The 288,358-nt window shown below is 34.3% G+C and overlaps 21 protein-coding genes, 1 long non-coding RNA gene, 1 other non-coding gene and 1 pseudogene across 38 annotated transcripts; 10 read left to right on the top strand and 14 right to left on the bottom strand.

Moving 5' to 3' along the window:
* Positions 1-606: 606 nt before the first annotated feature.
* Positions 607-5,760, top strand: LOC147386263 (3beta,22alpha-dihydroxysteroid 3-dehydrogenase-like). The gene is given in 9 exon segments (XM_086422090.1): positions 607-1,321; positions 1,820-1,969; positions 2,067-2,327; positions 4,372-4,399; positions 4,402-4,457; positions 4,568-4,646; positions 4,758-4,864; positions 4,947-5,092; positions 5,298-5,760. Coding segments are annotated over 9 exon segments (1,470 nt in total). The 5' UTR covers positions 607-790; the 3' UTR covers positions 5,410-5,760.
* Positions 5,761-24,146: 18,386 nt separating this feature from the next.
* Positions 24,147-29,146, bottom strand: LOC147386262 (high mobility group B protein 1-like). Of its 3 annotated transcripts, none has more exons than XM_086423389.1 (8): positions 28,991-29,146; positions 27,579-27,666; positions 26,584-26,709; positions 26,396-26,453; positions 26,250-26,294; positions 25,737-25,817; positions 25,557-25,643; positions 24,147-24,444 (listed from the first exon to the last, which is right to left on the bottom strand). In XM_086423389.1, the coding sequence occupies exons 2-8, from the start codon at positions 27,647-27,649 to the stop codon at positions 24,418-24,420; spliced, it is 495 nt and encodes a 164-aa protein (XP_086279515.1). In that variant the 5' UTR covers positions 27,650-27,666; positions 28,991-29,146; the 3' UTR covers positions 24,147-24,417. The 3 variants fall into 3 exon arrangements, with proteins under 3 accessions (XP_086279515.1, XP_086279513.1, XP_086279514.1); XM_086423387.1 differs by having other exon boundaries at positions 26,584-26,712; positions 28,991-29,143; XM_086423388.1 differs by lacking the exon at positions 28,991-29,146 and adding an exon at positions 27,768-27,789 and having other exon boundaries at positions 26,584-26,712.
* A 3,838-nt stretch (positions 29,147-32,984) lies between these two features.
* LOC147386261 (Peptidase S24/S26A/S26B/S26C family protein) lies at positions 32,985-36,834 on the top strand. Of its 2 annotated transcripts, none has more exons than XM_086424166.1 (5): positions 32,985-33,141; positions 34,202-34,410; positions 34,724-34,796; positions 35,349-35,514; positions 36,500-36,834. In XM_086424166.1, exons 2-5 carry the CDS (start codon positions 34,248-34,250, stop codon positions 36,605-36,607), a joined length of 510 nt encoding a protein of 169 aa, XP_086280292.1. In that variant the 5' UTR covers positions 32,985-33,141; positions 34,202-34,247; the 3' UTR covers positions 36,608-36,834. The 2 variants fall into 2 exon arrangements, with proteins under 2 accessions (XP_086280292.1, XP_086280291.1); XM_086424165.1 differs by having other exon boundaries at positions 34,694-34,796.
* Positions 36,835-42,792: 5,958 nt separating this feature from the next.
* Positions 42,793-42,897, bottom strand: LOC147386260 (U6 spliceosomal RNA). Its single transcript, XR_015172379.1, has one exon. It is a non-coding gene; the product is annotated as a U6 spliceosomal RNA (small nuclear RNA).
* A 10,748-nt stretch (positions 42,898-53,645) lies between these two features.
* LOC147386259 (protein yippee-like) lies at positions 53,646-57,611 on the top strand. The gene is made up of 5 exons (XM_086423083.1): positions 53,646-53,973; positions 56,329-56,372; positions 56,909-57,017; positions 57,114-57,169; positions 57,387-57,611. Exons 1-5 carry the CDS (start codon positions 53,878-53,880, stop codon positions 57,469-57,471), a joined length of 390 nt encoding a protein of 129 aa, XP_086279209.1. The 5' UTR covers positions 53,646-53,877; the 3' UTR covers positions 57,472-57,611.
* Positions 57,612-69,360: 11,749 nt separating this feature from the next.
* Positions 69,361-78,143, bottom strand: LOC147386258 (arginyl-tRNA--protein transferase 2-like). Of its 2 annotated transcripts, none has more exons than XM_086422144.1 (6): positions 77,785-78,143; positions 76,982-77,020; positions 73,335-73,509; positions 71,801-72,919; positions 71,308-71,635; positions 69,361-69,759 (listed from the first exon to the last, which is right to left on the bottom strand). In XM_086422144.1, the coding sequence occupies exons 1-6, from the start codon at positions 77,921-77,923 to the stop codon at positions 69,643-69,645; spliced, it is 1,917 nt and encodes a 638-aa protein (XP_086278270.1). In that variant the 5' UTR covers positions 77,924-78,143; the 3' UTR covers positions 69,361-69,642. The 2 variants fall into 2 exon arrangements, with proteins under 2 accessions (XP_086278270.1, XP_086278271.1); XM_086422145.1 differs by having other exon boundaries at positions 73,335-73,485; positions 77,785-78,142.
* A 10,102-nt stretch (positions 78,144-88,245) lies between these two features.
* LOC147386257 (uncharacterized) lies at positions 88,246-92,603 on the top strand. Of its 3 annotated transcripts, XM_086422491.1 has the most exons (6): positions 88,247-88,656; positions 88,796-88,980; positions 89,224-89,335; positions 90,245-90,359; positions 90,989-91,774; positions 92,046-92,603. In XM_086422491.1, the coding sequence occupies exons 2-6, from the start codon at positions 88,851-88,853 to the stop codon at positions 92,337-92,339; spliced, it is 1,437 nt and encodes a 478-aa protein (XP_086278617.1). In that variant the 5' UTR covers positions 88,247-88,656; positions 88,796-88,850; the 3' UTR covers positions 92,340-92,603. The 3 variants fall into 3 exon arrangements, with proteins under 3 accessions (XP_086278618.1, XP_086278617.1, XP_086278616.1); XM_086422492.1 differs by having other exon boundaries at positions 88,246-88,980; positions 90,995-91,774; XM_086422490.1 differs by having other exon boundaries at positions 88,247-88,980.
* Positions 92,604-93,721: 1,118 nt separating this feature from the next.
* Positions 93,722-128,871, bottom strand: VLN1 (villin-like 1). Of its 3 annotated transcripts, XM_086422486.1 has the most exons (23): positions 128,560-128,871; positions 127,396-127,499; positions 113,074-113,173; positions 112,824-112,892; positions 112,092-112,328; positions 111,561-111,738; positions 111,364-111,496; positions 110,761-110,926; positions 109,619-109,769; positions 109,443-109,528; positions 109,197-109,352; positions 108,511-108,579; positions 106,431-106,499; positions 106,004-106,141; positions 99,629-99,757; positions 98,230-98,377; positions 98,065-98,075; positions 97,337-97,477; positions 96,603-96,728; positions 96,350-96,412; positions 95,486-95,759; positions 94,573-94,742; positions 93,722-94,135 (listed from the first exon to the last, which is right to left on the bottom strand). In XM_086422486.1, exons 2-23 carry the CDS (start codon positions 127,449-127,451, stop codon positions 94,022-94,024), a joined length of 2,784 nt encoding a protein of 927 aa, XP_086278612.1. In that variant the 5' UTR covers positions 127,452-127,499; positions 128,560-128,871; the 3' UTR covers positions 93,722-94,021. The 3 variants fall into 3 exon arrangements, with proteins under 3 accessions (XP_086278612.1, XP_086278613.1, XP_086278615.1); XM_086422487.1 differs by lacking the exon at positions 128,560-128,871 and having other exon boundaries at positions 112,824-112,932; positions 127,396-127,429; XM_086422489.1 differs by lacking the exons at positions 127,396-127,499; positions 128,560-128,871 and adding an exon at positions 118,320-119,525 and having other exon boundaries at positions 112,824-112,932.
* A 4,087-nt stretch (positions 128,872-132,958) lies between these two features.
* Positions 132,959-137,526, bottom strand: LOC147386255 (clathrin light chain 2-like). The gene is made up of 3 exons (XM_086422912.1): positions 136,950-137,526; positions 135,984-136,137; positions 132,959-133,686 (listed from the first exon to the last, which is right to left on the bottom strand). Exons 1-3 carry the CDS (start codon positions 137,381-137,383, stop codon positions 133,279-133,281), a joined length of 996 nt encoding a protein of 331 aa, XP_086279038.1. The 5' UTR covers positions 137,384-137,526; the 3' UTR covers positions 132,959-133,278.
* An 8,173-nt stretch (positions 137,527-145,699) lies between these two features.
* Positions 145,700-158,297, top strand: CPL2 (carboxyl-terminal domain (ctd) phosphatase-like 2). 4 transcript variants are annotated; one of them, XR_015172293.1, is made up of 18 exons: positions 145,700-146,141; positions 146,229-146,699; positions 148,861-149,071; positions 149,679-149,836; positions 149,930-150,000; positions 150,147-150,252; positions 150,344-150,433; positions 150,654-150,795; positions 150,924-151,291; positions 151,420-151,483; positions 152,468-152,604; positions 152,684-152,737; positions 153,183-153,279; positions 154,958-155,106; positions 155,680-155,753; positions 156,928-157,178; positions 157,429-157,513; positions 158,023-158,297. XR_015172293.1 is itself a non-coding variant. In XM_086424443.1 (16 exons), the coding sequence occupies exons 1-16, from the start codon at positions 145,872-145,874 to the stop codon at positions 157,028-157,030; spliced, it is 2,565 nt and encodes an 854-aa protein (XP_086280569.1). In that variant the 5' UTR covers positions 145,700-145,871; the 3' UTR covers positions 157,031-157,370. The 4 variants fall into 4 exon arrangements, 2 of the variants coding, with proteins under 2 accessions (XP_086280569.1, XP_086280570.1); XR_015172292.1 differs by having other exon boundaries at positions 157,405-157,513; XM_086424443.1 differs by lacking the exons at positions 157,429-157,513; positions 158,023-158,297 and having other exon boundaries at positions 156,928-157,370.
* Positions 158,298-161,632: 3,335 nt separating this feature from the next.
* LOC147386253 (protein FAR1-RELATED SEQUENCE 5-like) lies at positions 161,633-168,098 on the top strand. 2 transcript variants are annotated; one of them, XR_015172294.1, is made up of 5 exons: positions 161,674-162,042; positions 162,317-162,391; positions 166,042-166,472; positions 166,694-166,917; positions 167,115-168,098. XR_015172294.1 is itself a non-coding variant. In XM_086424446.1 (4 exons), exons 1-3 carry the CDS (start codon positions 161,959-161,961, stop codon positions 163,591-163,593), a joined length of 1,290 nt encoding a protein of 429 aa, XP_086280572.1. In that variant the 5' UTR covers positions 161,633-161,958; the 3' UTR covers positions 163,594-165,940; positions 166,042-166,218. The 2 variants fall into 2 exon arrangements, 1 of the variants encoding a protein (XP_086280572.1); XM_086424446.1 differs by lacking the exons at positions 166,694-166,917; positions 167,115-168,098 and adding an exon at positions 162,463-165,940 and having other exon boundaries at positions 161,633-162,042; positions 166,042-166,218.
* A 1,713-nt stretch (positions 168,099-169,811) lies between these two features.
* On the bottom strand, positions 169,812-173,625 carry LOC147386252 (uncharacterized). Its single transcript, XM_086423591.1, has 5 exons — positions 173,361-173,625; positions 173,065-173,104; positions 172,825-172,985; positions 171,537-172,522; positions 169,812-170,458 (listed from the first exon to the last, which is right to left on the bottom strand). The coding sequence occupies exons 1-4, from the start codon at positions 173,550-173,552 to the stop codon at positions 171,542-171,544; spliced, it is 1,374 nt and encodes a 457-aa protein (XP_086279717.1). The 5' UTR covers positions 173,553-173,625; the 3' UTR covers positions 169,812-170,458; positions 171,537-171,541.
* A 7,857-nt stretch (positions 173,626-181,482) lies between these two features.
* Positions 181,483-184,064, top strand: LOC147386251 (putative LRR receptor-like serine/threonine-protein kinase At3g47570). The gene is made up of 2 exons (XM_086424528.1): positions 181,483-181,519; positions 183,742-184,064. Exons 1-2 carry the CDS (start codon positions 181,483-181,485, stop codon positions 184,062-184,064), a joined length of 360 nt encoding a protein of 119 aa, XP_086280654.1.
* A 1,560-nt stretch (positions 184,065-185,624) lies between these two features.
* On the bottom strand, positions 185,625-186,370 carry LOC147386250 (pleckstrin homology domain-containing protein 1-like). Its single transcript, XM_086424253.1, has one exon. The coding sequence runs from the start codon at positions 186,274-186,276 to the stop codon at positions 185,845-185,847; it is 432 nt and encodes a 143-aa protein (XP_086280379.1). The 5' UTR covers positions 186,277-186,370; the 3' UTR covers positions 185,625-185,844.
* Positions 186,371-191,019: 4,649 nt separating this feature from the next.
* LOC147386249 (Quinone reductase family protein) lies at positions 191,020-198,269 on the bottom strand. Its single transcript, XM_086423411.1, has 4 exons — positions 198,047-198,269; positions 193,256-193,377; positions 192,804-193,163; positions 191,020-191,438 (listed from the first exon to the last, which is right to left on the bottom strand). Exons 2-4 carry the CDS (start codon positions 193,279-193,281, stop codon positions 191,198-191,200), a joined length of 627 nt encoding a protein of 208 aa, XP_086279537.1. The 5' UTR covers positions 193,282-193,377; positions 198,047-198,269; the 3' UTR covers positions 191,020-191,197.
* A 13,274-nt stretch (positions 198,270-211,543) lies between these two features.
* On the top strand, positions 211,544-212,992 carry LOC147386248 (uncharacterized). Its single transcript, XM_086423759.1, has one exon. The coding sequence runs from the start codon at positions 211,733-211,735 to the stop codon at positions 212,990-212,992; it is 1,260 nt and encodes a 419-aa protein (XP_086279885.1). The 5' UTR covers positions 211,544-211,732.
* A 4,035-nt stretch (positions 212,993-217,027) lies between these two features.
* Positions 217,028-222,255, bottom strand: LOC147386247 (anthranilate synthase alpha subunit 1, chloroplastic-like; annotated as a pseudogene).
* A 307-nt stretch (positions 222,256-222,562) lies between these two features.
* On the bottom strand, positions 222,563-224,175 carry LOC147386246 (protein COFACTOR ASSEMBLY OF COMPLEX C SUBUNIT B CCB2, chloroplastic-like). 3 transcript variants are annotated; one of them, XM_086423632.1, is made up of 5 exons: positions 224,099-224,175; positions 223,442-223,568; positions 223,239-223,360; positions 223,069-223,126; positions 222,563-222,970 (listed from the first exon to the last, which is right to left on the bottom strand). In XM_086423632.1, exons 2-5 carry the CDS (start codon positions 223,521-223,523, stop codon positions 222,798-222,800), a joined length of 435 nt encoding a protein of 144 aa, XP_086279758.1. In that variant the 5' UTR covers positions 223,524-223,568; positions 224,099-224,175; the 3' UTR covers positions 222,563-222,797. The 3 variants fall into 3 exon arrangements, with proteins under 3 accessions (XP_086279758.1, XP_086279757.1, XP_086279759.1); XM_086423631.1 differs by lacking the exon at positions 224,099-224,175 and adding an exon at positions 223,897-224,049 and having other exon boundaries at positions 223,442-223,761; XM_086423633.1 differs by lacking the exon at positions 224,099-224,175 and adding an exon at positions 223,897-224,046 and having other exon boundaries at positions 223,052-223,126; positions 223,442-223,761.
* A 1,551-nt stretch (positions 224,176-225,726) lies between these two features.
* Positions 225,727-232,553, bottom strand: LOC147386245 (anthranilate synthase alpha subunit 1, chloroplastic-like). The gene is made up of 11 exons (XM_086422849.1): positions 232,096-232,553; positions 231,815-231,999; positions 231,492-231,681; positions 230,292-230,443; positions 229,563-229,678; positions 229,210-229,456; positions 229,073-229,129; positions 228,683-228,835; positions 227,251-227,331; positions 226,683-226,769; positions 225,727-226,193 (listed from the first exon to the last, which is right to left on the bottom strand). The coding sequence occupies exons 1-11, from the start codon at positions 232,262-232,264 to the stop codon at positions 225,867-225,869; spliced, it is 1,764 nt and encodes a 587-aa protein (XP_086278975.1). The 5' UTR covers positions 232,265-232,553; the 3' UTR covers positions 225,727-225,866.
* Positions 232,554-241,238: 8,685 nt separating this feature from the next.
* LOC147386244 (anthranilate synthase alpha subunit 2, chloroplastic-like) lies at positions 241,239-243,636 on the bottom strand. The gene is made up of 4 exons (XM_086423546.1): positions 243,274-243,636; positions 242,989-243,173; positions 242,697-242,886; positions 241,239-241,647 (listed from the first exon to the last, which is right to left on the bottom strand). Exons 1-4 carry the CDS (start codon positions 243,440-243,442, stop codon positions 241,415-241,417), a joined length of 777 nt encoding a protein of 258 aa, XP_086279672.1. The 5' UTR covers positions 243,443-243,636; the 3' UTR covers positions 241,239-241,414.
* A 10,036-nt stretch (positions 243,637-253,672) lies between these two features.
* LOC147386243 (uncharacterized) lies at positions 253,673-261,539 on the top strand. Its single transcript, XM_086424527.1, has 4 exons — positions 253,673-253,852; positions 259,061-259,497; positions 260,459-260,749; positions 260,825-261,539. The coding sequence occupies exons 1-4, from the start codon at positions 253,673-253,675 to the stop codon at positions 261,537-261,539; spliced, it is 1,623 nt and encodes a 540-aa protein (XP_086280653.1).
* Positions 261,540-262,562: 1,023 nt separating this feature from the next.
* On the top strand, positions 262,563-263,553 carry LOC147386242 (uncharacterized). The gene is made up of 3 exons (XR_015172232.1): positions 262,563-262,656; positions 262,744-262,818; positions 262,891-263,553. It is a non-coding gene; the product is annotated as an uncharacterized LOC147386242 (long non-coding RNA).
* Positions 263,554-269,554: 6,001 nt separating this feature from the next.
* On the bottom strand, positions 269,555-276,831 carry LOC147386241 (anthranilate synthase alpha subunit 1, chloroplastic-like). The gene is made up of 11 exons (XM_086422847.1): positions 276,604-276,831; positions 276,323-276,507; positions 276,038-276,227; positions 274,833-274,984; positions 274,092-274,207; positions 273,736-273,982; positions 273,599-273,655; positions 273,178-273,330; positions 271,381-271,461; positions 270,829-270,915; positions 269,555-270,225 (listed from the first exon to the last, which is right to left on the bottom strand). Exons 1-11 carry the CDS (start codon positions 276,770-276,772, stop codon positions 269,899-269,901), a joined length of 1,764 nt encoding a protein of 587 aa, XP_086278973.1. The 5' UTR covers positions 276,773-276,831; the 3' UTR covers positions 269,555-269,898.
* A 4,601-nt stretch (positions 276,832-281,432) lies between these two features.
* On the bottom strand, positions 281,433-288,034 carry LOC147386240 (uncharacterized). 2 transcript variants are annotated; one of them, XM_086423908.1, is made up of 5 exons: positions 287,871-288,034; positions 287,664-287,759; positions 287,459-287,557; positions 282,800-282,929; positions 281,433-281,955 (listed from the first exon to the last, which is right to left on the bottom strand). In XM_086423908.1, exons 1-5 carry the CDS (start codon positions 288,030-288,032, stop codon positions 281,603-281,605), a joined length of 840 nt encoding a protein of 279 aa, XP_086280034.1. In that variant the 5' UTR covers positions 288,033-288,034; the 3' UTR covers positions 281,433-281,602. The 2 variants fall into 2 exon arrangements, with proteins under 2 accessions (XP_086280034.1, XP_086280035.1); XM_086423909.1 differs by having other exon boundaries at positions 282,800-282,926; positions 287,871-288,031.
* Between the last annotated feature and the right edge of the window lie 324 nt (positions 288,035-288,358).

Raw genomic sequence — 288,358 nt, 5'->3', positions numbered from 1 at the left:
TTTATTGTTGAATTTAAGGCTAGTGAGTAACGGTGGTGTCTCTACCAAATGAAACTAGAAATTCAACTTAATCGAAAGATTTATATAGAAAATAAAGAAAATCCTAAGTGATGGAATAATTACAATTAAACCTAACCCAAATCTCTAAAGATTTTGTACAATCTTAAATAGATTTAACTTATCATAGTGCATCTTATTACATTACTTCCTACCTAATAATCTAACAAAGATTTTCTAATAACTTAACAAGTGAGTATGATAAAACCTGACAAAACCTAATTAATGAGATAATCACAATTAAATCTAATCTTAATTGATGAGGATTTGATCCAATCCGATATATGATTTGATGTATCACAATACACTTTATTATAGTACTTTACATCTAACACTTAGTTACTTCTATATCCTATCAAGATATTGTTTGATAAACATAATTTCAACTTAGAAAAATCTAATTTTTACCTTCTCTTATATGTCGGTAGAAGTAGAAAATATGTGCCCACACATCCTTCGAATATAATTATTGCTGTAAATGACACATAACTTAAAATTTCTTTTAAATCCCTTTTTTTTTTATTTATTCTCCTCTTATCCTCTGTTATAGACTAGGCATTTGTGGAGAGGGAGAAAGATAGAGTGACTGAAAATCTGAAACAGAGAGATATACGGAATATCTTTTTCTCTGACATTTATTCTCCCCACGCCTTCTCGTCTCTTTAACTCTCTCTCTCTCTCTCTCTCTCTCTCTCTCTCTCTAGACTTCTATGATTCTGAGTTTCTCTCTCACATGGCGTTTCTTCTTCTCCTCCTTCTCTTCTCTGTCCTCCTCTGTTCTTCTCTTTGTCTCATCTTTCTCCTTCGTTCCTCCCGATTCAGCCATCGAAGACTCGGTCTTCCACCTGGAACCTTCGGTCTTCCCTTCATTGGTGAGACTCTGCAACTCATCTCCGCCTACAAGACTGAAAATCCAGAACCCTTTATCGACGCAAGAGTGACTCGGTACGGTAAGTTGTTCACGACTCATGTGTTTGGTGAACCAACCGTGTTCTCAACCGATCCAGAAGCGAATCGGTTTATTCTCCAAAACGAAGGGAAGTTGTTCGAGTGTAGCTATCCTTCTTCGATCTCTAATCTTCTTGGGAGACATTCTTTGTTGTTGATGAAGGGAAATCTACATAAGAAGATGCATTCGCTCACAATGAACTTTTCAAATTCTTCTATTATTAGAGATAATCTCTTCGTTGACATCGATCGGCTCATCCGGCTCACCTTGGAGTCCTGGACAGACCGGGTTTTATTACAAGAAGAAGCGAAGAAGGTACGTGTTCTGATCTCCTCTCAAGTTAGCTGAACCGATAAAGATCTTGTCGTTTGGTTTCTTAGTTTCTTTCCCTTCCTTTGTTTGAGTTGAATCGACCGAGTTATCTCCAGATCGTCACAAACTCAGTGCGTTTTCGGCACATGTTAGAAAATCCTCTATATTTTTTTATAGATTCTTCTACTAAACGATACCAAATCCACAACGAGCTCTTCAATGTCCACTCTTTTTATAGCTAATTTCGGCGCAATTTAGTAGATCTACTAAGGCCAAAGTCCTCTCTTTTAGCTCAAAAAGGCGTACGTTAGATAAATCCTTACAGTTCTTCTTGACGACGAATGCAAACTTGTATTAATTTTCCTCTCTCAAGAATCGAGTGTTTGTTTCACTGAAATCAAATCTAGTTTCTCCAATTTGTTTAAAGTTTAAATTTTTTAGAAATTTAATTGATTTTGTGGTGTTTATTAATTTACTTTTAATTTGAGATTTTTTTTGCAGATAACGTTCGAATTAACAGTGAAGCAGTTGATGAGCTTCGATCCAGGCGAATGGACTGAGAATCTTAGGAAAGAATATCTTCTCCTCATCGATGGTTTCTTCGCAGTTCCCTTGCCCCTCTTCTTCACCACTTACGGCAGAGCCATCAAAGTAATTATTATTAGTTTTTGTAAATTAAAAAAAATTAAAAAGTTGTCGAAATCTTATATTTTTGTTTATTAAATTAATTAATTAATTAATTATGTAGGCTCGAACAAAGGTAGCAGAGGAGCTTCGATCGATGGTTAGAGAGAGAAGGAAGGAATGCGAAGGAGATGATGAGAACATGAAGAAGATGAAGAAAGACATGTTGGGAACTTTGCTTGAAGGAGATGGTGGGTTCTCAGATGAGGAGAGTGTAGACTTCTTGCTTGCGTTACTCGTCGCTGGATATGAAACTACGTCCACTATCATGACTCTTGCTGTCAAGTTCCTTACTGAGACTCCTCTTGCTTTGGCTCAGCTTAAGGTACCCGATCCAAAATCCTACTTTTTTTCTTCAACGTTGGATCCAATTCAGTTTTTCTAAGGAACGGCTGAGATTAAAAAAAAAAAAAAGGAAATATATGTATATTAGCCGTTTGTTGTTGGATGTTTAGTATCCAACCACGTTGGCACTGGAAATTTTTTTTTAATCTCAAACGGATAATCACTGTTACTTGATTTTACGAAATTGCCATTGTGTAAGAACCGACAGGTTAGCAATTTTGGACCTTCCCAAGAGATCGTACGGTTGTTGAGTTGTGATTTTCTTAAACAAATTTGGGATATTTTCGACGTGGTCCAAATTTTAAGGGTTTTGTTAATGTGTGACCTTGTTATAAATACACTTTGGAAATTGGAATTTAAGGGTATTTTGGGGATTTTTTTTAAAGTAAGGGCATTTTTGGTAAAAAAAACAATTTTCAAAGTGTATTTATTAGAGATGTTAACAGGACCCTATTTATAAGGAAAATTACAAAAAATTTAGATCTCTAACGACGTTGTTGGAGAGATTAGTTGGACAGTCGAGTGTCCGACGACGTTGGACTGTAGCGGTCTCTTGGACTACTCAACCGACCGCACGTGCAATGCCTTTCAGGAATCCTAGCACACCATGGACCATTTGCTAGTAGAGATTTGGACCACCGCGAGGATACAATGACCAAAATTGCCCTTGGGGAACTTTTATACGTCTTTCTATTGGGATTTAGGTTTAGAAGGGGGGGGGGGGGGTCTAAATCTAAAATGGTCTCGTCTTTATAAATAAGGGCATTAGAAAGTAGGTATAATCCCTCTTTGTCTCTTAAAAAGTTAATATCTTTTGCAGTCCTGAGTTTCTCATTTTACATTCATTAGTGTAGTGAGAGAGCATATATGCGGTTGGACTAAACAAGAAAAAAAAAAAAAATGGTATAAAAGTCAAAAGCTACCTTGGAGGGTTCTGTCTGGTCAAATATCCAGACCTAAACAAAATATCAGGTAAAAGTGCACTGCAGTCGACAGGTCTTTACTCTGCAGCGCCAGCGACATCCCTTACCCTCATTATGTTGAAAAAGATGCGTTTTTTTTTTTTTCTAAGATTTTTTTTTTTTTGAGTTAATAGGAACGGATTGGAGTTCAAGACTCTGTTCAAAAGAAGTAGTTCCCTTCAAATTTGATTGATTTGAACCATTATTTTGATCGATACTCTTATTTTATGAATTTGGATCCAAATCTCTGGACCATTTTTCTTCCACTATATTTGGATATGAATCCAACCCGATTGAATTACTTGATTCGGGTAGGAAAATTTTGGACCATTCTACATTTTATTCTATTTTACTATTATAACTCTTATTTTATTAGAATTCATGTTATATTAAAGTAGTTGAAAAAAGATTTTTTGAAAAATATTATATATATATAATTTTAAAAAAGTAATATATCATTTGGATCTATGGATGAATCCGGATCCGACTTGAATTAAGGGATATCAACCCATATTTAAACCATTTTCTTTTTATTCGGGTCTACTCCAAGGGTGTAAATCTGTTAAATTCGGATCTGAATCACTTGAATTTCAGATAAAATCCAACCTATTTTATGCTCTAATATTAAGGGATGGGGATGGGTTCTTACATGAGATACTGTTCATCTTCTGGCTCATGGTACCTAGCTCTTGCTCTCTTCTTATTCTTTGATTATATTCTTAATGAAAAATTTCTTTTTAAAAAGAGAGATTTTGAGTCGGGTTGGTGGTTACAATAATGATATTTAACAACATGTAAGAATTTTTCAAAACTTCACCAACCTTGAGATCTGTACCATGAGCCACTTGTCTGCCGACTTTCTAGTCCAATGTAAGAGCGATGGAGATAAGACCGACCATCAATCTTGAGATGATACATGTATGATTATAATGATGTGTCATATAGTTTTAATCTACAATTATAAATTTAGAGATTAACTATAAATCTACAATATGGGTTTTTGATAGAATGTATAATGTGAAGCTTAAATATTGGAGAAGTAATAATTTTTTTGATTTTCAGGAAGAACATGATGGAATCCGATCAAAGAAGCTGGAATCCGAGCCCTCCTTTGGAGCGATTACAAATCCATGCCATTCACACAATGTGTAAGCTTCCTTATTTTCACTCTCAAATTCAAACCTCCACTTCACTATCAAAATAAATTTATAAAAGGCATATAAATGTACCTAATAATAGTAAATAAATTTTAATTCAGGTAATTAACGAGACCTTGCGAGTCGCTAACATCATTAGTGGGGTGTTCAGGAGAGCTACTTCTGACGTCAATATCAAAGGTTCGTAATCTAATCAAACGGTGTGGAACTTACTTACCCATTTACCAATTTTAATTATTTGGTGTGTGTGTGTGTTTGGGGTGTAAAAATTAAAAAAAAAAAAAAAAACAGGGTTCACAATTCCCAAGGGTTGGAAAGTATTTGCTTCGTTTAGAGCAGTTCATCTTGACCAAGACCACTACAAAGAAGCTCGAACCTTTAATCCCTGGAGGTGGCAGGTCTCTTTCTCACTTTTGAATCTTGATAATGACGTCTTGTAGTGTATGGAGGTTGTTTACTATGATATGTGTTGGATCACAGAATAATACGACACCAACGTCAGCATCACAATCAAACCAAGGAAATCTCTTCACACCATTTGGAGGGGGCCCACGACTCTGCCCAGGATATGAGTTAGCCAGAGTCGAAATCTCGGTGTTCCTTCATCATCTTGTCACCCGTTTCAGGTATTATTATGAGTTTCTTTATATATATATATAAGAAAAGTTTTCAAAAATATCTTGTTACATGTGTTATATGGACACATCTGCCACGTAATGTTGACAAAATATTACGTGATAAATTAAAATTTAACATTTATAATCTCTCTTTTAATCGAGATCGATTTTACGAAAATTAAAAATTAATTGAGTATTTTTTATGTGTTGACAGTTGGAATATATCAGAGGAAGACAAACTGGTTTTCTTTCCTACAACGAGGACTCTCAAGCGATACCCAATCGATGTTCATCGCCGAAAAACCAACTTTAGCTTTGCAGTCTAAATAAAGGAAGAATAAGAGGGGCTGCAAATTTTCTGTAATTCTGAATAAATGAAATAAAATATAAATATAAAATTAAAAATGGATGAATCTAGTCTTTAGTCTCTCTCTTTCAGCTACTGGGAAAAGGTCTGTTCCCCTCGATCCCCACGATCCAACATATTTACCTTCATGAACCTATCTATTACAGTTTTATTACAAAAACTCCCTTATTTCCCTAAGTTTTTTTTTTTAATACACAAAGACTCCACAAGATTTTGAAAAATGATAGGCCTCCCTTTATCTTACCTGTTTTCACCATATTGTCATTTCTACTTAATTCCAAAATTAATTATAAATATCAATTTATTAGTCCATTCTCATCACTTGAATTAATTTTATCGAAAATTTCTTTTAGTCCTAACAAAATGTTAAATGTATTGAACTTGGGTCTATTAGCAATATTAACTAAAAAGAAAAGTGGACTACTCAATCAATGGTTCCAAATTTGTAAGAATTTTATTTTTCAACAAAATTTATCATATATTTTTAAGGACATTTACCATAAAAATTTCATAGGTTTATGATAATGATAAAAAAAAAGGGTAATTTTTTTTAATATTCAAAATATGGCTATTTACTATGGTAATTCATGTTTTGGGATAGAAATACCCTCACCTACAATTTCTTTAATAAATCCTTAAATTAATCTTCTAAATTGTAACTTCTTCTCTCTCAAAACCATCAAAATAGAGAGAGATTTGTTTTTTCTACCAAAATGCCATTGGAGTTCAACAAAGGTTTTAGATTTGAGGAACAATAGTGAAACTTGTATTTGTCCTATATTTCTTTCATTTTTTAAGTGATTTATATATTCTTATAATCTTGATATATTTCTTGTTCATAGTTATAAAAATGAAAATGTTAATAAAAAATAAATAAATTGATGTCACTCAATTTTTAAGATTTTATTCATAAAATTTACTCAGTGTCGAACCTTAACGTTGGAATGTATTATAATGTCGAGACTCAACTATACCTATTGTTGAATCTCAATGAAAGTGTCCAACAAAATTTAAAATTTTCTGCAAATGAAAAATGTCGACAATGTCAAACCTCAACAAGAGGTACTATTGAGACTCGACTTTATAATACATTCCACATCGAGGTTCTACGCAAAGTAAATTTTAAGATCAAAATCTTAAAAAAATTCGTAAAATAAAAAAAAATTGCTACTATATAACAAATTATGGACAAGAAATATATCAAGATTATAAGAATATCGTAGACATGAGATGTTCATTACGAATCTCAATAGTACATTATTTGGAGTCGCTACTATTATTTTTTAGAAATGGGTTTGAATGGATAACCGAATTAGTTTTTTATAAAAATCATTTCTACATGACATTATAGTGACTCTCATTCATGGAAAATTGTATAATTTACTTAAAATCTACGTAAAAGGATTCGGTTAAAGAATGAGGAAGGTGTTAGACAATCTATTCTCTTTGCTTTAGAGTGGTTATCTTTAGACTTAGTCATGTTTTAAAGATGATTAAGAAAGATGCATGAAAAGATAGGTGTGTGCAAATAATAAAAATTATACTTTTGGGGCTTTGATATCAATGTGAGACATTAGGGATACCCTTATCGTCTACATTATTTTCAGGAATAGGAATATTGGTTTATGATTTTTAAAGAGCTTCTATTGAGTTCCATTGGTGTTATAACTTTAATGCATGTATGTAAGGTTAAAAATTTAGTCTTTCAACCCCAGTAAAAGGGTGACACATTTCTTTATGATTATCAAGTATATGTAAGTGGTTGTATAGTTTACAATTTGATGTATGAGGGATAAATGGACTAAGAAGACTTCAACTCCCACCCTTTTTGTCAAACCGCTTCACGAATACATACCCATGGTTAAAGTCTAATTTATTAAGGATGAGAGAGGGTGATTCATAGCATCCTAAGGCTTTTTAAAATAAAAGTAAAGTAGAGATAATGCAAACATTTAAAAGTAAACTACATGCTAAACCTACCTTGTCCTTTGAAATGTTTTCTTGAGTGCTTGGTCAAGCTTGAGTCTTTACGTGGATTGAATTGTAAGTTGAAAGTATTTACATAGAGTTTAAGGTTAGAGAATAATTGTAGATTCTTTGTAGAAGGTTATGGATCAGAGGATGATTGATGGCTTTTGAGTTGAGAGAAAGTTGGAGGTATTAAGTATATAGATTTTGGTAGAGTTTGAGAGCATGAATAGCTCATGAGAAATGAGGTTATTTATAGAGTTTTTAAAGAACTTTTGGAGATAAAATAGTCCAACCCTAAAAACGAAGAGAAATGACATTAGGTTTAAGTTTCTTTTTAGATTTTTCACTAGGTTTGGAGAACTCTTGGAATCTGTATTTTATTTTTTTAATAAAGATGTTATTGCCATACCAACTTTTGCTAATGTTACTCAAGTTCTGTGCTAATCTTTGATGTTTTAAGTGGGGAATTTTTTTTTTCAAATTTTTTGCAACTTATGTTCAAATTTCAATTTTAGTACACTGTTAATTTTAATTCCCAAAACATGTATGTAGATACGCAGGTTTCGAAACCCTTAGAAAAATTTGAGCTCATCTACATGGGTTTAGAAGTCATCACCATTCAATTAAAGTGTGAATGGATACTATAAGAAAATATTAGTCGAAATCTAATTTTTGGCTTGTAGTGACTCACATATCCAAAAGATGAAGGGAATGGTCTACCTAGATTTTCTAAGGTAAGGAGGTTCGGTTGAAGGATAATGAAAGTGTTAGGCACCTTGTCCCATCTATCTTAAGATGGTTACCAATACATGATCATAGGTGTGATTTTGAAACATTAACTTGATTTTGAAAAACAAAGAAAATTATGAAGGAAATTAATAAATGGAAAATTGACTCGAATCAAATCCCTTCTCAGAAGGTCTTTGGTGCTCTCGAGCTCGGTTTAGACAAAAATGGGGTGTCTATAATGTATTTCAAGTGAATTTGCCCATTTTTATAATCAATGAATTCGTTGGTATATCTACGAATTCGTAGATGTTAAAAGTGACGAGCTCATGAGCTCGTAGGTTATAAAAATGATGAATGCATGTTTTGTGAATTAAGATGAATAGTGTACCAAAGTCGAAATTGTGTTGTGTAATCAGCTCACGAAATGGAGATTCACCCTTTTACATAAGGCTGGCAATGATCTGAAATATACTCGATGTTCGAATCAATCCGATCCGAAAACATAAAAAAATCGGATTTTCATATTAGAATCTTATTTTATTTATTTGAGTAAATATCACATCAGAACGACAATAATATGGTCATAGACACGATGAATGTTCCATACGTGTGCGCTTGTGGCTCAGAAAGTATACAGGACGTCCTAGACCCTTGTTAGCAATTTGGAATACGACAAAAAATTTATTCATGAAAATTTTAAGTTCTATTTGATTTTGGATTGTAAAAATCTGGTCTAAAATTCGAACAAAAATTCAATAAATAGAAAATATGTGGCATATGCTTCATATGTGTATTATCTGTTTTATTTAAAAATTTTGAAAACAAAAAATTTGGCCATATGATAGTGATGCTAATAGTGATAGTGATGATGAAATTGGTGCTGTTAATGGTGACGGTGGTGATAATGAAGACATTGAGGTTATCGTTCCATTGATTTTTTATAAAAAGACCAAAGTCAAGGAAAAATCATCAATTTGAAAAGTTAAGGTGTAATCAAATAAATGTAGAAGGCCATGTCATTATTTTTTTTAAAGATGAAAGTGACATTTTGTACTGAAAAAGATGGATTTCTCCCAAATTTTGAAGCATGACCGCTTCAAAGTTGACTTGTGTTACATGTCACAACTTACAAGTTTACACTTTGTAATATACAAGTTATAATAGCATTTTTTCCACTGAATTTTATAAAAATTCATAAAAATTGCATTTTATTTTTTTCAAACTTAAAATCCGTGAATTATTCATAATAGTTCAATAATCTGAAAAGTAGTACTTTCATTGAAAAAAAATGAAAAATTCGTGAATTTTTCAAGAATTAATTGAGAGATTGCTATCAAGGTCCTTGACTCCTTGTACACCACCATACCCACGCGTGTCCTACATTATTGTGAAATAAGAGTGATCAGATACGAACAAGAGACGGTCACATGTGTTGCTTTCAGTAATCTTTGGCCGTATTAGTTGTTCGGCTTTTCTTTACCACTCATTTTATTCCAAGTGGGACACTAAGTCAAGATTTTGAAGAAAGAAAAATTACTTAATAGTCCCTGGTGTTAACCTTTCTTTCAATTTAGTTCTTAACTTTTGCGAGTTATTAAAATAGTTCATCTAATAACTGTCTTTTTTTAAAATAGTCCATAATCCTCACTCTAGACATTTCTCACTATTAAAATATTGATATTGCACTAACCATTCAAACTCACCCTTTTTTATCCAAAAAAATTGGATTTCCGACATCCCAGTCAAGTTTTTGAGACTCCATTCTGATGAAAAAGATTTGAGAAGGAAGAAATCATTTTTAGGAGATTTTTTTCAAGCATTCTGAAAATATATGTAAAAAACTAGAGTTTTTCAATTGTTTTACTTTCTTTTTTGATGAATCGATCAAGGATGGTTCTTTTGATTTGAAATCATCTACACAAGTCGTTATATCAAATTTAAATCGATCTTTACATGTGTTTTAGTTAGAAACACTCGAAAAAACGAAATCGAGTGGGTTTTATAGTGTCGAGGTCAACAATTAAAAAAAAAAAATATTGTCGACCCCACGAAAAAACAAATCGACCTCGACAATAAAAAAAATTGATGAAGTCGACAATAATTTTTTTTTTTTAAATATTGAACTCAAAAAATAATAATAAAATTGTCGACCTCAATGTTGTAAAACTCTCCCATTTTTTTTTCAAGTTTTTCCAACTAAAATACATGGAAAGATCGATTTAAATCTTGATATAACAACTTGTGTAGATGATTTCAAACCAAAAGAGCTATCCTTAATCGATTTTCATCTAAAAAAGAAGTAAAACATTGAAAAATCCCTTGAAAATGATTTTTTCTTCTTTCTCAAATCCTTTTTCATCGGAATGGAATCTCTAAAACTTGATTGGGATATCGAAAATTTAAATTTTTTGGACAAAAATGGTAAGTTTGAATTGTTAGGATAATTTCGATATTTCAATCGTAAGAAATGCCTCGGGTTCAAGGACTATTTTGTAAATAGGGATTTACCAAATTAACTACTTTGATGACCCGCCAAAGTTAAGGACTAAATTGAAAGAAAAGTTAAAGTCATGGACTACTAAGTAATTTTCCGTTTGAAGAATCGTGTGAATAAGGTTTTGCTCAAAATCATTAAAAATTAAACTTATCTTTTACTAAAGTAAAATAAAATAAAATAAAAAAAGTGGACCTATTGCTCATGGGACATTATAAGGTAAAGTTGTGCCACGTGGCATTTTCTGATGATGGTGGATTAAAGTTTAGTTAACCACGGTTTCATCATTTCAATGATGAGTATCCAACACGTGCGCTCACATTTGGGCCCACTACTCCAAAACTTTGGCTCATAACTCTGCTCCAATAAAATATAAAAATCAAATTATGGAATCCACGTGCAAACCTAAGTAAAAATAAATAAAAATATGAATTATATATAACAAAGAGAGAATTACCAAAATGTGACCAACTTTTCAAGTAATTCCCATTCAGACTAACTGTTCATTTTAATTCAAAAAAAAAAAAAAAACCTAGCAAGATCGTAATTCTTTCCCCCGAAGAATAGTTAGATCATCAATTTCAAAAAAATAATATATATATATATATATATATATATATATATAATATATATATATATATATTATATATATATATAAAATCTTTGATCTTGCTAATTTTTATCGGCAAGATCTTCACTTTAAAAACCTACGATCTTGCTAGGCATGTTTTGGGAATTAAAATGAATAGAAAGTCCGGATGATATTTTGTCATATTCAACTCTTCAAATGGTAATTCATCCTATAATAAAAAGCTTTGGATAATATTTGGGATGATCCACAAAAATAAGTTTATTGGTTGATGCCTTAATAACAAATTTTCCTAAATATTAGAGTATTTTGATAAACATGTATTATATAATAAATAAAGTGTATTATGATACATTAAATCATCATTATATATTAGAATTAGTTTAATCACTATGCATGAATGTTGGTATTTTTTATTTAACGATTTCTTGGTAGGATTATAATTAGAGTCGTGCTGGAGTGACCTCAAGTGGGAACCTCATATCACACTTCTTGACGTGAATGTGGATAGGAACCATAGATGCTATCTCGCTCATATCTCGATGAAAAGCATTTATGGTTCCCATACATTTTAATGTCAAGAAGTGTGATATGAGATTCCAGCCTGAGGTTACTTCAACATAAAAGTCTTATACGAAAATTTGGTTGATAGAGTGTATCTCGTTTCTCTATTTAATCTTTTCAAAAGTTTGAAGAGGATCAAAGATTTATCGTAAGTGGTGATGAGATTTTTATAATCCATCATCCCAAGTTCCTAATGTGACCTACATCCTTTATCAAGCTTGGGATCACATTTTTTAAGCTCATCACGTCAAATTGGAACTTATTCGAGTCAACTCAACCTAATTGGATTCTGAGGTGTCTTGATCCCAAAACTCAATGGATGTAATTTTTTGAGTCAACTCATCAACTATATCTAGTGAGATCAAAAAATTATCAAGTCAAGTACAAAATTGACAATGTAATGCAACTATATTTAATACTGAAGTTAGCCAAGCCTACGACATGAACATCTTCTTTCAGGTTAAAAGGGTAAAAGAGAAAATATAGTAAAATTAGAAAGGTATTAATGAAAAAAATGGAGGAAATAAAAGATAATAAAATAGAGTTATGTGAATCTCACTCCATTGTCTCAATTTTTATACCCACAAAGCAATAGTTGAGTAGAGTCTACTGTTGTGTTTTATTATATACATTCTTTAAAATATTAAAAAAATATTTTTAAATATTATAAATTTAATATAATTTATTTGACTTGTCTGAATCAACTCTTGATTTGTCTAATTGACTCAGATTCATTAGACATTTTAATAAAGTAGAAGTTTTCGAGTTTTAAACTAATGCTTGGCACTGGCAACGGGGGCAGAGCTAGTAAAGAGCTGGTGGGGGCAATTGCCCCCACAAAACTTTGAGACACCCATGTATTTTCAACTAATTACATGCCCCATTTGTCCCCACTCCCTCACCTCTCTCCCCATTTGCCCCCACACCCTCACATCCCTCCAATTTTTGCCCTCATGGAACTTTGAGACACCCCTGTATTTTCAACTAATTACATGCCCCATTTGTCCCCATTCCCTCACCTCTCTCCCCATTTGCCCTTACACCCTCACCTCCCTCAAATTTTTGCTCCCACAGAATTTTGAGATACCCCTATATTTTCAACTAATTACATGCCCCACTTATCCCCACTCCCTTCACCTCTTCAATTTTTGTTGATGACATTGCCTCTTGACCAGGACTTCTCAAATATTAATTGGAAATGACCTAAATATCATTTTCTTCAACTTTTAACTAAAAATCTTAATTTCTCCCTAAAACCATTCTTCTTCACTAAAAAACTAACCATAGTTTGCCCCCACTACAGGAAAATCCTGGCTCCACCCCTATCTATATCTTATTAATATTTTATAAGCTTCACCAGAATACTTTGTTAATTAGTTGGATAATTCGAATCGAACCACATATCCAAAAATGCATTTAATGTCTTGAATTATAAGCCACAAATCCGCCTATGGACAATTACATCACTTTCATTTTTCATTTTATTATTTTTGAAAACGCTAGATTTCAACTCCTCCATCAAACAAATAATTGAGATAAGAGGAATAACGAATATTTCCTAAAAATCAATACTAATCGCCTAGGAACCAATACAAATTTTTTTTCTAAGGGTACATTTTTCTTGAAAACCTGTATCATCTCAACTGTCTGTTTGACGGAGAACTTCAACGTGAGGCTAAACTCTTATTTGAAAATATGAATAACATGCCCCATTTATCCCCACTCCCTCACTTCTTCAATTTTTTGTTGATGATATTGCCTCTTGACTTGAACTTCTCAAATATTAATTAGAAATGACTTAGATATCATTTTTTTCAATTTCTAACTAAAAATCTCTTAATTTCTCCCTAAAGTCATTCATCTTCACTATACAACTAACCATAGTTTGCCCCCACTACAGGAAAATCCTGGCTCCACCCCTAACTGGCAATATAATGTAAACTAACCATAATCAAAATTTAATAATAAAAAAAATTTAACTTAGATTGAGAGTCTAAAAGTGAGGTTGGTTCCTTGCTTTAATGAGACAGGGTTTGTTAAATTTCAACTCTCTTAAACAATCTTGAGAAGTTTGTAAAAGTAGGATACATTTTATTTTGTTCATTTGAGTTTGTTCTGTCGCAATCAACAATGGGTTTCTTTGTTTATTTAATTTTAATTGTAACTTTCGGTTAAACCATAGAATCTCCACAAATTCAATTATGTCATGAGGAAACAAACATAGATAAAGTAAATAAAGAATCCATCTGCTTTGATAATTATATTATTTGTTTCTAGGCCTTCTATGTTTTTTTCTCTTGGTTTCACACTTAACAGTTTGGTACATTTGGATTTCTAACTTTTATTTAAATCCAATACAGAAAGTTTCAAACAAGTCAATCTAATTGGACTTATTGTTATAATTGGAAAAATTTTGCAACCACAACACTTTAATTATAGTGTTTAGTAGAATGGATTACTGACTCAGTTTGTTGGAGCCAATTTTTTTTTAAATCAGTTGTCTACCGAATTTTGTAAATGTTATTTTACTGTGAAAATAAATAAAAGTAATTTAAGAAAAAAAAGTGTTATATTTATAACTTTTTGTTTATAAAATATACAAATGGATCCAACAAAATTGAACTTTTTGAATGTTATTTTTCTTTGAAAATAAATAAAAGTAATTTAAGAAAAAAGTGTTATGTTTCTAACTTTTTTAATAAAAAATATAAATTGATCCAACCAAATTGATTTAGGTCTAGCCAATTTGACAAAGAATAATGATTTTTTTGACAAAACACCCCCCCCCCTTGACGTGGTGTGTGCCAGAACCATAGTCTTTTCTTGGGATACACAATTGTACATGTTTATAGGGATATACTGTTATGTATCTCGAGGGTAAAAAATTTATGATTCTAGAACATGCTACATCAAGAAACATGTGGAGAAACATGAATCCAAAAGAATCTGATAAAAGAAAACCACTTCTGGACTATGAGTATCCCGAGTAATACATCATGGATGTGGAGAAAGTTGTTACAGATGAGAGAGGCCTCTAAAGACATGATCACTCATAGAATCGGCGATGGCAGCAACACCTTTATATGGCATGACCCTTGGACTACTGAGGGAGTAATACAACAAGGGAACTCCTATGACACCAGACTTCACAGTGAAGTCAGGGTCAGCATTTTGGTTAGAGGAGGCGAGTGGCACCTTCCAGCCCACCTAGTTACCTCGTTAGGAGGGATATGGGATCAGATCAAAGTTATGAATCTCGACTGCTCGGAGTCAGACAGAGTCATCTGGACAGTTGATCCTAAAGGTACTTATTCTATGAAATCTGCATACAAAGCTCTTAAAGAGACCATACCTCAAGTTAGATGGCACACCTTGGTATGGTTCCCTAACAACATCAAACGGCATAGCGCCACTGCATGGCTTTGCCTAAGCAAGGGTCTGAAAACTCAAGACATGCTCAAGGCTAGAGGAGTCATTCAGAACTCGTGTTGCTGCTTCTGTAGAAACCATCCTGAATCAGAGGATCACTTATTTTTGGGATGTAATTTCTCCCATGACTTGTGGCAAAGAATGCTAAGAAGATCTAACATACCCCAGTCAAATAGAAATTGGAGAGAAGAGGTCGAGTGGGCATGCAACAATTTCAAAGGTAAAACTTTTCATGCGGTCACTAAAAAATTGGCATTCAATGCCTTCATACACCATGTGTGGGCTGAGCGATGTAGGAGGATCTTCCAAAACAGCTACAACCCCTCTGAGCTTGTAGAGACTATGATACTCAAAGATGTTCAAATGAGACTTCAAAACATCGAAGCCTCTGTGGAAGACAACCCTGCTAATAGAGCATTCATGGACTCATGGAACCTAAGCCCTCAGTATATGGTTAGAGTGCCTCTGCAATGCATATGGACCAAGCCTCCGGAGCACTGGTTTGTACTTAACACCGATGGGTCTCTAAAAGGTGACAGGGGAGGAGAAGGGGTTATTATTAGAGACAGCGATGGCAAGATGGTGATAGCTTTAGCGGAGCAAAACCAAGGAGAGACAGTCTTACACCATGAGCTTCAAACAATCCTAAAGGGGATGACAATGGCGGAAAAGGAAAACATCAAAGTGCTAGAGATTAGAACCGACTCTAAAGAGGCTATCGAATGCATTAAGGGGGATAGAACAATCCCTTGGAGAGAAGAAAGGCTAGTTAAAGCAATTAAGACGAAAGGGAGCCACTTCCAAAAAATTGGATTCACCTTCTGCTACAGAGAATGCAACAAAGCTGCCGACTTTCTTGCTTCACTCCTTCATTCTTCAGGTAGCGTTATTCTTGAGCATAGGGACCTCCCTCAGAGGTTGGTAGACATTATATGTAAGGATGCTTCTGGGCATGCCTATGATAGGTTGTAATCTTGTTTTTTCTGGTTGGGGGTTTGCCTAACCCCCCATTAATCGACAAAAAAAAAAGAAACATGTGTTAGAGGGGGCGTTAAAAAATCACGACGCCTTAACAAATTATCAGTTCTTATTAAAATATTAATTGAAACTCAGTTGACTTGAATTAAAAAAAATGGTTAGATTTTTTGTTTTAGACATTCATTACTTTGGTTTTACTTCAAATGTATTTGAATTGTTTTAAATGAATGTGGATTGAAGTAGTGAGAGTGGAAAGTGTCAGGTAGGTAGTTGGTAAAGTTTATTGGTATTGATACCATAGAAGTTGATGTTGAGAAAATAGAGGCAATCAAACCAAGAAACAAATTGAAACAGAACATAAATCACACACAGAAACACATATTTGTTACATGGTTCTCATAAGATTGAGGTATGTTTACAGATCACGTTGATTCCACTATGAAGAGAAAACTCGCAATTATAAATTACACTCTTTTACCCAAAAATGAGAAATATATATATATATATACTCGCTAGGAAACCTAACTACAATTTACCTAATATAGTGAAATTACAAAAATACCCTTATATAAAATTTCTCAGGTGAAAAGGTGTAATATGTTTGTTGATCCAAAAAACAAAAGTAGCAAGTACTAAAATTATAATTCTAGATGGAATTAAATGTAAGAACAAGATTCATTCAACCAAAAATAATTTTTTGGGACAACTTTTGTAAAGGTGTAGAAATCATACGGCTTGCCCAAAAATGTATATTGCCTTTCTACGGATCTCAAAAATCGATAGTAAGGAAGCCCAAGGTAAGTGTGGAGATCTGTCATCTACTTTAAAGAAGTCATTGAATCCCACGGTATTACAATCAAAAACGAAAAAAATGACTAAAAGTCGCAGTCCCCGACGCATTGATCAATTATACCACGAACCAAAAAATGAATAAAAATTGCATAATCCCTTGACGCACAGATAAGTTATACCACGAACGTGACTAACGAATCATCGACAACTATTAGAGTTTATTTTTTTTATAGTGCCCAAAAAGGATAATAGTTGTCACCCTTGTTAGAAATTTGGAATACAGCAAAAATTTGAGTCATGTAAAATTCGAGTTTTATTCAATTTTGGATTGCAAAAATCCAATCTGACATTTGGCCAAAATTTTGATAAATGGAAAATGTGTCATATGCTTCATACGTGTATTATTCGTTTCATTTCAAAAAGTGGAAAACCAAAAATCCGACCATATGATAGTTATGTTTATAGTGACGGTGATGATGAAATTGGTGATGGTATAAATGATGGTCGTGATAATGAGGACATTGAGGTTATCGTTCCATTGATTTTTAAAAGACAGCCAAAGTCAATAGACAAATCATCAATTTGGAAAAGTAAGGTGTAATCTCAAATAAATATAAAGGCCATGTCATTAGTTTTTTAAAGATAAAAAAGGATAGTTGTCACGTAAAAATTTGGATTCCTCCAAAATTTTAAAGCATGACCGCTTCAAAGCCAACTTGTGTTACATTTCACAACTTACAAGTTTACACTTTGTAACGTACAAAAAGTTATAGTAGCATTTTTTTTTTTGACTAAGTTTTATAAAAATTAGTAAAATTCATAAAAAACACGTTTAATTCTTTTCAAAATTAAAATCCGTGATTTATTCAAAATAATTCAATAATCTGGAGAATAATAAAAAAAAATGAAAAATTCATGAATTTTTCAAGAATTAAATAGGAAATTGCTAATAATTGTCGTCACTACATAACTATAAGACAGGTCAAATCAACACAACAAGTGTCAGCCACACCATCAACAAGGAAAATGGTTGTAAAAAAGGATTTATGAAAAATGAGTTGTGCTGGAGTGACCGCTTGTACCTCATATCGCACATCTTGACATGACAGTGAAAATCAACCATAGATGCTTTTTCACTCGTATCTCGATGGAAAACATCTATGATTCCCATACACTTTCATAGGATGTGTGATGTGAGGTACATTCCTAAAGTCACTTTAGCATGATTCATGGAAAATTAAGGTACAAAAAATTTTCTAACCTTAGGATAATATTTTGAGTAACTGAAAACTAGCTTAAATGTTCAAGAATAATTTGGAGGAACCCCATCACGGAGAAGACAAATAAAGAGAAAATACTTGAAACACTAATATATATTGTACCATACTTTTCAAGGTGCTCGTGGATTTTTACCTTCACCTTTGTTGATGATGAACATGATTTATTCCATAGATTTTAATATTTTATTTTAAATAATACTCTTTTTACAATAATTATTTATTGGAGTTATGACTCGGCAAGTGTACTTATGAAACAACTCGATCTTGCAGAGTTTTGTTCTCATGTTTTAAACTGAGTCAACTCGACCTATAATACTTTCTGGAGTTTGAGTTGAAAATTGTCGGCCAAATTTCATTTGAAACTTGAGTATTTGTGTTTGGTTGTCTTGTCTTGTCCATCTAATCATGATTTTCTCGACAAACTCTACTGTTAATGTTTTTCTTGGTTTGCCTTCTAACTCTCTTTCTTCTCTTTTGCACAATTTCTAGCAGCATTTGAAGACTTTCACTAAACTTAGTTAATTATTCTATAATCGATTAAGTTATCTCTTAAGCAAAACCCCATTAAATAATCCAATTGATCATCTTTTTTCATTAAAGAGTGAAAAAAACCAAAACGTATAATCCCATGTCACTGTTCACCTTTTGATTTAGAGTTGATCCAATAAAGGAAGACAAACCTACTTAATTATATAAAAAAATATAAAGTAAGTTTGTTAGGAGCCATTATCTTAAAATAAATTATCTCATATTGTCTTCGAGTTGATTTGTCCAAATTATCTGGTCTCAAATCATTTAAAGAAGTTTAGAAGTATTAATGTATACAGTCAACATTAAGGAGTCAAATTTTGTCCTATATAGGTTAGAAATTTCAAAATTAGCTGATTTTTTATGAGAATGATCTCCTAGTCACAACGATCATCCTCACAAAAAATCAGCCCATTCCTAAATGTTTAATCAAATCAAAAGTGAATTACAAATTAAGAATAAAAATTGATGTTCTAAGATTCTTCAACTTGTAAATGGGATTAGGAATTTTGGAATGGTCTGAATTTTTATGAGACTATATATATATATATGGTCACGTTCAATGGCAAACTTTTTAGCAAACTTGTTGGCAAAACATTTTTCAAAACATGAGTTAGAAGTTTTGTAATGGGCTGATTTTTGGTGAGGATGATCTCTAGGGTGAGGAGATCATCATCACCAAAAATCAGCCTATTCCAAAACTTCTAACCCCATCAAAAACAGTTTACAAAAAATGAACGGTCCACGATTTTTCAACTTGTAAACGTGGGTTAGAAGTTTTGGAATGGGCTGATTTTTGGTGAGGATGATCTCCTCACCGTAGAGATCATCCTCACCAAAAATCAGCCCATTCAAAAACTTCTAACTCATGTTTTGAAAAATATTTTGCCAAAAAGTTGGCCATTGAATGCTACCCATATATATATATAATCTTTTTGTTTCTAAACCATATCGAAGGTCTATGCGGCTCTCTAAATAATATGCCCATTGTAGTCTATTTGAAGTGTTCTTGCCCTTTTATTGTCTTGAATCAATCAGAATTGAATAACCCTGTGTAGTGGGTAGAATATGCCTCTGTAGTGGATGGTATGGAGCAATCCTACTTGCAGAATACTCACCTAATCAATCGCTTTTTCTCACACGAGTGGAAATCGAGAAAGATAAGATTTCACGGCTCCCTTGCGGGATGGAAGTGGGCCTTTACGTAATGGCGAACGAATAAGGGTACCGTCAAGGGATGTCCTTCTTTTTCAGGGAAGACCTTTCTATATGCAATTTATTGCTTGCTCTCAGACTGATGGCTTTCTCGGGCTTGTGTCAATGATTGGTTGTAGTTGTATTAGATAAGATAAAGACGAAATAAGCGAACAAAAGATCATGATGTATAGTAGAAAATCCAATAAAAAAACCATGGATTCATCTCATTATATGATTAGAGAACCACATGACTCAATTAGAGATCCCAAAAGTTTATAAATAGGCCATTCATGCACCAAGGTAAGAAATACTAATATCTATATAAATAAACCTTAATTTGATTGTATTCATACTTAATTTGATTGTCAGAGTGTTTTCATGATAAATAAAAAAAACAATGTCGTGAAATCTCAAATTCTTACCTACAAAATTATTAAATACAAAATCTACAAGTGCCAGAAAAACACATCAATCTTTTTTTTTCTTTTCTTTTCCTTATCACTAAGCTGGGGTTAGAGGGAACCCTCTCTTTTATTAAAATTTATGTCTGCGCACATAGTTACAAGACACTTCATCAGGCCAAATTATAATATCTTCCTCCAAGCAATTAAAGCAAGCTGTAAACAAGAATCTTCCCACACAAAACCATAGCCCCCACCTCTTGAAGAGAGAGAACCATCAGAATTAATTTTAATACAAAAAAATGTATTTCTCCAAAGGGCATAAATGAGTACTATATATGTTGCATCATCTTCAAGAACCCTTCCATAAAAAATTAATTTCATTTCATTAGCCCAACAAAATCCAGAATAGAGTTTTGAGATCTCAAAAAAAATTTTAAAATCCTTTTGTTCCTCTCTTTTCCAAATATATTAATAATGCACAAAGGCAAAAGGCATAACATATCAAAAATAATTTTATGTGGAAATCGAACCCAACACCCACACTACTAATTGTAAGGCCTTGTGTGGATACACCTCTCCGCGCAAGAGCAAAAACTCAATCTCTCCCTGCAAGAGCAAAATCCTATCCAAATGTTTGCTAGTTTCCCACAAGAGCAGAAGTCATCAAGAAGTTCTATCCAAACGCATAGTAAATTTTTGCAGAAAAGATTGTTTATAAGCCTTTGAAACAAAAATTGCTAACTTCTTCCATACTGCTAGCCAAGCCATAAAAGAAAATCTAGAAACTCTCCTCGGACGCCAAACAACATTCTTCCAATCCACCTTCCGTCCCTCTCACCAATCAATGCTAAATAAGCACTATTATTTTGTTGAAATTAGTTTCCATATTTACTCTTTTATCTTCCAACAAATCCTTTAATATGGGTTAATTGATTTCTCATCAAACTTGGTGCTTCTTCCATTCTTTCATTATAAACATCCATAAGATAAAATTCATATTTATTCCGACCGACCACCTCCATAAGATAAAAATCTCGATTTTCAACCCCTTATAACTTTATATATGAATTTTGTTATTCAAAGATTGACACAAGGAGTGGGACAAACATGGTTTTAAACTTGATTTTGCGTCTCGTCTAAATCAGATACCAAGTCGTCTCAGACGAGTCTTTCAATATGTATGAGACGTCTCGTCTAAAAAATAAAAAAATTCAATGTGAGATTAAATCTCGATATAAAAAAAAATGACTTGTGAATTGGTCTCGTTCAACTCTGATACCGAGTTAACTTGGACAATACATCTTGATTTTGGACGAGTTTTAAAACCATGAAGACAAACCACAACAAAAAATAATAATAAAAATCCATCGGCCACACGTGCAAAACCCAACCCTTTGGAAGTGCAAAGCAACTCCACACACAACACTCAAAAATTCTTGCTTGAACTGACAGACATCAAGAACAATAATCCAACAAAAATAATAGAGTTTGATTTAGGTTAAATCATGATCACCCTTGAAAAAGAATTAAAAAAAAAAAAAAAAAAAGTTGATGTGGTGTGTGGATGGTGGGGATCACAGATGTTGAATTAGAAGGTATAGGGCCCCACATTACAAAGCTTTCCTCTTTTCTAGCTGGCTTTTAACCTCTTTCAACCCACTTGAACCTGTCCCTCCCTCACGACCATGTGAACACTTAAACCAGCTTTTTGGTTGACATTCATCCGACACTCACACGTGTGGCATGGGTGCCATGTTGGATTAAGAAACAACATATATTCATTTTTTTTCCTGTTTAACTTGGAACTTTAATAATATAATCTTACTTTGATTTGATGTCACATTGGTCTGTACTGTATCAAGGCATAATTATGTTTGCTTAGGAATGTTTGGATCCTTTTGTCTCAGCTTCGTCCTTGCTTTACTTGTGATCCCTGAAAAATATATTTTTATTTTTATTATTATTATTTTATTTTATTTTTAAAAAATCGTTTATTTAAGATAATAAGCATGATTAAGTACTTCATGAACTATCATGTTAAATAGTCTTCGAATGAGTATTTACCATGTAATTTTTTTTTTTTTTTTTTTTTTTAATGGGGTCTTGGTAACGTTAAAAGTGCAATAAATACACTTTGGAAATTGGAATCTAATGGTATTTTGGTAAAACAAAAATTATACAATGTATGCTTCCCATTGATCTCGCAACCTTAAGTTAGACATCACAAAATAATTATGGCTACTAATTTTGGTATCCCTAATTAGAGGTTTTGATTCCTAAGAAAATTGGTGATGGACAAGGAATTCCAAATTAGAGGTAAGAATGTTTCACATAACATCGAACCAATTTTAATTTGCAAAAATTTGTACCATATTTCACCAATTTTAGAATTTTAATTGCTGGGTTTAGCAGAGAAATTGAGTCTAACAAACAAAGATATGGATGATACCAAGGAACATAAAAGTGAATTCTTCATGAAAAACCTCTCTACTATGAAGAGAAGTAACTCCAAATTCTAATGACATTAGTTGTTGAAAATAAAATAAAGCCTTGAAATAGAACCTCACAACTATCAAAACTCTAAAATCTGGACAATTGGATAAAACTTCAATTTAAATAGAAACCACAAATGGATAAGTCTCTAAAATACTAAACTAGTTGTTGTTCTAGTATAGGATCCACATGTACATTGCCCTACTAACATTTAAAAAATCAACTTTTTAGAGCTGTAACTGGGGACCACGGATGCGGCCGTCCGTCCGTCGACCAACCCGAAACCCCTACTTTTCAGGACTATTAGATAATAGGGGGCCACCAGTGGACTCCATGTCTTTTGGGTGAGGTGAACAGCACATAAAATATCCCATTATGTATGAGCCAATTGAGTTAGGTTTTATTGAGAGCTGGAACATCAGCTAAAAAAGATAACTCAATTTTGCATGGTTGTGGCACCTGACTAGGACATCTGAAAGAGCCCATAAACATCTGAATTTTCATCCTTGGCGTTTTCCACATACTCTTGCACCACATCTCTACAGATCAGTTTTTTTACCAACTCAAATCAACTTCATTTTTCACCTTTAAAGCTCTCACCCTTTTAAAATGCTTATAAACCACTCATCATTGCTCGTCATTCTTCTATGCAAAAGCCTAAATAATCTTAATTTGAATTTTCTTTATTATATCTTCCACTAGGACTGTTCCTAGATCTTCCAAATGATCCCATTTTCTTATTTCATCTCTCCTAGTGTACCCAAATACATCAAGGATTCAAGGACATGCCTTGACAAAACAAGGATGCCGTTTACACTTCAAACTAATGTATCTAACAAGGATAGGATACATAATTTGAAACATCGATATAGCTTTCCAGTCAAATTTTAGAATTCCCATATCAGTTTCACTTATTCTATGCACATGTCTCCTAATTGCTCAACATTCAGCTCAATAAATCACAACTGGTTCGACCGTTTTTGGGAAAACATGCACCTTACTTTAAACTGACGTCCAACAACCTATGTTAGAAATTTTAGTTCTCATCAGCCAATACCGTTAGGTTCATCCGAAGCAAAAGAAATACAAGAAAACATGAAATTGACAACAAAAATTTGTATGATAGAAGTTTATGCATCTCCTTAAGAAAACATTGCATCTCATTTACAGGAATCTGCTCAAGTTCTCGTTAACAACACAAATCAGCCTACACATTTCTTAACCATAAAAGAGAGGAGAAGAACAATATCTGAAACTCTAATATATTTGTTGTGAGCATGCTGTATTCAAACATTATGGAGGTAAAATATGCTGAGTAAATACACTATAACCATATATGGAAATTGTAGAGCTAAGTAAATACACAATAACATTACATGGAAATATCGTAGAGGCTTAAGCAGCATTTCTTTTCCCATTTCAGAAGGCAAACATATATAACCTAAGGTATGACCATACAAAATCTAGAATTGATAGTCTGGATCAAACCATAAAGCCCAAGTCAAAGGGAAACCCAACTTCAATCATCATCTTCATCATCATCCTCCTAAAGATACCAAAACCATTTATAAATTAGTACTGATGGCATAAACATAAAAAGGGAAGGGAACAAATTGTTAAAAAAAACAAAAGATTGCACAGATAATGCAAATTGGATATCTTAAATAGTAAAAAGGAAATTTTGTGTTTTCTGTTAATATCCCTGGTACACATCTTTGAAATTATCATACCATTGACAGTCGAACCTATGTTGAAAAGATAATTTTTTTTAAGAATCTACAAACGACAACAATGGCTTTGGCAGTAATAAGAAACAAAAGCAATTTCTTCAAAATAATAACTATGCCGGGAATTTTCTCAAGTAAAAAACCCAAGGGAATTGTATGATGCTATGGGCACACACAGAGACGGAACCAACAGATTATTCCCAATGGAGTCGAATTTGCAAAGCAGGAATATGTTTAAGTTGACTTCACTAGGATCATATGAAAGGTGTATAGAATGCATCATCCATAAGTTATGTTAGATGAACCCATGCCTAATAATTAAAGGTGATTTAAGGAAAGTGAAAACTTATGCACCCATAATTTCACGACCCGAATCCCAACATGAATCCCCATGATTTTATGTTAGAAGTTCGGTGTCAATAGGAAAAAAAATGCATGCAAAGAAGACTGCATGCAAAAGTACAATCCGTTGCAACATATCAGGAACAAGTAGGTATTTATCTTTATCTCACACCTCGAGATTCTAACATAAAATAATGGGGACTTGTGTTGAGATTTTGGGTCACAACACATACAGGCCTGAGACTATGGCTGAGCAATCCCCTAATGCCATTTAAACCTAAACTAAAAAAAAAGGCAAACAAAGTCGATCTATTTATCGAAAATAAAGAGCATCTCATTCTAAATTGGTGGGAGCTAAGATAAGGCACTGGTAATAAAAATGAATGACGAAATGCAGCCCATCTTTCAAGGATTACATATCCTCTAGATGTTACTTTGATCCAAATTTTACTGACGGGTTTGTAATGTTTTTTTCGTTTTATAACAATGCTTAAATGTTCATGTACATACAGGAATGTGAATGTGAATGTCTCATGAAACATGTGAGAAAGCAATTCAAGAGAAACAAATGAGGGCAAACGAAGATTACCTCCCCACTTTCCTCGTCATCGTCATCATTAATCTCAGACTTTGACCTATCAGACTCTTCATCACCCTCATCATCATCCACGCTCTCCTGTGAGTGAAAAAGAGATTGGTAGAGATAGTAAGTAAAACCAACAAGATGCATAAGGTTGATATGGTATATAGTTAAGAGCTATGAATTCACCTGTTTCTTATTGTAGGCTGACATAAGTTTTCCATATTCAATCTTCCTTTTTGCAGCTTTGGCTTCAAATGGAGCTTTCTCCTGCCAATCCCAGCCAAGTAGAGGACTCATGTTATCAATGCAAAGCATGCGAGAATCTTAATAAATTTCTTTCTAAACGTTTTTTTTATAGATAAATTGCTCTCTTAACTTATTATCTTTGACTATAAAGCTTTCAATTGATCTATGTCTATCGCTAGTTCCACTCAGTTTTGACTTGGCCCACTAGCATTGGCTTGACCAAACCACTAAGAGAATCAGAATCACTGAACAATCAGTAGAACAGATTTTGATTGGTGCATAGGCCAAATCAAGTGGGAGTCCCAACAATAAGTTTTGCAACTTTACAAACAAAGAAGATCCATAGGTGTTTCCAATCAATTAATAAACATTTACAGGGCTTTCACCTTCCATCAAATTTAAAATATTCCAAGCAATTCTTATTTTATACAGAGCAATCATTTGAATACTTACAGCATTGGACATGGATTTCCACTTTTCTCCTCCAGCCTTTCCAACCTTCAGGTACAGCACCAAGTGACCAAATTAATTACTTCCACCAGAAAGATTGAATTATCAAACACACACAATTAAGCTTTAAAAATAAATTAATTGCTTACAGCTGATACGGCCTTCACATTAGGATGCTCTAGTTTGTAAGTCTTTCTGAACTCCTCTCTATAAGATTTACATGAAATGAATCAAGGCAAATCTTGAAATATGAATACAACATGGAACACGCAAACAAATGCCTCTCTTACACCATTAAAAGAGAGAGATACTTACAAAGAGATAGAGAGAGACTTACAGGAATACAAAGAAGGCACTAGGGGGCCTCTTTGGTTTGTTCGGGTCTTTCTTGGCTGATTTTTCCTTCTTTGTCTGTCTTTTGCTGCTTTTTTCTGGTTTACCAGCAGCCTTTCGCTTCCCAACCCTTCTGAAAAGTAGAAAGATACAGGATTAGTCATTAAAAGGTTCTTATAATATAAGTATCAAACAATATTTAACTATGAGATTAAAAGCAAATATCCCACAAATGGATAATCATAAAATAGACATCTGAAGCAATGTTTTCAGACATTGACGCATAGAAGTAAGCCTTGAGGCACAAGACGCGAGCCTCATTTGCATGGTATTCCAAGTTTTAATAAAAAGAAAAGTTTGGGTAGCCACCATAGATGTTCAAATTCAAGTTTCAATTCCACATAATTGAATTCTAATAATTAATAAACTACCTTTATAATTAAATAAAATATTACTATTTTATTTTTGAATAACAGAAAGTTTCTTCAGTAAATCACTATTTTATATTAATTGCAAAAACTAACTAATCTATTTTTTTTATTTTTTATTTTTGATAGGTAACTTATCTTGTTTTTCAATAACATTATTTGCAAAACCAAAGTAGAACAAACATTTATTTACGAATCAAATCAAGAACTTTATTTGAATAAATTACTATTTTATATTGAAATTCACTTCTAAATACTCTAAATTTGTAGCATGCCAGCAGCAACAAATAGATACATAACAAGAAGAGAAAGAAAACAAAAACATGATTAACAAAGTCTGAGGTGCACAACTTGACCAGAAGGCATACACCTCAATCACGCCCAACATCGAGAGTCTAAGATGTACACCGTTTGGACACCTCTTAGTCTTAGGTGCATGCCTCAGCTATTTTAATATTTCTTCCTTGCATTTTAGAGCATTTTCTAATGAGCCTCGACTTGAGGTGTGAGCCTCACACGCCTTTAAAAACACTAAGCTACAAGTAATAGTTGTAATGGAACATAAACAAACTTGTCCTCAACAGGCTTCAACGCTTCCTTTGTGTCCTTCCTTGCCGCCCCCTTACCCTTGGCAACCTTCATCGTTGGGAGAAAAGTCCCTGGAATGATAAATAATGCAATAATCAAGCATTCAGATGATTGTATTTGATTGAACTTACAATAACCATTGCAACAAAATGGAGAATTAACAAAGTTGTACCCACTAGAAATCTTGTAAAACCTTAGAAAAAAAGAAAAAACGGGTCAATAGAAAAAAAGAAGAAATCAAAAGGTCAAATTTCACAATGAAAAAGGAAGAAAAAAAACAAATTAGAGGATCCGCTAAATTAGACAATTTAAAGAGAAATTCAACAAATTACCAGAACAGAACCACTGTGTTTGTTAGATTGTTCTGTCTCTTCTCTTTAGATTTTCACCATTATGGCAGTATTCATCTCATGAAGAGCTACAAGTGCCACTATTTCTTCATTGTCATCAGACGAAGAAGAAGAAGAGTAAAAAATGAAAGAGAAGTGAGCAAAAATAACTTTAAAGGATCCATTTTATTGACAATGTTGGAGACTGGAGAGTGATGAATGATACATAGAAGGGCTTATTTATAGGAAAATAATAGCTGAAATTTAATTTGGGGAAAAAGTGGAATATGAGGGAAAGAAATTTGGGAAGATAAGTTTTGGAGGGAAAAATGAAAGAATGAGACATTTGGAAGAAGACGGGAATTTTCAGAAAAGATTTTGAGTAAAAATTTGGGTTTTTTCCACTGGGGTGCTCCATATCAAATGAAGCTTTTACTCAAATCTGAGTAAAAATTTGATTTTTCCACTGAAGTGCTCCATATCAAATGAAACTTTTACTCAAATCTGAGTAAAAATTTGAGTTTTCCACTAGAGTGCTCTATATCAAATGAAGCTTTTACACAAATCTGAGTAAAAAATTTAAATCATGGTTGAAAATTGCCTCATAATAAAATAGGAAATTTTACATCTTATGAAAATTCGAATGATTTTAGAAATTATCAGAAAAAATGAAATAAATTCAACAACAAAAAATCGAAGAAAATGAGGAAATTTTGGAAAATAATTTTTTTTAAAGAAAAAAAAACGCATCTGCAGCTTCATGATCAGAATTTCCTCTAAGAAATTGAAAAGGAGCTGTGTTTCCATCATCCAGAGGAAACCCAATAAATCTACAACGTCAGATGGTCCTCGAAATTCACAAAACACGAAATCTCGAGACCATCCATAGGTCTCTGAACCCTAGGTAAGCGAACTCCATCAAGATGGCAACATCAATTTTCCATTAAAATAAATCGATTTATATAAAATCAACAGAAGATGAGATCTGCAAAATAACTAAAATTACAAGAAAAAACATAGAAAATTAAATTAAAGAGAACCAAAAAATTAAAAATAAAATATATACCTTTGAAGCAGGAAGCGAACAGCAACACAGCCACTCACTGAAAGAAAGCAGAACGAAAGGGTGTGGTAAAGCAATCGGAAGAAACGAAACAAAGCAAGAGAGAGAAAGGAAGAGGTGACTGGATCAACCGGTAGACCTAATTTTACAAAATTTAGGCGGTGACTGGCACAGCCGGTTTTTTTTTTTTTTTTCTTTTGGTTCCACCTGTTTGAGCATTATCATCGAGAGCATTGATGTGAAGGAGAATGACAACTAGATATTTGTAAGAGAGTCTGATAGGTCGACACCTGGCCGTGTAGTGGACCATGAGATGTTGACTAGGTTGTTTGTTTGGCAGATTTTATTGGATCCAACAACGTTGGACACCGCTCAACTTCAAAGATTTGATGGAAACCATCTTCTTCTTTTTGCCCCTTGACCTCAGTTTTTTCTTATAAACCAATGAAATATGGCCTAAAACCTTTAATAATTGTTTCCAAATCTTTCTTCTTCTTTTTTCCCACAAAAATCCGTTTTCCTCAATCTTTTGTACAAGAATGACGAGGATTATGAGGGCATTGAAGTCATTTTTATTAATCTATAAAAGATGATCAAGGTCAAGAGAGACATGTCATCCTCTACATCTTATTACACGTGGCTCTTCCAAGGAGGTGTTTCAAATTTTGGTGGATAAAAATTTCTACGAGGAAAGTAGAGATTCCATGTTTGCATATTTTGTTTGTTTTCCTTATTTCCTTATGTAATATTTTTTGTCCCACATTGGATATGGAATGGAGTGTTAGAATTGTTAAAATAACTAGTTGAAGTTTCTCTGGACTCTTCGTAAAACCTTCATGAAAGTGGTTTTACATTGTATTATACACTTTAAGTGGTTCTTTCCATTTGAGGAATTAAAATTTAGAAAATTAGAAATATAAAATTGTGGACATGGTACAAGTACAATTTAGAAATATTTCACAAAGTTATAAATAGAACAATTGAGAATGATTACAAGATGTGTTGTGAGTTATTTTTGATGAACTTTGGAGTTGAATTCACCACACTTGAGAATTGTTGTAATGCTAATTGTTAGCTCATACTTTCATATTCATGTAGAAAATGTATTATATGGATTTTCAACATCTTTCTTATCCCATATACCAATAATGATTCTCTTTTCTGATTCAAATTAATATTCTTGTGATATGTTCTTTTGGGTATGTGACTGTGTTATTAGTTTAAAGGTGACACCGTCGTAAAGTGGACATGTCAATAGATAAAAATTGGATTCAATTGCCTAAAAATACCTTCAAGTACGATGAAGTTGTTAAGTTTTTAGATTTTGCATTTTCTAATGGATATTTTGAACCAAATATAAAAAATATGGCCGTTCACACAATTAAAGATTATATCCTATATTGAATCATTGATATTTGAGCTTCATACACACAACATAACTTTTGTTGTTCATAAACTGTGTTAAAAGTCGTTTAAACTTACGGATCTTCGTCATTCTTGTCGTTTGAAATGGATTTGATTCTTTGATTGAACATGGGCAGACTCAAGACCAAAAAGGTAGTTTGGTTGTTGTTTCTTTCCAATTTGTTCCCCCATGTGTGTGTATGGTAACTTTGTTAGATACATTTAGGGTTTGAGGTAAATTCAACTTTGAAAACAAGGCAGCTCCTCCTGGGGTAGACCGAGCCTATCAAAGTTGGGTTTGAGCTCTATGGCAGAGCTCTATCCTAAGAATATTACGTATGGTGACTCCAAGCCCACTTCAATGCCTCCAGCTAGTGTGATGACCAGACTCATTCTGATTATGATTTGGAGAAAGCTCATCAGGAATCCAAACACGTACTCGAGTCTCATTGGTCTCATCATTAAATAAAATATATTGATTTAATTATTAAATTAATATTAATTTTTTTTTAACAAAATAAGATATACTGATGGAATTAGTAGGTCTGTCGGTATTAGATATAATGACAACAAGTAAAATCTAGCGGTAAAAGTATGTAAATAATTGCCGCCAAAAATTTTCCCACCAAATGTTTTCCAGAAAATGGATATAATGATGGATGCCATGTTGTCATCGGTAAAAGGAATATAGCAATGGGTGCCACGTATCCGTCGGTAAAAGTATTACCGACGAAATACATAGTGACAGTTGTAGACGAAAACCTTGTTGTCAGTATAACTAATTTTCCTTGCAGTGTCTCAAACTAAAAAATGAAATACAACGGTGAAAAATAAATTTTTTTTTTTCAAAATCCGTAGAATTTCTTCATCTACAACCTTAAAGCAACAGATCATGTTTTCAAATGCCAAGAGGGGAGCCCAAAGATCGTCTAGGGGAACTCAAAAATTGTCTTTAAAAAAAAAAAATTAACATGTTATTTACAAAGTATCAACTTAATTATTATGTGTTCCATTAAAGATGTGAGCTAATATTTTTTTTTTTTAAATTTAAATTCATCTTCTTTATAAGTAATAAACTTCTAGAAGAGATGACATATTATAAACTCCACTGCATAATTTTATATGAAAATTTGAAGAACTTTATATGATATATATATTAATTTTAAACTATAGAAAAATCTTAAATTATGGTTAGTATACAAATAAATGATAAAATAAATCAGTTTGATTACTCGTATGTAGATAGAACCTAACGGTTATGGTATCTATCACTTTGGTTCCATATTAGACCCGACTCTAATCGTTCCAATAAAGAGGGATCCAAAATCGGGGTTTACAATTTGGTTAAATGGGTATTAATTGACACCCCTGACCCTTGGATGTAAAGGATAAGTGAGTCGGTCAGATAATTATAGGGGAGATAAGTGCAATTGTTAAAATGTTAGGAGTCAACATAGAATTATGCCAAACAATAAGGGGTTGAACTAAAATTTACCCATTTCTCAGAGCACTCATCTTACTCAAACACAATGTTGATCAGATTAGGGCTTGCAGGTTTAAAATTGGCGAGAACCCCTCCAAGTTCAATCATTTATCTTCTTCAATTTTGTGCAAGTTTTTGTATGAGTCAATGACTTGATACTAGTATAATTTAGGGTTTTATCGATTGAAAATATGGTTTATTGTATCCAATTGGGTTGATGTCTGATACTATGATTAGATCAAAATCCCAATGATTTTCTTCAACAAAATAACTCATTTTTTTTTATTATCAATATTAATGTTGATGATAAACAAAGGGAAAAACAATAATGACATAAATTTATAGACATTCTATTGGCACACCAACTTTTACTTACAGCACACCCATCATTTTTCAAAATTTAATAGCTTTGATGTGTTATAAGTAAAACAGAGAAATTGGTGTGTTAATAAAAACTCTATAAATTTATATTTGGCCTGAATGATAGAAAATCAAGAAATGATACTCTTGCATCCACAACAATCATATTTTTCTTTTTTGTTGGATAGAAATTGAGATTAGAAGTTAGAATAATTGATTAAAGTCTATTTGTTATTAGCTTTTTTCTGGGTTATTTGAGCTTTTTGAACTTTGAGCCACAAAAGCCTTATTCGTTAGAGACGCTTCTGCTTTTCCAACTTTTGTTTGGAAGCACAAAATCGCATTGTTTTGAAGCACATTTAGGATTGTTTTTGCGCGGGTGCTAATGTGAGAAGTCAAAGAACCAAAAAATAATTTTGGTGAATTTACATTTTTACCCCCTTATTAAAACAAATATAAGCACTAAATGGCATTGTTTTGAAGCCCATCAAGGGTTATAAAACTTGTTCAAGACTGAGATATATTATCCGAGTTAATTTGGTCTCGGAGTTAAACGAGATCAACTCACAAAGTCATTTTTTTTTTACCGAGATCTAGGAATCATGTTGAAATTTTTGATTTTTTTTTTATCAGAAAACTCGTCCGAGACGACTCGGTATCGTGTCTGACGAGACGAGACGCGAAATCGAGTTTTAAAGAGAAAAAACACGGCTTTGATGAATTTACGTTTTTACCCCTTTTATTAAAACAAATATTTCTCTACACAGGACGAAAGAGTTGCTCTCGATTTTTTTCCTGTTCTCACTCACAGTGACTGAAGGGGGTTTAGGGCACGACCTTCAAACAAGCCGAGATCTCCGTCGAATCGCCGATCAAACTCCGTTCGAACTCCATCGCACTTCGAAAGGTAAGAAATCTGGTTTTAGCCCTCGAGTTTGTGATGGATTCATCTCTCTTTGTTGTTTTTCTTTTTTGAAATCTTGTTTAAGTCTTTTATAATTGCATGTGTGATGTTCAACTGACGTCATTTTTGTGTTTTTTTTTCTTTGTTTTTGGTTTTGTAAATAATAAAGTTATAGAAAAAATAACAAAAATATATTAAACAGTTAAATTATCTAAAGTCATATCTATTAATTTAAGTGTGTTCATACCCACTTTCACAACTTCAAGTCCTCAATTCACAATGTTTTTTCAGTTTTTCTGTCTAATTAAAGAAAAGTGTACTTTGTAACAGATGCTACTACTGATCATCTTTGCCCTAAAAAATACAATGAATGCCATTGAAAAATGGGTTTAAAAGTGTTTCAAAAATCAAACAGAAAATTTATTAAATCGGTTTGGTTGAACTGTGGTTTTAATAATATTTTTATTTTGATTACTGTTTTATTTATAGTAGCATATTTACTTCATCTTTGATTGAAGGCATGTAATAGCCTAAAACATGTTGATGGCAAGTTTATGTTATATATCTTTTTATAATTGTATGAACAGTTATCAAGGTTTTTGTCAAAATACTGTATTTTACAATTTTTTACATGTAAGGGCATTATGGTCATTTTCCATAATCCAGCAAATAAAAGTTACGAAACAAACAAGCTTTTCGGACTTATGTGCGAAGCCCATTACTTATGCAGCTTCTATAACATACAAGATTCTCCTAGATGCAGCTTCCCAGGCTTTGGGCTTCTGTTTCTCCCAGACACAAAAGCCTGAAGTAGAAGCTGGAAGCTATAATAGATGGACTCTTACTAATCCACAATGGGACCTTCCACAAATGTAACCTAAATTCCCTTAACCCTTCGCCCAAAGCCTATTAAATCCCTTTTGTTGGAAGTTTGACTACTTGATTTGTTTGTTTGGAATGCTTATATTTTATCCCAATTACAAAACTTTGTTCCCAATTGGCAATGTTGAAGCCTTTCACAATTGGCAGTGCATACCAAACACTTTGATGATGCTTTTTGCAGATGGCTTATAATCTTCCATGACATTTGTTTGTGTGGAAATTTGGATATGGGAACTCCGAGATTTTTGTGGAACCTTACTAAGAAGTCTTTAACTGCGGGACTGATTGCCCTCACTGTTTCAGATCGATATGCTAGTATTGCTCCTGTGCGTGGTCACTCCATGCATCCGACTTTCAATCCTATCACCGATACTTTTTTGGGATCGATGGGTATGAATTTCTTATTCCTTTTGGGCCCTGCATGGAAGTTTACAAAATATTTTCCTAGGAAATCTTTACTAACCAATATTTCCTTGAAAATAAATTTCTACTGTTTTGAGGATTCTTTAAAAATTCTCAAAACAGGAGAAACTTCTTTTCGAGGAAAAATTTTCTAAGCTTACATACAAAATAGGTCCTTACTTGGTTAGCCAAATTTATGGTCAAGTAGGATTAAATGATGCTAAACTTTGGGAAGCTTTAACAAACTGTAGTCCCTTGGTGGTTTTATCAGCCGGTTCGCTGTTTACTGGTTTGGTTGCAGATGACCGTGTTCTAGTGGAGAAATTTTGCCTCGCCAAGTACAATTTTTCTCTTGGTGACGTGGTAGTCTTTAGGTATTTCTATTTCTGACTGGCACGAATAACTTTTTAGCTCTGTTAATAACCATCTTTGTAGTTTTTGTTTATGATGCTTTGTTAGCTTTGTTTGTCTCTTTTGTTTTGTTTATTATATTGTATTTGTCTAGCTTCCTTTCTCCTTATTCAATAAATTCTTTTACCTATAAAAAAAATTGTGAATCTAACTGCAGCCACATGCCCATCATGCAGAACCGACTAAATGTTAGTGAATCTTTAGTCGGTCATGTTTTGAGTTCACACTATTGGGATTATTTTAATTGTTTCAACAATGCACTTTTGCCCCCAGTTTGCTTTGGACCATAGCCCATATCATTTTGGCAGTTCAGGTGATACATCTGGTTAAACAGTTAGGACATTTTCAGATTGTTGACCATGTGTGATACTTACGCTACTTTGACATGTCTTGTGGAGAATACTTTACTTCCATTAAAGTTGAACTTCTAAGGATACAAAATTGAGATGACTAAGCTCATGCAAAAGTTTGAAATTATCCCATCTGATTTTGCAATACATTCCAATAATTTGCAGGTCTCCAAGTAACTACAAGGAGAAACAAATAAAGAGATTAATTGCCTTGCCAGGTGATTGGATCAAACTCCCCGATTCTTACAATGCGCTCAAGATTCCAGAAGGCCATTGCTGGGTCGAAGGGGACAACTCAGCTTCTAGCCTGGATTCAAGATCTTTTGGCCCAGTAAGTTAAATCTTTAACACAATATGCCCATGGTACTTGATGTACCACATTGGAAGTGGTGATCATTACAATCATCTTAAGTCACATAATTCTATTCTTAATAATTAACAGCTATGATAAATGTACTTTGCAATGTTTTTTAGATGTTAGGGTGTGAGGCAAAGTGCTTGGTTGGCTAGTGTCTTGAGGCTTACACCTCAAGGCGTAAGGCATAAGCCTCACTTGCATGGAATTTTTAAAATAAATGTGCAACGTATATAAATAGTTAGTATTTAAAAATAGAAAAAATAGGGTAATCACCAATTTCCAAATTTCAAGTTTTAATCTCCTACGTTAATAGCAACATAAAATTATTGTTTTATATTTGAGCAAGAAATATAGAAAAATAAAATAAAAAATGGTTGGGAAGACGTATGGAGTCATTCCCTTCTATATTTTTCTCTTCTACTATTTCGATCAAAAGAGAAAAAAATATATATAGATGATCGATAATTATTCAAAAAAAAAAAACAGAAAACATAGGAAGTTAACGTGAGAAGCACACACCCTCAGTCATGGGTCTGCCTCTTGGTCTAAGATCAGCTTTTTTTAATGTTTTACCATTGCACCTCAGGGTGGTGGTTTTAGGTCTTTAAAATAGTGGTGCCATACATAATAGCTTAAATAGAAGGAGGAGTCTTGCAGTATTCCGCAGATTTCAAGTGCTGGCACAGTCGTGTGGCAGAGTTTATTTGATCATTCAATGTGTCATTAGGAAATAATGTTAGTTCATTCAAGTAGACAATATAAAGATAATGTATTGGAAAAGTTGATACACATTAAAATTCTATAAATAGTATAACATGGGAACAAGAAATTTTGATTGGTCTTTCACCCCTTCAGTGTTCTAAGAAATGCCCAAAATGCGAAATTCTGAAATGGGGGCATCATTATTACATTGATTATATGAAATCAAGAGCTGACATTTATGCACCTTTGTTTGCAGATTCCATTGGGTTTACTTCAAGGGAGGGTGACACATATAGTCTGGCCTCCAGAGAGAGTGGGTGAAGTTGAGAGAAGAACGCCGCAAGGGAGACTTATAACATACTGATCGTTCAATTATTCTAGGGATGACAAAACAATCCCCCCCCCTTTGGATTCATTCATTGTGCTGTCTTCACCTATTCATCATTCTTCGTACCACCATGTGGTCCACAATGAAAATAAATTGCTTTCTTAAAATGCAATAGCTCTGCCTTTGACTGGTAACCATCTCAATCTTTCTTGTATTTTATTCTTGATTTGTTATCAATTTAATTTTTTTATATTTTTGCATCATTTTTATTTTTGGATTTGAATATGGGGTATTGGGTGTTGGTTCTTGACTTGGCTCATGTGTCAAGGAAAATATAATTGACAAATTGGGGAAATCCAATGTTCAAGAAACTTGGGTAGGTGTCTGTAGATGGCCCAAATGTACAGTAAGAATGATTTCTTGGGAAGTACTTAGGGTGGTATTAGTGGAAGATTCAACCCAACAGGAGGTTTTAATTATTTGACCCATTCACATTCTAGTGAGCATTAGGCTTGCATTACCAGTCTTCTACATGCTCCAATCCTCTAAGAGGAACACAACTTAGTATTCACTAAAATAGATGAGATTTTGTATGGAATCTGTTAATTGCCCGAGAGATTTTGACAGTTTTAAGTCGAAGAACATAGGAATGGTGCCAATTATTAGATTATTGGATAAATGTAGTGATTTTTAGGTCATCTCCATGAACAAGTCGGTTGTGGTGTCAAGGAGGGTTGGCCATGGCAGTTTCTGCATATGTCATATTCGAGAGAGCTTGTTTCATTGCGGAGCATTTAGCAATGCCAACCTGGTGAGGGCTGGCTGTCTGGGGGAAAGGGTAGATATTTAGATTGGTGAGGGAATTAGAAAGGGGCTCATAAATTGGGCAGGTCGTTTTGGGCACAGAAAAGAGAAATGGAGATCTCAAGTAAAACCTCTGGGATCTTGCTTAAGAATAAAATAGAGGAATCTCGTGTAAATACCTTGGAATAAAGTTTGATTCTATTCATGGGGGCTGTAAATATCCCATTTCAAAAATTGAAAAATCTTCAAACAATTGGGACATTTTTGGTTTCTTTCCTTTTTCAAATTTGGAGTATCACACTACTTCACAAACTATGTAAAAATGACTAAAATTCAAATGGTGGTAAGCATACTGGGCTCTAGGACTGTCAATTGATGGCAGGGGTGGAGCTAGGATTTTTAGTCAGTGGGGGGCTAAGTGCTAACGATGGTCAACCCATAATCTTGCTTTCTTCTATGCCAATGATGGTTTTGTCACTATAAACAATGATTAGTCAATAATCTTGATAATAAATTTGGTAACTTATAGAATAAACTGTGTTTAACCTATTCAATCCAACGTCTTCAATGGGTGGTAGAAAAAACCTTGATTTTTTACCCCAAAGCTGCTGCTCCTCCAAAAACCTTATCTTGCCCTTGATCTTCGGAGGTGGAAGGAAATAAAATCTTAAGGTTGAAGGTTTTACCCTAAAATTTTGTCATCTTCAAGTTATTAATCTCTAGGGTAAATAATTTTTTATCCAAATGATCTCATCTTAAATCTATTATCTTCAATGCCCTGTAAAAGTGTCCAATTTTCTGAAAGCTCTTTGTACTTATCTATAATTCATATGTTGTTCTTGATGTTGCTAGTTGAAGAGGAAAGACATTCATGAATTTTAAAATAAAAAATAAAAAAACATTACTTTAAAGTTAAAAATGTCTGGTTTCGGAGATATAATGAAATGCTTTTGAGTAAAGGTTGAAGATGAGGTTAGGTTAAGACATATTCAATATCATGTACTTCTCTAGAAATTCTATCTTTTTGTTTTTGATATTTGAATGTTGAACATGAAAAACATTCAAGGCTCAAAGTGAAGGTAAAAAATAAAAATAAAATCTTATCATAAAGTTAAAGATGATTAGTTTTGAGGATATAATGAAAGGTTGTTGAGTACAGATTGAACGTGAGGAGGTTAAGTTAAACCTATAGTTTTCAATGTCTGGTAGAAATTCTTTATTTTGCTACCAAAAAAAAAAATCCAATCTTTTTCTTAAGATTTGAATGTTGAAGAAGATAGAATCTCAAAATTGATCAATATGTGGAAAATACTTATCATGCCACCGGAGATAAACTAGTTTTAGGGTTAAAAACCATTAGTTCTTGAGACTGATTAGAAGTTGAAGTTGAGGTCTTTTATGACATTTTTCATTAACATGCATAATCAGTTTGAAAAACATAGGTATCTCTAATATCGATCAAAATGTGGGGGGGCAAATCATTTATTTATTTTTAATTTAACTGCCCTACATGGCTCAACCCCTTAATGCCCTATATTTTCACGGTGACATACCTTTACCTTTGACCTCAATCTTCACTAATCAACTAAGAAAAAAAACCCTTAAAACATTTGATTTTTCTTTCCTAAACCAATCATCTTAAACCCCTGGGATATGATGAAGAAGATGATGGTGATGATGATGAGGGCATTGAGGTCATTTTATTAGTTTATAGAAAAATACCAAAGTCAAGAGACATGTAATCAGTTAGAAGAAACTATGAAAATACACCAATGTCATGTGGAAAATAGGCTTTCTTTAAAAGGGGTGAGAAACTTTTTCCTTTGAACTTAATAAGATTTTAAGCCTTACTAAGAGTCGTTTTGCTCAAATGGATTACGCCATTAGCAATCAAATATCACAACCCTCTAAATCTCATCGAAAACTCATATTAAAAAACCAAAATATTTTGGATTTGATCAAAGATTTTGAAAATGAACTTCCACCTAACTCTAATGTTTTAAAATATAACGGTGAAATACAATTAATTTATTTTTATAATTTTTCTTTTCAAAGTTCATAGAATTTTGTCCTCTGCCCGGCTGAAGCATTGGATCATGTTTATGAATGTCATAAGGTGACCCTTACGAAGGATGAAATCTTTACTCCTAGGGGCTATCACTAATGGCCATCATAATATGGGGGCATAAATCGATTTTTTTTTTCGCCCCTATGTAGCTCCGCCCTCGATCTAGGTTTGGACAATATTGGATTTGATTTTTACGGGATGTCAATATTTAGATCAAACCCGATTTGATATATAAAATTTAAATAATTTTTACATTTAAGCAAGATATGTAATAAAATACTCATACTTTTTCACATTTTATAGGGATCCTTACATAATATATTTCCATCTGATTCTTATTGGAACTTAAATCCTTGATCCATATCTAAAGTTATCAAATTTCACGCATTCAATTCTTAGACAAGTCGTCTTGGTCTTGGACGAGATTTAAAACCATGTTCCATTGTAATGTTCAGGGCAATAAGGAGTATGGTTTTAAAACTCAATTTCGTGTCTCATCATGCTAGATACCTAATCGTCTAGGATGAGTTTTTTGATACGTTTGAGATGTCTTGTTCAAAATTTTGAAAAATAAATGTGGGGTTTTAAATCTCGTCCCAAAAATTGATTTGTTCGTCTATCTCATCCATGCTTGATATCGAGACGACTTGGACGATACGTCGTCGTCTCGGTCTCGAATGAGTTTTGAAACCATGATAAAGAGTACTGTTATCGGTATAAAATCCAAGTTACGTTTGTTGGGTCTATTATATATTTCTCTTTTTCTTATTTGGTGTAATGTTGTAATTTGTGGATCCATGATTAATCTTGAGCGAATTGAACCATGTGTAAATGTCTATGCATGTGCGTGCAGTTGCGTATCTTATGAGTTTCCTTACACCATGTATCAACAAGAATTTTCAAAGTCTATGGACTAGTGAGCTCGAAGAGTTGTCTTGGATGAATCAATTCATCTCGGATGAGATAATCCATTAAACTTGGTTTACATTGATTAATTTACATATATTTAAATTAAAATAATTATAATTTTATAATAAAATATCATAGATTATGAAATATTTAGTCATAAAATCATTGTTTATTTATATAATAAATATTTAAAATCTAAAAAATAATAATTATTTTAATCAAAATCTACAAAATCCCAGTTGACTCGATCAAGATTTTCAAAATATCGTCTGAGATATCTCATTTATCTCGTGAGATGATGTGAATGTTGAGACATTGTGAAAAATCATAATGAGACCTAGATGACTCGGATGAGATTTAAAACCATGATTGTGACATATTTTAGCGATGGATGACAAAATTTGCCACTATTGCCTCTTACAAGAAAATTTTCCACTCTTAATTGGGTCTACAAAAATTGTTTGTCACTCCTAGTTGCTCTCACAAATTTTTTTTCTACTCGTGGTTGCCCTCACATGGGCAAAATCCTAGCTCCGCCCCTGAAACCAAGTTTTTTGGTCAATGAGGGCTAAGTGCTAATGATGGTTGACTCATAATCTTGATTTCCTTTTGTATAAATATTTGACTTGTTAAAAAAAAAAAAAAATAGATATTGACTTTCCGTAAGGTAAATCTAATATCGTCAATTTTGCAAGGGGTTACTAAATTATCCTTTTTATTTTCTTGCGACTGATTTACATATCCCTATGTTTCAAACATACACCTTGATCTTGGCCTTCATTGAGAGATCCATTTTGAATGACCTCATACCCCCATTTTTTAGCAAAACATCGTAACTTTTTTCACAAGAAATTCATTATCTTCAGCCTCTAGGGTAAAATAATTTAACCTCTTCAACCTTCAAACTTAAGGATAAAATAGATTTTTTTGGGTGTCGAACACTTAACTTACTCTTTACTGAGGAGTTTATCAAGGCTCGGCTTGCCACTAGGCCAATTGGGTATTTTGTGAGTTTTATTTCTCGAGTCTAGGTCACATTTTTTGTCCCTCCCTCTCATATCAAATCCAAACTCACTAAGGTGTACTAAAATTACCAGGATTAGTAATTTTTTAAAGGGTAAAAACTTATTGGATGTCTATTTAAAATTTGAAACTTATTTCTAGTGCTTAAGATTAAAGTAGATATAGTTAACCTAAATTTATTCTGATAAAAAGCAATCATATTTAAAATAATTCCAATACCAATCAGATAAACAAATTGCTTTTGATAAAGCTCAAATTTGATGGACTTTGTAATCACCCTTTATCCTCAACTGCCACGTGGCGCACTTTTGAGCCCATTGTCTCTCTCTCAACTTTAAATACACCTGTTGGTGGGCCCATACATCTAAAGTAAACATGATTGGTGTATCATAAGTAGCCACTAACTTATAAGTGGTATTCTTGGAACGTATTCTAGTTATATTGAATTTTAGTATTTTTGGATACTTGGAGTTAATGTTCATTGATTATCAATCACATTAATTTTTAGGTCCTCCTTGAAGTGGACTTAAGGGTTCAAAAATATGTGCCATATGATCAATTAAAACTATTGTAGGTATCGAAATTTTAAACTGATCCCTACATCTTTTACAAATCATAAGAAAATCCCTAGAAGTTATAAATATACCACAAATCCAAATTAGGCCCATTAACTAAGAACATACCTCCTAAAACCTGGGTTTGAACTTTCGAAGATAAAGCCCATGGTCAAGAAAGTTCAAGTGGTCTACATTAAAAGACTCTACATCCAAACGGATTAGTGAAATCTAATAATTTTCATAGAGTTCTTAAAATTTGAATTTGATCAAATTAACATTTAAATTAACTAATCAAAACTCATTAAATCAAGGTATAGTTGGAAGAGTTAATTTAAGTCTATAAATACTAAAGTCTCCCTCATTTGGTGATGACCGAGATCTCCCTTTTAGAATACAGAAGTTTTCCCATTAAAGAAGAAGAAGCTCTCAAGTCATCCCTTAGAGACGAAATAAGGTTCTTCAAACTCCGATTAAAGAAAAGATCAAGCTTTTTTGGAAGCCAATAACTCTTTCTCAATCGATTAAGTATGAAGTCTAAAGAGAAGTAAATCTACAAAAATCTCTATAGAAGATCTACACATCAAAAGCAATTATCTACACATCAAAAATCACATTCACAGTCGATCAAATGTGAAACCTGGAGAGAAGAAATCTACACTGATATATTTTGTTTTTCATTGTTAATAAAAGGATTGTACTGAGATTTGTATATTCATTTTCATCAAATTAATAAAAATTATTTGCAATCTTATTTTACGAATCTTGAGATAGATTTGTGAATTTTTTTTGTCCACAACTATTTTCTTTTCTAGAAAGTCCCACCTTGTTAAGTTGGTTAAAGTCTATGAGTTTTTATTTTAATCAATTTAAATCATTTCTTGATTTGTGTGTGCCATCCTTGCGCTAGGGTCAAGCTGATCTTCTCTATATCATTCTACTATTTCATTGAATGTCTTCACAGAGACTAAAGTTTGTGAGTGATGATATTATACCAAGGGTTCAAAATCCATCTAACCTACTAATTACTAATCATCAATAATAAAAATAAAAATATTATTTCCTTCTCTGAATTTTGGTCGTCATCTGAACATTTTTTTTATTGATATGTGTTATTTGTTGGATTAATGTGGAATTTATCCTAATGTTTGAATGGAATTGGAAGTAAAAGTAAAAGTAAAAGCAAAAAATAAAAGTTATAGTAAAAAAGTAAAAGTAAGAGTTAAATGGTTTATTTGTAAGTTATGGTGTAAAATGTTAGTCCAACATCGAATAAAAACAATTAGAAAGTATAACTCTTATATAGAAATTCTCACATATTGTAGTAAGTGTGAGAAGAAATATGAATCTGAAAAATCTTAGTGCGTGTATACGCATACGATGCGCACCTAGAGATGGGTGCAAATCTTCGGATTTAAACCTTACATGGGTACACATGAAAAGTCCAATTTTGCTAAAACTTTGTTGTACAAGTATACTAGAAGTATTGCTTGTACATGTGTGGAGCATTGTATTAAGAGACAGTCCAAAGGCTGTTAGTACATCATAGGGGTAAAATCTGTCTTAAGGCTATTGTGTCTAATACAAGCTCTACTCATTTTAATATTTAGATAATATTTTTATGGTATTTATAATTTATTTTGTTACCTTATTTCACATTATCTTTCTGTATATTTTCTCTAATCTTATATCACAAAAATAACACTATTGTATTTGGATTTATTTTTATTTTTATCAGATAATATGATAATCTTAACCTAAAGATTTGGAATATGTTCCAAGTTTCTGGAAATGGATGAATTTTCAATAGCTTCTTGCTTGGGTGGACATTTGAGATACCCACTCTTTTTCCAATTTGATGCCATACGCTTTGACTTTAATTTTCATTGAGAGACACAAAATGAACTAATTGCGCCATCTTTCTCTTCTAATAATTAACCATGATTTTTCTCCTTGTAACCTATCATCTTGGATAAAATATTATACAAAAATCAAGAAATTTTTAGATAAGAGAGTGAAGACGATCTCAAATATATTAAAAAAAAAAAAAAAACCTAGAGATTGAAGAGTTTGAAAACCAAATATTTTTAGAAGAAAATACAAGATTTCGACTGTATGTTGAAGAAGAGGACAATAAAACCATTTTTTTTAATCTTGGAAGACTGAGGTCAAGGGGTATGTTATCTGTTTGAAAACATATAGGATATCTCAAATATTCACCAAAACCTGGAGGGGTAAGTTTCAATCACCCTTTTATTTATTTGTTTATTTTATTTTTACCAAACTTTTCAACTGATTTTTCATTGTAAACCTGAATTATACTCAAACTTTATCCAACTTTTGAAACAAATTTTTTAAATGGACCAACAGCTACAAAGGATGACAGGAGGAAAGAAGCTGTAATATAAATATAAAAAAAAAAGTGAGGTAAATTTGATATATTTAAAGGACTGAGTTGACTTGGGTGGGTCATCCTAATCAACTGGCTTTTACATTTTTATATAAAATTACCATTTTTAACTATTTTAAATGTTTTTATTTGACTGAAAATGAGATTTTGTGACTGAGCATTTACAAATCGACCTAGTGGTGATAAAAACTATAATTACTGAAATACAAATCACATATTACAAAATTATTTTAAGAGTCCGACAAGTCTTACTAAGTTAGTAAAGATTTCACCCCTACCTAAGGTCCTTGGGCTCAACTTGTGGCATCTAAAACCATGATATGATGCTTAGAGTTGTAGAAGACAAAATCCTATCAACTTTGAAAAAAAATTATTCTTCACCTTTGAATTTTACTTTTAATTTTGGGAGTTAGATGAAAATTTGATAGTCGTCATTTTCAAAACCTTGGTTCAAGTCCAAAAAAAATTTTGAAATTTTTTTATTTGAGTTTTTCCATGATATCTCGAGAGTTATGGTGTTGAATTGCAAATGTGGTAAAACATTTTAGTAAAACAACCTTTAGTAAAGTTTTATTTTTATTTTTATGGCTAAAGTGGACTTGAACCCATGACTTCAAAGTTGTTTTACAATGTGTCAAACCAACTAAGCTATGAGTCTAAGCCCACCTTTAATAAGGCTTAAAATCCTAGTAAGTTAGTAAAGGAAGTGTTGGTGTTATTTTAAACCAGTTTAAATAATTATAACTAAGTTAATAATTTTATAGATAATATGATAATTTTTCCAAGGACAAGAGTTTTATAATCATTTGAAATATATATATATATATATATATATATATATATATGGGAAATGTTCAGCACCCTAAGTTTTTACCACACACTTTAACAAACGTTTTTTGTCCTACATGGGTTAGAAGTTTTGGAATGGACCTGATTTTTGGTGAGGATGATCTCTATGATTAGAAGATCATCCTCCCCAAAAATCAGCCCATTCCGAAATGTTTAGCCCCATGTTTACACGTTGAAAAATTGTGAACCGTCCATTTTTTGTAAACCATTTTTGATGGGGTTAGAAGTTTTGGAATGAGCTGATTTTTGGTGAGGATGATCTCCTCACCATAGAGATTATCCTCACCAAAAATCAGCCCATTCCAAAACTTCTAGCCCATGTAAGACAAAACACGTTTGTTAAAGTGTGTGGTTAAAACTTAGGGTGCTGAACGGGACCCTATATATATATATATATATATATATGGGTAGCGTTCAAGGGCAAACTTTTTGGCAAAACATTTTTCAAAACATGGGTTAGAGGTTTTGGAATGGGCTGATTTTTGGTGAGGATGATCTCTACGGTGAGTAGATCATCCTCACCAAAAATCAGCCCATTCCAAAACTTCTAACCCATGTTTACCAGTTGAAAAATCATGGACCGTCCATTTTTTATAAACTGTTTTTGATGGGGTTAGAAGTTTTGGAATGGGCTGATTTTTGGTGATGATGATCTCCTCATCATAGAGATCATCCTCACCAAAAATCAGCCCATTCCAAAACTTCTAACTCATGTTTTGAAAAATGTTTTGCCAAAAAGTTGGCCATTAAACTGTTTTTGATGGGGTTAGAAGTTTTGGAATTGGCTGATTTTTGGTGAGGATGATCTCCTCACCGTAGAGATCATCCTCACCAAAAATCAGCCCATTCCAAAACCACTAACCTATGTTTTGAAAAATGTTTTGCCAAAAAGTTTGCTAAAAAGTTTGCCCTTGAACGCTACCCTATATATATATATATATATGGGTAGCGTTCAAGGGCAAACTTTTTAGCAAACTTTTTGGCAAAACATTTTTCAAAACATAGGTTAGTGGTTTTGGAATGGGCTGATTTTTGGTGAGGATGATCTCTACGGGAGGAGATCATCATCACCAAAAATCAGCCAATTCCAAAAAATGGACGGTCCACAATTTTTCAGCTTGTAAACATGGGTTAGAAGTTTTGGAATGGGCTGATTTTTGGTGAGGATGATCTCCTCACCGTAGAGATCATCCTCATCAAAAATCAGCCCATTCCAAAACCTCTAACTCATGTTTTGAAAAATGTTTTGCCAAAAAGTTTGCCAAAAAATTGGCCATTGAACGCCCCCCATATATATATATATATATGGGTGGCGTTCGCGGGCTAACGTTTTAGCAAACTTTTTTTAACCGCTGGATTTAACGTAATCGAACGGACGTTATTTAATTTCACGCGTTATAATAAGAAGTTACATATTTATAGCGCCATCCCTTAAAAATTGAGTATTTCATGCTTCCTCCCTCTCCTCTTTAAACCAGAGAGAACAGAACTCTCTATTCTCTCTCTCTCTCTCTTCGAACTCTCTCCTCTCTTCGCCCTCTCTCTCTCACTCTCGCCCTCTCTCTCACTCATCATTCTCTCTCTCACTCTCACTCACTCTCACTCACTCTCTCTCTCTCATCATTCCGAGGAGGTTTCATGACCAGCGAAAAGCAAGCTTAGTATCAAATCGAGAATTTGTTCCGTCGATAGATTTGAATTCTTCAATACCCATCCTAGAAGATCATCTTCGTCCATTTTCCCATTCTCATCGTTCGCCTTCCATATTCTCATTTTCATATTTCGCTCAATAACTTTAAGGATGCTCGACCGAGACTACCATATATTAATCATGATTAATAATTAGAGTGGTACACTAATTCTGGAAAAAAAAAAATAGAGAGTGGATTTATTCTTTAATAACTTGAAATTATGATTAAATTAATCACAAAACAAAAAATTTTAAACTAATGACAATTATTAAAACTGGGATTTCTTTAAAAAAAATTAAAATTTTTGTGTATGAAGAGAAGATTGAATTATACCTTTAAGGCCTTTCTATAAGCTGTTCCAGGAAAGTTCAAAGGCGCGCGGGTTACAACTCCTTTCATGAATGTAATGTACTCTCTTTTCAAAAGCTTGGTTTCGGGCTCTCCAGGTTCCATACTCATGATATGTTTCGCCATTAAATTGAAGGTAAACTACAAATATTTCTTGACAAATAAGCTATTTTTGAACTTTTAACATATGAAAATAATAAACAAAAAATATCTTGACAAGAAAAAAATAAAAAAAAAAAAGTTACCTTCTTTGCTTCATCTTGAGCTGAAAATGTAGTATTCTCCTTCCAAGGTCTTATAACCAACAAGGTATGACTCTCTACCTCTTGTAAAAGATGTGTTCGAAGCCTTGCATTGCTCATGAAATTGAGAGAGATCATCCTCATGTCTCTATGCATGTCTCCAACCAAAACAAGCATCGACCATTTACCTAGAATCCCACCTATACTTCTTGGATAACTGCATTCAAACAAGTGAGGAATAGGGCGAGCGAGAGAGAGAGAATGATGAGAGTGAGAGAGAGAGAGAGGGCGAGAGTGAGAGAGAGGGTGAGAGAGGGCGAAGAGAGGAGAGAGTTCGAAGAGAGAGAGAGAACAGAGAGTTTTGTTCTCTCTGGTTTAAAGAGGAGAGGGAGGAAGCATGAAATACTCAATTTTTAAGGGATGGCACTATAAATATGTAACTTCTTATTATAACGCGTGAAATTAAATAACGTCCGTTCGATTACGTTAAATCCAGCGGTTAAAAAAAGTTTGCCAAAAAGTTTGCTAAAATGTTAGCCCGCGAACGCCACCCTATATAATATATATATATATATATATATATTTTTTTTTTTTTTTCTCATTTGACTCTTGAGAATCCGAAGCAATGGGTATCTGTGTTTTTTGGCGGTTTTGATTTTAATTCCAATTTTTAATGTTATTTTTTTAAAATCAAAATTGTTCACAACACCTTAGAGGTCTGTGGTGTTGGATTGCTGAGGTGATAATTCATTTAAGCAAAACGATCCTTAATAAGACTTTTACTAAATTAGTTAGGAAAATATTTCTCTTTCTTATTCAACAAAAGCATTCGAGGGGTGTAATCTTTAATAAAAAGTTTTCTCTACACAGTGGAATCGATTTACTCGTACTTCAATCTTTAGGGAGTCAGGGTGATTACATCTTTTTTATTTCTTCAATTGTTCTTCGCTCGACTTCGTTACATATGTCTTGTCACCAAATATCAATAATATTGAAAGATCATGACCGTCCATAGCAATTGCATCATATCTTGAAATAGTATCAAATATGGGGTTGCTTAACCCTCTCTTAATCTTTAAAAAAAAAAAAAATTAAAAATTAAAAATTAAAAATTAAAAAAAAAAAAAATCGAAAAATAGACTCAATGGACCGACAGAGGAGTCACCTACACCTACTGCAACCTCTATGGTTTGTCCATTTCGTGCAAAACAAGAAAACTGAAGTTGGAGTGGGAAACGTGTGGGACAGATTTAAGAATCTACAGAAATTGTTATAGAAAGAAAACGCTTGCGGGATTAGTACGGATTCTACATTTTTTTCTTATAATAATTTTGTTTTTTTTTAAGAATATCCACGTGTTTCATATTGATGGCATGTATCTTGACCTTGATCTTCATTGAGAGACCAACTTCAAATGACTTAATGCCCCCATTTTCTTATTTTGGTCACCAGAAATTTGTTATCTTCAACTTGTTGGGTAAAAAAAATTTAACCTCAACAATAAAATAGATATCTTCAACTTGTTGGGTAAAAAAAATTTAACCTCAACAATAAAATAGATTTTTAGGTGAAAAAATGGAGGGTTTTCTGAAAAAAGATTGAGGACAGGTTTGAAGATGAGGACAAAAATACTCCCCCCCCAAAGGTTAGAGAGCAATTTCAATCGGACTTCAAATCTCTATATTTTGATAAGGAGCTCTCTGCTTACGTCTTTCAATATAGAGCCCATAGAGATTTTTTGGAGCCTCTATCTTTATTAGTATTCACCTTTTTTAAATATCTATTCTATCTTTTTTTTAATCCATAAGTGCTATTTTTAATTTTAATTTAAGAATATACTAATTTGAAGATAAAATTGAAACTTTAGGTTGGAGTTACAATGAAGAATTTTAAGATAACAAATTTTGAAGAGAAAATCAAAACTTTCAACTAAGAGGGCAACTAGATCATTTCCATTAGAGCCGTGCTATTAACACTCACTTAAGTGGATTTTAAAAAATAAGAGTCATGTTACTCACGCCCACCATATACACTCTCGATGCCAATGTACTTATTTCGCCCACCTAATTTTTCATAATACTCTTTATGCCTACTTACAAATATTCTTAAAAGTCACCAAACAAATTTTGGTATGTTCAAAATCAAATTTGTTTTAATTGATTCAATAGGTACCTATCGAACATTACAAAACTAATTCAATGTATACTGACATACCAAACACAAAAGATTTACACGAGATAGTTATGTCTAATAGGTACCAACTGAATGAATTCGATAAGTACCTACTGAACAAGACTTTCTCCTTAAATCCCTACTTTGATATATTAGTGCCGAATCTTTGTGTCTAGGATTGGTAGGTACCTACCGAACGTTACAATAATGATTCGGTACTAGCATATCGAACCAGACATTTCACATTCAAATTTTCTCATATGAATGACTTCGACTCAAGTGATTTTTAAGGTGTTAAGATCATTTAAAAAAAAGTAAGATTAAAGAATGAGAAGACCATCATTGAAACTTGAAACCCTCATTCAACTTTTCTAGATGTAAAGAAGAAGAAGAAGAAGAAAAGAGAGAGAGAGAGAGAGGTAGATGGTAGAGAAGAAAGAGAGAATGGATAGAGAAGATGCTGAAATGGTTAGAGTTTCATTCGGTAAAATAGATTAAGAAGATGGTGGGAGTATACAATAAGGGTATAAGTGTAATTTTTTAAGAGTCGTGCTATTGGTGCCCATAAAAAACGCTCTCGACACCCGTTTAAGTGGAATCTTTAAAAAAGAGGGAAATTACACTTATACCTTTATTGTATTACTCTATACACTCACCCTCTTCTCCATCTATTCTACCGAATGAAATCCTAACCATCTCACCGTCTTCTCTATCCATTATCTCCTTCTTCTCCACCATACCCCTCTCTCTCTCTCTCTCCCATTCTTCTTTTTCTTTGTATCTAGAAAAAAAAATGAGGCATTTTTCTCTTTATTTAATTGTATGTTTTTTTTTATCTTAATACTTCAAAAATCAATCAAGTTGAAGTCATTCATATTAGAAATTTTGTGTGTGAAATCTCCAGTTTGGTATGTCATGCATGTGAAATATCTAGTTCGGTATGCTAGTATTGAATCATTATTGTAAAGTTTGATAGGTACTTACCGATCATATACACAAAAATTCGGCATTAACATACTGAACTAGAGATTTACATGAGAAAGTTATATTCGATAGGTACTTATCAAATTCGTCTGGTAGATACCTACTTAATAGAACTTTCTCATGTAAATATTTGTGTTTGGTATGCCAATACATACCGAATTATTTTGTAATGTTCGGTAGGTTCCTACCAAAGTTCATTTGATGACTTTTAAGAATTTTAGTAAGTGGGTGCAAAGAGTATTATGAAAAATTAGGTCAGTGAAACAAGTAAATGGGCTCCAAGAGCATATGAGTCTCAAATATTTGAGAAAATGTGGAAGGTATGTATAAGGGTTGGGTTTGTTGACTCAAGAACTAACATACAATCATCACCAGATAAAGCACAATATCCAATAATTGAAACTTTTGTATATCTTGATAATACTTATCTCAAGAATAATTTTCAATCATTGAATTTTGTGTGATCGTGTAAATTTCTGAGTTAAATTTCAAGTCAATGGAAGCTGACCAATGTCTAAATCACCTTTTTTTTTTCTCCTTCTAATATCCAATCCAAACTCACTAAGGTGTACTAAAATTAGTAATATTGGTAATTTTAAAATTTGGAACTTATTTCTAGTTCTAAATATTATAGTAGATATAATTGTTAATTATTAATCTAAATTTATTCTAACAAAAAGTAAACACATTTAAAATAATTCCAATACCAGTCAAATGAACCATAGCAAATAAATAACTAAATACATTGCTTTTGATAAGCTCAAATTTGATGGACTCAGTAGTCAGTGGTCACCCTTTCCCTTCAACTGCCATCTGGCACTCTTTTGGGCACATTGTCTCTCTCAACTTTAAATAAACCAGTTGGTGGACCAATATTCAAAAGTAAACTTGATTGGTGAATCATAGATAGCCACTAACTTTTTAAGTATTGTTTTTTGAATGAAATCTAGTCATTGAATCTTGTTATTTTTGGATACTAAGAGTTATTAGTCATTAAATACCAATCAGATTAAATTTTGATTTGTTGGTCCACAAATATGTTCTATATCACCAATCAAAGTTATTTCTTTCTCTAGATTATCTCGGCTTGCTAAGTTAGTTAAAGTTAGTGAGACAAAATATTTTATATAAATTGAGGATATATATATATATATATATATGGAAATGTTCAACACCCTACACTTTACCCTACGCTTTACTAAACGTGTTTTGTCCTACATGACCAAATGTAAGATTATTCTCACCAAAAATCAGTCTATTCCAAAACTTCTAACCCATGTAGGACAAAACACATTTGATAAAGCATAGAGTAAAGCGTAGGGTGGTGAACGGGACCAAAAAAATATAAATATGGGTTCCTTTCAGCATCAAACATTTTGGCCAACCATTTTTCTCCTACATGGGTTAGACGTTTTGGAATGGACTGATTTTTGGTGAGGATGATCTCTACGGTGAGGAGATCATCCTCACCAAAAATCAACCCATTTCAAAATTTCTAGTCCCATGTTTACAAGTTGAAAAATTGTGGACCGTCCATTTTTTGTAAATCATTTTTGATGGGGTTAGAAGTTTTGGAATGAGCTGATTTTTGGTGATGATGATCTCCTCACTGTAGAGATCATCCTCATCAAAAATCAACCAATTCCAAAACTTCTAACCCATGTTTGGGCAAAATGTTTTCCAAAATGTTTGGTGCTGAACATTTCTCTCTCTCTCTCTCTCTCTAAATATATATATATATATATATATATATATATATATATATATATATATATATATATATATATATATATGTACACACACATATTTTTGGGATAAGGGAGCGTTAGATGATTTGAAAAAAAAAAAACCCTAAAGATTGAAGGGTTTGAAAATAATTACTTGTTCAGAGAAAACATAAGATTTTGACTATAGATTGAAGAAGTGGGGAATAACATCATTTTCTATTAATCCTTCTTAGAACACACAGAGGCATCTCAAATATTCACTAAAACTTGGAGGGTTAAGTCTCAATCACCTTTTTTATTTGGAGAGTTGTGATTTGTGGATTCCATTTGACAACCAAACTCATAAACTCACATATGTGGATGATACAGTATCAAAAGACAAGAGTATTGTGTGGCATACTAATCCATGTTAGACTAATCTTTAATAAAAAAAAATTAAGAGAAAAAAAAACATAAATGAATTCCATTTGTTTGTGGTTGTCGACAGAACTAGAGAAAAATGAAGAGCATCTTTGAATCCGAAAGAACCTTTGGTTTGTGAGGGTGCGAGGGTTCATAAATCTCGAAAAACCATCTTCTCCACTCCGAATCTTATTTTATGTATATATTTATGTATATGTGCAATTGTACATCTCGAGGAAATTCTATGATTCTTTCCACAACCACTTGAGGGGAGTTTGTTAGAGGGAGAGTTAGAAAATCAGAACTTTATCTTTTCAACCAAACTTTTCAACGGGTTTTTCATTGTAAACCTGAATTCTAGTCAAATTGTATCCAACTTTTGACAATTTTTTTAAAAACCGACATCTACAAAGGATGAGAGTAGGAAAGAAGCTGTAATTAAAAAGAAAGTGAGGTAAATTCAAAAAATTTATAGTACAGAGGTGAGTCATCCTAATCAGCTGAGTTTTATACTTTTTATATAATATATAATATAACTAATTTTAAATATTTTTATCTATCTGAAAATGAGATTTAGTGAGTTGTGACTGAGCATCTACTAATCGACCCATTGGTGAGAAAAACAATAATAATTATCTAAATACAAATTATATATTACTAAATTATTTTAAATCAGTTTAAATTTTTGAACTCATTCAATAAATGAGTCAACTCGGCACTTTTGGGTGGAGTCCAAGACAGAATACCGAGTTTTAAAATATTAATTAAATCGCCTGGCATTATAAAATTCGGACTGGCAATATTGTTTCATTTTATATAACAGTCTGGAAATTGTTGCCGTGTGTGTGTTTCTTGTTCGTGTGTAAGAATAATTGCAGGTGAGAGAGAGAGAGAGAGAGAGAGATCTCTTTTGATCTTTCAGTCTTTTTTTTCTTTCTTTCGTAACTGCTTTTGATTCTCTGGGTTTTGTTTTTCTTACTTTTACAGAGATTGGGTTTTTAATTCCGGAGTGAAAGAAGGAAGAGAAGTGCGGATTCTGTATTAAAAGATCGATTAGTAGATTGTTTCAGAGAGAAAGAAAGAGAGAAGTATTGGGTTGTGAGTTGAGAGAGAGAGAGGAGCAATGGGTAGGCTTTTTTTGATCAATCTGGAAGGCATGATCTACAGCTGCAAACACTGTCAAACCCATCTTGCTCTCTGCGAAGACATCGTTTCTAAGGTTTAATCTCCTCATCTGTACAACCCCGTTAATTTAATTCTCTATTTGGAGCTTTGATATGGTTTATTTAGTTTTATATTGGAATTATTTGATTTCTTGTAGAATGGATGTATCATCAGGTTCACCAAATTGATGACTTTTTTTGTTCTTTTGTATTTTTTTTTTTTGTTGTTGTTGTTGTTGTTGTCAAATATGAGGAATTAAAGAACCCCCATTTGGGTTTAAGCCAATTTATAGCCATTTTCTTGAATTTATACTTGATTTGGTTGACTTAGATTTTATGTAATCTTTAGTTCTTTGGTATTTATTTGTTAGTTTATTATCTTTTGACAAAGATAAGGAATTTTTAGAACCCCCATTTGGGTTTTATGTAATTTATAGCTATTTTCTTGAATTTATACTTGATTGTGTTGATTTGGTCTCTTCGGGTCATCAAATGATGTTTCTCTCATAGCAATGTTTTCATTTTTGGGTTTTTATATATATATACATATATATATATTTTTTTAATATGTTTCCCTAGTATATTTATTTATTTTAATTTTTTATTAGCTTCTTGATCAATGATTCGATTGTCCATGTTTTCTTTGGGAGTGATCATAGATTCTTGACTTACTAGTCATGAAAAGCTCGAATTCTATATTGCTAAGCACATTTATATGATAGTTATAGGAACTCCTTGTTAGAGAAGAGAAATTGGACATGGGTTCTATAATTTTATTATAAAGGTGTTTACAGATACTCAAATATTGTTCGCTTTCTTCCCCATTGACAGTTTGATGTTTTTTTGTTGATGCTTTGTGCAATGTATTTCAAAATTGAGAATCAAACACTGTTGATGACAATACGAAGGCCTAAAGAAAATGCAAGAAAGCAACCACTCACAAAGTAAAGGAAATTTTAGGTGGTGGGAATGGGCTACATTAATGGGCGACGATGATCAAGAGGTCCTGCAATGAGAGTCACATTGAGTATTGGAGTATCAGGCTTCCTTGTACCTTCATCACATATGACACACCTCTCTAAAACTCGCTATTCTTTATTCCTCATAAACCATTTTTCTACAACCTTGCAAACCCCCCCACCCCCCCCCCCCCCCCCCCCCCCCCCCCAAAAAAAAAAAAAACCCAAAGCAATACTTAAACAAGAATCCAAAAATCTATAATAGGTAATAAAAAGAGAATTTAGGACACATGCACAACAATATCTTAATCTGACTTTGTTGTTGAAACGATGGTTCCAACATTTTCTGTTCGTTTATTAGAAATCCATGTGTGTTATGCTGATCTCCACAACTGAATTTTTGCTGCAAACAGTTGAGGAATTCCTTTTAAGGGTAGAAGATTTAAAGGAAAGTGGAAAACACATTCATGCATCGGTCATTTATTGTAAACTTGTTTAGATTCCCATCGGTTAAGTGCTTTATATTCATGCCTCTCTGGAGAATGATCGCACCATTTTCTGCTAATTCTGATGGTCAGTTGAATATTGGGATTTTTGAGCTGTTTCTATTTGTGGATTTGCTCACTCTTTTTAGATTCTATGGTTATTATTAGAAATGAACCATCCTATATTTGGAAATTCTTTAGTTTGAAGTACAGCTCTAGTTCTTCACATTGATTCTATGAAACATCCTCACAGCATTTCACACCAGCACAAGTTTTCCTATTTCTAATTCACATTTTCACTACTAGATGTAAATTCTGTAGTTTCAAGTGTATAGAGGTGAATTGTTCCTAAAATTTATCCGGTATGGGGGAATAAAAGTGGAGAATGCTTGAAAGGGAAAGAGCTGCTTGGGCTCTTGTCTAAAATTGCTTCAGATAATGAGCAATCATGGTCTCATGAAGACATGCTTAGAGGGAAGCCTCAGGAAACATGTAAAGTTCTTGATTACTTGGCAAGTTACCTTGCATTGTACAACAAAGTGCTTGATCCAATTGGTCATGGTTTTGGTTGGTTTTAATGTTCACTGCTTGACCAAGGTAAAGCTTGCTTAGATGGACCATGTTTTGTTTTAGTTAATATTTCTTTACTTATTAGTGGACACTTCAACTGGTCATATTGTGCTCTGTGTAAGGTACCAAGCTTGAATAATTCTCTTACCTATGTGAGGTAAGTTGGTATTAAATTTGCTTATCAAAAAAAAAGTTGGTATTAAATTCAACGTTATGTATTTTTTTTGCTGGAACTATCCCACCATGGTCGTGGAGTCCAAGGCTTTTCTTTTATTTTGCATTCAAAGTCTAACCTTTGGTTTTATGTGTTTTTCAGTGTCTAAATTATACTAGTGTTAGGATGGTTTGATAGGCAAACTTTCTGACTCAATGGTTTGCCTATGTTCTTTTTATTCAGTCTTTCCATTGCAAGCATGGGAGGGCTTATCTATTCTCTAAGGTGTAAGTTTTCTTGATGTTCTTCTTTCTTATATATTTTAAATGCCATGTAAATTGATCGTTTTATGCATAATAGCCTCTTATCAAGGTGTCAGGATTGTAAGTTCTGCATATAAGACGTGGATTTTGGCTGTATCATTCTGTGAGCGAACCTTCAACTCCATATCAAAAATATTTTCATAGATAACTCTACAACTTAATTCTAGCGTTTTATACTTCAAAAACGAATTTTGTTTGAAAGACATGTTCAAGGTTTGGTGAGACACCACCAATGGATGGTCTAAGACTTTAGGATGCTAGTAATTCGTTTTGTTTTAGTGGAAACAATTTAGAGTTCATGTAAGAAGTTCGAATCTAAAAATATGGGAAGGAAATAAAAGTCGACAAATTTAAAGACTCACACATGCATCATATGAGCATAGTGACTCCCATGCACTCTTATTCAAACCTATACATAGTTTTTCGTCTTCGAAGCATAATCTGCTGTTTGCCCATTTGGAAGGACCAAATGATTTTTCTTCACTCCCAACGTTTGACAGTGTGAATGTCTCTCTCGGAGAGAAAGAAGACCGGAATATGATGACTGGAATGCATACTGTTGCCGACGTATTCTGCGTAGGGTGTGGGTCCATTGTGGGGTGGAAATATGTAAGATCGGGAGACAGAAGCTTTTCAAATTCTGATACGTAAATTATGATATTGTAGCAGCAGTTAGTTACTCGGATGGTTTTGGTTTTCTTTCAGGAAGCTGCCCATGAGAAGTTGCAGAAGTACAAAGAAGGGAAATTTGTCCTCGAGAGGTGGGTATGGGTTAGATAACAAGTTTTGAGATTCCTGTTGGTGGGTAAGATTGAGAACTTCTATTGGCACACCAACTTTTGTTTATGCCACACCAAGATGTGTACTGATTTACATATGAATTGGGGTGGCATTAATAAAAGTTGGGTGGCAATAGAATCTCTCGTAGGATTTTAGAAGTTGGGAAGTATTTGAGATTGACATTCTATCATTGAGCAGGTTTAAGGTGTTGGGTCCTGATGGGAGCAACTACTGGATCGGTCGTCATGCTCAGGTGGTTGGAAGTGATGCCGATGATGCTTGATATTAGCATCATCTGTTCTAAGTGTACATATTCTACCATCCAATGTGTTCTTATTTGACTCTTTCAGTTGCTACTCTACAACATAGACAACAACTTCATTCCTCATTTTCAATTCAGTTGATGTTCGAATTCTGTTTGAACCATTGTGTGTATGGTTTGTTAAGATGGCGACGACACTATAGACAGAGTAGATGTGTTGAGAGGTTATGGAGACTCTAAATCATAACCACTTGGGTCGTGCTCCAAATTCCTGAAGTTGGGTTTGGACTCAAAAAAGACGTCTTCAATTGGTCTTAGTCTTTAAGAAATGTTTGCTAATGCCACACCAATTCCTAGGTAAATCACCAAAGAATTGCACACATTCGGGGGGTGGCGTTGGCAAAAGTTGGTGTGTACGACAATATAAAATTATAAAATGTATATTTCTTATACAAAACACGATATTAAACAAAATTATCAAATTTCATATTGATGAATATATCATATAAAAATCAACTTTTCAATAAGCCAATTGGAGCTAATTCTATGTATTTATATCTGTTTTAAGTCTTTCCACTCATCTATCTCAATCTCTGTTATGCTCAAATTTCTTTATATGAAACTTTGACTATCCAACATTCAGTTTTATAAAATGTTCACATACAATAATTTTAGCTTTGAACCATAATGACAACATCTTTCTCAGTCTCTCCATCCTTACGTATAATAGGCGTGACGTAATGAAATTGATTACTTTGAAAGGCACTTCTATGGTGCAAATTATCAAATCATTTTACAAATGTTTTCTAACCCTATTTTACCCCACTCGCTCAGTTCAAAATTGAAGACTACATTTAGGTTTGTATGAGGGCATTTAGGTCATTTAACCTAGTATTAGAAAGGAAAATTTAAGTGAAAGGAGGCCTGTCATCAATTTGTTTTATTCTTTATTTTTATATAGCAAGATATTCCTACGCTTCTTTGGGATAGGATTAGTCTCTAGGATAGCACGTCTTGAACTTGCGTGAAGGTTAGGGAGCCCACAAAAATTTCCAATGTGCATCGGAGTAAGTTATCATTAGTATTTTTGTGGCCTTACTAGTTAATTGTATTTTGAGAATTTTTTTTTTTTAAAGAGAAAATTATTTAAAAAAAATAAAAAATAAAAAATAAAATTAATTCATAAAAAAAAATTAGATTTTAAAAAAATTATAAGTATGAACTTTTTTCGATCCTGTAAGGGCCGAAAATTTCTCTCCTATTTTTTCTCTCTTTCTTCATTTTCTCTCTCCTATTTCACATCTTTTCCCTCATTCGATTTCATCATTTTCTCTCTCTCTCTCTCTCTCTCTCTCTCTCTCTCTCTCTTCATTTTCTCTCTCCTATTTCACATCTTTTCCCTCATTCGATTTCATCATTTTCTCTCTCTCTCTCTCTCTCTCTCTCTTCATTTTCTCTCTTCTACTTTCATCTATTTTCTCATATATTGAGATTTTGATCTTGATCTTAATCAACGTGATCATGATCACGATCGTGATCTTAATCAACATGATCATGATTGTGATGAAGATCTGATCGTGATCTGTATCGTAGGCCAATCATGATTACAACCATGATCACAATCATGATCACAACCATGATCACAATCATGATCGTGTTGTTATAATCAATCAGCAAATAAATCAAAGAGAGAAATATGAGAGAGATTTTGATCTTAATTAACATGATCATGATTGTCCTACAATGCAAATCACGATCACGATTATGATTACGATCACAATCTAAATTATGATCATGATCACGTTGATTAAGATCAATATCTCACGATCACAATCTTGAACATGATCAATATCAAGATCTCACGATCATGACCTTGATCTTGATTATGATCAAGATCAATATATGAGAGAAAAAAAGGTAAAAGTAAGATAGAGAAAACGAAGAAAGAGAGAGAGAAGAATAAAACCGAGGGAGGGAAAAAAGGTGAGAGTAAGAGAGAGAAAATGAAGGAAGAGAAATTTTCGACCCCTTAAGGGTCGAAAATTTCTCTCTCCTCCTGTACATTTTCGGCCCTTAAAGGGCTGAAAAAGATTCTTACTTACAATTTTTTTAAATTTTTTTTTGTTTTTTTATAATAATTTTTCCTTTTTTCAATCCATGAACTAAGTAAGGCTTGGTCATATTTGGTATATAACCGAAATTTATAATAAAAATAACATGTCACGAGGCAACATTGTAGGTGATTTTAAACCATAGTAGATCTATATAGAAAATCCAAAAATACCAAATCCTTGTAAACCTCAAATTTTGACTAAGGTTAGGAAATGAATTTGGAAATAACTCATTTTTTATGGTTCTCACATGCACAATGATCCCTTCTAAGGATTCGAGTTTTTCCATCGAGGCTGAGTAGTATTATTGGCAAGTGAATATGTGTTGGCACATATTGGAGAATCGTGCAAAATACTATCTCATTTTTTTCCCACTAGATATGTGATTGGTTACATAATTTTGACCTCATTAAATGAAGTTATTGATATTTTAAAAAAAAAAAAAAATTGTGTATTCACATTGATCCTTTAACCTAAGAATTATGTGAAATTCTATAAGTTTTAACTACGATTCTTTGATTTGTCAAAACCTTGAGTCTCTATTGACCAATAAACTAGACATTTTTGGGATCTAGTTGATCTCATGATGATATCAATATGGGATTCCACAGGATGGCCATATCCATGACTTCCCACATCTTAAATCATTTTAATATTTAGATGAATAAATAAAGATGTTGGGTAGCGAGATTTTAATCAAATGATTTTTTGGATGACTTTTAAAATATTATATATGTTATATTATATTTTGAAAATAATTTTCAAATATTTTGGTGTTGTCGATTATATATTAAATGGTTATAAGATGGTGGGAAAACTCTTGATGATCTAGACGATCTGAATGATCTAATAAGATACTTGAGTGATGGGGAATGATCACAATGTGATTACATGTGGGTTGAATTAATTTTTTAGTACACTGTGTATCGGTTATAGAACATAGTACAAATAGCACGATGGTGTTTACGTGATAGCATTGGGTATAAGTACATACCCTTAACCCTTGGAGATTCCACCCCAGAGCCTATATTTATTAATGTATGTGGAAATTTTCTCATAAAGAAGAATAAGAGATGGAGTTATTTAATATAGTCTTGATAATTTGTTAAGGTTAAAAATTATGAAATAAATAAATCTATCTATATATATTATAATAATAGAATATATGAAAAGTCTCGTACATATCTCTCATTAAAAGTAACACTTGGGGTCTCTCGTAACAGTTCAGATTATTCCATAAAATAAAATAAAAATTAAAAGTCAAATGCATACATTTGTATGAGACAATTTTCTAAAATTAAATGCAAAATCCCATTGTTAATGGATAAAAATTTATAAGAGAAACTTATTCATTAAATAAAATAAATTTAAAATTATTCAAGTAACTTGTGCATGTATTCACACATGAAGTTTATTATTAAATATAATTGATTGTAATTTTTATTATAAATACAAAAACTTCATGCATGCATCTATAAAAATCCTTTATCAAATGAATTGGATTCGAATTATAGCACGTAAGCATAAAGTGGGCTCTCCCTTTAATGAAATCACATTTTTCATGTGCATGTATGTAAAAGGTTTTGTTTATTAAATAATATTAGCTTCTAAAGTATTTATGAAAAGAGAATTTAATTCTCAATTTCGAACTAGTATAAATAGGGGACTTATTTATTCAAAAAACAACAACTCAAGCAATTATAATTCATTCTCTATAATCTCTTAGTTTTCTTTAAATGTTTTAATTGTTGAGTACATTAATAAGTACTCGGTGCAATAAAATTTAGGATATTTGGGGTGAAGATCTAGGAGTTCGGAATTGCGAAAGCTATTGTGGTTTATGTACTTCTCTAATCTTGAAAGCGATTGGTTTTTGTACCTCTCTTTATCATATTCAAATTTGATTATCGACAAAGATAATCATAGGGTATGATTTATTAATTTATATTTTATACTAACCTATATTGTGTAGATTGAGAATCTTTGACTCGATCCACGATGCATGTAGTATCACCTACAAAAGTGGTATCAGAGCTATGTCGATGTAGTTCTCAATCTCATTAAACTAAAATAATATATATAAATAAATAAAAATCTAGAGCTTGTCAAGATCAAAGTAATATATATATATATGGATGGCGTTATTACGACCCCTATTACGACTCACATTGCGACACATCGTTTGTCTTATATGGGCAAAAATGTTAGGAATGGGATGATTTTTTGTGAGAATGATCTCTGTTATGAGGGGATCATCCTGACAAAAAATCAGCCCATTCCAAAACTTCTAACCGCATCAAAATTGATTTACAAAAATTGGACGGTCTAAAATTTTTCAACTTGTAAACATGGGGCTAGAAGTTTCATAATGAGCTGATTTTTGGCAAGGATGATCTCCTCACCATAGAGATCATCCTCACAAAAAATCAGCCCATTCCAAATAATTTTTGCCCATATAAGGCAAAACGGTGTGTCGCAATGTGAGTCGTAATAGGGGTATACGGAACCCGACCCTATATATATATATATATTTTTTTTTTTTTGCAGTTTCCTATTATTAATTATCATAAAACATACATGCAATAAATGGAGTAGGCAGTGAAAATCCTATTCGAAACCAACCCCATGCATGAATAATGATAGTTACATGATTGGACATGGTCATTTCAAAACATTGTTATAGGCAACACCTAAAGGAGATAATTCTAGTGATGTAATAAATTGAAATAATTGGTTGGCTCTTGTGATATTGTCATGGCAGCCCAAAAACACTAGGCATGATGGTATTATGGAATTGCAGAGATTAAACCACTTGAAAAAGTTGGGTATTGCCAATTACTTTCCACCTAAATTAGCATCTAGAAAATTGACTCAAAAGGGATTTTATTATTGATGACTAAAAAGGTTCTAATGCCTTACAGGATTTAAATTTAATATTTTATAAATTTAAATCCTGTAAGGTAGGCACATTATGCAATTTATAAAATCTCATGCTTAGTGAATAATCATATATTTAAATACAATCATGTTAATGGATGGATGTGGTCTCGTACGTAGTATTATCATGACATCTTTTAATCCCCTAGTAGAGATTCTTAGTGAAGACAAACTACATGGAATAAACTTAGAAAGTTGGAAAAGAAAATTGGGCATTGTTTTTGTTGTTGATAAGATCGATTATGTGCTTAATGATTGGAACATGGACGATACTCTCGTTAAAGCTTACATGTTAGGATCTATGAAAAATGATCTCCAAAGACATTACCTTCCTTTTAAGTATGCCAAAGAAATTATGCAAAACTTAGAAGGCATGTTTAAATATTCTTCTGCTACATCTAAACAACTTCTTCAGAGGGAGTTTTCAAATATGAAAATGGTAGAAGGTACGCAAGTTAAAGATCATATGATAAAGATGATGAGCATATCAACTGAACTAACTTGAGAGCAAATATTGATGAAAAGGAGAAATTGATACAGTTTTGACTTGTGTTCTAGAATCATTTTCTAGCTTTGTAATCACGTATAATCTAACAAAGACTAGATCCATATTGGTTGAATTTATTCACTCAGTTACAAGCTGTTGAGACCTCAATGAAAATGATGAAAACATCTCAAATCCATCTATCTGAAAAGTCCAAGTTTAAGTTCAATCCATAATAAAAGAAGAAGAAATATTTCAATAAGTCAAAATTTTCCAAAAAGGAAAATGTTCACTCCAAGTCTTATGGTGGGAGTAATCGTAAACCTGTCAAGGGCTTCTTTTGCAAGAAGCCATGACACATAAAGAAAAAATGTTTTAGCTATAAAAAATATTTGAAGCAGAATTCCTCAAGTATTTCCAAATCTTTTTTCATTGAGTCAAACCTTATTTCTAAAATTACTAACTCATGGTGTGTTGACACGGGTGTTTCTATTCACATGTCTAATTCCTTTCAGGTATTCCAGAAAATGCGTCATCTAAATGAAGGAGACATATTCCTTTGCATGGGTACGGAAGATAAGACTAGCATGATGGCGATAAGATCTTACTGTTTAGAGTTGGAGGGTGGGGCATCTATTCTTCTTAAAGAATGTCTTTATGTTCTTTCTATTAGGAAAAACTTAGTAGGCGTTTGGATAGGACTCATTGGCTACTTCTGACTCTTGCGGGGTGTTAAAAGTCGTTTGGATGTGTTTGGATGAACAACTCATTCGAAGAGTTACTCCGCGCAAGAGTAAGAAATTACTCTTTGTGAAGAAGTCGAGAAAACCTATTTCTCAAAACTTATCTTGCGGGGAGTCAAAATCTAACGGTTTATTTTACCAAAATACCCTTAACTTTATTAATTTTCTATGAAAATATTCCTAATTCATTTGCCCTTAAATCAAATGGAAGAAACCTTTATTAATATTTAATTTTTTTTTTTTTTAATTTTGAGTATAATGGATTTAAACACATTATATTAATATTTAATATTTAAAATATTATATTATATTATATTAATATTTATAGTTAAAATGTCAAAAACAGTATAATTTGAAGGCATATTATGACACTAAAAGACAGTCTGTCAATTTTTTTTTAATATTATGTCAAAAACAGTTTGTCAAATTTTTTTTTAAATTTTAAGTATAATGGATTTAAACATATTATATTAATATTTAATATTTAAAATATTATATTATATTATATTAATATTTATAGTTAAAATGTCAAAAACAGTATAGTTTGAAGGCATATTATGACACTAAAAGACAAAAAACAATAACTGGTATAATATAAGGGTATTCTGGTCTTTTTTCTAGAAGTCATGGGAAGTCAGTATGATTTCCAAACAGACTTCCAGCACAAAAGTATTTCTACCAGTACTTCACAGAGTTGATTGCCAAATGCCCTTTCTGCACAGAATTACTTTTCCAACTCCTCCACAGAGTACTTCAGCTCCTGTTCTTTGGAACAGTAGTTCTGCTCCTGGTATCCAAACATGCCCCCTTAATTTCCATTTCAAAACTTTCTAAATTAGGATATAGTTTTCTTTTCAACTCTAGATTGGTTATTAAACTTGGAAAATGTTTGATTACCTATGGTTCTATGATAATGCTTCAATGCTTCTAAATCTATCTTAAAATTTTCGAAAGTACTAGTAACAATGACATAATTACTATTATTAGTATCACTAATGTAAGGAAATACGATATCAAAGTAGATGTCTATTTGTCAAAGCATGAACTATTTCTATAAAAGCGTAATATTGAATGAAATAGTACCTTTTATGTTGTTCAAGAATTTCCCAGATGAACCTGCACATCTCCTTCACTTCCTCTGTGGTCAACATTGAACTTGGCTTTAAACTGTGGAGGAAATTCCTTATAAAATTTTCACATGTTACATGTTCCTTGTCAATCATTTTGAGAACCCCTTCTTTTTTTGCTCCTTTCTTATCTTTTTTCTTCTTTACTTTCTTCTCTTTTTTCTACTCTACTTTCTTCATCTCTTCCTTCTTATTTTCTTCTCTATTTATTTCTTTTTCTTTCTTTATCTCAATTTTTTTTTCTTTGCATCTTCAACATCCCCTCTTGTAAAATTTGATTTATTTCTCCCCTCATCCTCCCCCACCATTCTCTCTATTCCCTCCCATCACCCTCATCCTTTTCCATATGGTCTTCTTCTTCCTTTTTCTTCCTCTCCTCGTCTCCTTCATTTTTGTTCTTTTTTTCTCTTTCCTTTTCTTCTCGTTATCTAGACTTTCTTTTCTTTTTCTACTCAAGCTTTTTATTCTTCCTCTCCAGTTACAAATCACTAACCTTTTGATTTTTGGTCTCCACAACTACTAGCTCTTTCATTGTCCTCTTCTTACCAGCATATTCACTTTCATAGGAAGGCTTTTTCGATTCTTATCTAGCAGCATGTATCATAGACCTCCTCAGTTGCCCACGTTCTTCCTTTTCATTATTAATCCCAACAACATTTTCATCATGTTGTTGAGGCCCTTCTACAACCTAATCCTCATCCATATTCTCCCCTTCATCATAATTCCCTCCCTCATCCTCATCTTCATCTTCCTCATCCTAAGTGATAAGAATTATAAGATTCAGTAACAAAAATAAAGAAACATAATATAATATGATGTCAAAATATTCTATCGAAGGGCCAACACACAGTACCAAAGCTCCATACTATATTGACAAAAGTCAAAAGTTAGACAAAGTAACGCTTCGGTAATGCTATATTTGAGCGTAATATATCATATAACAGCACACTGTGAAGTAAAATATATTACCATGATAAAAATATACTAAAAAAAATGCAAATACATCATACAATAGTGCAATTATATAGTAAAGCAAAATATACTTGTTGAACCAATGATTGAGACCTAAAAGATTATGCTTGGCATTTTTTCATTTCAGATAATTCTCTTTTTAAATTTTTTATTTTCCTCTCTCAACAAATTTATTTCATTAAAGATTTTATTAATCTTCTTCTCATACTCATTTATTCTCTTAACCAAAATACTATAAGAATTCATCTTCTTTCTCGTACTGTCTTCACCCTTTTCCTTCTCCTCCTCCTCCTCCTCAACATCTTTCGAAACCTAATATCATATCACACAAGAACAAATCAGTACTATAATACAAACGATAAATAATTATTAAAAACGTTTAACGCTATTATAGGATATACATTTAGCAAACCTGTTATAACCCCTTTCCCACTTTTCATTTTTGAAATTTGAAGACTTACTACTGCTTGCAAGTATGAAATTTAAAAAATTAATCAATTTAATATAACTTAACTTAAAATCGATTTAATTTTTATTATAATTAATAAATCACATGCCTTAGCACTTTCGAAAATTTTCACATAATCTATAGAACCCCTCTGAAACTTATGTGGTTGTCATTTTAATGTACATGAGAAATTAATGTTTATAAGCTTCAGAGCTAACTCCGAAACACGCTCGAATGTCCAAATCTCCACAAAATATATAATAAAATAAAATAATAAAAATCACACAAAATGATGAGTATTTTGTTGTTGTACAAAATTAATAAAAATGAGTTAAAAAACTTATGATGTTATAAACATCTTTATTTATTTTCCTTCAATCGAAGCCAGCAAATAATAAAAAAACAATTATTTCCCATGGATAGTTGTTAAATTTAACCATGTCATCAACAAGGTGAACATACTCTCAACCAATCAAATTACTTGTATTTAATCACAAAAAGTCAGTCAAAACATACAACATAGACAACTTAACAAACACTTCATCGAAGATATGACCCTCAAAAACATCTTCAATTTTCATCCCCTCAGCCACTTCTTGTCCTGAGGAATGCATTTGAATATAGTACTTCGTAAAGAAGAAGACCTGGTATCAGGACTAAAAGAATTAGAAGAAAAGACTTCAGGGTCTCCAAACTTAAACCTTAATATCATGGCCATATCCATTTTAGTGATTGGAATCTCATGATTTCCAATCTTAAACTTGTCCAAAGCAACGTGAACTCTTAATAAACCCTCCACTACGTCTCCCTCAAAAATAAGATTTTCAGGCGTTCTAAAAAAATGAAAAAAAATGATTTCATCGAGCAAAGTCTTTTTTTTCTTCGCTCAAACAATGGTAAAATGTTACAATTTTCTTCCCTCCGCACTTGCTACATGCTTTTGGGTGTTTTCATTTCCCTGCAACAAGAAAAAATGAAACTCGATTATAACGAAGCGCAATATCATTTTACCAAAGCGCAAAACTATCTTACCAAAGTTCCAAAACATTATAAAACGTTTTACGAAATAATGTTAAAGAAACTATTTAAAAAATAAAAAGTGTAATAACTTTATATAAAAGCATTGTAACTTTACATTTTATGAAATAATGATAAAGAAACTACAGAAAAAATGCCAGGTGTAAAACACATTACAAAAGCATAATAACTTTATCTAAGAGCTCTCTAAGAACCCTAGTGAATTCTTAAAAACACTTTTCTAAGAACCCTAAGTAAACCTCAAGCAGCCATTTGTAAATGTTTTATGGAATGAAAATGTATTCATTAAACTCTTACGAATTGCTTTCATCTTTTTAGTTGGTTGCCCTTCTTCATCTTTCCTTTGTCCATTGATAGTCTTGTTAATTCAAACCTTCAAAAACTTGATTTGAATTCGATTCAAATCCTAAATGATTTCAGGCGAAAATGAAAAGACGAAAAAAATAGAGATTAATTCTAATTTTTAGAATTGACGTGATAGAGTAATGAGTAATACGCTTTAGTAGAACTAGGTAACTTCTATAACTCCCAAACGCGACGGCAAATATTAATTGCAATTTAATGAAAAATTCAAAAAGACATCAGTACTATTATGATACCCATATTAAACCCTTGACTATGGTCAATAACGATGATTATCATAAGTTGACGCAAATCTAAGGAAACTATTAAGAAAAATAATCAAATTTAATTCAAAAATGATTTGACGTGTTTGGAGATTTGAATACACGTGTCAATCATGATGTGATGTTTAGTGATTTAAAAACAGATAAATCCCCTCTGTACAAATGAATAACACGAGAAATGCAACTCTACGTCTCTTCACAAAATGTTTACACTACAGTATAAATGAAATAAATCTCTATAAAGAGGCATTTTTCTATTTTCAAAAAAATAATATTATATCTTCTTTTTTGTCTGAATTTCTTCTTCTTCTTTTTCATTTGAATTTACATATTCTCCGTTCTTGAATTTATGTCATCTTCTTCTTATGATCTCAGCTCAGAAATGTGTTCTTCATTTTTTTGGGTATGCAATCTACATAAAATGAGAAAAAAACAATGAGAATTTATTATTTATAATAATAATAATAATAGAAGTGCAGCAGATTTAGCATCAGAGTGGTTAAAGGGTAGTTTCAATATAGAATTTACTTTTTTGCTGATGTGACAATTTTGAAGGGTAAAACTGTCAATTCTAAAGAGATCGAGTTTGAACTCCCACAAGTTAAGTTAGGTGTCTGAATCACTAAAAACCCTGTAATCAGGCCGCATTCATGGGCCAACAATAATGGATAAGACCGTAGTAATAAGAGCATCAACAATTTCAAAGGGCTCTTGGAGCATTATATTATTAATTCAAAGTCGTCTAATTATTGTCAGTATTTCAATTACTTTCCTTTCTAAAGCTAAAATATTTTTTTTTAAACAAATTAATAATAACAGTTTTAAGAAATTAAATAATTTTTTTATTTAACTAAATCGTGCATTTGAAAAGAGAATGATATACTCATTGTTGTGAAGAATATCTCCAATGTTGCAAATTTATCAATCTCGCAATTCCCAACCAACTAGAGCCAAACATTTCTTGAACAATATCATTACTTGTTATAAATAAATATTTAATAACTAAAATTTTCTTCTACTTACAAAGAGTTTGGATGAAATTATATTTAGCCTTTTACAATCACAACATTTTCCCTCTAATTACAATGATCAATATTTTATTGCAATCACTATTTCTAAGCACATAAAATAAGAACACAAATTTTCTAACACTTGAGAGAGTTGTTTGGGGGAGGAATTTCTCCCAAGATATCAAAGCGAGAGATTATTGAGTAGGAATTTTCTCCCAAAAGTGATTATTTTTTATTTTATTTTTTTAATTAAGAAAATATTTTCCTTCTAATCAGGGCTCAAAGATAAATTTCAAAGGCTTTCAAAATTTCCAAAATGGTAGAAACAACTTTCTCTAAGGGCGACATTGTTTCTAAGGTTCCAAACATTCCCTTCCCCTCTCCAGTTGATTACATTATAAGCAAGTAGGAAAAGAAATTAAGAAACTGGATTTTCCAAATCAAAGACAGAAATACAGGAAACCAGAATGTGATTTCTGTACCTCATTTTTTGAATGTGCATCAAACAAACAGTCCCCAAGATAAGAAATAAATAACTTCTACAGCAGTTTCTCTTTTTCACCAATTTTCAAAAAAGAAGAAGAAAAGATGTGACAAGGGTTAGAGCTTTCGGCATTCGGTAACAAATCTTTGCTATGTGATGATGGCATGGGAAACCGAAGAATTCTATAATATAAAAAAATCAATGCCAAAAGCCTACCCAAGTGAATAAACCATCCTCTCGGAGAGTCCTGAGCCCACTGCCTTCATGTATCTATTCAATTGGGATTCCAAGTAATTATTTTCACTGGAACCAAATGCTTGTTGAAGGTCCTTCAAAATAAAAATAGAAATTAAATGTCAAATGGAGGCACAATGATACTGAGTTGAATCACCTGACTCATCTCATCTCTTCTTAGACGAGATGAATAGTTTAATTTGATCTAAAATTATTTATATCTATATGGGGGTGGTTCATGGGACACATGTCAAAACAATGGTTTTTCAAAATATGAGTTAGAAGTTTTGGATTGAGCTGATTTTTTGTGAGGCCGGATGGTCACCATGATGAGAAGATCATCCTCACAAAAAATCAGCTCAATCTGAAACTTCTAAATCCATCAAGAGTGATTTACAAATTATTGGCAAAAAATCGCGGTCCACATTCTAAATCACTTTTAATGGGGATAGAAGTTTCAGATTGGCCTGATTTTTTTTTTTTTCGGATGATCTTCCCATCATAGAGATCATCCTCACAAAAAATCAACTCAATCCGAAACTTCTAACCCTTATTTTGAAAATTTATTAATGTTACATTGTTTTTACATATGTCCCTTGATCCGTTCCCTATATATATATATATATATATATATATATATATATGGGTCGGGTTCCGTATACCCCTATTATGACTCACATTGCGACACACCGTTTTGTCTTATATGGGCAAAAATGTTTGGAATGGGCTGATTTTTTGTGAGGATGATCTCTATGGTGAGGAGATCATCCTTGCCAAAAATCAGCTCATTATGAAACTTCTAGCCCCATGTTTACAAGTTGAAAATTTTTAGACCGTCCAATTTTTGTAAATCAATTTTGATGGGGTTAGAAGTTTTGGAATGGGATGATTTTTTGTCAGGATGATCCCCTCATCACAGAGATCGTCCTCACAAAAAATCAGCCCATTCCAAACATTTTTGCCCATATAAGACAAACGGTGAGTCGCAATGTGAGTCGTAATAGGGGTCGTAATAACGCTATCATATATATATATATATAGGGTCAGGTTCAAACGACAACCATTTCAACACACATATAGACAACGTGTTTTGTCTTATATGGGCAAAAATGTTTGGAATGGGCTGATTTTTTGTGAGGATGATCTCTGTGGTGAGGAGATCATTCTTGCCAAAAATCAGCTCATTATGAAACTTCTAGACCGTCCAATTTTTGTTGAAAAATTATAGACCGTCCAATTTTTGTAAATCAATTTTGATGGGGTTACAAGTTTTGGAATGGGATGATTTTTTGCCAGGATGATCCCCTCATCACAGAGATCATCCTCACAAAAAATCAGCCCATTCCAAACATTTTTGCCCATATAAGACAAACACGTTGTCTATATGTGTGTCGCAATGTGTGTTGCAGGAACCCGACCCATATATATATATAAATTTCAAATCATTAAAAACTTATTACTTTTACAAATAAAAACCCAGTTGACTCGGCCGAGCTTTATTAACTCAGCAGATATTTTCAAAATATGGAACAAGTAATATCGGAAGAGGTCATTCACATTGAAAATCTCACTCGTATTGAGATGATATTTAAAATAATGCAAGGAAGAAAAGTTCAACAATGCAGTGTTAATGATACTCATACCTTGAATCTCATTCGATTGTTCTTCATCCCCATCAAGATATTACCAATATCGCCATCTTTTATTTCATCAACTGATGTCAAATCACTGGATTCTGGACCCGAGTCATCGTCAGAACCATCAAAATCAGGCTCCAACATTTCCTCATCTTCATCATTGAGATATTCAATCGAGTCATCTAGAAGACTAGGGTCATGATTTTGGGGTTCAAGGGGATTTTCCGGAACCTGGCATTGGGAGGACTCTCCATTTTGCAGGCCCACAAAATCTGATAAGACGACGTAAGGTTTTCTATCAAGTAGAGGCCTAGCAATATCAAATGAAACCCACCTGCAGAGAACATTTCACCATTTCTCAGGGAACGAACCACAAATGTAATGGAGTCCAAGACATGCTTCAATGAAGAAGAAAAACAAATAAAAAATTACTATGGTAATTAGAGGGCCATGAACACTGTCTCGGATAGTGTTCATTTGTGAAGAAATGAGAGCTTACTGGTACCGAAGAGGACAAAGAAGCTCAGATGGCCGGTAGGCTGCTTTGTATCTCATCTTGCTACAAGAGTGGATGTAATAACCAAGATAATAGTATTCAAGGCTAGGACAATGGACCTGATTCTCTTTCACCCAACCTATTTCTTGCAAGGCAGAGTACTTCCCCAGAGATAGAAAGGCAAGGTCCGGGTCCCAGAATAAATATTTGCTCGACAAACACCTTGGAAGGATATCCACCACACCAACCGCAACAAGTCGCCCATCAACCACATACTGCTGATGGAAAGAGCCAAACCCGCAAGGTGGGATCATACCATCACCAGATGGTGGAACAAACACGATGGGAGTGTCAACTAGAAATCTTCTGTATGAACTTTCCATGACTTGATCTGGTGTATCATTGTGCACTCTAATCTGGTACCTTCTATACAAAGCATATTCTTCCGGATCAAAACTTGACCTTTTCAAACGGATCTCAAGCTTACGTCTTTTTGGTTGAAGACATTCTTTGTTCTTTACCATGCAAGTGCGCTTACCTCCACCGCCTCTTGGAGTGCAACTAGAATCATTGATAACTCCAGTCCCTTCACTTGAAGAAACCGGCTTTGTAGCACAATAAAAATTCAGGTGCCCATTACAAGCTCTAATTAACAAACCAGAAAATTCTCCGAGCTGATTTAAAAGGCATGCAAGCTTTTCTGCAACAGCTTTTGGCAAAACCTGAGAAGATTGTTCATTTAGATCCGAACCATGTCCCGATACTCCTAATTCACTAATAACCTTCTCTGCTAATTTGGACCTCTTTAAGGCTGCTGATATCTGAAACGAAATGTTGCTGGAGTACAAGAGATCATCAGATCCTTCAATTAGCTTCTTTTTGACATGTGTGATCTTTTTGACAGAAGATTTTGGAAATTGAATATCGGAAGGAAATTCCCCACTTGCAGCCCATGAACAAACCGCATTGTCAATTTTGTGCGACAAAAATTGAAGATATTGTTCTTCCTTATTCTTCTGTTCGGAGAATCCAGTGAAGGATTCCTTTGCCGTTAAGTTAGAATGAGATCGCTCATCTGTCAACAGCTCTGACTTTTTCCCATCGAATGTGCCATCTAGAAACCTAGACATTAGTATAACACCAATATAAGTTTTTTTTTTAAATATAAATAATTGATGAAATGTATTCTACTGATAGACCTTGAGATAGATCTTCAAATGCCATGTTGGTCAATGTTGGATAAATGCAGGAGAGTGGAATCCATAATCCATGATTCCTAACCAAGAAATCTCTTTATGCACCCCAGCATATCTAGTCTATGCCCCAGATGGAAGGTTTAACCCTTGCATCATGGTAGACCATCCTTAGGGTCAGGTCAATCCAATAGGTAGCTCAGACTTCACAATTAAATGAACCTAAGATATAATTACAATACCTTAAATATAGACAGCTAGTATGAACATTCCTTTGATAATCAAAAACATACCGGTAATAAAAGAAACAAAGTTTATACACAAAGGAGACAAAATAAAGGTACCTTTGCATTCTTCTTGACACTCGAAGCTGCTCTTTGGAATACTTAAAGACACCTGCCTTTAGACGGATAGTATAGGAGGGGCAGCATGTCTTTTCCATCTCAGGTTTGTAAAGAAAAGAGCCAGATCTCCTCCAACCTCGGTCAAGAAGATCTGCCAAAAGGTGTACAAGCAGCACTAAAAAAATATGGGATATGGTTATGGAAGAAAATTACAGTCACAAAGACGATAAACAAATTACATAATAGTTGTCCTGTTATGATTAAACAGTTAAAGTTGGTCACACTCACACAAACTAATAGACCCACAAAGATAACATATAAGAACATCAGACTGCTTAGCAAACCTGATACCCGCGGTTGGTTTATTTTTTTTGAGTAAGCTGGACTTGAACAAACAACCTCAAAGTTGCATTGCAAAAGAATTGAGTTTTTTGTTGCTAACAAAGATCCCCATAACATTAAAATATATATATATATTAAAATTTTGAAGAGGAAGTCGATGTGACCAACCAATACAAACAGGTATCCAAAGGTTATATGGTCAATACAAATCCAAGAATGTATTACAAAACCCAATCCCATCTACCTATGAAATCTTTAAAGAAGGCCCCTAAAAAATTCCTCGACAATTTGACACCAATAGAACAAGAGACCCAAGATTAAGAAAATAACTTCCTGATAAGACTTTTCAATCCCATGGAAGACCCTCATAGTCCTCTTTTTCCATATTCCCCAAGAAATACTTGTTCACCTAGGTGAGAGATGCTACAATCCAGAAGAAAGAATAGTGATGCATGCCAACAGATGTTACAATGTCGTGCACTTCACAATAGACAATAGACAGGAAAGTCCTTGGTTAGTTCAATTTTTCCAGGTGGATCAGGTTTAAGCAAGTCTAAGAAGAGTAAAGGATGGAACTTTCCATCCTCAACCCATGAGTTTAAAATTACAAACCCCATAATACATAAATCATACATATTATTACACCAGAACATATTGCAATTTAACAAATAAGACAAAGCTATAATATATATATATATTATAGAGAAAGAGAGAGAGAGATCAGGTTATATGAACCGAAGGACCATCTGTCTCTATGGACCACATGTCAACATGACGCCCATATACACCATTAGGCGCCACATGTATGTAGAGCATAAAATTTTATGAACTCTCAAAAAACAGAATTGGAAAAAGAGATTTTTTCACAGTTGGATTTAAATTTTAAATTTAGGAGTTCAATGACTGTTCATTTTTAAACTCGGGATTTGACGCCAAAAAATGCATTTTTTAGGGGATTTTTTTTCAAGCCCAATCTAGACCACAAACAAGAGGCCAAGTTGTCATTTAGACCAACAGGGCAGTCCATGTGGCCCAAATGTGGATCTCAGTACATGCTCTACATGGTCCCTTGGTCCATGCAACATGTTCGCATATGTATAATGCAGCCAAATAAAGGCAGAAAGGAAATATTACATACCACAAATTGACAGTATTTGGTCTTCGACTCAATGTTTTTAGAGGTGTGTGAGGCTTATGCCTCGTGGCCCGTGTCAAGATGAGGCTCGTTAAAAATTCCCTAAGGCTTAAGGTTTAAAGATAAAAGCAGATAAGGCTTATGTTTCATACCAAGAAACCCGCAAAAGGCGTACGCACACGTTATTTGTTTTTATTTATAAATAAAAATAAAAATTCATCTCTTCTTCATTTTCTTTTCTTTCTTCTTCACTTCTTTGTTTTAATAACTAAGCATGATTTTATAAATTTCTTCTTTACTTCCAATTCGCAATATAATTGGAATATTTAGAATTAAATTCAAATACAAAATAGCTATAAATGCAAAGAAAATCACTAAGTTGATTTTACTTGTAAATATTTTTTGGTAGTATTTAGTATTATACAAAGGATGTTATTGAAAAAATAATATTTAATTATATTTTACAATCAACATGAAATAGTTATTTACTTCAGAAAATTTCAACTATTCAAATATGTAATCTTTTTTGTCAAATACAATTAATAATATTTTATATTATTATTATTTATTGCAATGGATTAGACCTTAGAATTCGATTATGTGGATTTGAAATGTTGGGAATCTGTGATGGCTATCCTAATTTTTCAATTGTTTAATATTTTTTGGAAGGTTAACTTTTCAATATTAGTTATTTTATATGTTATATTATTTTACTTAAAAATATCATGCATGTGAGGCTTACACTTTATTCCTCAAGGCGACCAACCAAGCACCTTGCCTCAACGTTTGAAAACATTACTTCGACTCGTTTGGTTACCTTACCCACATGTTTTAAATACTAAAATCCCATGAGTTTGTTTATACTGGATAATGGTTCCTAATAGGGAAATGGAAAACCATCCAACCAATAATAATCCAAGTACACAATTTTCCCTTTTTCAACAAGCTAAGAACTATGCCCATTGCCCAATGTAGAGGACTCGGGTGACTTTGTATAGTAGATCATTTACAATGTCTAAAAACAATTTAGGATTTCATGTTTTATATCTACAAAATTGTAGTTCCAACTTTTCTTTCTCTAAGAATGCCAGCTTTTGAAAGTTATAGATCCCATTACCAGTTTTTGCATTTGAAATAACCATAATACTAATGTTTTGGGAGGGGGACTTTGGAACACCTTGAATTAAGAAAAGATGTAAGCTACATTTAATGTTATCTGTCTAATAATAGCATATGCGGTTTCATATTAGAAAAGTCTTTAAAAAAAAATAGAAGAAAAAAATGAAGGAAAAAAACATATGTAATTGAATATGCCCACATGCAATCGCACAAAACTAGTATATGTGACCATATACTTTTATATACAATGACATAATGACCTAGCAGTCATAAGCCGCATACTTCATGATGGCATATACAATTTACTAACCAAAAATAACATATACAAACATAGTATATCCGATCACATATGAAAACTATGGTTATATGTCGGTGTGGCGGTTTCAGATGCATTGTAAATTTGTAATATTCTACATTGAATATCTATGATAATTGCTAATCCCTCCCCTCCCCTCCCACACAAACACGAACAACTATAAGCTAGAGAAAAAAAAAAAAAAAAACTTTAAGACTGGGATTGGATGTGTCTTGAGTCTGAGTATCCATACAGATGATGCCATCCCACAAGCACAATATCTAGATGTGTCTTCCATACAGAGAATGGACTCCATCCAGGAGAGATTCCCAAGAACAAAAATCAGTATAATCAGATCTTTTTTAACCATTTGAGAGTTCTCCTTTTCTAATTTTACCAGGTTTTCCACAATCTAAAGGAACATAGTGAAGATCATTCATACTGATTTTTTCAGCGTAAATCTCTTCGAAGGAGCTCATTAAATGATGGATCCTGATCCTCTTGAGTGCCAGCCACGTGTCCGTATATTGTGCTTAAGGACAATCATTGTACTCAGACTCTAGATTTCCCCTAGAATATATCCATTGTCAATTAAACTAACATAAAAAAAAGTAAGTACCATGAACCACTGGCATGAACTTGACAAAAAGGACATGTGATACTTTGCAATTAAATCCATACAATCGGTCATTTTATTGGTGTAAGATATGTTCATAAAAATTCTTCTCTATGGATTAAACAACCAAAATTACCGACCTTGGTAGTCATCAACTGTAACACTGCGTGCCCTTAAACCTACAAAAAAATCAGTGCAAAGAACTTCAGAAAAACCATTTGAAACCCGAAGGTGATAAAAGTGGATACTTAACTCCACATGACAGAATCAAGACATCCATAACTAGCTTAGATGCGAAACTTTCAACTTGATGTAGATTTAAATACTTTATTTACGTTCTTTTTGGCTAGGTTATGGTTTAACCATTACACATGCAATATGAAACTGTAATGAACCAGGAAAATTGGAAACATTTACACGTTAAAACCAGATGCTTGAATTATGATCAGAAATATTGTCTTGCGGTCACTGTACGTAGACCCAAATCAAACCAATTTCAGCCAAGTCAGAAATTGAAAAACCGACTTCCAAGTCAAACCCTAGCTCTTAAACATTAATTTAGTACAATTTAGCGTAATGTTAGGCTTCCTCCAAATCATAAAACCATAAGGAATTCACAAGAAGCTTATTCTACAAAATTAAATTAAATTTAAAAAAAAAATCTAGCAGAGATCAGGAAAAAAAATCTATGATTTCAAGTTTTCGACCTAATTATCTTTAAGAATCATTTATATTATAAATCAAACAATCAATCAAGCTCATACAAATCAAAATTATCAATCTACGTAAAAAAAAGACCCAAATTCACAACCGAAACGGCACCATTTCATCACAAAACATCAAAATTAAAGTCCAGTATATCCAGAACTAATTAAATTCCAACAAAAACAAAAACAAAATTATACAAAGGAAACAAAAATCAAATCGGATCAGAAACTCTAACCGTGAGCGACACTAGTACGTCCACCCGATCTGCAATAACCGCAAGTGCTTCGACACCTACCGACATCAACAACAACGCTTTCACCTATACTGTTGCTTCTTCTGCTACTGCTTGCCTCGTTTACCATCCTCCCCGACATTATCGATCGACCTTCATTCGAGTTCTCTTCAACCGCTCTTCAAATTTTTAGGGTTTTTGGAAAAGATACAACAAAGATCTGATCGATTTGAACTTCAATTAATCTAGAATTAGAAAGAAATCTCTCTCTCGCTTCGGGTTGTTTTGAAGATTTTAGAATAAAAGAGAAACAAGTAAACAAAAGTACCTGAAACTGAAATTGCAAGAAATTTTAATTGAGAAATGCACACCGAAGCAGATATACTTCGAATAATCCGAGTTTTTTTATTATTGAAAAGACGAATATGCCCTTTAGTTTGTGAGTACGACAAATATTGGGTTAGGGTGGTTTCGTCTTGAAAAGGATTACAGCTCATTTGGTGTGTTTACAGCCTAGGGGTGCAACTTGGTTCGGGTTGGTTTGGGTTAGAGCAAAATCAGAATCGAATGACTAAGGTCAGTTCTATTATATGGGAAGTAGAATTGAACCGAATTGATCTAGAACTGAACCAATCCAAATCGACCTTAATTCGGTTCAGTTCTGTGGGTTGTCAAAAAAACTCAAAATTTGACAATAGCAATTATCAAAAATTATACCAACATAATAATTAACTTTCTTTTAAAACCCTCAAAATGATTAAGAAAGAATTTCAAAATGCAAAATTATTCATAGAAATATATTAATCAAAATGCATTCTTCCCAACCCTAACCCATGTCGCATTAACATAAAAACCCATAATAAAAAATTATGACTCCCTAAATACATATCCTAGATTGCTAAAAAAATCAGTAAAAATTCCACAATTCTCCCAAATTCAAAATCCCATTTTCGCCAATCATCACTTTTTTCCACAAAAACCCACAAATAATCTTCAAAAATCTCTATAACTTGGATACCCATATCCTGGAAAACCATTCCAAAACTCAAAAGATTAGGAACCCAGTGCAGAAAACTAATAAAGTAAAATAAGTATTAAAATGAAAACTTGTTTATTCATCTCGGCCTTCCTTACCAACAAAACTGCAGAGAGAAGCCTTAGCAACCAATCGAATTTCGTTGCTTCGACATGTGGAGGCCAAACATGGGGGTTTTTGTAACAGAAGGAAGGAAAGATGACCTGGGCTACCAGAGTTGAGAGGCAAGTCGCAGCCCACAATCACACGCCTTGCAAATTGCAAGAGGAGTGAGAGAAAGAGAAATGAAACCCAGTCGCACTATCGCATACAATAGAGAGAGAGAGAGAGAGAGAGAGAGAGAGGATCGACGATCGTTGGAGTTGAGCTGGCAGCCGCACGTTCATTGCAAAAGACGAGACAAAGAAAATGGAGGGAAAGGAGCCAACATAACGAAAGTGGTTTAGGTTTAGTAAAAAGGAAAAAATCATATATAAAATTTAATAATTTATTTTAAATTTATATTGGTTCGATTTTTTATATTGCCTAAATCAAGAATCGAATCGAATTTATCGATTCTTCATTTTTTATACCCGAAACCGAACCATACTAATCTAAATCGAACCAAACCAATCCAAAATTCACGGTTTGGTTCGGTTCTCGATTTGAATCGAATTAAGTTGCACCCCTATTTAGAGGTTACTAATTATGCGATTTCTTTAAAAAATCGTGATTACTTCACTATTTGTGATTAAATCCTCATTTATTCACAGTGCCAATGCTAAACAAAAGGGTGGGGGTCTAAACACACCGAAATGGCTGATTGCATCTACTTAAGTGACTTTTGTATATAAAAAAATAAACATAATTATCATTTTACCATTGTATTTTTGCTAGTAATGTATACACCATCAACTTTCAAATAAAAAAATCAAAAACTTACTTTTTCTTCCTCCTTTTCTTCTTCTTATTCTTGACACGAAGAAAAGAAAATTACATCAAACATGAGTAGCAAACTGCATTCATTTTTTTGAGAAATTATTTTTTTGAATATTCATATTCCATTGAAAATGTTTTTTTTTTCCTTTTCTCCAATCAAACAACCTTTAAAATTTAATCGGACAAAAATTAATCAAATTTTGTAACATATTGGATCCTTAATTGGTTTAGGATATCCAAACCCTTCTTGGGATTGAGATAGGCATCCTATACTTACGTGAGAATCATGTTATGATGGGTCCCACACAAGTCAATAAACAAGAAAAAGAGTTAGGTTCGAAAGATAAGAGCATCTCCAATAGAGACATTAAAATTCACAAGTTAAAGTTGCCACGTAGGCACTTTTGTGAGATGTTAGCCCATTTTAAAAATGTGCATTTACTTCAAGACCTTCAACGTATGCACTAGTGCAAGCATGTTAAGCCTCCTTTGTTAAAACACCTTTTTGTACTTGTTGGATTTTTAAAAAAAATTTAAACTAATAAAATAGTCATTGTTGATTACTATTTTCAAAATCAATACATTAGCAAGTTGACATGCCTAGCCAAATCACTAGCCATAGTTAACAGACACATTAGCGTTTGACACCCTTAACAAGTCCACTAACTTGTCGTATGGAGCAATTTTGTTGGTTAAATTTTAGCTCCTGACGCTAACACGTCCACTAACTTGTCCATTACAAATGCTCTAAGACACTTTAACATTTATTGCACAAGTGTCCTTAGGGAGTTTATGCTAATTGGTTGTAGTGTTTTTTCTTGAATAATGATGAATGCACATGGTTTGGTAGGTGGTTAGGTATGTGGCCGATGTGGCACGGGCACAATAATGCACATCTTAGTCTTGTGTATCTGAATGAAAAGATCTATGACTTTGTACACTTTTGATGTCAGCCACGTGTCACAACCATGTGCATTCCTACTCCTACACGTACAACTCACATGTGTGTCTTCCATGGCTAAGAAGACATTTTTATTTTTTTTTGTCTTTCCCTACATTTCACCACAACCATCAGATGTGTAATCTGTAGTTTAGTTTGGTTCACAACTCTTGGATTTAATTTAATGGATAGATCTTTGCCTCTAAGACTTTCCTAAATCAATCTTTGCTTAGGGCTTTTATTGTTACACATTAATAGATCTATGTAGGATATTTTTTTAATTGAAAAATATATATTTTTAACATAAATTATGTTCAAGAGTACTTATCCTCTTCTCATTATGATATCAACTTGATTTTGGTCTATTCTATCAAGCTCAAATTTGATGACCTTTGAGATTACTTGAGGATCCAATATCTTTACTATTACAAAAAGAGAAGTGCAAGCAGGGGTGGATTTATAGCGGGGACACTTGCCCCCACAAGAATTTTCAATGTCTACGGATTAGAGCTATTGTGACAGATAAAAAAGTCTATCACTATTACCCCCCGCAAAAAAAATAAAAATCCACTCTTAGTTTCCCCCACGATTATATTTTTTTTCACTCTTAGTTGTCCCTACAAAAAAAATTCTACTCCTGATTGCCCCCACATGGGCAAAATCCTCTCTCCGCCCCTGAGTGCAGGTATTATTAATGCAAATTCACACTATTTAAAAAAAATTGATAAAACTATCTCCAAAATGTAAGTTAATGCATTCAAAACATAAAATATTCACAATAATATAAATGAAATAACGTTTTTATTTTTTAAAATACAATGTGTACCAGAAATAGGAGTATCAACGGGTTGATTCCTAAGTATTCAATTTTTTGGGTTGCCCTTATTAATATCAATTAACTTAAAAAAAAAAAAAAGGTAAGGAAAGTCTTATTAAAAAAATGATAAAATAAATGACTCTTGGCACCTGTCAAATAAAATGAGTTGGATTTTATTCTAGGGCTTAAAATGAGATGAATTTTATCCAAAATTTAAATGCACCGAATCCGAATTTAACGGGTTTAGTCCCGTCAAGTATATCCGAATTAAAAATATATTCGGATATGGGTTGATGTCCCTTGTACGAAATCCGATTTGGGTCGGATACGGTTTCATCCTTATATCTGTCATGATCCGAATAATATATTATTTTGCAAATTGTATTTTTATATTTTTCAAATTATCTTCCATCAAGTAACAATAGTTGGGTATAGTGGTCAAGACCTCTTTTTAAAATAACTTTGAATGGTTTAATATTATCTGACCCAACCCAAATCAATTAATTCGATCGGATCCGAATATGGATTTGATGAAAGTAAATGGTTTGAATATAATTTTAACTATTAGCATCTGAGTCGAATCTGGATCTGGATATGAATCCGAATAAAAAAATCGAATATGGATATAGAAATACTCATATCTAACCCGTTTATGTCCCATTTTACTCCTATTAGTTCAATTCCTTTTGAACCTAATTGGAATTGGGTATAGATAGATGGGATGTGGAGTTGGGATTTTTTATTTTGATACCCATTGACACCTGAAAGTTGAGTTTTAATGAATCTTTATCATATCATCACGCCCACAACACGTGCCATATCTCAAAAAAGGATTCTATTGCTATAAGTTAAAAATGAGGGCATTTCATCAATTTTTTGGAAGATCCTTAAAAAAATAAATATTATCTCAAATAAGGATTTTGTTAACGTGTGCTTTTAGGGCAGACATTAAAGTGCATTAAACTCATCTTGGGATCTGATTTTTGTACCCAAATTGCTCTCAAAATTTTGTTTTTACCAAAAATATCGACATGCGCTTGTTCCCAAGGTGTATTTAATGCATTTGACTGTACGCGTACGCACGCAAGAGGACCCCTCAAATAATCATGAAAATATGGTGAGGTATGTCCAAAGAGAGTTACTATTGCCACACAAACTTTTACTAACGCCAAACCAACTGTGTGCAATTCTTTGATGTCTAAATCATCAACTTTAATAAGATCTTGTTAATGTGTCCTAAGGGCACACATTAATATGCATTAAATACACCTTGAAAATAAGTATTTGAGAGATATTTTGAGCAGCAAAAAAATTTGAGGATAGGTAGGAAAATAAATTCTAAAGGTGCATTTAATGCATCAAACGTGTGGCCTTGATCCACATGTTAACAAAACTCATTTTAATAGGGACCAGATCCTCAATATCTTCCATTTACTCATCTTAAATGTTTGACCCATCATTTAATGGATCGGTGGCCAAAAAGCAAATTGATTGGTGATTTGTTTTGCCCGCTGCATTCAATATTCTTTTTAAGGCTTGTTTGGACTTTTATGGGGAAATAACTTTGAAGTGGGCACCATTGTATAAGGACAAGTGGAAGACAACATGTAATCCCAACTAGCCCAAACTGGCTATCACGACAACTTCGTTCATCTCTGTTTGATTTAATTAAATAAAACTGTTTTGCTAGGTTTCTTACTCAGCCCAGACTTGCTATTTTGGGTCCTACTTGGTTCACCAATTCACGAAAATTTGTAAAGTTGTACAATGAACTTTGTCTGGCAAAATTTGACAAATCATACGCGGTCTGCTCTGTACACAGCTGGCGTGGCAAGACACATAATCATACATCTTTTTCTTTGGGATACATAAGGAAAAAAGACATGTGGTTATGTGCCCTTGTCACATCTGCCTTGTATGATTTATTGTGTCATTACTCTTCTTAATTTTAAGTATCAAATATGAAAATGAAAAATTAAATTAAAAAAAAAAAAAAAAAGAATATGAGAGATTGATTTGATTTGAAAAATATCCATCCTTTTATGCTTCCCAATTGAAGTGGGAGCAAGCTTTTGTGTCGGTGGTTGATAGATTAACATTGTTCCATAAGAATGGTTTGCTAAGATAGTAAGCCATTGTGTACCAATATAATATCAGAATCAGAGTATATTTTGAATTTTTGTAATTTTAGCTCAAATCGAGTAAGAACATCTCCAACAGACTCTTTAAAGTTTGCTGGCTTTACTTTAAATAGTGAAATTTGAAAAATTCATCTCCAAACGACTCTTTAAAAGTAAATGTTAAGAGTGAAGAGGGGGCTTCCACTCTACGTGTAGATAGCCTCCAATATTAATTATTTTAATGTTAAAAAAAAAATTGAAAAACACTTTCCTTATTAAGGGTCATTGGGCCCACGTGAATTACCACATTTGCAATCCAACGCAACATCCTTTAAGATTTCATAAAAAAATTTATATAAAAAAATAAAACACAACACACACAAATACATACATACATACATATATATATATATACAAAGTTCAACCGCCAACGTTTGGGAGCCAATACATGTGTTTTTTTTTTTTTGATAACCGGGTATCCTTGTAGATAGCAGACCGAGTCCGTATATGGGCTTTGCCCAATTAATAGACCATGGTCTTGTCCAAGGACTATTTCCGGGGCACGTGAAATGCCGCACATCACACTCACCAAATAAGTGAGGGTGCGCCCTAGCGAATGGCCCCTGAAGGATTAATGCTCATATTAGGTATTAAACTCATGACCGACGAACATGTATGTCCTATGCGGCTAAAAAATTTTAGATTGGGCTGATTTTTGTGAGGATGATCTCTATGGTGAGAAGATAATCCTCACAAACAATCAGCTCAATCTGAAACTTGTTACCCCATCAAAAATGGTTGAGAATTTGTGGACCGTCATTATTATTATTTTTTGTTATCGAAAATCACTTTTGATAGACTTAGAAGTTTTAGATTTGGCTGAGTTTTTGTGAGGATGATATTGTCAGCATAGAGATCATCCTCGCAAAAAATCAGTTCAATCCAAAACTTTTAAGTTTTTTTCTCAAAATTCTTAGAAAATACTTATTTGTAAGGTAAAATAATATTAAATATTAAATATTAAAATAGAAAAATAATTGTTAAGTCTATTAGAGTTGAAATGAAAATTTACACTAGATACACAGTAACTTTTTGTTATTCTTTAGAGAAGATGAACCATACTTTTTTTTTCTTCTCTGTTGCAAAAGTTGACGGTACAAAACTCAGACTAAACTCAAGCTCACCATCTTCTTTAACAATAAAAAGAGATCAGCCGTATCTTTATTGATTATAAAAACAAGCTCTCTAGAGGTCATACTAAACTAGGGCTGCAACATGGGTTGCGTGAACTCAATCCGATAGATGAGTGGAATCTAGGTCTGAGTTATGTAGAACATGAGTTGAGTTTGAGTAGAATATCTCAACCCAATTTCAATTCGGGTTGAGGTATGAGCAGCCCAACTCAATCCAAACCCGATGCTATATATTATATATTAATATATAAATGTTTTTATATTAATTATAGATTTTTTATTCCATCTTATTATTATGATTTGTGTACAATTAGTTATTATTAATGTGAACTTTGGTTTAGTATGACTTATCTAAATATTCTCTCAATGATGGATTTGAAGGTAGTATGCAATTTTATTTACTAATAGTTTTATTTTTAATTTTGTATATCTTTTTTTTCTAAATATTAAATTTATTTGCTAATTAAAATGAAATTAGGCTTATTCAACGAGCCCAACCCGACCAAACCATCCAAAATTATCTAAACTTGGGATAATCTGAACTCAACCCGGTTTATAATATCAAACTCAAGTTGAGCTTGGGTTAGTTATCTTAGGCTCGATGGTTGGGTTGAGTTGAATTCGGGTTGAGGGTTCTACTATTAGAGTTAAGCTTGAGTTTAGCTTCCAACCCGCCCAACAGCCTTATACTGAACTCAACTTCACCCTTAAATGTCAAAAAGAAATAAGAAAATCATTTGTCCATTAGTCTCTCTAAACACGTAAGAAAATAAAATTACACCAAACATGAGTAGTAAATTACATTCATTTTTCCAAAAAATTATTTTTCGAATACTCATATTTCCTTGAAAAAGTTTTTTTTTTCTCTTACAAACCCTTAAAATTCAATTGGTCCAAAATTGTTATAATGTCTTAACATATTGGATCCTTAATTGGTTTGGGTCTTTATTGTATATCCAAACCCTAAATTATCATATTGGATTGAGGCTCAACCCAACCCATAAGCATCCTATACTCACGTGGGAATCATGTTATGATGGTCCACGCAAGCCAATAAACATGAAATTAGGTTAGATTTGAAAGGTGGACACTTTAACCTTTACTGCGCAAGTGTCCTTTGGGAATTTATGCTAATTGGCTGTACCTTTTTTTATTTATGCCAAATTTGACTGTTATTATCAGCATGACATGATGTCTGCACCTACAACTCATATTCCATGGCTAATAAGACATTTTTTTTATTAGGTCGAGCTGGAGTAAAATTAAAATTGACATCGATTCATACATCACTGACGAAATTCTCTTCACTCGCATATGGATGAAAAGCATCTACGCTTCCACATTAGCAATGTGTGAATCAATGTCACTTCAGTATTTTTCTCTTTTATTTGAATTTTCATTACACCACAAGTCCTACTGGGGTGACATTTAATTGACATCGGTTCATACTTCACTAACATGGAGGTATGCACAGAATCATAGATGTTTTTCACTCGTATTCCGACAAACAATGTGTGAAACAATGTCACTTAAACATTTTCCTTTCACCACAACCATTAGATGTGTAATTTGTAGCTTAGTTTGGTTCACTACTCTTGGATTTCATTTCATGGATAGATATGTTTTTTTAATAATAAAAAAAAATGAGAAGTATAAGAAAAATATCTATAATCATTGTAAAACTCTTTCTTTCAATAACACAACACATTATATTCAAAAGAATAAATACCATAAGTATAATTTATTTTTGTAGAAGTTATTTATTAACTTACCTCAAATATCTCAACAACAACTTTAATGGTGAGTCCTTCCTCCTCCGTCGAATTGAGGCATCAATATAGTACTTGTCAAACACCCTCCGACGTTCAATGTAGAATTTGCAAGGAATGATGACTGGCAAAATTAAATCACCTTTCAAAAACCATTTTCTTCATAACTCATCTCCTATTTAAAAGTTAATATCTTTCCTTAATCATCCCTTTGGACACGTCACCACTTTCCTTATTGAGGAGGATTTAAATTGATCATCTTCTAGATCTTAAGACTAATTAGTGGAAAGGTCTCACAAGATAGGAAGTTATCTATTTAAGAAAGAATGTGATTGGCACATACAACCACTCCTAAATTCTTGAGATACTTTCTCAGTCTAACTTGAGAAATAACCAAACTCATCCTAAGTACCTACTCTGTTTTATCATTCCAACAATTGAGATCTTTTATTTGGAAAAATTACTTAAAGGACCATAGCAAAAGGGCATCTTTCTAAATAGTCCTCAAGTTTTCAGCATTTGCTTAACATCACATTTAGCAAACTTTTTTTTCTAAATGGTCCTTGGATCTCATTTCTCACGATTGAATGTCCTAACCGTTCAAACTTATCGTTTTCATCTAAAAATTAAATTTTTGACATCTCAATCATTTTTGATAAAGGAGTTAAGAAAGAAGAAAAAGAAGAAGTCATTTTCAAGAATTTTTTCAAACATTTTGAAGATCTATGTAAAAAAATTAGGTTTTTTTTTTTTTTTTTCTTAATTTTTTGATGAAAATCGATCAAGAATAGTTCTTTTGGGTTGAAATCATCTAAACAAATCATTATCTCAAGTTTTTAGTTGATATTTCCAAGCAGTTTAGTCGAAAAAACTCGAAAATTGAAAATGGGTGGGTTTTACCAGTATCGAGTTCACCACTTTTTTATTTTATAAGAGGTGAACTCAACAGTAATTAAAAAGCGTCGAGTTCGACATTAAATAAAAAATGATGAACTTGATAGTAAATAATGGTCAATTCGACAATAAAATTTTTGAACTCGACACTAAATAAAGAAGCATAGAGTTCGATAGTACAAATTTTGAACTCAACAGTATGAGGGACCATTTAAAAAGAAAAAGTTTATTAAATATCTTATTAAGCAATTGCAAAAAAATTAGGGACTATTTAGAAAGAAATCCTTTCGCAAAGGTCCTTTTAAGTCATTTCCCCTTTTTAATTTGATACCCAATGACACCTGAAAGTAGAGTTGTAACGAATTTTTATCATATCATCACGTCCATAGCACGTGCCTTATCTTAGTTACAAATAATCCGATTCACAAGTTTTAACTCGGCGAGTTGATTCGATTCGCATTTCGCACGACGAAATAATGTACACGTGTCCCTTCCTTAGTCACATATACTCCGAATCAAGATTTTGAAGTAGGCGAATTGATGCGACGTACAACGAATTTGTTTTCGAAGTCGAAAGTTCTTAAATGGAGGGCATTCTCGTAATTACAATCAAGTAATTTTCGAATGGTTTTGAATCTTAATAACAGCTCGTCAAAACCAATAACATGTAACCACGTGGAGACGCATGAGTTAGGGCTTATGCTTCTGTTTGTTTTTTTTTCCTTTTTATATTTAAAATTTAAAATTAATAATATTAAAAGCGTACCTTTAATTGAGGGAAGTACGGCTACAGGAGAATTTTGAATTAAACGGCACCTGATCGTCCCCATTCTCGTCTTCTCAAATCTCAGCCTCTCTAACTTCAGACGAAACTGTAGCAAAAATTACATAAAATACCACTAATAAGCTCTTCTGCAACTTCTGTGCTTTTGATTTTCAAAGCTCTTAGACTCTTAAGCTCCAATAAGATCCATCTCTCTCTCTCTCTCTCTGCTTTTTTTAATTCTGCAACAATGGCGCAGGGGAAGATCATTAAGTTCTTCGTTTACAGATCTCGCTTCGATTCGTGAAACTTAATGAGAAATGTGGCTACTTTTACTGCTGATTCGTCTCTCGATTTTCAAGTTTTGACAGCTATTAAGCTCGATTTCAGATCCATCTCTGTTGTTGTTGGTTTCAGAGAAATCTGTAAGATTTTGTTAGTGTAGAAAAACAGTTCTTTAGAGAAATGTATGATTAGTTAGGTTTTAGGTTGGAGATCTCTCTGTCCGTCTGTTTTTTTCCTTGATTTTTGTTCGTAGAACTTAGATTTGGTGATCAATTGCAGTTTTAGGGCTTAGGAATCGATTTTTCAGGCTTTCTTTTAGCGTAGATAACAAGAGATGACTCTCGGGACGGTAATGAAGGAGAAAGATGAGGAGATCGCTTTGTTCTTCGAGATGCGGAGACTTGAGAACGAGCGGAGTAACCATTCCCTTCTTCATAACTCAGACGAGTTTGATGCTCCACTTGGTAAGATTTCGGAGGTTTTGATTACTTTTGGTGGTTTTGCATTTAAAATTGATCTATGATAAAAAAATTATCAAATTCTTTAAGTGAATCAGAACGAATTACATAAAATTAACTGGAGTTCTTGATTTCTATGTTGGCCTTGCTTTCTTCATTGATCAAATTCTTCAAGTCTGAAGCAAAATTATTTCTTTTTTATTTTTTGGTCCTTTTCAGTTCTAACTTAATGATATTTCATGGCTGCAGGATCTAAACGTGAAAGTTCTCCCACATTTAAGATCCTGTCATCTCCGCATGCACACAGGACTGGTGCTGAAGATTTTCTAAACTCTGACGATTATAAGAATGATTATGACTGGTGAAGTGGAAACTTTTCTTTCATTTGCGGTGAAATTGATTTGTTTAATGGTTTTTGTTAGTCTTAGAATTATAGTACAGTGATTGTCATTATTACCTTTGGAAATAATTTTATGTAGTTAGGTACTTAGGCCTCTGGGTTCTTCTTCTTGTAAATTGTAAATCAAATTATTACTTCCAAGAGTATAGAAAATGATCCCCATGTGTTTTTGTGCTAGTTTGTTTTGTTGATAGTTCATGTTATTGTTGAGAAAATCATTTTTTTTTTCTTCTCTTGTGTATGTGTGTTACAAGTCTTTGGTGTTTTTTTATCAATCAAAGGGGCATAAAGCATCATTTAGAAAGAAGAGCGGAAAACATTAATCTTTTTTTTTTTTTAAGTTTGTCATTTTGGATATTTGAGAACTTGTGCCTTCACCAATTCCTTTGAAATAATCAAATTGGGGATGGCATCTACCTGAAAATCCATTGTTATTTTCTTGCTTAACTCCTCATAAGGGATAAAAATTACTCTCCAAAATGAGTAGTTCCTAGTGCCAAGTAGACCCAAAGACATTAAATGATTTAAATCTTCCATTCTCCAAAATAACACCATTCTAGTGCAAAGAGCTGTAGAAATAGACACTCTACTTCTAAAACAATGCTTACATTGAGAAATATTGAATCCATGTATAGGAGATGATTCACCACATGGCTCTGTCATAATATATATTTTTTGTTTATTTGATATTACTGGTTAAAAAGAGATTTCTCAATTCCTGTTATTGTAATTGCAGTTCATATAGGTTTCTATGATTGTTTGGAACATTTGAATTTGAATTGATTTGTTTTGTTTATCATGCTTGATGGTGAATCCTGTGGAAATAACCTGATTTTCTTGTTATTTATTGAAGTTCTCTTTCTTTTGAAGGCTATTGACACCACCTGGTACTCCTCTTTTTCTTTCTTTGGAGATGGAATCACAGAAAACTGCTATTAGTCAAAACGGAACTCCCAAAGCTCTTCCCACTGCACAGAAGTCTAGGGTAACAACTCACTTAACTTTTGGATGATTGATAGCAGATCCTACAATTCATTTATTGTGTGCTATTTGGTTATTGGAGGGAATGTAAGCTTTTATACAAACCACAACACCCATCCATGAAGGTGCACATTCGGGATTGAATCGACCATTCTGTGGTTACCATATACTCCTCCCAAATCAGAAATATGATAGAGGCTGTTAGCCATGTGAACTATCATTTTTTTTCCCAAACCCATTGATTGGTAGATTCATATCCTAGCATATGCATCACAATCACAGTTACTTAGTTCGCTTGTAATAATTATCTAACAGGACCAGGAACAGTAGATCCCTTGGGTTTTAGTTCATCATTTTATTTTCTTTTATATATAAATGTTGTGTGTGGTAATTTTGTGATTGTGAACTTATAGTTTCTGTATGGGTATTTTGTTTTTGAAGGATAAATTATTCTTAAAACCTAGAGTAAAGTAGATTACAACAGAGGAGAATACTTTGTAGTGTTTCAAAAATTCGTATATTTCTTTAAATGTTGAAGGAGCCATTTTCTTAATATAATTTATTTCTTGCAATTTCTCAAGTTCTTCTTCCTAGGTTATGAATTCATGTTGCCAAGTTATTAATTTATTGTAGCTGCAGTTAGCAAATCCAACTGCATCTAAATCTGCAACTCCGACTGTTCGCCCAACATTACAAACCACTGCTAAACCTTCGAGAGCTTCTACACCTACTTCAAGGGTCACCTTACCTTCCTCTAAGCCCATGGCTCCTCCAGCAAAATCATCAACCCCTTCTGGGAGATCTAGTACGCCGACCGCCAGGCCCAAAGTACTAGCATCTAAGACTACATCAAGGTCAGCTACACCAACTGGGCGACCATCAATCGCATTGAGTCTATCTAGTGTGTCTGCTCCTCATAGTAGGTCTTCTTCAGTGACTAAGTTATGCCCCACAACAAAAAGAAATCCGGTGGCATCACGCTGCAATTCTACAGAGAAATCCAGACCAAATTTAAAGATATCAATGCCTGAAAGGCCACTTTCTGCCTCTAGGAGTAGACCTGGAGCACCTAATGCTGCTCGATCCTCTTCTGTTGAAGCTTGTCTTAATAGAAAACCAAACCAACAATCTTGCTTTCCATCAAGTGGACGGACTCCAAATGGCAGTATCCATAGCAACGGGAGCTTTGTTTCTGCAATGAACCGAACACATTCAAATGGTAGTGATGATGTGAACCCTGTTCTAATGGGAACCCAGATGGTCGAAAGGATAATAAACATGAGAAAACTGGCACCCCCGAAGCAAGATGACCAATGCACCCTTAATAACGCGACAGGGAAATCATCTTCATCTCAAAATAGCTCAGGCTTTGGGAGAACATTGTCAAAGAAATCCTTAGATATGGCGCTGAGGCATATGGTATGCATCCCTTAACATTTTAGTTGGTATCATATGTGAGTTGCGGCTTAGATGAATAAAACATATCTAATACTCATAAAAGAACAAATTAAATGGTGTAAAAACGTATTTTGAAGCTAAAAAACAATGGAACGGGAAAATAAAATTTGTTTCTCCGATTTCTAGATCTCGTTGTAGCTTCTTTAATAAGTTGTAAAGAGAGTAAGGTGTGTTCAGTCTGGGAGTTCTGCAGTCATATTTTGATTAAGAAATTTAAATTCTCACTGAGCAGGATATAAGTCGAAGCATGCCAGGTGGTAACCCACGCCCATTGATGACAAACATACCAGCTTCATCTATGTACAGTGTTAGATCAGGAAAAAGCAGGACTAGTAGTGTTTCAGATTCCCCTCATGCCTCCAGCAGTAATGCTAGTTCTGAGCTGAGCATCAATAGCAATAATATTTGTTCGAATTGTAGCGAAGTTGAAGATGATGATCTTGGCAGTGAGAGAGGAGTGCAATCCACCTCCCCTTCCAGCCAGCATGATCAGGTGATCCATGGGATCACTGATGTTAAGATCTAAGTTATTCCTCTAAGTGTGACAGAAGACATGCTTCCACACTTTCTTTAAAGTTCATTTCAGAGAGGTTTGCTGCTAAATTATCCTCTTCATGTCTTTTTATTTCTACTATTAGTGAAACTGGTTGGGTAAATCTCGGACTTTCCCTTCTGGTTCAGCATCTATAATAGGAGGTATTATGAACTCGTGTACACGGAAACTTTACATTGATGTATCTGGGACTAGAAAGTTGGTTTGCTTAAAACCCAAAGAGAAAATTCATTAGTCTCTGCATCTGCATTTTGGTTTCTTGCATTTCTAGATTATTATATTTGCAGCTAAGTTAAAGCAGAATCATGGTTTTCACACTTGGTGGACTGAGTTGACTGGTCCAAGTCATCTCCTCAAGGTCAAGTCACACTATTAGAAGTAGTTTAATTTTTTTGTAAATTTATATTTAAATAAGATAATTATTCTCAATTTTCTCTTATAGGTGGGTAATCAGTTACTAAATCTTATTTTTAAGAATATACCACATTGAAAAATTGATTGTTTTATATAAAAAAAACACCAAACCAAGTTGATAGGGCCGAGTTTTTGTGAACCTGTCAGAAAATTTTAAAATATCAAACGAAACATCCTGGACCTTGGATGGGCTAATGTGATAGACGATTCTCTCAGGATGACTTGCAGAGTCTTCGAATGAGTTTAAAACCATGTATTGGATGGCTGAATCAAATAATTGGAATGGACCCAATTAGATCCCTTCCATGTAGAAGCACCGGGGATCATATGGTGTAGGCATATAATATGGACAAGGGTGCCAACATATGGGCGGGCTAGCCTACGAGATAAAAGGTATTAAATGGCTGCACCCACTCTGCAAGGGTGTGAAGCGGTCCTGGAACTACAGCGAAGATTTCTTGGCATGATTCCTCTCAGAATTGGTCCCTAAGCCCTGTTGTAAGTTTAGGAAACAATTTTTAAAACAGTACAAATTTCTTTGTGAGAAAATATTTTCCATGGAGAAAAATTACATGTTATAAAGAACAATGTTATTCCCAAATAAGAAAATAAAGCAAAGATATGTCTACTTTCATCAGGAATGCAGTGTATGTCTGAAAATTTCAGGAAAATTTCCAAATGCATTAAAAAAAGACTGCAGTGTATATGGGAAAAGAAAATCATACCGATCAAGTGATGAAAATGAAAGAAAATTACTGACGATAAACTTCACCAAGGGCGTCTGGTGTCGGTCTTACAATGTTATATTTTAACCCACACAAAGAGAAACCAACCTTTTCTTAAATACAAAGGTGAGGCTGTGACAGGCATTCACTAAAATCAATCGAGATCAATCCAAAGAAAATATTTGGAAATTACAGTGACGATAAAGCAAACATAGATTAAAGTTGCAAGCACCATTCCTTAAATAATGCCTACTTTGATCTTCTTGAATTCTTTACTTTGGTACAAGTGATGACAGATAAAATCCATTAGAAACCAAAACGTAGAACTCCCTCCACAAGAGTTTAAAAATAGATTTCTAGGCTAAAATGTATTCAAATTTAGACGGAACATTCTCCGAGTACAGTCAAGTTTTGAGTTTACTACCTAAGGAAAAGAAAGCAATGTTATCCTTCGATAAAACATGGTACTGTCAATCAATAATGTGAGCATCAGAATTTAAGCTCAAGGTCGTATCCCTAGAAAAGATGAAGAGATGTCTTATGCTTGTTCTGCCTCCATTTTGGCATCCGGTAGAACGCTTCTTTAGTCATGCCAAACTTTTCCTGAAATTCTTCATGGGAGAGATATGCCTACATATCACCATTAATGCAGTTATCTCCTGTTAGTAACTAAGTAATAGTGATACTAACATACAGTCAGAAACAATTATTGAACAAGTAGGATCTCAACCAATTCATGTTCATGTCCAAATCGCCCTAGCAAGGCAATCATTTCCTTTGTAAGTAAATGCTAGCAGTATCCACAGGTATTCGTAGAGGCACTGCACTTGCTCTTTATGGACAAATGTCCCGGGAAGGGTTTTCTGGTAAGTTACACAACCTGTAACAGACCTTACAATGGAGAGCTGTCCAACATGGGGTGGCAAGTAGCAACTTCGGGGTTACTGTGGTTGTACTGCTAGCAGTTCTCTTGTAACGGTTTTGGTTTTCATAGAAATAACTTCTTTGTGATTTTTGTCTGGATCTATCGAATATAGGAGGTTTTACACAAATGCAAAAGGAGGTACCTCTCTTTTGGTCGCGTCTATGCCTGTTACAGGGTCATTGGATGTCACTTTTAAGCGTTCGTAGGGGAACGTTTCCAATACATTGTCAGATTCAGTTCCGTCAACCTGGACGGGTCCCGTTTTCCCCAAATTGGAGCTTGACTCCAGTGGTAGATTTACTAATGATCCATCTGCAAAGGATAATTTTCAGTGTCAACAAATCTTCTATCAAGAGTCAGTCACAAATAAACTGGTCATAAATGTTAAGTGAGCATGATACGATACATAGGAGATAAATAAACCAAAAAAGCAAAAACATTGGTTTTAATAGAGGAATGATCGAGTTTCGGATAGCAAGCCTGGATAAGATGGTGCGCATGGCAAGCATGAAACATGTTTGGCATGGACAGGGAGAACATGACTTTGAGACTTAAACCAACCATAGACAGTGAAAAGGGGGCTTTTCGAGAAATGCAAAAACCCGTGCTTTTTTTTTCCATACTGTTTGTAGTGCCAATGCTTCTTTTAACTTCTTGGGAAGAGTGTTTCAGGGACAACACCTATACATAGGACACAAGCTGACTAGACTCCACATCATAACTCAAAAGTGGATTACACGAAAGGGGACGTCTGGAAAGCCCTACATAGAACCCCCCCCCCCCCCCACCCCGGTATCATAGAAAACCATTAAAAAGCTAACTAGATCGTGTTTCACGTCTGGTGGGGCAAAGTTGATGAAAGACCCCGGCTCCTTTATATATAAATAGAAACAGGTGAGGAGTACAGCAGATTCGGTACTAATCCCACTTAAGTTTTAGACCTTAACACAAAGACCAACCCAAAATTAACCCCATCATTGAATAACCATACATAATAAAGAGCAGACAGCCAGAAAGGTGTAATTGAACTTACAATGTGCCAAACATAAAGTCACCTTTTATTTCCATTGTGCGCAAATCTAGGGAAGATTCATTACTAGTACTACTACCAGCATCCGGAGAAGATCTTGGAAAGAGCTCCCTGACAATCGGAGTTGGGCTAGAAAATCGCCGGTTGTTTGAATCCTCAAAATGTGAATTTAAAGCGTGGGATGCAGGAGATACACTTTTTCTGAGCCCATTAGAACCAATGGATTTGCTTCTCAAACGATCAGGAGTAGCTTCTGTGGAGTGTAAATCAAATGCTTTCCAGGAGCCCCTTTTTGGTGTCTGTATAGAATATTGATTCAGCTAAGCATTTTGGAAAACTATGCACCTTTGCCGTAAAGAAAAAATAAATAAAATAAGAGCTTTCATCTAATATTACCAAATATCCAAAGATAACTGAAACTTTCTAAATCTTTCTTAAAATGTCAGAAAATAAAAGGCTCATTCGCACTTGAAATAGGCTCATCTAACAAGAAATTGTTTCCTACTCAATTTCCACAGAAATACATTGGATAATATCATGGGGCTATCATATAATTTCCTAGTTGACTTTTACCATGTTTTTTTTGTTTTCATTTTTTTATTCTTATCATAAAACCCAAGAAAAACAAGTTTAAAATCTAAATTCTCTTGCACAATCATGATTTTGTATAAGCTACATGAGTGATGTTAACCTATGAGGCATATAAAACAATTTAAAGTTTTAATTTGATCATATTATGATTAAGGTTCACATTGGCAAGGCAAGATGATCAAGGTATGCAAAAACCAGATGACAATATTCATGGCTTATTCAAAGGGGAAAGTAGAAAAAAAATATGATGATGAAAAGTTCAACAAAATTAGACAAAGCCAGTGAACCAGTAACTCACTTCCATCTTTTGTGACTGTCCTTTCAAAATAGCAAGCTTCCTCTCAAATGAGTTACCGTGCATCTGCAAAGACAAACCAAGTTGAACTTCTTAACTCTATGAAACCAAACTTAATAAAAGTATCAGAGAGGATGGCATTGCTGTCTCGTTACAAATAATTAAAAAAAAAAAAAAAAATATTGCCGAAGATAACCAAAATTTATGGAACAGAGCTCCTACAGTACCATTAGAGGATAGGAGACGGTACACTTACACGGGCCTTTGAGGTATCCCATTCAAAGAAACGGGTGAAGAAAGATGGCTCATGCCCTTCTGTAACAATGTATATAGCAGTCTCCAAAGATAGTCCTTCAACCAGAATGTCAGTCTCAAGGAATTTCTGCCAATTCCAATAAAAATGTAAGAAAAGGAAGTTTATCAGTTTATCTTGATCTCAAGATATTGTGTCTTTAATGGTCAATCTGTTCTACACATGATAATGTGCATGTGGCCCCAGCAAACAATCAAGAATATGTGTGGTCCAGAAAAGTTCGATAGGACTACCCTAACCGTAAGATCAATAGATTAAGAGCTTCACTAGGCAAGGGACGAGGAGAGAGATCTGTGCGCTTAGGTTCGGACCACAAATCCCCTTTGTATGCTCGTGGATCAACCCTGAGGAAGAGCTACGAAGACCATGTACCACTAATAGGAGTGACTTATGGGAATGGCCAGAGAGCGCTCTTGCAGGCTAAAGAGATACGTGGTTAATGTCATCAAAAAGTCACTATATTGGATCTTTCAGATCATTTGGTTGGTATCTTTTGGGGTACCCATGAATGGTCCCACAGTTAGGACTTCAGACAATCTGGAACAATGAAAATGTCGTGCTCAAGTAATTTAAAGAGCATCTAGGATGAAAAGTGGTGGAAATCAGACTGTTTCCCATGTGGATAGGAATTTACTATTAATGAAAGCAACGTGTTCAAGATCAGTTTGATGTATTACCGTGCCCAGAGCGAGGGCCTGCTGTTTTAATTTAACATTTGCATGATTCCCCAGCCAGACATAGATTTCAGTTTGGCAGTCTAGTATTAAAACATCTTCCGTAGTTAAATCATCCTGAGTAAAGTTGAAGATCTCTTTCACCTGAGAAATTGTCACAGTAAAAAATGAAAAGAAACAGAGAAAGATCTGATATCGCAAGACCTTAACTATAATATAGTGATGGTTCATAGCCTACATTCTTCTTTTCCCCTAAATAACAATAATAGAAACTTGGACTTGAATTTTGGTCTTTCAATTTCTAGTTGCACTAGGTAAGTAGGTAGAGTCAATGTAAAACTTGAAATTTAATTACAAAAAAAGAATAGAGTCTACTCAGAGCCAGGTCCAAACAATGTTTAGGGTACCGATTTCCAAGTCAACCGGTGAGTGTAAGAACACCAATCATCAAAAACCAACGGTGTCAATGGCATTCTCTCTTTTGATTGATAGAAACACAACACAATTCCAAAAACGAAAAAGAAAGAAAGCATAAGAGAAATATATAATAGTTCTTTTAAGATGACATTCACAAAGTCAATAATTATTTCAACAAAAGTTTATTCCTGGTAAATTGCCCAGAAACTGAGATCGATTTACTGATCTCTACATGCAACCAGAGATAGATTGCGATTAAAGTGCTATAATTATAGAAATACATGGATGCCAGTAAAAGTGTAGATGTGTTGTACCTTGATATTGCCTGAGAATGCAAAAAGTCCAGACATGTAGCAAAAGAACCACAACCGCCATTAGATGTGTTTGCTAGAGCCATTTACATATGAAATAATTCTGAACCAAGACGGTAAACATTATCTTTTGAGGGGAAAAATACAACAAAAGGGTATTTCACTCACCTTCTTCAGAGGTACAAGTAAATAAATGTGGATCTTCCACGTAGCCTTTGATCAGTTTTTCCTTGGGATACTCTGCTCTTCCACCGAGTGCATTCCAGAAAGAATCAGGTTCACTACCTTCTCTCACTGATAGAGGTTGACGAGTGGGCTGTTAATGCCATCAGAGCAAACCAAGTTGGATAGTGACGCAGAGGACAATTAGAATTCTCCATTACTAGTAAGAAAGACTCATAACAGCTCAATATAACAATATAAGTACCAGTTTTCTCTGGCAGACATATCTGGGTTATATGATAAGGATACTTATATTTTAAATAACTACCAGCAGACACCTAACTTTTAACGTAGATATCTTGACATGCATCCATGAAGTTGTAAAGCGTACCTTTATAAAAGGAATATTATGACATGAGGTTTATATACAGGCAGGTGGTAAGGATCCATCACCCTGGGGATCCCACCCAAGGAAATGAAGTTCAGATGTCAACATAAATCATTCTTAATTATCAATTTACTGATCCATTTGGATGGTGATGAGGACATCAAAGTTTGAAGAGTAAAGGTTTTTTCTTTTAAGTTTCTAGTTCTTGATTTTCTTGAATTCTTGATTCTTGAATCTTGACTTCTAGAAATCCTTTCCCCACAACCCTTAATCCTTACCATACAAACCTAAATTCTTAATCATAATTGCAAAATGCCACAATTAAACCCCACAACCAAACCCTTGGGTTTACCCTAAACGTTTGAGGTAACCCTATTGTAGCCCAAATCCCAAATGAGATTCCCCAAACCCCTCTTCTTTCATCTTCTTCCCTCATCATCCTGCATCAGATGGATAATAAATATTTCAAGTAGCAATAAAGTTCTACATCAGGTGGTTGTGGTCACCTGGTAGGGTCGCTTTTGACCAAGGAGATCTTCGGGTGGGGTGCACTGAATGGTGTTCCCAACACCTCTGATGTTGTGTTTTCAGACAGTGCGCATTGTCTATAACACTCAAGACTTCAGCTTCATCCTTTATAACCATACAATAAAATTGTCAACAAAGACATAACCCTATCGAAGGTTTTGGGTAATAGAACAAAGTCCGAGAGAAGTGTAGTATTGTCCAATTGCAGATTTCAGGTAATAGAACAAACAACGGCATCAAAAAAACCTCAATATGCTTATCCCACCATTTATGCCTTTTAGTGCTATTATTGTCACTCAATGATATGGTGATGTTTCATTGAAATAACTAATAAAAGATATTCAACAATGGTATGTAAAAATTTGTGGATAACCTTGAAAATCAACGCTTAGTTTTCCTTCTGCTTAGCAAAAGGGTAGAAAGAACAAAGAACAAATAACAAGGCTGAAACATGCTTAGCTTCAAAGTGCAAAGGGGATGACTGCTTACATTTATCAGATCTAGCATCCTGTCGAGAAGATCATGGTCTCTAGGTGAGGAGAGATTCCCTGCCCAGGTGAACATGGATGCTCCAGTTTGTAATATGTAACAATAGGATGAGTTGAGTGAACATGAGACCTGCAATTGTAATGAACTTTGATATCAACTTAAACAAATATCAAACCCATCACAAAAAAATCTGTACTCATTAATTTAGGAGTCTTGTATCACCCTTTCTCCCTTACTGAAAATATATATTCATTAAAAAAAATTGAAATACAAAAACATACCAAATACTGAGAATCTCCTTTAATGACACAATAAAACAAATGTGCATTAATGGTTTCAGGGTTTTTTTTAGGGACATTTCATGAAAGATAAGAGATTATTTTGTGTTCACAATAAGAGATGTATGTCAGTCCATTGGAAGTTCGAACTTTTTCTTTTTTCTACTGAATAAATGTGAAAAAAAAAAAAAGAGTAAAGCTAGGAAAATAAGGATTTTCTATGTGTTTTCTCCCATGGCGATAAATTGACTTGATCATTGATATAATAAAGTATATGCCTACCAAAATTTAACCCACCAATAAATTCTATAATATGATCCATCCAAATGATTGGCTCCAAGGATTGTCTTATAGCTTAGTGGGTCAAGAAGTAATGCAAGAGGACTTGACTTTGACCTCAAACTAAACCCCACAAAATGAAGACAATATCTCACCAATCTCTCCAATACTAACGTAGCAGAAGCGTGTGAATCAATAGATCCGAAAGGAATTGAGAGATTGTGTTCAATGGAACATACAAAACCAGATTGAAAAAATAGATTCAAACTTGGAAAAGAAAAGAAAACCAGAAAAATAAATTGAAACAAGATAAATAACTATATTTGAAATTTATTGAATGAATTGTTATCTCAAAATTCATATTTGAAACTCCTTATGTGGACAACTTCATCATAACAACTTAGAAACCTTCTAATATACAAAAAAGTAACTTTCTAATTTATCTATACCATAATTACAACTTTCTAAACCTATTATAACTCAATTTGGACACTTCTAAGAATAGCCTGAAATATAAAAACGAATTTAGAAGAAAAAAAAATAGAAACTTAAAAACAAATTAGAGACTAAACATAATTACAACTTTCTAAACCTATTATAACTCAATTTGGACACTTCTAACAATAGCCTGGAAAAAAAAACGAATTTAAAAAATAAAAAAATAAAAAAACCTTAAAAACAAATTAGAGACTAAACAAATAGAAACTAGACAAAATAGAAACTTCCTAAAGTTGAAACAAAAACTAATCAAACAACTTCTAAATAACTAAAAACTAAACTAAACTAAAGACATAAGACTAAAATCAAAATTAGGTTAAGTATGGACCCAATCGGGTCAATCTGAACCAGGCTGGTCAAATTGAGATGACTCAACCAAACTGAGTCAACTCGACCAGATCTGGGTGGGTTGATTTGGCCATGAAAAGTCTATTCTCAAGAGCAATATGTTCTACATCATGTAAATGTCCTACATCAAATACAGACCAAAGGCATCACCTTTTTGGAATCTTTTTCTCCCTAATAAACCTCCAAAATTGCCCCCCACCACCGTGCCCTCAATTGATTCCTTTAACCTTTTGGCCAAAGTTACTAATGAGTAACCACCAAAGTTGCTTTGATATGCTTCTTATACAATGGATGACCTTCCAATTGAAGTTTGAATTTCAACAATTAGTGATTCAAACCTTGGGAGTTAAGCATCTTAGTACAATAGAGAAGACGATATGTTGAAGTTGAAAAAAATTGAATCTTGATTTAAGTAAGTAGCTACACATCCTTATATGTTCCCCTGCATGCATTATCGACATTTATTAATTATTATTCAGGTTAAAAATAATAGAAATGCTTAATCAGAGCAACCCCATTTTCAGAGGATTTAAGTTCTGCCCTAAAGTAGTTAAACATTGTTGACATGGATCAATTTGGCTTATCTCAATCTTCTTGGCTATAACTCAGCAGCATTCTTGGCTTTTGACAAGTATTATATAATCAGTTTTGTACTTGTTTGAATAAGATGCAAGGTTAACACAGAAATTCATCCAAAAATAGTGAACCAAATATATTGATGGCATAGTGACAAAGTTGGGGTTAGCGAACAAAATGGGAAAAAATCAGCAAAAGTGGCGAAGTCAGGAAAAATTGGAAAGATTAAAAAACTATATATATATAGGGCGGCAGCCAACATTGTCCTATATGACAGTGATCTCTATGTGAGGAGATCATCCTCCCAAAAAATCAGCCCAATCTGAAACGCCTGAGTCCATCAAAAGTGGTTTACCAATTTTCGGTAAAAATCAACGGTCCACAATTTCTAAACCATTTTTTATGGGATTAGAAGTTTTAGATTTGGCTGATTATTTTTTTAGGATGATCTTCTCACCATACAATCATCCTCACAAAAAATCAGCTCAATCCAAAACTTTTAAGCCATATAGGACAAACGTGTTGGCTACCTAACGTTGGTTGCCGAACCTAACCCATATATATATTATTAACTATGGAAAATCTAAAAATGTACAGGCTTATGATCATGTTAGTTGGGATTTTGTAGAGTATATGCTTGGGAGGATGGGTTTTGGTGGGAGATGGATCTCGTGGATCATGTCTTGTGTTTCGTCCCCTTCCTTCTCAGTTCTAGTTAATGAATCGCCGCATGATTTCTTCAGGAGCTCGAGGGGTCTTAGACAGAGGGATCCCTTGTCTCCCTTCTTGTTCATCATTGTAGTGGAAGCTTTGGGGAGGATGTTGGATAAGGGAGCGGCGAGTGGCGCCTTTTCAAGCTTTTCGGTGGGTGTTGAGGGCCCAATGGTGTTACACTTACAATTCGCAAATGATACATTAGTATTTCTGGAGATTACACTCGGTCAGACGAGGAATTTAGGTGGCCTTCTGTGTTGTTTTGAAGTGGTCTCGAGATTTCAATGAACATGAGGAAGAGTAAGGTGTTGCCAGTTGAGAGGGTTCCAATTGTTTCTCTACTTGTAGCTTCTTTGGGTTGGCAAGTGGGTAATCTCCCTACTTCCTATTTGGGTCTCCCCTTGGGAATCATGGTTTTTACTCGTCCGAGACCGAGACGTATCGCCCGAGTTAACTCGGTATCGGAACCTAACGAGACCAACTCACAATGTGTCATGAGACGACCGCGTATCGTGAGATAAGCGAGTCGTCTCGGACGATATTTTCGCAAAACTGGGGCGATACGAACGAGATATACGAGATAGCGCAGATATTATGTTAACTTGAGAGATAAACGAGTTGTATAGGACGAGATTTTCAAAATCTCGTCCGAGTTAACCGAGACAACCGAGTTTTACCTCAATCCTCAATTATTTACCCCCAAATCGATTTTCCTCCATTATTTCTTCATCTTCTCCACCAAGTGAACAAAAAAATGTAAGATTTTGGGAGAAAATTTCATTTTCTCCACCAAGTTAAGCCTCAATCCTCTATTATTTCACGCCCCAAATCAATTTTCCTTTATTATTTCTTCATCTTCTCCACCAAGTGAACAAAAAAAAGTCAAGGTTTTGAAGAAAACTTCATCTTCTTCATCTTTTATGGTTAAGTTGATGATTTTTAGTGATTAATTGGAAGATTTGTGTTTCTTAATTTACTCTCAATATTGACATACTGAATTGGAGTATTTTATTTATTGTTCCTTTATAGATTAGATTCAATTGCAGAACGGTACCCATTATCTGACTTAATTATGAAGACATAAAGTCAAGGTTATTGTGTTCGATTGTACTTCACAATCAACCATCAAGTCTTTAGATTTCTTATTAAATTTACGATCCCAAGTGATTTTTTTGGTTTTTATCTATCTTGGATTTGAGCTTGTTTGGTAGGTGCATCAGTGCAAGTGGTTTTGGTTATTTCATTTTCATGTTTCAATAAATTTTGTGTTAGTTTCTCTTAATTTAGATATTGAATTTATAGAGAGAAACTAGAGGACAATTCATGGAGGTCCCCATTTGCCAAAAAACATTAAATACAAGAAAAAAAATACTTGCTAAAATCATTAATTTTGGATTGATCTATATGAATTTGTTTTACTCATTTGTTTGATTATTATAAATATCATCACAGATGAAGAATATATTTCTTCTAGATTTTAATGGTGGTGATTTAATCTCTGTGGTTCAGGTTCAAGATCCATGGTTAATTTCCAAGATGTTCATGGAAGAAAGACTTGTAAATATTTACTTTATTTATTTTGATAGGTATATTATGAAAAAAAATTTAATTTAATTTTTTTTTTTGGGGTACATTTTTTAATAGGAATCATTTATGAATTTTTCAGATTTTTTCAGATTTTTTAAATGGTTAAAAACCATTGTCTCAATGTCGAACGAGACGAGACGTATCGTCCGAGTCAACTCGGTATCAGAGCTGAACGAGACAAGACCAAATACCGAGTTTAAAAACCATGTTGGGGATTCCATTTAGGAGATTGGCAATGTGGGACCCTGTTATTGAAAGTGTAGAAAGGAAATTAGCCGCATGGCAAGCGAATTATCTTTACAAAGGTGGTAAATTGACTTTGATTAAGAGTGTATTGTCTATTATTTCTTATCTCTATTAAAGATGCCTCGTAGTATGGAATTGAAACTCAATAAACTGTTTCATAATTTCTTGTAGCATGACAAAGTAGGGAATTGGAAGCATGTGTGCTCGGATAAGGAGTGTGGAGGCTTGGGTTAGGAGGTTAGTAGTGGCAAACTTGGCTCTTCTGGGCAGTGGCTTTGGAGATTTGGATTGGAGTGTGATAGCCTTTGGAGATAGGTTATAGCGGCGAAGTTTGGGACCAATGCCTTTGGGTGGAGAGTGGCGCAGTGAGGACCACACACGGTTGCAGTTTGTGGGAAAATATCATTAAGACACTACCTTTTTTTTTTAAGGTGAGAAAGCACTTTAAGGTGGTAAAAGGCAATAGGGTGAGGTTTTGGGAAGACGGTGTGGAAGCGGACCTTTTATGGAGGAGTTCCCATCCTTGTATTCATCTCTTCAAAGAAAGGGTCACCAGTCTCTAGCTTCGGAAAGGTTGAAGGTGGTGAGTGGGCTTGGGATTTTGGGTTCCGTAAAGCTTTCAATGATTGAGAAGTTGGGGAAGTTGGGAGGTTAATTGTTAACACTTCTTCTCTTGCTCCTGACCTGGGGATTAAGGATGAGAGAGTTTGGAGAGAGGGCAAAGACGGGAGGTTTTCAATAAAGTCTTTTTATCATTCTCATGCTTGGTTGGGGAGTCATTTTTTCCTCATCTAGCCATTTGGGGCCCAAAGTCCCAACAAAGATCGCTTTCTTCACGTGGGCCGCAGCATTAGGGAGGATTCAGACTTTAGACCTCTTGATGAGGAGAGGCATGTGTGGGGTTAATGGTTGCTTGCTATTTTTGAGTGATGGAGAATCTTTAGACCATTTCCTTCTTCTTTGTAAGTTCACTTTTGAAATTTGAGCTCACTTCTTTAGCTTGTTCGGCATGTTGACTTGTATGCCTCAAACAGTTAGAGATCATCTTTTTGTCGCGGTCTACCATTGGTTACTACTTCTCAGGGACGAAGAGGTTGTTGTGGAGCATCACGCCGTTTGCTGTTTGTTGGGGAATATGGAAAGAGCATAATAGCCGCACCTCCATTGGAAAAGGAAAGGATTGAAAGGAAACGACTATGGATATTTTGAGTCATGTATTTTCTTGGTCCAAGGTGCTCAGAGAGTTTAGAGGGATTTTCTTTCAAGGCTTTGTTGGCAATTGGGATAGGGTTTGTAGTATTGCTATCGAGTAGGCTCTTTTGCATTGGTTTTCGCTTGGTTAGTCAACTTGACTGTCCTCGCTTGATTTAATGAATCTTTGCTTATCAAAAAAATTAAACAAAATTACAAATTTCATAATATAAGTATGTACTTTTTTCCATGCAACAAAATATACTTTGTTCAAAACTTAATGAATAAATCACGATTGAAAGTCGCAAATTAATTGCAACTTTTCAAAAAGTGTGGTTTTTTTTGCACCATGGTTGTCAGTTTGTATGAAATTATGTCTTCCTCCAAGAGATAGTTCACTTATGAATTGTCTGGATCATTTGAAAAATGGGCCGTATGTACACTATAATTCAGATGGCACAACTTTGTGTCTTTGCAGAAGATATCAATATACAACACATTCACTTAAACAGCTAATGGATTGGGCCATTATTCATCATCATTGTAAACGCCATCTTCATTGTCAATGCCTTATCCCAACTATTTGGTATCAGGAACATGAGTCATATTATTATTTTATTTGTATTTTTGGATGTAAAATCTCAATATCAAGACTTACTAGATCAAGTTGGATGGCTTGCACATTGTTGGGACTGGGTCCTTGAATTCGAAATAGAGCGGTCCTCTCTTCATTGTAAGTTTCATCAACACTTCCTTTCTCTAAGATAAACCTCTTATACCTTGAACTCATACCACCCTACATGAAATGGAAAAACAACATAAACATAAGCATACCTGGCATGTTTTTATAAGCAGCCTGATGCTTAATGGTAAAGTATCTTCTTTTTTTTAAGGTAAAAGGTTAGTGGTTAGTTAGCAAATGAAGTTAGGTTCAGGGGGTTTGAACCTAGGACATGGGAACAAGACTCCACACGTCTTACCACTTAGCTACGTTGGCACTTCAATGGTAAAGTATCTTAAACACAAATATACTCTACTTGATTACAGGAAAGAAAGAAGCTCATAAGATATAGTATGATACGCACCTTGAAAACAATGAACTTCTGGAAAATTGAATAAAATTGAATAGGCTCCTTATCTTCATTAATTTGAGCCTAAAATTGGACAACAAGAGTTACAACTGTGAAAGATCCTCTTTTGTGTCATTCAGGAAAATGCAGGTCAACAGTCTATGAAGGATTATAAACTATAAAGTGATAAAGCATTAGATGTTTCTGGGTGGTCTATAGAAGGAAAAGATCTGTTTCTTGTTAATGTGAAAATTACAATATACTCTATTTCATCATATATAAGTTTTAATTAGGAAAGGTAAAATTTAAGAACCTTTTTACAGGCAACAGCTAACATTCATGGACATTTGATTCACTTCAAGGTTTGCAACTGTTTTCTAAGATTAGGCATCTTATTTAATACTCTTATTCCAAGTTGCATAGGCATACTTTGAAGTGAGAATTTGATGTTAGTTTGGAACTATGGATGTAGAAATAATTCCCCATGTTCAATCAACTTATAGTATTATTAGAAAATCAAAATCGATATTTAAGTAATGATGAGGTACTGTTCACCTGTGGGGAATGTATGACCCTCTACCAGCAAAATTTTCTATTGTTGACTCTTGACAGGTGATCTTATGCTAGAGGCCCTTCTATTTTAATACACTGAGAATTATTGATTGAATAGGTCTAAAAGTAACACAAAGACATTAAAAAAACATTTCATCTAACAACATCAACCACACATTGCAGTCATGCTTCAAACTAGGTCAATTCTTTAATGAGTTCTTCATTAAACATCAACAGTATCCATATGGAATAAAACATAAAAAAGGCATAACATGCATGGCTACGATGTATATGTACATATAAATTTATTGAAGAAAAAGGAAGTCGGGAAGACATGCCTAAACACAAAGCTAAAAGATAAATCTAACCTGGGTCTGAATACATAAGGTGGACTCATTTGAATGGAAAATCCTCAAAAAATACCCCTTTGAACTCGTCAAAATTAATCTAACCTATCTGCAATATTTCAGGTATTGGAGAAAATCCTCAAAATATTTTTGTCCAAAATAGAAGTGGTTATTGGAACTGTGGAAGTAAGAAGATTGAGCTACAGAGAGAAACTGGGATCTACCTAAAGGGGAAAGGAATAGCTATCTATCCATGGGCAAATATAGGATATTCATAAGAGCATATTTTGCACAAGTGGTTGGGATCAGTGTATGGGGTTCAAGTAGTAGACACTCGGCATTTTAGGATCAAAATAAGAAGTAAAAATATAAGTTACTCTAGTTCTAAACGAAACCTCTTTAAGAATGTCCCTACTTCCCTTTCTGATACCATGTGGAAACCAACAGTGTGGCTAGGTTAACGAGACTGTTGGTTGTTCCCATGTCACCTGGATTTCACCTTCTGTAGGTGGCTCAACTAACCTTGGAAGTTGCAATAAAGAGGGTATCGGTGACCATATTATGAGTCAATGTTATGTTATGTGCCTACAGGACCTACAGTATCTTTTATTCCGAAATCCAAATGGTCAAAGCTCAGGGACTTCCGTCTGTCCCTTCAGCTTTCTTCTTACTCAAAAAGCAAGACTTATTTGATGAACCAGTTGCTTGATTTCAACCCCTTCAGTTCTGTTGTTTTCCAAGCAAGATCTGTTGCTGATTAGCTGTATAATCTTCAGGACAAGCTGGTTGGTTTTTTATTTTTGTCCCCCCTTTCCTCATCTTGGCTATTAACTTGTTTGAATATACTTCCCTTTTCAGTGGAGTTTTTGTTCCATATTCCTTGTCTCCTATATGTTATTTTAAAGCAAAATTCTTGCACAAACCTCAGTTTTGGTGAGAATAAATTGCTTTCCTCTCGAAAAAGGATAAAAAGCTAACTCTTCACATGCTTGCCTATACGAAGAAGGGTATGTGAACCTTTGCTGTGAAGTGTCAACACTTATCACTAGATAATACAACTGAGTAATTAATTTCTTAAGTAGCACAAAAGTTACAAAGAATGTACCAAGTAAAATACAAAGGAGAGGACTAAATAAGAATGGATTGCCCTTGAGACTAAAGATTGTAATAAGTAGAAAGCAAAGGTGAGGACGAACCAAAACTGGATGGACCTTGGTTGAATCAACCATAGCAGTCATATGGGAGATAGCGTCAACTCTGTCTTCCTGCAACATGATAACTAAATTTGAGAGAGAGATTTAGGAATACTCTAAATTTCAATACTAATTCAGGCAAATAAGAGGGTGAGTAAATAAAAATCTCAAAAACATCAATAAAAATAATGAGATCACAGAGCTAGATCACTGTCGATCCAAATAGAAAGTAGCAACAAACCTCCTCACATCCTAGGTAAAAAACTGCGGGTATTTCAAACTTAAAAGAAAAGTGATGAACAAAAAAATGGGAATTGAACACAAAAAGTTGTTTGGTTATCCTCTTAAGTAACAATAATTGATATCATATTTAAAACGCATCAGCAGTTCTGCTAAAAGGATTTGTTGGTCAAAAAATATAATACTTGCGCATTACAAGCATTTGGGCCTCACTTTTTTTCTTCTTTCGAAGAGTAAACAATCTGGTTCTTCTAACTCAATGTAGGCATGTTAAAATATACTAGATCAAAATTTCAACTAGAACCTATTCTTTGGTATCAGAAAACTCGGGAAAGAGGCAAGCAAATTTCTACAAAGAAACAAGTTCAGAAATTTCCATTGATTACGGATCAAAAAAGAGAAAAAATTCATCGATTCATCAGATATTTCTCAGAAAGCTGAAAGCTTACCATCATACTGTTACGTCCCAGCCACGCATAAAATAGATATTCATCTTTTTCATCACCAGGATATGTATACTGCACAATATAGCAGTCCCCACTGTAAAATTTGATCTGTTCCGCAACCGGAAGGAGGGAAAGTTCATTATCATTTACCCGCCAAACCTAGAACAGTTATTAAAGAAAATAAACACAAGGTTGGATTATCTAATACAGCTTACACTCATGATTTAAGTTTTTGAGAAAAAAAGTTACTTTTAGAGTCCCACTACAATCTATAAATGGTTCGCAGTCTTCTTCAGGAAGCTCCTTCACATCATAACCATGCTGCTTAAATATTGCTGTAAATAAAATAAAACATGAAATCAACATGTAATCTAACCGATTCGTCATTTCAATTTTTATTTATTTTATGGCTTAGGTATACAAACCTGCTACTTTCCCTCGGCCCTCTTCATACAAATTTGGTTCCACAATTTGAGGCCAGCCATCAAAATATGACCTAAATGTGGCAGATTCAGATCCTTCGGACAATAAAGTTATACGGGTGCCTGTAGACCCACCCAGTGAACTCAGCATGCCCTGTAAAATGAATAACCAGTAAATAGATTAGATGACCAGTGCCTAGGATATACTTACAGATCCTTTATGAACACATGCATTAAGGAACAAGGCCTAGCATTTATGCGTCAAGCATCTCGTTATATACTCAACGGACATAATTTTTCAATTATAATTATAAACTTAATTATTTGCTGTTCTTGTACTCAATTAGATTAATTTGTTATTTATAAGAGTAAATTTGTTATTCATTAAAAAAAAGTAAGTTTGTTGATAGCAATTTTAGTTACAGGGTCATGCTAGACCTAATTTTGCATAAACACATAGTACCCCATGAAAATAAACCTCTTGTACTAATGTTTATTGTCAAACTATTTTTTTATGAATAAAAAATGTCATAATTCCTTATATACCAAAAACACGCCCACGGAGTTGAATGTTTGCAAACAAGAAGCAACATGTTGATAGATTGAGCACAACAAACATGAGGATGCTGTACTGGATTAGTAGAAAGACCAAGGAATATAAAACTAGACATGAACTCATTCGTGAAGATCTAGTAGTAGTCCCAACTGACAAAAAAACAAGAAGTTTGATAGAGATGGTTTGGTTGGACATGTGTAGCAAAGGCAGATTACAGCCCAAATTAGGAGAGATTTGCAAGTTGAAGGTCCTAAAAGAGTGAAAGGAAGACCCATAAGAACGTGTCGTGAGGTAGTTAGAGCAGATATGAACACACTTTCAATAACAAAACATATGGCACTAGACAAAATTGAATGCAAGAACATGTAAGTAACCCATGAATACATTGAGTGTAGATCACGTCATTATTGGCATCAACTTAACAAAGATGTCTAGCGAAGAACTACCACATTCAACAATAGGATGGGTGTTTTCGTATCCATGTGTGTATGGGATTGAAGTAGTGAGAGTGTATATACCACAAGATTCATTCAGTCTACCCCAAATTTTGGGAACACACACACACAGATGCATAGAGTAAGTTTCTTACTTCTATAGAAGATATGGACGTCTTTCGTTCCGTGATCGAGGTATTTCTCCCCATCCAAACAAAAATCTCTGAATTACAATCCAACATATAGCACTTGTCGGAACTGAGCATTTCTTTCTTTAATAAATCAATCCCAATTTGAGATATTTTCCCTTGAGTGGTTATCCTGTGGGATAAAAACAAAAAAGTCAGAACACATACCTTGTGGGAAAGTGTAAAAATATCAGACTTCCCTACGGCCAAGCCTAGAAATCTGAACAGGGAAACTTGGCCAAGTCAGTGGTCTTAAATAAGTTAAGGGAGTCTGAAAAGCTAAGCCAATTTTGATATTTATGGATAAGCTAAAGTAAACTAGTTCTCTCCGGTTAACAAATATGGAAGTACCCAATAAATAATTAAGTGATTGTACCCAGGTAGTCAGGTTAGGTTGATTCAGTTTTAGTGGTGGACATCCCATTTCCAAGTTGATTTGTCAAGTTTATGAATGTTGCATAGGTTCATAAGTTTTGAATTCTAGCAAACAAAAAAAGCATATAACAAGAAAAGTACCAAACGAACAAAAGTAGCAACAATGACATTGCTGAAACTAGAAGGGGAGCTCACCAGAATAACTTCACAGATGGAATTTCATGTTGTTCTTGAATTGCACAAGGCAGATCTTTGGTAATGGGAGCATAACCACCAAATAAGCTCCAAAACTCCCCAACATCAGAGTCACCAACAAATTTCCCGTCCTCTAAATTAATGGAACAGTTAGCACTTGCAACTTCTGCCTTTCAAAAACCATAAAATGATCCTACCTATAGTTGCCACTTCACACCTCCCACTGTGCTTATTCTCTTTGATATACTCAACCACCTCCAAAGCTTTAGCTCTTTCTTGTATGCTGGAGTTGCAACCACTAAAGAGGAAAATTTTTGATGCTGTGTCAAGTATAAATACATCACTGTGGTTCAAGGAGGACCGAGAAAAAGGCACCTGGTTATAGTGCAGACCATAGTTTTAGTCAACAAATAATCCAGACACACATAGAAACAATGGTATCTCTGATAAAGAACGGAAACATGAAAAGTAAATGAGTATAAGGTGTTTAGGTATAAAGGTTAGAGCACTAATGAAGAGGCACTCACTTGAGCCAACAAGATGACTCAGATGAATCGTCAATTATATTGGTCACTTTTTACGTTTCAACAAAGTACCTGTGACTTTCACCAGTCATGATGTCTTTTATGCCAGTGACTAAATTTTTAACGCACTGGGGATTACAAAAGAGTTTGATTTAAGCCAATTTGACGAACTAAACTTGGTGTCTTTATTCAAAAAACTCTTACTTCTTTAACATAAACAACATGATCTCCCTTGCATGTTAACAAGCTGACTCGGTATGCTTCACCGTTGACATCTCCCAATCCCAAAGAAAACACTCCTGCAATGGGTATGATGCATGGTTTAAAATAGGACAAGAACTTCTCTGTTTCATGCCCCTGAACTTCCCTATATTGCACAGCATAGGACCCCAGTGCTGCATCCAATTCAAGTGCTTTATCTGATGCCATGGCCGAATCAACCTGTCAATTAGAGAAGCAATCTTAAGAACACCTTTCAGTAAAATGCTTCCTGGAATACAAATCAATAGTCTGAGTGACATAAAAGTAACTTCCATCTTCAACAGAATACCAGGACGGACATGCACACAGATAGCCAATTTGATAGTTCCCACCTAGATCCAGGTCTTTTTTTCTTTTTTATTTCTCTCTTTTCGAAGGGAAAGATCCAGCACAAATTCAATCTCATTGAAAACTGATGCTCTTTCCTGTGTTTGTTTCCCAAAAGAATTTTGATAGATTGGGGTTGGTGCAAAATTCAACAGCATTGATTGTTCCCCAAAGAGATCTCCCAAACGGAACACATTGAATGGGGATAACATACATTGTATGTTTAGCATATGTCCTGACCCCTGATATTCTGATTACTGATGGTAATTACTGCCAACGAGGCTGAGATTATAGATTAACCTACCATATAAATAGTGAAGAACATAATAAAAATGGTTAGAGGAAAACCTCTTTTGCATCCTTTCCCAACCAATAATGTATATCATGTTGAGGAACACCACTTTTAATTAAAACTGTCTGCCTCAGATTAGATACAGGGAAGAGTCAAGTCCAGTGCCTATCGAAAGAAAAAATAAAAGATCATAGAATATAACAACCCACCACTTGCTAAGAAGTTGTAGGCAGATTTATTGGAAAAATATTAATTCATCAATATTACTTAAGAAATTTTGAAGTTTTGAACATACTAATGACTTACATTTAGAATTAGATATGCACTTCCAGAAAAGAATTTTCCGTGTGAAGACTTCGGAACTGGAACCAACCGAAGGTTGTCTATGCACCAGATCTCCAATCCACTAGAACCAGATATGATTTAAGGATAGATTGACAAACTTAAACATATAAAATGAACTATCCCTCACTTTGAATGTAAACATGCAGAAACCAGCAAAGAACTACGTGCATAAACAACATATAGAATGCGTACATGTATGTATATGGGCAAAGTATTAAATTTCAACATATTTCCACAACATATACAGAAATATTTCTATTTCCACAAGTTCCAACACAAAATTCAACCAACAATTTCTTTTGTGTATATTTCAGTGGAAATTGTAAAGATCTTATTTGATTTAGAATTCTTAGATGGTTGTTACAAATGCCCAAATAGGGTATTTATAGGCATTACAAGAATAATCTAGAAAGTCTTAGTTATCATATTCTAGAAGATTGTAAGAATAATCTAGAAAGTCCCAACTATCATAATCTAGAATATTACAAGAATAATAAAGAATAATCAAGAATAATCCGGAGATATCCTATTAGGCCCCCTCAAGATGGTGATCCAGAGGAGACACCAATCTTGAAAACTAAGTCACGCAGTCGAGTCCGAGAAAGAGGCTTTGTAAGAACGTCGGCAAGCTGATCAGTGGAAGAAACGTGGGACACGCGAAGCATAGAGCGTTGAACAAGATCCCGGACAAAATGATAATCAATGGAGATGTGCTTCATGCGAGAGTGAAAAACGGGATTAGCACAAAGATACGTTGCGCCAATGTTATCACTGTAAATAACTGGTGGTGAGGGGAGTGAGACCCCAAGTTCAGTAAGTAGAGACCTAACCCACTGAACTTCTGATGCAGCAGAGGCAATCGCTCTGTACTCAGCTTCAGTAGAGGAACGGGCCACAGAGCGTTGTTTCTTCGAGCTCCAAGAGATGGGATTATGACCAAGAAAAAGAACATAGGCCCCTGTAGAGGTGCGATCATCAGAGTTTCCGGCCCAGTCAGCATCGGTGAAGCAGTGAAGAGACAGAGAAGAGCTTGCACGAAGTCGAAGTCCAAGATCACGAGTACCATTTAAATAGCGGAGCAGACGCTTGGCAGCACCCCAATGACGTTCAGACGGTGCATGCATAAATTGTGAGAGTTTGTTAACTGCGAAGGCAATGTCTGGGCGCGTGACAAGGAGGTACTGAAGACTTCCAATAACCTGTCGATACAAAGTGGCATCCGTGGGGGGAGAGCCATCATAAAGTGAAAGTATAGTACCAACTGCAAGAGGTGTCTGAACCGGTTTAGAAAAGAGCATGTTGTGTCGAGCAAGTAAGTCCACAATGTACTTCCGTTGAGAGAGGAAACATGAGTTTTGGTGCAAGAGAACTTCGATACCGAGAAAGTAGGATAACGATCCCAAGTCTTTGATAGAGAACCTGGCAGCCAGCTGATCAATGATGCGAGAAACAAAAACAGTATCGCTACCTGTGATGATTAAGTCATCAACATATACCAGGAAGTAAGCAATGAGACCATCACGGTTAAACACAAAGAGAGACGTGTCCGACTGTGCATGAACAAAGCCCAGCTGAAGCAAAAAGCTACGAAGTTCTTGATACCACGCCCGAGGTGCTTGCTTAAGACCGTAGATGGCTTTCTTAAGTTTACAAACATAAGAGGGAAAATTGGCATCAATAAAGCCAGGTGGTTGTGCCATATAGACCTCTTCATCAAGATGGCCATGGAGAAAAGCATTATTGACGTCAAGTTGCCGAAGAGCCCAACCTCGTGACAGTGCTAGACTCAGAACAAGACGAACAGTAGTGGGCTTAACAACTGGGCTAAAAGTGTCATAGTAATCAATGCCGGGTCGTTGGTGAAAACCTTTGGCAACAAGACGAGCTTTGTATTTGTCAATAGATCCATCAGGATTGCGTTTGATTCGAAACACCCATTTACAACCAACTATATTCTGTGAGCCAGTAGTAGGAACAAGATCCCACGTACCATTCCGAAGGAGAGCATCAAACTCAGTGGACATCGCAGAACGCCATCGTGGATTAGTAAGGGCTTGAGTTACACTTGTGGGCTCAAAGTCAGTAGATGGATGGGAAGAGATAAGGCAATACTTGGGGTTCGGCTTGTGAATGTTATTTTTGGAGCGGGTGAGCATAGGGTGGCTATTGGAAATGGGTCTGGGCAAGGTGGAAGTAATCGGAGAAATGGGAGGGACAGAGGAAGAGCTCGGTGGTGATGAATCATCGTTGGAGGCCGTGAGCGAGACCGAGGATGAGGGTTTATCATTGAGCAAAAGAGGCGAACCGGCAGCACCACCACGTGAGGTAGACGGGACTTTAAAGAAAAGAGGGGAAGATGACGAAGGACTCGAGGGTGGGACAGATGAGACGGGCATGGAAAATGGAAAAACGTCTTCGACAACTCAACATGACGAGAAGTAAATATTTTGGAAGAAGATTGATCATAGCAGATATATGCACTTTGTGTTAAGGAGTAGCCGAGAAAGACACAAGCACGAGATCGAGGTTCCAATTTATGAACGGTATATGGACGCAACCATGGGTAACATTGACAACCAAAGACACGAAGCTTTTGAAAGTTAGGGGGATGACCAAACAATTTTTCAAATGAAGACATCATGGAGAGATTGGATTTGGGTAGGCGGTTGATGAGGTAGGTAGCTGTGGCAAAAGCAAAGGGCCAAAAAGTAAGAGGGATGGACGCATGATGGAGGAGGGTGAGACCGGTATCGACAATATGACGGTGTCGACGTTCTGAAAAGCCATTGTGTTCGGGAGTATGTGGAGGTGTTGTGAGATGGGTAATCCCACTGGATGCAAGAAATGAACGAAGTGCAATATATTCCCCCCCGTTGTCTGTGTATAAGGTAATTATTTTAGTTTTGAAGTAGTTTTCTACAAGAGACTTAAATTTGACAAAGGTTTCAAGAACATCTGCTTTTCGCCGTAGAGGATATAACCAAATGTACTTAGTAAAGTGGTCAACAAAAACAACATAGTACTTGAATCCATCAACCGAGAGAACAGGAGAAGACCACACATCAGAAAAAATTAATTCAAGGGGTGTTGAAGATGAAAGGGTAGATTCATAAAACGGAAGCTTGTGACTTTTATTAATTTTACAAGAATTACAAGAAAAGTTTGATAGAAGACGGGAAGATAAAGAAAAAACATTAGATGAGGCTAAATGACGAATAATTTTGTGGGATGGGTGACCAAGACGGGAATGCCACAAAGACAAGGAGTGAGTGACAGACAAGAGAGCACGTGGTGGAGCTGACGAGCCCGTCGTGACCGGCCAATAATAAACTCCGTCCTTATGTGGTCCTTGGAGAAGAAGGGCCCCCGTTTGACGATCCTTCACCTGAAAGCCAGACATGGAAAATATAACAACAACATTGTTAGTGTTACATAATTGGGAGACAGAAATAAGATTTTTTGTCATAGTTGGAACACAAAGAGTATTTGGGAAGGATAATGAGGATGAAGTGGGTAGGTTTAGAGAGCCAGTGTGAGTGATGACCAGGCCTTTACCATTACCGATGACAATGTCATCAAAACCATCATAAGGAGAATGAAGCGAAAGGTTCGCAAGATCAGTAGTGACGTGATGAGAAGCACCAGAGTCTAGGATCCATTCAGATGGTGTTGAAGAAGCTGATGGATGAGTGGCCGTGTGAGCACTTGGCACCGTATAGGCTGGACGAGGCCGGGGACGTGACTGTTGGACAGTAGGAGTCCATGGAATATGCTTGAAAACGGAACAACGTTTTGCGGAATGGCCTTGTTGTTCACACAATTGGCAGCGACCGAGATACGGGCGTTGTCCTTGATTGTCGATGGAAAATGGAGGTCGAGATGTCAAGGAGGCGTGTGGCGATCGGACTGACTGACCGCGAGTTTGGTTAAAGGGGCGGGGAAAACCACGCGATGGTTGGGGTGATGAAGCATAACTATGTGGGGAAGACCGAGTAGTAGGGAAAGCTGTGGCAGGGATAGGAGAAGATGAATCTGTTTTGGCCGCCAGTTGTGCTTCATGGTTGAGCAGTTTCTCATGTAGCTCATCGAAAGAGATGGATGTTTCTCGTGCTTGAATAGCATTAGAGAGTTCTTTATAATTCTCGTCAAGGCCATTAAGAATTTTCATGACGAGATCTTCAGAATCAATCGAGACGTTCATAAGGGCTAGTGCATCAACAGTGGTTTTGATGCCTTGCATATACTCAGTGATAGACTGAGTACCTTTGACGGGGTTGGTGAGGCGGCCCTTGAGACCGAGAATGCGACCACGAGTCGGCTTAGCATAGGTGTTGGAAAGAGTAGTCCAAGCATCATAGGATGTTTTTGCAGTAGCAATGAATGGGATTAGTGACGGTGTGAGAGAACCGATGATGGCGTTGAGCAAGAGTTGGTCTTGACGGATCCATATGAGATAATCGGGATTGGGTGATGAGACACCGTTTTGCATGATGGTGGAAGGTGGACATGGCTTTGTTCCATCAATAAATCCGAGTAAGTCGTAGCCGATGAGAAGCGTTTGAAATTGGAGCCTCCATGCGGTGTAATTTGTGGATGTGAGTTTTAGAGGTGCTTGTGCTGAAACGTTAATAGCAATGAGGTGTGTGGTGTTGTCTAGAGGATTAATGACGGTGGGGTGGGGGGTGGTTGATGACGGTGTGGTGGGAGTGGAGGCCATGACTTAGAAAGAAAATTTTTGTGGTGGAGGTGTGATCGGCTAGCGTTAAGAAATGGGTGGCGTTAGCCTTGAGGCTCTGATACCATGTAAAGATCTTATTTGATTTAGAATTCTTAGATGGTTGTTACAAATGCCCAAATAGGGTATTTATAGGCATTACAAGAATAATCTAGAAAGTCTTAGTTATCATATTCTAGAAGATTGTAAGAATAATCTAGAAAGTCCCAACTATCATAATCTAGAATATTACAAGAATAATAAAGAATAATCAAGAATAATCCGGAGATATCCTATTAGAAATCACTATTCATTTCATGAAGTGAATGGTGACTTTCGACCGAAATTATCAAATTTTATCATTTCCTACAGGATAAATGAAAATTTATTCAATATTCCTGTCATTTCAAAAAATTGTTTTTTATGTCCACATTGATCAAAATATTTCCATTTCCAGACTAACCATAATACACACCCAATTGAAATTTAATACCTTGTATATGGGAAATTACAGAATGAGTTGCCGGACTATAAGGGTACAGCCTACAGGCACTGGTTAAAATCTACGTCAAGAAAAACGATAGTATTTTTGGCTTGATCATCTCAGCAACACTCTTGTTTGTACTCAATCCGATAACAATAGACATTATTTCCAGGTCTATAAACTTAAATTTGCTATAATAGAACTTTATTCAAAGATATCCATCTTTTGCAAGGTTTGAAATCCTAGTAGAGATGACATGACTCCCCAGAGTCGTACTGATTTCAGAAAAAAATTATGACATCAAGACACCACCATATATGGTATATCAGAGGAGGAGAACCCCATTACGATCATTGTGGATGCATGGTTTCTATTTGGGCTTAGATCAAGATTCTGCGATGCATTAGAGGTAGAAGACCCCATTTGCATAATTCTAGGAAGACCCCACATTGGGAAGATGCAATGAACTGCTTTTATAGAGAATGGAAGGCCCATTGAACCGCATTTTTAGGATTTCTTTCATTATTTTTAGCCAGAGACCTTGCTGTGATTTATGTTCCAGCCGCATATTTATTTAGTATTGCAGGATATTTAAAGAGTTTTTGTAAATCAGAACTTAATCTGAAAATCGATTCTCTAAATAAATGCGGAAATAATCTGAGAATCGGAATCTGAAAAATGGCCAAAAATCTATATGAAATACATACCTCCAGCCATTGATTTTTTACTCTTACGCTGTGGATCTTTTGGTCTCGATTTGGTACTTCCAAAACTCTGATTCACTCCTTAGATGGTGAAAAAATTAAGGAGATTGAGAGAGTGAGCAGTTTTGGGGACCAAACGGTTCTTTTTATAACCAAACTTAATCGAGGCTTCCATCAAGCACTCGACCACGTTTTGGTTCGTTGCCACAACTCAGATCTCTAGTGGGTCACATTTCCTAACTACAAGAAACGTGATAGAGGCATCGTGGACCACCTCAAGGGCTCCGAAATAGAAGGGTTACAGATCTATTTTAGATCTGTCTGCAAGAATCGGAGCTAACATTCTCCCACTTGGTCCACAATACAAATGTCTTATCTTAAACCCATCAATAATCTGTATTAAGTAATAAATACATGAATCATGGCGATAAGTCCTCTAATGACGAGTATTACCTTCCATGTATTACAATGTATTTATTTCTTAATATTATACTTTATGTGGTAACATTTCTTAATGAATAAACCCTATGTTTATTCTGGTCTTACACAAAATAAGTTTCTCAAAATAAATTAAGGTGCACATAAATATGAGAAAACATCACAATCATAAGAGTTTCATTAAATAACATTGTACATACAATGAAAAACTACATAATAGAACCAAGTCCCATATTCACTACATGATCCTTGAATTTCAATGGTGGCATGTCTTTAGTCAAAGGATCAGCGATCATCAATTCAGTGTTAACGTGCTCAATGACCACTTTCTTTTCTTTGACACGTTCCCTTATAGCTAAATACTTAATGTCGATATGTTAACTTCGACTTCCACTTTTGTTGTTTTTAGCCATGAAAACAGCAGCTGAATTGTCGCAATACATTCTCAATGGCCTAGAGATAGAATCCATAATTCTAAGGCCAGATATAAAACTCTTAAGCCATACACCATGCGAAGTAGCCTCAAAACAAGAAACGAACTCGGCTTCCATTGTGGAAGTGGCAGTCAAGGTCTGCTTGGCACTTCTCCATGATACAGCTCCATCGGCCATCATAAAAATGTAACCTGATGTTGATTTGCGTGAATCAACACAGCCAGCAAAGTCCGAATCTGAGTAGCCAATTACTTCCAGATTGTCAGTCCGTCTATACATAAGCATGTAGTCTTTAGTTCCTTGAAGGTATCTCATCACTTTCTTTGCAGCTCTCCAGTGGTCTAAACCTGGATTACTCTGATATCGTCCCAACATTCCCACAACAAATGCAATGTCAGGTCTTGTGCAGACCTGAGCATACATTAGGCTTCCGACAGCAGAAGCATGTGGAATGTTTTTCATTTGTTCCCTTTCAAGGTCGTTCTTCGGGTATTTGTTCAAATTGAACCTATCACCCTTCACAATGGGCGCAACACTTGGTGAACAATCCTTCATCCGAAATCTCTCTAAAACCTTATTGATATAGGTTTCCTGCGACAGACCCAAGATACCTCGAAATCTGTCTCTATGGATCTTAATGTCAATGACATAAGACGCCTCACCCATATCCTTCATATCAAAGTTTTTAGAGAGGAATTGTTTCACCTCATGCAGCAAACCCTTATCATTGGTTGCTAATAAAATATCATCCACATATAAAACAAGAAAACAAATTTTACTCCCACTGACCTTCTGGTATATACATTGATCCATAATATTTTCTACAAAACCAAATGAAGAAATTACATTATGGAATTTTAAATATCATTGGCAGGATGCTTGTTTTAAACCGTATATGGATTTCTTAAGCTTGCAAACCAATTGCTCACCATCACTAGAGGGGAATCCTTCAGGTTGTTTCATGTAAACCTCCTTCTCTAGATTTCCATTAAGAAATGCCGTTTTCACATCCATTTGTTGCAACTCCAAGTCAAAATGGGCTACTAATGCCAAAATAGCATGCAAGAAATCTTTCTTAGATACAGGAGAAAAAGTCTCCGTGTAATCGATTCCTTCCTTCTGAGAGAATCCCTTAGCAACGAGTCTTGCCTTGTATCTCTCAATGTTGCCTAATGAGTCTTTCTTTGTCTTAAAGACCCATTTACAACCAATGGCTTTTGCACTATTAGGCAACTCAACAAGGTTCCAGACTCCATTACTCTTCATAGAATTCATCTCTTCCTCTATGGCATTGTACCATAATTTTGATTCTTTACAACTTATGGCTTGTGAAAAAGATTCAGGATCATTTTCGGCTCCAATGTTGTAGTCAGATTCTTGCAGATACACAACATAATCACCAGAAATTGCTGACTTCTTAGTTCTAGCAGATCTTCTTAATGTCGCACCATCATCTTCCTCGGAAGTATGAGGTTCAACTCGTTGTTCAGAAGTCTCGGGCAACTCTTGAACAACCTGATCTACCGGAATGTTGTCAACAGCTTGTGGAACTTCAATGATTGGTTGTTTAACACCAGTTTGTACTTGAGGGGTGCTGTGAACAATAACCAATCTATTACCTGAAGTGGAAGGTTGAGACTCTGAATGATCATTCTCAGAACCTATAGTCCTGATTTGATCGCTCCCACTGATCAAGTCATTTTCAAGAAACTTTGCATTTCTCGATTCCACAATCCCAGTATTGTAAGATGGACAAAAAAATATGTAACCTTTAGACCTTTCGGCATATCCAATGAAGTATCCGCTAATGGTCCTTGGGTCCAGCTTCTTTTCTTGTGGATTATAAATTCTTACTTCAGACGGACATCCCCAAACGCACATATGTCGCAAACTCGGTTTCCAACCTTTCCATAATTCAAATGGCGTTTTAAGAACAGCCTTGGTTGGAACTCGGTTTAATATATACACTGCCATCTTAAGTGCTTCAGCCCACAAAGAATTAGAAATATTGGAGTTGCTCAGCATACTCCGCACCATGTCCAAAAATGTTCGATTTCTTCTTTCTGCTACACCATTCTAATCCGGTGAACCAGGCATGGCGTATTGGCCAACAATCCCATACTCTTGAAGAAACTTTGCAAATGACCCAGGTGCTTGTCCATTATCTGTGTATCTGCCATAATATTCTCCACCTCTATCTGATCTCACGATCTTAATTTGTTTGCCGCATTGTTTCTCTACTTCAGCCTTAAAGATTTTAAAGACATCTAATGCTTCGTTCTTATTATAAGCATGTAGAAATACATATATCGTGAATAATCATCTATAAAGGAAATGAAGTATTTCTGACCATGTGAGCCATGTCTAGACTACATATATCAGTGTGTATGATTTCTAATATAGCCGAACTCCTATTAGCACCTTTCTTTGACTTGTTGGTCTGCTTTCCCTTTATGCAGTTTACACAAGTCTCAAAATCAGTAAAGTCCAGAGTACTAAGTATCCCGTCATTTACTAATCTTTTAATTCTTTCTATGGAGATATCACCTAATCTCCAGTGCCATAATGTAGAGGAATCCTCATTAATAACACATCTTTTAGTGCCAATTTGAACATGCATAGCATTATAAATGGCATTGTTTTGTAAATTAATGCAGTAGAAACTATCAGACAAAATACCATTCCCAACACAATCAGATTTATAAAATAAACTAAAAGATGTTTCTGAAAAGTGAAAGGAATATCCAAAAGGTACAAGTCTTGAAACTGAAATCAAGTTTCTAGAAAAACTTGGAACATAAAAAGTCTTTTCTAACTCTAAAACATAACCACTACTTAAAGTTAAACAACATGTCCCTACAGCTTCCACATGTGAGCCCATCTTGTTTCCGGATAAGATGCTTTGCTCACTTCCCACTGGCTTCCTTAGGTTTTGCAAACCCTGCAAGGAATTCGAAATGTGGATTGTTGAACCAGAATCAATCCACCATGTGTTAATATTTACATTAACCATATTAGATTCATAACAAACAAATGAGATTGAATTACCTTTGTCCTCAAGTCATTTATTAAATTTGGCGCATTCCTTATTCACGTGTCCCGTCTTTTTACAGAAGAAACACTTGGAATTTTTCTTGATATCAGCTTGGGGAGGTATTTTACCTTTCCCTTTCTGATTAGCCTGAAATTTGCCCTTTCCTCGCTTAGCCAGCATTGCACTCTCACCCAGTTTCATCATTAGCCTTCCTTCCTCTTGAACACACATGGTCATGAGTTCATTAATTGACCATTTGTCTTTATGTGTGTTGTAAGAGATTTTGAAGGGTCCATATTGATGCGGAAGGGTATTCAAAATGTAGTGCACTAGAAAAGACTCCGACATTTCAACCTCGAAATTCTTTAATTGAGCTGCAATATCCCTCATATGCATGATGTGCTCGCGCACACCTTTGACATTGGTAAGCCTTAGGGATGAGAACTTCATGATTAGGGTACTTGCGAGTGTCTTCTCTGAAGTGACGAATTAATCATCAATGGCCTTCAGCAAGTCCCGGACATTATCATGCTGATCTACGGAATCACGAATACCAGCAGAAATTTTTGTCTTAATGAACATTACGCTGAGGCGATTAGATCGCTCCCATTTTTCATAAAGCGTAATGTCTACTGTAGAACTGGTATCGGAAATCGCAGGTGATTCGTCTTTCCTAATAGCATAGTCAATGTCCATCCATCCTAAATGAAGGAGAATTCTCTCTTTCCATACTTTATAGTTATCACCTTTTTATTCGGGAATATCACATCGGATATCAGAAAAATTCACAATTTGTGAAGCTGCATAAATTAAAAAATTACATGTTTATGTTAAAATTGAAACCTAAATAATTTCATGCTTTACCAATGTAAATCATGTTAAAAAATTGAGTCTAATGATTAAAAATTACCTATGGGCTAAATTTTTAATTCAAAAGATTCAATCATTCTTTATGATAGAATATATCAAATTATTCACTTAATTCGTAATTATGCAAGGTATATAATTTGATATATATCCTATCTTATATTAAACTTTATGATAAAACTACCAAATTATTAATTCATAATTCCTGTGGGTAAGTTATGAATAATTTGATATTTTATCCTAATTAATTATATAAATATAATAAAATTTCCTGTGGGATAAAATTTATTATATTAAGTATAATTAATTACAATTGATGTCTAAATAAATTTTATATGATCCTAATTAATTATAGTTTTATTTAATTAAAGATGTTGTGGCTATTCTCTAATTAACTAAAATTATATGGATCACTTAGACATTATTCATTTATGCTTAAAAAATCATTTTGCATAAAAAATTAACTGAACCTAACATGTCATTATTATGCATAATCAATCCTATAATTTCAAGCATAAATATTCATCTAAAAAATTTGCATAATTAATTTAAGCAGAATAATTAATACATGCAAATATATATAAATATGAATAAATTGCATACAATTAAACAAACTGAACATATGCAAAATAAATAAATAAAAGGTAGGCATGATGCTAAATAAATGCCTAAACAATTTTAGAATTTATTTTATTTATTTGTTTTATTTATAGAAATTGGTCTTCTTCAACTTTTAGTCTATCCGATTTCTATCCGATTTCGATCTGATACAACTCATCAGATAAAACTCCAAAAAAATATATAAATATAGTTTAAAAATTACATAAAAATTATAAATCTAATTTCTCAATGATTTTTCGACCTTCCAATTTCTATCCGATTTCGATCTGATGCAACCCAGCAGTCAAAATCGGTCTCCAAATCAACATTTTAACATTAAAAAATTGTTTACAAAATACATAAAATTAGAAATCTAATTTCTCAATGATTTCTAGCTCTAGTATGTATCAAAATCAAATTTTAAAATAAAATTTCAACCAAAAACAGAAAAATATATATATTTTTGGATACATAAAAATTAAATTAAATTATCAAGGCAGAGATTTTGAGGCTCTGATACCAAATGGAAATCAGAACTTAATATGAAAATCGATTCTCTAAATAAATGCGGAAATAATCTGAGAATCGAAATCTGAAAAATGCCCAAAAATCTGTATGAAATACATACCTCCAGCCATTGATTTTTTACTCTTACGCTGCGGATCTTTTGGTCTCAATTTGGTACTTCCAAAACTCAGATTCACTCATTAGATGGTGAAAAAATGAAGGAGATTGAAAGAGTGAGCAGTTTTGGGGACCAAACGGTTCTTTTTATAACCAAACTTGATCGAAGCTTCCATCAAGCATTCGACCACGTTTTGGTTAGTTGCCACAACTCAGATCTCTAGTGGGTCACGTTTCCTAACTACAAGAAACGTGATAGAGGCATCGTGGACCACCTCAAGGGCTCCGAAATAGAAGGGTTACAGATCTATTTTAGATCTGTCCGCAAGAATCGGAGCTAACAGTCTTATCAAATACTTGTTAGTTGTTCAAATTATGTTGTAATATCGACCACGGATTAGTTTTAATGGCTGAGATTAGTTTCTAGGATTTAGAAAATTTGTAGAAATTTTATTATTCAATTAATGAATGAAATTCAGAAATTTTGAGTTCTCCGGATAATGGATGGTGTGAAACTCTAACTTGATCAGATCCAAGGTAAATACTTCTCCATGGTCTTCATCATCTTCTCCACCCCCATCTTTATTTTTTATTTTTTTATTTTTTATATCCTTATTGCTACCCCAACACCAGCTGAACCTTGATGCCTTACAATACCCTAGCCACAACTCTCCAACACCCCCCTAAAATATCCTAAACCTTGGCCGAACTACCCCAGCTGATCCCTCTTTAGATTAGCTTTAAACAGTCAAACCTTGTGGAACCCACTCTATACCTCAACCTAGGGTTCATTCCAGCCAACCGAAACCCCTTTTCTACCTCCTAACCCCACCAAAACCTAAACCTACCTAACCATCCTACCTAAAACCCTAGTTTTGCCCCCAACCTCTTACCCAAAACTAATTTATAGCTTTACTCTAGCTTGATTGAGATCATTGTTGATATATTTTGAATTTTGACCTAATTTATGATAACTATCAAGTCCTTTCATTGAACACACTTGAACCTAAGTTAATACTCAAAATCCTTGAAAGGATCAGAAGAATCCTAACTGTGTGTTGGCCAAACTCAAGGTCAGTGGAAATCTTAACTTCCATAGGACCCTCATTCACTATTTAAATAGTTTATTATTGTAAGATTGTGATGAAACCCTGGATTAATTTTTAGTTGCCTATTAGACACTTATAATTACTTTGTGGTTGACTATGCTTTATTTTATACTTTGAATTGTTAATGTTAATTTGTTCTAGAAAACCACCGAACCTTTATGCTCCAAATACTTTCTAGAGAGAGACCAAACCAATTTCTTCTCTTCCAAATGTTATATTCAAAGAGAGAAAAATAGATGAGTTTTTTGGACAGTTTTTGAAATCTTAAGGGGAGAGAAAGAGAGAGATGGATGAGTTTTTCGGCAAGTTTAATTAATGGAGGGTTTTAGAAATTTAGGGTTTCTTGTAGGACCTTTGTTAGCTAAAAAAAATAGATTTTTTGAAATGTAGGATCTCCAATTCGGTTTTTGAAATCAAATTCATTCTCCCTTTCTCTACCTCTCTCCCTTTCTCACGTTCCCTCACTTTCCTCTTTTTAAGGCTTCTTCTCTTGGGTTTTTCTAAGAAATCTTAATGAAAAGACAAGGATATGTTAGTCTTTTACATAATAAATGCTTGTTTACATAATAAATGCTTGTCTTTTATATAATAAATGCTAAGGGTATTTTAGTTTTTGGATTTAAATGCCTTATTTGCAGTAAATGCTTTGGAAATCAATGTCAACATCATAAATGCATTTATTATGTAAAAGACCAACATACCTTGTCCTTTTCACTAAAAAACAAAATAGACAGGGGTATTATTGAAAAATGAATGTGGTGGAGAATGCTAACGTCCCCATGAGGTCTTGGACGTTAGCATTCCCATATATACATATAGGTACGGATCATGGGACATATGTAAAAACAATAATTTTTCAAAATATGGGTTAGAAGTTTCAGATTGGCTTGATTGGCTCATGTAGAAGTTGGACCGAGGACCTCGTGTGGGCCACATTGGCCCAAATGACACCTCAGCCCTCAAGGATTCATGGCTTATATTAGGTTTAAGAAAAAAAATCTGCTTGATCAAAGGCTTCAAAAATGGACAACCACTGAACTTCCAAATTTAGATTGCATTAATCAATGGTGAAAAATGTCTTTTGTTTTTATTTTTATTGTTATTTAGTTTTGTGTTCTACATCCAAGTGGTACCCAATCATGTTTTTGGGTGCCACATGAATGTGCAGTCCATATAAATAGGTGGTCCTTCAGTCCATGCAAACTAATCTCATCTATATAAGCAAAAGAAGGGCCACATGACTCTATAATGAATGAAACAGTTATAAAAGATTACGCTTTTATTCCTGCGCCTTCGAGAGCAGCATCGACAACTTTATTGAACAGCGACATTGTTTCCAAAGGAACTGATCCTCCACAATACGTCCCAGATTATATTTTCTACAGTTCAAGATTTCACATTCATCACTTGCACATAAAAAGGAGGCCCATATAACATACTGATGAAAAGTAAGATAGAAATTCAAGCTTAGTACATTTATTTTATATAGAAAGATATGACCGTGAAAAATAGCTTTACATCTTCATCGAATGCATTTCCCTTATTTGCAAGCAGCCATATCATATTTTATCTCCATATTTGAACTCCAAAGAAAAAGACAAAATCATATACAAAAATTTCCTTAACAAATAAAAGCATCATGAACTAAAGAAACATCGAGGATTATGTGGACAAAAGTGGCCTTTATTGAAACCATTCATGTAAACTATACTTGAAACTTTAAATGTTCAAATATAAAAAAGGGCACCAAAGTTGACTCTAGCAAATTGAGGCTGTTAAACTTCTCCTATGATTCTTTAGTAATTTAAAATGGATGCTTATGCATAAGTGGATATAGTTTTGTTAATTTGTACTTATTTATGATGATTCCAGGTTATACTACAGAAAACTGAAATCTATTTCTCAAAAGTATCAGCTTGAGAGAATTTTTTTTTTTTTTGATAAGTGTAAAGTTTTGATTAAAAAGAAGAAATAAACTACAAGAGGCCAAGATAGTCCCCCAAACAAAGAGGAAAAGCAAAAACAAATGGTGAACGTTGATCCTTCAACATAATTGTGTGTCTGAGTATATATTTCTTAAGTTGATCCTTCAGCATTCATTAATTATCTCAAATAGTGAGCGTTCTCAACCATATTATTCATATTGGTTAGCATTCCACCATGGGCATATAATTTGATAAAATAAATTTGTGAACTTGCTCTGCTCTTTATTATAATTCTAACAAATCCCATAACTTATACCATAAATCCACAATACAAGCAAATATTTAAATTGGAAAACCAGAAATTGAGAAGCAATTCAATTTCAAGCTTGACATCTCAAATGTAAGATTCAATCCTACAAATTTACAATCCTAAGCAAATTCAATATGAAAATTGAAACCGAGTGCAAATATAGAAAAGGATTTTAAAAAAATCAATAAATCCAAATCTATTTACCTTTCTCTGCAATAATTCGGGAATCCAATAGATAGAAACAGAATTCAAGCTCTCAAACCATAATCGAACATAAATGAAAACGATGAGTCGATCGAGAAAAACAAAAAATAGAAACCCTAGTGAGACAGATAGAGAGAAGTAAGTAGGTCTGAGTCTGAACTTTAGGGCTTTTAAAAAAAGGAGATTGAAAAAAGGGAGAGAGAGAGAGAGAGAGAAATGGAGATAAAGAAGAAAAGCAAGTGGTAGGGACGAACGTGGAGCCATGATAGCTTTTTGATCTTAATGTCGGGCCCACCAAGAGGAAGTTGAGAAGCATTTCTTCCATTAAAAAAGGGCTCGACCACTGCTGCCTCTCTGCACGTCTTTCCCGCCAATCGCCATGTCAGCTGTTTCGAGCTTATTAGTTGCTTTCAATGTTTTCAACGACTAGTTTTTGATGGACCGGTAATCAGGTGAGTCCACTCGGTTTTCGCTCGTCCGGTTTCTTTTGTCTGAGTTTTTTATACTCAGGATCTAATCATGGTTTTAAAACTCAGTTTCGCGTCTCGGACAAGTTTTCTGATACGTTTGACACGTCTCATTCAAAATTTTCAAAAAATGAACGTGAGATATTAAATCTCGTTCTAAAAATTGACTTGTGCGTCCATCTCATTCATGCATGATACTGAGACGACTCAATTGATATGTCTCGATCTCAAACAAGTTTTGAAACCATGGATCCAATACGGTGTCCCATTAAAGGTGTCCATGTGGCACACTTTAGTTGGAGTTTAAATCATGTTGCACTCCTAACCAAGCCATACACCTAGTCCAATGTGTATGTTCTCCCAATCAAACGTGTCATGTGGACACCTTTCCTATTTATAGGAAAGGTACATATGTCTTCTATAAGTAACTTATAGAAAATGAATTAAAAGCCAAAAGCACTTCATTTTTGTTTAAGGTAAGAAAAAAAAATCATCTTCAACCTTCAAACTTCAAGAACAAGAGAGAAGAAAAATCAATAATTTTTTTTTTTTTTAAGTCAAGACCTTGGCTTGAAGACTAATTAAAGGAGGTTTTTGAAAAAAAAAAAAAAAAAAAACCTTAGAATTTAAAGAGTTTGTCGATGATGGGTATATTTTTTGGTGTGTGGGTGGGTGTCAAGGATTTTCAAGGTTGAAGATGAGGGTAATTATATCATTTTATGTTAATCTTCAAAGAAGACTACAGTCAAAGGGTTCGTCAAGATATGATTAATATTTAGAGGTATGTCGTAAGGGACCGAGTGGTTACAAACCACCTTTTACCAATTGCACCCCCGGATTAAAAATCCTCCCTTGCACTTTTTCACCCCCTCCTTTCTCAAAATGTTTACAAAAATTTCAAAATATCTGTGCATGCATGCTCAAATGTTATAATCCGAGCATCTTTGTATGTCACAAAAAAAGAAGAGAAGTTGAAAATCAAGGATTGAGAAGGTTGAAGTAGATAAAAACTTCGAAGATGGGAGTCAAAAATTTAACCCAAGAGGTTGTAGACGACACATGCAGATTAAGCTAAAGTTTAAGATGAAGGTAGTTAGGTCATTTCAATTAATCAAACTAAGGGGGTGTTTGTTTAACGCTAATTTCAGCACTTAATGCTAAATGCAATTCAGCTTCAGCAATCAATACGTTTGTTTACTCCACATTTTTAGCACTTATTGTTGAAAATACGTGAAAAACATTAAGTGAAGTTGGATCACTTAATTTTTTTGCTGAAGCGGTAAACACCGGTCTTTTTCAACACGAACAAATATGCCCTTATACTTGAAATGATATTACCTCTTATGTCCTATGGATAATGATATAAGCACCCCACAAATTAATAAGGCAACCCACACCAATATTATCTCTTTCCTATTTTCTTTCTCATCTACGTATTTAAATAATATTAATTTAAATTTTAAAAAAATATTAATTCAAATTAAAGAGAAAGAAAATTTCAACCCTTAAAGGGTTGAAATTTTCTCTCTCCTCCACGCATTTAAATAATATTAAATATTTCAAAAAAATAAAAGAGGAGATAGAAATTCCATTTTTCCATTTTTTATTTTTTAGAATATTTAATATTTAACAAAATATTTATATTTAATATTCTCTCTCTTTAATTTGAATTAATATTATTTTTTAATTTGAATTAAAAAACTTTAAAATTTACTTTTTAAATGATGTGGAGGAGAGAGAATTTGTTCGGCTAGGTTTCCAAAACGAATTTCATTAAATATAGTATTTTTTTAATAAATAATTTTTATTTTTGGATTTTATTAATAATTTCCCCTTAAACATACAACTGTTGAAAATGGTAATATAGTCAATTTACCAATTTTCAACATTAAGTAACAAATAGATTTATGTGATTACAGCGCTTAATTTGAATCAGTTCAACACAATTCAAATCGATAAACATACAACAATTTCAGCACTAAAATTCAGCGCTTATACAGTTTCAGCAATTATAATCATTCAGCACTTATTTGTTCAGTTTAACAAACAACACCTAAGAGGCATGCCATCAGTTTGAAAACATATAAGGGATATGTTCAAATCAATTCAAAATTTTGGTGGAACCTTTGCTTTGGATTACACTTAGTGTCTTCAAAGATGTATCCCAAATATTAATTAAAATGTAGAGGCGCCAAATAAAACTAAACAGCCACGTGTCATATTACGAGGAGGGTACCTCCAATATTTGAAGCGACTTGGCCGTTTCAAAGTCGGACTCTAAACTAATACCACAAAACTGCAGATTGTCTTATAGATATCGGAATGATATTGAATTTTACACTTAAATAACCACAATAATATAGGCATAAGTCGAAACATAAAAAATAAAGATATAAGTATTTAATCTTAGGTGTTGTTTGGGGACAGTGTTTGGGTTGTGCGACTCTGTATAAACAAGACTTGACATTGTAGAGATTTTGGTACCTGGTTGATTTAGAGCAATGCTGGTGGTGTTGTGTATGTTGAAATGATCTTTTCCTCCAACAAACCACAGAGTCGGATGGATTTGTTGCAAAATTGATTTCGACATGAGGTTGAGCTTAGGCCAATCCGCCCAAGTTGCAGTCTTAACACACCCACACACACCAAATATTTTCTTCTCAAATCGCTCTCCATTTAATTTCTGCCATTTTCTCAAATCAACCTCCCACCCCCATCTCTACCAGTTGTTCTTTTATTTTTAATTTTAATTTCAATACTTCTTTCAATTGAGAGATAATCAGTCATTGTTGGATGTTTTAGTGCATGATAATAGTGAAATTTCAACTAAGCTCATTATTAAAAAAAAAAAAATGAAATATAAATATATATGTATAGCATAGTGAAACTATAATAATTCTTTTCCAAAACATACTTTAATTAATTAAAATAATTTTACTTTCTTAATTATTATCAATTTTAAATGTTAAAGAAATGTTTTTTCCCTCAGTAACGGGAGATGACAACATTGACTTCAAAAGAAAGCGCATTTTCACAGCTCCTGTTTTTAGTGGTAAACAAAAATTTTAATATTTTATTCATTTATAATACTAAAGCTTATTTTTCAAATATTTATAAATTAGATTTATTTATTATTAACTTATTCAAGTCAACTCACAAGTTGCAAACTTAAAACTATGATTTTTAATATTAGGAGTGGAGGTAATCCTGAGAGAATACCATTGGGAGATGGGAAAAATCATTTTCCCTTGGTGTGGGGGAGTGTGTGGTGCTTAAAATGAGACAGGTTTTTTCTGAAATTCAAGGAATTTGAATTCAGATTAAAAAAATGGGTCGGATAAGTGTTGATATCCCTTTACCCGAGTCAGATCTAAGTTGGATATAAATCCAACCCTATATCCAAATGATGTTTAACTTCGTAAGTTATATTTTTATATTTTTTGAAGTAATTTTCTTCACTCAACAAAAGACAATGACAAAAACCTCCCTCTAAAAAGGAAGAGATTTGAATTCAAGTCACTTTTAACCACACCTTGAACAATACTCCTTCAAATAACCTTGAACGATATGAAATTATTTAATGTGAAACAATTAATTCGATTGGGTCAGATCCGGGTATGGATTTTGTGAAAGCAAAATGATTCAAATAGGATTTTAACTTAATAGGATCCAAGTTGAATCTAAATCTAGACCCAAATAAAAAAAATGGATATGAATATGGATGTACTCACATCCGGCTTCAACCCAACCGGTTCTAAGCCCTAGGTGTGGGTATACATTTTCCCACTCAGGCTAGAAAATCACTGTGGGACAGAATCTGATTTTCATGATAAATACCTAATCTCGCGCCTAAGAGATATCATTCAATAAGAGGAATCAGTTTCTCATCCATTTTCCATGTAAAATTTAAATAATAAAAAAAAACCCTAATATGAAATATAATGGAAACAGCAACATTAACATAAACTCCAGTACCAGGGAACAAACATCTTTCTCTTTTCTACAACCAGAAAACCAATAGACATCCAAACAAGCATGATCCAGATAAAAAGGACACAAGAAGCTTTCCACCTGGACGGGAACGCAATCTCAAAAGTATACTATACTACATGAAAGCAAGACATGAAACGCTTTCAAGCCTATATATATATGAGAAGATAACCAAATTCAAAAATATAATACTACACAATCTAATACTATTTTTTTAAGTCTTGACATACAAAAGCAGATGCAAAGGCCACATAGAATGCTCTCAATTGGCAGCTACAGTCTCAGGGGCCGTGGTCACGGCCACTGCCTTAGCAGGAGGAGAAGCAGGACCCTTAGAGGTAGTAGCAACAGCAGTGGTGGGAGCGGTTTTACCATCTTTGGCAGGTGCTGCAGGTGCAGGTGCTGGTGCTGGTGGAGGAGGTGGAGCAGTCTTCATGTGTGGAGGTGGATTGTGCTTGAGCTTCACGAGAATCTGGCGCATTCTTGAGAGATCAGTTGGCTTTCCAGGTTTTGGCCCTTGGATCACAACAATTGAAGGCTTCTTGTCCTGGTCCTTCTTGCCTCGCTTCTTCTCTATAGCTGCCACTTCATACGGGACAAGTTCTGCAATTGCCTTCCAGTAATTCTTGTCGGCCTCCGCATGAAACTTCTCTTGATTGGCCACAAAGAGCTGACATACAACGACATATTAAGTCACTAAAGTTACCCCACCATGGCCTAGGAGTAGCAAAAAAAATTGGGTTTTATGGGAGTAAAGAGGAGGCCCATCTTATTATAATGAATCCGCCAAAAAATTACAACAATTTAATTCAAAAGCAAGAGCATTTAGTGAAGTTAATTTTACAAAATCCATACTCTTAAGTTCAACACATTAAGTACTTAATTATGTGCAAGAAACAATGCAAAGACAGACACTTCACGACGTAAGGCAGTTTGAAAGCTTATTCTCAAAACTGAACAGACCAGATTTGATATATAAGGTTCCAACTCAAAGACCAAAACCTGCTTAAATTGAATCAGTCCGGATTAATTATGAGCTCAAGCAAACTACGGGTCTATCTTAAGAACAATCCCAATCAAAATTAAAAAGGCAAACCACCCTGAACGGTACCATACTATGTTTACTTGCACCAATTCATTATTTGTAACAGGTCCCTCTTGAGACTTATTGTTGTGTAATTCCATTCCCTTATTGAAGCACTAAACTTGCAGGCCATGTCAGGTCCACCGTCACTGCTCCTACCAGTGTTAGATGTTTCATAGACTTCCACAAAGAAATATTTCATGACAACCCTGCACAGTACAGATAGTTTATTAAAATTACTCAAATTCATCATTCACCCTCTTGAAACCCATCATAATATTGCCATTTCCATTCCTGTATCAACGGTATTACATCTGTGGGTCATATTAGGCTGACCAACAGTGCTCACACAAACGTCAACAGTAACTTCAAGGACTTCCCAAAAGAATATTTGCATGCAATGACAACAGAAATGTGGAGGATAAGGTATTTGATGACCCAAACCAGCCTGAACTAGTGAGATATGAACATAGGCAACGCACCACAAGCTGATGCAAAAGACACCTTACTAATTCATATCAGAATTCCATTGTGCTCCATAGCACTAACCCAATTCTAGCTGCCCCAAACTGATCTGTGATACCAATACTGAGGAAACCAATGGTAGCCCATAGCCATCATTATAGTTTTAGTGCAATAGGGGAGTAAGACAAAGTGAAAAACTGTCGAAGTGATAAACTTAAGGTTGGCTGTGCTTCGTAAACCTACCCCTCGGAATGCATTGCATGGCCGACGGACATAATCTAGGAATCAGATTATCAGACCATCTGGTGGATCTTCAAATTCATATCTAAAACCAAAAATTGGACACTAAAAACATAAGGCTTTTATTTTTATTTTTATTTTTGACAAGAAAGTGGATTAGTGGTTAGCAATTAGTAGGTGAAGGCGTGTCATGGTATCAACACTCAAGAGAAAAAAATGAAGATATTCCAGCTCATTCTGATTCTTGGATCTATGCCAGTCCAAACAGTGTCACTTCAGAATGGTAGTTCTGTTTCCCTGTAGTGCACCTAAGCGGTTGAGAGAGTACCACATGGCAGCGACTTTGAAATCCATCTGTTAGAATATTTGGAGTTCCATGACCGTTCATTTTCAAAGTCCCTGATCAGGCTAAAGAACTTTTATTTAAAAAATCAAATCTGATCTAAGACATGATCCTTACATGCCTGATGTCTTAGTTTTTTTATTTCAATATGGCCTCTCCACCGTGGAAAGAGTACTACAGAGAACTTCGGGAAAGAGGAACTACAGAGGATCCATTCCCCTCCAGAATAATGAGCATACATCTCTTCACAAATAAAATACCACAAGCTACTTCAAGCTCGTCCACTCATGCTATTCTCCTCACCAAGTGAAAAATCTAACTAGCCTAAAAGCAGCTCCCTGGCCTACATCTTTCTTCATTATTGTACTGATAGAGAGAACTTATGTTAATTATAAATAAAATAAAAAGACATTAGCTATTGACGTTCCAAAAGTTGACAATTTCATAAATACAACCATAAAGCTTAGTCACAAAGGTCCATTTTTTTAATACAATAAAGGCAATACTTAGAGAACACCAAACACTATGTACAACATTGTACCGATGCCTGACTTGAGAAATAGCCTTTCCAAAATGATCCAAAGATTCCAAGATTGATAATTAAGAAAATAAGACGAACACCAACCAAAAACTACCGGGGAAAATAAAAAATGCGAGCTCAAGTACACAAAACTAAAAATTCAGAAACAACCATAGAAAAATACACATGGGCTTCGTGCACACTAACCTAAAGATCCAGTTTATGTTACTATTTGACTAGGATAACAGTTCATATTGAGAATTACTCCCTAACAAAAATGATAACCATGCAACTAAAGAAACATAACCCACTCACCTTCTCCTTTTCCCTGTTAGTGGATTTGTTCGTCTCAATGTTGAGCTTCCTCCTCTGATAGAACTCGATTTTGTATTCATCTGCTTCATCAATTATTTCATTTAGCAATTCTTTCTCCCTCTTCTCCTTCTCCTCTAAACGAATTGCATTCTGCCTGTGAATTTGGAACTTAATGAGATCTATAGAGTTAACAAAGTAAATTCATGTGAGGTAGCAAAAGAAATTAATGAAAGATAGACCAAGGAATAAAAATTAGGAGTTCTTCAAATTGGTTCCTGATTTTATGACAATAAAAATGATATAACATCAAAGGCACTGTCTATACCCATCAGCTTGCATCAATCAAATTATGGAACAAAGTTCGTACCAAATTAAAGTTAACCATGAACTTCAAACCCTATATACAACCAAAAAGACGATAGAAATAAAAGAACGAACACAGATAGCAAGATTTTTATGTGGTTACATCCCCAGATTTCTCCCTACACCTCTCAGATCTCTCGAACCCTGAAAACCTAGTTTCCCTATCAAATTTCACTTTCTTGATGATCAGTCACCAATTACATCCAAGGCATCTATCACAAAATTAACCATTACAATAAGATCCGAAACCAATCAAAATCACACGACGTGACACACGCATCTAGTGAAAAAAATACAATTATAGACATTCAATCAGATTTTTAACAAACTAATAAACGATTGAACACAGAAACAAATCAGACACCATCAAAAGATAGATGTTTCAGATCATTTCCATATATGATTGGCAGTCAACACTTCAATCTAATTAAACAGTTGAGCTAAGAAAGATTCCAATCGAGAACAACTAAAACCCTAAATCTACAAGATCAAATAAGAAATTCATCTTTAAGTGGGGAAATCAAACTAAATATCAAATAGATCTACTAAAAAATAACAGAAAGAAAAAAAAATCAACAAAGACGAATCAAACCACGAGCTCACCGTCTCCACTCTCTGAGTTCGAAACCTTCCTCTTGCATCTCCGATGGAGGCGGCAAAATCGGACCATCCGATTGAACAAATCCCTCGTCGAAACCTTTTCCGTTCAATTCCGGCGAAAACGACGATGATCCCTGATGATCCGACGAGAAATCACCACCTGTACCATATTTCGACTGTGGAGATGGGGTTTCAGGGATCGCCTGTGATGGAAACCCTTCTTCTCCAGCGTATGAATGATTGTTGAACATCGGATCATCAACCGAGTCTTTGACTGATTCATTGTCTGCGAAATTGGTGAACGAGTCGAATCGTTGAGAAGGGAGACGAGGGTCGTAACCTAAGTAACCATCGTCATCGAAGGGACGAGTCGACGCGGTGGATCGAGGGTCTTCGCTTTCATGTCCGAACGAGCCAGTTAATGAAGAAGAAGACATGTTGATTCGATTTCTAAACTGAATTGATCTCTCTCTCTCTCTCTGCGCGGAAATCTCGTTCGCGAGTCCTGCTCGTGCTAATGGACGCCTGTTGGTTCGATTTCTTATCGTTCGCTCCTAAGGTGGGACTGTGGAACTTGTGGAAATGCTTCGAGGGCTATTAAATATGGGTCTTGTTAACGTGTGCCCTAAGGGCACACATTAAAGTGAAATAAATACACTTTGAAAATTGATTTTGTACCGAAAATGCCCTTAATTTTTGTTTTACTAAAATACCCTCAGATTCTGACTTTCAAATGTATTTATTGCTCTTTAACATGTGCGGCACACGTTAACAAAACCCCTAGCGAAGTTTCTCGCTTCCTCGACATTTGTTTGGTTCTAGGATGCACGTTGGTGCGCAATAAGCATATACCATCCTAACATCCTAAGAAAAATGATAGTATGCATTGAAGTCGGACCTATATAGACATCATACCAAGGTCCACTCTACAAGAGATTCTTTAAATAGCCTTTTTTTTAATAAAATAAAAAAAAAATCTTTAAAATTGACTTGCTAATCTAAATCATCTTCTACCCACCATTTATTTTTTTTATTTTTTTGTTTTTTTTTTTTCCAATTGGAGGAATTTGACTTATTAGAGCACTCGACTAACCCTCAGGCACTTGCAATACATTCCCCCTACACTCATATGGTAATTCCTATGATAAATCATTGAGGGCCTGTTTGGTAGTAACAAAAATTGTTTTACATATCCTGAATAGGATTTTTTTTTATACTGTAGTGGAAATCTTTACCCAGATTACCTTCCATGCTATTTATCTGACATTGATCCTAATATGGGTTTAGTCTACATATTGTTTGTCTAACAATGATGGATCTCATTGAATTACAATTAAGTTCCATTCTAAAATCAATATATGGGGCATGTTCGGCACCTTACTATTTACCCTACATGTTTTGTCCTACATGGGTTAGAAATCATCCTCACTAAAAATCAGTTCATTCTAAAACTTCTAACCCATGTTAGGACAGAACACGTAGGGCAAATAGTAGGGTGCCGAACATTTTCCTCGTTATATATATTTATGAAATTACAATTGAAACAAATACATAAATGAAAATGGCAAGGAAACTCAAGTTAGCATGTTCGAGACACTTAAAGAAATCTTAATGTTAAAAATAATAATTTGGATGGATTGGTGTAAGAAAATTGAAAGTTAGGCTACCCTTACAAACTTAATAAGATTTCAAATCTTATTAAGGGTCGTGGGAGCATATTATGTCATCAAAAAACATGGTTCATTTCCACATGGATAAAAAACACAAAATTTTAAGAATTTTGAATATAAAAAATTTATTTTTCATCGTTGAATTTTAATCTTAAATTTGGGTTTTTACATGAAATCTAGAAGGTTGTGGTGTTATATTGTCAATTAGGTAATCCATGTGGGCCCAACAACCATTAGTAAAATTTGAAATCTTACTACATTAATAAGCAAAATATTTTTCAAAGATAATGGTATGGTAGAGATAGGAGGTTATAATGGGAAAGTGGAATCCCATGTCTTTGGTGGGATTCCAATTTCCCCCTTTTTAGTGTTACACTAATCCTTTGTGGGTCTATAATTTTAGTTAATGCTTAAAAAACTGTGAAACAAACAATAAAAAGTGTGAGTTACTAAATCCAACCCTAGGGTTAGATAGCTTATACTATATATCAAACATAGCTTGAGGGTTTCCCCCAAGTGATAATTTGAATTCAAGAGGCAAGATCTTTGCTCACGAGGGTTAGCCTTGGTTATCTCACCAATCCTTTGGGGTTATCACTCAAATGTTTGGTATTGGGTTAATGCTTCACTTATTTACCCAATCACGAAACCCTAGGTCCAACAAAAATCATGGTTTTTAAAGATTTGGTATCTCGTCTCGTATTAACCCTTGGATATCGAGTGGACTCAGTCGAGTCATCTCATCTTATACGAGTCAAATCGTTTAAACTAATAAAATAATTTAATCATAATTTTTTCTTACCATAAATGGTATCGTGGAAAAATCCCACCTCCACTTCAAGATTCACAACATTGCCTACTTAGCCACAAAAAAGCACTTGTTTACGCATCGGTATGTTACTTACCAAAGAAACTCCAATGTCAAAGATGGATTCATAACAATTAATTATACCATATCAAATTATCTTCAAATGAATAAGATTTTCCAATGGTCTTCTCCTTTTTAGACATCTTTAATTCATACTTCTTTTTTCATCCTCCATTGGGATTCCATTGTGATATTTCTTTCTTATTTGGAGATGAGATATCAATCTTTTGTCTCGATTTCCTCCTCAATTCTATGATTTGGGTTCATATGTTCTTCACATGCGAATCCTAATTGCTATTCTCAAGGGAGAAAATATTTTAACACTTTCATTAGTACCTCTGAAGTTCCTAACCTTCATCAAAAAGTTAGACTTTGTACTTCTTTTATTGATCTTACTTTGACAGTCAACCTGGGGATATCCCGAGAGCACCTTTTATAACCACTTCAATTGAATTCCCTTTGGAAGGTATGAATATCCTTGGGATGACGGATGATTATTCTTGGGTACAAAATTATGTTTACACAAGGTGGATGAGCATACACTCAATCAGAAAATCTTTTCTTTTATATAGGTAAAATATCTATATCACCTCTACCTTCTTTCAAAATGACTAACTACCCCTTCTAAAAAAAACGGCAAACCCTTATTTTCCAAACTGTCTTTGAATTCAACCCATTGGTTTTAATCTTGTTTTAACCAAATAAGAATTTGTTGATAAGAAATCTTTGTGCTAAGTTAATGTACCACAATGGGATATTGCCACATGTATGAAAAAAACCAAGCGTGATTGGTTGGTGGAGATAAAATTTAAGTAGAAAATTCTTGAATAGTTAGTGTGAAGGGTATTTTAGGCCTTCCACTCTTATACCTTTGTTGTTAATGATGGTCATCTAGACCAAAACATTTTTCTTTGAATCCTCTCTGACTTTGGGTGATTGAAAGTAGTTAAAAAAGGGATTAAGACTTCAATGTGGTGTCTGCCAACGTTCCTCTAATGATTTTGTTGGTAACGAAGTATTCAAAAGAAAAAAAGAAAGTTTGCAGAATGGGGAGAAGAAGATTAATAAAACTATAAAGAGTTTAATTTCTCTTTTGTTTTTCTTTGGGTCAATTTTTTTTTAATATCTCTTTTGATCTTCGTTTCGACATTTTATGGCAAAAATACCCAAGACAAGTGTCACCACATGACTGGCTTGAGTTGGATGGAAATTGACTCACTTTCATTGGGGAATCGTGTCAATATCTTCATTAATGTTACTATCAAGTTTTATTAGCAGTGTCTCGGCCTAATCAATGCTGAGTTAGTGTTAATCCACTGTTTTGAGGTGGGGGAGACAAAGGATCTTTGATAAGTGATTTGAGATCTTACATTAAATGGGAGGATTTCTATGCAGAGGAACTTAGACTGCATTTAATTTTTCGTCTTATTAGAAAACGGATTTGAATTCGAATTTGCGATCTCACCCACTAGATAGACTTTTAAACTGAGGAAAAAAAATATTCACTGAGCTTGCGCATGTTTCAGTGGGTTGATTTTAGACCCCGCTTGCTTATTTTCTTTCTCTGTGGTGCTATGTTATGCCTTTATAATTCCCAACTTTCACCTCAATCTGTATCAACCTAGGTGGTGTCATTACCTTTCCTCAGTATACTAGTACAAATCCATTACTCTTTTATAATTCTGATGATTGCAGTGACTGTGCTTTTGGAGCTCGGTTAATATTGTGCTTCGTGCCCTTATTATCAGAAATATATATTTTACCCTCTTCTTGTTATGTTCTATTTGAGTTCAAGGTACAAAGCTTGGTTGTTCTTTGTTATTGATTTTGACTTAGGACTTGTTCTCCCATGACATGTGTCCCCATTGGGTGACATTACTAAAATGGTTCCCATAATTAGGAGTTCGGATTTTAAGTGATTTTTCAATATACTTGCCAACATCCTAACGATTTATCAACTTAACGTAATAATTCTTAACAACAAATTCGTACTCGCTTTGACGTCTCATCTCGTTCATGGATGAAATTAAATTGACTTGGACAAGATAAATTATTAAACTCGATTTCAAATTATTTATTCATATATATAAGGTTGATAAAAAGATGTTTAATCATGAAATCATATTTTATTAAAAAATAAATTATTTTAATAAAAATATACAAAATTTGGTTGACTCAGTTGGCTCTTACCGATTCAGATGAGATTTTCAAAATCTCAACCAAGTTAACTTGTTTATCTTGCGAGATTCCGTAGGCTTGAGTCGCCTTGTCTATCTGTCCCATTGATGGACAATTTCGACATGACTCGATCTCAATCTCAGTCGAAATTTGAAACCATGATTCTACCCCCATATGCATCGACTGTGAATAGGTTCAAAGTTTTATAAAATTGATGAATGGACCCCACCTAGATTCGCCATTTAATTTAGGGTTAATTGAGTATACTTTTTCTTAAGTAATTTGATTTGCTTATACTTATTATTTTACCATTATTTCATATAAATACTAAATTAGAGGGTTTTGTCGCATTTATTTTTAGAGAAAATTATTTAAAAAGAGTTAAATATTTATAAAAAGTAATCTATTTTCTCAAAAATTACCAAAAACAAATTAAGTCGTTGGACAATCTAGCGTTTTAGTAACTCACTGGACTATGTAGCATTTTTTATTATTATTATTATATATATATATATATATATATATATATATATATATATATATATATATATATATATATATATATATATATATATATATGGTCCCGTTTGGCACCCAACCATTTACCCAACAATTTGCCGAACATGTTTTGTCCTACATGAGTTAGAAGTTTTGGAATAGGCTGATTTTTGGTGAGGATGATCTCTATGGCGAGGAGATCATCTTCACCAAAAATCAGCCCATTCTAAAACTTCTAACCCCATCACAAATGGTTTACAAAAAATGGACGGTCCACGTTTTTTCAACTTGTAAACATGTGGTTAGAAGTTTTGAAATGGATTATAACCGTAGAGATCATCCTCACAAAAAATTAGCCCATTCCAAAACTTCTAACCCATGTAGGACGAAACATGTCGGGCAAATTGTTGGGTGCCGAACATTTTCCTATATATATGATTAGGATCCGTATACACATAAAGCTACTTATAAAGCTACAACATGTTTTGTCTTATATGGACAAAAATGTTTGGAATAGGCTGATTTTTTGTGAGGATGATCTCTATGGTGAGGAGATCATCCTTGCCAAAAATCAGCCTATTATGAAACTTCTAGCCCATGTTTAAAAGTTGAAAAATTTTAGACTGCCAATTTTTGTAAATCAGTTTTGATGGGGTTAAAAGTTTTGGAATTGGATGATTTTTTGCAATGATGATCTCCTCACCATAGAGATTATCCTCAAAAAAATCAGCCTATTCCGAATCTTTTTAACCATATAAGACAAAAACGTTGTAGTTTTACATGTTTACGGAACCCCACCCATATATATATATGTATATATAGGGTCCGTTCCCCTCCTTAAGCTTTACCCTACACTTTAACAAACCTGTTTTGTCCTACATGGGTTAGAAGTTTTGGAATGGGTTGATTTTTTGTGAGGATGATCTCTATGGTGAAGAGATCATCCTCACCAAAAATCAGCTCATTCCAAAACTTCTAACCCCATAAAAATGGTTTAAAAAAAATGGACGGTCCATGATTTTTCAACTTGTAAAATCAGCCCTCATCACAGAGATCATCCTCACAAAAAATCAGCCCATTCTAAAACTTCTAACCCATGTAGGACAAAACACGTTTGTTAAAGTGTAGGATAAAGCTTAGGGTGTTGAACATTTCCCATATATATATATATATATATATATAGGATGGCGTTATTACGACCCCTATGCGACACACCATTTTGTCTTATATGGGCAAAAATGTTTGGAATGGGCTGATTTTTTGTGAGGATGATCTCTGTGATGAGGGGATCATCCGGCAAAAAATCATCCCATTCCAAAACTTCTAACCCCATCAAAATTGATTTACAAAAATTGGACGGTCTAAAATTTTTTAACCTGTAAACATGGGGTTAGAAGTTTCATAATGAGCTGATTTTTGGCAAGGATGATCTCCTCACCATAGAGATCATCCTCACAAAAAATCAGCCAATTCCAAACATTTTTGCCCATATAAGACAAAATGGTGTGTCGCAAAGGGGGTCGTAATAACCCGACCCATATATATATATATATATACACACATAAAGCTACTCATAAAGCTACAACGTGTTTTGTCTTATATGGGCAAAAATGTTTGGAATGGGCTGATTTTTTGTGAGGATGATCTCTATGGTGAGGAGATCATCCTTGCCAAAAATCAGCCAATTATGAAACTTCTAGCCCCATGTTTACAAGTTGAAAAATTTTAGACCGTCCAATTTTTGTAAATCAGTTTTGATGGGGTTAGAAGTTTTGGAATGGGATGATTTTTTGCAAGGATGATCCCCTCACCATAGAGATTATCCTCACAAAAAATCAGCTTATTCCGAATCTTTTTAACCATATAAGACAAAAACGTTGTAGCTTTATGAGTAGTTTTATGTGTCTACGGAATCCTACCCATATATATATATATGGTCCCGTTCAGCACCCTAAGCTTTACCACACACTTTAACAAACGTGTTTTGTCTTACATGGGTTAGAAGTTTTGAAATGGGCTGATTTTTGGTGAGGATGATCTCTATGGTGAGGAGATCATCCTCACCAAAAATCAGCTCATTCCAAAACTTCTAACCCCATCAAAATAGTTTACAAAAAATGGACGGTTCACGATTTTTCAACGTGTAAACATGGGGCTAAACATTTTGGAATGGGCTGATTTTTGGGGAGGATGATCTTCTAATCATAGAGATCATCCTCACCAAAAATCAGCCCATTCCAAAACTTCTAACCTATGTAGGACAAAAAACGTTTGTTAAAGTGTGTGGTAAAACTTAGGGTGCTGAACATTTCCCATATATATATATATATATATATATATATAGGATCCCATTTAGCAACAAACATTTTGGCAAAACATTTTTCAAACACATGGGTTAGAAGTTTTGGAATGAGCTGATTTTTGGTGAGGACGATCTCTACGGTGAGGAGATCATTATCATCAAAAATCTAGTTCCATGTTTATAAGTTGAAAAATCGTGGACCGTCCATTTTTTGTAAACCATTTTTAATGGGGTTAGAAGTTTTGGAATGGGCTGATTTTTGGTGATGATGATCTCCTCACCCTAGAGATCATCCTCACCAAAAATCAGCCCATTCCAAACTTCTAACCCATGTTTTGCCAAAATGTTTGGTGCTGAACATTTCTCGTATATATATATTTATTAGAAGGGTATCTGGGCTAGCTTGCGCGCACCAACTATTCCCTCTTCCCCGAACAAGACTTTCGAAACATGATTTTAATCCTACGGCCCGTGACCACTGATATTAGTAGCCTGTTGGAATCGAACTTGAGACCACAGGGGGAGCACACCCCTTGATCTCGAAGTGCTACCACTCGGCCACCCATCTGGTGGTTCTATGTAGCATTTTAAATGGAGGCTAAATTGTTCGGGTGTTAAAGCAAACAATTAAAACACTGGACAATCCAACGTTTTAATCAATCAGATGGCATTTTTGATTAAGCAATGCATTTTAACTCATTAAAATGCTGGAGTTTTGACAATACACCAGATTGTCCAGCGACTTAATTTGTTCATGATAATTTTTCAAAAAATAGATTATTTTTTTGTAAATATTAAAATATTTAACCCACTTTTATTAATTTCCCCCTTTTTTTATTGTCCAAAATGTAAGGTTGAACATATATAAATATATCCATCTTTTATTATCGTTTGTAAATCTATAAATATATGTATTATATACATCTATTACACAATTATTATAATGTATGTAATATATACATTATCCTTTTAAGATCAAGTCCTAGTCCGGATTTTTCTGTGCGGGCCGGATAGGTTTAGGGGTCCAATGGGCCCATGATGTCTGCGAAACCGGCCGCTGAGATGAAAGATTAGACTTTCAACCTGAGCAAACCTTCCTCCCTAGATATAAACCATTGGATGGGATTAATGATTCAACACCCAACTGTGTAGATCTAGGGAGTAAAGTACACTCGGTCTGACAGCAACCCCACCCTCTTATATATAGACCTATTGTCTCATTTGAAACCGCAACTGAGAGGGAGAGAGAGGAGTCTGAAGGAAAGGCGCGAGGGTTTGTGGCAAAAGAAGAAGAAATATCGTCTCAGAGAAACCTAATTTTCGTGTAATTTTAATCTCGATCGCAAATTAGTTTCGATTGCAGAGATTTCATTGTCTCCTATGTACGATCAGATCATCAACCATCTATAATGAGTCGTTTAGGGTTCAAATCTGTGGTTTATCATGGTGATTCTAGTTTAGGAGAAGTAGAGGTTTTTCCCACCACGAACCAGATTTTCCAATTCCCAAACAACGAAATACGAATTAATTACATTTCTGATCCTAGCGAACGATGTCATCCGCTCTCAATCCTTCAAACAATTGCTCCTTTTGCAGTTCGATGCAAGCTTGAATCGAAATCCTTCACCGAACAGTCCCCACTGAGTCGTCTGCACATCTCCTGCTTTCGGGAACTTAAGGTTTTCTTTCTGGTTTTGTTTTAGTTTTGATCGAATGCCAAAATACCCTGATTTTGATCTAATTTTTGTTAGTTTGTGATTTCCTAGACGGCTGTTGTTTTGCTTGGAGATGAAGAGATTCATTTGGTGGCAATGCCAAGTAAGCAGGATAAGTTTCTATGCTTCTGGTGTTGTTCGGTTCCTTTGGGTCTTTATGGATCCTGTTTAGGGATGTTGAATCTCAGATGCCTTGCAATTGTTTTTGATCTTGATGAGACACTCATTGTTGCAAACACGATGAAGTCGTTTGAGGACAGAATTGACGCTCTCCAACGTAGGATCACTTGTGAAGTTGATCCTATTCGAGTTTCAGGAATGACGGCTGAACTGAAACGGTATATAGAAGATAAGTCATTATTGAAGCAGTACACCGAGAACAATTATGTCGTGGATAATGGGAAATTGTTGAAGGTTCAACCCGAGGAGGTACCACAACCAATTGATAGCCATGAACGAGTCATTCGACCAGTTATAAGATTGCAAGAAAGGAATATTGTCCTTACTCGGATTAATCCAGAGGTTAAAGAATTTCCTTGCTTAATATGTTTACTAAATTTGTGTTTGCTTTATTACCTTCAATCTGTCATATTGATTTTTTATATTCACTGCACTTGAGTGTTGATTAATATCACATTTGGAAAGCTGGATAATTCTAAAACTTGATTCGAAGTTATAAATAGAATATATTTTTTAGTAATGGTTTTTAAATATCATGTACGTAGAGAAACATAGATGCAGAAGAAATTATGCCAGGAGACCATCTAGGTTGTTCTTATGACACTCCACTTTTTTTTTTTCTTCTTCTTTGGAGTTCCGTTCTAGACTAAGATTGTGAAAATTCAACAAGTATAGAAACTTTCTTCCTTTTTGCCCAAGACAACACTTCACTTAATTTTTAAACCATGAACAATGGGAACAATTTTTTTTTTTTTTCCTACTAGCATGGGAAGTAAAGAAGGCTATATCATCACTAGGATAAACATGACATAATTACAGTTGGAATCTTATCTAACAAAGTAACAAATTAAAACTTAGAAGCTGACAATGGGTGCATGTTTTCATGGTAATTTTTGGTGATGGCATCTTTTAAAATTATCATCAAAATCATCATAATCTATGATTTAACCCAAATACTGGGATCACCAACATGAATCTTTATTTTTTTTTTACTTTTTTATTATTATTATAAAGATTTAGCTTTGCAAAGCTAAATCTTTATCAAGGCACATATCTTCAGGTAATTTTGTACTACCTCAAACCATGCCATTTTCAGTCTTCCTTTAACCTTTTTGGAGCTGTTAACTTCACCAAAATGCTCCTCATTTGTGGCCAAACCGTCTCATTTGTCCTCTCTTATATTTAATCTCATATTGATGCTATCTCTTAAAACATCATGTTCATAGATTGAGCATAGCAGAGATGAGGATGTTGAGATGGATGAATGGAAAGACTAAGGAATATAAAACTAGAAATAATCACATCTGTGAAAATGTAGGAGTAGCTCCAATAGGTGATAAACTTAAAGCAAGTCGATTGAGATGGTTTGGGAACAATCAACAAAGGCCAATAACAGCCCCAGTTAGCAGGAATATGCAATTTGAATGTGTTAATAGGGTTGAGGAAGAACCAAAAGAACATGGATTGAGTTGGTGAAAGCAGATATGGGCACACTTTTTTAGCAGACTTTCAATGACAGAAGATATAGCTTTTGACAAAATTGAATGGAGGAGGAAGCTAAACCTCTAATGTTTGAGATAAGGCTTCGTTGATGAAACATAATTGAAATGGGAAAGATTAGCATGATATAATTTGAAAGGAAATCTTATTTATCTACAAATTCAGCAAAAAATGACATGCTAATGGTTATTGCATCCATGCACCTGCGCAAAATGCCCATGTTACACACATTTTTTTTATGTGTAAGCTGGACTTGAACCCACATCCTGAAATTTGCTTTGGAATGTGTCAAACCAACCGAGTTACGCACATATGGCAGGGACACATTGTTTGATTTTTTGGACCTAACAATAAGTATTAAATATGGATATGGTGTCCGTTTTTAACTATGGCTAACATAGATGCATACATATACCCTCGTGTACTAACCAAATTCTGATACATATCTATGTAACAACAAAAAAAACAATCAAATCTACTTCATAGAACATTAAGGATGTGAGCTGCATTCTGTTGGTTGCTGGCAATCAAGCCTCAAGTTCAACTTCTGCAAGCAAAAAGGAAAGAAAACTTTTTGTTGTCTTATAAATGTGGGAGCAAAAGTACAGAGAAATAATTTCTAATTGTATTGTTGGATTGTAGCCTGTAGCCATGGAAAATCTTTTATGAGTTTGGACAAATAATTTCTAATTGTATTGTTGGATTATAGACCGTGGCCATGGAAATTCTTTTACGAGTTTAATGGATTTCAGACTCCTTTTTCCCCTTTTCCTTTATTCCAATTAAGTATGGGATTAATATGTCTCATCCTGTCATATATTCAAGTTCTTTTTTCTACCCTGTTATATAGAATGGTTTCAACTTTATGCACATCTCAGGGATTGTATACATACTGTTTTGTTCTTATTTCTCATGCACTATGATTTTGATTTGTAACTAACCTGCTGAAATGTAGAATCTTGTGGATTTTCTTCTAACGGTTAAATCCTTTGTTTTCCTTTAGAATCATGATACCAGTGTGCTTGTGAGGTTAAGACCTGCTTGGGAGGATTTGAGAAGTTATTTAATTGCAAAAGGACGCAAGCGCTTTGAAGTTTATGTTTGTACAATGGCTGAAAGAGATTATGCTTTAGAGATATGGAGGCTTCTTGACCCAGAGTCACACCTGATTAACTCGAAGCAACTTTTGGAGCGCGTTATATGTGTGAAATCAGGTAAGCATCTTACTTTTTTTGAGAATATGTTGACTCATATAAAAAATGTCCATTCAAAATGCCGGAAGCCTTGTCTTACTAGTGCTTATAATTTAATACCTTATCTACTCCGAATGATTGCTGTAAGGCTCTGAATGATGGAGTTCAATACCTGATAGGAGGTCAAAACTAGTGGCACAATTTTATTTATTTTGGGAGCATGTGAAATTTTCTTGTCACAAATGTTGCTTTCTTACACTTGTTTCTCTGTATGGGGGACTTTTAATATGCTTTCCTCCTTATCTTCATTTTCTATCCAAAAATAAGAATGGAAATTATAAAAAACAAATGCCATATCTGATACAAGAAATGAAATCATCCTTTCATTTTGTTGTTTATATTGTATTTGAGGTAATATTTATGTCGTTATTTATATTGTCACTGCTAGCGGTAAGCAGTTATTGGGATGGTGTAATGAATTATGGTTTTATGATGACTTTGGTTATTTAATTCTCTATGAATTCTCTCCATCTTCCATTGTTCCGAACGTTGGTGCTTTACTCCTAAACCATTATCATTACTTTTTATCCATTACTAACTTCGTTTTGGTCTTATTTGAATTTGATAGGGGCTAGGAAATCTTTGCTAAATGTCTTCCAAGATAGCAATTGCCATCCGAAGATGGCAATGGTGATCGATGATCGTCTGAAGGTTTGGGAAGATAAGGACCAACCTCGAGTTCATGTTGTACCTGCTTTTACTCCTTATTATGCTCCTCAGGCCGAGGTACTAAGTTAAGCTTTTATGTAAGTTTGTTCTCCAAGGAAAATATATCAATTTTAGCTTGAAGCTGATGTTTATCTCATTTGTTTTTAATAGACAGCAAATGCTGTGCCAGTCTTATGTGTAGCCAGAAATGTTGCATGCAATGTCAGAGCAGGCTTCTTCAAGTAAGTGAGTCAATGTAGTATGGTTGTGTTTTTTTTTTTAATGATCTATTTAGACATATTGTATTGTCATTGCTTTCCCTTGTCCATGGTTACTACTATATGGTTTGTTCAGTCAGTGTGCACATCTACCATGTCATGTTTGGCAGAGAATTTGATGAGAACCTATTACGAAGAATTTCTCAACTCTGTTATGAAGATGAGGTTGCAAATCTACCTGATGCACCTGATGTGAGCGACTACTTGATGCCAGAGGTAATCAAGTTGGATATGTTTTAGTTTCTAGCTTAGAGTACAGTTGACTTTCTGGTGTCAAAGTTTTTATTTGTTGTCACCGAATTGTCAGGATGCTAGTTTTGTACCAAATGGAAATAGAGATGCTCCCATTGCTGAGGGCATGACTGGTGTTGAAGTTGAACGAAGATTGAACCAATTGGTAATTTATACGTACACCATATTCTTTGTTAATTTAATGTTATATTCTATTCTTTACTGCTAAAAAAGAACAGATAACGTAATATCTGATTAGTACACTAGCAACACTATTTTACCCGATTAATAGTATAATGGATTAGGTATTAACTTGCCTTACTAATATTTCTATTTCCATATAATTGGGTAATTGGTGAAAATTTCATGCTACTTTTCTTTTTTAGGATGAGAAGCAAACCGTGGATTCTGCAACTCCTTTTATCACAAATAGTCCTGATTTAAGGCCTGAAACTTCTCAACCACCCGTTTCCATCCCACCAAGTATTATTGGCCCTGTAACTTCTAGAACAAATTTTCCTTTACAGAGTATGGGTCTCTCTCTCTCTCTCTTTCTGTTTTTACTATTCAGATGCAGAATCAAGATCTAGAGTTCTTTCCCTGATATAGGTAAAATAGCAGTGTTATATTCTCATGTCATGTTCTTCTTCATTTAGAACCTGGTATTCTTGGAGCTCCTACTAGACGGGAAGTGAACCCCTCTGAATTAGATCCTGACACAAGGAGAAGACTCCTTATCTTGCAGCACGGTCAGGATGTGCGGGATCCAACCTCAGTTGATCCTCCACTTTTACCAAGACCGCCTGCGCTCGTATTACAACCATTGGTACAGCCTCACGGAGGCTGGTTGGTAGAAAAGGACTCCAACGTGGAACTGCTTAATAATCGAGCTGCAGGGCCAACTCAAGAATCTGATGCATCACAAGATAAGCAGCGAACTTATCAGAGTCAGCTTTATACGAGTGCAGAGGGTTCAATGCCCTCTACCATGCCTTCACTTCTATCTCAAGGGATACGTGAAGAGGTTCGTTTGACATTGATTTTTTTGAAATGGCCATTGGGATTCATTTGCTAGTTTTGACCTTTTATGTACAGGTACTCATATGAGCCTTACGAAAAAAGTGCAGCCAGTTAAATCTTGCTTGTATGCAGGCACACCATGGACATGAACGGCAGATGAAAAATCATTCCCAGTCAAATCAGTCTTTGTTCTCAGGTACCTAAACAAGGCTGGTATTGCAAAGATGAGTGTATTTAATTCTGCTATTATCATTGCATCTATTTTTCTGTTAAAATAACGATTTTGTGAAGTTCAGAAACCAGATTTCTGTAAGAGTTTGTTCCCTTTAATTCTGCCGCTAGACAACTAAACAATTATGTGGATTAAATTGCTTTACAGAGTAATTACTTTTCTTACATATCAAAAAATTTATATTAGTTTTATATGCACTTATTGTTACGGTGGACAATGCAAATCTAACATTCTCAACCATAGACGAGATGAGTATTTTTTTCCTGATTAATTGGTTAGGATGTCATGGTTTTAAATATCAGTCTTGTTTAGTGATTCACCAAGCCCAAAAAAACAATATGGAACGATCATTGGAAAAAAATGATATATTGAAATACAAAATTGTATGAAATACATCATAATGCTTAATTAAGCTAAATATGATGTTTGATGAAAAAAACACTACTTCCAACCATGTGATAAGACTTCTGTTATTGTCAAATGTTTAATTAACCAACACATTCTTAGTACAGGACAATGCGTTATGCCGTTACACTTTTGTTAATACTGTTGCTTTACCATAATGAGACAGATCATGCTTGTAATAAAATGAGTCTTGGTCATCTTTCATTCGCTTCCTTTGGTAGGATTCAGTCGATTTGACATGTTCGATTCATTTGCGAACCAGTGAGTTTTGCCGATGTATGAATAAAATCACCGAGTCACATGAATCCTGGATCCGGGTTGTCTCGGGCAATCCAACGTCTGGGCTTACTCATTTTGATGCAGATTGGCCTTTGCAAGCTTCAGTCTCTTTACTTTATACTTATTTTTTTAAGTATTTATGGGAAATCCTTAAAACAATTTATTACTGCTCCAATTGGGTTCTCTGAGTGATCAGTTCCATCTCTTATGACCCACACTTGTCTATATATATTTATCTACTGAATGGTGTTGTTTTGTTCGCAGAAGGCAATGGGGTAGCTCTTAATCAAGCATCTACCAGTAACAAAGACCTTCAAGCTGAAGCTGGAAAAGTAGCTTTGCTGCCTCCCTCTATATCTATAGGAGTGCTGCAAGAAATTGGACGGAGGTGTGGTTCAAAGGTAAATTGGTTTGGTGCTTTGGCAGTACTTGTACTGTCTTTAATATTTTTGGTTTATGGTGCCATTGTCTGTTGTGTAGGTGGAGTTCAAGCCTGTTGTAAGCACCAGTAAGGATCTGCAATTTTCTGTTGAGGTTTGTAAGGACTTTCTGTTGTCTATTTTTGGTAAACATATTTATCGAAATTGTTATTTATTTTGTAAAAGTTGTAACGTGGTTCCATTTATGTCCCTTTGATTCCATTTACATTGTAAGGACATTTTTCTTATTTGGTGGTGTTAACAACGATTGATCTCATTGGTGCAGGTGTTTGCTTTGGCCTTGCCTTTTAGTAGTAGTATTCACTTTTTAAGAACTGAATTTAGGCAACTTTTTCTAACTTTTGTTGCACTTGAGTGAAATCATATTAATTGAAGACAATGAAAAGTTCACTTCTTTGCTTCAAGTCAGCTTTATATATTTTTGATCTTTTACTCTGGAGTATACTAGTAATCCTAGTAACTTTGTGTATTATTGTTAATACGTACTCAAAATAAAAACAATAACCTTATGTTATGTTTGATGGACTCCACTGGTTCAGGTCTTGTTCACTGGTGAGAAGATAGGTGTTGGCATGGGTAAAACAAAGAAGGATGCTCAGCAACAAGCAGCTGAGAATGCTCTTCACAGTTTGGCTGGTATGATTCCAATCATTTGCTTCAAGATTTATTCATGCCCTCCTTTGCTATGCCATTTTTATTAGGCTTTTGATTATGCCAGCTGTGTAGATCAGACACAAACCTGCATGGGGTAGTGAGTTGAGCAGGCTGAACCCATTGAACTTGAAATGCGTAAATGCCCGTACAATTTACTTTATATAGAAGAACCAGATAATTATAAACGAATTAGTTAAGTAAGTTTAGAGTACAAAAAGTATGTCTGGATAAGTAGATGTACCATTTAATGATATAAATAATGTATCAACGGTGAATAGAATCTGTTAGAATGTCACTGTAGAAATTTTCTTTTAAAGGGCACATGGACATGATGAATGTATGGTAATAATACAGAAGCTATAGTTGAAAACAAGAAAATTAAATTTTCCACTCTAAGCTTGTAAGGTGTGTATGTATGATGGAGGTGTATACTTGTTACTAGTCACAGGCTTTTATATTTAATCATGTCATAATTAGCAGGATGCGTTTAGTCTCTAGGTCTTAGACTTGTAGGTATAAGTATCCTACTTTACCTATTTGTACCCTTTTACTGATCGGTGAAAGTGATCAGTAAATTTTGGTGTTTTCTTATTTCTCTTGTTCGAATGGTCATGCATATTACTACAGATTTTAGGCAGTGTTTGGCATACTCTTTTTGAACTTGTTCACTTAATCAGTGATACTCTGATCATGGATTACATGAGATACAAGCAATAGATCAATGATAACTTATTTATTTCGGTTAAAATAATGAGTGAACAGCCTACCTAAACCCTAGATTTTCCACTATGCTTTGCTACTAAACTACATACATATACAACATACCAACTCACAACATTTATGTTGGCTACATACATATTGTTACTATTCAGGTTCCCCTGATTTGTCACTACATACATAATATCAGTTGCTCTACATGCATGCTGATGTCATTCTTGACAAACATCTTTGATGTTAATTTGATAAAATACAATTCTGTATGGAAGTTGTATGAATTGTCGTCATCTATGCCTTGTGTACTAAGAGGATCAAATCTTAAGAGATTTTTTTTTCCTTTTTACATTTTACTTGGGCTGCATCTGTTAAATAGGATTATCCATGATGCTAAGAATGAGAAAAGAAGCCGCGACGTTGGTACTGCTCGTGGCCATTTAATATTCATGTGGCAACTCATGGAACAGTCCAAATTTGTTCCTTCATATTCACGTCGGTGGATATATTGCAGGTTTATTATAGTATACGATGACATCAGAAAGCGTTATTGTCAGTGTGGAATCCCTTGAGTGAAAAGATGAACTATGAATTTCAAAGAACTGGTGACTTTTTTTGGTAAAAAATGCAACACTGATAACATGTAAAATTTATGGAAGGGAGTGTTGGTGCAGGGTAGCTCTTTAAATTTTGATTATTATGGGACATGGTTTACCTCTGAACAATGAACACTTACTGTAAATATACAGTTAAAGATGGTTGACTGGATGACAAAGATTTATTGTTTACATAAATGTGATATTTGGTGTATGTCCTGCCATCCCTATAATAGCAAGTACAGATTGGAAATGTGCATTCATTTTATATTCGTCAATAAAATTTGTCCTGGTTAAATGTATGCTTTGCCTTAATTAAGGTTTGTAATGAGATGCTGTTGTTTAAATTGCAGATAAATATGTAGCATATGTCCAAACTGATTCTAAAGCTGTGGATAGGGATTTGGACAAGCTTTCTCTTAGAAATGAAAATGGATTTTTATGGGATACTGTCAGTCCTGGATTGGATGAGCTGCCAGGGAAAGATGCTACTATGTCTGAGGTGGGGGTTATTTACGATATAATATATTCTATATGTTCTTTTACCTACATTGTAAGGTAAATTTAAATTGATGATTTACAGACATCTAGCAAGTTTTTTTTTGATAACGATCTTGGAAGTTTTTAAAAGGATTCATCATGGACTTGTTTCTATCAATAGAAATATGCTATAATATGCATTGATTGCGGTTTAAAATTAGGTGGACTATGTTTCAGTAAGCTTTTGTGTTGATAGTCATCTGTAAGATCTGAAATAGATTATCGTGCAATGTGGTACTCAATAACTTATCTCTGTGGCATCTGTTGCTCAACTTTGTGCAATGGACCTAAAATCATTTTCTCTATTTGTGGGTTGTGGCATTTTGAACTTAGGTGGATTATTTCCTTTGAGTTTGAGACAGATGGAATAGAGGAACAGGATTGGTTTAGCCAAACGCCAAATATTTGGGATAAGGCTGTTGTATGTAACTGGAGTTTTGAAGTGAACTTCTTATGATAGCTTTGTGTAGTCTTAAAATATTTTTTCCTCAAAGGGCTCAATTTTTGCCTCTTGATTTGTGTAAACACTTTGCAGGCTGGTGGGGAGGCTCCTGGGGATTTGAAATCCATGGCAAGTCAGCAAGCACAAAAGCGTGCAAATTCGCCAAGGTGAGATAGGATTGATAATTTTTTTTTCTTGACCATAGTCTTCACAGAAACTATGTTCCTTTCTTGATAGTTAATTGACCACTAGCGGCCGTGGGAGGTAAGGAATTCCTTGGAAAAAAACCGAAACATCTTATATAAGAAGGATTTTTTTTTTTTTTTTTCCTACGAAGCCTTGATTGCCCGCCCCACTATTGGTGGGAAACTGCTGGGAATTATTTCTTCTGAAAAAGCTCTTCCAAGTCTTTAGATGACCTTAGAAGCACGATGAGAACTGGGAAAATATGCAAGGAACTTTGACGCACATAAGCCTATCTGACACTTCACTACTTGGGACCAAAAGCTTCCATCTGACACCTTATCTACTAATACTTCTGGCTTTCGGGAGTCTCTTTGCAGGATACTTGGCCAAAGTGTTACCCGTTAGCCCATAAGTCAGTGCTGTGACGAAGCGGCCTGTTGTTCACCCGACACGATTGTACGATATCACAATTCACCCAACACAATAATCTGGGGTGAACAAGAATTGGGGATTGGATGCGGGCGTAATTCCCACCAATGTCTGAGATTTCAGTCGACTCCCTCCCCCTTTCAACTGCTTGGCCTAAAAAAAGTAATCTTTCTCGATAAAGTCGGTTGATTAGGACAAAATTGTATCCCTTAGGAACCGTACACGCACCTTTGGATGCATACGGTTCAAAAAAAAATTGCGAAAAAAAAAGAATCAATGTGTTGAGTCCAGCCCTCTTTCTTTTTTCATAGCATTTCATAGCAGGACTTTTCGAATTCCTAACGAAGGGACTTTTTCTTCCATTTTTAAAGAAGGATGAGTTTTCGCTTCTCCCTCCCTAACGCCAATGCCATTATGCACGACTGGATAAAAGAGCCCATTCTCATATAATATTGGACTAGGGTTTAATATTTCTGAAGTGATCTTGAAAATCTAGATTGTAAAAACAAATCTAATGTAGGTATGTGTATGTCGGTATTCAACATGTGCAAAATTCTGGGACTTCTGAACAGTTGCATCATGACATTGGAAGATTTTTTGTGCGTATAATTGTTGGATGCATATCAACATCAGTTCATAAAATCACGATGCACAGAAATATTTAAAGGTTCTCTCTCTTTGCTAAGTGTAGGATTTTTTAGTTTGTCATTTTTTTGCTTGTTTCAGGTCTCCACAAACCATTCCGACTAAACGATCAAAGGAAGAACTTCTGCGTGGGTTACAAGTATCACCCTCACAATTCCAAAAGAATGGGAATCCAGTTATCTGATGAGTTATAGAATAGGAATGGATAAAAAATCCTCGGTTGTGGAGGTATACATGATTGAGAAGGCTCCAACAAATCAACCATCTCATTAATGCATTTTGGGGCTTTTGCTCTTCTTCCACCACTGAAACTGAATTAAGCTTCTATTAAGGTAGATAACTCATCTGCAGATCTTCTGATATCTTTTGGGAAGATGGTCTTCTTGATTTTTGTACAGTAATTGTATCTTCAGTTCCTCATTATGTTTTCACTATTTCAATTATATTTTCAAGATTCTTTACCTGGAACCAGAAAGTATCGGTGAAATTGTTCATTTTAATAGATATATTTCCATTCTTCAAAATATTAGATATATTGTATTTGATTACTTGATCCAGGTGATAAGTTTCTGGCGGTTCCAGGTGATGCTATCCATTGTTAACTTGTAAACAATTTTGGGACCTAGTCATGGTGTCAACTCCCACTGCTTACCATCTTTGCGAGCTGGTAAATTCAAAATTTCCTTCGCTTATATTTATAGCCCAACTAAGCATTAAACACAATTTAGTAATTTAATGTGCCCTAATAAATTTTAATCTAATTAAAAATAAAAATATTTATCTTAATTAAACATTATAAGTATATGTAATATGGTTGCATTAACCTCTTTTAGCTCATCATTATCAAGGGTTTTAGCTTCTGTATGGTAAAGTACTGAGTGATTATAGGTTATTTAGGCATTAAATATACTTTTAGACTTATTATGCATTGTTGTGTGTTGAGAGTGTACAATCATACTATATGTGCATATAACAACACCTAGAATGCACAGGAGGTTTTTCTGTTTTTTGTGGTTCAGATAAGTTGATTTGAAATGAAACTCAGATTCATTAGAAGCTTGTGCAATGTTTTACTATCTATGGACAAACTGTTCTTCCATGTGCCCACCACTGAACATCATCACAGTTTGTTTCCCCCGTGAGTTTGTTCTTATCGTGTTTCTGGTTTTTTGGTAGGATTATGGAATTCATGAAAAATAAAACCAAAGAAAACAAATGTCAGGGATTGTATGCTCATGCGCGGGCAGTGGATCACAAGTGCAGTAATTATTGAAACATAAACACAAGACTTAGAGAGAGCTCTAAACTGATAAAGCTTACTCATATTTATTTGTTGATGATAAATTGCAGCTTGTACCACATGTTTTTACTTTAGAGTTGACTTGTAAGAGTATTGCCACAAAAATCTATTTCATTTACTCCACTATAGAAGGGAGAAGGCAATTTCATCATTCATGAACGTGTAGATGCTCCAGTCTATGTGATTACCTGGATTTAATACCTCAAAATATTAACTGGGGCCTAGGGGCCTAGGGGGCCACTCCTCTCTTCTCAAGTATTCATGCACCCATTATAGCAATCTTTGAAGATAATTAAGAAAATAAAATGGAGCTCCTAACAATCTATTTTCACACCCCATGAACTTAAGTGCCGGAGGGAGGGAGTGATTGTACCATATTATTATTTTTTCATGCTTTTCCTAAAGATAATAGTAATTAGTAGGATTTTCTTAGAAATCAGATTTTAGAAGTTTCATTTAATGTCCTATTATCACTTGTTCAAAATTTTTGAATTTTGATTCTGAAATCTGAAATGAAACAAATTGAAATAAAATTTCTGAAACTTGAATTTTAAAAGTGGATCATCTCTTCAGACTTCAGAAGTGTTATCAAACACATTAAATGTGTGAAAAAAATAAAAACAAAAAAATAAAAAAACGTCTTATCAAATAGTTGCCTTTGATAATCACATTCTTAGTTTCCCAAGTTTGCCAAACTGGGTTTGAACCTGGTTGCCACACAACTTCTCTCATAACTCCTTTTTGTATGAACTTGAATTGGTGGATTGATTTTCCAGTAGGTAAATCCTATTCTCAGTGATTGAAAATATGGGAAGGCCAAATTACATAATCAGATACAACCTTTAGTAAATTTGTGTTCTCCATGAATTCTTCCTTCTCACCAGCTCAACTGTCCAAATGTGTTCATCTGGATCAATCCAATGGTGCCGCATTTACAGGTTTCCATAGGCCACAGATGGGATCATCCCCAACAAATAGAAATTGCTCACCAAACCAAATCAAACACTCCTTTTGAAATTGAAATTTCACATTTACATTCTTTGATGTGAAAATTACTTTTAAGGGCCTTGGTGAAGGGGTTTCTTTCTAAATAGTCCATAAATAATATTACCAATAACATTGTGTTCGATGGTAATTATTGATGAACTAGGCACTTTTAAAGTTATGTTTAATTATTGTCAAGTTCGACAATATTTTCATAACAAAACCGTCAAACTTGACACTAAAATATTCAACTATACAATAAAAAGTAGTGAACTTGACAGTAATTAGTGAGCTAGCTAGACTAAAAAATATTCAACTATACAATAAAAGAGGTGAATTCAACATTGCAAATGTGTTGAGAGGATTTTTTTATTTTTTCTAACTTCAATATTGGGTAAATTTCCTCAAAATACCCAAAATGCATATATCTTAGTTGCGAATAAAAAATTATAATATAAATATTCAAAATTAAGAGTATAACATTCTCTGTTCGTTATTAATGATAAAAAATATTGAAAATGATTGCAATTGCAGTTGGAAAAACTATGTGAAGAGATGAGAAAAAAAAGGTATTTTGGATATTTCAAAATCAAATGATTGCAATTGCAGTTGGAAAAACTATGTGAAGAGATGAGAAAAAAAAGGTATTTTGGATATTTCAAAATCTTTATAACGGGAGATGAGCTTGAGGGGACTATTAAGAAATATTTTTTTTTACTAAATTCCCTATTAAGATACCATCCAAAAGTTGGAGACTATTTAGAAAGAAACCAGTCCATCAGGGTTAATTTTTTCCTTTTTTTAAAAAAAAAAAAAAAATTTTAAATCAACAACATTTTCCTTACTAAGTAAGATTTTAAGTCTTATTAGGGTCTTATTGCTCAAATGGATTACCTCATTGCCAATGCAACAATACAGCCCTCTCAATTTCATGGAAAAACTCATTTAAATAAAAGATCAACCGAACTTCCACCTAACTCTCAAATTTAAAATTAAATTTTTTCTTGTTTTAGAATTATTTTTTTTCAAAATTCATAGAATTTTGTCCTCTACAACCTTGAAGCTTGGAATCTCAATTTTGAATGTCATAAGTTGAGCCCAAAGACCCTAGTAAGGGTGAAATCTTTACCAAATTAGTAAGGCTAGTCAGACTCTCTTTTTATTGATCTAAATAGTAAATAAAGAACTGCACACATTAAAATTGAGTCAATCGAAGTAACAATCACTTTATTAGGAGACCACAATAAGAAGTTACCATGTTGCTGGATTGAAAGCTTTTTGAAAAGTCGTCACATTTTCCTGAACCACCACGGTACGGTCGGTGTTAAAGGCACCCTAGTTCTTACTGAGGACACTCACGGATTTATAACTTATTTCTATGATTTGAGCACCCCATTTTTTTTTCCAACACCAACATGTCACCGTAGGCCAAAAATCTTTTGAAGCCATGTCAGCATTCCTCCCTTTCACTCTGTTTGGGTTGAGAGAAGGGGGAGGAGAGAAACCCATAAAGAGAAGAGAAGAAAAATTCAATTTCTCTCCATCATGTTTGAATTGATAGAAGAGAAATCGTGATAACTTTATAATTTTAAAATATCTTATAAGAGATTTAGGAGTAAGTTGAAATTATAAAATATTTTAAAAGGTTTTTCTCTTCTTCTCTCTATTTTTGGAAAGAAAGAGAACTCACAATTTTCTATTCTCTTCTCTAATGCTTTTCTCTCTCCACTTAACAACTCAAATAAGAGAAATGGAGAGAAATTCATTTATTTTCTCTTCTCTTCTCTCCATTTCTCTTAATCCAAATATAGTGTTAGCGTGTTAGAGTAGACATGAACATGTCAACATAGGTGTGGTGCTCTAACGCGTTGGTAAAACTTAAAATGTTTTTAATAGTTTGTGGGTGCCCTGATTAATAAAGTGGTGATCTTAAAAGAAGTTTAATTTGCTTAAATAAACGTGCAAATAATAGAACAAAAATAGATGGATCGATTGATGAAATAAAATCAAGATAAAATAATAAACACAAATAAGAAAAGATTTCGATACAGCGAGAGATTAGAAAAGTAAGAAAATTACAGAATACAAAATCAAAAAAAGGAAGAAATGAATGAAATTAGAGAGATGTCTGTGTTTTCGTGTTACATACTTACTTAGATTGGATCATAAAAAAAAAAAAAAAAAAAGAAAAGATTAAGATTAATCTCGCTCGAGAGAGATTGGACCTCTTAAACCACTAATTCGAGGTGAATCTCTAAATCTCAAAAGACTTTTAATAATAATAATTCTCTGTTTATTTTCATTAATCTCACAATAAATTTAAATACAAGAGAAACACTACATTATCCTAACTACCCACTATCCCATAACTCACAGTTCAACTTCTCCCACAATACAAATTATGATGTCATGCACCCCACCTATTTTACCACTTAGTAAGAATATATTCTATATATCATATGTACTCTAAACTACTCTACTCCCATTCCTACAATTAGACATAGAACATTTTGGAGATGATAAGAAACGAATCTTTGGACGAAGAAAAAATTCTGTTTAGAATTAGGGTTTCATCTCCAAAATTTAATTAGGGTCCAACTCAAAATCAATTAGCAGTTAGTGCATAAGCCCAGGATTTTATAATGAGGGAGACAAGACAATTTGTGTCCGATGTGGGACTAATCTCAACAGGTCAAAGAAGAGAATTACGAAATGGCTGCCACGAACTATTGAAACTTTAATTTTTCACTCCCACTTCTTCCTCTCTTCTCCCCATCACTCCCTATTTCATTTTCTCGATCATTTGTTTCTCGAAAACCCTTAAAAAAATGGAGGAAAGTGTAGATCAAGTGGGAAGTTTATACCCTTACTCCCAAACAAATGAAAACCTCATACAACCACTCTCTTCTATGGTAACATTTCATTCCCTTATCATTTTATTTAGTTACCCAAATCAATTTTAGGTTAAATGTATTCATTGATGCAATGTTTCAATCTTTTGTTTTAATTTTTTGTTTCGATTTCAACCGTGATAATAGATTCTAGGTTGTAATTCTTTGTTTTAAATGTAATGTTGTAATCCTCTCAATATTTTTTTGTTTGTTTCAATCATAATTGGTATAATTTTTGTAATGATGCAATCATTCAATTTCATTCTAATTGATTCTTTGATTCCTTTTATTGTAGAGTTCTAAATGTCAATCCTCATCACACGAAGACCCTGTCAACTTCGACATCAGTGGTCCATTTACAATCGACAAGGTATTAGTATTAATTTTTTGTTTTCATTTATATAATTTGTGTCCATTTCTAATAACAGAATTTGAATGTAGGTTTTTGACTCCTGTAATGAACTCATTGGTTGGTGTCGTGATACTGGGAGAGCTGTAGGGACAGTCGTGGTTATAAAAAAATCCGACAATTTGGGTAGGACTCCTAGGATCAGTTTTTGTTGTGAGAGAAGTGGAAAGTTTAGGGAACACAAGAAGAAGTCTGGTGTGAAGAAGCCCAGTGTTAGACATTCTGGAATCAAACAATGTGAGTGCCCATTTGAATTAAAGGGGATAAAGCTTCTAGAAGATGACAAGTGGAAGGTTATGGTTGTGAGTGGAATCCACAGCCACCCATTGATAAGGAATTTTGAAGGTCATTCCTTCGTTGGGAGACTCAATACTGAAGGAGAAACAGTTTTGAAAGAGACAATGCATTGCGGTGTTAAGCCGAGGGAAGTGCTCAACATAATCAAGCAGAAGGACAATAGAAATGCATCTACTATAAGGACAATCTACAATGCATGTAAAAAAATTCGAGTACGTGAGATGGATGGACGTACTCAACTGCAACAATTGATGAAAAATTTACATGAGTATGGGTGCGTAGAATTTAGTAGAAGGGATGAGGCTACAAATGTGTTGAGGGAATTGTATTGGGTCCATCCAGATTCAATCCAACTTGCACGTTGTTTTCCATTGGTTCTTCTAATGGATTGCACATATAAGATCAACAAATTCAGAATGCCGTTGTTGCACATTTTAGGAGTAACGTGCACCGGATTGACATTTTCAGTCGCTTTCGTGTTCATGGAAGCAGAGAAAGAGGATAATTATCGATGGGCTTTAGAATGTTTGAAAGGCACATTAGATCAAAATGCACTTCCATTGGTTATTGTAACAGACATGGAGTTGGCTTTGATGAATGCAATTGAAAAAGTATTTCCATCTTCAATTCACTTCTTGTGTCGTTTTCACATTTCAAGAAATGTAATGACCAACTGTAAATGCTACTTCAAGACAAATGCCGAGTGGGAAATGTTTTTGTCTGGTTGGCATGAGTTGGTAAATTCTAACAGTGAAATAGAGTATTTTGATCGTCTTTCAAGTTTTGAAATACAATTTAGCCAATATTCCAAGGCACTCGCATATGTGAAAGATAATTGGTTGTCGAAGTATACGTCTGAAAGATAATTGGGTGTAGCCTATGGAAAGGAATTTTGAAAGTTAGCAAGGATTTTGAGCAAGGGATTAGATTCAAAGCAGGTGTGGGGGACAGAATTAGATTTTGGGAAGATTGTTGGTGCGGACTTTCGTCGCTAGCGTCTCAATTTCCATCATTATACGTCTGTTCTGTTAAGAAGAATCATTCAATCCAGCAATGTTTGATTCACAACGAGTCCGATCCTACTTGGGATTTGGGGTTCAGGAGAAATTTTAATGATTGGGAGCTAACCGAGGTTACATCTTTCCTCGATCTCTTGCATACGCTTCATCGCAACGTAAGTGAACAGGATAGGTGGGAATGGATTAGAGCGAAGGATTCGAGATTCTCTGTTACCTTCCATAAATGGCTCACTCCTAGTGCTGAGCGTACCATCTCGGCTTCCATCATTTGGTTTAGGTCAGTGCCTTCTAAAATCTCTTTCTTTGTCTGGTTGGCTTCCCTTGGTAGGATTCTTACGATGGATAACTTGATTGCTCGGGGTTGGATCACTTCTAATTGTTGTCCCCTTTGCTTGATGGAAGGGGAATCTGTTGATCACATTTTAATTCATTGCCCTTTTTCCTATAATTTATGGTCAAGTTTCCTTGGTTTATTCCGTATGACTTGGGTTTTCCCTCATAAGTTTTCATCGTTGTTGAAAGAGTGGACCAGTAATGTCTTTCACACCAGAAAACGTTACCTGTGGGCTATGCTACCTTCGGCTATTGCTTGGGGGATTTGGAATGAAAGGAATAACAGGGTGTTTAATGGCAAGATTAGAAGCTCTCATACAAGTTCTTTAGAGATTTTGGGCTTCTTATACCTTTGGTCCAAACAAAATATAGAGTTCGTGGGAACTTCGTTTGATGATTTTGTTTTTAGATGGAACTCTTTATGTAATCATTGATGTTGTTTGCTCTTCTTCTTTGTTGCTTTCTATGAGGCTTTCTCGGCCTCCTTGTATGCTGTTTTTTCTTTCTCCTTGAATTATATTATACTTTTCAAAAAAAAATTGGTTGTCGAAGTATAAGGATCGTTTCATAGCTGCGTGGACTGACAAAACGATCCACTTCGGGAATACCACGACCAACAGAGTAGAATCTTCTCATGCAAAGTTGAAGTGGCACCTTTGGTCTTCCCAATGTAATTTCACGACCAACTGGGGTGTAATTCACAACTTGATATTAGGCCAGATTACTGAGGTGAGGGCTTCATTTGAGAAGAGTTTGACCCATGTTAAGCACGAGCGTAGACGAATGTCACTTTTGAAGGATTTATTTGGGTCGATTTCTAGAACTGCATTGGACCTAATCAATACAGAGATGGATCGTCGTGATGATGTTGGAGTAGATATATATTCGTGTGGGTGTGGTATTCGACGTACTCATGGGTTACCTTGTGCCCATGAGATAGTTCAATTTCAGCATGACGGCCTTGCTATTCCTTTGAGTGCAATACATCCTTTCTGGAGACATTTGTCAGATGTACCCATTTGTACTCCAAGTAGTGATTTGACTAGTAGTATTGAGTTTCAAATGTTGTGCAAACGTTTTGAAGAATCAAATGAAGACGAGCAAGCTTCCCTACTGAAGAAGATCAATGAAATTGCCAATCCATCTACTAGTTTGTTAGTTGAGCCAGTTCTAAAGACAGATACAAAGAGTGGGCAAAAATAAATATTTTTATACATTTGACTATAGATATATACTTGTCCCAAGACATACATGCACACATAAACAAGGTTGGGCATCTCTTCGTAACTCACACCTGCTCAAGAAGAGTACCAGAGAATCGAATCGTAAGAGATTTATTTATTTATTTTTACATTTTACGTAGCTGCATTAGTTACATAGATTATCCGTGATGCTAAGAATGAGAAAGGAAGTCGTAAAGTCGGTACTGCTCGTGGCCCATTTAATATTCAGAAGGCAAGTCATGGAACAGTCCAATTTTTGTTCCTTCATATTCAACTCAGTGGATATATTGCAAATTTATTGTATATGATGACATTAGGAAGTGTTCCTTGTCGACGTGGGATCTCTTGAGTGAATAAATGAACTCTGAAGATCAAAGAACTGGTTACTTTTTTGGTAAAACATATAATAGATACCATGTAAATTTTATGGAAGGGGTGTTGGTACAGAGTAACTCCTTAAGTTTTGATTATTGTAGGACATAGTTACCTCTGAATGATGACCACTTACTGTAAATATACAGTTAGAGAGGGTTAACTAGATGATAAAGACGTATTGTATTTGTTACTTCACATGAATGTGATATTGGTGTATGAGCTGCCATCTTTTTCTACCATATAATAGCAAGTATAGATTGTAGGTGTGCATTCATTTTATAATCATGAATAAAATTTGTCCTAGTTAGATGTATGTTTTACCTTGATTAAAGTTTGTAATCAGATGCTGTTGTTTAAATTGCAGATATATATGTAGCTGTGGATTGGGATTTGGTTCAGTGAGATTTGGTGTTGACAGTCTTCTGTATGATCTGAAATAGCTTATCATGTGTGTGGTACTCAAATAAGTTATTTCTATGGTATCTGTTGCCCAACTTTGTGCAAGGGGCCTAAAATCATTTTCTCCACTTATGGGTTGTGGCATTTTGAACTTGGGTGGATTATTTTCTTTAAGTTTGGGAAACAAGATTCATTAAACCGAACACTAAATCTTTGGGGTAAGGTGGTTGTTGTTGTATAGCTATGTGCCGTATATGGCTTTTGTTATTTTTTCCTCAAAGGGCTCAATTTTCTCCTCTTGATTTGCATAAACACTTTGCACGCTGGTGGGGAGGTGTCTGGGTATTTGAAATCCATGGCAAATCAACAAGCACAAAAGTGTGCAAAATCACCAAGGTGAGAGATAAGATTGATAAAAAGTTTTTTTCTTGACCATAGTCTTCGCAGAAAATAGTTAATTTGACCGTTAGCTACCATGAAGGGGAAGGGATTCCTTGGAGATGGCTTGACGGGACAACTCTTGGTTATATAAAATCAAAACACCTTGTATAAGAATTTTTTTTATATACGTGCATGGAAATCTAATGGTAGGACCTTAAAATTTTTTTCCTATGAAGCCTTGATTGCCTCACAGTTGGTGGGAAACTGCTGGGAATTACATCTCTGAAAAAGCTCCTCCAAGTCTTTAGACGACACAACTTAGAAGCATGATGTGAAGTGGGAAAATTATGCAAGAAACTTTGACACACATAATCCCATCTGACACCTCGTCACTACTTGGGGACCAAAAGCTTCCATCTGAACCATGTCTACCCAACGCCATTCCATTATGCATGACTGGGTAAAATTTCAAATTTTTGTGTGCTTTGGTATTCAGCATGACCAATGCTGAAACTTCTGAACAGTGGCATCATGACATGGGAAGATTTTTTCTGCATATAAATGTCAGTTAATAAAATCATGATGTGCAGAAATATTTGAAGGTTTTCTTTCTTTTCCAAGTGTAGAAATTTTTAGTTTCTCATTTTTTTTTTTCAGGTCATCGCAAACCATTCCAACCAAACAATCGAAGGTAGAACTTATGCGTGGGTTACAAGTATCATCCTCGCAATTCCAAAAGAATGGGAATCCAGTTATCTGATGAGTTATAGAATAGGAACGGATAGAAAATCCTCGGCTATAGAGAGGTATACGATTGAGAGGGGTCCAACAAATCGGCCATCTCATTAATGCATTTTGGGGCTTTTGCTCATCTCTTCTTCCACCACTGAATCTGAATTAAGCTACTATTGAGGTAGATAACTCATCTGCAGTTCTTCTAATATCTTTTGGGTAGAGGGCCTTCTTGTTTTTTGTACAGTAATTGTATGTTCGGTTCCTCATTATATTTTCACAATGGCAATTATAATCTCAATATCCTTCACCTGGAATCAGAAAACATTTGTGAAATTGTTCAATTTTTTTTTGTGGGCTTGCATTGTTGGGCAAACATGAGATCAAATGATTAGACATTGTATTTGATTACTAGATCCAGGTGAAGAGTATGGTAAATTTCTGATGCAAGGTTGCATAGGGAGATCAAGAGTCGACTTGGTTCCTCCCTCGTTTCCAATGAGTTACAGTTTCCCTTTCCTTTGCGCACACATGGGATAGGGACGAGGTGCCAAATTGACTCCCTATCAGACTTCGCCCTCTAGACTTTGTCAGACTCGATAGGATAATGGGTCTGGTAGTGGTTAGTGGCTCTTCTCTTTCTTTATTTTGCATTCTTGGTGATGTTATCCATTGGTGACTAGTAAACAATTCTGACATATTTTATTGATAGGCAAGCGAGACATAGTCATGGTATCAACACTCCCCCCACCTTACCATCTTTTTTTTTTTTGGGTATCCCCATCCTTCAGTTGAGACTAATCCCACGGTCATACGCACCGCCCCCTTGGAAAGTCCTACGTGGCCTAATAAATTTGTGACCCCGGACCTTGGGGAGGGTGGCCACAAGGAATTCATTGCTTCGTGGGGTTTCAAACACTTGACCTATCCTTCATGAGGAGCTTATCAAGGCTCAGCTTGCCACTAGGCCAACCCCTTGGGGTTACAAACGTTACCATCTTAGCGAGCGGGTAACGTCAAAATTTCCTTTGCTTATATTTATAGCTCAACTAAGCATAAAACACAATTAAGTAATTTAATGTGCCCTAATAAATTTTAATCTAATTAAAAAGAAAAATATTTATCTTAATTAAACATTAAAAGTATATGTAATATTGTTGCATTAACCTCTTTTAGCTTATCATCATCATCAAGGATTTTAGCTTATCTGTATGTTTAAGTAGAGTGATTATAGCTTATTTGGGCATTAAATATACTCTTAGACTTGTGCATCAATGTGTGTTGAAGTGTACGATCAATATTTCTCTCATGTGGCTCTCATCATTATCATCAAAACCTTATCCCAACATTTTGGAATCAGCATTGATTCTCTCTGAAGATCATGTTATTTATTTATTTTTCCTGGGCGATGTGGTTAACGTGTGCGAATAATCCCCCACACCTTTCATAAAGCTTAAAAAAGAAAAAAAAAAAAAAAAAAGGGAAAAAAAAGAAAAAGAAAGAAAAAAGGGATTCTAAAAACGAATGATAATACTGTTGGGAAAGTGTGCTTTTACTAAGACGAAGATTAGTGTTGGATCATTGTACATATTTCCTTTTCACTTCGACTAACGTATGAAATGACTTTCTATCCTGTAAAGGACATGCAGATGTCCTGAGCATTAGCACTGGGGAATATCTACCCCGAGTTCGACTAGTCTTACTAAATTAGTAAGGATTTCACCCTTACTGAGGGTTCTTGGGCTCAACATGTGGCGTCCAAGATCCCATGCTTTAGAGTTGTGGGAGGACAAAATTCTATGAACTTTAGAAAAAAAAAAGTTAATTTTCACCATTTAATTTTAAATTTGTGAGCTAGGCGGAAGTTAAAAACCATGGATCAAGTCCAAAAGATTTTTTCTTTTTTTCTTTATTTTTTATCTGAGTTTTTCCATGACATTTAAAGGGCTGTGGTGTTAACTTGCCCATGTGGTAATCCATTTGAGCAAAAAAATTCCTTTAGTAAGGCTTAAAATCCTAGTAAGGAAAATGTTATGTATCTACCCATCTAGGTGTTTGAGTCCATCATTTCCTGTAAGAAACTCTCCTCTCTTAGACAACGGGAAATATATTAAGAGTCCTGATTTTCTAACGCCTCCTTTTACACTTGCCCCCTGATGTGGGTTAGAACCATATCTATGGTTCTAGTACATGCCACATCAAGGGACGTGTGTCATAGAGGGTACATGAGAAAATCATTATTCATATATCAAATTGATTTGAAAGTCTTGGATGATACTTTCTAAGATATTTATAGAGATTACATCAAGCAAGATGTAGAAACTAGAAAGAAAGTAATCCTAATATAATTTATCCAAGTTTTTTTCTTATTATTTAAAGTTAAATATTCTAATCACCAATACTTTAGTAACAATGTGTAGTTGTCTATTATAACCTACATGATTATGATACAGTGTATCCCATGCATCCTTATATGATTCATATTATTCTCTTTCAGATAAAAATCATTAAATGCTAAATTACTGCAGAATTAACTCTTAGTTCCCCCTATTCTCCAAATAAACTGAGCCTCATCATTATAGAGATGCTGATGCACTATTGTATTTGGAAAATATGAATATGTACAACCAGCATCAATAAGCACTCAATTTCCAAAATATCTCACATTACATTTTACAAGAAAAGCTACCAGATCAGGTGCCTCAAAGAATATTATACAAGATCAGGCAGAAGGGACATACATACTTTTTTTTGAATAACAGGGGTGTCAGGATGTATGTCCGACTAGGGGGACTGGATGAGCCAGGGCTGGAACCAAGGCATATGGTACCCTCCCCCGGGCAAGTGCAATGCCCACACATCAAACACACCAGGTAAGTGAGGGAATGCTCTCGCGGGTGGCCCCGAGGAAATATTGCTCATATTGGTTATTGAACACACAACCTACATACTCTCACAGCTGATTGGATAAGGGACATACATACTTATATGCACATATAACAACATCGAGAATGCAGGTCTTTCCGTGTTATGGTTCAGATAAGTTGATTCGAAATGAAACCCAGATTCCTTAGAAGCTTGTGCAGTGTTTTACCACCCCATTGGATGTCCTTTTGCAAGACATCTTCACCATCTGTTTCACAATCAGTCTGTTCTTGTTCTTTGGTTAAATGAGGTTTTTCTCCAAGCCCATCGCCAGCCTGTTCTTCCATGGGCCCATCACTGAACATTACAGTTGTTGCCACCTTGTGTTCTTTCTTATCGTGCTTCTGGAATTCATGAAAAATAAAACCAAAGAAAAAAAAATGTCAGGGATTGTTTGCTGCTCAGAATTCGTGCTGTCATACACGCAGTAGCTATTGGAATATCAACACGAATGGAGAGCTTTAAACTGATTGAGAGCAGAGAGCTTTAAACTAATAAGCTTACTCATATTTATTTGGTGATGAACTGCAGCTTATACCACATGTTTGACATGTAAGTCGATTGCCACAAAAAGCTATGGTGCCCCGATCTTCAACTTCTATTTCATTTACTCCAATATAGATAGAAGAGAGAAGACAATTTAACTGATCATCATCCATGAACATGTAGATGCTCCAATCTATGATAACCTCTCACTATTAACTAGGTGGGGGGGAATCAACATGGCTCCTCTCTTCTTGAGAATCCGTACACCCCTTATCAATCTATGCATGGCTATCTTTCAAGCACAGATTCTAAGTTCAATCTCTATAAGAAAATAAAATGGAGCACCTAACAATTACATTTTCACAATCACAACAGACCAAGAGCTATGAGATCACCCCAAAATGAAAGAAGTGACGAGGGATCATACTGTTTGAGCTTTATTTATTTATTATTCCTTTTCATGCTTTTCCTTGAGGTCTGAAAAAAGCTACAATTAATAGGATTATTTCCCTAATCCTTCTTTCTCAAGACAAAGGATGTGAAATTCTTTTTTTTCCCTTTCCACAGGGATCAAGAGATTGGATCTAGACATAAGAAGAATGCTTGGGATAAATAATTCGCTTCTTGAATCCCCTAAATTACTATGATCAATGTAGTGAGATGTGTCTATTATTCTCTCTCTTGAATGGAAATGGGAGCAGGTTTGAGAGAGTTGTAATGTTTCCAATTTTTCTCTCACTTCTCCCATAACTGTGCAGATTAATTTCAGGATGATATTATATAAACCAGAAACAATTCATTTTTATTAACCGCGAAAAGGGAAATGGTATAAGTTCCGTAAATTTTGAACCAGTCACTAACAGGAACAAAATGCAAGTGTGCCTACATAAATGAAAAAAATAAATAAAATAAAGAGAAAAAACAAAACAATGTTACCTTGGTCAAGTTTTCGCCTTCAGGTTCATCAGCTCCTGCAGAGCGTCCACAACAGTTCCATTGTCAACTTCTTTAGGGAGAGTTTCTCTAGTAGCTATAGTTGGTAATGGAGTCAATCCAGGTACTAGAACCGGCTCTCCTTCATAATTAACCAAACAATCCTCATCTTTCATGGACATCGGCCTTTTGATGGGTATAGCTTTTCCATTACTCTCAACTATATTCTCTGCAACAATCATTTCCTCTTTTGGATTGGCCCTGGGTTCCTCTATCAGACAAATTTTTTTCTCCACAACCATCGATTCCTCGTTCACATTGGCCTTGGGTTCCTCTTTCGAGCAACTAATATTCTCCATGAATGGTTCCGTTTTTGGACAAGTAATGTTTTCTGCAACAAGTGGTTTCTTGTTCATATAACCAATGACTTCCTCTTTTGGATTACTAATGTTCTCTGAAACAATCAACTCTGTGCTTGGATTAACCATCGGTTCCTCCTCTGTTATCTTTTGAACATTGGCATCTTCCCAATCTTTTGGACAAGAAATGTTTTCTGCAACAAGTGGTTTCTTGTCCATATAACCCATGACTTCCTCTTTTGGATTACTAATGTTCTCTGAAACAATCAACTCTGTGTTTGGATTAACCATCGGCTCCTCCTCTGTTATCTTTTGAACATTGGCATCTTCCAAATCTTTTGGACAAGAAATGTTTTCTGCAACAAGTGGTTTCTTGTTCATATAACCCATGACTTCCTCTTTTGGATTACTAATGTTCTCTGAAACAATCAACTCTGTGTTTGGATTAACCATTGGTTCCTCCTCTGTTATCTTTTGAACATTGGCATCTGCCCAATCTTCTAAAACGATAATCGTGTTCTTAGTCTCCCAAGTCTTCAAAATTCGATCTGAGCCTGGTTGCCACACAACTTCTCCCATAATTCCTTTTAGTATGAACTTGAATTTGATTGATTTTCCCATAGGCAAATCCTATTCAAAACACACAACCACACAACAAAACTTGCAGTCCCTCAATTAGTGAAGAAAATACGGAAACAGATAAAACTATTGCTCAAATTACATAATCAGATACGATTTTAAACTATTTGTGTAACAAAATAAATTTATCCATCTGTGTAAATACTTTCATAATGAATTTACATTTATATCTTATAAAAGTTTTTACAACGGAATATCATATCCGCTTACGTAGTTTTTGAAAAACTTTTATCCGACTGTGTAAAATATCCATTATGTAAATCTAATGTTCTTCATGAATTCATCATTCTCACCAGCTCAACTGTCCAAGTGTGTCCATCTGACCAATCCGACGGTATCGCATTTTCGGGGTCCCATAAGCCAAAGATGGGATCATCCCCAACAAGTAGAAATTGCTCACCAAACAAACATTCCTTTTGTAATTGAAATTTCACATGTACATTCTTTGATTGATCTGAGTAGTAAAAAAAGGACAAAAATTAAAATTTAATATATCAATTTATTGGGAAACCACAAGAAGAATTAGAAGTTACTTGTTGCTGGATTCAGAGCTTCTGCCGTCCCCACATTTGCCTGAACCATTATTAAACATATTTATATAAAATTAAACACTTAAAAGAAACTTAATTTTGTTTAAATGTGTAAATTACAGAGCAGAAATAGATGGATGGATCAATGAAACAAACCCTACGACACAAAATAAATAGCAAACAAGAAGAGATTTTGATAAACCGGGAAATAAAAAAAAAGCAAGAAAATTACATAATCAGAAACAAAAAGAAGAAGAAGAAACGAATAAAATTCTAGAGAGAGAGAGAGAGATAGATGCCTGTGTTTGAGAGGACTGAATCGCCTTGAATTTGAAAGAAATCGAATGATGATTGAGTTTCTTGTGAGATGGGAAGAAACGAATCTGATGTGGAGTAAAAAGAAGAGCTCTGCAAGTGCAAGAAAAAGCTCTGTTTAGAATTAGGGTTTTATCTGCCAATAGCTTCGGCGAAGAACTCATTACGCCTTCCATCGACAAACGAACCAATTTCCTAAGCTCAGCTTCACTTCTGCCTTTTCAGAGGTAATAATAGAAGAGAATCACGAAATTATTACTTCATTTGTTTGTTTTCATAACTTCAAAAGCAGGAATCGATTACAAAAAGTCAAATCTTTATCCACTACCACATATAGAAAGAGTCGGTCTATTTGCAGCACATGCCAAAATAGTTCATTGCACCCACTTAAGTATTTTTGTTCAAATTATCATTTTACACTTTTGTTTTGGCTTATTGTCGCAAGTAAGTGGGTGAAATGAGCTATTTTAATGTGTGCAAATAGACCCACCCTAATAGAAATGGATTCGAACTAATATTATATATATATGGATTCGCATATAAACCCTCTCACTCGTATCTCGAGAAAAATATCTATGGTTCCATGGACACCTCCACATCAACGCATTGTGAAATGCATTCACTTTAGGATTTTCCTTTATAAAATGGAGGTGACATCATGGCTATTTCACAATAGCCACGATTTAGATAATTTGAATGGCTTGGATAGCCATCTAAGGGTTAGTGTTAGAGGGCTATGCTCAAGGTTATCTAATTCGCTAAAAAGTGTCAAACCGAATCAATTTGCGATACGATTCGCTCATGGTTCGTGATATACAACGAACCAAACGAATGGCTTATTTAAGTTGTGTTAAGACTGTGTTAACTGACTAGGGTCTATAGAAAGTGATTTTTAGAGCCTAATTACGTAGACTTTACGAGTAAACTATACACTTAACCCCCTAATTAGATATAATTTATTGTTAGTCCATAATTATTGTTAATTTCAAATAAATGGTGTATTTTAGACCTAATTACAGTTATTTTCGTATAATAGGAAAAAGTTACAAATTTTCAAAAACATATCAGAAAATTTGAAGCATTCATTGCGATCCAAGATCCAAACAAAGTCAATTGATTAAGACCAAGACCAATTGGGTCCACATGGACTACAATGCCCAGGTTGGGTAGGGCAGTGCGGTGAACAAAGAATGGATTGCTTGGAGATTTGTCTAGTGTGATGGCGACTAAAAAAAATTCTGATTGAAGTCAACTTTTAGAATCGTGTGAATTCAAAATGTTATCTGAAACCTTAGAAACCCTATAAATAGGAGATTAGACCAAAGCTTAAAAAGGGATAGTAGATATATATCTAGATCATCAGAATTAAGTTTAGAAAATTAGGATTTTTTCATATTTTTGTTATTTCTTTCTTAGTTTCGCTTTTTGTAAGGAGACTCTGTCAAATTCAATTCTAAGATTAATAAAAGCTAAGTTTTTCTTCTTTCATCTATCTCTATCTTTTTTATTTTATTTTGTTATTATTAGTCTTTCAATGTTTCTTGACTAACCTCTGTTTGGATTTACTTTTTGTTTATAAATGTGTTAAAAATCTATTTTAAATTATTGAGAGTTTTGATGGTTTAATTTTTAGATAAAGTCAAGTGAAATCATGCTTAGTTTCAATAGTTTGATTTTGATTTTGATATTTATTTATTTAAAGAGGGAATCATACTTTTTAATTATTATATGTGTTAAATCATATTTACTTTCCGATCTACGGGCATTAGCTTTATCTGAGTAGATTGAGATAAAAAAGATTCGAACTTGTTTATTTACTATATTTGCTGGGTAGATTTGACTGAGTTAAACTTTTCTCTTATTTCTAATAGATTTACAATATTTTTATTAAATTAATTGATAGATACTTCTAAATTAATTTTTAATTGGTCACCCAAAATCCTTAATTGGTTTGAGTTAGAAAGATAATTGGATAACGTTGTCTCTGTGGATCAACCTTTGCTTGCCAAGGTTATTTAATTTTTGTTCTATGAAAGTGGATCCTCTGTAGCACAAGGTTCCTGTAACACCTTGTAGTACACTTTCAATGATTGGAAGAACGCCACATCAACGATGCAATTAAATCCCAAACTTAAAATATTGGGAGCTTAGTAGCCATTCATTTGTAAAAATGTGGATCTGGAGTAAAATAGTATGTTTAAAAAAAAAAAAAAAATCAGATCTAAGTCATGATCACAAGAAGGCTGAGGTGTTAATTTTTTTTTTCCTAATCTGATTCTCTCTTATCAATTGAAAGTGTGTCATAGGAACTTGTGCTATAGAGGATCAACTTCCTCCCCCCATACTTAAATGCATGTCACGTAAGCCACAATCCAAGGAATTAATGCCTAAAATTTCTTCTTTTCAAAATTTTCCTGAAAGGTGACATGTATTGAGGCGTGAGAGGAGGTTTTCAATCCTTCACCTTAGGTGCAAATGATCTGAACTCTTTTATTAAATAACAAATAATAATGACAACTAATAATTTATTAGGCAAAATGTTAAATCTCCACATATGCTAAAAAGTTTAAAAGAAATTTTATTTGAGTCCTGGTAAACTGACTCGAAATTCACTCGCTTGACGTGTAATGTGCTTAAAACAATTTTGAGTCAGTTTACCAATAATCATGTTATTTTACTCCAAAACTTTGATTCTTTTGCAACTCCAGAACTTTGATTCTTTTGCAACTCAAAATAATTGAGTTTTGAAAAGTGCAAAACCACTTTAAATCATGCTTTTTGAGCATTTCAAAATTATCCTAGTAAACATTAAAATTATTTTCTTTGAAACATTCTAGGTTTTCTGTAATACATTTCAAAAATCATACTCTTGGGAATTTGAACAAATTTTTTTTTCCAAAAGGTTGGAGCAGATGGATTGAAGATGAAGATAAACTTGATGTTGATGTATTGAGGACAAAGTTGAATAAGTTTGAGAGCTTGAAGATGAAAGATTTTTCAATTGAATAACTAAAGATTGGTGGTAAAAATAAATCTATTTTATATTTATTTATTGTTGATTCAAATAAAATTAATTTCATTTATTTTAAACGCCAATTTTGAAAATTTCTTTAAGTTTACTGTGTTTTTTTGTTAAAGTGAAAAAGTAAGTGATGTGGATTGGATAAATCCTACTAGTTGTTGTCTTTTCAATTGGATTGAAGTTCGCTTTGTGAGAAAATTGGTTTTGGATCTCTTTTTCAAATATTTTGTAAAATCTCACATTGCTTTCTAAATCTTTTTGAAAGGAATTTGAAACTTATAAATAAGATCCTCTTCTCTCCTCGTTCTTCATTCCAAGACTCTCTTCTTGAGAGCCCTTAATGTCTATTTAGAATATGAGAAAAAAAATATTTTTTTGGTATTATATAATAATAATAATATAATATAAAAGAAAGAAAGAGAGAAAAAAAAAAGAAGAAGGAAGGGTCCCACCAAATTTGGATAGACTCCAAATTAGTCTAAAGGGTGTCAGATAGGCCCATGGGATGCCTAACAAGTTACTCGAACGGGTGCTTAGAAGTTCTAGAAGGTGTAAAGGGTGCCTTCTTATAATATATATATACACGACAGAGACATTTGTGTGTATCTATCTATATCTCTATATAATAATTATAATAATAATAATAAATTTTGTGTAAAAGATTCTTTCAAAGAAAGTGCAAACTTTTGAGAAAACATACAGATTTGGCTAAATTGAATTCCATTGTATTTTGAAGACAAATTTGCTAGTAATCCCAATTGCATATTCTATTTCGGGGGGGGGGGGGGGTCAACGTAGATTACTACATGCCTGAGAGTAATTTCTCATTATTTTGTTTTTTAACTTTTTCCTCCGCCTAATTTCAATAATTGGTGTTTCGATGAATTGAAGATTGAATGAAATTGATGGATTGAAGACAAAGTTGAATAAATTTAAGAAGTTGAAGATGATGGGTTTTTTAGTAAAATAATCGAGAGAATTCTTCAAGAGGTTGGAGCTGACAAATTAAAGATGAAATTGAATAGATTTATAAACTTGAAGATGATGGGGTTTTCAGAAGAAGAATCAAGATTTTTTACAAGAGGTTGGAGCCGTTGGATCGAGGATGAGGTTTTAGATTAAAGAGCTTGAAGATGATTTTTAGGAGAAAAATCAAGGGTTTTGGAAATGGGATTTTTGACTTGACTAGTTGCATTTTTCTGAGTTTAATTTGTTCGAGTTTGTGAGTTAGCATGACGAGTTGGTTCTAGTGAGTTTTGTAGCCAACTCATCCTTAAATTCAATTGAGTCAATTTGACTCTGTCTAATTTTGAGTCGATTTGATTTTTAGAATAGGTATTTTCCAGCTCATGGGTAAGAGATCTCAAAATTACCATGAAAGTACACTTTCCAAATATTTACCAAATTATGTTTCACATTGTTGTGCCAAATATTTAATTTTTAAAATGAAATGTTTTTACACTAGAATACTCTTTAAGTACAACTTATGGTGCATTGTGTTGGAACTTTATTAATACATTTGAATGTTTGAATTCGATAAATACATTAACTGACACGACACATGTTAGCATTCATAGCATAATGAATTCTTATTCAATGAATATTGAAGTTAAATGAATATACTCAATGCGCCAAGGTTTGCATTCATCAAACGTTTTTTGCATTAGAAGAAAGACTGGTAAAAACTATCGAAGACAAGAGTGATTGATTTTCAAAGGATCGATCGATTTCAAGTTTTGCTATAGGTAAACCAACAAAGCTGCAGACTTTTTAGCTTCTCATAGGACTTCTCTAGGTAGTTTGATCTTATGGAACTCCCTAATGAGCTAAGGAATATTATTTGTAAGGATGCCATTGGAGGTCCGCCTAATCCCTACTTTAATCTTAAAAGTTAAAAAAAGAATAAAAGAAAAGTTTTTGCATTTATTGAATATATATGTTCCATGAATCCATTAATTGTATATTGTCAGTTTATGCACCTAACGCTGTGTTTGGATTTAAAAAAATGGAGAAAAGAGAAGAGAAGAGAATATAAGTGAGTTTTACCTCAATTTCTCTTGTTTGGATTGTTAAGTGGGAAGAGAAGAGGAGAGTAAAAAATGTGAATTTTCTTTCTCTCTAAAAGTGAAGAAAATGAGAGAAGACCTTTTAAAATATTTTATAATTCCAACTTTGCTCCTAAATATCGTTTTAAGATATTTTAAAATTTTAAAGTTCTCCTAAGTTCTCTCATGTCAATCTAAACATGGTGAAGAAAAATTGAATTTATCTTCTCTTCACTTAATGAGTTTCTCTTTCCACTTCTCTCAATCCAAAAATAACCAAAGAGTTCCTACCAATAAAGACGGTCTATCTTCACATGCATTTAAGTAATTTATTTATCCATATTTATAAAGTATGTTTAATGAAACTTATGCATTAATAAAGGAGATCATCTCTATTAAATAGGTTCGTGTAAATGTTACCAATAAATAAGAATAAACTTCGTATCATCCAAATTTGTTATGTACCATTCCAATCTGGTTCACGCATAAAAAGGCAGAGTAGAAAAGAGATCAGATTCTTGATCTCAAACATTGTAACTTGAATTGAACTGATTAAAAGATGATTAACGAAAGCTACGATCATCAAGCCTCAAGTTCCAATCCAATGATCTAAGGTATGCTTTAATATTTTAATGTTTGAAGATTATGTTGATGATGATTATTTCTCAGGTTACTTTTAATTATTAGAGATCATAATATTCTAACAATTATCGAAGCAAAATTAGTTTTTCATACAAAAATCTTTTTTTTTTACCGAATTTGTAAATAGTTTGGAATGTATCTGTCCCCTAAATAACAAGATTTCATCCCAAGTTTTTTAACTGGCCATTTTAAAACTAGAGAGATTTACCAACATAACTCATTGTTGCATTTTTATTACAAAAACTCCGTAGGTTTTTTTTTGTTTTTGATAAATATAATATATTGCAAAGAGGAAAACAGAATACAAAGAGGCCGAGAAGGCCTCAAAACTCCGTAGTGGGACCCACATAACTTTACTAGATCCAAGATGATAAAAGTGATTTTTTTGGGGTATTTTTAGATCATCAATATTAATTAGACAATTTTTTTAATATCACCGACTAATACTACATCATCTTGAAACAACGTCCAATATATATTATTTTGCACATGAACAATTACTTCATTAATAGAAGAAACAAATATTGATTCAAAGCCAATCTTTGTTGTAAACCAATTGTAAGTGGCAAATCACCTTCTCATGCATATCCTTTAATACTATTTATTTATTATGTATTTTTTCTAAATCTATAAAAATCATATGGTGATTCTTCCTCTTTTCTCTATATTTGTTTACCAACCCTTACAAGATGGTTAGCGAGAGTTAATAAGAATTGAAATTCCGATAAAGAAAATAAAAAGCAGAAGTATCCAAACCTCTAACATCACCGTTGCCATTGAATGATGATAACCAATCCATCTTCACTATTTGGTAGCTCACCTCATAATGCACAAGAGTTTGAGCAGAAGCAATACTATTTTCGTCGCTTACACATTGAAACCTAATAACATACCATTGAATATATGGTTCTATTTTGCTCAAAAGTTGAAACAGATACCATTTCAATTATAATAATCATCAAGTTGCTAATCTCCTCCTCTTCGACTATTTCCTGCTTGAAGTCAACTATGGTGTTAAAAAGTATTTAAGTTCTTATATGCAAAGAATATTTTATGTTTCTCCAAGTTTTTTCATCTTTAAATATTAATTATTAGTTTATTAAGATGTTTAGGGTAGGTCATTTCTTATTTGCCACATCTCCTTTCCTTGGAGAAGAAGGATTAGATGTTTAGCATGAAGTCAACATCAGTTTCAACAATTTTAAATTGTACAGGGGTTTCAGTTCTAGGCTACCAATTCAACAAAATGTATTAATAAACTATAACAACTTCGGCCTGATTGAATTTAAATTATAATTCCTCGGTTTCTATCACCTTCACTTCCTTATGGGGCAAATCCTTGCCCGTACAACAACTTATGAAGCTTTCAGATATGGGCACGGCAGTTCACCCTCCTTGCCTACGTCCTTGCTGCACGTACTTAATACTGTCAGCATCATCCACCACTTCAGGAAACGAGATGGATAGGATGGCTTTGCTTACCTTCAAGGTTCAGATAACCCTTGATCTTCTTGGAGAACTGACTTCATGGAATGATTCGATCCATTTCTGAGAGTGGCAAGGAATCACATGTAGTCGCAGACATCAAAGGGTCACAGTCTTGAACCTAGATGGGCAGAGACAAGTGGGATCCTTATCTTCCTCCATAGGAAACCTAACCTTCCTAAGGATGATCAACTTTGCAACCAACAACTTCCATGGAGAAATTCCTGAAGAATTTGGTTGTTTGTTTCATCTACATCTCAATGTCAAATTCGCTAAATGGGGAAATTCCAGCTTATCTATCCCATTCTCTGAATCTCAAACTCCTGAATTTCATCTTGAACAACCTCGTGGGGAGAATACCTCTTGATCTTACCTCTCTACCCAAGCTTGAAGTCTTGGGGCATTACAGCCAACAATCTCACAGGAAACAACCCTCCTTCACTCACAAACATTTCCTCGCTTAATCGTCTCTCTCTAGGATGAAATAATTTGGAGGGAAGTAGTCCAGCCGATCTTGGCAAACTTACAAATTTGAAATTCCTTCAAATCTCTCAAAACAAACTTCCAGGTACGATCCTCCCTTCTCTTTACTATCTATCATTAATTTAATTTTTCTATAGCGGACAACCAGCTACATGGAAACCTTCCACCTGACATAGGCATATCCTTTCCTAACCTAGAAATGCTTTATATAAGGGAACAAACCAATTTACGGGGTCCATCCCAGCTTCAATATCAAATGCTTCAGGACTTGTAGAACTTTATTTTACTAATAATGAATTTAGTGGATTGGTGCCTGAAAATTTCGGGAGTCTATCAGGTCTAGATAAACTAAATCTAGGTCTTAATCGTCTTAAAAGAGCCAAAGTCAATGACTTAAGCTTTCTCACTTCTATGACTAATTGCACCAGAATGGAGATATTGGGTATCCATGACAATAATCTCAAAGGTGAGTTGCTCCATAGTATAGCCTCCCTCTCAACCCATCTCCAGATACTAACAATGGGAGGAAACAACATATATGGGACCATCCCTCAAGGGATTGAGAACCTTGTCAACTTAACTGTATTGGGTTTATAAATCAACTTTTTCAGTGGTACCATTCCAGTTAACATAGGGAAGCTTCGAAAGCTGCAATTATTAGCCCTGTTGGACCACGAACTTTCAGGCCAAATTCCAACCTCCTTAGGGAACCTCAGTTTGTTAAACCGACTATATCTAGGAGAAAATTAAATTTTCCGGCATCATACCCTCAAACCTAGGAAACTACCGTAATCCAGCAAATATTGCAACTTTCAAGAAACAAGCTTAATGGTCGCATACCCCGAGAAATAATGAACCTTTCGTCCCTATCAATTTCTCTCAACTTCGAACATAATTCTTTGGAAGGATCCCTACCATTGGAAGTAGATCATTTGATAAATCTTGGGAGATTGGATGTATCGGAGAACGAATTATCAGGTGAAATTCCTCAACAATTGGGTAGCTGCCCAAGCTTGGTACACCTTCATCTGGAAGGAAACTTCTTTTGTGGAACCATTCCTCAGTCTTTGAAATAATTTGTCGGGACAAATACCAAGATATCTAGAGACATTTCCTTTTCTAGAAACACAATCTGTCTTTCAACAATCTTGAGGGCGAAATACCAAAAGAAGGGATATTTAGAAATATGAATGCAATTTCAGTATTTGGTAATAGTAAAGTTCTGTGGGGGTTCTTGTTTTTTTTCTCTCTTGTTGTTAGGGGGCTATCTCAGCCTCCCCTTCTTCTCCTTTTTCATTAATATAATTTATATTTATCAAAAAAAAAGTTCTGTGGGGGCATCTCACAACCGAAGTTGCACATGTGCCAGATTAAAGCCTCCAAGAAGGAAAGATCTGACGCTCTCAAAATAATAATCCCAACAAGTGTAGCTCTATTTCTAATTTAATTGGTGTCTATCTTTGCTCCTTTGTATGGGGAAAGGAAGCCTAGACAACAATATTCTTCAATGTCTTTCTCAAATGATAGACATTTAAAGCTTTCTTATCAAGATCTCCTTAAATCAACTAATGGGTTACCTCCAGATAAATTTGATGGGTAAAGGAAGTTATGATTCAGTATATAAGAGAATATTGGACCATGATAAAACGGTTGTTGCAGTAAAAGTATTCAAAATTCATCAAAGCATTGAGAAGCATCTGGCATTGAAATCCCATCAAGATCATAGCTTCCTGCTCAAGCTCGGATTACAAAGGCAATGATTTTAAAGCCTTTGTTCTTTAGTTCATGCCTAATGGGAATCGTGACGAATAGTTGCATCCAAAAACAGGCGACCAACATAAGTCAAGGCGTTTAAACCTTATCCAGAGACTGATCATAGCACATGATGTTGCTTCTACATTGGACTATCTTCATTATGACTGCCAAACACCAATCATGCATTGTGATCTAAAGCCAAGTAATGCTCTTCTTGATGATGAAATGAGTGCTCACGTGGATGATTTCAGGTTAGTAAGAATCCTTTCTGGAACTACCAGTAATTCCTCTCAAAGTCTAACCAGCTTGGTTTGATTAAAGGGAACTGTTGGATATGTTGCTTCAGTTGGGTATTTTTCCCTTTTCATTATGTTATTTTTTATTTTCTTTTTGACTAATTGTTGAAAAATATTACATAGCTTGGATAACAACATGAAGATTGAATGGAGACAACAACAAAATGTACATAATTTTGATCTAGGAAACCATAATTTGAATATATTCTAAGCGCACCAGTACCAATGATGTTTTTCCTAAAATTGGGATTTTTGAAGATGTTTAGTTTAGATGGGATATTGTAAGCAGGGAGAGACTTGAAGCTGTATCTTCTCTGTCGAGGACTCCTTGTCCTCTTATCAATAAATTATTTGCTTATAAAAAAAAAAAAGTCATGAAACCTTGGCTGGCTGTATATATCAGTCATTAGAAAGTTTTTCCAGAAACCATATAAACCTTTTTCTCTATGTTTTGAGAACTGCATATATCAGGTGCCTAAAAATGTTAATGGACATTCTCCTCTCTTCCGAATGCTTCTAAACTTCATGCACTCACATTACCTTTTATTTCAAACGAACTATTTAAGTCAACCGCCGGTAAAATCTAATCCTCTCCTTTCTTGATTTATCTAAATAGTTAGTTGGTTCTTTGCCATAGCAATCACGATCGGAAATGTATCACTTGTAGAGTATGGTATCAGCGGCAAAGTGTCTGCACATGGAGATGTATACAGCTATGGAATCGTTTTATTGAAAATGTTTATAGGAAGGAAACCCCTGGATGATTTGGTCAAGGATGGCTTAAGCCTTAATGAATTTGCTAAGATGGCTATGCCCAATAAAGTGATGGAGATTGTTGATCCACTATTGCTAGAGGAAGAAGAGGTAAAGTATGCGGTTAAGCTAGAGGAGTGTTTGGTTTCTCTCATTGGAGTCAGGATCTCATGTCATGCAATCAAGGACTTGTTACTTGATTGCTAACCTATACTGTACACATAGGTTTTGTTGGTATCAGAGTTAAAGATAGGGATTTGGCATATTGTGTAGGCAGAGAAACTGAAAGGCATCAAAGTATTCAGGTATTGTCCCACAATTTGTTTAATATTTTCATGTAAAAACTCAAACAAACCATAGACAACAAAATTCTCCAAAATTTTCAAAATTCATAAAATTCTATGAATAAAGGATCAACCAATTAATCAGCGAATCGATCAATTAGTCCAAATTCATAGACTAATTGCTGAATATGATAAAAAAATTATCCTTTATCATCAAATTTACTTCCTTGAAGATTTAAACATGCAAATTCCCAATATTTCCATGAAACTCTGATGAAATTATCCAAATTAACTGAACTGAATCCTTGCTGAATAATTGACGAATCCGAACTTGGTTACTTTGACACGAAACTGTACATCATGGCATAGCCAAATTTCAGCAAATTTAAATTCACAAAATCCCCGAAATGCTAATGTACAAAGTATTTCATGCTTTTCTCCAATATAAGGAGAGAGAAAGACAACAGGAACATAAATCGACGGATCTCAAGAAGGATCAATGTCTAATTTTGATCACATCAGGTAACCTCTCAAAATCCGAACTCATCCGTGTGAGCCATAGAGAGCTAAGAATGGTTTCTCTCATTGGAGTCAGGATCTCATGTCATGCAATCAAGGACTTGTTACTTGATTGCTAACCTATACTGTACACATAGGTTTTGTTGGTATCAGAGTTAAAGATAGGGATTTGGCATATTGTGTAGGCAGAGAAACTGAAAGGCATCAAAGTATTCAGGTATTGTCCCACAATTTGTTTAATATTTTCATGTAAAAACTCAAACAAACCATAGACAACAAAATTCTCCAAAATTTTCAAAATTCATAAAATTCTATGAATAAAGGATCAACCAATTAAATCAGCGAATCGATCAATTAGTCCAAAATTCATAGACTAATTGCTGAATATGATAAAAAAATTATCCTTTATCTTCAAAATTTACTTTCCTTGAAGATTTAAACATGCAAATTCCCAATATTTCCAATGAAACTCTGATGAAATTATCCAAATTAACTGAACTGAATCCTTGCTGAATAATTGACGAATCCGAACTTGGTTACTTTGACACGAAACTGTACATCATGGCATAGCCAAATTTCAGCAAATTTAAATTCACAAAATCCCCAAATGCTAATGTACAAAGTATTTCATGCTTTTCTCCAATATAAGGAGAGAGAAAGACAACAGGGAACATAAATTGACGGATCTACAAGAAGGATCTAATGTCTAATTTTGATCACAAAATCAGGTAACCTCTCAAAATCCGAACTCATCCGTGTGAGCCATAGAGAGCTAAGAACAATTGGAATCCCCAAAAGATGACCTAGGTAAACTATACCACCACAACTGAGATCGCAGAATTATGCCATAAACCCTAAATCAGCCGAAATTGATTAATATTCAAAACCTCATTAATAGATCCATCTAGACATAGAAAACCACAATTGAACCAAAACTTCTCGAAGATCCAAACACAACAAGAGATTAATATCGTAAAAAGTGCAAATTCGAATACGAATCCATCAATAACAGAGTTCTATATAAGATCGCTTGAAATTCTGAGTCCCCTCACAAAGATCAAACACCAAGCGATATAAACAAATATCTACAAATAAGATTCAAATAAAAAGATCGAAAATCCAAAACGAGATCGAGAAGATGAAAAGCACACCTAGTTTACATACATCCGATCAGATACGATTCTTCATCGCTTGCTATCGTAATCGACGACTTCCGAATCGGTTACAGATCTGGAGTGCTGAACTATGGACCGTCCGATCGAATTGATCCATTCTTCCTTCTCTTTGTCGTTATCAGCGATGAAGTACATGGTTTCTTTGCTGGTTGAGAGTTCGAAAGCGAATTGTTTGTTGATGACATCTTCAGCGCCCTTGACAGTGAGGCACGTGCCAACGGGGATGACACCACGGGTCTTGGAGGCACGTGTGACGTAGGAGTCTTTAAACCAGAAGAGCTTGCCTTGCTTGAGGACGAACCAGCGACGACGCCATGTCTTGATGTATTCGCCTTGTTTGGTAAGCCAACCGGTTCTCTCTGGGTTCGTCCAGAACTCCACACCATCGTAGTCTTCGGTCTTCTGTGCCGCACCTGTTGCGGCTCTCCATAGGCTCGCCATGGTTCGCTCACTCTGTCGAGATGAAGTCTCGAACCTCAAAGCTGGAAAAAAAGTCGCGAAAGATGGATGAGCAACAAACGAAGGAAAGTTCTAGTGCCCATCAACGGTTGAGATGGGAATCTGTTACCTTTAGATTGGAATCTAGTATCGATGCTGATCCCTAGAAAATATAATGTGAGTCCTTTTATTTTATTGAAAAAGTCGTGCTCGTTGTAAGCAATTCGGAATATGGCAAAATTCGATTTGTGAAAAATTCGAGTTCTATTCTATTTTAGATTGCAAAAATCCGATCTTAAATTCGGCCAAAATTTTGATAAATGAAAAATATGCATCATATGATTCATACGATACGTGTATTATTTGTTCCATTTCAAAAGTTGAAAATAAAAAATTCCGCCCTATGATTGTGATGTTAATAGCGATGGTGATGATAATGAAATTGGTGATATTAATGGTGATGGTAATAATGATGATGGCGATAATTAATGAAGAAATTGAGGTTATTGTTCCATTGATTTTTAAAAGAAGATCAAAGTCAAGGGACAAATAATTAATTTGAAAAATTAAGGTGTAATTTCAAATAAATGTAGAGGGTTATGTATTTTTTTTTTTTTTGAAGATAAAAGGGACATTTGTTAAGTAAATATGTGGATTTCTCTAAAAATTTGAAGCATGGTGGTTTTAAAATCGACTTTTATTATACGTCACAACTTACAAGTTTACACTTTACAACATACAACTAGTTATAGTAGCATTTTTTTTTTCACATTCTTTTATGAAAATTAGTAAAAATTGTGTTTTATTCTTTTCAAACTTAAAATCTGTGAACTATTTAAAATATCTCAATCATTTGAAGCATAATACTTTCATTGAAAAAACGAAAATTCGTAAAATTTTCAAAAATTAAACGGGAGATTGCTAATAAGGGTTGTGCTACACTGGTATTCTACAACAGTTTCTATGGCAAATTATTCCTCAAGTATGCAACAATTGTATCTCGAGAAAAAATATCTATGGTTCTGTCCACACTACCACATCGGCACAACGCTTGAGTGCAATGTTGTACAGAAGTGAGTCCAGCATTTTATTTTAAAAATGGTAGTTCCTCTTGATTGTGTGGTAATAGTAGTTACTCAATTGATTTCCACTATGTTTGAATTGACATAAGAGAAATTGGGATAGTTTTGAAAATTTAAAATGTCTTAAAAGAGATTTAGGGGCAGACTTGAAATTATAAAATATTTTAAAAAGATTTCTTTTTCATTTCTCTCCAAATCTCTTCACTTTTGGAGAGAAAGAAAACTTCCATTTTTTCTTTTCCTTTCTCTCCATTTATTTTTCTTCTCTACCCCACTCAACAATCCAAACAAGAGAAATGGAGATAACTCATTTATTTTCCCGTCTCTTCTATGCATTTCTCTCAATCCAAACAAAACGTTTTGAAAGTTAACTATTTATGATATTGGGGTTCCTAATTGTCAATGTATTAGGTTGCATAAGCTTAGTTAATTAATCATGACGTACCCGAGGGGGTTTGTTTTTTGGAATATATGTTTGTCAACTTTACACCCAAAACTTTATATTCTATTCCCTTCCCCATAACATGATCAGAATTTGTATCCATTTGCTTGAGTTTCGGATGCATCTTCTTGTAGCTTACGATAGTGTATTTCTCTCTCAAGACAATACCATCCAACATTGACTTGGATTCAGAGTGATTTTCTATTCTTCAAACATGCATTTCTCTTCTCATCTCATATATTGATTGTCCATGCAATCAATCAGGATCAAGTTCATGACAAGAAAGACATTTGCCCTTGACGGTGACAATCAGTGGATGAGCCAAATAGATCTTTTGAACCCACGGACCCCATAAGCTTACCCACTCTTTTGTTCACACAAAAACTTGTTTTGCTTGATAATTGATCTCATTGGTGATTTTAAATCTTTTGATTCAATTAATTATGATTCTAGGCATAAATTGATCAAAATTCGAACACTCATCGTCAAATAGAACTTGGTGGTGGTAGACGAAGAATTTAATAAGTCAATGAATCAGAAGAGCATGCCATGTGGCACATTTTTGGTGATGTAGTCCGTATAGCTGTCTTACAAATTTAAGTTATATGGTAGCGATCGATCAAAATAGTGTATACTATGAGTACTGAGTAGCCCAAAATGGCTTAAGGCCGCCGTCCAATGGTCCACAAGTTAGTTAAAAAACATTGTCCGACTTGAGTTAGATACAAAGATATGGATATACATATAGATGATATGAAAGTATAAACGTGGAATGTTAGCAATGAAAGGACTAGGACTGACAATGGGTTGGGTGTGAGTTGGTGAATGAATTTATGGTAAATTCAAGTCCAAAATATTTTAGGTACAATATTCATGGGTAAATTTATCAGAATTTTTCATTGAGTACATAAGTAGTCCCCAAACCTAAATAATTCGGGTCGGATGAACTGATAATGTGGCACAAGTCCATGAACGAAATCCTTACTTCGATCCAATCGATCCGTTCAACTTAAAATGTAGGGGAAATTACTTAATGATCCTTGACGAAAGGTTTTCTTTCTAATTAGTCCTTGCCTTTTAGGAGTTAGCTAAATAGTTCATTTAGTAAGACTTTCTTTTCTTAATGGTCCATCAACCTCATCTTAGGGTATAATATTTTTGAAATACCAAAACTACCCATTTTTCATCTTCTTCATATACTTAGATTTTTCAATGGTGATTCCAATCATTTCCGACGATTTTTCATAGTGAATGATGAATGAAAATGATATACTGATCATTTTGAACTTTTAGATATATTTTTTTTATTTTAACGATAACAAAAAATGAAGCTAGGGTTTTTCAATTGGTATGCTTCGCTTTTGGATGAAAATTGATTAATGATGGTTCTTTTGGTTTGAAATCATCTACATAACTCGTTATGTCAAGTTTTAAGTCGATCTTTCCATGTATTTAGTTGGAAAAACTTTAAAACACAAAAATGGTTAGGTGTTACAGTGTCGAGTTCGACAATTTTTATTTTTGAGTTCAATATTTTTATTGTCGAGTTCGACATTTTTTTTTTAAATTGTCTAGCTCACCACTTTTTATTGTTGAGTTCGATAATTTTTAAAAAAATGTCGAACAAGACAATAAAAATATTGAATTCAAAAATAAAAATTGTCAAACTCGACATTGTAACACCCAACCATTTTTGTTTTTTTAGAGTTTTTTCCAACTAAAATACATGGAAAGATCGACTTAAAACCTGACATAACGACTTGTGTAGATGATTTCAAATCAAAAGAAATATCGTTGATCCATTTTCATCCAAAAAGAGAGGTAAAACAATTGAAAAATCCTAGTTTTTTATATACATCTTCAAAATGCTTGTAAAGGAGTTATTCTTCATTCTCAAATCCTTTTCATCAAAATAGAACTTCCAAAACTTGACCGAGATGCTAAAAATCCAATTTTTTGGACAAAAATGGTGAGTTTGAATGATTAGGGCAGTTTCGACATTTTAATCGTGAAAAATGTCTAGAATGGAGTTCGGGGACTCATTAGAAAAGAGAGATTTACTAAATGGAATATTTAGTAGTTAACCTCTAGAAGCCAAGAACTAATTAGAAAGAAAACCTTCCATAAAGATCATTTAGGAATTTTCCCTAAAATGTATTAGGGGGTACAACTTGACATCTGGCCGGATATGGACTGGCGTATGGGGGCATAGGTTGAGATTTTTATGCTTGAGAAATTCATTTTGTGTTTGGTCTAGGATATTAGTTAACCTGCCCCACCAAGTCAATTACAATTGAACTTTTCTTCTCTTATAGTTTTTCGAGAAACCCAGTTGAAGGTCCTAAGAGATGAGAAAATGTAGTGAATAGATCACTTTGATAATCCACCCAGAAAATTATTCGCAAGCTACTTTCAAAGCATGCATAATAATAGTCAAACGTATATTTGATATTGTCCCAATTGCTATGATCATGTAATGATGTCTATGATATCTTAGTAATTGCTAATTGCTATGATAGATTGTTAGTACAACGAGACATACAAATCTTCATAAGATATCCTAAAAATATAAAAATAATCAATCGAGCGCTCAAATCAAAAGTTGCACATTATTTAAGTTCAAGTTTGGCACAACATCAATAATGTAGAGAGATTCACTATGATGGTGTCGTAGATATTCGTGAGATATCCCAAAATTGCATATAATAATAACCAAATAGAAACTTGAATAAAAAGTTATGCCCTATTTAAGTTAAGGTTTGGCATGACATCATCATTCGGGAAGAAACATAACTTATAATTGGAGAAGGTGAAAAGTTAGAGGAGAAAATGGTGCCAAATTTTTTTGATTTTTTGATGAAGAGCTGAAATGCTCATTTATGCTTTTGAAGGGGGGAAAAATACTAAAAAGCCATCAATTTTGAGTAAGTACCCTTGACTGTTGGACCCATGACCTCAAAGTTGCTTCAATATAAATTCAAGACTTCCCCAAAAAAAATAATTCAAGACTACATGTTTGAAAATTTTGAAGTACTCTTTTAAACTAAGAGAGATTTACCTGGCAGACCTGTCTGATACAATTTTATTACAAAAACTCCCTAACTTTATAAGGGTTACTTTGCTTCAGCCCATTTATAAAGACAAATCTCAACTCATCAAAGGACTATGATCCGTTTTTGGGCAGAGAAAATACCATTTTTTAGATTTATGGATGCTATCTAGTAAGAAATTTCAAAAAAGAGCTATATATATGCATCCAATCATTGCAATATTCATCTTGACGTGAAAGTATCCACTTGTCAAAATATTTACATATCGCGATAGAACAAACATCTATTTTTTTAGGAACTAATATTTACGTTGCAGTCACATTATATATATTCATGGTGAATAGATAATGTTATGTTAGAGGAGGCTGAACTTTGAGTTTCTTAGCTATTTCAGCTACGTACTTGCCCTGATAGAATGCTTGTTGAAGCTCTAATTCCGAGGGAAGACGGGATCCATCTCCTGCATAAGTTCCAGCACCATATGAAGAGCCACCCTTCACCTCATTCATCTCAAACATTCCACTCCCAAAGGTGTAACCAAGGGGGACAAACATCATTCCATGATGTGCTAACTGCGTTATCGCGGTTAGTCTGCAACAACAAGAGATGATGAGAGATCAAGACAAGGACCAAAGAAATAAAGGTCTCATATGAGCAGCAGTCCTAAAACATAATTAAATAAGAGAACTGCTATTGGCACCCAAACTTTTACCTTTTACATCCCAAATGAAAATAAAGAAAATAAGTAAATGATTAAGAATAAGTAAAAGTTGGGGTGCCAATAGAAACTCTCTCAATTTTTGCTATATTTTTGGATTTAAGATTTTACATGAGTCCAATCATAATTATAAATAACTACTGAAATTGTTTGAATGAGAGTTATAACGTTGAAATAATAATTTGACCCAAACTTTTGTAAAGTTTGAATGGTGTGTTTTAATCTTTAATTGGGGTGTGATAACTAATTTAAAAAGTTAGAGTGTAATGAGTAAAATTTGAGGTGCCAAATAGTAACTCTCTTAAATAATCTTATATCCAAACTAAAGAATGTTGCCTAATTCAAGCCTCTAGCAACACATCCTCAAAGAATGAAAGGAAAGTAAAACCACGGATTATACAAATGTAGACACACGCTCACATGCGTGCGCGCACACACACACATGCGTGCGCACACACACACACACATATGTTGTGACTTGTAGAGCTTGATGGTATTGGTCAATAAGGAGGTATTGTAAATCAAGTCACACGTCTCGCCAGTCAAGTTCGACACTGAGCTCGTACGGGGACTAGTGGCTCCCTTACTCAGAAGGTGAAGGTCCAGCCGAGTCCCAAAATAAAATTTTCTAATATATTTTTATAATTTCACTAATATTACGTAATCTCTATGATGAGAAGATCATCTCTTCACAAAGAATCAGCCCAATATAAACCTTCTAACCCCATCAAAAGTGATTTAGAATGTGAATCACCAATTTTTTATTAAAAATTTATAAACCACTTTTGATGGACTTAGAAGTTTTAGATTGCGCTGATTTTTTGTGAGGACGATCTTCTCATCAAAGAGACCATCCTCTCAAAACATGAGCTCAATCAAAAAATTTCTAAACCATATTTTGAAAAATGATCGTTTAATTTCACTCCAACTTGATATATCATTTGGAGCTATTCACGAGAGAATGATACAGGTTGGAGTGAAATATCATTTGCCAAATGGGTTCAAGGGGAAGGAATATTCCATCCCTGATTTCAAAAATATGTAATCATACAACTTAAAAAATGCATTAAAAAAAAAAAATCATTTTTCATGCGTAATCATACAACCCTTGAAATTCATTTCACCTTCACCTATATATTTATTGAAACATATAATGAATAAACCACACGATTTTTGAGGTTGGATCGGGATCGGGATGAACGATCAATCAAAGAAGAAGAAGAGAAAAGAGGACTCACGCGGTGTTCTCTTGGCCGCCTCCATGGAAACCGGTGCTCCAAAATATGCCAGCGGGCTTTCCCGCAAGAGCCTGAGATGCCCAAAGCTCAGTGGTGGCGTTGAAGAAAGCCAAAAATTGGGATGCCATCATCCCAAATCGAGAAGGAAATCCAAACAAAAAACCATCAGCCTCCACCAATTGTTCCGGCTTTATCACCGCTACATCCTCTTCTTTAGAAGGCGCTTTCATCTTTTCCAATACCTTATCATTGAGGGTCTCAGGTACCTGCCAAAGGGTTGCTTCCACTCCTTCAACAGTATTGGCTCCTCGCTCCTCTTCTCGTGCCATTATCCCAACATGTCCATGCAACGAATAATAGCTGCAATGCAACCAACGATATTGAAATGCCCATAAAAGAGTAAATCAAATAAGATCTTATGCTGGATGTACAAGTTATTATTAGTTGCTTACATTATGTAGAGCTTGGTTGTGGCCATTCCTTAACTTCAGTTGAAAAGAGGCACCAAAACTTTGTGTTGATTGCTGATGCGTGAATCCAAGTTCATACCAATCTATTTGATTTCATTTTCTTTCTGTAGGAAATATGAAGAAACAATTAAAGATTCCCTCAAAACAAAAAAAAAATAATTTATTTTTTATTTTTTAAGTATTAAAGACTTTTTGTGGCCCTACGTTTAGATATTTTAGATAAGGCTAAATAATAACCAATACGTGTTGCACTTGCACAACAAATAGTTTAGACATTTTAGATAACTTTGAGATGACTTGGTCCTACAACTCAATGGAGCTAACTTGCTGAGTGAACTCAACAATTCATCGAGCAAATTGTGAACTCAATCTCGCCGGCTTGCAAATGTATTGAATCAGGTTAGAAACTGGATCGAGTTTTCAATGTGCCGGGTTTTGGCCTGGCTTAGCCTTGACCTTTGTTAGCAATCTCCTGTTTAATTCTTGAAAAATTCACGAATTTTTCATTTTTTTTTAATGAAAGTATTATTCTCCAGATTATTGAACTATTCTGGATAATCCATGGATTTTAAGTTTGAAAAGAATAAAACACGTTTTTTACGAATCTGTATAAAACTCAGTGGAAAAAAATACTACTATAACTTGTTGTATGTTGCAAAGTGTAAACTTGTAAGTTGTGATGTGTAACACAAGTCGACTTTGAAACGGCTATGTTTCAAAATTTTGGAGGAAACCATTTTTTTACGTGATAAATGTACCTTTTATCTTTAAAAAAATAATGACACAGCCCTCCACATTTATTTGAGATTACACCTTAATTTTTCAAATTGATGATTTGTCCCGTGACTTTGGTCTTTTTTTAAAAATCAATGGAATAATAACCTCAATGCCCTCATTATCACCAAAATCATTATCACCATCACCTTCACCGTTAACATCACCATCACTATCATATAGCCGAATTTTTGAAATGAAACGTATAATACATGTATGAAGCACATGCCGCCTATTTTCCATTTATTGAATTTTTGGCCAAATCTTAGACTAGATTTTTGCAATCCAAAATTGAATAGAACTTGAATTTTCATAAATCGAATTTAATTTTGCCGTATTCCGAATTGCTAACAAGGGCCTTGACTGGGATTTTGGGCCAGCATGATAATTTATAAATTAATAGGCGCTTTATAATATAAATGTATTTATATATAAATTTTTTGGGCCAGCTTGTAAATAAGACCAAGAAGGTGCAGGCCAGAACAAGCTTGAACCAAGACATTTGTTGTTTGGCCCAACCATTAGACGTGCATGTTTACTGGATTAGGATCAGCACATAGTAAAGATCCAACCCAAACCAGTGACAACCTTAATTTTAAAGTTCAAGAAATGACACATACATAGTTCAAATTAAATTGTTGAAAGCAGATGAGTAATTAACTCTTTCAATGACACAGCACTTACACTTTGGAAAGAGTGGAATGGTGGAATAAAATTAGTTTAGACAAACACATATCTTTGGGATAAAGCAATAAGGATAATGGATGATTTGAATGTTTATTAGTAATTAATAGAATTTAAATTAATTTTTTTGCCTCTTTAACATTTTTCCTCCCAAGATCATGATGAATGAAAAATTGAACTCTAAATATCTTGTGAGGTTGGTCTTTTATGGTTTTATTCTTTCATCGGAAGGACATTTTTTATGGTGAAGAGAACATCCTACAAATAAAATTAGTCATTAATTCATCTCCATGTTGGTGTAGGCCCATACCAATCAACATACATACGAGGACATGCACTAATTCAATGCGTGCAATTAGGGCTGGCACTGGGTCGGATAATATCCTCTTACCCAACTCATCCTACCTGAGTTATATGGGTATGGGTACAAATTTTTTATCTAATTAAGAATTCGGATAAACTTATCCGTAGTTATTTTATTTGAATATGTTTAGGGCCGGATATGGATTTGCGTCCTATCAAACCTAAATATCCGTTTATCGAAGTTTAATAAGATAAATTCACAATAAAATATATGTATAATTCAAAATTAAGGTTTTTTCCATCATCTTCACAATGAGGTATATATGCCCAACTTAAATTTCCGCTTGAAATTTGGGTACAAGTTGGATACAGATATCCTTTTTAAAAAAATGGATAAATAATTGGATATGGATATACCTAGTATAAGTGGGTAAAAAATCGGATATGGATAGTTAGATATAGAGTTGGACAAGGATATGGAAATAACTTCATCAGATCCACAGTTGACCCATTTCCAGCCCTATGTGCAATGTATGCATACTAAGCCGTATGCTATGCTTAAATTTGAGACCAAATATTGTCAATCTCGGAAGGTAACAGGTGCGATGGTTTAAAGTAATGACCAGTTTATAAATGTTAAGCTTAGTCTATTGGGATTTGAAAAATTTTAATGTAAAAAAATTTAATTTTTCATTGATTTAAATATTTGTAATCTATATAAAATAGAGTTAGTCTAGCCTCAATAATTTAGTAAGATTTCAAATCTCACTAAAGGTGTGAGCTCACATATTGGCATCCAAAAACAGGATCTGCCGCCACGGTCTTGTAAAGAAAGAAATTCTAAGAACTTAGAAAAAAGAATTTCTAAAAACCATTATTTTTCACTGTTGAATTTTAATTTTAAGTTTTGGGAGTATGGAAGCTATTCATATTCAACACCTTGAATCAAGCTTAAAAACTTTTTTTTTTTTTGAATATGAGTTTTTTCATGAAATGTGGAAGACTGTTTTGTTTGATTGCCAATGTGGTAATCCATGTGGACCCAACGACCCTAAGTAAGATTTCAAATCTTACTAAGTTAGAAAGGAAAGTATTTTTCTACAAAAATATAAAATTTATGACAGAGTTTGTATTAATCACCTTGTAATAAAAACAAAAACACTTTCCTTAATTACTAACCTAGAACTTTCCTTACTAACCTAGTGAGATTTTAACTCTTTCGAAGGGTCCTTGAGCTCAAATGAATTACAACATGGGCAATTCAACACCACGGGCCTTTGGATTTCATGGAAAAACTGAAATATTTTTTATTTTTTGGGTTTCATTTAAGGTTTTAAAAATGGACGGCTACCAAACTTCCTCGGAACTTCAAAATTTAAAATTAAAATTCAACTGTGAAAATAACATCTTTTAGAATTATCTTTTCAAAGCAAATATAATTTTGTCCTCTACAATCCTATGGCATCGAATCATGTTTTTGAATACCATAAGATCAGTTCAACCAACCTTAGTAAGATTTGAAATCTTACTTAGTTAGTTACTAAGACTAGTCAGACTCCAATAAAAAGAAAAAAATTGTAACTATTTATATATTAATTAAGAGTCATGATATTACCAATATTTACCATATGATTATAATATGAAGGGTAAATTACACTTTGACCCACTTTCGTTTGGCATAATTCCATATGACCCCCTAACATTTTGAAAATTACATTTACCTACCCTCTTATAGTCGGTGTTAAAGCTAGGATATTATTTTTCTATTTTCTCACTCATTTTATCTTGTTTTATAAAGAAAAAAAACTTTAATTTAAAAATTATATAAAAAAAATTCCTTTCTAAGAGTTCATGCTCTTATGTTGAGCCCATTTTTCTCTCTAGCATATTTTTGTTTATAAAAAGGGTACTATAGTATTTTTATAATTGTTAGGTGGATGACAAATAGACGGAAAGGGTAAGTGAGCCTTGGGCGGGCTAACCTAAACAAAACCCGATTGATAGGTGAGCTTGGGCCAATTATATGGAAAATGAGTTGAACCTGGGTTAGAAAATCTTAACCCGATGCTATATATTTACATATAAATATTTTTATTTATTTAAAAAATAATAATTTTCCCTTCCTAAATATGTAAAATTGAGGAAAAAACAAATTTTTTATCGATTTTTCTTTCTATATTTTAATTTATTGCTATATATGTTTAATTATAATATTTTTCATATTTTTGAAGATGTCATTTTTACATAAATTTTGAAGAGAGAAAAGTGAGTTCAACCTGCCCAAAATTGCCTAACTTGAAAATGAAATTAGGTTTGCTTAATGAGCTCAACTCGCCCAACTTGCCCATAATTGTCAAACTTGAACTAACTCGAGCTCAACCTAATTTTAGAAGTTCAATCTCGAATTGAACTAGGGTTAATGAACTCTAATCCGATGATCGGATTGAGGGTTCTACAACTTGGATTGAACCTCTAACCCGCCCATGTTGCAGCCCTAAGTGAGCCTATTAGATAATTAGATGGGAGGTAATTAAATTCACACCATATAAAATGAGATTTTGTGACTTAAAGTATGGAGTGATTTAAAATTTTTAATTTATAACAAAATCAGATTATGAAGGTGTGATATTATCATTCACAGCCCTTACTTAGATTTAATATATTATATAAAATAAATTTAAGTGACCGGACTCAAGATTAATTGGACGAGTCAACTTGATATCCAATGAGGGAGATGGAAGACGAGATCCTTGATTTTAAAACCATGTTATGTGATCAACATGAAGAAACAAATATTTCCTTAACACAAGACAACAAGAATAAATGAAAAAGAAGAAAATTCAAAGAAATATATATATACATATATATATTTTTTTAAGGTGAGAAATATATAATTAATACCACATTTACAGGAATCATCATAAGAACTTTTGAATCACCAAAGAAATTATATAAAATTCATATTTATAATTTTCTATTTTAATATAAACTTATGATTAGAAACTGACTAACCTCTTTGCACGCAGCTGCTTGTGTCCTCCTCAATCAAACAGTGCGGAGAAGAACAGAGTCGTTTAGATCCACGTAGAAGTTATTCGTACTACATCTCTGTCTCTGTGATCTCATCCAGTTGTGACACGTGTCTAAACAATTAAGACCGTTGGATTTCGTCTTGCCTATTCCAATTTCCGCTAAGATTATCCTTAAAAATGGACGCCCTAATTGTTTATCATTAGTCTTTCTGAATTCTGGCGTAAATAACAATACTAACGTTAATGGTGAGAGTGGCGTTGACGGTAGGATAACGGCAGAGTAGTGGGTTTCCGTTATGATCTAGGGGCTTAGAACTCTAATAACGAAAGACGACAAAATTCGTACCTACCCTCCTTTCCTTTGAAAGCGACGATCTAACTTTTATTATTGATGATGATGTCGATGGTTTACCGTCTAACATCCTTAGCCACACCTATCCAAGGCGTTTGGAAATGAGATTAACCTTGACCAGTACAACTATAACCCTACTGTAGATTTTAACATCAGCACCAAAAATATGAGGACTCATTTTAGCTTCGAACAGCCAAAAACAGTTTTTCAAGTCTAAAACATATTTGGTGGGTTAGTGGGTAGTATACTTCCAAATTCTTTAAAAAAGATTGGTGACTCAATCTTATTTTATTGGACATGAGAACTATTCCCAGATATCTTATCAAATGGTCCCCTTATCAAATTCGGAAAAAACTTTGAAGTCCTCATCCCGCTTCAAAATTTCGGTAGAACCTTTTCCTTGGGATTACACATATAAAATAAATATAAGAAGCCAGTGTTGTGTTAAGCAGCGTGATGGCTTCAAAGTTGGACTCTATCAAATCCCAACTCCTACTTAATTATAACTTGATTAGTTACACACAAAGGTAGAGCCATGATTTTTGGTTAATGTCGTCGTTATAAACGATGGTTGACCAATAATCTTCATAAGAGTGACAAAAACTTCCCACTAAATCATAGATGTTAAGATTTGTAAAAAAAAATTGGCTTAGGCTTAATATTTAAAATTTTTATTTTCCTTAACATTAGAACCTCAAAAGTAAGAAAAGGTTTTTAGGGAGTTGAAGATGATGAATTTTGGCAAGAAATTCAAAAACATTATTTTTTATATTTCTCAAAATTTTCCTGACTTTTTTTACGAAACTTTTTTGAATTTATCTAAATTAACTGAATTGAATTTCCTTTGAATGATTATCAAATTTGAACTTTGTTACTTTGTTTCTTAATACTGAATAGCGATTGAAGTTGAGGACCTTGAGTCATTTTTCATTAGTATGGGAAGATGAGGCCAATGGATGCGTGTTGTCAGATTGAAAAATACATGGGGCATCTCTAATATCGATCAAAACTAATAGAGGAATTTGATAATTGATCTCCTTAGTTTGATCTATTTGTTTGTATTATTCAAATGTTTATTAGCTGTAATTATCAAGCTTAGGAATTAGTCTTTAATGACTCTAATTTATAGGATTTTATGGTACTCTACTACTGTATTTATATGCCAATTTTGATCAATAAAAGCAAGTCGAACAAATTTTATTCCTACCTCTGTTAGGTAGCTTCGGAAATAGATTCAAATACAAGGACTAATAAGAAGAAAATATGAATCATCCTATCAGTAGTATTGGTGTTACTCCTCTTATGTTTGATTATTTGCTGTATTATTTTGAAAAAGAAGCATAATAGAACAGCTGATAACATAATACACAACCAAGAAAGAGATCGTAGAGATGTAAGTTGTGAGGAAGATCTAGAGCTACCATTATTTGATTGGGTGACCATTGCAAGTGCTACTAACAATTTTTCGTTCTCAAATAAAATTGGAGAGGATGGTTTCGGTCATGTTTACAAGGGTGTGCTAGCAACAGGACAGGAAATTGCCATTAAGAGGCTCTCGAAGAATTCTAGCCAAGGTGTCGAATAGTTCAAGAGCAAGGTTATTTTGATTGCCAAAATTCAGCATTGCAATCTTGTTAGGCTTTTGGGTTGTTGCATTCAAGGAGAAGAATGACTGTTAATCTAGGAATACTTGCCCAACAAATAGCTAAAACTAAGGAGATCAATTATCAAATTCCTCTATTATCACTACTCAATTCACCATTTGCAGTGAACGCACATCAACAGTTGCCCAGGGAAATTCCATTAGCATTACCCTTGGTTGACACCCAACCGGTACCAACTTCACCTAAACCTATCATTCACATCACCTCCTAGTAACCAACACCAAGAAATAATCTACCTGAAACACATCCACAAACCACTCACTAAATGGCCACTAGAGCCAAGAACAACATTCACAAAGCCCTCAAGAAGATGAACTTTCACATTCAACTATCCAAGTCCAATGACCTTGAACCAACCATAGTGATTCAAGCTCTCAAAGATCATAAATGGCGTCGGGCTATGTTTGAAGAGTACGATGCTTTGTTTAAGAATGGAACAAGGGGGTTAGTTCCACCTGATACAAGTCACAATCTCGTTGGATGTAAGTGAATGTTTAGAACTAAATGCAAATCTGATGGTTCTGTTGACAGGTTCAAGGTTTGTATGGTTGCAAAGGGCTTTCACCAACGTCCTGAAATAGATTATCATGACACATTTAGTCATGTCATTAAACCAACCACAATTCATGTTGTGCTCGGTATAGCTATGAGTCGAGGTTGGTCATTAAGGCAACTTGACGTAAACAATGCTTTCCTTCAAGGTAGCCTTTCAAAGAATGTCTATATGTCCAGCCACAAGGATTTATTGATAAAGACAATCCTTCACATGTATGCATACTCAGAAAAGTAATCTATGACTTGAAATAAACTCCTCAGGCTTGGTATCAGGAACTTCGTACTTTTCTTCTTTCTTTTAGCTTTAAGAATTCACATGCTGATACTTCTTTATTTGTCTTTAATGCTGATTGTCATACTCTATATCTCATTGTATATGTTGATGATATTATTCTCGCGGGAAACAATACTACCATAGTGAATCAATTTGTGTATGTTCTTGATCAACGATTTTCAGTCAAAGATCTTGGGATGTTAACTTATTTTTTGGGTATAGAAATTGTTTCAAACAAAAACGGTGTCTTACTCTCTCAACAACGTTATATTATGGATCTTTTAACAGAAACAAAGATGCACAAAGCCAAATCTGTTCTCACACCAATGCCAACCAGTCCTTCTCTCATGTTAAACTCAAATTCCTCTCTATCTGATCCATTTGGCAGCCTTCAATATTTGCTAATTATAAGGCCAGACATTGCCTTTGTTGTTAATAAGCTGTCACAATATATGCATTGTCCCACAACTGAGCATTGGTCCTTTGTCAAAAGACTATTACGTTATCTAGTTGGTACCATTGATGATGGTTTACAAATTTATCATGACTCATTTATCAATTTGCATGCTTTTTCTAATGCTGATTGGGCAGGGGACAAAGACACATTTACATCCATAAGTGCTTATGTTGTGTACCTCAATAGAAATCCTATGTCTTGGAGTTCTAAAAAGCAAGGGACTATTGCTAGATCCTCCACTGAGGCAGAGTATCACTCTGTTGCTAATACTGTAGTTGAGCTAAATTGAATCTGTTATCTTTAATCTGATATTGGTTTTAAGCTTCCCTACTGTCCCGTAATTTACTGTGATAACATTAGAGCCAACTAACTATGCTCTAATCTAGTTTTCCATTTAAGAATGAAGCATGTTGCAATTGATTTTCATTTCATTCGGGATCAAGTTCACAATGGTGTTTTCGTGTTGCTCATGTGTCATCTGAAGGTCAAATTGTTGATGTCCTCACAAAACTTCTTCCTCGACAACATTTTCTTCAACTCAAGTTCAAGATTGGACTTCTTTCCCGAGCTCCATCTTAAGGGGGCATAATAGAGGAATTTAATAATTGATCTCCTTAGTTTTAACTATTTGCTTATATTATTCAAATGTTTATTAGGTGCAAATATCAAGTTTAGGAATTAGTCTTTAATAAACTCTGACTTATAGGATCTGTAACAAACTTTCTATTGCTCTACTATTGTATTTATATGCCAATTCTGATCAATAAAAGCAAGTTGAACAAAGTTCATTCCAACCTCTGTTAAAAACATGGGGGGCTAAGTCACCAACCTTTTTATTTATTTTTTATTTTTTTAAAGTTATTTGGGATCCCTATGAGAGATGAAAATGTAGGGCTATCACTAATATTGACCTAAACGTGTGGGCTAAATTACATGTTTTAGGTAATTTACCAAAACGTACACCGAAAATTGAAAAATTATAAAAATAGTGCACTATGCATCTTAATTTCGAAAATGATAATTTATCATTTTGAAAATAAGTTATTTTACCAAAAGGCCCTTTAAGCAATTCGAGTAGTTGACTTTCATCTAGTCGATCACTCATCAACTTGATAGTTCGAATGATTTGATAAAAGTTAAGGACTTCTCAAGTTAAGTGACTTAACGGTACTTAGAGTCCAACCTTAAATTTCCTCTATTACATGTGGTTGCTAATGGGAGATCCTTGGAGAATGGGGGCTCCTTGAAAGAAGTGCCAGCGTCTTCAAGGATGTTATAGGCACCGTTGATCTCTTGCATAGAAGGGCAATTGGGGACGTGAGATTTTCTCTTTGCAATGAAATCCCAAGACTCTCAAAAGCCCTGAAATAAAAAAGGGAGGAACAAAACAAAAGGCTTCAAGACAAGAGGAAAAAACCTCCTAAACCTATGGAATGGAAAGGAAAAGGGAAGACAACAGTGGAGATGGAAAGGAGGAAGAAAAAAATGGAAGGAATAAGGGTACTCCCCGTAAGAAAATGGCAATAGGGATGCGGGGAACTTGTGTGAAAAGGCACAGAGAGAATGAGATATTGAAAAAGGAAATCGAAAAGGTAAAATAGAAATGAGGAAGAAATGGGATACTTATGGACAAACAATGTCTCAAGATCCATATTAAAATCAATGACCCAAAAGGCCTGAAAAATTTAGATAATAATAGGTTGTCATTGCCCTATTGTGACACGAGGCGACAAACAATAGACGTACAAAATTGACCTATAGAAAGTAGACACATGGTGAATAAAAAAGTAAATGTGCCATCACTAGGAATGATTAAAAATAGGCTTTGAGTCGGCCATTAAAAAATCGAGACAATCATAATTGACACACTGTTGAAGTTGCAATGGTCCAATGACGTGTGACAAGAAGCATTAACTATATAAAAGCCTAGACCTTGGATAAACATCTATGAGGCAAGTAGTCCAATAGTGGAAAGACATATATGTGCCATCTTTTGGGTCTTAGGGGATCGACAAAAGTCCAAACCTCTTAGAGGGGTATTGTAGAGGATATTTTTAGTAAGACACCTGAGAATGATATGTGGCATATAGGGATCGGAGTGTGTAGACATGTGATTTCGTCATTACGACGGTCACATCTACTATGATTTGGAGTCGCCACCATTCATATTGTAAGTGGGTGTGAATGGTCACCCAATGTGCATTTTTGAAAAAGTGACATTTTGGCATTTTAGTGACTCACGTGGATAAGGTACGGATCAAACCTTAAGATCCGGGGTAAGCGGCTCGGTTGGAGAAAAGGGAAGGTGTTAGGCACCCTTTTCTCCCCACTAAATAGCGGTAACCTCAACTCAACTCGGTCATTTGATTAAAAAAAATACGAAAAATGATGTGCCACGTGTTGTGCATTTGTACCCTAGATAGGGGTTCATTTTCGGCTTGATCATAGGGTCATTCCATTGATGGAAATGACCCTTATAGACCTTTAGCCTTGGGGTCCATTCATCCTAAAAAATAAAATGAAGGGGAGAGGGAGGAGGAGAGGATGTAGAAGAGAGAGGGGGGGGGGGTTGCCTTGAACCCACCTTGTATTTTCTTTCTTCTTTTCTTCTTCTTCTTTGAGTCTTCTTGAGTCCTTAGTATTTTAAGCAAATACAACTCTTTTTTTTTTGGTTGAAGGAGTAAAGAAGAGATGATGAGTATGTGATTTTTTTTATGAGACTTGGGGAGGGTTAGTATGAGGGAATTGATGAGATTTTTCTTAGTGAGAGGGGTGATAGTTGTTAGTAGAGAGAGTTGGAGAGAATTTTGTAGTGAAGGTTGGTGGCCATTTTTGGGAAGAAGAGGAGGGTATTTATAGATGTTGAGGAGTTATTTTTAGGGATATAATGGGGTGAAGTGAAGAAAAAGGGTAGAATGGTTATGAGTTTGAGAGAGAAGTGGGTGTAATTTAGAGGAGATTGGAGGGTATTTAGGTAAGGAGGGTTAAATGGGTGAGTTTTGACCCAAATGGTTTGGATCCTACCCAACCTATTTGGGTGGAGTGTTTGGTGAGGTAAGTTTAAGATGGTGGTTGAGATTAAATGGTATTTGGTTTAAGAGAATGAAGGATTTAAAGAGGTGGTTGATGATATTTTGGGAGGGTGAAGGAGATGATGCCATGTGTTAAAGTGGGTGGAAATGAAGGGTTGGGATAGGTTGATGGGAGAGGTTGAGTGTTTGACTTGAGAGGATGGTGTAGGTTTAGGTTGTAGATGTAGGTTTTGTAGGAAATGATGAGGGTAGATTAGGGGAGGTATAGGTTAGGGGTGTGGGTAGATGTGTTTGATTTGAGAGAAAAGGTGATGGGTTGATGTGTGGGTAGATGGGATTTAAAGCAAATTAATGGGGTAGGTAGTTGGGTGAGGGAGGTGAGATGGGGTGATGACATGTGTCATCTTTGATTATCAAGATGGTGATTGGTTGATGTGGGTAGTGGTTGATGGGTTAGGGTTGTGGGTTGGATATGAATTGGATATGGATTTGGGCTTAGAGGCTTTGGAGTGTTTTGGGCTTGGGTTATGAAATGGTTTTGGATTTTAGGAATTGGTTGAGGGTTGTTTTGAAATGGATTTTGAGGGTATAGGTTGGTTTTAGATTTTAGGTGATGTGGGATTAATTTTAGGCTAGGGGTAAGATGAGAAATCGATTTAGGAAAGTGTTGAGGGCTTGTGGGCCTTAGGTGGGCCTATGGTTTTTACGGATACGGAGGCGGAGCGGTGGTAGTAGAGGAGGGGTAGGTATCCCAAGTCTCGCATTTTTAATTTTTTAATTTTTTTAGATTTTTGCAATCATTAGTTTGATCAAAAACGCCACGTGTTGACGAATCGGGCTTTTTAGGCCCGTTGGTGAAATTTATCAAAAATTTGGTGTTTTTAATTTTTTTGGAAGCGGAGCGGTGAATAATGGGAAAGCGTAAGGTTGGCCGAGTCCTTTTGGTGGCCTCCTAAACCATTGAGAGGTCTTAGGGGTCTTAGGGGCCTCAGGTTGGTAAAAATATCACTTTTCAATGACTTGGGCCTTTAAGGCCCATTGGCCCATTTATTTAGAAAATCGATATTTTTGGGCCCTTTCGAGAAATGGCCCGTTCAAATTGAGGTGTCTACAGAGTGGATCTTGGAAATCCGAATAAACTTGTTTGAGTTCAAGTGATTAAACAATCTCAATTGACTTAGTTCAACCCTAATCAAGGATTGATGGTTTGGCGGTTGGCAGAAGACAATGAATCAAGACTTTGTGGTAAAATGACTTAATTAGCCCCAATTCTTAAAATTTAGGAATTGGGTATGGTCAAAAGTAGTTGTAATCTTTAATAGGGAAAGATTATAAAAAATTGGGAAAGTGATCTTGATTTGATACATTCTTAATCAAGATGCATTTATTAAAATGGATAGAGATCAGGTTGGGACTCAAATCAAGAAAAATCCTAGGATTTTCATCTATAAATACATAGATATAGACACCTAAAGGTATGCTTTTCCACTCTTACACTAGTACTCTATCCTTTTGATTGGTTATTTGAATTGAGTGTCAGAGAGGTTGTATTACAGACAACAAAAAACACAGAAGTTGAAGATCCCAAACCATCAAAATAGATCTTAAGGCAGTGCAAGTTTTTTACATCTATAGTGTCTCTAATTCATTATTGATTTGCCCTACAATTTCAAAATTGAGAGCCAGAACTCTAACGTTAAAATAATATTTAAATAAAAAACTCAAGGAAATTAGATCATTTTAGAAGGAATAAGAGTTATCAACCCAATTGACACTCTTGTCATAAATATTTTTTCACAATGTCAGAAGATGCAAGAGAAGTACTCATATAGATTTTCATTTTTCATGTTGTGGAAACTTCTAATATTATAAAAGTCACTCATACTCCATCATAAGTGAAAAAAAAAGTTGTGCTTTTTTTATGCCCCCTCTGACACACATTCCCTGGCATGGCATGGACTAGAACTATAATTTTTTACCTCGGGATGCACAACTGTACATTCCCATAAATATGTGCAGTTATGTATCTCAACGAAAAATATCTATGATTCTAGTACATTTCATGTCAGGAGCATGCGCCAGAATATGTGTCAAAAATCATTATTGAAAAAAAAAAACAACCGATACTCACTATCATCTCTTTTTCATTATACTCATATCTTTTCTCGATGCTACTCACTGTAGTTTAGAGACTTAAAATTCTCTCTCCTAAATCCAACTTTGCAAATCTGTTTTAAAATTTGAGAAAATTAAATGTTATCATTTATAAAAACTTGCACTTATTTCGTCAAATTCTTTTGACACTTTTTTGGTCCACTAACTCACGAATACTAAATATATCTCTTCGTGAATATATGCAAATAAAAAGAAATCATGATTATAAACTTTGGCTTTGAGCCTTTGACTGCTAAAAATAATTTGAGAATCAACATTATCAAATGTTCAAATTATTTATTAGAAATAGCCATAAAACTCGTTGTTTGTATATAACACTTATAAGTACATCAAGAGATGGTTATATTAGGTTAGGGTCGGGTACCAATGACTCACCAAGACTGACTCATGAGAAAACACAGAATCTTGATTGTGCAAATATGAAATACAACAATCACGATTTATACGATCCTCATAATACACATCTTGAAAATACTTATCCCAGTTGTAAATATCAAGCATTGGATATTATGTCCAAACGATTGAGATCATGTGATTATACCCTGTGTTTATAGGACTGCAACTCAGGCGGATTGGCTAGGTTGGAGGTTAAACCCACACGCAACCCAAGTGGTAGAACCCTCAACCTGAGTTCAACTCAACTCAACCATCAGGCTTGAGCTTACTAATCCAAACTCAACCCAAGTTTAATCTTCTAAAATCGGGTTGAGTTTGGGATAGCCCAAGTTACATAGTTTGAGCGGGTTGGACGGGTCGGCTAGTTGAATATCCCTAATTTTGTTTTAATCAATATATAAATTTTATATCTTAAAAAAAATACAACATCCAAAAAAAAAAAAAAAAAAAAAAATCACATACAACCTCCAAATCCATCATTGAGAGAATATTTAGACAAACCATATTTAATCAAAACCCACATTAACAATATCAATTGTCTACAAACCATAATATATATATATATATAGGGTCGGGTTCCTGCAACACACATTGCGACACACATATAGACAACGTGTTTGTCTTATATGGGCAAAAATGTTTGGAATGAGCTGATTTTTTGTGAGGATGATCTCTATGATGAGGGAATCATCCTGGTAAAAAAATCATCACATTCCAAAACTTGTAACCCCATCAAAATTGATTTACAAAAATTGGACGGTCTATAATTTTTCAACAAAAATTGGACGGTCTAGAAGTTTCATAATGAGCTGATTTTTGGCAAGGATGATCTCCTCACCACAGAGATCATCCTCACAAAAAATCAGCCCATTCCAAACATTTTTATCCATATAAGACAAAACACGTTGTCTATATGTGTGTTGAAATGGTTGTCGTTTGAACCTGACCCATATATATAAAATTGTAGATTAGTATATAGGCATTGAGTTCGGGTTGAGTTGAGTTGCCCGATTTCTCAACCCGAATTGAGGTCGGGTTGAGATATTCTAACCCAAGCTCAACTCATTTTTCACATAACTCAGCTCAAGCCAGTCCATCAATCGGGTTGAGTTCGGGCCAGCCCACCCCAAGTTGCAGTCCTACCTGTGTTATTTTTCATGAGTCGCTATATCCTGACCCATTAGGTTAATGGGCCCAAAGATGTTATGAGAAAATATATTTAAAAATATGCTAATTTTTGCAAGCTTTACATAAAATGTTACACTTTACGTGTGCCCTTAAGGCACACTTTAATAAAATCCATAATTTTATTTGGTGTTTTGTTAACGTGTGCCCTTTAGGGGTGCAAGTTAATTCGGTTCAAACCGAGAACTGAATCAAACCGTGCGTTTTGGATTGGTTTGGTTCGGTTTAGATTAATAACGATTTTGTTTCGGATTTTAAAAATGAAGAACCGATGAATTCGGTTCGGTTCTTGGTTTAGACTTAATAAAAAATCGAACCAAACCGAAAATCGAACCAACAATTATTTTTAAATAAAAAAAATATATTTTTTTCTTTTTTAAAAACCCTAAACTAATTTTCATTCTTTCATTTTTTCCTTCTACTCTCTTTCTCTCTCTACCGTCGGAGGAGCTGCTGCGGGCTACTCTCCCTCTCTCTCTCGTCGAAGGAGGAGTTGTTGATGCTCTCTTTCTCGTTGTTAGAGGAGTTATTGCGAGCGGCGGTGGCGGCTGCTGCTGCTGATGCTGCTCTCTCTCTCTCTCGTCGGAGGAGGAGCTACTGTGGGCTGTTGATGCTGCTTTCTCTCTCTCTCGTCGGAGGAGGAGCTACTGTGGGCTGCGGCTGCTACTGCTGCTACTCTCTCTCTCTCTCTCGTCGGAGAAGGAGCTGCTGCGGGCTGCGCTCTCTCTCTCTCTCTGGGCGTGGGACTCCAGGCGTGCGAACTCCGGTGGTCAGCAGATCTTCTCTTTCTCTCGGCATGCGGCTGTGGGAGTGCGGCTGCAGGTTAACTAAACCCATTTTGTTTTGGGATGGATTTTGGAGAAAAATTAATTTTTCCCATAATTTTTAGAAATCCAATTTTTTTTTATGAAATTAATCTAATTTTTATGTGATCTCATATATATATATATATATATATATATATATATATATATATATATATATATATATATATATATATATATATTGTTTTTAATTTTTTATAATTCATGTGTTTACTTAATTTTATTGATAAATTTGTGGGAGAAATTTTTTTTTTTTTTGCAACCTATAGAACCGAACCAAAGCAAACCAAATTAAGATTGGTTTGGGTTGGGTCGGTTCTAGATCAAATCGGTTCGTTCTGGTTCTCATATAATGGAACCGATCTTAGCCGGTTCGGTTTTGGTTCTCATATAATGAAACCGACCTTAGTCGGTTCGATTCTAATTTTACTCTAAACCGAACCAACCCGAACCAAGTTGCACCCCTAGTGCCCTTAGGTATGCGTTAAAGTGCAATAAATACACTTTGAGAATATGCATCTGAGGGCATTTTGGTAAAAAAGATTTTTAGTGGCATTTTTGATACAAAACACAATTTCCCAAGTGTATTTATTGCACTTTAACATGTGCACTTAGGGCAGACGTTAACAAGACCCTTTTATTTGAAAATTTTGCATTAAAGAACTAATAAATCACCTCCAATTAAATTCCGAGATATGGATGGAAATCGGCCCATGAACATTATAAGAGCTTTGGGGGATACATTAGCAAACACTTAAATTTAATGGTGGTATAAATTTATTAGATTTGATAATTTTTCATAATTAACTCATATTCATTGACTTTCGTCATATTTTTATTACAATTATATAAGTAATAAAAACTAATTTTTCTTTTGTATACAGCTTTAAGATAGTATAATTGTATAACTGAATAACTGAATATTATAGGATTAATGGGCCCACCTGATTGTGCCATTTTTAGAAGAATTGCATCAAACATTCTATGCGCTTGAGAATAGCAAATTTTCGTCCATACCATTGAATTTTCTTTAGGATTATATCAAATTTTTTTGCATCGTGCTGGGGTGACGTTGGATTTACTGCCGTTTTTACATTTCTGCCATCCACGCAATACGGTGTTCCGTTCCAATAAAACAAGTTGGATGTCTACGTGGCATATTCTAGTTGGTCTTTAAAACAACTTGGCTCTTAACCAAGCCGTTCACGCAGCCTAATGTATTTGTTTTTAATCAAATTGTGCCACGTATACACCTAACGTATATCAAAAGGGAACACCGTATGAGATCTCGACTTTTGTTTTTTTGTTTTTGTTTTTGGTGATTCATGCCTTCACGTTTTAGTCGATATTAAAGGGATGACAAGCCCTTTGACCTAAGTCTTCTAAATGAGACTAACTTAGATGATTGATGACGTAGCATCCTAGATATTCTCATCTTCATTCCCAGTAAAAATTTGTTTTGTTATTTGTTTTTCGTTTTTTTTTTTTAAATGTAGCATCTTCAACTCCTAGTAAAATCCCTTTGTTTTGTTTTTTGTTTTTCTATTTTTAAATGTAGCATCTTCAACCGCTTATTTTCTTGGGTAAATTACTTTTAATTAATTTTTTTATATTTTATTTTAAATGTCAATAGGGTTAAGATAGACCCAAATCAATTACCATTGAAGAAATCATTGAAGAAACGGAAATAAAATTGAGACAAGACATACTGGAGTAAATTATTTTAAATTAAACCTTGTTTAGAAAATCTTCGATATTTTAATAATTTATTTATCCAAAGTAATTTTTCTCCTCCCAAAATTGTATCACCCTAAAATATCTTAAAATGAGGGTATTTAGGTTATTTATCTTATTCTCTCCAAGAATACCTAAGTCAAAGAGGATGTTTTGAATTTTGATGAATATAAGACGAGAAATTCTATTAACACACCATTTTACATATAAATGGCCTGTTATAAGTAAAAGTTGTTGTACCAGTAGATTCTCTATATTAGAAAATAGAAATTGGTTTTGGTGTGAAACTGATGACATGAATCTTGACCTAGGTCTCTTCTGGAATACTTTTATACAATTACTTTTTAGCCTCCACCAAAATAATCTATCTTCTTTTCATTCTCAAAAATCCAATCTTGCTCATATATAATTTTATCGGAAAATGCTGAAGTAACATTAAGATGTTTCGTTTCACACATTGCTGACATGGTATGTACAGAAGCATAGATGATTTTCATCGAGATACGAGTGAGAAACAAGTATGGTTCTATACACACTAACGTGTGAAACGATGTCAATTTCAATGTTACTCTAACACGATTCTATAGATGTTTGTAGGAGAAAATCAAGTTATAATCTATTTTATTTCCAAAAAATCCCATTTTATTCTCAAGATTTGAGTTTTAAACGGGACTGAGTCAAAATTTTGAAGATTTGGATTAAAAAAAAAATGTACTCAAACCAAGTTTTCGGAGAAAATCCAGGATTGAATATATAGCCCGAGGTCAAGGGGCTTGCATCAGTTTGATAACAAGGGGCTATCTATAATATCTTCAAAAAATGGGGTGGTTATATTTAAATTACATTTTTTTCCATCCAGTTCTAGTATCCTATCGTGATTCTTCTACTTATAAAAATAAAAAAAATAATTCCAAAATCTTTCTGTTTTTTTTTTTTTTTGGTTCACCGCCATTAAAACTCCTTTCAAGCTCAATTTCTTTTCTATAATCTCTCATAACTTTCATGTTTCTTGATCACCATGGAAAAGATTTCAATAAAAATGTTTAATTTTCGTGGATTCGATGACACCAAACACTCCTCACGATTCTCCATCGCAGCTCTCCTACTAATCATCCTCTTCGTTTGTAGCATCTTCTGCAATCTCACTTTTCTCACCTACAAAACCGAAATCTTGATCCACATTTTCCCATCCAATCAAGTTCATCACCTATTTACCCAAAATTTAATCTTTCCAATGCAACAAGAGATTATCAAAGAAGAAACTGTTTTAGATTCTCTTCTCCCTCCAAGGAACGTAACAGTGGAAGAAAGAATCGCATGGTTCAGAAAAAAACTACCTGAATTCGAGATCTTCAAGTCGACTCCATTAACTCTGCAATTTTCAACAAAAGCTCAAGAATTCTTCAACAATGGATGCAAAGTTCGGTTCTTTATGACTTGGATTTCTCCTGCACTATCCTTTGGTCAAAGAGAGATCTTCGTATTGGAAAGCCTTTTCAAATTACATCCGAACGATTGCTTGATGATTCTCTCAAGAACTATGGATTCCAGAATCGGAAACAAAATCTTAAAACCTTTAATCGATCATGGATTCAAAATTCTCGCAGTCGCACCAGATTTACCATTTTTGGTTAAAAACACACCAGCCGAAGCTTGGTTTGATGAGATGAAGAAGGGGAACAAAGATCCTGGTGAAATTCCATTAGCACAGAATCTTTCAAATCTTCTTAGACTCACAGTTCTCTACAAATACGGAGGAATCTATTTAGATACAGATTTCATAGTTCTTAACAAGCTTTCAGATCTGAAGAACACCATTGGAGCACAAAGCATGGATATTGGAACGAAGAAATGGACGAGATTGAATAACGCCGTTATGATTTTTGATGAGAAACATCCACTTTTGTTTAAGTTTATTGAGGAATTCTCCGTTACTTTTGACGGAAATAAATGGGGACATAATGGTCCTTATATGGTTTCAAGGGTAATTGAGAGGGTAAGAAAAACGGAAGATTATAATTATAATTTTACAGTATTGCCACCAATGGCTTTTTATCCAGTTGATTGGAACAAAATTGTTGGGTTTTTCAAAGAACCAAAGAATATGGAAGTTTCAAAATGGGCAGAAGCGAAGTTGGTTCAATTAAAGGAAGAGAGCTATGGGGTTCATCTGTGGAATAAGCAAAGTAGGAGATTGAGAATTGAAGAAGGAAGTATTATACGGAGATTGATATCTGATCATTGTCTTATTTGTAAAGAGATTGAAGAAGCTCCTTGATTTGATGGTATGTGTAGATTCTTTTCCCATTTTTTTTTTAAAAATATATTTAAAGTTAAAGATTATAAATATGTAAATTGGGAATTTATTTATTTTAACAGGTGAGACCCCTTTGAAGGGAAAGAAATTCTTTTAAATGTGTGGTATATGTGTGTCTTGTATTATATTGGTGTTGGTATATGGCTAGAATAGATGAGAAAATTTTTGTGGTGATTTTATTCACAATTTTGTTATTTTTGTCCTTGGAGGTAGTGGGGGCAATTGCCCCACAGAACTTTGAGACACCCCAATATTTTCAACTAATTTCATGCCCCATTTGTCTCCACTCCCTCACCTCTCTCCTCATTTGCCTCCACACCCTCATCTCCCTCCAAATTTTGCCCCCACATCCTCACCTTCCTCCAATCATATTTTTCAGCACAAATAATTGTCTCACCATTTAAGTTCTTCAACTATACAACTAATCATAATTTGCCCTCACTACAAGAAAATCTTGACTTTGCCCTTGGTTGTATCCGAATTTTTAGGGGGTATTGTCAATTTTCAGTTTTACGGAGAGGAAATGAGATTAAGACATTGTAACCTTATTTTTCATAGAAATAGTGGAGGGATCACATCATCGCACAAGGTCGAAAGCATATGTAAATTTTGTGTTATATTCTTTTTAATTGATTTACCTATTTCTTTTTTAAAGATTCTAAAAGTAAGAAGGGAATTTATTTATTTTTAAATGCAAATATCAGATCAAGTAGGGAAAGAGAAACATATAGGTTTGAGAGTGGACCCCTTTGAAGGGGAAGGAATTGTTTAATAGGTATGCTATGTCTGTGCCTTGTATCATAATAGGGGTAGTATTATGGGTATATAGAATTTTCGGGAAAAAAAGGGGTGATCTTATTCAAAATTTGGTAGTTTTTTTGCTTTAAGGGCTATTTAGTCATTGTATGAATTATAAATTCATAGAACAGTCAAAGATTGTTGGTAATGTTTATTGCACTAATAATTAAATTTCCTTTTAACTCATTGAACTCTCCTTTTTAGCTGCTTAAGGCAGGTTAATACAATTAACTAGAAAATTTTCAGATTAAGTGAAAACTCACATAAATTGATTCTAGTGTGAATTTCCTATTAAATAGAGAAGGAGGATACATGTGGTTACGTAACTACCCTAATTATAAACATGATTTAGTACAACTCTATACACTTTAATAAAATACAACCTAACTATCTTAATTATTTGATTTTATGCACCTCGATGCATCTTAATAAATTATAACATAACTAATACTCTAATATCCCCCGCAATCACATGTTCCTTTGAACAAAAAACGTGTGATTGCTTACACTCAATATGAAAATCCCTTGACGTAGTGATTAATTTGTTGATTGTCGGTGGAAATGTTTTATCGTCCTTGCTGAAGATCCTTACTTGCATGTTGACCAATCTGGTTGCCAATTGCATTCTTTTGCTAATATGAGAATATTGAAAGAGAATAGAGATGAGGAGAATATGAACAAGATCATAAAGGAGAAGAAACCAATAAGAGAAAGAATGTGTATCACATTGATAAGAAAGAGGAAGGGGGTGATAGACCAAATAGAGATGAGGAGAATGTGAACAATCATAGAACAACAAGAAACCGATAAGAGAGAATGTACATCACCTTGATAAAAGATGGGAAGGGAGTGATGAACAACAAGAACCGATAAGAGAGAATGTGCCTCACCTTGATAAAATAGAGGAAGGGAGTAATAGAACAACAAGAAACCGATATGAGAGATTGTGCATCACCTTGATAAAAGAGAGGTAGGTAGTGATAGGACAAGATCATATGTATTCCAAGAAATTTCACACTTGGACTAGTAAGGATCCAAAACATTTTAGATTGAGATAACTAAAGGAAGAGATTTGTAACCGTTTCTTGGACTACAATGAATGAGAGAGAGAGAGAGAGAGAGAGAGAGAGAGAGAGAGAGAGAGAGAGAGAGAGAGAGAGAGAGAGAGAGAGAGAGAGAGAGAGAGATTTTCAAGACTCCACAATGGGAACATCGATATAGGAGACGTGATGTTTAGGAGAAATTCAGTTGGTGGGGAGGATTTCAAAGGAAAGAAAACTAGAAGAGTTTGAACTTGCGCTGGTGGGTTAGATGTGTGCATTTTTTTAACATGTTGGTAGTAGAGAGTATGATACACCGAAATCTGATGTACGGCATATGTTGCAAATTTAAACCCAAAAGAAAGTGTATGACCCAACCAAGTTTGTCTTCAATAAACATAGAGTATTCTGGAAGATGCAGAATGCAGTAATAGCTAGATATAGATGTGGTTTACTATGATTAAAGCCACGATGGAGATGCTTATGCGATGGTTAAGTATTTTTTATTTTATTTTTTGGTTTGTGATGCTCAACAGTGTCGATTCTTGCAACGATTTCATATCTAACTGTACAATTGTGGATGTCTCATCAATCAGGATACTGTGCTAGCAAGGTGCAACAGGTTTTGCTACAGATGAAATGTTAGAACTATTAAACTGAGCAATAAAGAAAAGAAGAATATAGTTAATTCAAAATGATGACTTTGAGGCGTGCACAAAACACTAATATGATAATGTGTTCAGAATATGTCATCTTCACACCAACTCGTCTTCTCCCTATTTTTTTTTTTTTATCTGATATTATTTTTTATGTGTCTTGTGGATTCGATACTGTAAATTAGGATCCAAAAGATAAGAGATATTCAATATAATAAATAGAAACATGATTTATTTTGCCAACGAGTGAAGTTTATTCCATTAAATCTGTCAAACTTCACAAAATCTTGATTCATCATTTTGATTGTTACTATTTTTTTATTCTTTTTTTCCATTTCGATAATACCTTAAAATTGTTAGAACAATTAAACCGAACAATGAAGAAAAGAAGAATATAGTTAATCCAAAATGACGATTTTGAGACGCGCACGAAACACTATCTTTAAGGTGTTATTTGTCTCCACTCCAAATAAAGTTTGCTATCAAATTCTTGACAAAACATCTATTGGTGTATGATTATTATAGTGAAAGAGAGAAGAAAAAAACATTGTAATTTTCATCTTTGGTGGACGACATACATATAAATGTTAATGTGCCTTTATGTTGGATTGCTTCTCTTTAATGGTGAGGTTTTACCTCTTTAAAAATAGTACATCTTCAAAGCACATCCATTAAAATAATCATTGTACTTATTCAAAACTTACCGATTAAAGTGACCATTGTACCTATTCCAAGAATATCTAATTGAAGTAACCATATGCAACTTCTCAAAACTTTTGGGTCACAACTTTTCAAAAGGTAATTATTACAAATAAAAATTGTCACTTTCAAATATTATAATGCATCTTACATGAAACTTTAAAATGAGGGTTATGATGAAGATGTGAACATTGGCGAAAAATCTCTTGAGATTCATAGTCACTAGATTTGTGGCATTGATGGTAGATTTGGGAGCACAAAAATTACTCCACCATGACTAAGATGATCTGTTTGTGACTTATTTGAAAAAATGCCTACTAAAGATGGAGAAGATCAGGGTTCATGGAAATTGTGTCAAGATCCACGGGTATAATGGCTGATTTGACTGCAAGGTTACAGCCAACCCTGTAAAAGACTTAAAAAAAAAAAAAAATGAGCGAGAGCTTGGAATGAATTAACCGGATTTAGAAGCTAAGGGCATGACCGGCCTGATCATGGCCATGATACCATGAAAGATTTCAGATTAAGTGTAAACCCTAATAAATTGATTCTGGTGTGAATTTCCTATTAAATGGGGGCGGATACGTGTGGTTATGTAACTACCCTAACTATAAACATAATCCAGTACAACTCAATACATTTTAATAAAATACAACCTAACTACATTAACTATTTGATTCTATGCATCGGATACATCTTAATAAATTAGAACAGAATTAATACTCTAGTATAACTATAAGTCTCAAACGCTAATATTGATTTCATATCATAGAAAATAAATAACAATAATTTTTCATTTTTCATCAATCTTTCTCCACAAATGTTGATTCAGCAAGATTAATGGCTATTGCAAGACCAGCAGCTTTATTCTCGCACTCTATCTACTCATCGTTGGGAACACTATCAGCCACAATGCCAGCCCCAGACTGAAGATGGGCGACCCATTCCTTACGTTTGTTCACGTTCTTGTGCGAGTACATTGTGTTGTAACGGATCCCAGTTGGGAAAACAATGGTCCCCAAAGCAATTGCTATGTCCATATTGCCGGTAAAGGACACACGCCCGAATCCACCACTATATGGTCCTCACTTGTGACTTCTAACTGAGCTATCAACTCCATAACTCACCTGCTTTGCATTGGAGGTAATAACAATAGAAACAAAAATAAAATAAAATAAAATAAAATTGAGAGAGAATATTGGGAGTAGAAACAAATAAAATTTCAAAGATGAGAAAAATGGTGTGAAACATTGAGGAAAAACTGAATAGGGTCAGTTAACCTTTGTTGCCCCACTAACAGTTCCGACGGGCAATGCAGCATGAAAAGCATTCCAGCACGTTAGATGATCGAGTAACTCCTCTTACTTATGAAAGACAATAGGGTATATGCTTAGGGTCTTTGTGCTTGTATATATGGCAAAAAAAAAGAAAAAGATATGAAATGAATCCTTTCAATGGGCTCAGACACTATTATACTTAGAGATGCAACTTGGTCTGGTTCAAACCGAGAATCAAACCAAACCAATAGCTTTGGGCTGCTTTTGTTAGGAACAAATTGCGATTGGGAGAAGGGTTAAGAAAATGGAGAACAAATCAATTTGGTGCGGTTCTTGGTTCATGGCTTGTATAGTTCTAAACCAAGACGAGGACAAAACCCTTATGTAATACAAAAATATATGTATAATTTATTATGCATTATTTTAGGAATTAGGACATAGATTAGTGACTTTTTTTTATGGATAATTAATGAATTTTTTCATGAATAATTAATGATTATTATAAGAAATTTGATGTTTATTATATATTTATTGTTTTCAATTAAAAATATATTACTTCCGAGAAAGTTTATAGAATATTGGCAACCCATAGAGCCGAACCAAGCCAAACCGACCTTAGTTTGGTTCTATTGGCCTTTTTGTTAAGTTCTAATTCTTATATAGTGGAACAGACTCATGTTGGTTCGATTCCAATTTGGACCCAAACCGAATTATACTAATGTGAAACTAAAAACATATAAGAACAATAAACAAGGCTAAAGCTTCAAAAAAAATATATACAGGTAGAGCAAATCATGTAATTGTCATAATTCAACCCATCATCATCGTTGTATATCGAGATCAAACATTATAGGCAGAGTTGAATTGAGTCCACATACAGAACTCGAAATAGACATTCTTACCGTGGAGCCGATGTGCATGACATGGGAGTATTGTTGTTCTACGTTCATAAGCTTCTCCACCTTCATAGAACTAGATTTTGAGACCTATAGCAATATCTCGTTTAGATATGAGTAGAAAAGTGAACTACAGAAAAATTTGTTAAGCTAATAAATCTCTCTGATTTCTTGAAATGTGAGAATTAAGCCAATCAGACCCCATGTTTGCACCTTATCACAACAACAACATCAATGTAAAAACGAAAAAAATGGAGAAGAAAATTTTATTTCATCCAAAACCCAACTTCTAAAGGTTCCTTACAATTGCATCTCTAGAGAGATGAAAACAAAGAGAATTAATTTTCTTTGGCATGATAGAGATGGGAGTAGAAAACATCATCTAGTGAATTAGAAACATATATGCTTAGACAAAAAATATGGTGGCCTCGGAATTAGGAGACTCGGGGCAATGAACTTGACATTGAGGGGAAAATGGCTTTGGAAGTTTGTGACTGATGGAAATAACTTGTGGAGACAAGTTATATAAGGAAAGTACGACTCTAGATGGACGAGGTGGGAAAGCAGGTTAGCTAGACATCCCCATGGATGTGAGATGTGGACAGGCATCATGAAGATCATTCCGCTATTCGAACTGAGAATCAAGTTCAAAATAGGTCAAGGCAACTGGGTAAGATTTTGAGAAGATATTTGGTGTGGAAACTGACCACTTATGGAGGTATTTCCCAATTTGTATTCCATATCCTCAAAAAAAGGAAGTCCAATAGCATTATTCCAACGACCCATAGGTGGAGAATGAACATGAGACTTTCGATTTCGGAGAGGTCTCGACAATTTGAAATTTGAAGAAGTTGGTAGATTAGTTGATGGAGCTTCGTGTATCGAATTACTTATGGGAAGGGAAGATGAGAGAGAGTGTGGATGGCAAGTAAGGATGGAAGGTTTTCGGTGCGTTCCTTTTAACATTCCTTGTGCAATAATGGTGACTTCTTTTCCTTATATTTCAATTTGGGGTCTAAGAGTACTAAGTAAAGTTGTTTTCTTCACATGGACGACGTCTTTAGGAAGGATTCAAACGGTGAATTTTTTTATGCAACGTGGTTTGTGAGGGACGAGTTGTTGTGTGCTATGTATGGATAATGGAAAATCATTGGATCATCTTCTTCTTCATTGTAAGTTTGTATATGGTATATGTGTTCATTTTTTGGAAATTGTATAGAGTTATAACCTGTCTACCACAAAAAATAAATGAACTCTTTACCTGTTGGTCATCAATTGGTCACTCTTTTGGTGGCACGAAGAGACTGCTGTGGAGTATTACACCATTCGCAACCTGTTGGAGGGTGTGGCTTGAGAAGAATATGTGTATCTTTGAGGGGAAACAAAAAGATTGTATAGATACAATTATATCCATTTTAAGTCTTTTTTTTTTAGTCCAAAGTCTTTAAGAAGTTTACGGGATTTTTCTTTGAAGATTTTATTTTTAATTAGGATGGGATTTGTTGTATTCCTCGTGAGTAGCATCTTGCTACAAGGTCTTGCTAGGTTGGCCATCTTGACTGGTTTGGTTCTGTTTTATGAATGAAATGCTATTTATAAAAAGAAAAAAAAGGAAAATCATTTCTTAAAGAAACTTAGCAAGTCTGGAGCACACTTTAGCCATGGATGAAAACACTTGTTAACAAGTCTATTAGGGAAAAGAAAACTTAAGTGATATTTAATTAGGATTTGGTGTAATTAATGTTGAATTGCATAGTTGTCATCTACTTTCTAATTATGTAATAATATTTTGAAAAAAAATATAAACTAATATGCATCTCTCAAGATTATTAGATTGATAGAGGGGCAAGTTGGATGAAACAAACGAGAATCAAGATTGTCTCTCCCAAGTCCCAAGTCCCAACCCATAAAAAGGGGATAACGAGAATCACACCTTGTATTTTGTTTTGACCAAACACATGTAAATGCTATTTTTTTTTTCCACACAAATGAACTATAAACTCCATAGAAACAAATATTCAATCTAATATTCATACCTATGCACATGCCAATAAAACCCACGATAACACATCAAACTTAGCATTACTGTAGAGGATCAAATTAATAAGATAGCCAAGGATTACCAATGATGCAACACAGACAAGAACGATTTGGAGATTCCATCTAAGAAAAATTATTCATGTAAATTAAAGGAAGGGAGTGATAAATTTGGGGTCCAACTCAAAACCAATTGGCAATGAGTGAAGATGTTGAGGAGCTTATAAGGAGAGAGACAAGGCAATTTGTGTTTGATGTGGCACTAAACTCAACACAGCCCCCGCACATGTGGACCAGACTTGGCCAAAGCATGTGGAGATATGAATTGTGTGACGTGGAGGAGAGAAAGGCCCGCTCTGATACCATGATACATTTGAGGACCCAACTCAAAATCAATTGGCAATGAGTCACAATGTGAAAAAGCCTAAATTTGATGGTTCGGACTCGTCAAATTTCATAAAATTCAACAGATAAAAAGGTCAAATTGGCATCGAATTTTTCATTGCCAAAATTTTATTTTTGACGGGTCAAAACTGTCAAATTAATGAATGATGAGAGAAATTCGACAACTCTAAGCCTAATTTGGGAACATCAAGAATTTCGACGGTCCTAGATCGTCAAAATTCAATGTATAAAATCCGTTGGCCTTGGCCCATCGATTTTTTCTGTCTAATTTTTCAGTTTTCACGTAGTGAGTGGAGAGGCCCGGGAGCTTATAAAGAGAGAGACAAGGCAATGTGTGTCCGATGTGAGACTAAACTCAACATATAGGACCTTTCCAACATCATTTTGTCCTTAATCAACCAGCATTATGTGCTCAACCCATTGTTTTTCATCGTGCAACAACTGCTTTTTCAGCATCTCATCCTCTTCATCTGTCCTCCCTCGCCTAATAGTCCCAGTGAGCGGTAGGTTAACAATCTTCTTCTGTCAAAAGAAACAAGGCAGCACATGTCATTATTATTGAATGTCAAGGAAGAGATCAACATGATAAAAATAGGAAGCCTCTCCAATTATAATGATAACTAGAGTTTGCTTGTGCCTATGGCTCAGTCATTCTCTTTGGAGTTAAGGGAGTAAAAGGAAAGAAAATAAAGTGGTAGGGTATTATTGAAAAGGGTTACATAATAGGGCAAAGAAAATAAAGTTGAAGGGATATTCTTGGAAAGGAAGGAGAGAAAAAGGGGAATAAAGAGAATTTTTCCATGAAGTTTGTGGCGGGATTAAATCCCTACCCCTACTGAGGGATAAGAAATTGATAAATTGACAAACTTGGACATCTACAGTGTAAGGATGGAAGTCCATTTCCTAGCTCAATGAGAAATACAGTGTAAGGATGGAAGTCCATTTCTTAGCTCAATAAGAAATTCAAATAGTATCTTGAAACACTTTAGTCACCATAAGAGTATATAAATTCACCTTCTCCACACGGGTGAGAATTCAGGGCTTGAACCAACCAAAATGCATCCTCTAGCCTGATTAAGAATGAAATATATAAACAAAGTCAGAAAATACTGTACACTATAAAGTAAACTATTCAAGAAAGAGGCTTATAGGTTTAGTTAAATTATTGACAGCTTTGCAGAAGAGAAGACACACTTGTAAGTAAGTCATAAATGGACTTGGCTTCACAACTTTTAAAGCTCTGTAAACTTCAAACGGGTCTGTAAATGTTCGACGCTCAAAACGTTGACTTAAAACGATCTGGAATTTGTCTACTGCCGTGATATGTTCTTTCGCTTGTAGTACAGCCTTCTTATATGTGTCACCGGTCATTGTTGACTTCTTCAATGAAGAACCAAACTGGGAAGTATGTTGCATCACTTGTAGGAAAAATGTAAAGAATAAATAATTAAAGAACATTATCATAATGATCTACTCACAGCGCTATAGGGTTTTTAAAATTTATTTTTTTTGATCTGTAGCTACGGTTTTGGTCGTCGCTGTAAAAGCTTTTGAAAAAAAAAAATTTCAATTTTACACCAGCCCCCTCTTGTATTGCTGAATATTAGAGATACCCCTATTGTTTTGAAATTGATGACTTTGACCCCAGACATCAGCATTGCTGAATATGTTTTGAAATTGTTACCTATTACCGGACTGTGATACAAATTCTCACCAGACATCCTTGACGAGTTACTGATTTTACTTTTATGTTACAAAAATTAATGGACATTGAGTAATTAAAACAAAATATCTTACAAATACTGAAGTGCGATGTAATGTAAATATGTAAGGAACAAACCCAACTCTCCATCGCCATTATTTTCTAGTAGACTTTGCATTGAACTGTGCTAGATCACCATATCTTCATCTAACGTCCGCCTCCTACATAATGGACACGTGGCACAATCATACTGTTGCTACCTGTCAATGCAATCTTTGTGAAACAAGTGACTGCATTTCAACTCCTTGATCTCTTCTCCTTCCTCAATTTTTGATAAACATATGGCGCATTTCTCTCCAAAACTATTCATCTTCAAGCATACACCATTAACTAGTTTGCCCCTTCTACAAAAAAATTCTAGCTCCGCTCCTGTTCAAAGTAAACATCCTATAATGTCAGCTACATGGCTGGCTGGGTAACTGCTCATATAATTTTTCTGTCTTATCATACCCCCTTCAGAAATTTACCCATATATGGGAGAGCAATCGAAAATGCCGCCAAAGAAAGACCCAAAACCTCTGATATCTGAATGACAAAAGCAAAACAAACCAAAATTAAGGCGATTTGACAGAAACCCAAACATAATATCGATAATTATTATACAAAGATAGTACCAATGAAGGTAGAATTCACTTACGAGCTGCGCAGGAGTGGTGGGTGAAGGTGAAGTGGAACCGATGAAGTGGTTCAAGAGAAGTAGTGAACCAAAAGTGTATCCTATCCATCTGGGTAAGTATGATTCGTCCAACCCACGAATCCCTGAACCCCAAAAATAAAAAACCCTCAACAGTTAAATCAAAGAAATAAAAGAGAGACAACAATTGAGGGAAATTCATTGACCAAGTGTGAAACGAAGAACAGAGAGGTTGAGCTGTTGTTGTTTTGTTTCTGTGGAATCGTCGAGACGAGATGAAGAGAGCATCCTGCACCTTCTTCTTTTTTGAGCCACGTGGTATTTATTTTTGATCTTTGATGATGAATCAGATTAAGATGATTGTGTCAACAAGTAATAGAAAGAAACGTATAAAGAAAAGAAGAAGTAATAGAGAGAAAAAGATAATGGTGAATGTGTGGAGATTTGAGAAGAAATCCAACAGAGGACATGCCATATATGCTTCTCGCAAAGAAGCACATAGGGGTTGAACACACATGCTTAACACCTGCACACGCACACACAAAAATGCCTATTTACCAGTTTTCTTTCTTCTTGGAATAATAGAAATGAGCTTTATGCCTATTTACCAGTTTTCTTTCTTTTTGGAATAATAGAAATGAGCTTAAGTATACTTATTTACCAGTTTTCTTTCTTCCATTTTTGGTTCTGCTGCCCATGACAAAAATGTCACAACATCTTTCCCCATATGCACCAAAATTACAAAAGCTCAAGTCGATAATAAACTACGGTACACTTGGTGTCACTCAATTTCTTGTGTTTCGAATTAAAACTAGAAAAATCTAGGGCATTATATAAAATTTCAATTCAGAAAGGAAATTGACCTTGAATTGAATGAAACCCAGATGAATCTATGATGAAGAGGAGCTCCACCGGATCTTCAGCTAAAAAAAACTTACAATATTAATTCAAAATATTAGCATCTAATCTGCGAAAGCAATGCATAGGGCAGTTCACTATCATTTTAGTCGTAAGAATATTCCAAGAGAGTTACTATCAACACAATAATTTTTACTAATAAGGCACCAATCCATATATAAACAACTTAATTTCAAAAGGATTGGTGCGTTGTAAGTAAAAGTCGGTGTGACAATAGAATTTCTCATATTCTAAACAGCAAAGTGAATTTATTTTACGTTTTGACAAATGATGAAGTTGTCGATGGATGCTTCACCAAAACCCTACGGGGCAGACTATTAGCACCCAGTTTTTTGTTTGTCTCATCCACTTAAATGTTATTTTCTAATAAATAGTAAAATTACTTGCTACCCACTTAAAAAAAGACTGATTTTTAATTTGGTAAGAAGATATCGAAAATATTTATTGAGACTCGGTAGGAGCCTACTGAATCTATTTGAAAAGACTCGGTAAGAACCAACTGATTGCGATACTATAGGAATCTATTGAATCCTTTTAAGTAGATTCAATAGAATCTTGCAAAATTTATGCAAGAGAATTCAGTACTGACCTACCAAATGAAATTTTAATTGTTTTTTTCTTTTTTCTTTCACTACTGAGATTGTCTAACAACTACTAAATTAGGAGTTGGGATTTCCCTGATCATTACTAATTTATTTTACAACTTTTAAGGGTATTGCTTCTTATACCACAAGATCCTTGTAGAAACCCTAGTTAAAACTTACGTAAATGCAAAGAAGAATAATGAGAAAGAGGGAGAGATCAATGAATAATGAGATAGAGAGAGAAGAAAAAGAAGTGGGATGAAGAGGAGACGGAATGAGATTTGATTGGGATGATAAGTGTGCGAGAAGAACTCATAAAGTTAAAATAGGTTGGTGCAAATAACAAACCCCCCCCCCCCCCCCCCAAGACACTTGGGGTAATGATTGCATGGAAAGTCAATTTCCATGAAATTTGAAATCCACAAACAAGTAATGGTGGAAAAAATGGTACTTGGAAAATAAATTTTATTGTTTGATTGCATCTAAAAAAAATTTAGGGAAAAAAATCTGAGAGAGAGATGGCCGGCGACGATGGCAAAGAGGGTGGGGGTTGAATGTGGTGGTGGTGGAGGAGGAGAAGAAGAAGAATAGAGTAGATTAGGATTTTCATTTGAGGCAAGGGTGAATTGCATTTTCTCATGACTAGTAGAAAAGTGAAATTCAACATTTATTATTTTTGGATGAAAGTGAAAATTCATTTTCAATGAAAGGATGCAATCAAACACATGAAAAATCACGTTAGCTTTCTAACTCATTTTAATTTCATGCCAAATCAAACAAACCCTAAATTTCAAAGAGTTCAAAGCTAGCATTTTTTCTCGAAGCTAAAGGACAACCTAAAGTGAGTTTTGTATGGACGCATTGGCACGACCAATAAATAAGTGGGAGTCAAGAGCCAGCGATCGAGAGTGTTGTCCCATTCATCTATAACAGTATCTTTGTGGCACGTTTTGCTTGGAGATTAAATACACCGGGCTGTGTATCATATAGAAAACAACTAGACACCATTCCCATTCAACTATCAAATTAGTCATTTCTTAACATACTACCTTTAGATTATATAATTTAGAAAGTTGAAGTTTTATTAAATTTGGACTTGTCCCTCTCCTCTTTTCTTCAAATACATGCATCAATCCTTCTCCAAAAATGTAGATTCCGCAAGATCAATGGCTCTCGCAAGTCCCGCGGCTTTGTTCTCGCACTCTCTGTGCTCATCATGGGGATTGCTATCAGCCACAATGCCAGCTCCAGACTGAAGATGGGCAACCCATTCCCGGCGTTTGTTCACGTTCTTGTAGGAGTACATTGTGTCATAACGGGTTCCGGTTGGGAAAACAATGGTCCGCAAAGTGAGTGCCACGTCCATATCCCCAAAATATGAAATCCACCCGAATCCTCCACTATAGGGTCCTCGCCTTGTCACTTCCAGCTCATCTATCAACTCCATGGCTCGCACCTGCTTTGTGACACTACCGTCATAAATTCATGTAATAGATACTAGACCAAGTTGCAGATTTATGAAGATTTTTATCAGCAAATATTAAAGGATAAGGTAATTATTGGTAAAAAAATTTAATCTGAAACTCAGACTAAACTTCGAAGGAGCATACTCCCATAGCAGTGCCATTTCCGGACTCACTATGCAATGATCCTCACATTGGTCTGATTGGGATCCTAACCATCCAATTTGTTAGGACCAACTTGGTTATCTCCTCAACGGGCCCTTTCAATCACAATCAGGGGAGGATAGTTTCTTCTAAGCCCCCATCCTTGCTCGAGTATTCCAGCATTCGTATAACAGGAGTTCAGATTTAGTAACATCATGAAACTCAGTCAACTAAGTCAGATGGCTTATAACCACAGCTGACCACATAAGCACCAAAGACAAGAAAAACTAATAGTGAAGCATTAAGGATGAGAAATTAAATAGGGCCAGTTACCGAACCTTAGGTGCCCCACTAACTGTTCCAACAGGAAGTGTCGCACGTAAGGCATCCCAGCATGTGAGATCCTCAAGTAATTCTCCTGTAACCTACAAAAGACATAGAATTTTTCCTTAGGGGCTTTGAGCCTATATACATGGAAACACCTTTTTCATACCATAAACACCTTTGAAGATTGAGAAATGCAGAATAAATATGGTAATGCGAAAGAGAAAGCAATGTCAATGGGTGGAAACCACTGTTATACTACTACAATTTGAAATAAACAAAGAAAGAATAGAAAGAGTAGAATTATGTGCTAGTGAAATTCTAAAATATTGCCTCATGGGCAATGATTTTCATGGGTACAAAAACGGTACGAGTGCATCCAATTGAAACTATTATTCAAACTTCTCTCCTCCTTATCATCACTATTTATGTAAATGAATGGTTAGAGAGTCGATTCACGTTCACATTTGTACGGAATTTTATAATCTCTCTTGTTAATTAGCTAAGATTCACAGAGTTCAAATCAGTTAATAGTTACAAATTGAGCCCACAATAAAAATTGGAAGCAGACATTATTCTCACCGTAGAGCTGATGTGCATAACATGGGAGTATCGTTCTATTGCCATCAGTTTCTCCACCTTCACAGAGCCAAATTTCGCGACCTGCAGCACTAGTCAAGTTAGATCCTAACTGATATATTCAAGGCACAAGAAAACAATATGAACAGAAGAATTGAGTTTGTAATTGATAACTATGTAGCATTAGTTTGTTAGTGTTAAATTGAGGACTTGAGATCATCACTGGTGGTGCCACATCAAAGTCCAAACTATATACGATCAGTATCCTTTCACATGTAAACCATTGTCCTTTTGGAAATTACATTGCATCCCAAACCCGAGTTCCAAAGTTGCTTACAACGGGAACCTTTCCTTAAAGAAAAAGTACCAATTCACGTGCGCACAAGTTGGCCATGTATGAAAAGCTCTTGTTAACAACTCTATTAGGAAGGACAAACTTAATAGATTTTTATTTATTTATTTTTTTGGGCATAATTAATTCCCAAGTATATAATTTTCATTTACTTTGTATTTGCATAATGATATTGTAAAAATTATGAATTGATATGCATATATTAGACAAAGCAAGCAACAAGTCAGATGTAAAAAGGGAGAATGTGGCCATGTTTGACACGATTACAGAAGAATGCAACAATAAGTAATGTACAGAGAACATTCAAGATTCTTACCATGCAGACCTCACTTTCGTTTTCAGTAGTATCAACATAGAAATTGTATGATGCTTCCCTAATCATCTGATTTATAGATGTTAAATATAGTAAATTATATGGTCATTATATGCTTGATATTCTTTGACTTTCAAACCGATGCAAGGTTTATGGTTTAGTGTGGTATTGTAATTTTATTCAATTGATAGAGGGTATTATTTACGATATGATAATATACCTTTTGATATTAATCAGTAAAGTTATTTCAGTTCGGCATGTGGATTTTTCAGGTATGTTTACAAATGATAACTACAGCTGTCCTCATTTAATAACTAACCGAACACATGTGCATTTTTTGGTTTTGTTTTATGTTTTTACACAATGACTTGTACACTCCATAGAAACAAGTGTTCAATCAAATATACCTACCCATACACATTCCAATACCCGAGAGGTTGGAGATGAAGTAGAAGGCTTCATACAAATACTAGTCTAGATAACAAATAATTTAGCCACATCTTTGTAAACGATAAAGACAAATGATATAGACAATGATTAAGCAAATCTAGGCAATGAAACAATTTTTTAGCCCTTAGACATTGATCTTGGAATCTTAACAAAAAGAATGAAGTTGAAGAAATAATACGAAAAATTAGCCTTACTTTGGAGGTTTGAGTGCATAAGATAGCCAAAGAAAATAAATGATGCAAAAGAGACAAGATGGGTAAAATATGATTTTGGAAATCCCGTCCAATAAGACTTTTCATGTTAATTAAAAAATGGATTACCTGTCCAACATCATTACGACCCAAATCAACTAGCATAATGTGCTCGGCACATTGCTTTTCATCGTTCAACAGCTGCTTCTCTAATATCTCATCTTCTTTGGTTTTCTTACCTCTTCTAACAGTCCCAGCAAGCGGTCGGCTAACAATCTTATTCTGGAAACATAAACAGGGTTGCACAACTCTAAACCCAACTGTTTTATACGAAAAAGAACTTAAAAGAACATTATTTTGTGCAAGATTTAATGTAAATTATGATGAATAAATTCCTTTATATAGTATTATAATGCATATAATAAATAGTAAATCCATGAACAACTTGGTTAGCTCGGTGAGAAAGTTAATTCGAAACTCAAATTATCTTAGCCACCATAAGTAGTTGTATCAGTTCACCTTGCTGACACGGGTTAGAATTTCGGGGCTTGAAGCCACTAAGATGCATCCCCGGGCCTGATTAAGAAAGAAAATATAATTAAAATCAATATTAACATGCTGAAATTATTAAAAGCTGTAGAGAAGAGTAGACATACCTGCAAATACCCCATATACGGACTTGGATTAACGACTCTTAATGCTCTATAAACCTCAAACGGGTCTGCAAATGTTCGGCGCTCAAAACGTTGGCTTAACACAACCTGGAATATATCTCCAGCTAAGATATGTTCTTTAGCCTGCAGTACAGCTTTCTTGTATTCCTCACTTGTCATTGATGAACTCTTTAATGAAGAACCAAAATGGCGAGTATATAAATTCACAAAACCAGAAGTTATCTTCGGGCTAACAATAGACAATCAATTCAAATATACTGTCAGTGAGTGGTCGTAGGAAACTAATGTAAAGAAGGGTATATATACATTATTACGGATGTAAATGATCTACTCACATGGCTATATTTTGTACTTTGGACACTAAAAGTTCTAATCGGTTCATTCCATCATCAAAGGCCTCCTTAACTGAAGAGTATCGATCTAGTTGCACCCAATGAATCAAAAATGCTTTCTGGGGAAAAAAAGAGAATACCCAACGATCAAAGCTACAACTATTAAATTCCATTAAATTTAGTCATGGGAATTTTCCAGCAATAGGAATCTCGACATAAAATTTTTGGTTTCACGTAAGTGAAAAATTCAGGAAAACTATAAAATGAAGCCATTATTGGTGTACAAATTTGACTGATAACATAGAAATATTGCCAGGAATTTCGGGTTTAATATTTATATTTTAGCAAAAAATCAAAATGTAGTACTTGGTGTACTGATCTTTACTGGAAAGAGAGTATGCGAGTTTAAGTTAAGAAAACATCAATTAATGCATGAATGTGCATCAGATAAAGTTGTCTGACATAGCATTTTTTTGACCAAATGGTACGCTCTGATATTATAGTGGCAAGAAATGCCAAAAAAAAGGATACATTATTCGAATCAAATATACATTTGAGATACTAGAATGTATGTCCAATGCAGGAAAAAGGATAAATTCAACGACGAATTTGGCTAATTCGGCGGACCTTGGCGTTGAATTCACCAGTTTTTCACATAGTGGTTAAACTTGAATTTAGTGTATTCGGTAAGAAACCAATAATGTTAAAGGTTAATGGTAAAAGTTTGACTACCTTCTCTACAAGATCAAATACGATCACATCATCATAGAGGCCTAGATGAACGTCCGGAATGTTTCGATCATCAGCAGGTGCACTTGAGAATGGGAGCTTTTTCTTCTCCACATAACGCACAGTATCATATGAAAAATATCCCACCCATCCACCTGTTCATAATAGCAGTGAATCATTATGGATGGCTTTCAATATTATTCCGACATTCGTCACAGATTTGGAATGTCAGTGAGAAAAGAAATAGGGTAAATTACCATTTCATGCGCTGAAGCCATCACTTTAAATTTAGAATAAATGCCCGGATCTCGCTACCTCATGTTCATGCATGTTTTAGGAATTAAAATGAACAATGTACTGAAATGGGCAATTTAACAAAAGTTGTGCATATTTTGGGAATTTTCTCAAAGAAATAAAAGTAGCAATTTTCCACGGCTAAACGACGACATGGCATCTTTGTCGTGAATTTATAACATCGAACGTGTAACTTAAACACCGAGAGATAACTACAATTTTCTCCAAAGCTAAATGACATTGGAAATCTTTGTCGTGAATTTATAACATCAAACGTGTAGCGTAGATACAGAGAGATAACTATAATATTCTCCGAAGCTAAACGACATAGGAAATCTCGGTCGTGAGTTTATAACGTCAAACATGTAATGTAAATACCGGAAGATAACAATAACTATAACTGTAATATAATTAATCAAATAGAGATGCGGAATGGCTTTGACTAAAGACATACATTAGGCCAAATGAACCCATATGACTCCACAATCTATCTCCTTGAGAACCAAGAAGCTGAGTGTTCTATTTATAACAACCCAATAAGTTACCAAATCTTATAACAACCCAATAACAAGCTATCTCCAAAATCAACAATAATTCTCAGAAAAACTTAATTTCTTATATCCAAGCTTTATCTATAGAAATTAGAGAAGCCAATTTACAGAGAAATCAGATATCAACAATATCATCAAGGTTTAAAATTGAAATTGAGTCACAAATTCATGATCAATGGATCCGCCTTAACTCTCAACTATGTGCATGCATGCACTTTAGCATATCAAATTCAGACTAAAATTAACAAGTATTCAAATACTGATTAAACTACAATGTCGAAATTGGATCACAAATTCATGTTCGATTTTGCCAAAACGAAATCAAAATTAAATCTTACTAACATTCCAATTTTCTTACCACAAAATGCATCTGGAAGCTCATCAATAACTTGGGGATTCCATCCCTCCATTAGTCTCCGTGGAATAACCATTGGATCCTCAACAAATTCCTCTGTTCTAAGCCCCTCTTCATGATCCATAATTGTAACAAAATTCCCTTTTGCCACAATTTCCATAGTCGGATGAGCTCCAATCACACTATATCGTCCCTAATTAATAAAATTAAAATTAAAAAATAAAATAAAAAATAAAAAAAAAAATAAAAAAAACAAACGAAATAAACCTAAAATTTTCTTGTTAGAGAAAATCTACTCTAACAAAAGTAAAAGAAGCAGAGCTTACAACATTGGTTCCACGAACACCCTGTTCTACCGATTCAAACAGAAAGCTTGGTGCCTCACGATCATCTTCTTTAACCAGACATCGATACGCAAGAATCGGAGTCAAATGATCCGAAAAGATACATCTTTGTAGCGGAATTAAATTTCCATTCTTTGAAGCTTCTGCGAACTTCACCGAATCGTTAACTAGAGAAAAAAAAAAACAGAAAAATCATCAAAAAAATTTAAAATGTCGAACTTTTCTCTGTTATATATAACTACAAGGAAGATATAGAGAGATACCTAACGATGCAGAAGAGAGAGAGGAGCGAATCAAAGTAGTAATGCATGCGCGGGATCGTGAGATGCGGAGAGAGCTTGAGCTTCTACTGTTAATGGAGCTAACGGAAAATGGTCCAGATGGACGGAAAGATGACGGAGAAAACACGGATGAAACAGCTAGGGATTGCATGGTTTCAGAGCTCGAAATTTCTTTCTGTTGGATTCAAATGGTTTTCTACGAGTTGGGCTGTACTATTGAAGGTGGTGAAGGCAAGCTTATTTATAGATGAAAATGTAACTAGGGACTTTTCCGTTGGACACTTTCCATCAAACAGACGGTTTTGATTAGAAGAAAAACCCAGATTTCCTAGAGATCAGCTCGGTTTATGGCGATACTTCTAACCACTATCTCAACAGTCAGTTTAAGGGTGAGTGTCAAACGGTTGTGAGACTAATTTTTTTCATGAGATAGAAAGAGCATCACACGTAGAAATGGAAATCAATTTTCAAAATTTTTTTTTTTAAATTTTTCTAGAAAATAATACGGATAGCTTCAAATTTAAAAGATGAACGGTGAGATGAAAGAGTTGTTTTAAAAATATTCTCAAAACTTAATTTCCTATCTTTTTATTTTCTAGAAAATTAGGAGCCGCTTTCCTTATTTGAAAGAGTAAATTAATTTAGAAAGATATGGAAATATCCTTTCATGTCAGTTGCTGGTTTAGATAATGGGAAACTTACCTAATCTGCCTGCTTTGGTTCCTTTGTAACTTTCCACTTATGGAAAGTTTATAATCTAGAAAATAAAAAGGGATGATAGGTTCAACGAATTTTGTTTCTCTATTAAATAATTGGATGATGGATTCAACGAATTTTGGTTCCCTATTAAATGTGATAAGGATGTGAGTAACCAACCAAATAAAAATTTGTGATTATTTAAAGTGAATCTCGAGGCATTCAGATCGATTCGATCGATTTTCTTCCATAACATGAATGTATTGCTATCCAATGAACCCAAGCTCAGGATAACATCATTACCACTCATGGTAAATTTTTAAGACTAATTACCAATATCATCTAGAAAGTTCCTTACCTATCTTGGGCCCACAGCCCACTACTGGTAGTTTCATCATCTTTGTCGTCGTCATCATCATTTTTGTAAAATTTGGGATTGATTTAATGAGGTCTGATTTTCCATAACTAGGAGTGGCTCCAACTTTGAAGTGGCAAATTTGCGTCAAATTTCTAAGGAATCCTCTTCATTATAAGACATGTGGCATTTTCTATTTATTTCACGTCTTTACGTCACAACGTGAAAAAAGTCTATATTTGACTGCCCAAGACTGTCGAATTTCATAAAATTTGATGGACCAAGACACTAAATTTTACATTGTCAATTTTTTTTTTTTTTTTTTTTTTCGATAGATTGAAATCATTAAATTAATGGAGGATGGGAGAAATTTGATGATTCTAAGCCGTCGAACTGCGGATCATCAAAATTTTCAACGGTCATAAGCTGTCAAATTTTGTATTCTAAAATTTGTTGGCTCTGGTCTGTCGAATTTTTTTGTCAAAATTTTCAGTTTTCACATAGTACGTTTCCACCAACATTTAAATATCTCTTTTGAAATGTCACGTGGAATCCAATGTCGAGGGTTCCTTCAAAATTTTGAAACGGGCTGCCCTCTGCAAAGCTTTTTTTCATGTGCAAAGGCACATGTATCAAAGGGGCTTATCTATAACTGAAAAGATTTATAAAATATTTTTTTTTAATATTACAGAGTAAAAAGGATATTTTTATAATTTTAAAAATTAATCGTACGTCATTTTAGGGTTGGGCTGCAAATTTTTTGTATACCAAAATGGCCGTATTTATATTTCGTTGAATGCAAAGGTCAGTGCATTCACATGATCCAAAATTTGATTTTGAAGTACTTCCGCCTTCTCTCGTTACAATTGTAAAGATATATGCTGAAAATTATGAAAATCCTGTTTTACAGCTCTATTCATTTTAATTTCGAAAATGATAAATTATCATTTTAAAAATTAATTTTTTTTTACTTTGTTTAGTAAATATTTTAATTAAAATAGAGAAAAAAATTATTGTTCATGAAGTAGAAATTTATTTAATTTACTGAAATTAAATAGGGAAAATATCTCCAGCCAATAAAACATGAAGATTTTAAATATTTTACTTATAAAAATGATAATTTATCATTTTTGAAATTAAAATGAATTGTGTTGATAAGGAAATTTTACAAAAAAAAAAAAAAAAAAAATCAACCTTTTTGAGATCCTTTTAATGAATCTTCCTTCATTCAATTATGGGGAGTGCTTCGACTGACAATCTTAGGATGACAAAATACTTACAAAATTTTTTACTAGAGAATTTTTTATTTTTGTCTTAGAAAAAAGATTGATATTAAGGACTAGACCAATATGGATATCAGAGACAATATCAATAAATAAATTAAGATTGAGACTAATTATTCTCAAATAATTGATAAAATTGATAAGAAATATCTTTTTTATCTCACGATTTATACTCTCCAGTAATTTCAATTGCGCTTATATTCACCACTGTAGGAATTGGGTTTAAGCTTTCCCCATCCCATTCTCATCAATGGACTCCTGAGGTATATGAAGGAGTGCGGTTTGTTCAATAAATTCTTACCTCTATATCTATCTCTAAGATGTTTGGTGTTTTTCAAAATTTTGTGGACATGTATAAGAGAAAATGCTATCCCCACTCAGACCAAGACACAACTTCTACCAATTTTTGTCTTATGTGACTTAAAATTTTATTAAATGACTAGGATTTCCATGGTCCAGAATATTAGAGAATCAAAAATTTTGATTTTTTGATTCAGAGTTGTTTTCGAAAGTGATGATAATGAAATCAAATTTATAAACATGAAACAATCTCCTGAGTAGTTGATCATCATGTAATAAAGGCTATAATTTCGAAAGTATTTCTAAAATTTAATTTTCTATCTTTTTTTTTTCAAGAAAATCAGGAGTGGCTTTCCTCATTTGAAAGAAAGAGTACATTTAGAAAGATATGGAAAGAGAACGCTTACTTGGTAACTAAATAATATCTATAGGATAGGAAATATCCTTTCATCTCAGTTGTTGGTTTAGATAATGGGAAAGTTACCTAATTTGCCTGCTTTGATTCCTTTGTAACTTTACACTTATAGAAAGTTTATAATCTAGAAAATTAAAAGGAGATGATGGATTCAACGAATTTTGTTTCTCTATTAATTCAACGTATTTTGTTTCTCTATTAAATGTGATAAGGATGTGATTAACCAACCAAATAAAAATTTGTGATTATTTAAAGCAAATCTCAAGGCATTCAAATGGATTCGATCGATTTTTTCCATGACATGAATGTATTGCTATTTGGTCATACGTCGTTGAATGAATACTCTGTTTCGGTCCTAACTTGTCATGTTCTCATTGGACGAAATACCTTTGAATGCTAAGATGAAATTTTGTCCAATAAAAATAGGATACAATACTACGTGAAAATTGGAAAATTCGACAGAAAAAATTGACAGGCCAAAGCCCACGAATTTCAGAAATTGAATTTTGACGGTCTAGGACAGTCAAAATTCTTGATGTTCCCAAATTTGACGACTTAGAGTTATTGAATTTCTCACATCCTTCATTAATTTGATAATTTTGACCCGTTAAAAATAAAATTTTGACAATGAAAAATTTGACGCCAATTCAACTCTTTTATCCGTTGAATTTTATGAAATTTGACGACACTGGACCATCAAATTTGGGCTTTTTTCACATTGTGCAAAGGCATCTGATGAGCCCAAACTCGGGAGGACATCATTACCACTCATGGTAAATTTTGAAGATTAATTACTAATATCATCTAGAAAGTTCCTTGCCTATCTTGGACCCACAGCCCACTGGTAGTTTCATCATCTTTGTCATCATAATCAAAGTCATTTCTGTAAAATTTGGGGTTGATTTAATAAGGTTTGATTTTCCATAACTAAGAGGGGTCCGGCTTTGAAGTGGCCAACTTGCTTCAAATTTCTAAGGAATCCTCTTCATTATAAGACACGTGGTATTTTCTATTTATTTCACATCTTTATGTCACAATGTGAAAAAGTCTATATTTGCAGCCCAAGACTGTCAAATTTCATAAAATTTGACAAATCAAGGCACCAAATTTTACTTTGTCAAATTTTTTTTTCCATGGACCGAAATCGTTAAATTAATGGAGGATGGGAGAAATTTGATGGGTCTAAGCCGTCAAATTGCGGATCATAAAAAATTTCAACGGCCATAAGCCGTCAAATTTCGCTTTCTAAAATTTATAGGCTTTGGCCCATTGAATTTTCTTATCAAAATTTTTAATTTTAACTTAGTGCATTTCCACCAACATTTAAATATCTCCTTTGAAATGCCATGTGGAGTCCAATGGAGAGGGTTCCTTCAAAATTTTGAAGCGGGCTGCCCACTTCAAAGCATTTTCCCCATGTGCAAAGGCACCTGTACTTAAAACATGTTATGGAAAGGGCTTATCCCACTTCAAAGCTTTTTTCCCTTGTGCAAAGGGCTTATCACTAACTTAAAACATTGATAAAAGATAAAAAAGATATTTTTATAATTTTAATAACTAATCCCATGTCATTCTAGAGTTGGGTTTCAAAATATTTTTTTAAATGGCCATATTTATATTTCGTTTAAATATAAAAGTCGGGGCATTTACAGGATCAAAAATTTGGTTTTGGACTACTTCTATTACACCTTCTTTCATTATAATTGTAAAGATATATGCTGAAAATTATGGAAATCATATTTTACTGCTCTATTCATTTTAATTTAGAAAATGATAAGTTATCATTTTTAAAATTAATTATTCTTTTTTTTTTTTTAATAAATATTTTAATTAAAATAGAGAAAATTTTATTATTTTATGAAGCTTTCATGTGGTGGGCAATCTAAAATGTAATTCCCACATAACCAATCTCTGAACAAGCACCACCATATATACGAACAAAGACACCCCCATTGTACATAGTACGAAGTGTTTACAATGATGAACAACAGAGAAAAAACAGGAGAAGATCCACATATCTTCAGGCTTCACGTCCCACCGACTCTTGCACTCTTTCCTACAACCAACCTACGGGTTGTCAAATAAATCTCTGTTGTAAGAACCACAAGATCTTCTTCATCATTATCATTGTCAATCCACCCTTAATAAGCTTTTCGTCCACACCATGAAAAACCATCGAGTGGCACTTCAAAGCTGATTAGTTCGATATCACTTTCTCCAAGTATATTTGTATCAATGTGACTAGAAATCAAGGAGCCATATATGTTCTCATGAACATAAGGAATTGGTATGTCGTTGCTTTTTTGTTTAGAGGTGTCAGGTGTGGGCATCGAAATTTTGAGAAGCCCCCTGCAAATTTTGTAAATCAAAGTAAAGCCCTTAAATGTAGGAAATGGATTCGTGTGTCCAAATTGGGTCCTACTAGTTGGGATAGAATTTCTATCTATTGGGTTTGGATTTTTCGTAGATAAAGCCCATAGTTCAATATATCTAAGTGAAGTACATTAGATAGTGGACCTTACACTCAAATAAACGAGTTTGAACCCACCAACAATCCATACAATTCTTAAAATTGGATTTGGACGAATTAACCCTTTAGACGAACTAATCAAAATTTTTTAAGGTGAGGTATAATTGGAAAGCTAAATTATCTTTAAGTCTATAAATATCTAAGTATTCCTCAATTGGAGAGAGAAGAATATCACTTTCTCTCAAAAGATAGAAACTTTTCCTCTAGAAAAGAAGTCCTCAAGCCATTCTCGAGAGACAAAGCAAAACTCTTCATTAGTGTAGACACCCCATTTTTGCATCTACCTAATTTGACAATTCGTCACCCATTTGTTGTGGACTCATAATGATGAGCATAAAGAACACGAAGGTTTGTGAGTATTGCTTGATTCATTTTGTTTCTAGTTTCTTTTCATCCCCCTACTCGTCATGACTCGACATAGAAATTTACGCACGCTTAAGATCGCTACATCTTACGGCCGAATTAGCAAATATGTACACATAGGTTTGCTACATAGTTTGATAAGTTAGAGACCTCGCTACGCTAGGAAAATATGACTTTGAGACTTAGAAATAATCACGCATGAACTGAAAGAAACCTCACACTAAAATTTGTAAACAATTGTAAAAATCACAAAAATGATGAAAATACCCCTTATAAATTTTGGACCTTCAAAAAATCTTGAAAGTATCTCCATTGCACTCAGAATGTGATTTCGAGTCTAACGGGACGCAAATCAATTAAAACAGAGAAATTCAAAAAAAATTGTAAAAATCACCAAAATAATGAAAATACATTTCATAAATTTTGGACCTCTGAAAAATCTCGAAAGTACCTCCATTGCACTTAGAATGTGATTTCGAGTCTAACGGGACCCAAATCAATGAAAACAGAAAAATTAAAAAAAAATCGTAAAAAAATCATAAAAATGAACAAAACACCCCTCAACATCCAACTCTAACATAGAGATCCTGATCCCTAAGAAAATAAAATTCAAATTGAAAATTAAACTAAAAATTAACCAATATCCAATTAAAATTCAAAATTTAAAATCAATTTAAAATTATTAATCAAATTAAATTTCAATTAAAATACAAAATAAAAATTAAGTTTAAATTACAAAATCAAATTGAAAATCAAGTTAAAAATCATTCAACCAATTAAAAAAGAATAAAATTAAAATTAGAACTGATCAACCAACTAAAAATGTAATAAATAAATTAAAATCCATTCAATCAAATTGAAATCAAAATCCAATCAACCAACCAATTAAAATTTAAAATCAATTTAAATTTCAAATTCAAATTCAAATTTATCAACACATTCAACATTTAAATTAAAAGTCAAATTCAAATAATTAAAACTCAAATCGAAATTCAAAAAGAATTAAATTAAGATAATATTGATCAATAGAAAAAAAAAAAAAAAAAACAAAACAAAAAAAGACCAATCGAATTTTGAAACTCAATCAAGTAAAACTAGAGCAAAAATCGTCATGCTACAGGTAACGTGGGATCACCACCCCATTCTCCTAATAATATAAAAAAAAATAAAAAAAACGTGGAGGTCTCTCTTTTCTCCAACTCCTTCTCCATCTTCTCCAACGGACTCCTCTAACCCACGTCTCCTACACCTCTCTCCCCTCTCTCCCTCTCTTACATTTTGATGAGGAGGATCATTATAAAACATAAGGAAAAGCAACGAATTGGACGAGGATTTTTGGACTGCCATTTTTCAAAAAAACAAAACAAGAAGAAAAAACGTTTTTCTTTTGGCTGCTATTTAAAACCAGCAACTTCAGCTCCCTCATCTCATCTCTCCATCTTCTTCTCTCTCAGGTTCTCTCTCTCTCTCTCTCACGTTTTGAACAGCCCTTCTCCCCCACGTTGGAGCAAAACTAGCAGTCATTGCAACCTTCCTTTCATCTCTAAAATCGTCCAAAAACAGAGCCTAATCAATACCCTTTTCTCCCCCACGTTTTGGAGTAAAAACAGTCGCCAATGCAGCCTCTCTCCGTCTCTAAAAACGTCCAAAAACAGTAGCTATCAGGCCCTCCTTCCGTCTTCACCTTGCTGCCCTATTTGAGTTCCCCATTAAAAATCTGCAACTATCTCCTAGCCTGCAACCTTCTTCTTCTAAAAAAAAAAAACCTGCAACATACCTTCACCTACTTCCTCATTTTTTACAGCAGCCATAAACCAGCCTGTAGCACTCCTCATCCTCACGGTTTTACAACCCAACTCAGCCCTCACTTAATTTAATTTTGCAACCGACTTAGCCTTCTATTCATCTTTACTATTAGCAACCCATTGAGCATCTCTATCCTCACCGTTAATATTCCCAAAAGCCATTGGTTCAATTTTTTTTTTTTTTTTTTACCCTTATAACTCTATCAATTTCGACCTTTAGGCAAGCCCGTAGCCATTAAGCAAGCCTAGACCAACTTGATTTTTGGAACAGGCTTCTTAAAAGCACGCAAGATAACAACAATTACTCACACATTATTTCGAGTTATTTTTGAAGGAATTTACGCATCCAAAATTATTCGGCAAAGGTAAATCTTTTTTTTTTTTAATTTTTATTTTATTTTATTTTTTTATGTTTTATTTTTCTTTATTTTATTTTTTATTGTTTCCGGATTTCGTATGCATTTGAATTAATTCGTTGATTTTGGGGTATACGTGGCACTAACGACAACTTTTAAGTTTCCGAAAAATTAATGGATCGATTCGACCAATTTTGTTGATAGATTGATTGGGCCAACTCGTTAGTGGACCGATTAATTGATTGTTGATATCTATCGAGTTGATTCGTCGATTTTTGATGTTATTGGATTAACTCATTAATGTTGATCTACTCAATAAAAATTAATGGTGTACACGAAAGATAAAAATAAAAAATCGATTTTCATAATAAAAATTGTGAATTGACTCACTGATTTTGGGGACATTGAAAATTTGAATCGATTTTTTTTATAAATTAGGCTCGTGGGTTAACTCACTGATTTAATACATGTGGCGATTAAAAAAAAATCAAAATTCTTTTGATTAATAAATTGCGAGTCGACTCACTGATTTTGAGGATATTGAAAATTTGAATCGATTTTTTTATAAATTAGGTACGTGAGTTAACTCACCGATTTAATACATGTGGCGATTAAAAAAAATCTAGATTCTTTTGATTAACAAATTACAAGTCGACTCACTGATTTTGGGGACATTGAAAATTTGAATCGATTTTTTTTTATTATTATAAATTAGGCACGTGGGTTAACTCACCGATTTAATACACGCGACGATTAAAAAAAATCAAGATTCTTTTGATTAACAAATTGTGAGTCGACTCACTGATTTTGGGACATTGAAAGTTTGAATTAATTTTTTTTTTATAAATTAGGCATGTTGGTTAATTCACCAATTTAATACACGTGGCAATTCAAAAATCGAATTTCTTTGATAAATGTCGTCAATGAGCCAGTTCATTAATTTTGTGTACAGGGCATTAAAAATTAATTTCATGAATGCATGAATGTGCCTCAGATAAAGTTGTCTGACATAGCATTTTTTCGACCAAATGGTATGCTCTGATATTATAGTGGCAAGAAATGCCAAAAATAAGGATTCATTATTCGAATCAAATATACATTTGAGATACTAGAATGTATGTCCAATGCATGAAAAAGGATAAATTCAACGTCGAATTTGGCTAATTCGGTGGACCTTGGCGTTGAATTTACCAGTTTTTCACATAGTGGTTAAACTTGAATTTAGTGTATTCGGTAAGAAACCAATAAGGTTAAAGGTTAATGGTAAAAGTTTGACTACCTTCTCTACAAGATCAAATACGATCACATCATCATAGAGACCTAGATGAACGTCCGGAATGTTTCGATCATCAGCAGGTGCACTTGAGAATGGGAGCTTTTTCTTCTCCACATAACGCACAGTATCATATGAAAAATATCCCACCCATCCACCTGTTCATAATAGCAGTGAATCATTATGGATGGCTTTCAATATTATTCCGACATTCGTCACAGATTTGGAATGTCAGTGAGAAACGAAATAGGGTAAATTACCATTTCATGTGCTGAAACCATCACTTTAAATTTAGAATAAATGCCCGGATCTCGCTACCTCATGTTCATGCATGTTTTAGGAATTAAAATGAACAATGTACTGAAATGGGAAATTTAACAAAAGTTGTGCATATTTTGGGAATTTTCTCAAAGAAATAAAAGTAGCAATTTTCCACGGCTAAACGACGACATGGGCATCTTTGTCATGAATTTATAACATCGAACGTGTAACTTAAACACCGAGAGATAACTACAATTTTCTCCACAGCTAAATGACATTGGAAATCTTTGTCGTGAATTTATAACATCAAATGTGTAACGTAGATACAGAGAGATAACTATAATATTCTCCGAAGCTAAAAGATATAGGAAATCTCGGTCGTGAGTTTATAACGTCAAACATGTAATGTAAATACCGGAAGATAACAATAACTATCACTGTAATATAATTAATCAAATAGATATGCGGAATGGCTTTGACTAAAGACATACATTAGGCCAAATGAACCCATATGACTCCACAATCTATCTCCGTGAGAACCATGAAGCTGAGTGTTCTATTTATAACAACCCAATAAGTTACCAAATCTTATAACAACCCAATAACAAGCTATCTCCAAAATCAACAATAATTCTCAGAAAAACTTAATTTCTTATATCCAAGCTTTATCTATAGAAATTAGAGAAGCCAATTTACAGAGAAATCAGATATCAACAATATCATCAAGGTTTAAAATTGAAATTGAGTCACAAATTCATGATCAATGGATCCGCCTTAACTCTCAACTATGTGCATGCATGCACTTTAGCTTATCAAATTCAGACTAAAATTAACAAGTATTCAAATAGTGATTAAACTTCAATGCCGAAATTGGATAACAAATTCATGTTCGATTTTGCCAAAACGAAATCAAAATTAAATCTTACTAACATTCCAATTTTCTTACCACAAAATGCATCTGGAAGTTCATCAATAATTTGGGGATTCCATCCCTCCATTATTCTCCTTGGAATAACCATTGGATCTTCAACAAATTCCTCCGTTCTAAGCCCCTCTTCATGATCCATAATTGTTACAAAATTCCCTTTTGCCACAATTTCCATAGTCGGATGAGCTCCAATCACACTATATCGTCCCTAATTAACAAAAAAAAAAAAAAAAAAAAAAAACTAAATAAACCTGAAATTTTCTTGTTAGATAAAATCTACTCTAACAAAAGTAAAAGAAGCAGAGCTTACAACATTGGTTCCACGAACACCCTGTTCTACCGATTCAAACAGAAAGCTTGGTGCCTCACGATCATCTTCTTTAACCAGACATCGATACGCAACAATCGGAGTCAAATGATCCGAAAAGATACATCTTTGTAGCGGAATTAAATTTCCATTCTTTGAAGCTTCTGCGAACTTCACCGAATCGTTAACTAGAGAAAAAAAAAAAAAAACAGAAAAATCATCAAAAAAATTTAAAATTTCGAACTTTTCTCTGTTATATATAACTACAAGGAAGATATAGAGAGATACCTAACGATGCAGAAGAGAGAGAGGAGCGAATCAAAGTAGTAATGCATGCGCGGGATCGTGAGATGCGGAGAGAGCTTGAGCTTCTACTGTTAATGGAGTTAACGGAAAATGGTCCAGATGGACGGAAAGATGACGGAGAAAACACGGATGAAACAGCTAGGGATTGCATGGTTTCAGAGCTCGAAATTTCTTTCTGTTGGATTCAAATGGTTTTCTACGAGTTGGATGCTGTACTATTGAAGGTGGCGAAAGCAACCTTATTTATAGATGAAAATGTAACTAGGGACTTTTCCGTTGGACACTTTCTATCAAACAGACGGTTTTGATTAGAAGATAAACCCAGATTTCCTAGAGATCAGCTCGGTTTATAGGCATACTTCTTTCTGTGAGTGTCAAAAGGTTGTGAGACTAATTTTTTTCATGAGATAGAAAGAGCGCCACACGTAGCAATGGAAATCAAGTTTCAATTTTTTTTATTTTATTTTAATTTTTCTAGAAAATAATACGGATAGCTTCAAATTTAAAAGATGAACGGTGAGATGAAAGAGTTGTTTTAAAAATATTCTCAAAACATAATTTCCTATCTTTTTATTTTCTAGAAAATTAGGAGCCGCTTTCCTTATTTGAAAGAGTACATTAATTTAGAAAGATATGGAAATATCCTTTCATGTCAGTTGCTGGTTTAGATAATGGGAAACTTACCTAATCATCATTATTTTTGTAAAATTTGAAATTGATTTAATGAGGTCTGATTTTCCATAACTAGGAGTGGCTCCAACTTTGAAGTGGCCAACTTGCTTCAAATTTCTAAGGAATCCTCTTCATTATAAGACATGTGGCATTTTCTATTTATTTCATGTCTTTATGTTACAACGTAAAAAAAATTTATATTTGATTGTCCAAGACTGTCGAATTTCATAAAATTTGATGGACCAAGACACCAAATTTTACATTGTCAATATTTTTTTTTTCGATAGATCGAAATCATTAAATTAATGGAGGATGGGAGAAATTTGATGGTTCTAAGCCGTCGAACTGCAGATCATCAAAATTTTCAACGGTCATAAGCCGTCAAATTTCGCATTCTAAAATTTGTTGGTTCTGATCCGTCGAATTTTTTTGTCAAAATTTTCAATTTTCACATAGTGCGTTTCCACCAACATTTAAATATCTCTTTTGAAATGTCACGTGGAATCCAATGTCGAGGGTTCCTTCAAAATTTTGAAACGGGCTGCCCTCTGCAAAGCTTTTTTCCATGTGCAAAGGCACATGTATCAAAGGGGCTTACCTGTAACTGAAAAGATTTATAAAATATTTTTTTAAATATTATATAGTAAAAAAGATATTTTTATAATTTTAAAAATTAGTTGGGCTGCAAATTTTTTGTATACCAAAATGGCCGTATTTATATTTCGTTCAGTGCATTCACATGATCCAAAATTTGATTTTGAAGTACTTCTTCCGCTTTCTCTATATATGCTGAAAATTATGAAAATCCTATTTTACTGCTCTACTCATTTTAATTTTGAAAATAATAAATTATCATTTTAAAAATTAATTTTCTTTTTACTTTGTTTAGTAAATATTTTAATTAAAATAGAGAAAAAAATTATTGTTTCATGAAGTAGAAATTTATTTAATTTACTGAAATTAAATAGGGAAAATATCTCCAGCCAATAAAACATGAAGATTTTAAATATTTTAATTATAAAAATGATAATTTATCATTTTTGAAATTAAAATGAATTGTGTTGATAAGGAAATTTTACAAAAAAAAAAAAAAAAATCCAACCTTTTTGAGATCCTTTTAATGAATCTTCCTTCATTCAATTATGGGGAGCGCTTCGACCGACAATCTTACGATGACAAAATACTTACAAAATTTTTTACTAGAGAATTTTTAATTTTTGTCTTAGAAAAAAGATTGAAATTGAGGACTAGACCAATATGGATACCAGAGACAATATCAATAAATAAATTAAGATTGAGACTAATTATTCTCAAATAATTGATAAAATTGATAAGAAAGATCTTTTTTATCTCGTGATTTATACTCTTCAGTAATTTCAATTGCGCTTATATTCATCACTGTAGGAATTGGGTTCAAGCTTTCCCCATCCCATTCTCATCAATGGACTCCTGACGTATATGAAGGAGTGCGGTTCGTTCGATAAATTCCTACCTCTATATCTATCTCTAAGATGTTTGGTTTTTTCAAAATTTTATGGACATGCAGAAGAGAAAATGCTATCCCCACTCAGACTAAGACATAACTTTTACCAATTTTTGTCTTATGTGGCTTAAAATTTTATAAAATGACTGGGATTTTCCACAGTCCTGAATATTAGAGAATACATTTTTTTGATTTTTTGATTCAGAGTTGTTTTCGAAAGTGATGATAATGAAATCAAATTTATAAACACGAAACAATCTCCTGAGTAGTTGATCATCATGTAATAAAGGCTATAATTTTGAAAATATTTTTGAAATTTAATTTTCTATCTTTTAATTTTCAAGAAAATCAGGAGCCGCTTTCCTTATTTGAAAGAAAGAGTACGTTTAGAAAGATATGGAAAGGGAACGCTTACATGGTAACTAATAATATCTATAGGATAGGAAATATCCTTTCATCTCAGCTGTTGGTTTAGATAATGGGAAAGTTACCTGATTTGCCTTCTTTGATTCCTTTGTAACTTTACACTTATAGAAAGTTTATAATCTAGAAAATTAAAAAGAGATGATGGATTCAACGAATTTTGTTTCTCTATTAATTCAACGTATTTTGTTTCTCTATTAAATGTGATAAGGATGTGAGTAACCAACCAAATAAAAATTTGTGATTATTTAAAGCAAATCTCAAGGCATTCAGATGGATTTGATCGATTTTTTTTCCATGACATGAATGTATTGCTTTCTGGTCATACATCGTTGAATGAATACTCTGTTTGGGTCCTAACTTGTCGTGTTCTCATTGGACGAAATACCTTTGAATGCTAAGATGAAATTTTGTCCAATAAAAATAGGATACAACACTACGTGAAAATTGAAAAATTCGATAGAAAAAATTGACAGGCCAAGGCCTACGAATTTCAGAAATTGAATTTTGACGGTCTAGGACAGTCAAAATTCTTGATGTTCCCAAATTTGACGGCTTAGAGTTATCGAATTTCTCCCATCCTTCATTAATTTGACAGTTTTTACCTGTTAAAAATAAAAATTTGACAATGAAAAATTTGATGCCAATTCGACTCTTTTATCCGTCGAATTTTATGAAATTTGACGGCACTGGACCATCAAATTAGAGTTTTTTTTTCACATTGTGCAAAGGCATCTGATGAGCCCAAACTTTGGATAACATCATTACCACTCATGGTAAAATTTTAAGATTAATTACTAATATCATCTAGAAAGTTCCTTGCCTATGTGGGACCCACAGCCCACTGGTAGTTTCATCATCTTTGTCATCATCATCATAGTCATTTCTGTAAAATTTGGGGTTGTTTTAATAAGGTCTGATTTTCCATAACTAGGAGGGGTCCGACTTTGAAGTGGCCAACTTGCTTCAAATTTCTAAGGAATCCTCTTCATTATAAGACACGTGGCATTTTCTATTTATTTCATGTCTTTATGTCACAATGTGAAAAAGTCTATATTTGACTGCCTAAGACTGTCAAATTTCATAAAATTTAACAAACCAAGGCACCAAATTTTACTTTGTCAAAATTTTTTTTTTCAATGGACCGAAATCGTTAAATTAATGGAGGATGAGAGAAATTTGATGGGTCTAAGCCGTCAAATTGCCGATCATAAAAAATTTCAACGGCCATAAGCCGTCAAATTTCACTTTCTAAAATTTATAGGCTTTGGCCCGTTGAATTTTCTTATCAAAATTTTCAATTTTAACATAGTGCATTTCCACCAACATTTAAATATCTCCTTTGAAATGCCATGTGGAGTCCAATGGAGAGGGTTCCTTCAAAATTTTGAAGCGGGCTGCCCACTTCAAAGCGTTTTCCCCATGTGCAAAGGCACATGTACTTAAAACATGTTATGGAAAGGGCTTATCCCACTTCAAAGCTTTTTCCCTTGTGCAAAGGGCTTATCACTAACTTAAAACATTGATAAAAGATAAAAAAGATATTTTTATAATTTTAATAACTAATCCCATGTCATTCTAGAGTTGGGTTTCAAAATATTTTTTTAAATGGCCCTATTTATATTTCGTTTAAATATAAAAGTCGGGGCATTTACAGGATCAAAAATTTGGTTTTGGACTACTTCTATTACACCTTCTTTCATTATAATTGTAAAGATATATGCTGAAAATTATGGAAATCATATTTTACTGCTCTATTCATTTTAATTTAGAAAATGATAAGTTATCATTTTTAAAATTAATTATTCTTTTTTTTTTTTTAATAAATATTTTAATTAAAATAGAGAAAAATTTATTATTTTATGAAGCTTTCATGTGGTGGGCAATCTAAAATGTAATTCCCACATAACCAATCTCTGAACAAGCACCACCATATATACGAACAAAGACACCCCCATTGTACATAGTACGAAGTGTTTACAATGATGAACAACATAGAAAAAAAAGGAAAGATCCACATATCTTCAGGCTTCACGTCCCACCGACTCTTGCACTCTTTCCTACAACCAACCTACGGGTTGTCAAATAAATCTCTGTTGTAAGGACCACAAGATCTTCTTCATCATTATCATTGTCAATCCACCCGTAATAAGCTTTTCGTCCACACCATGAAAAACCATCGAGTGGCACTTCAAAGCTGATTAGTTCGATATCACTTTCTCCAAGTATATTTGTATCAATGTGACTAGAAATCAAGGAGCCATATATGTTCTCATGAACATAAGGAATTGGTATGTCGTTGCTTTTTTGTTTAGAGGTGTCAGGTGTGGGCATCGAAATTTTGAGAAGCCCCCTGCAAATTTTGTAAATCAAAGTAAAGCCCTTAAATGTTGGAAATGGATTCGTGTGTCCAAATTGGGTCCTACTAGTTGGGATAGAATTTCTAACTATTGGGTTTGGATTTTTCGTAGATAAAGCCCATAGTTCAATATATCTAAGTGAAGTACATTAGATAGTGGGCCTTACACTCAAATAAACGAGTTTGAACCCACCAACAATCCATACAATTCTTAAAATTGGATTTGGACGAATTAACCCTTTAGACGAACTAATCAAAATTTTTTAAGGTGAGGTATAATTAGAAAGCTAAATTATCTTTAAGTCTATAAATATCAAAGCATTCCTCAATTGGAGAGAGAAGAATATCACTTTCTCTCAAAAGATAAAAACTTTTCCTCTAGAAAAGAAGTCCTCAAGCCATTTTCGAGAGACAAAGCAAAACTCTTCATGAGTGTAGACACCCCATTTTTGCATCTACCTAATTTGACAATTCGTCACCCATTTGTTGTGTACTCATTATGATGAGCATAAAGAACTCGAAGGTTTGTGAGTATTGCTTGATTCCTTTTGTTTCTAGTTTCTTTTCATCCTCCTACTCGTCATGACTCGACATAGAAATTTACGCACGCTTAAAATCGCTACATTTTACTTCCGAATTAGCAAATATGTACGCATAGGTTCGTTACATAGTTTGATAAGTTAGAGACCTCGCTACGCTAGGAAAATATGACTTTGAGACTTAGAAATAATCACGCATGAACTGAAAGAAACCTCACACTAAAATTTGTAAACAATTGTAAAAATCACAAAAATGACGAAAATACCCCTTATAAATTTTTGGACCTTCAAAAAATCTTGAAAGTATCTCCATTGCACTCAGAATGTGATTTCGAGTCTAACGGGACGCAAATCAATTAAAACAGAGAAATTCAAGAAAAATTGTAAAAATCACCAAAATAATGAAAATACCTTTCATAAATTTTGGACCTCTGAAAAATCTCGAAAGTACCTCCATTGCACTTAGAATGTGATTTCGAGTCTAACGGGACCCAAATCAATGAAAACAGAAAAATTCAAGAAAAATCGTAAAAAAATCATAAAAATGACCAAAACACCCCTCAACATCCAACTCTAAAATAGAGATCCTGATCCTTAAGAAAATAAAATTCAAATTGAAAATTAAACTAAAAATTAACCAATATCCAATTAAAATTCAAAATTTAAAATCAATTTAAAATTATTAATCAAATTAAATTTCAATTAAAATATAAAATAAAAATTAAGTTTAAATTACAAAATCAAATTGAAAATCAAATTAAAAATCATTCAACCAATTAAAAAAGAATAAAATTAAAATTAGAACTGATCAACCAACTAAAAATGTAATCAATAAATTAAAATCTATTCAATCAAATTGAAATCAAAATCCAATCAACCAACCAATTAAAATTTAAAATCAATTTAAATTTCAAATTCAAATTCAAATTTATCAACACATTCAACATTTAAATTAAAAGTCAAATTCAAATAATTAAAACTCAAATCGAAATTCAAAAAGAATCAAATTAAGATAATATTGATCAATAGAACAAAAAAAAAAAAAAAAAAAAAGACCAATCAAATTTTGAAACTCAATCAAGTAAAAGTAGAGCAAAAATCGTCATGCTACGAGTAACGTGGGATCACCACCCCATTCTCCTAATAATGTAAAAAAAAATAAAAAATAAAAAAATAAAAAAATAAAAAAAACGTGGAGCTCTCTCTTTTCTCCAACTCCTTCTTCTCCATCTTCTCCAACGGACTCCTCTAACCCACGTCTCCTACACATCTCTCCATCTCTCCCCTCTCTCCCTCTCTTACATTTTGATGAGGAGGATCATTATAAAACATAAGGAAAAGCAACGAATTGGACGAGGATTTTTGGACTGCCATTTTTCAAAAAAACAAAAAAAGAAGAAAAAACGTTATTCTTTTGGCTGCTATTTAAAACCAGCAACTTCAGCTCCCTCATCTCATCTCTCCATCTTCTTCTCTCTCAGGTTCTCTCTCTCTCTCTCTCTCTCTCTCTCTCACGTTTTGAACAGCCCTTCTCCCCCACGTTGGAGCAAAACAAGCAGTCATTGCAACCTTCCATTCATCTCTAAAATCGTCCAAAAACAGAGCCTAATCAATACCCTTTTCTCCCCCACGTTTTGGAGTAAAAACAGTCGCCAATGCAGCCTCTCTCCGTCTCTAAAAACGTCCAAAAACAGTAGCTATCAGGCCCTCCTTCCATCTTCACCTTGCTGCCCTCTTTGAGTTCCCCATTAAAAATCTGCAACTATCTCCTAGCCTGCAACCTTCTTCTTCTAAAAAAAAAAAACCTGCAACATACCTTCACCTACTTCCTCATTTTTTACAGCAGCCATAAACCAGCCTGTAGCACTCCTCATCCTCACGGTTTTACAACCCAACTCAGCCCTCTCTTAATTTAATTTTGCAACCGACTCAGCCTTCTATTCATCTTTACTATTAGCAACCCATTGAGCATCTCTATCCTCACTGTTAGTATTCCCCAAAGCCATTGGTTCAATTTTTTTTTTTTTTTTTGTACCCTTATAACTCTATCAATTTCGACCTTTAGGCAAGCCCGTAGCCATTAAGCAAGCCTAGACCAACTTGATTTTTGGAACAGGCTTCTAAAAGCACGCAAGATAACAACAATTACTCACACATTATTTCGAGTTATTTTTGAAGGAATTTACGCATCCAAAATTATTCGGCAAAGGTAAATCTTTTTTTTTTAATTTTTATTTTATTTTATTTTTTTATGTTTTATTTTATTTTTATTTTATTTTTTATTGTTTCCGGATTTCGTATGCATTTGAATTAATTCGTTGATTTTGGGGTATACGTGGCACTAACGACAACTTTTAAGTTTCCGAAAAATTAATGGATCGATTCGACTAATTTTGTTGATAGATTGATTGGGCCAATCGTTAGTGGACCGATTCATTGATTGTTCATATCTATCGAGTTGATTCGTCGATTTTTGATGTTATTGGATTAACTCATTAATGTTGATCTACTCAATAAAATTAATGGTGTACACGAAAGATAAAAATAAAAAATTGATTTTCATAATAAAAATTGTGAATTGACTCACTGATTTTGGGGACATTGAAAATTTGAATCGATTTTTTTTTATAAATTAGGCTCGTGGGTTAACTCACTGATTTAATACATGTGGCGATTAAAAAAAAATCAAATTCTTTTGATTAATAAATTGCAAGTCGACTCACTGATTTTGAGGACATTGAAAATTTGAATCGATTTTTTTATAAATTAGGTACGTGAGTTAACTCACCGATTTAATACATGTGGCGATTAAAAAAATCTAGATTCTTTTGATTAACAAATTACAAGTCAACTCACTGATTTTGGGGACATTGAAAATTTGAATCGATTTTTTTTTATTATTATAAATTAGGCACGTGGATTAACTCACCGATTTAATACACGCGACGATTAAAAAAAATCAAGATTCTTTTGATTAACAAATTGCGAGTCGACTCACTGATTTTGGGACATTGAAAGTTTGAATTAATTTTTTTTTTTATAAATTAGGCATGTGGGTTAATTCACCAATTTAATACACGTGGCAATTCAAAAATCGAATTTCTTTGATAAATGTCGTCAATGAGCCAGTTCATTAATTTTGTGTACAGGGCATTAAAAATTAATTTCATATTCTCCTAAATGTGACTGAATCGATTCATTAAATTTTGGTGCCACGTATGCCTTATCAATCGTGGGATTCTATCATGCGAAATTCGAGAAATCATGTAATTAATTTAGCCGTAAGATTTGTTTAGTAAATCCGATGCAATTTGATGATGATTGGACCCTAGTTTAACTTTTAGTATTTGAATGTTGACCATAGGATATTTTTGGATCGCAGTAGAGACTAATCATCTTAATCAGGCGGGTTCGGTGCCTAACACCTTTCGAAACTCGTAACCTAACTCCTTACCTATCTCTCTGATCCGTGAATTGACCCATATCCATTTGGAGTTAATTTTGGTTCCTAGACCTAAACTAGGTGGCGACTCCCTATTCTTTAAAAATCCTCGAGATACGTATATCTAGACCCCTATCCACTATTTAACGGGTCACAGGGGTCGAGGCGATTTCAGTGGCGACTCCACTGGGGATCTTTAGGGTCAAACTTGACCCGATCCAAAACTATCCTTAGGTTGACTTTTTCCTCGAGTTAATCCAATTGACTCAAAATGACTCTTAGATTAGGTTAGATTTTGTCATTTCTTTCATTGGCATATGATTAGATATGTTTAATTGTTTATCTCTTTTGATTAGATTGATAAATTAATGTATTTGATTTGTATGGTTAGATATTTACGAAGAACGTATTGGGTGCACTTTGTCCCTTTGCACACACTTACGAGCATGCATACGCATATTTGCGTCATATCATGTCCTTATAAACCCAGTAACAGGATCTAAGCTAACCTGGTCCTTTGGGACACAGAGGACGCCCGTGAACGCTACAACTTCAGTATAGTACCTTCGGGTATATCAAAATAGAACACCACGTACTGCTTGACCAAGTACAACTAGGATAGTATATCGGTGTTTCGGACTGAAGTGACTTAAGCTTTGTCCTAACCTACCCTTAATCATATAGTAAGCCTAGAATTTAGGTGCAGTCTTACTAAGCCACAACTCGAATCGATCATAAGTGCTCCCGGGTTGTCTTTCTTTAATTTAACCAAAACGTAAGTGGGTGGACTGGTCCACACCGCTCAAATTGAATCTACAATACCAGTCCAACCCAATAACATAACTGATGAGACATATAGATCAATGTCTATTTAAACCAGTTAGTCCAATTGGTAAATAAATTTCATGGATCAAAACATGGATCGATTGAACTAATTGGCTTAAAAATAATAGATGAAGTGGTTCAAGTAGAATATTCAGATCTATTGGGTCGAATCGACCCAAACTCAAATGGGTACATAGTTCCAATAATTTTTATTGGCCAATTTAATTCAATGGACTAAATATTTTATAATCAACAAGGTTGTGATTAGTATAAAACATATTAAGGGCTGTATCGACTAGTACAACCTAGATCTTACTCTTAGAAGGTCGTACAACCCTTAATCATGGTTAAATTTTCTAAGATTCCTGATCAATTGACAAATCATCTTCATGCAACTTCTTGCTCGGAATGTGCCATCAGTTAAAGACTTTGAATATATGAGATTAATTTAATAAACGTTATCAAGAGGGACCTTTAATTCTAATTGCTAAAACCTATCATCGGGTCAGTAACAAATAATCCACCATTGATGGGGTTTCAGGATACTATTTGCGCCCAAACTTAAGCGTCCACCACCTAGTTGTAGTCGAGAGTCAAGTCGTTTAGAAAAAACATCAGCACCAAACAAACTATTAAAGATGGCTTCTGAATCTAAACTCGCGAAAATTCGTAAGATCTTGGCAGTCTTTGCAATGGATATGAACATCATAAAGAGCAAGATAGAAGTGCTAGAACAGATCTCTGAGTCAACAAGATACCAGCCTGACGATCAAAGGGGCAAGGGACCAGAAGGTAGCACAGTTAAGAATCTGGATGAGGTTTATGAACTTGACGGAAATGAGGAATATTATAATGAGAATCCAATGTTGGCCAACATAATGACTCAGTTGGAAACAACAATGAAGAACATAAAAGGGATTGACGAAATCGCAACAAGAATAGAGGTTTTGAATCAAATCCCTAAGATCTGTCTACCCAAAAAGTTTGTAATGCCATAAATGAAAAAATTCAATGGAGTAGGCTACGTAAAAACGCATCTCAAGGTATATGTCACTAACATGCGCACAATGGGCCTCAATGATAAATAGATGACATTGTTGTTCCAACGTACTTTGTCAGGATCAGCGCTACGATGGGTAATGTCCCAAGATTCAACTGTAATAGGGACATGGGAAAATATGTCAAGGATGTTCTGGTACCAGTACAAATACAACACCGAGATAGAAACTTCTCGAAGGGATTTGGAATCCACTAAGCAAAAGAATAGTGAAACATTACTGATTTCATTAGTTGTTGGAGGGCTAAGGTTGCATAGATGTAGGATAAACCATCAGAAAAGGAACAAGTGGCGATCATATTGAAAAACCTCTCGTAGGGGTATGCACTGCGTCAAAATAGTAACATTTCGACGGTACTGTAACGTTAAATTCGACGGCTCTAACCCGTCGTTTATAGTTCGTTGGCCCAAAGCCCACGTTTAAAGCCTACCAAACAATTCGACGGGCTTAGCCCACCTAATTTCTTTCATCGTTTTACTCGACCCGTTTAACGAACTCTCTTCGTTTTGTTTCTCATGTCTTCTCTCTACAGTCTCTCCTCTCTCATCTTGATCAGGCTGTTACTCTCTCTCGATCTCTTCTCTCTTTTTAAATCTCTCTCGATCACTTTGTAATTAAGTCTCTCTCATCTCTCCTCTCTACAGTCTCTCCTCTCTCCTCTCGATCAGTCTGTCTGGATCTCTCGATCTCTCCTCTCTGTAAGTCTCTCTCGATCTCTCATCTTTCTGTTTTTGATTTCTCTCTCACCTATTCGATCGATTGATTAATAAAATTGTTGATATCTTCTTCGAATAAGCTCAAATCCTCTTGATCTCGTCGTCATCTACGTCTTCCAAGAACTGAAGCTCAAATCGAAGAAATTAAGCTCAAATCCTTGGTCTTCTCTTCTCTGCCAACTATTTTCGAAGCTCAAATTGAGATATCTATTTGATTGGTTCAATTCCAGTAAGTACTGTCTCTTATTTCTTCTCCTTATTCATAGTTCATCAATTTTCCCTTGTTTTTAGGGTTTTTTTTTAACAATTTGATTGATTTTGTTTAGTCTTTGTTTTTCATGCTGAAGTGTATCAAGTTGTCATGATCATATCTAATGCATGTCGATTGTAAGTTTGTAATTTTTGATTGTTAATTTTGCTGTTAATGAGTAGAGGCATTGAGTCCTGCTCATCCATTGCTCTTTTGTTGCTTCAATTTGGTTCCACTTGCTTTACTTTTTCAATGTATGTTGGTGCTTTCTTTTTTCTATAGTGGCATTGTTTCAATGTTGTTAGTCACCTTTCATTTCAAGAGAAAGGATTGTTGGGAGGGGGGTTGAGGTGTATTTTGTGGCAATAGCCTTTGGTAGAAGCTCATGAACACACAAATTCCAGGCTAGGTTCAACAATCTAAATACAAAACATCACTATAATTGATAAAGTTATTTATGTTTAAATCAAGATAGATGCCAAAGTTCTGGAGGAGACATTGACAGACCCATGGTCAAAAGTCATTTCCGAAGGATGACCAATTATGTCGATCATAGTGTAAAGCCTCTTTCCCGAGGTCATCATGGAGAATTAACAATAGGAACGTACTCCACTCCAGCTAAAAACATGAATAGGCATTGTATCTTGACAAAGCCAGAAAAAAATGTTAGGAAATCCATATATAGGGAAGGTTATTTCTGTTTTGTTGGGACTGTATAAACTTTCAAATAGTTGTAGTGAAGTTATATTTTTTATTAGATTAGTTGTGCACTTGTGCCCCGTAATGTATGATCATAATCTGTAATGTATGTTAGAATGTGAATTTTTATGAATGAATGGATTGTGTTGAAGTCTCTTATAGGTTCAGGTTTTATGATCTACTATACCATGACACTTCACCATTCCGATTTGTGATAATTGTAATCCTAAATCTTGTATGCTTGTGTGATTGAGATCGAGATCGGAGTTCTAACAAAGGTTAGACACAAACATTTGGTAGCCCTCTTAAAAACTAAGTTATTTTTGTGTCAATGAGAATGAAAGTCTTTTGATCTACCAATAGAATATATATGCTGCAAGGGACTTTGGGTCAGAATTTGTTTGATTGGACATTGTAGTGAGAATGAGAATTCTCCCTCTTTCATGGAAGTAGAGAGTCTCAATTACATCTCATGTAGTAGCTAGAGGAGTTGAATATCATCCACACATATTTTGAAGCCTTCAAATATAATATACTTCTTGGGGATGACATGGGAGCTAATTAAGGTTTAAGATTTTGGACTTGTTAAGAATGCTCTTGATGGATATCTAGCACCCAAGCATGTTTATTATTATTATTATTTCAGTTTTCTTGCTTAAATTATTGATATTTGCGTAGTTGTAGTGAAGTTTTTTTGTTTTGTTTTTTAATTAGATTAGTTGTGCCCTGTAATGTATGTTAGAATGTGGAATGAATGGATTATGTTGAAGCTTCTTATAGGTTCATGTAAAATCTAAGAATGTGATTTTAAGGTGGTGGTGTGCTGGAAACCCAAAGAAAACATAGTTCTTTAAATTTTATTTTAACTCATGTTAGAAATGATAAGCATAACTATCTATAGCTATTCCTCATATAAACAAATAGGTTTCGGCTGTGCAATTGTGGAATTTACTATGACTCCCCAACTTTTTAGGTCTACCTATCTCATATATCTTTTATCGACTACGAGTGGTTGTTCTTTTACTGCACCATAGGAAGGAAACCATAATAGAAGGTGTGCCATAAGATCAAATTATATTTGAAGAACAATTGCTAGCTTGAGTGTCTTTTGTTTGTTTTCTTCTTGATTATTAAGAAAACCATTTCACTTGCCGCTGTCCCCCACACCCACCCAAATTTTTTTACAACTTATGCAACAAAATCCGTCGCCACTACCCCATAGAAAAGTTCAAAATTTTTATATGTCTTAGTTGCCCCACCCCGACAAAAAAAAAAATCATGGCTGGTGTGCTCTTAGATAACCTTTACACGTGTTTGCCCAGCAACAACAAAAATCACTAGAACGTTTGTAAATAATTTTTGAAATTTTTTTGTATTGTAAAATTTGTTTTTTAAAGGATTTTGGTGGTTCTTGTAAAAATTTTACGAAGTAAATCATTTGTATTTCAGTATTAAGTACCCCTACAAATCTATTTTAGAGTTTTTTTTTAAATAAATAAATTGTAAATGATTTACAATGTACCCAACAGAGTCAAAAATCAAATAATTTGTTCAATCATTGGTTTACTTGTCATGCACCCACCATAAGAAAACAATCAAATCTGAATGCTGGCAGTTGGGCTGTTTTGTTTTATTTTGTGTAGGTCTATTTAGTGTTTAGTCAAAGTCAAACACTTAAGATCTATGAAAAAAAACAGTGACACATGGTGGACCTTGGAGTTGACACCTACCCAATGGAGGTTGTAGTTAGTTGTGTGGGAGTACTAAATAGAGAATTCTTTACCAGTCAAAACCTTCCAACTACTTGCACACAACTTGGTCCTTGTTGCATTACTGATGATGTAAACAATCCTATCCAATTCATGCCCTCCAACCTTCAACCATCACCCACTTGGATGATGTGAACTTAAATATTTAATGCAAATAAGTTGTTTGGTTTACTTTCTTACCACATTTATGGGTACTTCTTCACATGTCTTTATAAGAATATCTTTACTTTTACTATATTCTCTATCAACTTCCATGTGCCTTATTCTTTGTATGATTTTAGCATATACTTGGTCTATAAAGAATGGTTTTGGTCCACCTTGTGATCCCTTTTAAATCATATATATGATAGATTTGTATAGGTATATTTATCATGTGTTGCCTACATGGGATGGTTTTGGTCCACATTGTGATCCCCCTTAAACCATGTGCATGCGTGCGTGCACAACTTAGTAAGTATTAGTATATATCTTTATCGCTTAAGGTCCAATCTTTCTTATTTTCAGCTTATTTTGTGATTCTATCCTTTGTTTTTTCCTTTTACTTGTCAGTTGTATGTTTGATGGAGAAGCTTGAAGTTCCAAGAAAATAGTGGATGTCAAAACCTAGGTTATCAACGGAATATATTGATGGTGTAGTGTCATTTATTGAATACTTGAAAATGAATAAACATAATTTCGGTTATGATGATCATTATTTTTGTCCTTGTGTCAAATATCGTAATATTTCATCGTGAAAGAAAGATATAGAAACAATCATAGAATACTTAGTTTGTGACGGTGTAGATACTTCTTACACGAGATGAATATTCCATGGAGAACATTGGAGAGGCGGGGATCATGTAACAGTCAGGGCTAGTACGTCTGTTCGTCAGTGTGATGAAGATATGATCCCAAGAATGACAGATATGTTGAATGATGTGCTTGGACGTTTTTCCAACAAAGAATATGAAATTACTTATATGGACGAGTGTTTTGATAGAAACGATGACCAAGTTCATGATGATTCAACAGATGATATTCAATATCACCAAATGATAGAAGAAGCAATGCAACCCTTATATCATTCATGTCAAAAAGAGGATACAAAATTTCAGTTATAGTTGAGTTGTTGAGTATGAAAACTAGACATCAATGGTCTCAGAAGAGTTTTGATGAATTGTTACAAATGATTAAAAGGATATTGCACATGACAACTTTTTACCAAAGAGTACCTACGCTGCAAAGAAAATGATCAAGACTTTAAGGATGAAATGCGAGATTATTCATGCATGTCCTAATAATTGTATATTGTATTGGAGAGAGAATAAAGGTAGAGATAGTTGTCCAAAATGTGACGAGAGTAGATGGAAACCGGTTAATGAAAAGAAGTGGAGGAAAAAACTTTTACCGGTGAAAATATTGAGGTATTTCCCACTAACAAAGGTTGAAACGAATGTATAGTGTGCCATGGATTGCAGAGAACATGAAATGGCATTCTAAAGGATGTCAACAACGAAAAGAGTTTATGTGTCATCCAGTGGATTCCTCTTGTTAGAGAGAAGTGGATAGTAAATGGGGAGATTTTGCTGTTGAGCCACGCAATGTTCGGTTGAGACTTGTAACAGATGGATTTAATCCATTTGGGATGAAAAACAACTCATACAGTTGTTGGCCTGTTATGGTTGTTCCGTATAATCTACCACCATCTTTATGCATGCGAAAGGAGTTTACGATGTTGACACTTTTGATTCCTAAGAGAAATGGTCTAGGACATGACATTGACGTGTACTTGCAGCCATTGATTGTAGAGCTAAATGAGTTGTGGTCTACAGGAATTAAAACATATGATGCTAGCACTAAACATATGTTTACAATGAGAGCAATTTTGTTATGGGCTATACATGATTTTCGAACGTACGGTCATTTATCGGGTTGTAAAACAGTGGGAAAATTTGCATGTCCTGTTTGTAGTGAAGGAACAGATTCAATGTGGTTAAAACATGGTGGAAAATTTGCTTATATGGGGCACAGAAAATTTTTAACTGATAAAAATCTTAATTTAATGGGTATGAAGAAAAAGAGAAGTAGAATCGTCGGTTGAACGGAGTTGATTTATTAACCAAGTTGGAAACAATTCATATAGAGTTTGAAAAATTACCATGTAAGAAAAGGAAAAAATCTATGAATGATGAGACTCCATGGTCGAAGAGATCAACATTCTTTGACTTGCCTTATTGGAAGGATTTGCCACTTCGTCACAATCTTGATGTGATGCACATTGAGAAAAATGTGACTGAAAATCTCTTTGCAACAATTATAAAGACGAAGATAAGACTAAAGATAGTTGTAAAACTCGATTAGACTTGAAAGAAATGAAGATAAAAAGGAATTTGTGACCGATGAACATTAATGGCAATGAGGTTTTACCAAAAGCTCTTTACGAACTGTCTAATGAGGAAAAAAAATTAATTTGTAAAACCTTGTGGGATTTGAAAGTTCCTGTCGGATACAGTTCAAATTGGAAACAAAATGTGAGTTTACAAGAACTTCAATTGAAAATTTTGAAATCACATGATTTTCACATACTTATGCAACATTTATTACCGGTGTTGCTAATCCACGCATTCAAGATGAAGAATCAAAAATCGTCACGTACCGTTATTCGACAACTCTCGATATTTTTCAATGTCTTATGCTTGAAAAAAATCAATCGTTTGGAGTTACAAAGTTTTAAAGGACGTATTGTAGAAACAGTGTATGTATTCGAAAAATGTTTTCCACTTTCTTTTTTTGTTTCTATGATATATCTCCTTGTGCACTTGGTGGAGGAAGCGCAGATGTGTGGACCAGTTAGATATCGATGGATGTATCCTTTTGAACGGTATGTGATGATCAATAAGTAATGAATATTTTTATTTGTCTTATCGTTATTTAATTCGTAAAATATTATTAGGATGATGAAGAGGTATAAACGATACGTGGTGAACCAAACATTCCCAGAAGGTTCTATCACGGAATGTTATCTTATGAAAGAAGCAATGATGTATGTTATGCATTACATGCCCGATGATTTACGTAGAATAGGAAGTCATCAACGAGGCCAACATATGATTATGAATGATGACTGTGAACCTGCCTACCCTATTGATAAGAATGGGAAATGTTATGTTCTAAACAATGTGAAGTACGAGCAAGTTCGCAAATGGGTACTTCGTCAGTCTGCTGAGAATTCTCAATGGGAAAAGTATGTAGCAACAATTCAAATTTATTTCTATATTATATGAATTTAAACCTCATTAATTCATATTATCTTTTATAGGAAATATAATGAATACCTTCAAAGTCTTGCGTCAAGGGTTAATAGTCGAAAGACCAATTCACAAGCAGAGAAAGAAATGCCATACGCTCATTGCGTTAGAGAACAACTACATGACGATTTCAGCCCCTCAATCACAAAAAGGCTTGCTATCGGTCCAAATGCTTCTGTAATTTCATATAACGCATATGCAGTAAATGGGTATGTTTTCTATACAGCGGAATATGAAATGAATTTATCAACACAAAACTCTGGGGTGTCAATGAAAACTGTAAAGAGTTTCCGGGCAAATGCTAGAGATACGAATTATGTAGATGAAGAAGTTACCTATTATGGTATTGTAAAGAAAATACTTGAGTTGGACTATCTAGATTTCAAAGAGACAGTATTTTATTGTGATTGGGTGCGTATAGAAAATTCAAATGGGTATATGGTTGATCGAGACACAAATTTACGATATGTTAATCTAGAGAGATTGATGAGAAATACAAAAGTGGACGATGAACCGTTTATTCTTGCCTCACAAGAAACTCAAGTTTTTTATTGTAAAAATCAAAGTCGGTCTAGGGAAGCTTGGCATGTTGTTTTAGAAGCTCCAAAGAGATTGAATAAAGATGTAGACGCTTTTGAAGATCATTTAGCATTTGCAGCAAGTAACGTGGATGCTTTATCATTTGTTCTTAAAGAAGATATCATTGAAAATGATGATGAAAACTAACTATATTGGTACGTTATGTATATATTTATGAAAAGTAGTGTGTTATAATAGTAATGATCTACTTTTATTTCTTTCAAATACAAATTCATTGTTGATATTGTGTAATATTTCTGTTTTGGTTGTTATTTAACTCACTATTTGATTTATTGCTTTCATTTTTAATCTTATTGCTTTCAAATATCGATATTATTTTTTTAATGTAATTCCATACAGGCCTTATGACGTTGATATAAGATTCTGATAGCTCGTTGACATCGGATTCTGATAGCTCGACACCCTGGATTCCTACACGAGATAGTCATCAGAGTTCGTCGACATCGGATCCACATTCATCATCTGATTCACGTCTTCATGTGGAATTCAATGCTATGGGGTAATGCATTGGGGATAATTCGACAAACTTATCGACCAATATAGGCCGCTATGTGATGGCACACGTGCCACCTTTCTATTCTTCTTGGAGGAAGGTACCGACGGAGTTGCTTGAACTTATTTGGCGTCTTCTCCAGGTAGTTTAAATATTCTATTGATTAGTTGTAATAATGATAAATATTTTCATATATTAGAATTGATTTATTTGTTCATATTTTAACAGTCCCGTTACGACATTTCTGAGGACTACAAGAAGTTTTGCCTACAGAAAGCTGGTCATGCATGAGAGATTGGAAATATCGATTGGGGAAGGAATATTACAGAGTTGGTAATACTGATGCAGAGCGAAAGTTGAATAAGTCCCAAAGTAGATGGATCAAATAGGATGATTGGGAGAAGTTTGTTGATTTAAAATCGACATCGACTGACAAAAAATAATGTGATAAAATGAAAAAGCTTCGTAAGCAAAATAAAACTCCACACACAACCGGTAGAAAGGGTATAGCAAAAAATGCAGAAGAAATGGTAAATATTAATCTAATTATTAATTTACATACTCTGTTTCAAATGTTCATTAATTTGTATTGTTTTTAAGATTGTATGCATTTTTGATGTGGCACATTTTTTATCTAAACAGAAAAAATATAAGGCGGATGGTCGGCAGCCCACAAGAACAGAACTTTTTATTGATAGTCATACGAGGAGTGATGGTAGTGCTCTCACTCCTGAGTTGGCCAAATCTCTCGTAAGTGATGTCATTTTTTTAGTAAATTTTTTTTTTTTTATTTTTGAAAATATTACTTATCCTCGTAATGTTTTCATTATTTTGTAGGGTCAATTAAACAATCTTATTAAAGAAGATCCTAGTTTTGCCCATAAGGATATCGATCATGATCCTATTTCCATTGTATATATGACTTATATTATTTAATTTTAATTTTTTATTTACATACATTATATTAATCATAGTTGTGCATAGGTGTTTGGGAAAGATGGAAAAGGCAGAGTAAGAGGTATGGGGGGTGGAGTTTCAAAGACTTCATTACGTTATACAACTCAAATTCGAAATTATACGGATAAGTTTGAAAGAGACATGGTTAACTTAACTCAACTAGTTCATGCACTAATGAAAGATAAGAAGAAGAAGAACAAGCACAAGAAGAAAAAATCATCTACATTTGAAGTTGGAGGTCCTTCTGCTCAGGTAAGATGTAAAAACACTTTAACTTTAGAGATTCTTCATTTAATTTTTAATTAATATTTAATTCATATAAATGATGGATTTCAACTTACATATCTAATCATAAACAATAATTCTATTTTATAGGTGACATCAGATTCCACAATTCCTAATAGGCGAGGAGGTAAAGAACCAGTATCAGAATCATTACCATCATTGAATAATGTTAGAGTATGCTTATTGATGAACTTTAGAAGGAATGTGATCTACGCCAAAGGAGCACTAGTAGATCCTGAAAAGCCAGATATGGAGTATTATTCAATTTGTATCGATGAGATCATTGACTCTTCGACTGAGCTAATGGATAGAGATAGACCCCAATGGACTTTACTTGATATTCTTTGTGGTGAGGTGATTAGATGGCCTAGGAGCCATTGTCGTGTATTTTGAGGGTTAAGTCAAGACAACGTTTGGGGTAAGAAGGTTTTTTACCTTTTGTTTGATAACTTCATAGGGTAATTGTCAATGTTATTATTGTTATTTGCATTTGCTCACATGTTGGATCTAATGTTTGTCTACTTTAGGGAGTCATGGAGGCTATACAGATAAGCTGTGCTGGTTATCCTACAATGGGAGCTACTTTATCTGAACTCATATCCACCTTCATCTTCGTCTTTGCTGGAGATGGATCTGTTCTCGCTCTTGGTATGTATGTATGTATGTCAAGAATATTATTCAAGTCAAGATGAGTCATAATCTTTACTTAATCAGGTGTACGAGTGTGTGTGTGTGTGTGTGTTAATGTAAAAATATGGAAGGAGTGTATGCCTATATTACCCCAAAGCCCTTTGCATGTCAATGCCTATCAAAATAACTGTCCTGAGGTAGAATCCATCGTCTTTTTTTGGGTGGAGAAGGCAGTGAGCGATGATCCACGAATGGCTGCGTCACTTCTCCGTCTCCATTTCCATGATTGTTTTGTTAATGTGAGTAATTCGTCAAAAATATTAATAGAGTAGTAGATATAGATGTACAAGTTATCATAATGCACCATTTTTTTATTTTTTTTATTATGTTGTGGGTAAGAGAAATTGTTCTTATAAAGATCAGTATGAATCAAATTTATGTACCATATTGTAGAATTGATATACCTTAAAATATAACATAGTCCCTTTCATTGTGTTGTATAAGGTTATACATACAGTGCAAACTTTGAATATCAGAACAAATTTCATCACATACCAAAATCAGAATTTGTTTGGCATTCATGTATCCAAGTTTATATGGCTATAAACAGTCCCTATGTGATTGTTAATGAGTAGAGGCATTGAGTCCATGTCATGCTTGGGCTATGATATCTAGTTTTGATGAAGGTGAACTTGAATCCAAAATTGGAAAAGACCCCCAACTTAGATTGTTTCAGCAGCTAGTTTGATTGTAAATGAATGCTTCCACATATGTTTCAGTTTTAGAGTTAATTAAATTCATTTGAAATCATTTGACATTGACTCTCCTCAAATAACATTTGCTTTCATTTAATTCATAATAAACTCTTGTGATACCATTGCATCAGTTGATGGGCATCTGTACACTTGGGGCAGAGGGTTTAGTGGCACTTCAGATAGTTGAGTGTGTTTGCCAAACAATTGTAAACTCTGAGATTGGTTGATGGATTTCTGATTTTTTTATTTAAATATGTTGGCGAGGAAAGAATAACCTATAAAATCAAGTTCAGTTTTAGAACATATTTTTCTTTACCATTTGGCAGGTACACTAGGTGATTGGAGCCACATTATCAAGCAGATTGGAATGTTTACTTTCACAGGATTGAATACTGAACAAGTTGCCTTCATGATCAAAGAGTTTCACATCTATTTGACAAAAGATGCTTCCCTGATTGTGGGCTTGGAAATGAACCTGTAGTAGTTGCAACTTTGCCTCTTTCTTCAGAAAAAATCTTGTTAGGTGATCCTCCATGGCCCTTATCATCATCTCCATGAGCTCTAGCCTCCGTCGTATTGTGGATCTTGATGGCCTGATTTTTATGTTGCTTTGTATCCGTGGGACCAAGTTCATCACCAGGAGATGCTTTCCATCAGATATTGAATGGTCTTGCTCGTAAGTTGCCTCATGACAAAGGAGAAATGGGCGAAGAAATGGGATGACACGTGCAATTGAAAGTGGGATTTTTTTTTTGTAAGACTTCATTACATTGAATATGATCTCAGAAATTCTTCCAATATGTGAGATTAAAATTTTGAATTATATAAGTAATTTCTTTTTTAAAATCTTATTATTCTTTATACTATGAATTGAATGCAAATTGGTGTGGATCGGATGTGAATAGATGGGATGGAATGTTAATGTTGATGTGGATATCAATGTGTGATTTTTTTCACAGGTATAGGTTGAAAACAAAAGCAGTTTGTCACATAAAAGTTGTGATCGTCGAAAATATGGTAATCCAGATTCAACGGTCTTAAACCGTTGAAAATATGTTATTCAACGGCTTATAGCTGTCGAAAATATTGTATTCGATGGCTTATAGCTGTCGAATAACATATATTCGACGGCCTATAGCTGTCGAATTTAGAAAATTTTCTATGGTTTTCAACCGTCGAATTTTTTTTCGACAAGGAAAAATTCGATAGTCGCGTTCGACGATTGGGACTGTCGAATTGATCCATAATTCGACGGTTTTGGGCCGTCGATATTTGGGTATTTTCACATAGTGATGCTCAGCATTTAGTCACCCAATATCTCCCTACATTCGAATCCTTGTTACAAACCGGAAGCCAAATCGATGATGTTTTTACTTCTGGGATCATTTCCAACTCTTCTGACCACAAAGCCAAAAAACCTTTTATTAATTCCAAATCCAACGTCAACCATGCCTATATAGCCAACACTTCTACCACCCCAGTTCAACCCCCAGCTTGAACCAATAGTCAGGCAAATTTGTGTAGAACCCCCCCTCTCGACAGTTCACAAATCTAGGGATGACCCTCACTGTACCTTTCCAAAAACTATTGAAAAAAGGACTTATCACCCCTCTCCAATCTTGACCTTTGTCAAACCCCCTACCAACTTCACATAACCCTAATGTATTTTGCGAATTCCATCAAAATCCTGGTCATCATACTAATCGATGCATCTCTTTCTGCCATGCCATCCAAAACCTCATTGATGATAAAAAAAAATCATCATACCTACCTCAACATCGCCAAATGTCACCACCAATCCACTACCTGCATATCAACCTCTGTCAGCATTGAATATGGTCTCCAACACCTAACTATCATTCGACCCAACCTCTCTCATCCATCCAATCTATGCCAAACCGCCCAGTTATCCTCTTGTCGGAATAACTTTCAATGACGAGGTCTATGTCACAAACCATGAGCCATTTGATCTAATTGAAGATGAATCATATTGTCTATCCCCACCTCGTTACGATGGCCCATCATATACCAGCTACCTCTTGACACAAATGATCTCGAAAAATTCATTCTCTATAAGAGATAAAGATCCTTACTTGTTGGCCGAAGAAGACGAGCCATTTTCACTTTCTTGTGTTGAAGTCAAGCATGTAACTCGGGGAGGTAGAGTATTTAAACCACCGAAACTCAGCGTTGACGATCCAACAACCTTAGTAAGGAAAGAAAAAATGGATCCCATCAAAGAAATCATTGAAAAGGATGATGTTGTGATCAAACAGCTAAAAAAGGTATGCCCCAACATTTCAGTTTGGGGTTTGCTCATGGCCTCCACAACTCATAGGGAAGTTGTTCTCAAAGCATTAAGTGCAACCTAAGTTTCCCTTGACACGTTTCTGGATCAACTAGCCAAGGGCAACCTATGCTGAAAATAGTTTGTCCTTCTCAGACTCAGATCTTCCAAAAGAAGGGTTGAGCCACACAAAGCCACTACACATTACAATAGACTGCAATGGAATGAGAGTCCCTCTAGTCTTGGTAGATAATGGAAGACCACTAAATGTCTGTCCTTTGAAAATCGTAACTTGCCTCGGGTTTAAGACATAAGACTTCAAACCAACTAGCCAAGGCGTCAGAGTTATGATAATACGAAAAGAGATGTGCTAAGGACTTTGCAACTACGAATATCCATGGGTATAACAGACTTTCCTGTGGAATTCTAAGTCTTGGATATTCAGTCATCATTCAGCCTATTACTAGGGAGACCGTGACTGCATCAGATCATATCGTGGCGTCTCTAGCTAGTTGGCATTGTCCGCCCCCGAGCACCATTAATATACATTTGCTTTGGAAACTGGCCAATCGACACATGCATATTTGTCATATTGCTGTGTCACTAGCCAGTTGGCATTGTTGCTCCCCCCCCCCCCTAGAGCACCATTGATATACAATTGATTTGGAGACTGGTTAATCGATGTGTACATGTCTCTCATCGTACGATGTCTCTAGCCAATTGGTGTTGTCCACCCCCAAGCACCACTTATAAACAGTTGATTTGAAGACTAGCCATCTAGCGTGTATATGTTTCCCTTCACACAACTCTTTTGCAAGTTGGCATTATCTGCCTCCGAGCCCCACTGATAAACAACTGTTTTGGAGAATGGTCAATCGACATATGCATGTCTCTCGTCACGCGACATATCTAGTCATTGGCATTGTCTACCCTTGAGATAGACCAAGGCGTCAAATTTTTCATTGTCAATTTTTTTTTTACGTACCAAAATCGTTAAATTAATGGAGAATGAGAGAAATTTGATGGCTCTAAGTAGTAAATTGGGGATCATAAAAAATTTCAACGGCCATAGGCCATCAAAATTCACTTTCTAAAATTTGTGAGCTTTGGCCCATCAAATTTTCTTGTGAGAATTTTTAGTTTTCACATAGTGTCTTCTCTTTTTCTTAGTGGGTTTCTCTTCTCTCTACTTCTCTCAACCCAAACAAAGTAATAGTTCCATGGAAGCTAAATGTAGAGGTGCCATGTTAGCCACGTATAAAAATGTATAGTTGACCCAATTGTTGAGACACTTCAAAAGAAAACTTGATTACAACATTCCAATCACAAGTGACAATATAAATTCAAAATATTGGCATCTATTCTGCAAAGGCAATGCATAGGGAAGTTCACTATCATTTTAGTCGTAAGAATATTTCAAGAGAGTTACTATCAATAAGACACCAATCCACAAGGGATTTGAACCAAAGACCTTGGGAACAAGCTCCACAAAGTCTTACCACTTAGATAAGTGGTCCTTCTTTGTGGTAGGTAAAAGTCAGTGTGATGGTAGAATCTCTCATATTCTAAACAGCAAAGTGAATTTATTTTACGTTTTGACAAATGATGAAGTTGTTGATGCATGCTTCACCAAAACTGCAAACACTAAGGGGCAGAATATTTGCACCCAGTTTTTTTGTTTGACTCATCCACATAAACGTTATTCTCTAATAAATAGTAAAATTACTTACTACACCCACTTAAAAAAAAAAAAAAGACTGATTTTTAATTTGGTAGGAAGATATCGAAAATTTTCATTGAGATTCGGTAGGTTCCTACTGAATCTACTTGCAAAGACTTGGTAGGAACCTACTAATTGGGACATTGTAGGAATCTATTGAGTCATTTTAAGTAGAATTCAATAAAATCTTGTAAAATCTATGCTAGAGAATTCAATACTGACCTAATACCGAATGAAGTTTCAAAATTATTTTTTTTGGCTACTGAGATTGTCTAACAACTCCTAGATTAGGAGTTGGGGTTTCCCTGATCATTGCTAATTTAATTTACACTTCTTGTACCACAAGATCCTTGTTGAATAATTGAAATTTATGTAAATGCAAAGAAGAAGAAAGAGAGAGGGAGAGATCAATGAATAATGAGATAGAGAGAGAAGAAGAAGAAGTAGGATGAAGAGGAGACCGAATGAGATTCGATTGAGATGATAAGTGTACGAGGAGAACTCATAAAGTTAAAATTTCTCCTTTCACCCACTTTTGAGGTGGGTGAAAGCAATAAGTGGATGAGACAAACAAAATAGCTTGGTGCAAATAATATACCCCCAAACACTTGAGGTAACGATTGCATGGAAAGGCAATTTTCATGAAATTTGAAATCCACAAAAAAGTCAGATGGTGGGATTAGAAAATCAATTTTCATTGTTGTTTGATTGCATCTTGAAAAAATTAGGGGAAAAATCTGAGGGGGAAGAAGGAGAGAGATAGAGAGACAGAGAGATGGCCAATGACGATGACAGGGATGGTGGGGGGTCGAATGTGTTGGTGGTGGAGGAGGAGAATAAGAAGAATAGAGGAGATTAGGATTTTCATTTGGGGCGAGGGTGAATGTCATTTCTTATGGATAGAGGAAAAGTGAAATTCAACATTTATTATTTTTGGATGGGAGTGGTAATCCAACTCATTTTAATTTCATACCCAATCAAACACACCCTAAATTTCAAAAAGTTTTCGCTAAGCTAAAAGTCAACCTTTAAAGTGAGTTTGGTATGGAACGCATTGGCACGAAGAATCAATATGTGGGAGTGTCAAGAGCCAGCGATCCAGAGTGTTGTCCCATTCATATATAACAGTTTCTATGTGGCACATTTTGCTTGGAGATTAGTACACCGGGCTGTGTGTCATATAGAAAACGACATAGACAACATTCCTACTCCATTGGAATGGCACACCTTACCTGATCCCGTTTCGACTATCAAATTAGTCATTTCTTAAGATACTACCCTTAGATTATATAATTTAGAAAGTCGGAAGTTTTATTAATTTGGACTTGTTTCTCTCCTCTTTTCTTCAAATGCAAGCATCAATCCTTCTCCAAAAATGTAGATTCCGCAAGATCAATGGCTCTCGCAAGTCCCGCGGCTTTGTTCTCACACTCTCTGTGCTCATCATGGGGATTGCTATCAGCCACAATGCCAGCTCCAGACTGAAGATGGGCAACCCATTCCTGGCGTTTGTTCATGTTCTTGTAGGAGTACATTGTGTCATAACGGGTTCCGGTTGGGAAAACAATGGTCCGCAAAGCGAGTGCCATATCCATATCCCCAAAATATGAAACCCACCCAAATCCTCCACTATAGGGTCCTCGCCTTGTTACTTCCAGCTCATCTATCAACTCCATAGCTCGCACCTGCTTTGTGACACTACTGTCATAAATTCATGTAATAGATACAAAACCAAGTTGCAGATTTATGAAGATTTTTATCAGCAAATATTAAAGGATAAGGTAATTATTGGTATAAAAAAAAATTTAATCTGAAAATCAGACAACTTTTTTTGCCATGAAATCATCAGCAAGACCAACTTTTCAGATGAGGAATACCCAAGCCAGGACAAGACGCGAATGAGCATACTCCCATAGCAGTGCCATTTCCGGACTCACTATGCAATGAGCCTCACATTGGTCTGATTGGGATCCTAACCATTAAATTTGTTGAGATTTCTCAGGTAGAAGCCCAAGAATGCAAACATGGATGGTTACAACCAACTTGGTTATCTCCTCAGTGGGCCCTTTCAATCACAATCAGGGGAGGATAGTTTCTTCACAAGCCCCCATCCTTGCTTGAGTATTCCAGCATTCATATAACTGGAGTTCAGATTTAGTAACATCATGAAACTCAGTCAACTAAGTCAGATGGCTCATAACCACAGCCGACCACATAAGCACCAAAGACAAGAAAAACTAATAGTGATGCATTAAGGATGAGAAATTAAATAAGGCCAGTTACAGAACCTTAGGTGCCCCACTAACTGTTCCAACAGGAAGTGCCGCACGTAAGGCATCCCAGCACGTGAGATCTTCAAGTAATTCTCCTGTAACCTACAAAAGGCATAGAATTTTTCCTTAGAGGCTTTGGGCCTATATACATGGAAACACCTTTTTCATACCATAAACACCTTTGAAGATTGAGAAATACAGAATAAATATGGTAATGCGAAAGAGAAAGCAATGTGAATGGACGGAAACCACTATTATACTACTACAATTTGAAATAAACAAAGAAAGAATAGATAGAGTAGAATTATGGGCTTGTGTTATTCTAAAATATTGCCTCATGGCTACAAAAACGGTACGAGTGCATCCAATTAAAATTATTATTCAAACCTCTCTCCTCCTTATCATCACTATTTATGTAAACGGATGGTTAGAGACTCGATTCATGTTCACATTTATACAAAATTTTATAATATCTCTTGTTAAGTAGCTAAGATTCACAGAGTTCAAATCAGTTAATTGTTATAAATTGGGTCCACATTCAAAACTGGAAGCAGACATTATTCTCACCGTGGAGCTGATGTGCATAACATGGGAGTACCGTTCGATTGCCATGAGTTTCTCCACCTTCACAGAACCAAATTTTGCTACCTGCAGCACTAGTCAAGTTAGATCCTAACTGATATATTCAAGGCACAAGAAAACAATATGAACAGAAGAATTGAGTTTGTAACTGATAACTATGTAGCATTAGTTTGTTAGTGTTAAATTGAGGACTTGAGATCATCACTGGTGGACCAGGGGCGGAGCCAGGATTTTGTATTCGTGGGGGCAAATTACAAATAGAAAAATTTTCTGATTTTCTACGGGGGCAAAGTAGTAGAATGTTAAAATTTTGTGGGGGCAAATTACAAATAAAAAAAATTTCAAAACTTTTGTGGGGGCAAAGCAGTAGAATGTTAAAAAAAAATTTTAATTTATTAATACCTCCCTATGGATTTTAGAAATTCTTGTGGGGGCAATTGCCCCCACTGCCCCCACTGTAAATCCGCCCCTGCTGGTGGTGCCACGTCAAAGTCCAAACTATATACGGTCAATATCCTTTCACATGTAAATCAATGCCCTTCAAATATAACATATTTGTTAAGCCAATAAATCTATCCGTTTTTTTGGAAATTACATTGTATCCCAAACCCGAGTTCCAAAGTTGCTTACAATGGGAACCATTCCTTAAAGAAAAAGTACCAATTCACGTGCACACAAGCGGCCATGCATGAAAAACTCTTGTTAACAACTCTATTAGGAAGGATAAACTTAATAGATTTTTTTTTTTTTTTTTTGGGGCATAATTAATACCCAAGTATATAATTTTCATTTACTTTCTATTTGCATAATGATATTATAAAAATTATGAATTGATATGCATATATTAGACAAAGCAATCTACAAGTCAGATGTAAGAATGGAGAATCTGGCCATGTTTGACCCGATTACAGAAGATTGCAACAATAAGTAATCTACAGAGAACATTCAGGATTCTTACATACTTATATAGATGACTTACAAGTCATGCGAATTCAAATGAATGCCCTCACCCATGCAGACCTCACTTTCGTTTTGAGTAGTATCAACATAGATATTGTACAATGCCTCCCCCGTCCATCTGATTTACAGATGTTAAATATAGTAAATTATATGGTCATTATATGCTTGATTATTCTTTGACTTTCAAACCGATGCAAGGTTTATGGTTTGGTGTGGTATTGTAGTTTTATTCAATCAATTGAGGGTATTATTTACAATATGATAATATGCCTTTTGATATTAGTAGGTAAAGTTATTTCAGTTCAGCGTGTGGATTTTTTCAGGTATGTTTACAAATGATAACTACAGCTGTCCTCATTTAATAACTAACCGAACAAATGTTTATTTTTTGGTTTTATTTTATGTTTTTACAAAATGACTTGTACACTCCATAGAAACAAGTGTTCAATCAAATATACCTACTTATTCACATTCCAATAGCCAAGAGGTTGGAGATGAAGTAGAAGGCTTCATAAAAATACTAGTCTAGATAACAAATAATTTAGCCACATCTTTGTAAATGATAAAGACAAATGACAGAGACAACAATTAAGCAAATCTAGGCAATGAAACAATTTTTTAGCCTATAGACATTGATCTTGGAATCTTAACAAAAGGAATGAAGTCGAAGAAATAATATGAAAAATTAGCTTTACTTTGGAGGTTTGAATGAATTAGATAGCCAAAGAAAATAAATGATGCAAAAGAGACAAGGATGGGTAAAATATGATTTTGTGTGATCCCGTCCAATAAGACTTTTCATGCTAATTAAAAATGGATTACCTTTCCAACATCATTACGACCCAAATCAACTAGCATGATGTGCTCAGCACATTGCTTTTCATCGTTCAACAGCTGCTGCTCTAATATCTCTTCTTCTTTGCTTGTCTTACCTCTTCTAACAGTTCCAGCAAGCGGTCGGCTAACAACCTTGTTCTGGAAACATAAACAGGGTTGCACAACTCTAAACCCGACTGTTTTATACCAAAAAGAAGAACTTAAAAGAACATTATTTTGTGCAAGATTTAATATAAATAATGATGAATAAATTCCTTTATATAGTATTATAATGTATAAAATAAATGGTAAATCCATGAACAACTTGGTTATCTATAGTGTAAGGAAGACCATTTCCTAGCTCGGTGAGAAAGTCAATTCGGAACTCAAATTATCTTAGTCACCATAAATGGTTCTATCAGTTCACCTTCCTGACACGGGTTAGAATTTCAGGGCTTGAAGCCACTAAGATGCATCCCCGGGCCTGATTAAGAAAGAAAATATAATTAAAATAAATATTAACATGCTGAAATTATTAAAAGCTGTAGAGAAGAGTAGACATACTTGCAAATACCCCATATACGGACTTGGATTAACGACTCTTAATGCTCTATAAACCTCAAACGGGTCTGCAAATGTTCGACGCTCAAAACGTTGGCTTAGCACAACCTGGAATATATCTCCAGCTAAGATATGTTCTTTAGCCTGCAGTACAGCTTTCTCATATTCCTCACTTGTCATTGATGACCTCTTTAACGAAGAACCAAAATGGCGAGTATATAAATTCACCGAACCAGAAGTTATCCTCGGGCTAACAATAGATAATCAATACAAATATACTGTCAGTGAGTAGTCGTAGGAAACTAATGTAAAGAAGGGTATATATATATATATATTATGGATGTAAATGATCTACTCACACGGCTATATTTTGTATTTTGGACACTAAAAGTTCTAATCGGTTCATTCCATCATCGAAGGCCTCCTCAACTGAAGAGTATCGATCTAGTTGCACCCAATGAATCACAAATGCTTTCTGAGTAAAAAAAAAAAAAAAGAGAATACCCAATGATCAAAGCTACAACTATTAATTTCAATTAAATTCAGTCATGGGAATTTTTCAGCAATAGGAATCTCGACATAAAATTTTCGGTTTTACGTGAGTGAAAAATTCAGGAAAACTATAAAATGAAGCCATTATTGGTGTACAAATTTGACTGATAACATAGAAATAATGCTTGGAATTTTGGGTTTAATACCAATATTTTAGCAAAAAATCCAATAAATCTAAATGTAGTATTTGGTGTACTGATCTTTACTGGAAAGAGAGTGTGCGAGTTTAAATTAAGAAAACATCAATTAATGTGTGAACGTGTGCCAGATAAAGTTGCCTGACATAGCATTTTTTCGTCCAAATGGTACGCTCTCATATTATAGTGGCAAGAAATGCCAAAAAGAAGGATTCATTATTCGAATCAAATATACATTTGAGATACTAGGATGTATGTCCAATGCGTGAAAAAGGGTAAATTCAACACCAAGGTCCGTCGACGGTCCTTGGCGTTGAATTTACCAGTTTTTCACATAGTGGTTAAACTTGAATTTAGTGTATTCGGTAAGAAACCAATAAGGTTAAAGGTTAATGGTAAAAGTATGACTACCTTCTCTACAAGATCAAATACGATCACATCATCATAGAGGCCTAGATGAACGTCCGGAATGTTTCGATCATCAGCAGGTGCACTTGAGAATGGGAGCTTTTTCTTCTCCACATAACGCACAGTATCATATGAAAAATATCCCACCCATCCACCTGTTCATAATAGCAGTGAATCATTATGGATGGCTTTCAATATTATTCCGACATTCGTCACAGATTTGGAATGTCAGTGAGAAAAGAAATAGGGTAAATTACCATTTCATGTGCTGAAACCATCACTTTAAATTTAGAATAAATGCCCGGATCTCGCTACCTCATGTTCATGCATGTTTTAGGAATTAAAATGAACAATGTACTGAAATGGGAAATTTAACAAAAGTTGTGCATATTTTGGGAATTTTCTCAAAGAAATAAAAGTAGCAATTTTCCACGGCTAAACGACGACATGGGCATCTTTGTCGTGAATTTATAACATCGAACGTGTAACTTAAACACCGAGAGATAACTACAATTTTCTCCACAGCTAAATGACATTGGAAATCTTTGTCGTGAATTTATAACATCAAATGTGTAACGTAGATACAGAGAGATAACTAAAATATTCTCCGAAGCTAAACGACATAGGAAATCTCGGTCGTGAGTTTATAACGTCAAACATGTAATGTAAATACCGGAAGATAACAATAACTATCACTGTAATATAATTAATCAAATAGATATGCGGAATGGCTTTGACTAAAGACATACATTAGGCCAAATGAACCCATATGACTCCACAATCTAGCTCCTTGAGAACCATGAAGCTGAGTGTTCTATTTATAACAACCCAATAAGTTACCAAATCTTATAACAACCCAATAACAAGCTATCTCCAAAATCAACAATAATTCTCAGAAAAACTTAATTTCTTATATCCAAGCTTTATCTATAGAAATTAGAGAAGCCAATTTACAGAGAAATCAGATATCAACAATATCATCAAGGTTTAAAATTGAAATTGAGTCACAAATTTATGATCAATGGATCCGCCTTAACTCTCAACTATGTGCATGCATGCACTTTAGCTTATCAAATTCAGACTAAAATTAACAAGTATTCAAATAGTGATCGATTAAACTTCAATGCCGAAATTGGATAACAAATTCATGTTCGATTTTGCCAAAACGAAATCAAAATTAAATCTTACTAACATTCCAATTTTCTTACCACAAAATGCATCTGGAAGTTCATCAATAATTTGGGGATTCCATCCCTCCATTATTCTCCTTGGAATAACCATTGGATCTTCAACAAATTCCTCCGTTCTAAGCCTCTCTTCATGATCCATAATTGTTACAAAATTCCCTTTTGCCACAATTTCCATAGTCGGATGAGCTCCAATCACACTATATCTTCCCTAATTAACAAAAAAAAAAAAAAAAACTAAATAAACCTGAAATTTTCTTGTTAGAGAAAATCTACTCTAACAAAAGTAAAAGAAGCAGAGCTTACAACATTGGTTCCACGACCACCCTGTTCTACCGATTCAAACAGAAAGCTTGGTGCCTCACGATCATCTTCTTTAACCAGACATCGATACGCAAGAATCGGAGTCAAATGATCCGAAAAGATACAGCTTTGTAGCGGAATTAAATTTCCATTCTTTGAAGCTTCTGCGAACTTCACCGAATCGTTAACTAGAGAAAAAAAAAAACAGAAACATCATCAAAAAAATTTAAAATTTCGAACTTTTCTCTGTTATATATAACTACAAGGAAGATATAGAGAGATACCTAACGATGCAGAAGAGAGAGAGGAGCGAATCAAAGTAGTAATGCATGCGCGGGATCGTGAGATGCGGAGAGAGATTGAGCTTCTACTGTTAATGGAGTAAACGGAAAATGGTCCAGATGGACGGAAAGATGACGGAGAAAACACGGATGAAACAGCTAGGGATTGCATGGTTTCTGTTGGATTCAAATGGAGTTCTCTGTTCAAGGTGGCGAAAACAAGCTTATTTATAGATGAAAAAAAGTAACTAACGACTTTTCGGTTGGACTCTTTCCATCAAACAGACGGTTGAGATTATGGAGATACTTGTAACCACTAATCTCTACAGTCAGTTTAGAGTGTCAAACGTTGGTTAGGCTAATTTTTTTAGGAGGTTGAAATCAATTTTCTTTTTCTTTTTTTTCTGGAAAATAATACGGATAGCTTCAAATTTCTAAGATGGACGTAACGCTTCTGAAAAGATTCGCTGTAAGAACGCTTGGCAACTTTGCATGCAAATGGTTAGGGTGGTTGTTATCTAGTCATACGTCGCTGAATGAGACTCTGTACTTGTCATGTTCTCATTGGATGAAATTCCTTGAATGCTAAGATGAAATATTGTCCAATAAAAATAGGATACAAAGGCATTTGATGAACCCAAACTCAGGACAACTTCATTACCACTCGTGGTAATTTTTAAGATTAATTACCAATATCCTCTAGAAAGTTCCTTACCAATCTTGGGCCCACTCTTAGTTTCATCATCATCAAAACCATTTATGCAAAATTTGAGGTTGATTTAATAAAGCCCGATTTACCATAATATGCTCTGTAAAATTTGAGGTTGATTTAATGAAGTTTGATTTGCCATAACTAGAAGGAGTCTAACTTTGAAGTGGCGAGTCTGCTTCAAATTTCGAAGGAACCCTCTTCATGATAAGACATGTGGCATTTTCTATTTATTTCACGCCTTCACATTTCCACTAAAATTTAAATACCTCCTTTTGAAATGCCACGTTGAATCCAATGAAGAGAGTTCCTTCAAAATTTTGAATCGAACTGCCGCTTCAAAGTTTTTCCCCATGTGTGAAGGCACATGAATCAAAGAGGCTCATCTTTAATTAAAGACATTAATAAAAAAAAAATTTTAATATTACATAATAAAAAGGATATTTTTGTAATTTCGAAAACTAACCCCACATCATTTTAGAATCAAGCTGCAACTTTTTTTTACCAAAATGGCTCTGTTTATATTTCATTTAAATGTAAAGGTCGAAGCGTTAACGGGATCCAAAATTTAGTTTCGAACCACTTCTATTATGCCTTCTTTCATTATAATTGTAAAGATATATGCTGAAAATTATGAAATTCCTATTATACTGTTCTATTTTAATTTAGAAAAAAGATATGTTATCGTTTTTAAGATTAATTTTTTTTAATAAATATTTTACTTAGAGTAGAGAAAAAATTTATTGTTTTATGAGGCAGAAATTTGTTTAGTAATTTACCAAAATTAAATAGGAAAAATATCTCCACTCAATAAAACATGAAGATTTTAAATATTTTAATTCTAAAAATGGTAATTTATCATTTTTAAAATTAAAATGAATTATGTTGATATGGAAATTTTACAACAACAAAAAAAAAAAAAAAAATCAACCTTTTTTGAAATCCTTTTAATGAATCTTCCTTCATTCAATTATGGGGAGCGTTCAGCTAATAATCTATGATGAGAAGTTCATCCTCAACAAAAATCAGTCCAATCTGAAATATCTAACTCCATTGAAAGTGATTTACAAATTTTAATAAAAAATTGACGTCTCACAATTCTAAAATAATTTTGATGGGATTAGAACTTTCAGATTGGACTGATTCTTTGTAAGAACAAAACATAGAGATCATCCTCACCAAAAATCAACCCATTCCAAAACTTCTAACCCCGTGTTTATAAGTTGAAAAATCGTGGACCGTTAATTTTTTGTAAATCATTTGTGATGGGATTAGAAGTTTTGGAATGGGCTGATTTTTGGTGAGGATGATCTCCTCACCATAGAGGTCATCCTCACCAAAAATCGGCCTATTCCAAAACTTGTAACCCATGTAGGACAAAACATGTTGGGCAAAATGTTGGGTGCCGAACGGGACCTATATATATAACATTTTGCCCAATATGTTTTGTCCTACATGGGTTAGAAGTTTTGGAATAGGCTGATTTTTGGTGAGGATGATCTCTATCGTGAGGAGATCATCCTCACTAAAAATCAGTCAATTCCAAAACTTCTAACCCCATGTATACAAGTTGAAAAATTGTGGACCGTCCATTTTTTGTAAACCATTTGTGATGGGGTTAGAAGTTTTGGAATGGGCTGATTTTTAGGGAGGATGACCAAAAATCGTGGACCATCCATTTTTTGTAAACGATTTGTGATCTCACCAAAAATCAACCCATTCCAAAACTTCTAACCCATGTAGGACAAAACATGTTAGGCAAAATGTTGGGTGCTAAACATTTCCATATATATATGCTAGCGTTCAATGGCTAACTTTTTGGCAAAACATTTTTCAAAACATGAGTTAGAAGTTTTGAAATGGGCTGATTTTTTGTCATGATGATTTCCTCACCGTAGAGATCATCCTCACCAAAAATCAGCCCATTCCAAAACTTCTAACTCATGTTTTGAAAAATATTTTGCCAAAAAGTTTGCCATCATATATATATATATATATATAAGGAGCGGTTCGGCAGCCCTAAAGTTTGCCAAGTTTTATGCCAAACATTTTTTATAAATTACTTTTGATGGGGTTAGAAGTTTTGGAATAGGCTGATTTTTTTTTTAGGATGATCTCTACAGTGAAGAGATCATCCTCACAAAAAATCAGTTCATTTTGAAACTTCTAACCCTAGTTTACAAGTTGAAGAATCGTGGACCGTCCAATTTTTGTAAATCACTTTTGATAGGGTTAGAAGTTTTGAAATAGGCTGATTTTTGGTGAGGATGATCTCCTCATCATAGACATCATCCTCACAAAAAATCAGCTCATTCCAAAGCTTCTAACCCATATTTTAAAAAATGCTAGGCACCAAACTTGGCAAACTTTAGGGCTGCTGAACCGTCTCCATATATATATATATATATATGTTTGGAGGCCCTAAAGAGAGCTAAATATTTTTTCAATGTATTGGTTATAAGTTTTGGAATTGGTTGATTTTTTGTGAGAATGATCTATGTGATGAGAAGATCATTCTTACCAACAATCGGCCCATTCCAAAACTTCTAGCCTTATCAAAAGTGATTTACAAAAATCAGACAGTCCATGATTCTTCAACTTGTCAACTAGGATTAGAAGTGTCGAAAGGAGTTGGCTTTTAGTGAGGAAATCATGCTCACAAAAAATCAACCCATCCCTAAACTTCTAACCCTTATTTTGAAAAATGTTTGACTTTATTTAGGGCCTTTGAACGCTTCCCCATATATATATGGGGAGTGTTCGGTTGACAATCTTAAGATGACAAAATGTTGACAAAATTTTAGTCCTATGTGACTTAAAAGTTTCAGATTGAGCTGATTTTTTCTGAGGATGATCTCTATTGTAAGGAGATCATCCTCACTAAAAATCAGCCCAATCTGAAATTTGTATGCCCTTCAAAAGTGGTTTACAAATTTTCGGTAAAAAAATTTATGGTTCATGATTCTAAACAATAGAGATCATCCTCAGAAAAAATCAACTCAATTCGAAACTTTTAAGTCACATAAGACTTGTTTCAGTGTTTTTCATCTTAAGATTGTCAACCAAACCCCTCCCCCTCATATATCCCTCTTAGGCTAAGAATGATCAAATTATATTCTTTTACATGGTATCAGATCCTCTGATGGTCTAATCAAGTTTGAAGTCAGTAAATTCATATGGTAAGCAACATCATTGTCGTTCACCGAACCTATATCCTACAAATTACTGGTAGATCCAAATTGATTTTTGTTCTCTTCAACTACAAGGACCAAGTCAGCTCCTCTGATGGTCTAATCAAGTTTGAAGTCATTAAATTCATATGGTAAGCGACATCATTGCCGTTCACCGAACCTCTATCCTACCAGTTATTGGTAGATCCACATTGATTTTTGTTCTCTTCAACTACGAGAACCAAGTCACATGCAATCCTCTCTATCTTTAACAACCCCCCAATTGTCAATTCATTGCCCTATTTTTCTTGCCCTTTCTAAAAGCATTCTCTACCATTAGCTTGCACTCCAGACTAGCACCTCAATTTACACTACTCAAATTTATTGCCTTTCTTCTTCTACCCCTCAATGCCGAGGACAATTTATTATCTTTCCTCTTCTAACCCTCAACCTCACTCAAATTTATTGCCTTTCTTCTTCTACCCCTCAACGCCAAGGACAATTTATTATCTTTCCTCTTCTAACCCTCAACCTCAAGGAAGATGCCCGTGGTAATAAAAACGAAAATGATGACCATTAACCAAAACCAAAAAAAAGTTTTTCAAAAAATCAATCTCATGTTTTTTAAGAGAATAATAGTACATGTAATTAAAATCTTTGAATAGGAAGCCATACCAAGCCATTGATGGAATCGGTACCTCTCTGACAACAAGGATGAGATTAGGCAGGAGAACCCCACCAGTGAGAATGTGGGATCCATTGTATTCATGTTACAGAGGCTTGGATAAGCAGTAAGAAGGGGCATCTTTTGAGTCTCTATCTGCAGAAGGAGATCACCCTTCCCCCATATGAGTCTCTATCTGCCGAAGGAGAAATTAATCATTAATTCAAGTCTACGACATTGGTATTATTCCCACCAAGAGTGCATGCTTTGCACACCACTGCGGAACATGTAGCCCACCAACTCATTAATCATATAGCATTCATGTGGTGGGCAATCTAAACTGTAATTCCCACATAACCAATCTCTGAAAAATCACCACCATATATACAAACAAAGACACCCCATTGTTCATAGTATGAAGTGTTTACAATGACGAACAGAGAAAAAAACGGGGAAAATCTACATATCTTCAGGCTTCACATCCCACCGGCTCTTGCGCTCTTTCCTACAACCCACCGTACGGGGTGTGAGTGAAATCTCAGTTGCAAGGAACACAAGATCCTCTTCTTCATCATCATTGTCAATCCAACCATAACAAGGTTTCCGTCTACACCATGAAAGACCATCAACTGGCACTTGAAAGCGGATTAGTCCAATATCACTTTCTCCAAGTCTATTTGTATCACTGTGACCAGAAAACAAGGAGCCATATACGTTCTCACAGGTGGAAGGAATTGGTACGTCGCTGCTTTTCTGTTTGGAGGCATGATCCAAACATGAGATATCCTTCCAATATAGTTCCCCATCGTCAGCTGGTGGAGAACACGTTTATTCATGTTAGCACAACAAATTAAATCTTTACTGTTATAAAGAAAGAAAGCAGAGTAAAAGTGGTCCGACACTAAAATTTGGATCTCACAAATGCCCCCACTTTTATATTTAAACTTAATACCATCAGGGTCATTTTGGTCAAAATCCAAGAATGCAATCCTATGACCCTGTAATCGTGTTGGTTAGTTTTTAAAAGAATAATGATGAATGCACGCGGTTTTGGATGTGGCAAGGGCACAGAACTGCAGATCTTTTCCTGTGTATCCCGAAGAAAAAGATCTATAGTTTTGTGCCCTTGCCATGTCAGCCGCATACCCAAAACCGCGTGCATTCATCACGACTCGTTTTAAAATATCAATAACATCCTTTTTTTACTATGTAATATAATGTTCAAAACCCCTTTAATTAATATTTTAAATTAAAAATAACCCTTTTAATACATGTATGTTTGCACATGCCACCTTCTGGAACTAAATAAGAAACATGAAATCTAGAGTTCTATATGCAATATTTACAAAGGTGCATTGGCATGTAATGCACATGCAATAGTGAGGGTTACTACCTTCTAATGGGTCTCACTCAACTATGATATTTTCAATCATAAAGGATGTTTATGACATTATATCTTGCCTTCTAATGAATGACCAGAAGAAATATCACAAACAGACCAAGAAGAGGTTCATGAGTGAAACAAACTTTATTGTGGATCTGCACATACATGTACCACTATGTCATTGCTATACTCTCCTTCTGGAATTTTTTTATGTTTTATTTTTTATTAGCTCAGAATAAAGAAAAAGAAAAAAAGAGAGAAAATCCATTTACCTGTTTTATTGACCTGTTCTGTAGTGTCAGCCTCGGTGCATATGGGTTCAGCCCCAACAACCTCATTTAATGCCACTGTGGACTCAGAAATGTCAAGATCTCTGTCTCCCTCTTTACTTAAGTTGTCCTGCTTCATATATAAATACAATAAGAATGTTAACCAAATATAGTTACTGCCTTACTGGGTTAACTTTAATTTAGAAAAGCATGCATAGGTATCAATGGGAGTACCTATAAACCTGCTAGGGCTTAAAACAGGTCGAGATCGGGTCGGATATGATTATATCTATATCTATATCTATATCCGATTTTTTATCCAGATTCATATCCGGATCCAAATCCAACTTGGATCCTACTAGCTAAAATCATATCCGAACCATTTTAGTTTCGTTAAATCTATATCCAGATTCGATTCGACCGAATTAGTTGATTCAAGTTGGATAATGTCAAACCGTTCAACGCTATTTCAAATAAAATTATAAAAATGTGGCCAAATAGTGACTTGAACTCAAGACCTTTCCATTTTGACGAGAGGCCTGACTACTACACCCAACCATTGTTGGTTGATGAAAGATGGTTTGAAAAATGTAAAATAAAACCTGCAAAGTAATATATCACTCGGATATTAGCAGATATAGGGATGGATCTGTATCCGACCCGGATCCAACTCAGGTAAAGGGACATCAACCCATATCCGAACCATATTTTAATACGGATATACTTGGAGGAACCAAACCCGCAAAATTCGGATTCAGATCACTCGGATTTCAAATAAAATCCATCCCTTTTTAAGCCTTAATTCTTGCACCTGAAAACCATGAAAATATGATTCCAAGGGAAAGAGATTAACATAAAAGCTAACCACTTCGCTCCTATCAAACAATCTCAGAAAGGATGTTGAATTTTAATTACTTATAGATAATTGGTAAAAGGAAAAAAGTCACCATTATGTCAAATAAGCAAAATCTCTCCAACTCCCAAGTCAATATCCATGATCACCTGTGATTAATCAATTTTTTTCTCTTTGTACTTTGTTGTCACATGCACATGCTCGATAAAAACGTTCACTAAATGAATGAATATGATAGTAATTTCTGCATTCCATAGATTACTTACATAAAAAGAGTATGATACTTTGTATTCTTACTTCATCAAGGAATCCCTTCCCCAATCTTCCCCTTTGTTACTTATTGAAAGAAGTTCTTTACCATCTATATGAGCAAAGAACTACATTATTACAGTATAGCAATCCAAAACCAACCCCTCCCCCCCTCCTCTCCCCGGAAAAAAATAAAATCAATAAATAAATAGAGCTTCTATTGCCACACCAACATTGACTAACTTCACCCCAAAATGTGAGCTAATTCGTTGGTGATTTACATATGAATTGGGGTGGTGTTAGCAAAAGTTGGTCTGGCAATCGAATCCCTCTAAATAAATTATCTTCTCAATTGATTGAGTTCCTTGCACAGAAATGTTGGAAGAGACGGTTTGATTTCTCCAATTATTCCCTGCATTTTGCTGTGATTTCTACTCTTGTTATTGTGCTCTAAATCATTCATTTTCGAGTTTTATTTGGGCTTTGAACGGTTGTTGTTTCTGCTTTTTTTTTTCAGCCAAGTATAATGATTTTATAAATATCAAAAAGGAGAATACAAAGGAGGCTGAGATAGCCCCCAAAGCTCACTGATCTATTCAGTGAGTTCCAATGGAAATGACATTATTCCAAACATTCAATCTAGAGAAAAAATGACTCCATTCAAAGCTGGAAGGTAGGCTTGAAGACCAACAATCACATAGAGGGCCAAAGACAAGGCCTCAAAGATCAAGTCACCGAGAGTTAGAGGACTCCAAGAACAAAGAAAAAATCAAATCTTGGAAGAAAAAGAGCACGCAGAAGGTTTGCAACAGTGTTTTAAAAACCGATGCTCCGACCAGAATTTTATTAATTTTCAGTACGGTTCTCTAAGGATTGTTGTTAACTCAAGAACCGGAGATTTTTTCAAACCTATGGTTGAACCGTGAAAAGCGTCCTTAGTAAATAACCGTGATAGTGGATTTTTTCTCTCCTCTGTGGACGAAGGCAATTTGCCAAACCACGTAAATCTTGTGTTCTTGTGTGTTTTTTCTTCTTTATTTTTTCTTTTGTTACGCTTCCGCCCAACAAAATAAATACAAAACTTCTTAAATCTTAACTAAATAAAAAATCTCCAATGATTTTTACATTTTTTTTAGTTATCAAATATAAGTTACAAACTTTTTTTTAGGACTTTAACATAAAGTGAAAAGTTGAAAATTGATGAACATTGAATAAGCTTTGGAGAAAAATAAAAATTTGGGGAAAAACTATCAGGTATTCTTTTTAATCTTTAATATATATATATATATATATATATATATATATATATATATATATAGAAATTGATCCAACCTAATTGAACCTCAGTTGGACCCTGGTCCGACCAGTTGATCAAAATTTCAGTTCAATTATTGGTCCAGTTTTTAAAACATTGGTTTGAAAACTATTACAAAAAACAATCATTTACAAAGCAGTTCAAGTTTGACAACAACATAGCCTAATCCTAGCCCTGTTTTGGGCTAAGATTGAGTTAGGTCCTGAGAAAGGAAGCTTTCCAAAAAGGCCAATCTACATTAGTAATAGAACGTATAAACATTGAACCATAATCTTTTTTCCTTAATCACAGGTATCACTTGCTCGGTGGGTCCCCTTGATCACAGCCAACAAATGATGGGTCATTTCAAGTGCAAAAGAATGCCTCTTTCTTGTTTTTTGCAATAGTGTAGTCGTAAATACTGAAGACTATTTCTAGTGCATGAGATGATTGAAAGTATTTTCGATATTTAGATGGTATATCCTCAAAATTATAACCATACAAGGTGATATGAAAACCCTCCAAATAGTACTTCTTTAGATAATAAAACATCACAAGTGTAACTAACAAGTTTATTCTAAATATTCATTGCATTGCATAGAAGTTTGTATATTATATTATGAAGCACATATAATTTTGGAAGCCATTCCATGCATGAGGAAAATCTATTATCCAACACATTTGTTAGAATATATTCCTTACTTTATGGAGATTACTATGAGAGATTGGTTGAGTTGTGGAATTTGAAAATTAGATTAGGCACTTGTATACAGACACTGCAAAAAGGTGTTGACAAATACGTAGTCTTGATTCTTGACCTCACAAAATCCTCCCAAAATAATTATTTGGTCTGACTGTGATTTATTTATCTTTTTGATAGGGACTGTTAACTATATAATGAGATAAATCGTAGCCATTTAAGTGGAAAATCTATTTAACTATCAATTTACATCCATATATTGCTACGTTGGTTAAATTTTGTGAGTGTTGATACCATGACCTGGGTTCAAAACCCATCTTCACCTACTAATTACTGACCACTAACCTTGCTTGCTTATCAAATATCTTCACTTTATAATGAGAAAAGGTGGAGTAGATGTGGTTCGAAACCAAAATTTGAGTGGCCATAAATGACCCCACTTTTATATTTAAATTTAATATTAGAAGGGTCATTTTGGTAAATACTCAAGAAAACTTCAACCTAAAACCATATAATCACGCTGCTTAGTTTTCAAAATAACAAAAGTATCCTTTTTACTATGTACTCTTTAAAAACCCATTGATCAATATTTTAAATTACAAATAAGCCCTTTTAACGCGTGTTTGCACATACCATCTTCTAGTGTATATATATATACTGAAAGATAGCTACTAGTTTTCTAGACACGAGATAGACCAAAGAACATTATCAAATCAAGACATACAACATCTTGGAAGGATTTCCCTCACCGAGAAATGACTTCTTTCATTCTCCTTGACCTAAACTCGATTTTTATACAATATTGGTCTTCTTAACTGTACTTACCCAACTGAGAAAGCTGTGAGTATGTATTTGAAGGTGGTCTCATTCTTTATCTAAACACAATTTTGAATTGTGATAGCATAACTTCAATTTGTAGCACCAACTCAGTAAATGGAAGAAGAGACAATTCATATTTGCCCAAAACCAGGTAAAACCCATCCATATGAATCAGTTCCACTGAAGATTCAAATGTGTGGGTAATTCGCCAAGTTCTTCATCAAAATCCCCAAACTTTACATAAAAGGTTTCACGAACCCATTTTTATGTACTTGACACGCTATGAATCCATTGGGTGCATCTTAGAGTCTAAAATGAAATTATAACAAAAAGTCCACCTGGTTTATGAACTTCTCAAAACTTGTCACAAAACAAACCCTAACATGGTTTCCAAATTGATCAAGTATTCAAGAAACTAACAGGGGAAATCAGAAATATTAAAGCAGCACTGAAATCAACTTTACAAGCCAAACCCATTCTTTACAAGCTACTAATCAAAAATAAATAAATAAATTACAAGGCAAACCCATTCTTGCAATTGTAATTGTTATCATTATTTTTATTTTTATTATATTTAACATTTTGGGTCAATTTTACATTCTTAAAGGAAATCTCATATGGTTTGTGAAGTTTCCATGAATGCAAACAAAACCCATTAAGTAAAAAAAAAAAAAAACTGAACCGAAATCATTCAAGAAAACAAAATACTGATTTAAAAGAATTATAAAACCAAAGGAGATCGATTACCTTCTCCAATTGTTTCTCTTGTTCTTCCAAGATTGTCTCAATAAGGAGCTTGTATGAAGCCTCTTCAATAAAGACCCACCCTGAATCTCCATCATAAACCTTAAAAATATATGTTGAACAAAACCCAAAAGAAACCATTGATGTATAAGATAATATAATAAATAAAAAATCGATTATGAAAATCAAAAAATGAAATAACGGTCACCTTCAAAAGGGCATTAACTTTACGTCGAATCAAGTTCTTTGAAAACCCTAATGGGATCAAAGCATCGATCGCAGCATCCATTCGAGTTAGACCAACCTGCAGCCACATTTCCAAAATACAAGAAAAAAAAAATTGAGAGAGAGAGAGAGAGAAGGGAAGAACACACACTTGGATACAAAGAAATAACACAAGAAGAGAGATACAGACCCTTCTCGATCTCCCTCTTGGAGCCATGGCTGACTGTTGAGCTTCTCCGGAGAGTTGCAGAAGAGAAATTGAAAAGCGAAACGGTAAATGTGTGAACCGTGTGACAGCAAAACATATTCTGTGGGTTGGTGCGCAGTTCGAAGGATGACAGGTGTGAAACATTGACGGGTTATTCAGACATACCCCTCCATATTTTGAGTCTGACTTTGAAGAGGACAGCCCGCTTCAAAATGTGAAGATACCCTCCTTCTTACGTGACACGTGTCGTTTTAATTTATTTTATGCCCTACATTAAATACCACCTTGGAAATGCTACGTGGAATCCAATTGAGAGGGTTTTTCCAAATTTTGATGCAGACTGTCCGCTTCAAAGTGGTTTCCCCATATATATATATATATATATATATATAGGGGACGGTTCGAGGGACGTGCTAAAAACCAGCTGAGAAACAGACATTTGAAAGCCGTTAGATTTGAGAAAGCGGACG

Source organism: Akebia trifoliata, chromosome 14 (genome assembly GCF_017979445.1).
Source record: "Akebia trifoliata isolate Shusen 1 chromosome 14, ASM1797944v1, whole genome shotgun sequence".
In the NCBI taxonomy this organism is placed as follows: domain Eukaryota; kingdom Viridiplantae; phylum Streptophyta; class Magnoliopsida; order Ranunculales; family Lardizabalaceae; genus Akebia; species Akebia trifoliata.
The sequence above is the reverse complement of the archived record's forward strand: the minus strand, read 5'-3'. Positions and strand labels throughout refer to the sequence as shown.

Coding starts and splice junctions, on each gene's coding strand:
- LOC147386262 (XM_086423387.1), bottom strand. CDS start 27,649: ATGAAGGTTGCCAAGGGTAAGGGGGCGGCAAGGAAGGACACAAAGGAA. Junction 26,454..26,583: donor AGTGCCTTCTTTGTATTCCT/GTAAGTCTCTCT, acceptor TAAATCTTATAG/AGAGGAGTTCAGAAAGACTT. Junction 26,295..26,395: donor ATGTGAAGGCCGTATCAGCT/GTAAGCAATTAA, acceptor CTGTACCTGAAG/GTTGGAAAGGCTGGAGGAGA.
- LOC147386259 (XM_086423083.1), top strand. CDS start 53,878: ATGGGTAGGCTTTTTTTGATCAATCTGGAAGGCATGATCTACAGCTGC. Junction 53,974..56,328: donor GCGAAGACATCGTTTCTAAG/GTTTAATCTCCT, acceptor CTTTTTATTCAG/TCTTTCCATTGCAAGCATGG. Junction 57,018..57,113: donor CCATTGTGGGGTGGAAATAT/GTAAGATCGGGA, acceptor GTTTTCTTTCAG/GAAGCTGCCCATGAGAAGTT.
- LOC147386243 (XM_086424527.1), top strand. CDS start 253,673: ATGGCTTCTGAATCTAAACTCGCGAAAATTCGTAAGATCTTGGCAGTC. Junction 259,498..260,458: donor GAAGGAACAGATTCAATGTG/GTTAAAACATGG, acceptor AAATATTATTAG/GATGATGAAGAGGTATAAAC. Junction 260,750..260,824: donor GAGAATTCTCAATGGGAAAA/GTATGTAGCAAC, acceptor TATCTTTTATAG/GAAATATAATGAATACCTTC.
- LOC147386252 (XM_086423591.1), bottom strand. CDS start 173,552: ATGGAAGGCGTAATGAGTTCTTCGCCGAAGCTATTGGCAGATAAAACC. Junction 173,105..173,360: donor TTCAGTCCTCTCAAACACAG/GCATCTATCTCT, acceptor ATAATGGTTCAG/GCAAATGTGGGGACGGCAGA. Junction 172,986..173,064: donor AGCTCTGAATCCAGCAACAA/GTAACTTCTAAT, acceptor TTTACTACTCAG/ATCAATCAAAGAATGTACAT.
- LOC147386255 (XM_086422912.1), bottom strand. CDS start 137,383: ATGTCTTCTTCTTCATTAACTGGCTCGTTCGGACATGAAAGCGAAGAC. Junction 136,138..136,949: donor GAACTCAGAGAGTGGAGACG/GTGAGCTCGTGG, acceptor CCAAATTCACAG/GCAGAATGCAATTCGTTTAG. Junction 133,687..135,983: donor CTAACAGGGAAAAGGAGAAG/GTGAGTGGGTTA, acceptor GTTGTATGTCAG/CTCTTTGTGGCCAATCAAGA.
- LOC147386246 (XM_086423632.1), bottom strand. CDS start 223,523: ATGCTCTCTTCATCTCGTCTCGACGATTCCACAGAAACAAAACAACAA. Junction 223,361..223,441: donor TGTTCTTCGTTTCACACTTG/GTCAATGAATTT, acceptor TTTGGGGTTCAG/GGATTCGTGGGTTGGACGAA. Junction 223,127..223,238: donor CCACCACTCCTGCGCAGCTC/GTAAGTGAATTC, acceptor TTTGTCATTCAG/ATATCAGAGGTTTTGGGTCT.
- LOC147386245 (XM_086422849.1), bottom strand. CDS start 232,264: ATGCAATCCCTAGCTGTTTCATCCGTGTTTTCTCCGTCATCTTTCCGT. Junction 229,130..229,209: donor CGTATATGGGGTATTTGCAG/GTATGTCTACTC, acceptor TTTCTTAATCAG/GCCCGGGGATGCATCTTAGT. Junction 228,836..229,072: donor TTCTAACCCGTGTCAGCAAG/GTGAACTGATAC, acceptor TTATGTTTCCAG/AATAAGATTGTTAGCCGACC.
- LOC147386258 (XM_086422144.1), bottom strand. CDS start 77,923: ATGTCGGGGAGGATGGTAAACGAGGCAAGCAGTAGCAGAAGAAGCAAC. Junction 72,920..73,334: donor GTGTCAAGAAGAATGCAAAG/GTACCTTTATTT, acceptor ACTAATGTCTAG/GTTTCTAGATGGCACATTCG. Junction 69,760..71,307: donor ACAATCGAATGAGATTCAAG/GTATGAGTATCA, acceptor TTTATTTTGAAG/GACCTTCAACAAGCATTTGG.
- LOC147386248 (XM_086423759.1), top strand. CDS start 211,733: ATGGAAAAGATTTCAATAAAAATGTTTAATTTTCGTGGATTCGATGAC.
- CPL2 (XM_086424443.1), top strand. CDS start 145,872: ATGAGTCGTTTAGGGTTCAAATCTGTGGTTTATCATGGTGATTCTAGT. Junction 150,001..150,146: donor GTCAGAGCAGGCTTCTTCAA/GTAAGTGAGTCA, acceptor CATGTTTGGCAG/AGAATTTGATGAGAACCTAT. Junction 150,796..150,923: donor AACAAATTTTCCTTTACAGA/GTATGGGTCTCT, acceptor TTCTTCATTTAG/AACCTGGTATTCTTGGAGCT.
- LOC147386257 (XM_086422491.1), top strand. CDS start 88,851: ATGACTCTCGGGACGGTAATGAAGGAGAAAGATGAGGAGATCGCTTTG. Junction 88,981..89,223: donor CGAGTTTGATGCTCCACTTG/GTAAGATTTCGG, acceptor TCATGGCTGCAG/GATCTAAACGTGAAAGTTCT. Junction 91,775..92,045: donor ATATGGCGCTGAGGCATATG/GTATGCATCCCT, acceptor CTCACTGAGCAG/GATATAAGTCGAAGCATGCC.
- LOC147386244 (XM_086423546.1), bottom strand. CDS start 243,442: ATGCAATCCCTAGCTGTTTCATCCGTGTTTTCTCCGTCATCTTTCCGT. Junction 242,887..242,988: donor GTGTTCGTGGAACCAATGTT/GTAAGCTCTGCT, acceptor TTTGTTAATTAG/GGACGATATAGTGTGATTGG. Junction 241,648..242,696: donor ACTTCCAGATGCATTTTGTG/GTAAGAAAATTG, acceptor TATTATGAACAG/GTGGATGGGTGGGATATTTT.
- LOC147386241 (XM_086422847.1), bottom strand. CDS start 276,772: ATGCAATCCCTAGCTGTTTCATCCGTGTTTTCTCCGTCATCTTTCCGT. Junction 276,228..276,322: donor GTGGTCGTGGAACCAATGTT/GTAAGCTCTGCT, acceptor TTTGTTAATTAG/GGAAGATATAGTGTGATTGG. Junction 270,226..270,828: donor CAGTTAGTGGGGCACCTAAG/GTTCTGTAACTG, acceptor GTCACAAAGCAG/GTGCGAGCTATGGAGTTGAT.
- VLN1 (XM_086422486.1), bottom strand. CDS start 127,451: ATGTCGCTGTTCAATAAAGTTGTCGATGCTGCTCTCGAAGGCGCAGGA. Junction 112,329..112,823: donor TGGGAAAGGATGCAAAAGAG/GTTTTCCTCTAA, acceptor TCTAATTGACAG/GTTGATTCGGCCATGGCATC. Junction 109,529..109,618: donor GGGCCGAGGGAAAGTAGCAG/GTTTGTATACCT, acceptor TTTTATTTACAG/CAATATTTAAGCAGCATGGT.
- LOC147386250 (XM_086424253.1), bottom strand. CDS start 186,276: ATGGCGAGCCTATGGAGAGCCGCAACAGGTGCGGCACAGAAGACCGAA.
- LOC147386240 (XM_086423908.1), bottom strand. CDS start 288,032: ATGTTTCACACCTGTCATCCTTCGAACTGCGCACCAACCCACAGAATA. Junction 287,558..287,663: donor AAGTTAATGCCCTTTTGAAG/GTGACCGTTATT, acceptor TATATTTTTAAG/GTTTATGATGGAGATTCAGG. Junction 282,930..287,458: donor AAGAGAAACAATTGGAGAAG/GTAATCGATCTC, acceptor TTATATATGAAG/CAGGACAACTTAAGTAAAGA.
- LOC147386253 (XM_086424446.1), top strand. CDS start 161,959: ATGGAGGAAAGTGTAGATCAAGTGGGAAGTTTATACCCTTACTCCCAA. Junction 162,043..162,316: donor TACAACCACTCTCTTCTATG/GTAACATTTCAT, acceptor CTTTTATTGTAG/AGTTCTAAATGTCAATCCTC. Junction 162,392..162,462: donor GTCCATTTACAATCGACAAG/GTATTAGTATTA, acceptor ATTTGAATGTAG/GTTTTTGACTCCTGTAATGA.
- LOC147386249 (XM_086423411.1), bottom strand. CDS start 193,281: ATGGCCACAACCAAGCTCTACATAAT. Junction 193,164..193,255: donor ACAACCAAGCTCTACATAAT/GTAAGCAACTAA, acceptor GTTGCATTGCAG/CTATTATTCGTTGCATGGAC. Junction 191,439..192,803: donor GGCGGCCAAGAGAACACCGC/GTGAGTCCTCTT, acceptor TTGTTGTTGCAG/ACTAACCGCGATAACGCAGT.
- LOC147386251 (XM_086424528.1), top strand. CDS start 181,483: ATGGAGATATTGGGTATCCATGACAATAATCTCAAAG. Junction 181,520..183,741: donor CCATGACAATAATCTCAAAG/GTGAGTTGCTCC, acceptor TCTTTGCCATAG/CAATCACGATCGGAAATGTA.
- LOC147386261 (XM_086424165.1), top strand. CDS start 34,248: ATGGGAACTCCGAGATTTTTGTGGAACCTTACTAAGAAGTCTTTAACT. Junction 34,411..34,693: donor TACTTTTTTGGGATCGATGG/GTATGAATTTCT, acceptor TGGTTTTATCAG/CCGGTTCGCTGTTTACTGGT. Junction 35,515..36,499: donor ATTCAAGATCTTTTGGCCCA/GTAAGTTAAATC, acceptor CTTTGTTTGCAG/ATTCCATTGGGTTTACTTCA.